This window comes from Tauraco erythrolophus, chromosome 6, assembly GCF_009769465.1.
Source record: "Tauraco erythrolophus isolate bTauEry1 chromosome 6, bTauEry1.pri, whole genome shotgun sequence".
Lineage (NCBI taxonomy): Eukaryota > Metazoa > Chordata > Aves > Musophagiformes > Musophagidae > Tauraco > Tauraco erythrolophus.
The window spans coordinates 19306888-19595245 of record NC_141470.1 but is presented as its reverse complement, the minus strand read 5'-3'; the positions used below and the strand labels follow the sequence as shown (position 1 = coordinate 19595245).

Below are 288358 nucleotides of genomic sequence, written 5' to 3'. Positions count from 1 at the left end.
TAAGAAAAACCACAAGATTTAATTTATAAGTAAGCAAAAGCTGTATGCAACACTTAAAGATTTAGAACAGTGTTCAGTCTTTTGATAAATGCTTTCGGGATACAGGCAATGAGATTCAGAGGCTTAAATAAGTAAAGCAGTGCAAGCAAATTTCCTTTGACAAAAAATGAGGGGAAGTTCAAAGGTTTTAAATTACTGTAGTCATTTTATACTTCGTTGTGATAAGGAGACTCACAAATCAGCCTTTTTCATTTTTCTTTTGTAGAAAGAGTTGTCCCTGTAAGCAGAGGTTAAAAACAGAACGGAGAGTAGCTCTTCTCAGCACCTACTAGTGATCTGAATTTACTCTCTGAAAACTTTCCGCCTCCACAAATATATTGTACCCTTCCTGCTTCCTTCTTCCTTCTCAAACAGCAGAAGACAACAACTTGTTAAAGCAATAAGGCTGACTTTAAGGGCTTGAACACCTAAATGAAAAGTGGTTTATTTTCATGTGCTCATTTAATCATCATTTCTTTGACATGTATCAAGTAATACAAAGAATACGAGGTCAAGTTTGGCCCTGATGTAACATTTATGACTTCATTGAATTTGTTCCTGAATTGAATCTAGCAGTGGGAAGGAAAAAAAAAAAAAAAAAAAAAAAAGAAAAAAGGAAAGAAAAGAAAAAAGAGAAGAGGTCATTTAAAAAAAAAAAACAAGAAAAAAGGCCCCTTTGAAGTAAAGGTTCACCTTGGCTATGAGACTGATGAAAACAAACCTGTGACAAATCAATGACAGAAAGAGGATTTAAGAAAGAGGATTACTTTGTCAGCATTCTGCAGCACGTTAGGTACCGATTTTAAATTAGGTTGGGGGGTACACTTTTTGAATTGATAATATTCTGCTCATTTTTTAATTTGGGGGGAAAAAAAAGAACTAATTTTTTGCCTAGAGATAATTACACTGATCAAAGGTTTATGCTAATGAACCTCTGCCAGACTGAGTCTTCTATTTTAATGGAAAGGGGAGGCAGTGTAACACTGGTAGCTGAGCTGCATCCTCTCAGAAAAAATTCCTAAGTGGGCACAGTTTCTTTATTACAGCAACATAATAACTTCCTAGGGTCAATTCCCAGTTCTCTCAGAAGCTACAAAGATCATCCGTCCTTCAGGAAAGTGGCACAGCATGTTTACATTCCCATTAGGAAAAAAAAAAAAACACAAAATGAAACCTATTTACAAAACATCTGATTGCTATTTCCAACAGGAATGCTTTCTTCAGTCAGGGTCTCAGCTGAACAGAACGAGATGACCTTCTGAAAAGCCCATGGTCCTGTGAAAAATGTGGAAAATAACATGACTATTTCCATTTACAGACAGTTGAGCTGAGCACCAGCGACATGCTGATCTGATAGAATTTTGAGCTCTAGATGAATGCTGTAAGAGGGAGTAACAGCAAATAGAGTCATCTTGCATCCATGCAGCTAATAATTCAACTATGAATGTCTTCCACATTCAAGTCATGCAAATAGTTCTGGTTAGAGGAATTATTTGTGCAAGCAGCTTTTCCCCAATAATAGTAAAGTGTTCATAATCTAAGTGCCAAGCAAGTGCCTTGTCAATTCTCAGAGCTCATCTACAGAAATGAGTGGACATTTGGTTTGGACCAAAACATCTCAGACACATCTAAACTTGAAATATCCGACCCCAGGAGTTGTTCAGCCTGCTGCATTACTATCATAAAAGCCCTCCTGTTAAGTGACAGAATGCTATGTGATACTACATAAGCTACTTCTCAAATACAGTTTCTGCATGAAATGGAAGAGAAAAAAACACATCTTGTTTGAGGTTTAAAAGGTTTTCAGTCCACGTACAGCTACTCCCAGTTGTGTTTTTTGGTGAAGCTTCTTCCTCTTTAAAATTTGCACTACTAGAAGAAAACTCAAGAAAAGAAATAAGACCTTTTTGTTGCTCAATGTCAATACTTAGCAGCAATATCATTGAGCTAAGCAGCTTTAAAAAAAATATGCTTCAAGTCTCCAGTCTCACTCTATGTTTGCCACTATGTTATTATGCATCCTATGAGAAGACTATGTTAGCTTTAAAGAGGAAGAACAAAGGAAAGTGCAATTAACTCATACTGCCCACTGGAACAAAACTGAATTATGTTCGCACATAATTTTGAGACACAAAAATAACCAGCATTAATACATATCTTTTTAAAAAATAAGTACTTAATTGCTTTATTTTCTTGCCTATTATAGATAAAATTATGTGGAAATTTACCTAGGCTATTGCTTTTGACTTTCCTCTGTCGCATAAGAGCCTCATTTGTTTCTATAGGTTTCTACGTTTGTCAAAAGTGCCTCTCGGGCTATTTAGCATAATGCTGGCAACATAAAGAAGTTTCAGACTTCTTATAGCCTGAGTTTAAATTCTGTATTATCTCAGAGATAGTTTAAGGAGAATCTATATAGATAAGTTGGTTGCAATAGAGGGAGGACAAAGGAAAAAAAATAAAAAGAAAACAGATCGGCATCTCCTGTTCAGAGCAGGGTGAGCTCTCTGTTGAAATATACATTCTTATGCAGAATTTTTCACAAATCTCAGGAAGAAATTCGGTGAATGGATAGCCAAAGGGAAAGGATCAGTTAGAAACACATATTTTTCATCCTTATTATCAAATATGTGAAATACGTTCATTTGATTCATGTCAATATGGGACAATGGATGTGCAAATAGGTGGGAGGAGTAGGGTGTGCTTATTCACGATAAGTGATTGTCTTAGTTTAAGATCTCTGTGAAATGCAAAAACGTAAACCTGCGAAATGCCTCATGGTGCTGCTAACCACGAGCCCCAATTGTGAAATATAACCTTCTCTGTATATATAACCTTTAACCATTCTGTTTGTTCTTATATAACCGTAGCCCTAGAGGAAGCAGAATGGTATGTATATAGTTCTCGCTTCTTGCAAAAGCCACCTAAGGTTTTTGCTTTGCTGCCAATTGCAAGGTGTTAGACAAGAGGGGCCTAGGGGCCTGTATGCGCTTAATCTCTAATCTCGCTTAACCACTTTTAAGTTAGCTCGCTCAAGCTATATATCTGCAAGTTGCATAACCCTTGTGTAAGAGAAGCAGGAGCCAAGATGGAGAACAAGGACGGTCCTGATGACTTCGCAGAGCAGAGTCATGATGACTTCACTAGTTTTCTGGGGAGGTGAAAAAGTCATCACAAGGAAGACATACAGCCTTCATCCCTGAGACCCCTACTCACGACCACCAGGAGACACTGTGCACGCGCAACTCGGGGGGGTTAGGTGTGGAGACTATGGAGATGACTTCTCTGAGCTCATTGTAATAAGACCACCTTTTTTCAGAAATAATTAAGAATATGTATGTCCTAGTTTTAGCTGGGACAGTGTTAGCTCTTCTTTTTAGCAGCTAGAAGAGCTCCGTGTTTTGGTTTTACTCAGAGGCTCGCTCTGAGAAGAATGCTGATAGCAAGTTGATGTTCGTGGTTGGACGTGAAACTCCAAGGACTTTTCAGTGTGCCGGAGTGCAGAAGCACAGCGGGATAAGGGGGGAGCATAGTTGGGACAAGGGGGACACGATTCCCCTTGTGATTTGCGATGGAACTTAAGATTGAGGGCCAAACTGGCCAATTAGTATTCCATATCATGCAACGTCATGCCCAGTATAAAAGTGAGGGGCAGCCGGACAGAAGGGCTTTTGCGCTTTGGCTCTTTCGCCGCTTTTGCTCTTTTGCGTTTCTGCACTTTTGCTCTATTGCCTTTTTTTTCCTCTCTTTCCCAGTACTCCCACTCTCAGAGTACTCTCTCTCTCTGCCCCTCTCTATTTCGGGGCCTCGCGTTCGTCCGGGATTGCAGCTTCGGGACGAGACGGGCTTCGCATACAAGGGGGTGGTGAGCATCTACACTGTGTATTAAATCATCTGTATTAAATTGTTCTTATCTCAACCCATGGGTTTCCCGTTTCTCCTTTAATTCTCTCCCTCATTCCTGGGGGTGGGGGAGGGGGAGTGACCGGCTGTGTGGGGGATTCGGCCTAACCCACAACAATGTATTAGTAAAAGGAATATAAACCAGAAATAGGAACTATACGGTGTGCATCTTGGTGGAGAGGAGACTCCTGGCACATCCAGCGCTGTTTGCTTGCTTTTATTCGCCTAATAAATTGTAAACTTTAATTGGAGTTCTGTTTGGGACTCACTCATTTATCACAAAATACATTTCTCTTTTGTAAATTTAGACATGTTATGGTAGTACATGACGAAGATAAATTCATTACTCATAGCTTAAATAAAAGCTCCTATCATCCACTGCCCCCAATAACCACCTTTTTTGGCATGAAATAATTGACAAGTCTTCCTGTAGAATCCTAGAACTGTAGATTTTTTTTTTAAATCGTTTTTCTCTGAAACTCCAATGTCAGGGTACACTGAATTAGAGATAAAACTTGTTCACCTTATTGATACAGTTTGCCCAATGATCAACCTGTCCTAGCGCCCAGATCAACGATTTATTAAGATTGGACAACTACATTAAATTAGCTTCATAAAATGGAAATGTTACATAGCACTCTGAACTTTCCTCTCAGACCTCGACACTAAAAGTCTCTCATCCACTTGAGTGAATTTACATCAGATGTCCATAGTAACAGCGTTACAGGAACAGGCTTTTGACAGAAAAGTTCATCCCACAGTCAGCCTGAGCTACAGAATGGAAATGCCTCATTCAGGAGGTTCATGCAGAACAGGTCTCCAAACGATTGTTACAAAGCTTTACTGATCCGGAGAAATAGGCAGCTGATCTCACAGGCCGACCGTTTGCAGGAAGGTTTCGCACACTCTGCAAGATTCTTTGGATCGCCCTTTATTAGGCACTGAAGCCTACCTTTGGATAATTCCCATCTGGATTCTTAGCAATTTCCTCAGCTTTAAATAGCTATAGAGCTGGTTTTAATAGTCTCTATCAGAACCTAATTTATCATCCAGAATTACAGTAACCTCTTTCAGCCCAGAAACCTCTATGTCACTTGTTGCATTTAAAAAAGTATGTGTAAATGGCCTTCTCTTGATGGCCTCTCACATTTGAAACACCAAGCTGGGCCTTGGAGCCAGGATTATTCTTTATAGCCCATTATCTGCCTGTATTAGCAGTGCTTTGTCCTGCTAATTACCTTCTTAATCATTTTGATATGCAAAATGTCTGAAATCTTGAAGCTCAGCTACTATTGTTCTTTTTTAGGTCGATAGTTCACAAGTTTCAGACAGTTTTGTTCATGAGTTACGACAAACGATCATACTTTTGTTTCTAAAGTTATACTAATTTATAAATGTATTAATTTAATTTTAAGTCTAGCACCTTGACTGGCAGTTTAAAGAAATAATGAACTACCGGCAAAATTTGCTTTAGAGAAAACACAATATTAAGTTGCTACTAAAAAAGTTCCAATATTTATTTTCTCATCTTTTCTGAAGTAACAGTGTAATGAAGCAAAAAATGAAAGGTATACAGGCGTGATATTTTGTTATCAAATTCTAATTTTTTCCATAGAGACATAAGTGGTAAAGTGTTTTCGGTAATGTTTACATTGCAAAAGGGAAATTGTTTTCTTTATTAATTTTTATTAGCTTCTTAATGTATTCTGACTTCACTTAACACTGTATCTCATTCCAGCTGGAAACACAGATTGCCTTCAAGGTGCAAATAGGATGGGTTTTTTTTAATGTTAAAAACTTCTAAGAAATAATTGATATATTTTTCTCATCTCATTGGTTGGCAAGTTATGAATTGTGGAAAAAAATGACAAGCCAAACAGTTGCAAAAGAGAGTTAGCTATATCTCATTATTTTTGAAAGGCTATATCATGGTCTTGTCTTTAGAACTCTGGAGTAATTATCACCAACAATTAAAGGTAATAAGAAATTTTAATGACATTTGAGTAACATTCTGTAAGATCAGTAGCATCAGTATTGCATCTAGTGAGATATATCAAAAAGCGAAAGCTTAAATCGCGTTTTGATAACATTTCCTAATCTATTTTAAAGCAACATAATCCTTCAGAAATTAAGGATTCAATCATTCCAGATGTGGTTGATTTTTTGGCAGTCCTACAAATGTCAAGGCTTTGGATCATACAGTGCACCTTCTCTCTTGGGGCGGTATCGCTATCAAACAGCAGTTTGGGAAAAGAGCCAAAGGAACAGAAAAATACAGATGTCTGCAATGAAGACAGATTATTCTATCTTGGTGAAAACAAACTGTTAGGTGATAAGGAAAAAAAACCCCAATAATATAAGATCAAGATGGCCCAAAGCTTACTTTACTTGAGCACCTATACAATTTAAAGCTCTCAACTATTTACCCAAAAACCGGAGTGGAACATCAGAATTTTCCTTGAGCTTGTACATGTAGATATGTTGACCCAAATAACAGCAGCAGAGTGTTAATAAACCCACCGCGGTGATAAATGGCTTCAATTAGGGTTCTGGTTAGCTTCTACCAGGATATTTCCTTAGCCATGACTAATTCATCTCATTTTGTGGCTGGCTTTTTTTTTCTCCCCTCTCTCCTCCTTCTATTTACTAAGGCTCCAGGGAGCTATTTGCTGGGCGTATGAATTCTCATGAGCTAGGGTGCATTTAGGAATGTACCTTTTTCTTTACCTTTCAGGCTTTTTTTCATCTGTTCTGTTTAAAAAGAGCTACAAGCACTGTACTACAATGAATACAGTAGAAGAAAATAATGAAATATATATTAAACGGTGACAGATTCATAGGACTGTAGGAATATACACAACTATAGCAAGAAGGTTGTGATTAATCCATCAATTTTTCTGCCTGAGTTTACCAGTTGTTGCATTCTTGCTTAAATGAGAGAGAAAAGAAATCATCTCTGACTGAGCTAAAGCTCTTCCAAAACAACCAAAAATAGGCTGGAACATGGAGATAGCAGAGTTTTAAGCTGCACAAATTCTACAACTGAGGGAAGACACATCAGCTGGTTTTACAGATTACGCAGTTAGAGCAAGGTAAGGATTTAAGGGAAACGATTTTGAGCTTGAAGAACAAAAGTTTATTATATGGTTCTGCTTTGGCTAGGTGCTGAGTTACACTCCTGACACGGCTCTCTGGATCCTGAGCTCAATGACAGGCACAGGTGGGAAGCAAAGGTGCTGGAAAACATTCATTTCCCACCACTTGGAAGTCAATTCTTGAAAAATCTTCTGGTTTTAAGAGTGGTCTGTGACCATTTCATGTCTCATTTTTAGAAGACAACTGGTAAGCCTGGTAACATTTTAAAGTGGAGGCAGAAGGGCAGCAGAATCAGGCTGGTAATATCACAGCATCACCTGCTGTCTTGCCAGGTCTAGAGCCTCATCCAGAGTAAAGTTTGGACAGATACTAGGAATATTTGACTCCAAACCTCAGGTAAAATAATTTAAATTCAAGTCCTTGCAGACATAAACTCTGCCCTGAGCAAAGTCTCAAGTCACCCACATATCACCTATCCTGCTTATGATGGGGGAGGCCAGAAGCAGCACAGACATCCTTTAATTCAGAAACTTTAATACCCATTTTCGAGGGAGCAGTAGGAAGTATGTGCCAAACTTGATCCGAAGTCCACTGGAGTAAACAGGTTTTCTTTGATTTTAAAGGGCTTTGGCACAAATCAGTTAAAGTGACAGAATGCAAGAGGATATATAGATCCTAGAAAGGATAGCTTTCTTCCACAAGATCCCTAACCTAACCAAGAAAGATAGAGGAGAGTTTCACAGTGATACCCTGAAACTCATAGAAAGCATTGGAAAGTAGAAGACAACATGAAAAAGGCAGTAGGAGGAAGGTACTAATCATGTGCGATCACCACCCGGCTTGGAACATGAAACATTTAAGATGAAAACAAACCCAATCTGTCCAACATGCTGTTAGTATGGCAGGATATCAGGTCGTCATTCTTCACCACTGAGATCACTGAATGTTTTGGTTCAGACTAAGAGGAACTAAAGGTTTGATTTTGCTGTTTCAGTGGTAAATGAGTAATGTGTAAATGAATTTATTATTTATGTTACTTAACACATGCAATAGTTCTGATGAAGCTATTAGGACTACTCCAGTGCTTAAACTTATACATATTTAGTCCTTCCCTGAATCAAGATTTCATAAATCGAGTTTTCACCAAAAGCATTAGAGAAATAAATTGATCATGTAAACAAACTTGTTACTCAGACCTCTAGAATGAAGCTGTTCTGCTTTTTTGAAAGTCAGGCAGATAAAAAAAGTCACGTTTCACTCTTAATCATAAGATCTAAGTGCTTGGAATCAACACGTGTTCTGCATTGAATATTTGGAATACCTGTACCAAGATTTATAGACTCTGTCTAGAGTTGTTTTGATGTCCAGAAGTACATTAAAATAACAAAGAGATCACTCCCAGCTCCCTCACTTGCTGATATTTCCACTTTGTTTGTAGTAAAGAACAAGTTAGCCACTTCCCGTGTCCCTAGGACAAGTTTTACCGTGATTCTTCACTTCTGTTTGTCAGTCTCCCAAACAAATTTATCCCCCAAGAGCACGTTTGTCTTCTATTTATTGTAGAAGCTGAACTCTATTAAAATGATATACAAGCTATGGAGCTGAAGAGCAAACTTTCAGGTTTGGGATAACACCTTATGAAATTAAGTTGACCTTCTACTAAATCTTTTTGCACAAACACTGCATCCAAATTAAGTGTTTGCAGGAACCCGCACTGGTTTTAACAGCCATGTTGTTGCAATCGAAGCCTTTTGCAGCTTTAACAGGTTCTAGCTGGAATTTGAGGAGTCTTATATTTGGATTAGGATCTTGCTTAAGCAGCACCAATGTTGTGGCATCATTACTTTTATAGAATTGCAAACTGAAGTGTAAAGCATTGATTAGCTAGTTAAAAATTTTACGCCCTGCAAAAGCACTGAGAGATAATATGATATAAAAGTGGTTTAATATTTTTTTCATCCAATTTATAGATATTTTAGGGCTGGATCCAGCAACATTCAGTTGGAATTGTGAACAGGGAAAGCATCACAACATTGCACATCACAACAATGTAGTAATGTCTTTGTTTCAGCATTGTTATTGCTGTTTGAGGTCCCAGTCCAAAACAGTGTACTTATTCAGGACAGAATTTGAACAAGTAGAACATGCAGATCATTGGTTTATCTTCAATTCAGTCATATGAAGAGCTTACAATAATGAAGTTATAGAAATGAGAGAGGAACCCCTATCAGCGTGTCAGTTTGAACCATAAGAAAAGCTTTAATAGGGATTTTCTGATGATGACCTGTCTCTCATGAATGTTTAATGAGAGGTACATGTGACAGGTGTTAGTAAAAGAAGAAACTGTATTTTACCTACAGCTCCACTGAATATGTGGCCTATTTACCTATAACATAACTATTTTCGGAAGATTGTTGTAATCATATCTGATCATACAGCAAATCTGAGGCATTCTCCATTTGATCTATTTGCCTCTCAGCTTGAACTATTACTTCCCTGTAGTTGTAGTTCCCCATTACTTTCCCTGTAGTTTACCAAGCAATGAACAGAATACTCTGCAAACACATACCCATAACTTAACCAGTAAACTAGGCTTTTAAATTGTGTAATAACTCATTCCTATAGCAAAGATTTGAAGAGAGTATCAGAAGGGACAATTTCATTTATTTTTCTATCAGAGGCTTAGGTGAAGAATGATTTCAAGAGGGAATAATATTTTCGGGACTCAAAGATATTCAGGTAAAAAAAAAATAAATCTATTGAACTAAATTACCCAGGGATATCCAAAGTTTACTAAATCAAAAGTTCACAAACACCTCAGTACTGCGAGATGTCTAAGTCAACTTCACGCTTCTAATTCTCATTAATCCAACTGAAATTGGATATCTAAATATCTTACAGATCGAAGCTCAGTTTTCTGACTGAATAAAGTAAAGTCTCACACTAGCACCTATTTTATGAGTAGTGCCATTGATTCTTATTGTTTTGATATTCTCATCTGTCAATATTTTAATATTTATCAATATTCTCCAGGATATGGTTTACCTGAACACTCAAAACCCAAAGCACTTGCCAGATAAAATTTTATCACAGTCGTTTTCTGTCACTCATGAAGGAATTAATCTTTGTTTGCCCATTAAAATCAGCAAATGATGCCATGGATTGATCTAAAACATAAAGCACATGTTAAAGCACACTGCAGAGCTGCTTGTTGCAACTGAGCAAAATCTAACATATGGAAATTCTGTTCATAAGGAATTGCCTGGGAGTGTTTCACTTCACTGCAACAAGTCAATCGAAAGGTTTTCCTGCAGGGCTCCATCACACTGACCATCCAGGTGCTAGTCTGCAGAAACAGGCACAAAGTTCAGCATATTTTTAGACACAAACCTGAATTGAAGTACCATGGGCTCCACAGAACTGAGCCCCCAGTAGATCCTCCTGCAGCCTGGTCACAGGAGGGGCAGGACAGAGCCCTCCGCAGGGTGGGAGCCTCCCTCTCCCCAGGACTCACCAGATTGGGTCTGGTAAGGACATGGCTACAGTTCCACAAAGATCAAGAGTTTTGACAGTGGCATGATTTGTAATTCCCACTGAGAGTGGTATAGCTTACGGTGGGCTCTGTAGATACTAGCGTTTAATTTTAACATAACTTTACTACTAACCAAAGGGAAGGATTTACACCACCAGGTAGGAGAAACCAAGCTGCAGGCAGTGCCACTCTTCTACCTCCTTTAACCCTGCTAAGTGCCTCATTCCCTTCCTACAGGAAATGTCCTTCTTCAGGTTTTTTTTGTTTGTTTGTTTTCAAAGAGGAAAAGTACCAATTACAAATAAGCTTGAATAGATTCATGATGAACCCTACTGTTCCCACTGGCACCAAAAATGAAGTCATTTCTTGTAGAAGTTGCTAGTAAGGCATTTAAGACTTTGGATTTAAGTATTCCTTTGTATGTAATGTAATTATGAGTTTTCTATGTTACTTATACCTTAGTATACAAACTATGTTTTTACATATAGTTACTTTTGAAAGCAGGACACAGTTATTTTTACTGCAGCTAATTAGCAGAGTTCTTTGTTCCAGCTCCCACAGTGTATTTTCCCATTTTATTTTAACATCCAAAGTTAGAACTCTAGAACCTGGAAATTCTCTGCAATATTTCTGTGTTTTATTTCTTTTTAATAAACACTGATTTCAGACCTTCTTTTCCCATATTTAACTCAGCCTCTCCTTATGGAAGGATAAATTCAAATGATCTCAACAACAGTACGAGTTGCCCTCACTGAAGAAGACCACAGAAACATACTTTTCGTTGTCTACCCAATGAATGCTGAACTTGATGATTTTCTTTCCTGGGAAATCTTATTCCCACGCAGTTAAGATTCGAGGACACTACAGCCTGCCTGCAAATATTCCGCAGAGTGATAAACAGCCAAATTAGTAAACTGAATTATTCATTGCAAATTGTTTGCTCATTTTTACAGAGCACATTGCACACAACGTATAATTGCCATTACACATTCTTCTCATACGTTGATTTTGTGGCTAGATTTTATTTTTCATCAAGTTTTCCATTCTCCTTCATCTCTTTCCTGTATTATGACGTTATTTCACTAAAATATCTTCTCACAATCAAATTCCAAATTGGTTCTGTGTGAAACATAATAGCCACTTTCTTCCACTGTCCAAAACAGCTCTTCAAATTAAAAAGAAGCGACAGTCACCGTGATCTAACAGAGAAAGACGTGACAGAGGTAATAATGCTGGGCAGCGTTCATTGTGAAGGCAAAGAATAACGACAAAAACTAGGCAACTAGTCCAAAAACGGAGACTGCAATGAACTGATATAACACAATAGCATCACTCTACATATTTGGAAATGCTAATGAAACTGTGAAGACAAAGCTGCACCAGGGAGAGTTTTACATTGTATAATGACAAGGCTGTAATAGCTCTATTGGAAATGGAAGAGGCAAACCTACCGACTCAGTTTTTCCTTAGGTGATCAACAACTTCTCTAAGTGCTTCTCAGCTTTCAGTCAAATTGCTGTTTAACTGTAATTGTCTCTGTATCTGCATACACAGTGGTTCATTTTAAAAGAATTAAACTGGTCAAATAACTGATTCCATCATACTTCCCATCTCCTGAAGGCTGAACCTGCCACAACCATTTGCAGGTGATGAGGCTGTCACAGCCAGCTGCTGAGAGCGGACAACAAACCATAGAGACCACCGAGGAGATGGTGTAAGCCATCTATGTATTTTAGATCCATCTCTATAGTCAGATGACATAGCACATTGGGACCAGTAGGAATTACTGGCCTGTAAATAAGAATCAGAGCATTTGAGTTAAAGCAAATGCCCCAAAATATTACATATAACTTCAGAATTAATAGCTGATATTATAGCTGCTGTGAATTCTCTATTTTTAATTTTGCTCCCAGGTTTATCTATTCACTGCCATGGAACTAAAAATTATAATTTCAGGCAAAGGATGGGGTGAGAGGGAAACAGCAGGAGAGTATGTGAAAGAAGTCCCAAATAGGAAATGCTTCTGTGAAGGAAAAGATTGTCTCAGTACTTATATTCCCTATTTTCCCCATATTTCCTCACATTTAGTTTCTTATGTGACATTTTTTTTCCCCCAAAAGACCTGCTGTTTTTTAAATAAGAGAAAATGATTCTTCAGTGACTAAAACATCATTATTCTGTGCTATTAACAGAAGTCAGGTCTATAGTGCAGAAATATATTTCTCAACATTTAGATTAATTAGAAAATCAGATTTATCACATTGCTATGTCCTTTCCCTCCCTTTGCTTTATATTAGTGCTTAGATAAATTATGTTGTTCATACGGAAGCATACAGAAAATTAAGTTTGAATTCTAATTACCTCCCTCTATTTTTTCAAGTAGTGATATTTTTTTTTTTTTCGGTAGGAAGCTCTATTCAAAAGGAGAAATAGTAACACATAGTCCCTAAACCTTGCTGTGATAAATGGATTTCACTCTCATAAGTTTTTGTTTTCCTTTCTTTGGGAGAATTGAAATTCCACTTGTTTCATACTTATCACTCTGTATTTTCTTACAGTTTTAATCATCCAAACTGGAGAAGAAAAACAATATGTCATTTAGGTGGCTAATCATAAAGAGTTAATTATGAATAATGAGCATAATACACAGCACGAAATTTGCTTCAGCAGTCACTGATATTTTTATACAGTTTTTAGCTTGTTCACAATCCAAATGGGTCAAAATGCACCAATGAGGTACAGAGATGAAGGCAAAAGTCTAATGTAAATTACTTTAAGATCTTGCATACAGTTCTCTTATATTATAAGAGCTAAGAGTCCTATCCAATTACAGTCAGAGTGAGCAATATGAAATTCCAAAAGACCATTTTGGAGATGCTGCAACTGAACTATAACAGATGCAATGCTCTGGAATGATGGACTACCCAAACCTTTTAACCTGAGATACACAGATGCAATATTAAAGCATTGCTGTAATATATAGATGCCGTGTGCTTATTTCTGGGCTTTCTTCCTATCTGCATTGCTCACTCAATGGAAGATGAAGAGCACTTAATGCAGGTACTAAAGGTATAATCTAAGGAAAAAAAAAAATCTACACAAATTCCCAATACCAGAAAGGTCTCAGTAACTCAACATTTGACATTTTATTTCTCTAGGAGAATGAAGCAGGTAACATTAAAATGGGCAGAAGAAACCGTATGAACTATTTCAAGAAGTAACATTAATATTTAACTGAAGAACGCAAAGTTGTACATTTATTGGTGGAAGCCAGTCATGAGAACATGGACTAGTGCATTGACTGAGAGTGAAGTGACCGTCAACCAGCCAGAGTCTGAAGTGGTTATGCATCTGTGAAGAGGCATTCTTTAAAACACTTCTCTGCTGGTAATGATGCTATGCCTTATAAGCACTACCACTTCCTGTGTTCTTTGTATCTCTCCTCTCAAAGCTCTATTCTTCCTCATTTTAAGTCTGAAGTGATGGAAGTGATCTAGGCAGAAGTCCCAGAGGGTTGTCTGGATTTAGTTTTCCTGGGAGTCATGCTATAGGTCTCTATACTGAGCTGGACACTGTAGTTCATCTAAATAGATTCAGTTGCTGGATGATTTTGTGCTAAGAGTACAGAGATCCAGCATAACTCAACTTTTTTATTCCCCTAAATGAAGTCACTGGATAGCCTAAGAAAACAGAAATACAGCACTTACTAATCCTCAATGGAGGAAAAAAAAAAAGCAATATTTTTTCTACTTTATGTTATAGCTCATTGTATCATTTTATCTTTTCAAAAGTAATGTTCATTTCATTGGAATACATCTAGCAGTAAACAGTTTTTCAGTTATCAGACGTCTCAGCTTTACTTCAGCATTTAACCAATATCTTATGCCTTAATTTTTTGTATATTCAGGGCCATAGACACCAGTTCCTTCCAATTCAAAGTGTGCTTATAAACACCTGTTCTTTATAACATGTTTCCAGACAATCGTTAGCATAAATTAATATTGACAGTCTTATTTTGTTATTTCTCAGTGGCTCTATCTTATCATGTACCTCACAGGAAGAGGAATAGACGTTTGTTTTCGGTTTCATATATGAGTATTTGGAAAGGCAAGGGTTATAAACATATATCCAGTGCATTAAAATGAGAATACACTAAGAAGAGGATACCAGAGATTTTAATGTCTCCAATATAAGCCTTCAGCGTTCTCAGTCAGAAATAAACTACTCTTGATGTTCCTGTTAAAAGCGATGCAAAACTGGAAAACCCTTACAATTTTCGTAGTTTAGGTACTATTTTAATGTGGTTGCTCATAAAATGCAGTGCTGCTTGATGTAAGTCGTTAACAGAACAAGGTTCGAACTGGTTCTTCTCTCACACGCCCAAGTGCACTTATCACAGTGTGTTCATTTTAGCTTTCCCTTACAAAATACAGAGTGAAAGTGAGAGCAAGACCTCACAGATTTGTGAACCCACTTTGAGATACACATGTAAAAATTATATCTGAGCTTATGGTGTCTCAGCAGCTTAGCTTTCCTAGTTCAACTACTCCTTATTAATAATACCTTCTCTAACAACCTCAATCAGCAACTGTTTTATTACTTGGCAAAACATGGCAGAATGCAGAAGCATCCTCTAATATATAATTTAAAGCCAGTTATACTTCCTTCATTAATAAGGGGAATGGTAAGCTGTTGGTAACTACACCTGAAGAACTAGTATAGCTTTCACAAGGATTATTAAAAAAAACTCCTGTGAGTTCTTTCTGGTTTTGATGATCTCTGCGCTGATTCACACAGGTCTACTTCTGCACCTCAGAATCCAATTTCCGGATCCAAAGACAGACAAATCTCAAAACCCTTTAAGTCATTTCAATTTTCATTACTTTTGCCATTTTTCATTTGTAATAAGGTAAAGTTACTGATCCTCATTACACTAGTTTCTTTCCTACCCTTTCAAGCGAATGATATGCTTTATTATCACCTCATTGTCCCCTTAGGATAGTAAATACAGTCACAGCAGTGATTGAGATGTCTTTTGGAAGTGATGAATTCAGCACATCTTCTAGCCACCCAGGAAGTTAATTTTATAGGTGTAACTGGAAGCGTTGGTGTGCTGATGAAAGAAACATCTGAGAGTAGCATCTAAGGGTCAGAGCCAGTGAGAGACTAACACTGGGCATTGTGGTGGGGTACCTTGACTGGACACCAGGTTTCCACCAAGCCACTCTATCACTCCCTCTCCTGAGCTGGACAGGGGAGAGAAAGTATAATGAAGAGCTCATGAGTTGAGATAAGGACAGGGAGATCACTCAGCAATCGCCATCACAGGCAAACCAGACTTGACTCAAGGAAATTAATTTAATTTATTGGCAATCAAATCAAAGCAGGGTAATGAGAAATAAAACTAAATCTTAACACCTTTCTCCCACCCCTGCCTTCTTCCTGGGCTCAACTTCATTCCTAATTTCCTCTGCCTCCTCCTCCAGAGTGGCACAGGGGGACAGGGAGTGGGGGTTGCAGTCAGTTCATCACAAGTCTGCTGCTCCTTCCTCCTCAGGGAGGACTCCTCACACACTCTCTCCCTGTGCTACAGCCTCAGTCCCTTCCACAGGGTGCAGTCCTTCAGGAACAGACTGCTCCAGCTTGGGTTCCCCATGAAGTCACAAGTCCCGCCAGCAAACCTGCTCCTGTGTGGGCTCCTCTCTCCACAGGTCCTGCCAGAAGCCTGCTCCAGCACAGGCTCTCCACAAGGCCACAATCTCCTTCAGGTGCACCCTTTCCAGCGTGGGGTCCTCCACAGGCTGCAGGTGGATCTCTGCTCCACCGTAGACCTCCATGGGCTGCAGGGTCACAGCCTCATCATGGTCTTCACCACGGGCTGCAGAGGAATCTCTGCTCCAGCACCTGGAGCACCTCCTCCCCCCTCCTCCTTCATTGACCTTGGTGTCTGCAGGGTTGTTTCTCTCACATATTCTCAATCCTCTCTCCACCTGCTGTCCCACTGCAGTTCCACCCCACGACCTTCTTAAATTTACTATCCCAGAAGCTCTACCACTGTCACTGATGGGCTCAGCAGTGGGTCTGTCTTGGAGCTGGCTGGCACTGGTTGTCAGACACAGGAGAAGCTTCTAGCAGCTTCTCACAGAAGCCACCCCTGTAGCCCCCCCACTACCAAAATCTTGCCATACACACATTTAGCTATCCTAAGGCAAGCTGCCCAAGTGAATGACTGCAAGCTCACTTGGTTGAAATTCAGCTCTGTGGGTGCCACATAGGTACTGCAAGCACACAAAATAGCTCTGTAGTAGTGTTAACCTTTCCAGTTCTCCTAAGCTCAGGATTAAACTGAATAGAAAAAGGGAACTCACAAAAATCCAGGATACAGGCATTCTTCCACTGTGGGAATCAGGATGTTGGGCATCTTCAGAAAACTTAACAAATGAACAAAATTGAGTTATCTAAGATTCAGTGACAATGGCCATTGTGTTTTGAAATTCAAGACTATCACCTCCAAGGTGTACTAGGCAGTGACAAACCTGCCTAATTTACCCTGACCTTATGAGACCCTGATCCGTCCTCTGCCTGACAGAAAGGGAACTGCCACCTACCTGTCAAAGTTGCTTCATGAGCAGATTTCAGGCAAATCTGAATACCAACCACACCACAGAAAGCAGCGTAAGGTGTCCTGTTAGGCTGTAGAGACCTGAGGTCGTGCAGTTAACCTCCAGGAGTGCAAAGCCCCATCTTCCACTCCAAACTCCCAGGACTAGTGTAGAAGAGGGTAGGCAGGGACGGGGTGAGAGGATGGTCATTCTGTTTTAAAACACGGCAAGAAGAACAAGAGGAAGAGTTTCCTTTGCTCAGTGCTGCAGAAGAAAACTCATGGACAACTATTCTCTTTTAAAGACTTCTGGCTGCAAATTCAACCTTGAAGAGGTAGAGATCCTACAGGTACAGATCCTAGACCCCTCAGGAAAGCACCTTGAAAACAGAGGGGTCTTAGAACACTCTTTTTTGAAGTGATCTCTAATTTCATTCCCCTTTGCTCTGTAAAGGGACTCAGGCACCTTGGTTATAAATCTGGAGTCTACTCTATAGACAAGAATCTAAAACGCAGGCATCACAGAAGACAATTCTTTCTTGTACAAGTTTTTGATTGATGATAACTTTTGATCCCTTCCCAACCAATTTGAATAATTTAAAGCCTTTTTTGTGCTTCATTTAAATATACATAAATTTTATGCATCATCTACTCTACTCTAATCACAGGTATAATAAATATAATAAAAAGCTTAAGTGTTTGCAGAGTACTCCGAGCTCCATCAGCAAATAGTTTCACATAGGAGAAAAACATTCATATCCGGAGCTTTAAATAGCTTCAGCAAAAGAAAGATTTAGTATATCTTGGATGCAAAGAGCATCATGTGGATATGGAGAGTGTTAAAGCAAAGGATAAAGCGTCTTCACTGGAACTGATATTTGTACATATATTTAGAAAGACTTCTCATGATGTAACAGAGCGGGTGAGAAGGTCTCCAGGAATCTATCCACTGACTGTGTAGAAGTGCCAGCAATCCTTTCTACTGACGTACCATTTATCCCCAGCCTATCCACACGTCACTACCAAAAACTCTATGCTGCAAGCCAGCCCCAAGGGAAACCAATGAAAGAGTAATTAATTCTCAAGAACTTCCTCAAACTCCCTCCAGTAGATCCATCAGAGCTCCCTGCTCCAGCTGTCTAAGCTTGAGGCAGACACAGCAGAAAAGGCTCCATGTGCACAACCTTTCTCTTAAAAATCTGCACTCCAAAGGTTTCCCTCTCAGCTGGCTAGCAAAGCATTTCTCTGGCTCTCCCCATCGCTGTTATTCACAACCACACACCAGATGGGAAGCTCTAAAGAGAAACAGAAAATTAATTCAGCTTTCTTGATGAAGCAACACAAAATAAATGCTCCTGAAGGACCCAGCCTTTTCTTCAGGCTCCCACTGCAAGGAAATCTACAGTTTCCACATAGACATTACAGTACAGAAAAGGATATAGCATGTCCCCCACACCATGTTTTACCCTTGGGGAGCTTGTAGCAGCTGAAATACTTTTTTAACTTACTGTTACCTGCTGAGTTCTCCTGAACCAAATGACTCTGCTCTTAAACATAAAAAGTCTTCTCTGGTGTAGAAGCCTATGTCAGATATTTCACCAAGCAGAGGAGAGAACTGAATGTCAGTCTCACATACTGGATCATTCTAGGTTGTTACAAAAAAAAAAAAAATATTGGCCTCTGGGCTAATGCACTACAGATATTTCTTTTTGTTCTCGACCATTCTGCTCCTTTTTTTTTTTTTTCTTGTTCATGATTGTCCAAGCAGGCTCAGTGCAAAAGTCTAAATAATAAAGCAAAGAAAACAAAGAATCTGTCCTCAAGACATCTAGTCTCCTCTTTTCTCACATCACAAGTCACCATAATTGTAGATCCTCCTTTGTATTACTGAATTGATGAATGAATGAATAAATAAATAAGCAGATATATATAAGTGTTGAGAGGACACAGATGTGCATAAGAGAAGCCACAAAGCAGCAACAGGGGAAGGGACGAAAGGTATAAAGACCATTAAAATAAGCAGAATTCTGATGATAAGAAATACTGTTCAACCTTGAGTTTGGATTTAAAGGCAACTGTTGTGTTTGGAGCAAAAGGAGACTTCAGAATAAGAGCATCATGTTTATCAAGGGAGGCAATGCAGTCTGGTGGATTGCATAATGAATGCGTAATTAAGTAAGATGAATTTTTAACTTACATTTGTGACTCTGGGCAAGCAATTTCAATTCTCAGTACTGTAATTTCCATATGTTGATCAGTGTCCATACACAGCGTTAGCACAGTAGGACAGATAGGGTATGTCAGGTTTTGGGGATGACACCAGAATATAAATAGCAAGTGGTAATAATATTAAATTAGAGGAGAAAGAGCATTCAAACTCCACACAGTGTTGACAGAAGGAAAAAAGTTACACCACGAGAACCTCAGCTCGGCTGGATGTTTCATTACTGTTGTGCTCCACCTTTACTAAATCAAGAAAAAGAAATTACTTAGGGAAATTAACTGTTGTAAAACAAAGGACAAGGGTAGAGCCTGAAAAGCAGAGAAAAAGGTATTTTTGCCATCATGCAAAACCTTCACTAGAAGACTAAAATTTCTCACTTACTCCAAAGCTTTACTTCATTACCCAACTCATTTTATAAATACTTCAAAAGGAAATATGTGCTACATGAAAAAGAATAAACTGATTTGGAGAAAAATCTGAAATAATTTTCTCTTTCCGACTTTACTTATCCATCCTAAATGTTTACTTTCAAGAAGACACTGAGGTAAGAATAAAGCAGAAATAAGCCTAAGGAATAAGGATGTATTCCTAATTATGAAATTGTATTTTATTCCCAAGACGGCTGACTTTTCAGTATATTTAATAAGGGGAAATCAAGCAAATGGTTTCAACCGTTAATGAGAGCTCCTGGGAAATTAAAAATCATAAAAGAAACAAATTCCCATATAGGGACAAAATAGGAAGCTTAATTATGGCTAAACAGTTGACAGATTATAAAGTAATACTTTGGCACAAAGTTGCAAAAGAATTTCTAGCATTAAGACATCCTTTGGAGCCTCACTCAGCGCTATTTATTTCTGCTCATATTCTGACTTCTACTTGAAATTGGCTGTATTGAAATATGGGATTTTTCAGTGGCAAAAAAATTATAGCCCTAGATGAAAGAAAGCATTGCAGTTTGACTTGTTGGAAGATTTCTATCTGAGGTAAAGCTTGTTTTTGAGATTCTTTCTCACACTCAACTGCTTCTTAGTCCAAAGGCATTCCCACTGAAGGTAACCAGGAGACAACATCAGCATCTGTTCTGTTGTGCCAGCTGAAGACCAGTTTCAGGGGCACTAAAGGAGTTTAAAGAGATAGAAAAGAATAATCATTTCTACTATGCCAGTCTTAACTTGAAATCATATTCTTCTGGTGATTTTTTTTTTTTTTTAAACTGAACATTCAAATGTATAATCACTTGGGGACTATAAAAGTAGACCCATTCCTTCTTCTTTTGCCTCTCCCAAGGAAAACAAACCCAGACTAACATAAAGTTATAAGTTTCTCAAGATGTGTTGCTTTACTTTCTACCAACGATTTAAGTGCATAGAATCCAGCTTCAGGTGTCCCAAGTAAGACTTGAGCACATTTAACACTTTGCAAATTAAACTCAGCATCTGATTAAAAATTTCTTGTACACTTTTGAATTTAGCAATATTTCTTTTTCCCTAGTATGAAAAGCATATTTCTTCCACTGACATTCTGCCAGTAACCCTCCTGAAAGCACTAAGAAATAAAATTAGTTTACAGTGCCAGGAAATGTTTGTCTCCATCATAACCAGATTATCCTCACTGTCTTTCAGAAACCCGGTTGCCCTTATTTATGTATGTATATATACACATATATAAACACACATACGTGCTTCAGAATGCTTTCTTAATTGCTTATACTTCTATGCAACTTCTAATTTAATTTCAATTTTGTGGCAATTTTTCCCAAATACTTTCACGTTGTAAGCTCTCTCATTCTTCCTGGAACGAATTGTTATACATTTGCTCTTAATTTTGATTGCTTCTTGCACTTCTGTTTGCAGCTTCCTTGCCCTTTCTCTGATTATGCTATTTTTTTTTTTTTTGTGCTCTATGACTCACACACAACATTTAGGTACACAACAATTTCTCCTGAACACTTTAATTTATGTCTGCACTCTTTCAGCCTATTACTGACTTGCAGAATATCTCTCCAAGTCCTAGTCTATCTTTTCCTATCTGTGTGGCCCAAAATTCAAAGTTCTGTCTTATTATTTTCTGGTATTACTCATTCAGCCTTATCCTGACTGAAGATGAAATTAGATTAGTCACTCTTGCCAACTGTTCACCTACCATCACTCTCAAATCTTGTTTATATATTGCTCAGAACCAACCATGAATCATGACTTACTTAGCTTCCTCCTTTATTTATTGTGCAATAAAAATAGCTTCTTGTAGCATGGCTAGAACAGTGAGTAGCAGTAGTAAGTATGCCTTTCACATGCCAGTTTGCTTTTGGCCTTTTAGATTGAGGCAGATATTTAATTTTCCATCACAAGTTGTCTATACTTGCTATAACTTTGTGCACAGAGTGATGAGGAAAACACAGAAGTCTCAAAGTCTGAACTTTGTTCAGATGAGCAGCAAAACTAGAGACAGACCTGCACTTCAGCCAAAAAATACACTTTTTGCACTAGAAACTGTAATAATCTCAGAAGTGAACTGAACTACTACGAATTTGATGCACTGCTTATTTCCAGTCCTAAGAAGAAATCCCATAAGGGTACTTAGAGTAATCTGTTAGAGTACAGTTAGAACTTCGTGAGAAAAAGTTTGTAAAGAGAAAGAACATACATGTTCTCCAAAAATTTACAAATTAGGACAGATCTCCTTGAGTTTGGGTCCAAGTATGAAGTTATTAAAACTTCATTTTTCTTTCAGCAAAGTTGTCAGTTAATTCATTCGTTTTGCAGGGGACAGAATGAGCATTTTTGGTTTGAGTTGCATCTCTGGTTTAAGTCCTGATTGATCCTACACTTCAACCTACCTCTGGTAAATTCAGCATTAAACCAATAGAAGGACAGACTGCAGAAAAGCAATAGAAGTAAACTTCTGGTTTTTTACTCATTACCCACCAGACAAATTAGTGTCTGGGAACATATGGAGTGGGATAAGTACTTTGCTTTCTCTGCCACTTTGCTTCCACTTGTCTCCCTTGTTCCTCAGTTCCTCTCCTCCCACAAAATGCCTGGAGCATGAAAAGCTTCATTGCCTCAGGATATAGTCTGGTTTTACTAGGAGAAGGTTAGTTCTTACCTCACTCTACTCAGTAAGTGAAACTAAACACAAAATAAAACCCTTTGGGCAGCTCTCATATTACAAAATGCCTTACCTTCCTTTTACCTTCCATTCATTAACAGTGGTAACTAATAAGAAGGAGCACTATTTTTTTTTCCCCCCAAAAGGTGGCAATGCTTTCTTGAAGTGACCACTGTTGTGTTTCTGCCATTTCTTTTTTCCTTCCTATGATCTTATGCTACTGCAGCTACACATCAGTCATCGTTATCCACTGTGACTTTTTGCAGTGCTCTTCAGCAAAGCCTTTCTTGTTCCCTTTACCATTTCATCCTGTAGTGATGATGATTGCATGGGGTCTAGCAGCGATGTCAGAGCATGACATGAAATGTTGTTTCAAATGTCCTAGAACCTGTCTTTTTCAGGCCAGGTCTTCAAACCTTTCCTTGAAGAAATGGACACATTAGTGATTATGTGATACTGGTACGTTTTTGGAAAATGGGTATTTCTCATTCTTCAGTATTATCTGTATGATACCTTAAAAATATTTAAAGGCTCCAAAAACCTACATCTTACACTCATCATAGCAATAGGCTATGGTTTCCTAGCCAAAATAATTCTCTCATGTACATTTTAAATCAAAAGACTGGTTTTCGCACCTGGGAAGCTATCATTATCCATGATTAAATATAGAAACAAGTACATACCAGCATGAATTTAATGGGAAAAGCCTGCAGATTTGCCTCCTGTTGTTCACAGATTCATTGTAAAACCCCAGAGAATTAGGAATGAGCCTACTTCTATTCAAAATAGAGCAGAGTGGAAAAGTTCCTCTTAAGTCATTTTATATGGAGCAATAGTTTATCAACCCAAAGATGTTACGATTCTGGAAGCAGCGATAACATATTGTTTATTCTTCTTACCTGTTCTGCTACCTATGCTCCTTTTCCCCAAGCTGCTTAAAATTTAGTCCTACGTCTGCTCTGTTAGATCTTTTATAAAGCAACTGTAGACCTGCCAGCAATTGAGGAATTAAACCAACAAGCATTTCTGATCAAAATGAAAAACACTGTCTGGAAAGAAAGATATAGAGAAATTTTTAAATTTAATTCTATTTTTTAAAATTGAAGTCTTTATTATTACATTGCTAGATTACACAAAGCTTTAAAATATGGTCAAATACCAAAATGGCAAAGTCAGAAATCTTTTGCATAGACCAGCTCCAGAGGAAGGAGAAGGAGGAGGGGAGAAACAGATGCAGATAGATATAAGATGCCTCTACATGCTCATGTCCAAATTTCTGTAAACACATCTAGGCTGTTCTCGCCCTGTATTGATAAATCCCTGATTGAATCAGGATCTCATATTCCACCTGTTCCTAAGCAAGTCCCCACACTGATAGCTATGGAAATATATTCAAGATTGAATCCAAATTTCCTGAATCAATGAGGCTTTAATTCTGCTGTGCAAACGATTATGTTACTGGGTAGGAGGGGAGAGAGACCCAGAACAAGAATGACAGAAAACTGGTGACTGCTGAGCTACTGTAACTAGCAAAGAAGCTACATTCTGTTTTCCACAGAACTGGAGATAATAGGTGTGTGTAGATCCTCTCAGGCAACAAAAGCACAATACTTCACGCATCATGAGATTGATTTTGCACTTCTCAAAACTGCCAAAAATCATCTAAGCAAGCTGGGAAGCTTTGGACTTCTAAAGTAGTAAAATATCCAAATGCATCTTGCTCCAGGGAAATGAAAAGGAAGGTTTATAATGGCTTTTACAGTGAATTAGGTCTTCCTAAAAATCTTTTGGAGCATCTAATTTTAAATCTGTTTCTCAAAAAAGCTTTTACCTGTTCCTAGTTGGAGGAACAACAACAACAAAATAATGGAAGGACTCTTCCTTTAAAAGAGATCAACATTACTCAGGACATCTCAAGGCAGGAGAGAGGACCAGATTTAGAACTGCTTCTAGAAATTTGTAGGAAGGTTACTAAAAGATTTCTGCAAAAGCAATATTTAGAAATAGATATGTTTACCTCAGTAAAACCTCAGAGTACATTTTTCTTCCTTTATTTTTTGCAATCTTCACTTTCAATTTCACTGCCTAATGCCTCTTCATAAACAAGTATGACTGAACACAGAACTACACAAGAAGAAAGTCTATTTCTTCCTCTCTTTCCTGCTCTTGTACTGAAGACTTGATAAAGCACTTGTGTATCAGGGTGATGAGAATGGCTGGATACAGACAGCTCAATTTTAATTGTGCCCTAGCAATTCTATTTTCATCTGAAACTTGAAATTCTAACTCATGCAAACATTGAGCAGAATGGTTAAAAAATGCACTTTCCCCAGAAACTAAATAAAAAGCCAAATTTATTTTAAAATTGAAGAATGAAAGTTGTGGTTTAAGGACGTGGCAACAGTCAGGAACACGAAGAGTTAATTTTGGAAGGATCCCTGCATTAGATTGACTGGACAGCAATGCACTAATAGAAAGCTGGACTGAAGTTAAGAACATAACAGTTAAAACACCAGTCGTCAGATTATAAACCAAGCTAAGCATATATAACGTAAAGCATCAACTGTGTACACATGATAATGGAAATAATCACAGCATTAAGTATAATTACCTCTAAATCCAACCAAAAAAACTCTAATCTGTCAATGATAGCATAATAATTTTCCATCAGAGTCCCAAATACTCATAAAAAACCCAATGTAGATGGCAAGAAATGCTCTTAAATGTCCAGAATTTATGGAAAAAGCATAACTACCTTAGTGGAAATTACTTCTGAACTTCATTCATGATAGCACCATCCCAACTGTGCTCATTAGATTCTTTTCTAATACATTCAAGCAAAAGTAACATTAAAAAGTTCTGTCTTCTTGATTTCTACTTTCTTCATCTCTTATGATTTCTATAGCTAGAGGAGCAAAGCATTTCAGTTCCTTGACCCATGTTAAAAGGACATGAGCAAGAAACACAGTACAAGGAAAAGACAAGAGTTGACATGAGCTGAACTGAATAGAGGATTCAGAGACCACAAGGTAGTGGCTCCAATTACTAGTTAATATTCATGCAATAATTGACTGAAGTTGGCAATGGAGACCCATTGTCCCAGGTGCTGTCCAAGCACTGAACAATTGGCCCAACCATAAACGAGTAAAAGATTTTGGTTTTCTGTTTTCACGGATGGAAGCGGGCATTGTCCCGGGTAAGAGGAAGAACAACTGAAACTGACCTTTTGCACTTTCTTGGAGTAAAACCATCTCTAGTCATGTATAATTATTGATGATCTTACATCATACAACTCTTTTCTCCTTCCTGATTATCCTCAATGATGACTGTTGTCAATTCCCATTTCAATTATTTTTTCAAATCTCTCTCTTGGTTTCCACCAGACTTTAATCATCTTAGAAGACACCTCTCTAATTGAGAAACCCCAAAGCATAAATAAATGTAATAAAATCATGTCTACTGTTAATCTACTGCCCTAAGACTTTTATCTATTAATTACAAATAACATAGAACATAATAGTCATTGTAAGTTAATGATGGATCATTTTTTTTTCATCTGAGTACAGGAGTTGGTTTATGGGAATTGGTCTAGGAGATCTTGGAACAAGTAACATTTATATTAATTATGAAAATATATCCCTAGTGTGGTCTGCAGAAGGCCTGTAAAAGTAGCTTCAGTGCACATACGTAACAACTATGTAAACTAATAGCAGATCAACCTTTCTTTTTCCCTTTGATAAATATAAGCAATTCAGAGAAAAAGATATCATCAAAACAAGAAAAACAAAGCTTGAGCTGGTGATAGGTTGAGTTCAGCGTTCTACTGTCCTAGGAAAACAGAATAAACCAGACAGTAACCGAACATTTTATTGCATCATCCAACATCATTCTCAGGTGATTCTGTTATGGACTAAGGAAATTTAGCTGACAGAAGGAACTAAGGACTGTACACTTATGGTACCTAAATGCAGAAAGCCCAGACACAGTCCAAATCCAAAAATTAATAATTAGAACAATATTTTCTCCGTTCAGTTCACAATAAGTGGCACCAAAGTGATAAAGGAACAGGCAAAAAGTGTATTACATGTCAAGAAAATTCGTAACTGCATGGCACCCTTCCCAGATAATTATTGTCTTCAGATAATCAGTTTAAATGGTATAACGCTATACACTAGCTTGCACATATATGCACTTGTATTTTAAAGCAAAATGAGTTACTGTAATTCAAACTATTCTGTAATGCAAAGTAACTGGCGCTCATCAACAAACAAACGTGTACAGATCAACACATGGAAAAATATCCGTGCAATTACCAGGACAGAACTTCTTTGAATCTCTTCTACTATCACTCTTGTTTGGTTTTTTTTGGTATTCTGTTGGGGAATTCTCAGTCCCTGTCCAGTATTGAATGCTCAGCAGCTGATCCCCTCAACAGACGACTCATATCCTTCTGATTATTCTCTACATCTGGTGCATTAAGTTCTTCCTTCTACAAGATACTTTTACTGTGTCTTCCACATCTTCTGCTTGGTTGTTTTAAGAAAATTTCCCTTTTTTAGGTTTGTGAGCATTCTGATATGCAAGACTTTCCTGCACAATACTGTAGTTCTGTTTACTTTAATTTTCTCTTCACTGTGTGGCTTCATTAAAAGCAAACAAAATGCAAGCCTGATTAAATCCAAAGGAAATAAGTGATTTCCATTTGCTTCTCTCTGCTTCGGACTAAGCTCTCCGAGAATAACATTAGTCTCTTAGACACTTTTTTGGGGGGCTTTCTTTGAATGGTTAGTACTGTAAAAGGGGTCTAATTCTAGACTATGTCATTTTTCACCTCACACCGATGCATATATTTTTCACAACAGTCATGTGTTTGAAAGCTCTTAAGTCAAAATTGTATATTTTCTTTTATAATGACAGGGTATGTGCGTAATATGCAAAACCTCTGACATACCAGCCACTGTTTATCTCTTTCATCTAAAAGAAATCACCTTATTAACTTCAAAAAACCCCCAGATTTCAAGCTTGGATCCCTTGAACCGAGCAGTTGATGAAATGAAAGTATTTAATACTAATGGATTTAACTAAGCAACCAGTGTGGTGTTTAGCCTTCTTAATGTGTTTCTATATCAGATGTCACTAATGGAATTTAGTGGATTTAATTCTCTCCTGCTTAAAAGCTTTTATTTATAATAGGTTTTCTGGGTATTAATGTTGTAAATTTAAATTATAGCAATTAAGGAAGTTTACTTTAATGTCCCATGAGTTCTATTACCGTTTTTAATAATGCAACTACTTTTTGAGGACTTTATTTCCACACATCCCCCCCATGCCAAGTATCATAGAATCATAGAATGGTTAGGGCTGGAAGGGACCTTCAAAGGTCATCTAGTCCAACCCCCCTGCAAGGAACAGGGGTATCTCCAACTAGATCAGGTTGCTCAGGGCCTCGTCCAACCTGGCCTTGAACGTCTCCAGGGATGGAGCATCCACCTCTCTGGGCAACCTGTTCCAGTGTTCTACAACTCTCATGGTAGAAAATTGTTTCCTAATATCCAATCTGAATCTACCTCCCTCTATTTTAAAACCATTACCCCTTGTCCTATCACAACAGGCCCTCCTGAACAGCCTCTCCCCATCTTTCTTGTAGGCCCCCTTGAGGTACTGGAAGACCGCTATAAGGTCACCCCGGAGCCTCCTCTTCTCCAGGCTGAACAGCCCCAACTCTTTCAGCCTGCCCTCATAGGAAAGGTGCTCCAGCCCTCTTATCATCTTCGTGGCCCTCCTCTGGACCCTCTCCAACTGGTCCATGTCCTTCTTATGTTGGGGGCTCCAGAACTGGACGCAATACTCCAGGTGAGGTCTCACAAGGGCAGAGTAGAGGGGGAGAATCACCTCCCTCGACCTGCTGGCCATGCTCCTCTTGATGCAGCCCAGGATGCGGTTGGCCTTCTGGGCCGCAAGAGCACATTGCCGGCTCATATTGAGCTTCTCGTCCACCAGTACTCCCAAGTCCTTCTCCTCAGGGCTGCTCTCGATCCATTCTGCGCCCTGTCTGTATTTGTGCCTGGGATTGCCACAACCCAGATGTAGGACCTTGCACTTGGCCTGGTTGAACTTCATGAGGTTGACACGGGCCCACCTCTCCAGCCTGTCGAGGTCCCTCTGGATGGCATCCCTCCCTTCCAGCATGTCGACGGCACCACACAGCTTGGTGTCATCGGCGAACTTGCTGAGGGTGCACTCCATGCCACTGTCCACGTCACCGACAAAGATGTTGAAGAGGGCCGGGCCCAACACGGACCCCTGGGGGACGCCACTCGTGACCGGTCTCCACTTGGACATCAAGCCGTTGACCACTACTCTCTGAGTGCGGCCATTGAGCCAATTCCTTATCCACCGAGTGGTCCATCCATCAAACCCATGCCTCTCTAGTTTAGAGAGAAGAATGTCGTGCGGGACAGTGTCAAAAGCTTTGCACAAGGTAGATGATATCCGTTGGTCGACCCTTGTCCACCGATGCTGTCACCCCATCATAAAAGGCCACCAAGTTGGTCAGGCATGATCTGCCTTTGGTGAAGCCATGTTGGCTGTCACCCACCACCTCCTTGCTCTCCATGTGCCTTAGCATGGTTCCCAGGAGAATCTGCTCCATGACCTTGCCAGGCACAGAGGTGAGGCTGACCGGCCTGTAGTTGCCTGGGTCCTCCTTGTTCCCCTTTTTAAGTATGGGGGTTATGTTCCCTCTCTTCCAGTCATTGGGGACCTTGCCAGACCGCCACGACTTCTCAAATACAATGGCCAGTGGTTTGGCAACTTGATCTGCCAGTTCCTTCAGGACCCGCGGATGGATCTCATCAGGTCCCATGGACTTGTGCACCTTCAAGTTCCTCAGATGTTCCCGAACCTGCTCTTCAAGTACAGTGGGCGGTGGTTCATCCTCACAGTCCCTGCTAGATCTTTCCACAGCTTGGGTGGTAAGACAAGAGGCTTTATCATTGAAGACTGAGGCAAAAAAGTTATTGAGTAACTCAGCCTTCTCTATGTCCCAAGTAACCAGAGCACCAGTATCCTTCCGGAGGGGGCCTACATTCTCCTTGGACTTCCTTTTGTCCCCTACATACCTACATACCTATAGAAGCTTTGCAAGTATAAGATCCGATCGTGCCCAATGGCAACCCAGAAACTCTTTCTTTATATTATTAAGGCATGAAATAAAATGAGAATATAAGCTATCCAAACCTATTACATATCAGTTAAATATCACAAGATGATACTCTTCTGAAATTCAAAGGCAATGAAGAACGTCTTGCCATCCTGTGTTTGGCAGGTGCAAAGAATGTGAGTGACTTATTAGAACTGAAAGAATTAAAGATTTGTGGAATTGGCCAATGGAGAATAACACTACAGTAGAGACGCTTAAGTATTAGGTGTTTAGTTGCTGGGTGGGTTAAACCACAACAGAATCCTAGGGAAATTATTTGAAAATGTTAGCCTTTGTTGAAGTTAAGCATTTATCAAAGGTAAACACATGCTCTTTAGAAACATCTGTCTGATTCACAGAAAATTTATCTGTACATTGTCCTCAGAGAGACTTACCATTTCAAAGAAGCATGTTGAGGAGTTGATAACAACAGAAAGCAGACCAAAGAAAACATCATGCCCCTCCACTCCCCTATTCCTACTGTGCTACAGAAACACCCCAGCTTTTCTTAGTTTAAACTGAAACATTCAATGTAATCTTCTGTTGAATATAGGTTTAAAAATTAAATTGAAACACATTTTCACCTTCTAATCTGTTCCAATTTCTTAACACAACACAAATCTTGGCACCTGTTCTTGTGTGCTTTTGAACATCAATTTCTTTGCAACGATACCCCTGTATGAAAGGGAATATAAACTTAATTTCTCTTACTTAGGTTTTTCTTGGAAAATAGAACATCCCTCATTAGAACCATTGCATCTAGCAAGTGTTCTAAAAAACCTGATAAACTCCATTAAAATAGAGTAGCAAAGAAACACACAGCTGAACTGCATCCTTAAATCATATTGCTACATCTAAGGGAATAGCTAGAGAACTCAGTTTAGAAATCCACAGAGGCATATGAATAATATTGTTTTTACCTGAGGAACATTGTTGTGCAGTCAATTTAACCTTCTTATGTACTAAGAAACAGCTCAACTAAGTCCTTAAGAGCTTTATACAAGAACTGTGGATGACAAACAGGGCTACCTTCATTTTGTATGACCTGTAGTGGCTCATTCCTGCTTCACAGCATCTTCCCACCATCCATTCACAGTATCACAACAAAACCAGCTTCTCAGTCACTGCTATTTATTAGCCAGGAAACTGAGGTAGCTCAGAGTCAATTAGCCAATTATCTTCACACACCAACCTATGAGCTAATTCTGCAGCAAGCGAAACGAACGCCACAGCTCTTGTTTCAACAACAGACTGCACGTTCATCCCGGCATGTACTCACAGCTCTCGCTCTCATGCTTCGTAAAATCACATAAAGAAAACACAGTTGACTTATTCTAGCGAGCATCTTATCACCAGTGGTACTGTCTCCTCTGAGTGCTGTTCGTGTGTTCATTTTGGGTGCAAAATTATCTCTTGAATTAAAGACCTAGAAACGAGGTTATTAAGTTTAATCTTTTCCCTATATTCTTACTTTAGGAGTGTTAGCAGCACAGAGATCTCCATGCAGCTTTTCCAATCTCCATAAGCTCTTGACATATTGAGTTCACCTGAGCATTAGCAGCAGTTGCTTTTGTTGGCAGCTTCCTTCACTGTCAGCTTTGAGATCTGAACTCTCTTTTCATACTAGAAAAAACAGATTTCAACAGGGTTTCCTGAACAGGTTTTGGTCCACATAATGATTATCCAGAAATTATGCAATATAATTTCCTAAGTGAGACTGGATGTGAATTTTTGTGATCAGCTTGGAGGAAGTAACAATTTTTATTCTGGTTTTATGGACATATAGATAATTCATTTCAAGTCACAAAGCAATACATATGGGCAAACCCAGGGAAAGAAGATTAGAATTTGTACTTTTGAAGGACTTTGAGTGAATCTAGATAGTCACTGGGTTAAAATGAAGTCAGTTATCTTCCACTGCTCCCAGATACAGATTTGCTCTTCTACCGAGACATCTAAATGTTTGATCGTGTGCTTTTGGCTGCAATGTGATTATTTTTTGTGCATTACCTGTAAGTGAGATGAGACAGACTCATCCTAGTTTAGGAGACCAGCTGGAGGGCCTGGTTTTCCTATAACACCAGCAGGACTCATTGCTATGTGTTGCAGAAATCAGTCAGCGATGGAGCTCAGATACATCAGTGCTTTGACCAGGAAATGTTGGAGGACGGTCCTAATTCAAGAGATACTCTTGGCTGTTGTTTAAAGGACTCAGGTACTGCTCAGTTTTGAAAGGCAGCCAAAACAGATATAATTAGATTATTAATTAATTAATATAATTAACAGATATAATTTAGTAAACGTATACATAACTATGGAAAACTCTTGTGCTAGAACTGTAAGGAATATGCCAGCACAGTACAGTGTGTAATGATGTGACACAAGATCTTGTATAGTCACACTTACACAGATGACTCAAAACCTTTTTTTTTTGTGTAGTGCTTCAAATAATTTGGCAATATCCTTGATAAGTCAGTTGTACTGGAACAAGGTGTTGGTGTTGATGATCCTTATTTTCTGTAAATTTATAGCATTTAATCAAATAAAATATAATGGTACTGTACCAATTAAACTCATGGGTTAAAATGGGGCATAAAATAAAGTTTAGGTTGGCGCAAGCTTTCTTCACAGAAACGGTTCCACTCACAGAGATGATTATAGTGTTCTTTTTCTGGAAAGAGATAAGGAATTTATAGCCTAACAAATCTGCCTTCCCATAATTCCCACTCCTTAATTCATCAGGAGCTTTATCTTCACTATTGTCACCTGCACAGCACTGCGTGTCACACACAGGTAACACCTGTTCCTCCCCCAGGAAGCTCATAACAGCACGTACCTCTAAAACACATTGTGCTGTAGCCATCCAAGGACGTGAAAAGGAGGGAGAAGCTACACTGCCAGGGAGCAGAACTATTCGGTAACTTCTAACAGGAAAGTGCAAATGCTTATTTCTGTGTTCACAAAGAGCATTGTCAAAATTGCCTTTCAGGGAACGTGCTGATGAATGTCATCGAGAGTACATCACACAGAGAAGTAAAGCCTACCATATGGCAAAAATCAGAAGACGCATGGGCTGTTCCTGCATAAGAAAACAGCCTTTAGGCACAGGTAAAAAAATTAAACATGCAGCAAAACCAGTCAGAAGCAGAAAGGAAAACAAGCTGTGAGTAAGTTAGAAGATGCTCTTCAAGCATGCATGGTAAGAAATCAAAGAGCAAAATGAGTTATCAGTCACCACAGAACGGCAGCTTTTAGCCTAGACTTAAAAAAAAACCCCACAAAGAACAATTCACTATAAAATAGAGGTTTTATTGACTTACTAAGTTAAAATCCTTTTCTATGACAGCTCAAGAGATTTAAATGAAACAAAAAGAAACAAACGAAAAACCACCTCAGGAAAAACCTCCATTTGTTTATTTAGTGTATTTGTGGTAGCTTCTAATTTAAATGAGTTTCTTTGTCAGCTCTGTGGTAGCAATCTCCTCCTGGTATTCATCAAGCTAACAGAGTGAAAATATGTGGCGAGGAAGACTTCTATTACCACAGCATTGCAATACCAACAATCATGGTAAACTACACATACTATCCAATTACAGATGTCCCTTTATGATTAGATCCCCAGCTCTCTTACATCAACATTTTCTGAAAAGCTCAACTTTACTGGATGCGTTAGTATTCAACATGTAACAGATATATTACCAAGAATGAAGAAACTGTATCCCAAACTCGATTTATCACTGATGTGTCAATTCATTTCCCAAGTGCCACTGATGTAATATATCTGAGAATATAAAGCAATGAATAGGCAAGTTACCAATCCTGTATGTATGCTTTTTTTCTGATGAACACACATATTTTGCCGTAATATAATTGTCATGGACACCTATGCAAATTACCACTACATTTAAATGATTTGGCTCAAAACTTAATATTATTGTTACAGTAAGAAAAGGGGTTTGTTTAGCTCTTTGCTCAGTAAGTTTATGTATGTCTGGAAAAAAATATCTGTTCATATGTCATGAAGTCTTAATTAAGTAAGGAGTAGCCACCTCAGCTATACAATTTATCTATGTTGCTTCTATAATGAGAGGAGGTAGACATCTCCAGAAGGTGAGCAGTCCCATCCTGTCTTTTAATACTTGAGATGGGTGATACAGATTTCCCTCTGGAACATCCTGTATCTCTAAACTGACTGTAGAGGAATCCTAGACTACTTCTGCACAACTGTTATTGCTTCTATCGTCTTTACTGACATGGGTCTGCGAGTTACACTGCTCAACACAACTGCAAAATTTTAATGACTAAGGGAAGATCTTACAACATTTTTATATTTTTAAGAGTATCATCTTTGAAAATAACATACCCTGTACTCTTATTAAATAAAATATTTCCTTCTTAAGCCTTATTATTAATATTCTGAGCAAAATTATTTGAAGATTGCAAAATCTTTCTTTTATAGAAGTAGCTGAAACAAAGGTTTTTAGAATAAAATGCATATCTAACACATATTTTAGGGCCTATATATATACTACTAGAAATGTATACTATTTAATTTCGTGTTATATAATAAGTTAAATCAGCAACTGATGATTTTTTTCACTTCATTAAAGAAAGGAGATAGATATTCTGCATGGCTGTGTTCAGATGCTGTATTCTGTAATGTCCTGGGCCCACTGGAACCAATGGCAGAGTTACAGAAGATATCTTCAAACAATAAACCTCAGGGACCAGGATCCAATTACAGTTGATGCTTTTCCTTTAATATCATAAGAATCTGTACAAAACTGCTAGAATAGCAGAAAAGGAAATAACTGGTCGCAATTCTTTAAACTATAGATTGAATAAATTTTGTCAGAATATGTATCTCTTTTTTGAACGCAAAGAGTATTAGTATGTTTTTTCTCTAGAACTCGGCATGCCTCAACCTATTAACTTGTCTGTATGATAAAGTTAGAGATTTTCAATACACACAGAAAACATTGAAAATACAGATACAATTTGGTAAATCATAAGGCGACATTCTTAAAAAAAACTTGCTGCTTCTGTTTCCCCTTTTCCCCCATCCCATGAGCGGTGACAGTCATAATTACTGTTGGAAATACCTATTTCTAGGTAGTGACACTAGTGATTGGAGGAGAAGAGAGTATAAGGAGCAGAGGACGAGTAGAGGGTGGCAGGGAAGCACGATCATGAGAGCTGAAAGGACTAGGAACGGGCAAAGGAAATGAAATAATGAGAAAAGAGACATAGAAAATGTAGCATTGGCTTGAAAAAAAAAAACTTGGTGGAAGCCATTAGTGCTTTAAAAATTACAGAAGCATCTGTCACATGAAAACCAGTCAAAGTTACAGATCTTTTTAGCCTCATGTGAAAACAGTTGCTGCAGATTCCACAGGGATGCTTTATTTGTATTATTAGGAGAGAGCTCAGATTTCATAATATTGTTTCCTCATAATTGATAGAAACCAGGAATATTTAACCTTAAATTATTGCCCCAGGTATAAAGAAAGATTAAAAGCATGCAGCTTTCTTAGGCTTTAACTTCGCCATCCTAACTTTTGGGGACAGAATATATCATGACCTCTTGAGGCCTCTTCCAAACTGGATCTATTACCTATGATTCATGATTCTTTCCTTAGCTATTTCTCCTTAATAGAGAGATATCATTAACCCACTTAAGAGTTTCTGAGTGCTATCATGACCACCCAACGCTATCTTCAACAAGAGCTAAGGGATTGTCTACTTACAGTATGCCCCAGCATGACACAGCTAGAATAGCTAATCGCTCTGAAAACTTCAGTATAAATTTTTCTGAAAATGGTTTTAGAAACCAACACTGCTATTGCACATTCAGCAGTACCTTTGTTATTGAGACCAATGCCTGAGTGTTGCTCACCAGCCTGGGCTGCAGCACCAAGGATGCTGTTGCATCTTCCACAGCCAGGAGGAAATGGCCTGCCTCTTGTAGGCAAGATAGGTACCTTGAGTTGAGTAGTTAATTAGTAGTTCATTATCTCAACTCAGTCCAGCTGGATAAGAATGATTGGTGCCATACCTGAGTCCACCTTCTCTGTCTGTGTTAATTAACAACTTGCTGTAGAAGTCAGCTGGGCTCCTTGAGCAGTGAGGAATTGTGCTGCATGAATAAATAAATCTGATAACAACTATTTTTTTAATTGCCTGTATTTCTATACTGCCCATGTCCATTTTGTTGCTATTGAAGATGTCTAAAATTGCACCGAGACCCTTTTAAAAGGGGAAAACTGTATTAGTAGTTTATGCATAAAAATAAAGCTCCTTGTTGGAAAGATTACTTTTGATGATTTTTAAATAATGTAGCTTGCAAAGTAATATGCCAGCCTCACACTCTTCTTTAGAAAAGCATTTTATTTCCAGTTTTAGTGAGGTTAGTACCATTTATCTGGAAGACTTGAAGTCTCTTTAAGACAAGTTCAGTTTTAAGAGTCTAGAGCTACAATGTTTTTGAATTAAATTTTCCCTACTACCTGTATGAAAATACTGATCTAAAAGTTTGTAACACTAGCTGATGTCTGCCCATCAATTTTTCTCTATCAGTCTTCCTGGAAAAATCAAGCTTATTTCTACTAGACCATGCATAATACCATCTTCAGAATCAAATTGGAAAGGTAATAAGAATGTGCAAATGCTAAACTTCATGTAGCGATGAGGAAAAAAAAGCTGATAAAATGGTCAGTTTGTAGCTGTCTTTTTGCTGGCACGAATAAACCATAACTTCTTTTTAATCTTGATAATTTTACTTTACTATGTTCTTAGAAAAATGGAATTTTTCTCAGTAATGTGCAATTCAGTCATAATCATGTCGTTTCAAAAGCCCAGTAAGGCAGTATTTGAAGCCTCCCAAGTAAGAAAAGGATTACGCATTCACATAGATCATACTGCTCCATTTTCTTCAGTCAAAATAATAAGGAAAAAAAATGGTTAGAGTCCTAAATATGGCTCATTGCATTTTTCTTTTCATTATGCTTTCAAGTTATCTATTACAATGCTTGCCAGCCTCCCCATGAGAAATTAAGGATATATGCATTCATCATGTTTGGAGCTAGAAATCAAAACAGAATAAATACGATGTCATGAAGAAAGCAGCAAGCTGCTAGAACATAAAATACTAATGCGGGTGTTTACGTTCTTTCATAGAAGAGTTGATGCTGTGTTACTTTGATATATTATCTTGCATAGTGTAATCAAATTCATTAGTACGGGATTATCTAGCACTGGCTACAGGAAGTGTCAATAGAAAAACAAATGAAGAGGAAAGTGATTATCAGCAGCAAATCAGGTACTTACCGGCATGGCAGTAAACTGAGAGCTCCAGAACTGACTTCTGCTTCTCCCGCGAAATCAAAACTCAAGACACTACTGTACAAAACAGCCTGTTTTGAAGTGTTTTAACCCCAGGTGTCACATCGACAGCGTGCAGTGACCATGCTGCTATTTAGCTCATTGAATTAATCTACTTTAGAAAAGGCTGCTTGCAGGGCTACTGGAGACTCAGAAACAAACCCGGATCAAGTTCAGATGCTGAAGTCTTCTTATTTCCTAGACGCCACCTGGAAGATTGTTGGAGGGAAAGGGGATTTGAACTTTGACGTTGCATGTTTTGCTGAAGGTGTTTTGCATGGGCTTGTACTAACATATAACTTCATAGAGAAAATTTTTATTATTATTACTTCAAGACTGTATCAAAGTTAGCTAGAACTTAGGCATAAATAACAGGTTTAATATCTACTGTATTACTGATTTTATACCAATGTCATTATGTTCCTCAAAGAAACACAAAATGAATAATACGGTCTGCAATTAATCTATGTGATTACACTTTCAGCAAAAAAAAAAATCAAAAAAAGTTCTTTCTTTTTGCCATTCCAGTTTAAATGCGGTTATTGTTAGCTTCTCTTTCCATCAGCTACATTCAACATTTGTGTATTGCATACACAACCAGCTAGCATTTACTGAACAGAATTTGCAGGAGACAGAGATACTAATGTATGTATCTTTATGACATTAACTACCGGTAGGAGCTCTAATAGCGTCTGTTACCAGACAATTGGAAAAGAGCTGCCGAACATTCTGCCCTGGAGCTGCTGTAGAACAGCAACCAGCAATAAACTGAGGCACCATCAAACACTGACCTCAGTGCCTTACGTTACGTATTATAGTATGAGCAATATCATAATTTTGATGCAAATTTAAGAATAATTGTGTTGAATCAACACTACATTTGACAATAGATCTAAGAAATGTCTGGAACAGAGAATGAACTAACTGTGTCTCTGTAGAGAGAAATAATGCGTGACCCAATGAACTTCTCAGTCTTTATTTTCCGCATTTTCCACTCCAAAAACTTTAAATGTTGACTTTATTCATTATTTTAGTAATTCCAGTTGTCCACTTCAGTACTCTACTAAGTAGAATTATGTAAACTACGTAAAAGTAAAACAAAAGCTTTTATTAACTGGTCCGTGCTTTTATGGACTGCTCTGGCTGAATACTGATTCATTAATTATCCACTAATTCCTCCTCACTGTTTTTTTAATGTCATTTTATATGTGTTTATTTCCCATCAGCTATTCGCAACTTTGGTAGGCAATAATTTGCGATATGATTTATAATTGTATATGTTACTCTATACTCAAATAAAGTAGTACTGTAATGCAACCACACTGAAAAATTGAAATCTCATAACTCTGCCTCTGCAACCATCTGTACCTTTTCCTTCTTAAAAATCAAAGTCATGTCTCTTTAGTAAAAGGGAGAGCAGGTACATTTAGAATTTCACTTTCTTGTTATGCTAGCATGGCACATTGCACAAACCTTACCTTCTCCTGTGGATATCGTTCAAGTTTTGGAGTTCTTTCTGGACAGAAAAATCAAACAAAAAGTAACAATGCCACAGTAAAATTGTCCTCATTCTCTTTGAGGTACAGTGAGACATCATTGTATACGTCACTTTTAGGTCACTATTGAGATCGATACGTGTTTCCTAATTTTATGCTGTTAGATTAATGATACACAACAGACAAGGTCAGATGCGGTCAATATTTGGGTTTTTTTTTTCCTCTTTATATTCAGAGATAAAGCAGACACCCTATCCTAAATAAGCTGACACTACCATAAGAAAACAAAGATGAAGTGTTTCCTTGCTAACTTCTTGCATTGTATTCTTGGCAAAATTGTCTCTTTGTGTTTAATGATGACTAATACTGTGTTTTTTTGGAAATTAGTCTAACAGAAAAATCTCACTTTTTTAATTTTAGAAAAATCCCCGAAACTGAAACTACCTATCTTTCTATAATTTGCTTCCTTTTTATTCCTGCTCTGCCTCTTTCCCTTTTTCCTTGGGAATATTAGAAAAATAGGAAAAAAGTATGTGTAGGGAGGAACATTCACACCTTGGGAACAGCTTTACATATAAGAGAGAAAAAATATATCAGGCATATTGCGGAAAAATATGAGACTACGTTTTGTATATTTTTTAAAATTAAAAATATTTGTTAAATGTATTCATTCTTTTTTTCAAATCTTACTTCTGCACAGCATCTGATAAAAAAAAAAACTCACACAAAACATTGGTTTACTTTCACCTATTTCAAGTGCTTAACTATGATGATCAAGTAATATTTTTTAACATATTTTCATCACTTTATTTCCCTTCACTATTTTTCACTTTTGTAGCTTTCCTGGCTTCTGTCATAAGGAACTAGCAACACTACAAAGGTATTAAAGACTGGTTTTGTAGCTTTTCTTTAAGTAATAAATTATAAGTTACCTCATAACCTTCCTATAATAGAGAGATTTTTTACCTTATTTCCTTGAGTTCAAACTGCAGATAATTTCCATAAGCACCTGAAGTATATTTGAGTTATCCCTTACTAAATTAAACATCAATTTATTTCTTACATTTAAACTTTATTTTTATTTATTTATTTTTTTAAATAAAAAGGAACATATTTTTTACTAAGAAGCACATGTGACATATATCACAATTTTTTAATATAATTTTCTTCCTGAAGCTTGGCACTTTTCAGGATTCATGGTTTTATTCAAGGATAGTCAATGTTTTTCAAGAACTTTCAATTTCAAGTATTTTTAAGGAATGTCACTCAATACCATTCTAACTCATTTTATTTTCTCATTAGAAGTCTAAAATGGTTCATGAACCTTTATTTTGCATTTATGTCAAAATTGTGGATTTATACCAAGCTGAAAGATCTAGTCCTCATATTTTAACAGAAAAATACCCAACGTTTTTATAGCATTTATATTATATGAATGTAGCTCCTACACACAAAATGAATATACTGCCTAGATTGACAGAATTGGGTTATTTTTAGGGAAGTCTCAAAACGAGATAACTGCACAAGGTAAAACCAGCAACAAACCAGAACAGTTGTGTCTCTCTTTCTCTCAAGTGGGACTCCCTTTACCTTTAATACCAAGGACAGATACTTCACTGTTTAGAAGAATCCTTTGTGACACGTGAATGTTACAGCCTTATCACCCAGCCCAACGCTCTCTGTTTTAAGCAAGAGAACCATGTGTGGCTCATTCATTTCCATATGCCACATAAAACCCTCTCCTACTGGGTAAATGAGGAGTTCCTAAAATTGCTGTATTATTGATGGCAGAATAATAATTTAGAGTCATTTACATAACTCATATAACACAGTTCTATCTTGTAAATTCTGTGTCACTGAAATGCCTAGCTCTGAAGCTGCAGTCAGGGAAGCCCGTGAATCTCGGCTCCCTTGGCACCAAGAATGCTGTTACTTCTCTCAAATTGCCTTTTAATCGATGGGTAATATTCGAGTATGCATAATGCTTGAATTTCAGTGCAAAAGAAATCGTAGTCTGGAAGTTTTCATTAAGGACTCCATAATATGTCTATCCATCTTTTTAAACTCATAATATATATATACCCGTGCTTAGTCTTTTCCAGGAAAGCAGGCCTTCATTTCCCATAGCGGTTACTTAGAAAGGCAAACTCCATAACTTTGAACATCCCTCTTTTCTCCTCCTTCCCCCAACATTTATTGCTGAACGTGACATCATACGGTATGGAACATCCCTTGAGTCAGTTAGGGTCAGCAGTCCCAGCTGTGTCCCCTCCCAGCTTTTTGTGCACCTCCAACCTACTCACTGGTGGAGCAGCGTGAGAAATGGAAAAGCCCTTGATGATGTGTAAGCACTGCTCAGCAATAACTAAATCAGGTTGTAGTATCAACACTGTTTTCATCACAAATCCAAAACATTGCACCATACAAAAATGGTCATTCATACTAAACTGTTATTTGACTTAATCTCTTAACAACATGTCTGTGATACAAATATTTTGCTGCTAAATGAAAATCTATGCGTTACTAGATGTTTTAATACGATCGATAAATGCTGTATTAGACAGTGCCACACAGAAGACGGTCCTGGTACACTGAATTTAATAGTTAAGCTATGGTGAAGGGAATTACACTGACAGTTCAGTTGCTCCAAGTTAATTAGTGGCAAATTTTAAATTACTTGGAAACTTTTCTCAAGTAACAGAGATGTCTCTGCCTACAGATCCATTACTTGTATTTGCAGTTCAGGTTTTGTTGGGTTTTTTGGTTGTAGTTTTGGGTTTTGGGGTTGATTTTTGTTTGTTTGTTTGGGTTTTAAATGTTAAGAAATGAAAAGAGTGAAGTACATTTAAGAAGATCAAGAAGAGCCTCAGCCACACTGATGTCATGACCTAGAGAAGCTATTCACAACCCATTGGAACACCTGAAAAGGATGGGAATTCCTGGATCAGCTCTTCTCTCATCTATGGCATATAAAAGAGGTCTAGCTGAGGGACACCAATACCACTAGGAAGGAACCTGGCTGGTGAGCCATGTTAAATAGATTTCTTAATTATATTGCCATCTCTGTCAAGTACTTGGTACAAGCAGATGACAGCAAGACCAGTGAGGTAAGGCTATAAACTCCCTGAATCAGAATAAATCAAGCCATCCATGAGGACATATGTCTCCCAGGAGCCAGGGATCTTATCTCTCCAGCACTTCTCTGGCTAAAAGACTCAGGTCAGTCTTTCACTGCACAGTAAAATGGGAGTGAAAAGGCTGCACACACCAAAGCTAAATACTCTGTGAGAAAGTCTAGGTAAACAGTGTCTCTCAGTCATTTGCAAGACTGCTCTCACTCCATGTCCCGACAGACTCAGCTTCCCACAGGAGACCCAGGAAAAATCACTTCAGCTGTTACTTGCACCTTGCTGATTGCTACAGATTATTTTCTAAACCGTTAATATACCCCATTAATACACTGTGTCTGTTCTGGTACGTGCCTTGTTTTTTCTCAAGGAGATCTGTAGCCCGTGGAACATTTACTTGTCAACGGAAGGAAGGATTCAGTGAAATAAATATCAGTTAGTTCTATTGTCTCTGTACAGCTTGTCTGCTTAACACAGCTAATACAGAACACTGGAATACATTGACTTAATTTGCACTCGACAAAATACAAATATATATGATTATGTTTGACAGTATTATGTTGCTAATCAGTGCATTCAAGATGGGTGCATGCATATTATAATAAACTTCCATTTATTATGTATGTGCATGAACTGTATTAAGTCAATACATTGCCTAATTGTGTAGGCAGGAGCTAATCTTCCCTGTTATTACACATGTTGTTACGGTTTACTAAGATAGAAAAAGCTTTTATTTCGAATCTTTCTGTAGTATGATAGATTAACAAAGCACTACGATCCCATGAAAGACATCAATGCACTGGGATTAATTTGGTAAACTAATATTTCCTCTCTTATTAGAAAAACACTATATTAACATTTAAATACCTTCTTTCATCTGAGTATCAGAATGCTGTTGTAGTCACTCATGTTTTCTGTATCTGCCAAATCTGTACTCTTAGCAAATACCAATTCATTTTTAACAAAACCCTAACTGCATCAATTAGTGTTCTAAAGATAAGAATATTATATTCCTCAGGAGAAGCTAAGGCATATTATGTTAATTTGTTTGTCTGTCTCTATATAGGAACACTTGCCTTTAATTAAGTAGATAAGTTTTAATGAACCCTTTCTAAAATATGAAAGTTGTGATTTAGTTTTAATAAGAGAAAATTTGATGCTCAGCGCATCCTCAGTAGTGTTATTTAGTTCAGACACTGCAATAACTTTTCATTTTAAGTGACAATCTTTATACAATCTGCTTTTTTACCCTGAAACATTACTCCATGAGAGGAATTTAATCCCTTTTCAGAAAATGAATGTAAGCTCCATGTGTCAGCTAAGGCTCAAGCCTGTGATCATGGATGTACATAAATTTTGAGTTGGCTTTTGGCAGCAGAGAGAACAAAACCCATATTCCATGCAGGCAAAAGAAAATAAAGTTAGGATACTGTCATTTCTGTCCTAAAAATAACAACTTGATTCTCAGCACACTTGTTAGTTTGAATGCAGCACTAAACTAATTCCAGTTCCAGAGTGATTTAATTAGTGCTACCAATAGAATCACATGGCATAATCTGTGACACGCTGCACTGTATAGTACGGACATTCCCTCTCATGCCAAACTAATACCAAAAAAACCTCCAGCCCAAATGCTGAGAGAGAAAAGAATGAAATCTGATGAAAATTGTGACAGGATATGGCTGCAGACGTAATTTTAAACGTCCATGGTATAGAGTGAGGGATGTTACTTGAAACAAAGGAACTGAAAAAGGAACAAATGCTATTACCGCAGTGTCACAGGTATGAGGTATCTGAAACCTGAGTGGAGTCCTGGAGAACTAGGGATGCTCTGAGCAGAGGAAAGGCAATCTGTAAAATCCAGGATCTCACCTTACAAGTGAAACTGCTGAGAAAGGACCTTTCATTGGCAAGAACAGAACACAGGCATGAAAACAGAAAAAAAACGGTAAGCAAGACATTGAGATATGAAACAAAAGGTAGGCACTGCGGTGCCAACGATGCAGAGAACAAAAGTAAGATGGAAGGAAAGTACAACAGACAGGATTTGAGCTGGGGACAAACCATACATCCCAATGCTGCAACTGTCCGAGGAAGAAAAAGTAGCAACATACAACATTATTTAGATGACACGGGCATCCAGTCAAGAGAAAAAAACTTATGGTATGACTCAAATAAATCTAGTGAGTCAAAGTACAGGAACTTCAGGAAAATGTCACCCCTCACAGTCATGAGGGGAATGACCAATTTCATTCCAGCAGCACAGATAAACAGGCAACAGAAGACAGGTATTTTGACAAGTCCTCATTATCTCCAGCAAAATCAGTTGGAAGATTGTCAAAAAACCACATTATTAATGCAAAAATATTCTAAAAAACACTATGAGATGTCAATGCTTGTTGTTTACTATGACACACTGGAGTGTCATCTATTGTTATGCCATTGGAAAGTACAATCTAGAAATTGTCACACACCAGCTTAGTTTTGATGTGACAAAAGAGTGAACACAGACACTATTAGCTTTTCTGAAGTTCTCATTGACTTAAAGGCAACTTTAATTCCTTAGAGATCCACATGTATAGGCCACAGAACTATTAAAATCCAGAGTTTCATGACTGCTGCTAGACTTACCAGAGGTAAAACCAGCAAACCTACAAAGCAATGAGAGCTCCATGCTACTTATTTCATTTAAAATACATAAGCAGACTCATTAAATAAAAATCTTCTATTATTACAGGGATCTATATAAATCCAGAACTACTGAGAACAAGAAGAAATCACAGCCTGCTACTGATAACTGCAGATATACTAGCAGCTTGAACCTGCCTACTGTTTCATGGTCAAGAATGAGGTTTTGCATGTTGAATGACATGTTCCTCCCAGACGTTATTAGTGGTTGCAAACGTTACAGGCAGAGCACATCATCCAGCATATATTGTAAAAGACAACAGGACAGAAAAAAACCCCAAACTGTTGTTTATTGACATGCTACCTAATTTTTGTATTTCAGATGGATCTGTCAACACTTGAATTAGCCCAACTGTCTAAGGGGCAGACCGAAATTCTGGGCACTGCCGCAGTCTCTAGACAAACCAGCAACCCAAGTAGGGAGTCACAGGAGAAGATGACTTCCTATCAAGCTAGTGATGTGGAAAAAGTCAATTTCACTGAAAGGAACTGAGGAAAATACAGCAGGTTTGTGCTATAGCATCATGAGAGAAAGAAATTTCACATTTGAAGACAGAGAAAGGCCAGAGAGAAATGAAGGTTTATGTCTTTTGGCAGGTCTGATCACTTCAGAGGTGGAAGGTGTGTAATGCCTCAGAGATGCCATTTCTTTCCCATACCTCATAAATAACCCAAGTATATCACTCTGCCTAGCCGTGGCTCACGTTTTCAGGCTGATTTTACCAACAGGATGGCTGGTAAAGGTGTCTGGCAAGGTGCTCCACATCTCATGGGGCTGCAAGGTGTCTTCTGCCTTGCTGAATTCAGTGCTTATACATAGCCCTCCTTAAAGGTTTCCATTCATGTTTATAAGCAAAAAGCCCAGCAGATACTGATCATTTTTAATATTAGATATCTAACTGGAATAGAAGAAGACAGCTAAATTTGGCTTATAGGCAGTCTATCCATTCCAGTATGCCAGAGGGGACAAACAGAGGCCACCTTCCCTGCCTCATAAGACCTTATGGAACATTCTGATCATATTCAATAAGGGCAAACTGTTTTCAGAAAAAAGAGAAACAAGAAGACAACAACTAATTATTAATTTAAATATTTCTGCCTAAATATGTTTGCTTTCATGACCAGGTTATATATTAAATTACCATATGTTTTATCTTTACAGAAAATTTAAATAATTATTTTTTTTCCCATTAAATAGGTTTATTTTACAAAAATTACTTAAAGTATATTCTTTTGCAGGTTTACTTATTTGAACAATCTTAATTTAAGATTACTCGAAAAGTTTAGAAAAATAAACCAATTTAAAAATTTATCAGAGACTTGCATGGTGTAAATTTTTGCAAAAGTGGAAATTACACATATGCTTGTTTTCTCTATTCAAAGCAATGAAGTTGCAACCTTCTTTAATGTGGAAAACAAAACGCAGATATAAGGACCTGCAAGTGCACCTTGTCCAGTGTATTAGTCAAAATAAATTATCTCTAAATAAAGAGCTAGAAATAAAGATGATTGCTGCTGTGGAATGTATTTATTTTTGTTTAACTTTTTTCCAGCAAGTTTGAATACAGCTTACTAAACAGACATTAACAATTGCATAGGAGCATTCTGATCCATGGATAACCACTTCCAGCTAGACCCAAATGAAAGGATTTTTGCTTTATAGGTAACTACAAATGCATTTTCTATTTCCTTGTAAAAAATAATCACAAAGTAATGAAGCACTCTTAGATTTCAATTAGTTAACTTACTGTGTAAAAATTATTTGGCTCCATCTATTAAACATCCCCAACCTACTCTTTGAAAAGTGTAACAGTTGGAAGACTTTCATGTTCCCTAAATTTAAGCAAAAATTGCAGTACAATAGCCTAGTGAAACCAGTATTTTTTACCTTACACCCACATGTTATAATGGTGTTCATAAGTTCCCTAGGAGAAAATGAGACAGTCATCAGAACATTTGAAGTTTATCTTCACAGACTTTCTGCATCTGCAAAAAATACAAAGGAGAGACTTTATTTTACATTCCTTTCTAATTTGTTGTTTTGAATTCAGTAGGACATTTGAGTAAGCAAAGACGACCTCTCCATTTTTTTCTGTATATTTTAACAGAGTGACAGAACTTTCACTGTATGTTACTGCAGTTACACAGTTATGAGTCAATTTAAAAAAACAATTATTCTGGTTTTTTCCCCTTTTGAAGGCTTTAAAAATACAATTAATTCATTTGTGCTTTGAAAAATCAATTACAAGTTTTAAGTAGTCTTAAATAACTGGATCTGTCAGAGGAGTTCAATGGAATCTCTGGGGTACACCCAGAAACTCCATTAGTCCAGTCAAATAACGTAACCCTTACCAGGTTCTTGTAGGGACTGCTACTTAAATGAGGATCTTTAAAGCATGTTGTCTCTCAACAGATCAACATAATGCCTCTGCCTTGTTTAAAAGAGACCTGTGAATTCATAACTCTCTTCCCTGCTTCTGCTGATGGCAAGGAAAGCTGAGTGGGAGGAGAACACCCAGGACCTGACTCCTGCAAGAACTTGTGCACACACAGTGTTGCACTCTTGAGCCACAAATGCTTCTCAGCCCCAGTAATTTCTCTGAGTAGGTGTGGAAAACCCTCTCAGACTTGCATCTCCATGTTTGGAAAACAGCATAATTTTGAGAGCACTTATATTACTCATTTACATGCTGAAACATTGGCCTTTACTTCTGAAAAAAATCAACTGCCTTGCTCCCCTTCTATCAGAAAACAATGGTGAGACGAGCAAGCCCTCGTGGAAGCACACCAGCCCAATCCAGCAGCCACCATGCCCATCTGCTGAGGAAGAAGCCACAGCTGCTGCACATGGAGTCACCTCGCCACTGCACAGCTGGTTTCATGTCCTGCCCAAAACACCAGCTCCCAGCCACTGAGAGATCACACGCACCCACCAGCGTGATGCTCAGGAGATAAGGCAGTTCACCTTGCTAACACAGCAAAGTGCTACTGATTTACTTTCTTGGCTCTCTTTTTTTGTCATTTTATTCTTGATCATCTGTGATGAACTGAACCACTTGGATAAATGTTATCAGCACTTGCAGGGAAAGTCAAGCTTCACAAACCTGACGCTTTTGTAAGGAGTCATAAGGTTTTTACATGGGCAGATCCAGTCAATGCAATCCATTTACACTTCCAAATGACTCTCGAGTCACTTACTATAAGCTCTGAAGATATAAAATATCTTTATTTATATTTATACCTCTGCATAAAAAGGAAAATAGGTAAAATAATTGGTGAACAGGTAGGAAACTGAGAGTAAGATAATTTTCTCAATGGAGGGTGATCACCACTAGCATTTCATAGTATATTGCATCAAGGTCTCTGATGTTTAACATACCTGTAATGTTATAAGTGCACTGAACAGCAAGGTGGAAAAATTTGTTGATGTAGAAAGCTATTAAGAGTAGAAAAGATAAGGGCTGGCTGCAAAGAGTTCTAGAAAGACCTTGTGACACTAAGCAGCTTTGTGTCAAAAGGCAGATAAAATTCAGTGTAGAATAATATGTGGCACATGCAGTAAAAAGCAATCCGAACTTCAGAAGGAAAATAATGGGCTTTGAGTTGACCTTTACCATGAAAGTAGTCTTGGGATTATGACAGATAACTCGAGGAAACATAAGCACAGAGAACAAGAATAGTCAAAGTGCAAATAAAGTCTTAGGAACTACAAGGAAATAAAAGAGAATAAAAGAGAGAACTTTGGACCACTGAGGAATGTGATTTGGCTCTCCCATCTCAAAAATGACTGAGCAGATCTACAAAAGGTTCAGAGAAGAGCAACAAAAATGATTGTAGATTAGGAACAACTCATGTTCAAAGAATGATTAAGGTTACCAGTTTTCAGCCTGGAAAATAGGTGAGCAAAGGGAGATAAGACAGACCTGGATGAAGACCTGAGTGTTGGAGAGAGGATGGTAGATCAACTGCTCACTGTCTCCTCCAGTAGAAGGAGGAGAGGATATTAACTGATTTCCACCAGCTGGCAGGTTGAAAGCAAACAGGAGGTGGTCTGTCACAGAATACACAGCTAAACAGTGACTTCTGTCCACAAGGTGCTGTGAGCGATAAAAATTTCTGAGCATTCAAGGAAGGACTGGATGAGTTTTCTCTGACAACCTCTCTGCTGAAAAATCCATTGAGGGTTATCGCATACCTAGACACCTCTTCTGCCTTAGAACGTCTTGGACTCACAAATTACTGGAGAGTGTTTGGGAGGCGTATAACTATCTGATTTGTCTCTCCTTCCCTGAGCATTCACTTTTGCCCATCATCAGAGGCAGAGTCCTGGGCTAGAGAGTCCAGCCCTGTGTGGCCTTTCTGCAGGTAAGAAATAAGGTTGGTCAGACAAGTGCCACAGCCACTGCAAGGTAAGTAGTAGAAACACACGCCTGGGACAGGAAGTTATAGAGAAGGGAGGAAAACAGGCTTTATCCATTCTGGTAAGCTTTTAGAAGAACTCAAACTACAACACACAACCACACTTTAGATGTTTCAGCTGGGAGACTACTAACTTCAAAACAGCTTTTTTCGTTACGGTGCTAAACTTCACACAGATGATTCAAAACCTAAACAGCATGCATAAATCTCCAGCTTTTTCAAGTTACCTCTTTATTCAGACAAAGGTAAGGTACCAGATTAAATCTCCACCACTCATTTTCTCAGGTCACAAAGCATCTTTTTCACACAGTGTAGCCCCGTTTAGAAATACCTTGGTATTGTTGTAGCAAGGGTCCCCACAGTCCTCAGGCTTCAGCTAAATTATGTTTTCATCAAAATCATGTTCACAAAGCTCTCAGGAACCTTCAGTAGAATTGTGCTTCACCTGCATGAGATACAGTGTCAATATATTTAGAAGAGTGTTGTCAAGTGGGATTAAAAAAAAAAAAAATAGATCATTTTACTAGCCTTAGCCCTATAATCTTAAATTAGCTTATACTATAAGTATGTGTAGCTGTTGTGCACACACCTGAGTAGCAAATACAATCTGCAAGCTAGATACAATGCCAGGAATACATCCACTGCTTCTATGCTTACATTTCCTAATCACTCTTCCAAAATACGGGACAATGAAGTGCACTATATGGTCTACAAGGGGCAGAGGAGAGTATCTGCTGTATTTCGACAATTCCTGTGGCATTTGAGAAGCTTTAGGAAATATTATTGCAAATTAGATACAAAATGATTGCTTCACTCGTTATTGAAATGTCCAGGAACAAGCATTTCTACCGGAGTAAAGGGCAAAAGCCTTTTAGCAATGCACAACACAACAGTTTAGTAGAAAAATGAGGAATATCTTTTCTAATAGAAACCAGTGAGGAATTTTTAAGTAGGTAGAATGTAATTATCCAATTGAAATTAAGACATGACACTGGAGCTTTCACCTCTACTCTTGAAAAAGTGGCATGGGATCTGTTAAATGACCGCAGATCGTCAGGACCTAAGTTTTATATCTCATTCAGAAGCATGGTGGGAAAGGATGTCAACCCAGCATTTAAAAATCCCATTTGTTTTACATGCAGCTTGGGAATATTTTTAAGCTTTCACTTCATATTGATTTGTTCTTAATACTCAGGCACAAAGAAAGAGAGTTTCCACAAAAAGGACTTCAGGTAAAAAATAGATAAACGGTCTCTCTGCACAAGAAAAATAACACTGGCAAGAAGAATGCAAAGATCTCAGAATTTTTGTGTGCTAAAAATATATAGAAAATACTCAGGGAATAAAAAAAACCCCTGAAATCGGAAACTTTGATGAATAGTCACTCATTAGGAGATACTTGTTTATATTTTATGTAAGTATATCCAGAATACAAAAGGAAAGGATTTTCACTGGGATAAAATGAAGCTGGAATTTCTTCAGCCAGAGTAATGAGTTGCAAACAAAACAATTTTTAACACAGCAACTCAAATATGCCAGACATGGAACACAAATACATGTGTGTATGTTTCACCAAAAAGAAAATTAAAAAGCGGTGAGTCTCTTTCCCACAGTATAAGCTCCATCACAGTGACCCTGCCAGTTATTGCCTTCAATTTCAGGTGTTATCCATACTCTATTTCAAAGAATCTCTTGTTCCTGTGATAGGAAGGATGGGAAACTGAGCACTCAGAGCCTGGAACAGCACCGAGTAAAGTTGAAATCACCACATTAACTCTACTCATTTCTGCTTGCATCTTAAAATATTATTTCCATCAGCAGCACGAATAGCCAGAAATGAATGTAACATACAGCACAACTAAACTGGAACACCTTCACAAGTTGTTTACCATACTTCATAACAAGGTACACACAGCCTTCACCTTTGCCTTGAGCTTAACAGTGAGTCTAAACATGGTGTCCTGAAGTAGCAGTTGCTTCAGAGACTTGAATCTTGATGTTTCTTTCAGCTGCCTTGACCTGTCTGTCCAGCCCCACTGGTAAGACAGGTCACTCACATCATGCTTTGATGGGAGTGTAACAAAAGGTACACTGGGCCCCGTCTCTGAGGGGATAAACTCGTCCTTGAGGGTAACCTTAAATTTAGGGAACTTCCTCAAATTCTTCCCTGCTCTTAGTTCTGCTGCCCCATGGGTTCTCCAGTAGATAACTAGTGTGCACCCACAGCGAGATTAGGCTCAGGTGAGATTCTGCACTCTATGTATGCAGTAAATGACACCCAATAGCAAAGATAAATAAAATCAATTCTACAGAGACATGAGTCCCAGTCCTTTGATAGAGTCCCAGAGGAACCAATGAATTGACTCAAGGAAGCACGGGTTCCAAACTTTACAGGAATGGGCCAAAACTGTGCCTGGCATGTTTCATAAAATTACACACATACCGACTCAGCTGGTGAGGAATTCCAGTTTTTTCTTCCCGTTTACCCAACATCTAACCCTCTCATGGAAACTCAGGCAGATGAGAGTGTCTACATACAAGAAAGCTAAAGCCAGCTGGGACTGGAAGGAACAGAGCTGAGAAGGGTTTAATCAGAAAAGCTAGTGTATTAAGCATCTGTTCAGACCCAATGCTCAACAAGGAACACAGCAGCAGCTGTGGATAAAAGGCGCTTTGTCTCAGGCTTCAGAAGGAACAAAGGTGATCTCTGTATGAATCATTAAGGTGAAAGCAGCCTTGATTATCAATATGGTTATTACCGCCTCAAAGATACCTTATCTCTGGAAATCTTCAAGGCCAAGTGGATGAGGCATTGAGCAACCTCATCTAGGGGAAGGTGTCCCTGCCTATGGGAGGGGGGTTGGAACTAGATGATCTTTAAGGTTCTTTCCAACCCAAACCATTCTATGATTCCATGCTCTTCAGGTGCTGTGCAGAACACCCCTATGCATGTGTACTGCACCTTCCCATACATGACCCGTCCCACCTGCATACACCCCACACCAGCAATGTGCAGGATCCTCACTCTAAAGGGTAAAAGCCCCTTGTTCTCACCAGATGAGTGCGAAGCTGCCAGCATATGGTGCTCAGTTAATTCTGTCCTCCCATCCTTACACAGTTTTGAAGCACATCAGAACCTGTCCCTAATCCAACGGCTGCCTGCTGCTTGCGATACACACAGTGCCAATGAGAGAGAAATTATTTGGCCGACACACTTTTCAATTAACTCTTATCTTTAAAAACATGTTATATAATACAATTTACTGCGAGTTAGAGCTGCATTTAAATTCATATTATTTGTATTCTGTAAGCGCATGAGGGGTTCCTGAAAGTATTGAAAATTTTAAAGTTTGAAGTAAATAATTAATTTCTGAGTAGAAATTAAATCTGAAAATAAAAGCTAGGAAGATGACATTTTCTCTCCCCTTGTACAATGGAAACCAAAATGTTGGAATATAGCTCTAGAAAATTCCATATATCCAACAATAATATCTAGAAACAGTCTAGGAAACATTTTCAGAGCTTCATTTTGTTGAATCCTGTTAAAAAAAAGAAAGTGTCTATCTGAGGTACATATACACATCTTACCTGTTTCAAGTATCGTATAAAAAAGTCTGTAAGGACATTCTAATTTGCAGCATCTAAGATCAGTGGCCAGAAAGCAAACAAAAGCGTTCCCCATCTCCATCATCTTAAGCCTATTGAGTATACTAAGTTTGTTAGTGAAAATATGGATTTGGATTTCCTCCTTGTTCCTAAAAGTTTGAACTGACTAGAAATGATCATAGCAGCTTTCCAAATGTGTGCTGAAGAGGCAAGATCATGAAAGTGAAACACAGCAATGGTCTCCATTAATCTTCCACGTTACTCCAGTAGCTTTATCCTTTGCTACTGCTTCACTAATCCTTCCGTTCCCAGAAGTGATGACTCAGACAGGTTTGCTTTCTTTTTGAGAAACGGTTTCCCTTCTGACTAATCAAGCATCAGACTCTTATTCCAGTCTTTACACAGTGTGCACAGGAAATTTCAACCCATTCTCAGCAGAAATAGCTACATGGACATAATAAATATGCTTACATCAGCATTACAGCTCAGATCAGAAGCTCACATGGAAGCAAGTCTCTCATTTTATTTCCTTTGCTGTGGTTTTCTCTCTCCATAGCTCAGTCTCAGATCACACAGGTTTGATTCCTTTTGGATGTAACTAAACTGGAAGGTGTGCTCTAGTGTGCACAAACAGTATTTAGCTCCTAAATACTTCAAGTCATTCTTGATACTGTAATGAAAGTCACCAGTAATTAGTTTACTCTAAGTTTTCAAAATAAATATAATTTTAGTTTCTTTTCAGCCTACACTCTCCTAAGATGAAGTGTTCACATGATCAAAAAAATACATTTGAAATAAAATCACATCTTTCCAAATAAAATCTCTCTCGAATAAGAGTGGTAAACTCATGCAGTGATTATTGCTATAAAACAACACTCTCTACAAGAAACAAAGAGTGAGAGTTTGTGTGTGTACATATGCATATATTTAAGACAGTAACTTTTTGAAGAAAGCAACAATCCTTCCAGAAAACCTTCTAGCATTGTCTTCTGAAAGCTCGCTACCTCATTACAGAAATAAAAAATATTTTTTTTTTCCCGTTGTTCTTCACCATACGCTTTTGTATTTTCTTTTCTAGCAAGTCATAGGTTGGAATTGTGAATTCAAAGATACAGTATTTGACTTCTAGTACAACTGAGGAATAAAAAAGAAAGTTTCTAAAACAAAACTCCTTGAATAAATCAAATCAACTCCTTCTACGTAAATGAAATGAAAAACCAAGTATCTGTCCTATCCTTGCCTCTTTCCAAAATGATTTTGACTGGTTTTATACTAAGGAGTAGTGCTTATCCTTCCTAAAGTACCTTTTTGTATTACAGCTGTAGCATGTCAGATCTATTCTATGTGATCTAAATAACTGTGCTCTGTGTAAATCTCTGTGTAAATCTCCTGCTCTGTGTATCCAGAGCAGGAGATCTGAAGTGAAGGCAGCGCCGACCAAGCTCTGATTTTTGTCAGTGGTAGGACAACAGGCAAATTTGTCTCTATTTTCAGTGCTCTGAACACTCAATAGTTTGCACTGGATATGAGAGCCTAAATGTAGGTACGCAGGTTTGAAAACTGGAATCAGATGGTCTGATTTGCTGTCTGAGCTGAAGGTGGCATTACACTATTTTGAAAAGACAGGGATCCTAGGGTTTAACTAACTTATTATAAGCATCTTCTACAATACTATATGAAAGGTGCTACAAGAGAGCAATGGATTTTTATTCTTTCACATTTCATCCTGGAACCAAGAAAGGCAAAGATCATAAAAACTTTCATTAATAATTTCATTTAATAATAAACATTGTTTAAAAGAAACAGATTACTATCTATAGCCACAATACAAAAAACATCCTTCCCAAAGATCAGTTCCAGGTTCTTTCTGTTCTTTCTCAGCTCAAAATTTCTAAAACAAGACAGGACAGTGTTGCAGCTTTCATGGAGTGAGGTCTTTGTGGCATGAAGCCAGGGTCACCTTTAGCAAGCTGTTGGGCATGGTGCTGAGGGCAAGGAGGTGCTCCATGACAGAAGAGCAGCAGAGGTAGTGCCTGGGAAGGGTGGGAGCCAAGCACAGCATGTGCTGATCCATCTTCCTGCAGCAGACTCTTCCTTTGTTGAATTACACTAGCTTTTTTGCAAAAACAGCTTCTCGGGTTTGGCAGAGAGGTTGCTGCTTTGGCCCACCAATTCATGAAAGAACACGGGAATGAGTAACCGTAGTGCGGACAACCAAAATGCTGCATCCAGAGAATGAACGAGGACATCAAGGGTTATTTGATAGCATCCTGTTAGCAGTTGCTGTACATGTCGACCCTCCTTCCATGGAACTCCTCCATTCCCTGATTTCGGAAGCTGCCCAGGCACTTTGGCTTTGCCTTACCAACCATGTAGGAAACTCAGAAGCCTTTTACAAAGGAAGATACTCATATCACACATCTGATGTATGTTGCATATATGTCTGTTTCAGACAGTTCTAGCTTTCGAGAGCCCAAGACTCTCTCAACAAAAGTACCTGGACAGCTTCATCCATTTAAAGATAATTATATTTCAGGGCAAAACACATTTCTTAACATTTTCCTCACAAAATGGCACTTTATGTTGTTGCTTGGTTACCCTCCACTGAATTCAGGTGCAGCACTGCTTCTACCTTTTAAATGTAGTAATTACTTATTGCTGTAATTACAACACACTAGTTTAAAGGTTTTATCATTACTTTGGACAGATTAACATGTTGTTGTAAGAGCTCTTCAGAGCCTTTTGTTTCATATTTCCATCATTAATTAGGCCAATGTTTCTATGAAAATTCAATATTTATATTCCTGATAACAATGTGTGTACTTATGGGCATCTGTGTTCATAAATGACATGTAAAATACAGGTAAACCAGTGATCACTGAGTGCATAATACATTTTTCTTATGTATTGGAAGCATTGCATACTTGATTAAACTCTTTTTTTTTTCCTGTCATGGCATAAAGGCAGAGTGGAGCAGGATTTGCAGGAGGGCCAGTCAATACACACATCCTACTCGGACATCTACCTCCACTTTAATCGAAGTAGATGGGACACTGCCCAAAACAGCTGTACATATTTGTGTGCTGTGGCCCAGCATACAGTGAGATATTTAAAGCTCTGGATGTTTGGGAAGGGGTGCAGGAAGGACACCTCTTTGGTCCTCTGCCCAGCTGAGCCAGCCACAGCAGACTTCCAGCTCTTAATCTTAAGCAGCAGCTGCACAAGCATTTTTCCATGCCAAGCATCCTTCTTATAGGCAAATCCCATCATCCAACCTTGCTATGGCCCTATTCACTATGAGTTCAGTATGCAGGTACATTATGCGTAGAAACAGGAAAGGAAATCAAGAAGATAATTACTAAAATTAAGCACTCTTCACTATTAGGCTAAATATTTTTATGTTCCACATAGCTTGTTGCATGAATATATGAGAATCTATCATGTTCGGCTTTTAGAGCAACAGCTTTCATGTCCTAGCATTTAAGCAGATGAACAGCACTGGAACACAAAGTCCTCAGTCAGGTCCCTTCTGCTTGGCTGTAAGCAGAGCAGCTGAGATAACATTTTTCCACCAGTAGAAACCTGAGCTCTAACAGAAGTTTTATTTATAATTTCCAGCAGTGTGAATTATGGGTAGACTACAGGTAATCCTTAATTAGCATTATCTAGCTAGATGTCTACGATCATCAGCTGATCAATCATAGTCAGCATTTTCGGTTAAGCACAAAACTGTACTTGGTGTGCATATGGAGGAAAAAACCTGAAATTTCTGAATCTCTGAGCTGGGCAGGAATAAGCACAATCTTTGCATTCAAGGATCTCGAAACTGATAAGCACAAGTCAACCACAACTGTAATGGCCTTTCCATCGCATATAGCAAGAAGTGGCATAATGGTCTTCTACTAACAGGCCCCCATAGTAAGGGCTAAGACTGATCTCCTGAGGCATGCATTGCAGCCTGAAGGGTGTTACAAAGAGCACATTTCATCAGGAAAAAAAAATAACCAGAGCAAAAACGGTTATTCCAGAGATTAAGTATTTGGAAATTATCTATAATTTCTACTAATATGTGCAACAGTCACTGGACATTCATTAATAGTTATGTGCTGTTAATCAAATCACATTGCCTATTTCTTCTGATTCAATAGATTATGGTTTAATAAAGCAATTGCTTTTGTGTTGATAAAGTCCAAGCTGACATAACAACTTGATTTTCTGGTAAAAATACATAATTTTGAAAGCTTTACATGAGGGTTCACCTTAGGAGCACAAATGTTGGATTGCTTTATTCATAGCTGTACAACTAGGAAACTAGTCCATTGTAGAGAATTCCATCCTTCCATCTTTTCAGAGGCCATCTATCCAATTGCAGCTTTTTTGGCCTTTCCAAAGACACCTATAACACCCATGACAGCCTCTAAATGTGTGGATTCTTCTAGGGTCTTCTGCAATTTACAAGTGTACAAATTACTTTCTTTCTGGCCACCCTACATAACTGCTGTTTCTGCTTAACAGCCAAGAGCTATCAGAAGCTGCTGAGCAGAACTACTAGGCAAAAAGGGTTCAGGGTCCACGCACCTTCTTATAGATTCTTCTTCAACACTTCAATGGCCAGAATTTCTCCACAAATCAGAGTTTTTTTGTTTCATAATAGAAATGAGTGGCTTTTTTCCACTTAGGTTAGGCACATCAATGAAATGAGTAGCTATTGACTTCCCTGAGGCAATGGCCTAAATCAGGATCACAAGACTGATAACTGGTTGATACTGCAAAGGCCAAAATTTGGAAGACTTTTCCTGCAAAAAGGATTGATTTTCTGTCTAAAGCAACAATTGACATTTCATTTACTTAATTACTTTTCTCTTGTTCCTGACATGTCATGAAGTTTTAGTCACTATAAAATGCTTCTGATGCAACAAAGATATCTAAGTCTGGGTTGCAGACACTGAAAACTCTTTAAAGACTACAGTCTAGTACAGCCTTTGGTAGTGGCAGAAAGTATTTTTGCACAGCAGGGATAATAAACTGGTTACATCAAGGTGATAAATTCTTAACATGGCCAGAACACTTGAAAAACAGAATCAACAGCTTTTACTTTTAGCTATTCAGTCCACAAGAAAAATGCAGTAAATATAGTTACAAGATACTGAAATTTAGAGTTATATATATTTTTTTATCAGGGAAAAAATGTAATAATCTAGGCACAGAAAAAAATAATGATAAGTATTTACAAATTAGCAACTAAATTCAATGCACATGGAAGTAGAGGTTTGTCTAGAAAAATATTTCAACTTTTTTTTTTGCATTTACACAGCATCTTTGTGAGGGTATTCAAGCATTCTCCAAACACCACCAGGATCCCTCTCAAGAAACACTGGTGAGGAACTGAAGTACAGTTCTATTATCCACCAGAACCATCTTCTATTAAAAATAACGACCTGATGGTGTAAAAACGTGCTCTGGGGACTTTAAATAGAACTGGCAGTCACACAAGCCAAGTATCAAGCAATGCCTGATTTTCTTCTGACCTACTCGGTTGGAATCTGGTATTAACACCAGAAAAGGACAAAAAAAAATAAAGTCAGGAAAAGTGAAAGTTAACACAAGACTTTCTCATTGTCTCATGTTACCTTTAGCTATTTCTGTTTGCAAATAGTCTAATTTAGGCAGAGGTCGTTTGCATAGAATCTCCATTTTGAAATATGTTTCATATTCAGATGAACTTGGATAGATTTGTACATTAAAACTGTAATAGCTTTAGCAACAGAAGTAATATTGTAACCTCGCAGCTTAGCCTAACAGATGCTCTATATCTCAGAGTTGCATAATAGCAATAAGTTCATCTGGGTGTTGGACCTTATGTACTTTTTGGAGTATCTCAGTGTAATTACTCTGTGAAATAATATACTCCACTCTTGCATCTTTCCGTTGAACTTGCTTTCCTCTTGCTGCCCTCTCATCCAAGAGTCCTTCCTATTTGGCTTTGGTTATGATTCATCTGGGTTTGAAGCAGTAAACGAACCTTTGGGGGATGATGAGATCTCTCAGCCACAGCAGTCAGAATAGCCATGTCCAAACAAATTTAATTCCTTCCTAAAACTGGCAAGTGCCACTTGTGTTCAGTCAGAATTCCTGGACTCAACACATAGTTTCATTAAGTGCCTTTAACATGCAAAGCTGCTTTTCTGGATGGGGAAAGGGGAAGAGGGCAGAGAACAGTTATTAGTGAGAAAGAGAGAGATACAGCTACACCAGTAGTGATCAACAAATACGAGTGACATGTATAGAGAGGCTCTTCACCTTCTTCTCTAGCAAAAATCTAGGGGCATAGAGCGAAGAAAGTAGAGTTTGGGTTCAAATCAAGCCAAAAGAACTTGTTCTTCACACATCAGGTGGGAGACCTGCAACACCTCTTCCCAATGGGGGCTATGATAGCTGTCCAACTGACTGACATGGTAATGGCTCAAACGTCCCTTCAACAATCACTAAGGACATCAAAAACAACATCTGACCCAGTAAGTTCCTAGAGATGATACTAGTTGGCTGCTAGAAGATTGCTGAAGAAGCCTCCCCCTCTGTGCTTCCTCAGGAGACCCCGAGCCCTTTGCCACAGTAGGAGCAGGCATCACTGCTCTTACAAATAGGTATCAGGTCCGACTCAGCCCTCTGTTCTCAGTCTTCCATACAAAACCATGCATAAGCTGCCTAACAACCCTACTAAAAATGCAACTACATAGTCACTCTAAAACATCAAATTATGCACATCCCACTGTTCAAAGCCACTTGTAATTATACAGCACTCCATACATTTCCAGACTGCAAGGAAATCAATAATCTTCCAATGGTTACTGCTAATGACCACTTACAAAATGAGGTGTTTAAAGCACACTCTCTTGGAAGTCGACCCCTCAGAAGAAGCCACAAGACAAGTGACCTCTAGTTTAGAAGTGGCTAATGTAAACAAGGAACTAAAATACTGCTTACTGGCAATACGAGAGACAAGTACCATGAGATTTAATGATGGTATTACTGCTTTGATCCCTGGTGCTCAAAGCAATAATCCATGAGTTTTAAAATTCAAGTGCTCGACTGAAACTCTGAAAGCTCAAGTGGAGTATAAAGCACAATTGATAAAAGTAGATCCTTAATTAGACAATCACTTTATAGGAGATTTCTTTTATGAATATTAAGGAGGTCTGAAAACTATCAGAAGTTGTTTATAAAGTGTATACAGCTCTGGGTATTTTTCCCTAGGAAATCTCATGAGTAGAATAAAAGGTTTATCTTTTTAAAAAAATAGATACGAGCTAAACAGCTGTGATACATGTACAGAGTCATCAAATTACAGACATGGGATATGTGGACATGCCCTAAAACTGATGTTGGGTGTTTAAAAATCCCTACTAACCCAGAGCATCTGTAGTATATAAAACATAAAGAACAATTTGCAATTTGAAGGTTAATGGTGCGTTTTCTTTGCCAGTTTGCGTCTCAGCCTTTTCTTCTCTGACTCAGTATTTCAGTCAAGTATACTGCTTTTAAAGTGCCAGTCAAGGCACACGGTACCTCTCACTCGCTTTGCATTGCTCAGCACTCGTCCATCTGCTTGCGATTCATTGCATGGGATAAACCTGCTGAAACAAGGAGAATTCGCAGCCAAACCCAAATTGTGGCAAACACTCCAAACAGCGTCATGTTGCATACAAAAATAACCCATTTCATACAGTATATCAGCTTTCACCCTTCCCATCCCTAATGTATTCTCAGGAGTATTTTAAATTACTCACTAGATCTTAAATTCTTGATGAACAACAATTTGTTGTTGGCTAAGAGAACAATCACCAGCTGGTTTAATTTAAAGGGATTTGCTTGTTTTCTCCCATGGCCAGGGGAAGCTGACTTATTTCCCTGAAGAGAAAAAAGATTGTTTGCTAAAATCATCTGGAGCTGTGTTGGAAGAGTTAGGAGCTACTGTGCATAAGCCTCTGTATTTTATCTAATGTACTAAATGAAACACTCAAAAAAGTTTCAGCTTTTGTTTTCTGCAGGCACTGTGCACTGCTGTTTAAGAAACAGTAATATTTGTTCTGAAGAAAAAGGATGATATTTAATTTACCCAACATCCAGATTCCCTAGTTTTAGTATACACACATCCTCGCCCCAAGTCCACTCATTAAAATCTTCCTGTTTGTGAGCATAATTTGAGCATTAACTCGAAAGTTATAACCCTGATCTCTGCCATTCCCAAGGCTAATCTGCAGTTGGGAAATATGTATATTACCTTAATTCTTCTAATGTTCCCCATTTTTTTCTCAGTACACTATGCTATCTCCTAGAAATTTCTTAAATAATAACAACAGCATTAGAAAACAAAGATAAAATCCACAAGTTTAACGTTCGATTTGCTATATGATCAGTATTATATGTCTGGCAGAGAAATGTATGCCCAAATTATTAATCACTCTTCCTTCATAAGGAAAAATAGACATGCTCCTGTTATCTGCTTCTCATTTTTATTATCCCTTTCTCTACCAGTGTATACTAACAATTTTTCCTTATCTCAGGTGACATAACTTGTAATGACTATAAGCGTTTATCACATAACAATCAAAATATCTCTTCCTTATTTCTTTGTTTACTAAGTCTCTGGTTTATACTTGGTTAATAATATATTTTCTTTGTTTTTCCCCTTTCTTGCTATGTACCCATGCAAGAGAGAGAGAGAGATTTTCTGTTGCTTTCTTTTTTTTTTTTTTCCCTCCATCAGAAATTTTGGGTAAATTAATTCCTGAGAAGTCCCTGGGGTAAACACTTGCACAAAAAGAAATCTCTTTATTGTAATTTGTTAGTAAGCTCCTATAATTTTTGCATTAGCATCTTCCAGTTTCTAAAAGGCTCTTGCCAACTGACATGATGGAGGGTGAGTTAACCAATGATATATTCAAATGTATATCATTAAAGAAATGTCCCAGAAACAAACGGCAGACCATTTATGGAAATGAACTTCTCAGACTACCTCCAGCAGCATTGTGGCATTAGGAAATACTTCCATTATTTTCACAGCAGTGCTGGCTGTAGGCCATCAAAAGCATGTATCAACTGCAACTGTGTCTACACGCTTTCTGTTTCCTACCCTGAACGAGTTCTTTTTAGCTAATCTTTATCCAGGTACTTGCCTGTTAACTAGCTGCAGCTTTAGGATTTTCTTTCAAATTGCCATTCAATCTGACAGCAAACTTTTGGGTTGTAATTACCTCTAGTACATGTTACATGACAATCATCGTGAGGATCCATTCTTTCCTAGCCACATCATTTTGGAAGATCACTTCCTTTTATTTTGATTTTACCTGAGTTACCATCTTTTGTATCTCCCCTTCTCAGAATCTATCAGCATTTCAACTTATTAGTCAAACAGCACGTTTTTTTTTTAACGCTATGTATTTATTATTACCAAATGTGTTTGTTCTGTATTAATCACCCAGTTTTATGAAATGGTTACAATCTCTCATTCTTTTCTGCACGACCCACTTTATTTCTGAGGTGTGTTACTGCATATAGCCCCGGTGGCTCCTACGTGAACTGATGGCTCTCTCTGCCCGTCTCTGTGAATGCTGTCTTGGCAAGCTCAGGAAGCTCTTCCTATTTTTTGTAGCGCAATAGTAGAGAAACATTCAAGTGATGCCCGTCATCCGCAGAAACATGGCTCTGCTCATTTTGTTTGGATCCTGTTCAGCTTAAAACTTTCTAACTGAAGGAAGTTGTAGCAAATACATTTTGACTAGCATGAGCTTATTAGCCAATAATTTCCTTTTTCTTCCTCAATAAAACCAATACCAGCTGCAGCCATTTCTTGTTACATAGTTACTTACTTTCTAGTAACAGAATAAAACTGACTGCAGCAGAAACATTTTCAAAAAGCTTTCATGTGTCTGTCCCAGCCTCAGGTCTCCCTGTCATGCACACAACTATCTGCCTCCCCTGCCTTGAGACTTTTGCTGTGTGTCATTTGCAATTGCCCCAACTCAGGGTTTGAGTATCTGGTGGGAGGCTGGCTCAGAAAAGCAGCCTGTAATCCCTAGTGAAAATTTCCAGGTACAGTTCTGGCTCTCCAGAGGGGATTTCAATCCCCAGATCTAAACTTACACATTAGGGTTTTGTGAATTCTGTATATTGTAAAAAAAAAAAAAAAACAAAAAAAAAAAAACCTCTGCAGACTTTTTTTTTAATAAAGAAAAAAGATGCATGTTTTTCTTCAAATGCTAGTAAGTTAAAAATCATGAACAAACAATAGTCTGTCTTATCTCTGTCTCTGCATTTCTGAGCACCTCTTGCACTCTTCTGCCACTTTATTTGGGAGCACTGACCCACCCCTGGGTTACAGAAAGAGACTGCTCTTTCAAAGACACTTTTTGCTCCGTTTTGCTTTCTGCAACTGGAAACAAAAGCAGTCTGCTTGTGAAAAAGAACATGTGCACTCTGTGTATGGAAGAAATAATACCTGTCTTTTAGTGTCTACTTTTAAGTGTCATTCAGGTGTAGAAAACAGTATAGAAGCTATACCTTGGGTCCAGCGCTTGCTTATTCTAATCCAGGATTTGGATAGTCAGCTTTCCAGAGTTACTCTGTTATATGATGTTTAATTCAAAGTTATATATGTTTAAATAATTCAAAAAACCCTCCAGGAAGAAAAATGGGCTTTTTTGAGTTGTTACAAGCATGGAAAATCCTGTCCTGAAACGAAGGTTTGGATTACCTGGAAATAAGTCTTGAAACAGAAATCTGTTTCTCTATCCCTAGGAAGATAAAGAATTATCTGTTCTGTCCACTGCAGAACAGACATTACCTTCAAACTGAACTAATGCAATTAAAATGGCTACACTTTTAATTGCTACTTATGTCACAATAATTATGCATAACAAGGCCACAAAAGTTAATAAATACATTTTAATAGCCCATGGCAATTTCTCATCATGCATCTGACAGCAGCTAACAGATGTGTCAAGGAATTTCCTTCTGTGTAAAGAGCTTTGCTGTGAAGAGCTGCTGAGTATGTCATTGCACTATTAATTGCTTTTCTTTCCCTCATTTTGAAAAACCCTACAGGTGTAAAAACTACTGGCTAATGAATTGCAGGGACAACAGGTTGAGCTTTCAGATGTTCAGCTGAGGAGCTAGAGAGGAAATAGCTTATATGTATTGATGTTATCTTGGGAAAAAAATTGCCAAAATTGCACATACAGTGCCTTCAGCCTCTGTCTAGTACAATAGAAAAATCGTCCTCCCCATCAGACAGCAGCAGCAGGTATAATTCACGTGTTGAGTGCAGACCCTTACCTCTACACAATGCATCGAGTTGGTCACAGAAATTACAGGGCAGTTTTACCCCTGGAAGCAAACTGAACAAATTAAGACAGATCTTTTCAGAGGACAGCTACAATTTAGCAGATAGATCTCTTCAGGAAAATGTTTACATCTAAGTGGAGGTCTGTGGAGCTCACTGGGGCTCTGAACGCCTCCAAATACTGAATTGTACCACTGGGTAAATAACTGCTCAGAGACTCGCTACAGATTATTTCAGTGCCCAGTCTGCCATGAGCTCAGAGGACATTCAACATTGTGAATTTTGTCACCCTTCATGAAGCAAAACATATAGCATGGAGCAATACTATATACTTCTAATTTCCGTAAACAACCACGGGAATGTCATGAAAGCATGGCTGGTATATTTTGCTGTGGCGTTTGAGGTAGTCCTTTAATACTCCTTATCCATGAGATTCCTTGTTGAAGTCCATTTAAAAAGTCCCAGAAACACCTTGTTTCAGTAAAGTAAAAACCCTGAATTTTAATTTCAAATTAAAATCAATGTTGTAAGGCCACAGAGTTTCTAGTGAGCGCCTAAAGAGACTAGAATCGAGTTCTCACCTGAAGTCCTTTCCCACACCAAGTGGACTCTGGGGCTACCAGCACGTTTTCCAAAATTTTTCCTTTTGATAGACTTTTATTTTCCAGAATCTGTATTTTTCTCTATATTTTACAGAAAATTTTTGGTCCCACCAGATCACAGTACTAGGGCTGCATAATTTATCTGTGTTCTACTTCTTAGGCAAAAGGAATGTTACAAACAGAAGTTACAAGCATCAAAAGGTTATTAGGTTGAAAGAAAGAGACAGTAGAAGAGTGAAAGCAAGCAACAGTCACCTTTAAAGATGCAAATGTCATAATCAATTCATAATATATATTGCAAAGAGATGAAAATACACAACATACGCAATACCTGAGTTTTGATTTGGGCTTTGTATGAAGTCAGAAGCAATCAAATTCATTAAGACATGTATAAATCTTTTGAAAAGACAAAAGATTTATTTATATATATATAAATTTATTTATTTATATATATAAAAATTTATTTTTTTTATATGTAGGCACCTAGACAGTAAGAGTACAGCTTGTTAGCATGCGGCTCCTAACCCCAGCTGCTTGTAGTTTCCCTGAGAGTATCTGAAATAAAGTCAGTGAAAGTTCTTCTCTATGTAGCATTGTGTTATTTTAAATACATGAGGGACTGGTATGAATATATCAAAAGACAACATCTTAAAGCAACATCTTACTCCCCTGCCTCATGAAATTTGGAAGTTAATAGGACTACTCAAAAAAAAAAAAAAGTAATAATTTTTACAAAAGAAAATATTTTAGTATTTGCAAAATCAGAGACTTGGTGTGGGTTTTTTTTGTTTGGGATATTTGTGGTTTGGATTCTTTTCATAGACTGCTACTCAGGACACACAAACAAGCACCAAAAAGGACCAACAGTCCAGGAGTAGGAATTAAAGGCTAAAAGTTCTGAATTCAACATAATATTTTTTTTTGGTGGGAGAGTGACATTTAGTTCAGTCTCTGCTTCCCTCTTTTTACTGTATTTTTTAATGCAAATTGGTTCTCCTGGCCATTTCAGTGGTAACTAATTTTTCATCTGTGAGTACTATCTCACTTTAGAACTGTTAACTTTAATGAAACTCTTTAGTTTTCGTGGTTGAGATCCTTGATCAATTACTCTACATCATGTCTTACCCGTAAATGAAATATAATCCATAAATATGTACTGGCTTATTTATCTTTTTTCAAAAGTTGAAGAGGTACTTTGGAAGAACTAAAGAAATACTCTGTTTAGCGACCTTCCTAATGATCTTTCATATTTTTCTGAATATTTTAAAAACACTCTGTATTGCTAAATAGCAGGTACATACAGAATGAACCTTTTTTTTCTGATGAGTGAAATATCTTTACATGTTTTCCCACTCACAGATAACTTTATGCAAATATAAAGAATATTTCCAGGATTATTTTTGTGAATGTATATTTAAAGGAAGGGAAAAGAGAGCCTTATTATGGCTGTTGTTTAAGAAAACCCTATATTCCCAATGCAAAATAAGGCTCCCGCTTTGTTTGCTCACAGTGCAAGACAACACACAACATGTCTGTGTACTGTAATGCTTTTATGGCTTTTTTTTTAAAAAACAAAACTTACTTTCACTCACTGACATACGTTGACATGGGTGGTCTCACCAGCAATATATTTCTCTCAATTTAGCGGTCTCACCTTGCAAGTTGGGGCTTGATGTCAAAGACTATTTCACCCACCAACTAATGAAGCGTTGTCTCTTGTGCAAATCACCCCAAGGTACCTATTGGTATATACAAATGGTCTTAGTCTTTGAGAATATGGTGTTCAAAGTGACGGTCCAGTAATTGGTAGCCAGCACTGTTTCACTGCAATCAAAAAATGATGTTGCAATTGTAGGACTACAATTTCAAAGTGAGAAATAGCAGATAGGAGGCCATAACTTGCTATACTCTTAGAAAAAGAGTGAAGAAAGAGAAATGCAGAAAGGAGTAGAAACCTAGTGAGAACGTAGAAAGAACTGGCTCTGAAGGCAATGCGTTTCAAAGTTATCTGGGATGCACCAGCCCAGTTTTAATGTATACCTTATCATGCCAAGGCAGGCTGTGGAAGGAATAGACCACAAAGAGCTTTAGAGGGATTATTTTCCCTTGTCTTACTGCACTTTTCTCTAGGTCTTTCTGGTTGTTTTTTTCAGCAGATACCGTGTATGAGACGAGCAGTTTTTCACACAGAAAGGTAGCATCCCACAGACTAGCAGTCTCAGAAATTTCAACCTCCCTGTGAAAATACAGCCAGGATTTAGCATGTTGGGGGGGGGGTGGGGGGGTGGGGAAGGGCTGGCAAATTCTGTGTGGAATTCCAAGCCCATCAGGGCTCTGCCAGAGCACCTCGGCGCTTCCCTGAATAAACCTTTTCAATCATGCTCTCATACAGAGCCACAGCGATGAACTGCAGCAAACTACTGGCAACACCGATACGGATGTGAGGGCTGGCACAAAAACCCCCAGGCTTATTCATCTGTGGCCTAATTAGCGTTTGCACCTGTATCACCTGCTGAAGAGACTTCTGCGGCAGATGCTTCTTTCCCTGCTGTGAACACTGGCACTTGCAGCCCTCTCAATTACAGGTGAGGGAAACAACAACAAAAAGCACACCCTCAAACTTGGCCATTTTTCAGAATTCAGCTGGTAGCAGATATAGCAGGTGCTTGTATCTCATAAATTTCAGTTAATTTGAACACACGGCTTCACTTTCAAATAGGTATTATTAGATAGAAATGGTGTGTTCCGGACATCCGCATCGCCAAGCTCTTGGTCAGGCAAAAATAATTTCAGATAAAATTAAGTCTTTTGCAGCTTCTGGGGACGCAGCACAGCACTAAAGCCTCTGCCCGCAAAAATGTATTAGTGTGCATAGCATAAAACTCAGATTCCACACATAATCTGCTTGAAAATGGAAGCAGTTTAAGAGGTGGCTTTCCAGCCGGCACTTACTGCGATACCGCTATAGTACTCGCTAATAAGCAACTGTTAATCTCTAGCATCAGCAATAGCTCATCTTGTACCCCTCACTAATGGGAGTCTGATCCCAGTGATGGATTTTGATCAAGGTTTCTAGGAGTTTAAGCTGCATTTAATTATCAACAGAACATTTTGGGGTTTTTTAATAAAACGCCTTACAAAGCTCATTGGGTAAACCACTCTTTCTGCCTGTGGGGTTATCGTTTTCCTCCATTGTCTTCTGGGAATAATTTTCATCTCAAGACCAATGAATTTTCTTTGGCTTTGAAGTATAGCTTAGCATAAAACCAAAATGAGAATCGTATTTCACTCCTATAAAAGTTACTTCATCAGAAGGCAGTGGAGAACTGAGAGAATCCACACTGTGTAAACCAATCCTTTGCTTTATGAGAGACGTGCTATTCTTCTACTGCTGAAACATCAAAAATCACAGCCACTATCTGTCAGCATCCTGAAATATGTGTGCAGTGTGAAATAACCATAAATGCTGTTAAGGTGTCTTATTTTGTATAGGTTCTCATGAAAACCAACGTGCTGACAAATTTAGAAAAAATCGTAAATAAAAATGCAAATAAATATCACATAATTCAAACCAAAACCTTATGTCCAGGTACACTGCACAATGACAGTTTGGAGCCAGCATCTGAATCCTTACTTATCAAGACTCGCAAATCCATTCTTCTCTCTTTTTATGGATCCTAAAGTGACATAAGTAGCTGCAAAGATAGTCTAGTCTCACTTCCTGCAGAATACAAATCTCTTCCCTTCCAACAGCAAACTAATGATCATTGACAAGGCATTTTGGGGGAATCTAAGTTAACAAAAGCATTTTTCTTTTCCTCAGTCCTGTCCTTCAGGCTTTTAGAATTCCAGAGATTCCTCCAACATCACAAAAATTAGGCTTTCCAGAGCTTGCAGCTGGGACTGAAGATATCCAGAGAAGTTTGTTTGCAAACCATCTAATGTCTTTACAGAAATACCAGTCTACACATGCACTTCCAAATAGGAATCATCTTCTTCTAGATCTTCTCATGGACAAAATAAAAGGCATAATCTGGTTCCTTTCAAAATAAGGTGATGAAAGTGATTCAGTTTTTGGACCCACCTAGAGAGGACAAATTCAACCATCTCCTTGGACTTCTCATTTCTGGGAGAATTCTGTACTTTGCAATCTCCAGCACATTTCCTTGGAGGTGGGGAACACCTGAGACTGCTATCTCTCTCCTTCGAGAAGAAAAATGAGGGAAAATCCTGCTCCACCCCAATCTTACAAAATGCAGAGTTACACGTCAAAGACATCACTTCCTATATTATCACTAAGACTTCTTTCTGGTGCCCAAGACATTTCTTTTTCTATCTCACATACTTTATCCTCATGTAAATGAGTTTGCAATATAGCCAATAACCATAGTGCAAAAGCATTAAGATATCTTCCAAAAATTATACTCATTGTTTAAAATAATTAAATTTTTATGTATACACACAAATAGAGGCAGAATGTTTATTTAAAAAAAAAAAATAAAATAAATTAAGGTGGATTTAATTGTCAAATTTCTATCTGGCACCAAAATGGACAGAAATGTCCTTATTATGAAAACCAAACTAGCCATGAACCTAACTTGTATTTCAGTAAGATGGGTTTCTAGCCTGACCAGAAAAGGCAGCATCAGGATCCTCATGAGGAAATGTTTTTAAATTCAGATTTTTTCAAACAAAAGAAGATTTGTGATAACATAGGTAAGAGTGAACATTTCCGAGTCCTCATTAAAACCAACAAGTTTTTTTACAAACACTATTTTTCTAAATTCATAAAGGAGAAAAAAAAATCCCAAAACCTTTACATCAAATTATTTTCAAAGCATGTACTGGCTTCCATTAGTTCCTTACTGCTCCCTTTCGAGAAACTCCTTAAATGGAGTTTGGTACTTTGGCTGCGTTAACATTTCTCTCATGATGACAGTTACCTACAATTATCCTTAATCATGCTTTTTTGCTTTGTCAAGGTACAAATAATGTTCATTACTTATGTTTTCCAAGCCCTGCAGTTTAATGCACCATCATCCTCATTTATATGGTTGTAAACATATTTGTGAACTATAGCTTTCATTCTCACAGTTAATAGGCTGTATAATGCAAAAATATAAAGGTCACAATGACCTATAAAAAATCTTCAGTTTAATTTAAAAGCTTTCTTGACAGTCAGAGGGAAAATACTGTAGCACTTTAAGATCCTAAAGTTCAAGATTCACTTAAAACACAATAAAGGAAAGACCCTTCTGGGATAAAAGCAGATGTACAAACCCAGAAAGCAGCAAGAAAGAATATGACTCTATATTTGAAATTTTCAGTTTAAAACAGGATTTTGATCCTGGGGAGAGCTGAGCTAATGTATTTTTCTTGTTTTTATTTTCTTGCAGTGCAGATTGAACAACTGGAACAAACATGTAACAGCAGAAAGCATAACAGTTTTATGTAAATGCTTTGTAGCTGAATGTCTGCGGAAATGGCAATGGCATTTTATGTCCTGCTTCTTTTAAGGAGAAAAAAAAAAAAAACATATGGTGCAATACTTTTTTTTTTTCTTCCCCTCACTGTTTAGTTTGCAAACAAAAATAATGAAGAAAATAATGAAGGTAATAAAGCACAAATTCAGACTCAGAGGGTAAACATATTTTGTTTCTGTCAGCTTTTTCAAGGACAAGATGACAATGTTTATACTTTTGCAGCAGCTGGATTTATACGGCAACTGAGTTGCCGCACCAAAATCACAACGGGGCTGGAGACTTACTTGTCGCTCACTCTGTTCTTCTGTTCCTCCTGGTACTAAGTGAAATCCTCTCCTGCCCTCCTGGTTTTGTGTTGCGGGACATAACTGACAGAGCTTTAAGGAAAAGAAAAAGCAAAAAAAGTGAAAACTGCATGTTAAGGAGTTTGCTGGAGATGTTTATTTCTATTTTACTGGCAGAGTAGGGGGAGGACATGCCTGTCTTCTGTCTGTCTGACTGTCCCTTCAGGAGGATGACCCTGATGAAATGGTAGCAGGACTCCACAGTACTGAGGGTTTCCTTTCTGCTTTTGTGTAAGCACTTCAGGATTCAAATCCTGAAAGCAAGAAGTGCAATATCAATAATCCCCTTTCCTCTCTCTTTCTTCTAAGACAGGAGCAGATCAGAGTGGCAGTACTTTCACAGCACTGATTAGCCCTCAGAAGTCTCTTAAACTGCCTCTGCAGCTCCTGAAAGATATCTGTGAACCATCTGTTATCCCCTCTTATATTTGGTTTATTTTTAGGATTCATTCCTTCATCTATTCCTGTCGACAGGACCATTTCATTAGTCTAAGTGGGAAGGGATAAGCTGTTTGGTTACTTACCTCAAAGCAGTAAAAACTTCAATGTGCTCCACATTACTGAGAGGTCATTACAAAAATAGACACAGGGTTTTGGCTGCTTTCTTCTCACTGTACACTGTTCATCAGCCCAGAAGCTGTGCCATCAAGGACCCAGAGAAATCCAGCTCCATGTTTCTCCAGAGTTGCTCCGCGTAGAGGACTTGTCTGAAACAATAAGTATAATAACGTGACAGCCTTGCGCTCTTGCTATCTCTAACCCAAAGAACAGGTTGCTGTATCCCCTTCCTTAGGGTATAGCTTGGAGGAGGTTTTAGGCTGTTCAGATATGTGCCAGCAGCTGAAAAGCTTCCAGATAGCCCAGGGAAATTAAGAACAGAAAGTTAGGTTGAATTTTCTTCCTTCTCTCAGGTCCTACACTTCATATGTCACCTACATGACTTGAAGATTGGAAGGGCTGTCAAAAAGATCATCACAAGATTGATTGCCTCTATAGAAATCTCCAATCATGTCATATAAACTCTCTCAAACAACTCTAATATTTCCTAATTGTGAATGAAGACCACTGTCAGAAAACTCTTGCTTCCTCATATTGTCAGATATGTTACTATTTCTGCTAAATATATAGAAAATACCTTAGCACCCTTGCTACATCATAATGTGGCAACTCTACAGATAAGCTGTTTTTTCCAGTGAATTCTATTCTGTGCATTTTGGTCATTGCTACGTGTCTGTCCTCTAAAAAAGACCAGTCTGTTTTGGAAGCTATTCCCTTTCACAAAGGGACATTTTTAACATATACACCAAAAATTTCACATGACCTGATGCACTATCGTATATACTGCTGTTACCTAAACGAAGAACAACTTGTTAGTTGTATCCTGCTGCTTCCAGGGTTGTTTACATCATGGCATTAACAACTGCAGAGCTTTCTCACAGAGGCAAGTGAAGCCTTGGCAAGGGCACCAGTATTCACACCAGCACACTGAGTCAGTTACCACTGAACCATCAAGCCTCACCATCTCCTTCACTCCCTGATGAGGGAAGTAGTGTTTTGTTTTTTTTTTTTTTTCCTTTTACCCTCCCAATTCACAAACAAAATTAATGAAAACAAGTTTTATGTCAATAGAAACCCACCAATCAACCCATGAGAAAAGAAACACATGTAAGACCACAAGCATTTCAACATCCTACAGAGCCCGTCTTGAAAAGATTTATATACCAGACTAGCAATGAAAAATATCAAATTTTGAAGAAAATCAGAATAAATGCATTTTGTGTTAGCGTTTATGAGCGCCAGGGTGTGACATTGTCACAATTTCACTGTGACTCTAGAACAAAAATATAGTTTCTGTTTCAAAGGGTTTAAAATGAAAAAATAAGACAAGGGACAGTATGTGAATATAAACAAACAGAGAACAAGAAGAAGAAAGTAACATATTTTAATGAGAATTGTGCACTGTTAATGCAAGAAATCTTTTCAGGGTGACAGTCTCTGTTAAATAAATGTATTGGCACGTTGAAAGTTTCAACGTAATTCTCCACCAAAGAGAAAGTTCTCTTTTTCTCCTTCCTGCTGTCTAAAAGCCAACTGCAATCAGTTACTAAGTATAACCCTAGGAAAAGCAATTAGACCCCATGTGGACTCACGTAGGTGTATAGAAAAGGTAACGCAGTTGTGAAACTGCAAGTATTTACCTCCAATCAAAACTTTCTGGCTGGATTCCAGGTGACGGATTTAGCATCACTGAAGGCTGTTAGCACGTCTTAAAAACACATTGTAATCTGTCTTTGTTCCCTTGCATAAGGATATAATTCTAGAGAAAAAGCTCTCTAAATGGGGAAATGGGCTAAGCATAATTCTAATAACGGGTGTTAAGACTTGTACAAGCCAGAGTGGCATAACATAAAAATGCAAATTGAAAAAGGGAAAAAAGCCGCAGTGTTTTCTCTAATGCAACTCACTGCTCACATTTGTAGACAGAGAAACTCCAATGAATCTACCATCTCAATTTTATAGCACCTGATGAATCAGCACCTGACTACTAATAGAACTAAAATACTCTCCATTTCAAAAAAGACTGCACGAGAGGCATATGTATTTGCCAAAATAACGATGAATTACTGATCCATTGCAATACTGTATGGATCATCCGGCTCATAGATCCAAATCACGTTTCTCGGCAATGCCCAGCACACAGGTGGCACGGGGGGGGGCTGTAGAAGCGACCCAGCTTTGTATTGCATTGAGGCAGAGACGACCCACGGGGAGCTGTGTAGATCGCTCAGCCCTGAGTTGTCTGATGAGTCCGTGCTGCATTATACAAAGAACCAAAACTTGATTTGAGCCTTGAAATTCCTCAAGAAAGAATAGGCTCTGAGTCTCAATCCAACCATTGTCCAGTTGCTTGAGATAAGGTAAAGAGAAACTGGAAGGTTTCTGCTTCAGCCGACAACTTTATGTACTCAGACAACTTTGTCTATTCAGACGATCGATAAGGGGAAACTCCCTGTCACACCCCTAAAGACGCCCTCAGGCATGGCACCTACACAGTCACGTAAATCAGGGGATAAAAGCCCTATGATTTGGGTTGGGAATCGGGAGCTGCTTCTCCAACAACACAGCTGGTCTGTGAGGAGATTCTTCCCCCCTTGATCGGGACGCCGGCCAAGGTAACTTCCCTGGGATTGAGAGCCCTTACCTGGAGGGGTAAGTGAGTATTTAGCAGCTTTAAGTCTAGTGCGCTTGAGTGTCGTCTCTTTTGCGTGCTGCAATAGTGCATTCCGTGACCCTCGTGTGCTGTGACAGTGTATTGTAATAGTGTATATCTTGCTTTTAAATTGCAATAGTGCATTCCTCCATTGCATCCATAAGAACCTGCAATAGTGGCGTATTGAATCTGCAAGTGCAGTTGGAGTAAATTGTTATCTTGGACCTTACAGTTAAACCTGTAAGTGCAGTACAAATAAACCGTTTGCTTGGACCTTGTAGCCGAGGCTCTTTTCGTCACAAATACAGCTGGCGTCTCCAGAGCCACCGAGCTCTCAAAGTACCCTTCCAAAGTACAGCATTCCAAAGACATTGTCAAGGAGCTCTATGCACATTAATGCATGTGCAATGAGGCCACAGTATTTTTGGATATTAAATAACTCTTTTTTTTTTTTTCCTGAATTGAATGGTAGTTTTTCATATATCAGTTTCAAACCTGTCAAAAACATTTTGCATGAAAAATTAAAAAGAATACATAAGTTTAAAAAGGAGACACACCGTTTATTATTGATGACATCTGTGAAGACCGAAATCTTGTACTTCTATAATTCCTCCTAGTACACTTCCAATACATTATAAAAAAAAAAAAAAAAAAAAAAAAAAAGATTGTGAAGTTACTCATTTCAGTAACTAATGCACAGATTTACACATCTAGTGCTGCATAACTTAGCTGGTAAATACTGGACTTTCTTTTATATGAAACTCCAAACATATTGCAAAGCTATTCAAAAAGTTCTCAAAATTACAGCAATCAGCTAGAAAGTGAGGTTGAAGTTCACCCAGAATAGATCTAATGCACCTAATTTTGAAAATATATTCAAAGGAGGAAAACCTGTCCTATATTCATGTCTTCTTTGTTTTCCCCCTCCTCTCTCATCAGGATTTAAATCCCATTCAGGACTTCAAACTTGGAATTTATACATAACAGTATATGATAATATCATGCACTGCTACACTTGATGAAAATGGAAGCTGATTTTTTCACTGAAGTATTCAGATTCAGGTCTGCAGCATTTTTGAATTCGTGTGGGATTTAACTCCATTGACTGAAAATGAAGGACAAACTATACTCCCTTCAAGACACAGAACTTTCAGCACTTCAGCATTTCTATGATGAAACAACAATTTTATTTGAATATCCAAATAGAATAAAAAAAAAAATTGGAGTTAAAATATTTCCTTGAACTAGTAGTATATTATTCTAAAACTGTAATGAAAAACATTTTTCAGAATGATCGTATGTGGCAAATTCGAAAATTATTTCCTCCATTCGTTTTTCTTGAAAGCAAGAACAAAATAATTCCTACACTCCTAATTGAATTCTGATTTTTTTGTAAGTCAACAATGCAATATCCATACAAGCTTTGAGATGATGATGCTCCTTTCATCTCTTTAGGAAAAAGAAAGAGAAGCGGTTGTCCACAGCTAGTCATTGAAAAAGGACTGAAAGTCCAGATCTGGTGGCAGATTCCAGCTAGCTGTAGTTACTACACAAGGATGTCTGAGCACGCTTCTAAGCAAAAATAAATAAATATATAAGATAAATCAATCTTTAGTTTCAACATCAGCAAGATCCTGTTTAAGTCCCAGCACACTTACTGCAGATGTAGGCTAAATGGCTAAGTAAGTATTCCTATCTCCCTTTAAGCCTTCAAAAATAACTAAATTAACTTCAATTTTCCCTGCTACCAACAAAATTTCTAAAGAAACATACCTTAGAATTTCCTTTACATTACCAAGTTGTTTTATCATCGAAGTTCAACTTAGAGGAATAATATTCTACATGACAGTGTAGCAGATGGGGCATCGCTTGTGTATCTGTCATGGTTTCATTCAAGTCTCTATTGCCTTCATTATGACAGAGAATTAAAATCAAATCTGAAACCTGCCATAGAAATTTTTAAAAATCTTTTCAGATGGGACTTTCTTCGAAAAGATTAAAAAGCAAGAGAAATGTCCAATGAATTCAAACCATATGTTTGTTAAAAAAAGCATTCCTGGGACAATACTCTTAAATACTTGCTTAACCCAGCAAAATGAAGAAAAGGAACAATAATCCACTTTGCAGGTGACAGACGGTGCCACGGGCTATTACATTTTGTAACTCTGCCAAACGATTTAATGCAGCTTCATTAAGCTATGGGCATGCGTAATTATAAATTTGCCAGGTAAAATCTAAATTCAGAATCTCAATTTCAAAATCAAGGTTACATATGTCAGGAAATATTTAAATTATGCACAATCAGAAGAAGTTAACTAATTCCACTCCATATTCTTTATCTGGTGAGTCCTGAGAACTAGTTAATCTTTGCACAAAATGGTATTTTTTGGAATGTTTACAACACCAATAAAAGGTCTGAACAGCACTCCTCCAAGGGACCATCGTGAAGCAAATTGGATTGGATAAAAAAATAATTATTTCATCTTGCCTTTATATCCTGGTTATTCTTTTGTATTTCCTCTCCACCTCCTATACAGACACAGATGCTGTGAACAAAAGCCAACAAGACTGGCTGGACTAAGTGGTCCCTGAGCATCTCTAACAAGGCTGGCTTCAGCTGTCACGAAATGTATCTTCCACTTCAAGCTTTACCTTTGGGTGTTCCCCTGTTGTATGGGACTGCTTGAGAAGGAAGGTTTGCCTATATGAATAGAGAGCAAAGCATCATCTCCCATGCTCTCAGCACATTATCAGAAATCATCATGTCGCTATAGCTCCTTTCCCACTGACATCAGTAGCAGTTTTCACTCAGCTTTTGGAGAAGCATGTTTTAGTAGGATCTGTAGTGATAGGACAAGGGGTAATCTTTTAAACTAAAAGAGGGTAGATTCAGACTAGATATAAGTAAGAAATTTTGTTACAATGAGAGCAGCAAAACACTGGAACAGGTTGCCCAGAGAGGCTGTAGATGCCCCGTCCCTGGAAACATTCAAGGTCACATTGGACGGGGCTCTGAGCGAGCTGATCTGGTTGAAGATATCTCTGCTTGATGCAGGGGAGTTGGACTACATAATCTTTAAAGGTGTCCTCCAACCCAAACCACTCCATAACTATGTTTAAACATTTAGCTGGGTTCAGTTAAAGATCTACTTATTTCACTTAACGTGTAAGGTTAATAAAAGTCTTCATAGTTGATTACATATCCATACAAACTTCTAACCAAGTGGCTTTTACTACCAGTGACCTGCTATCAGAGACCTCGGCTGGGAACACAGGGACCAGAGCAGGTAACTCTTGTTTTTTGCTGAAAATTGCCTGTGTCTGGAATTCCCTGAATATTTTTCAATCCTCTTTTCTTTGCTCGGGTATTGAATTGGGGGAGACCTAGATTACAACCAGTTCTTATTAGACCACTCTGCATTCACTAAGTTGTTAACCACTGACAGACTCGAGCTAGTTTTGATACTAGCAGGTAGTTATTCACACCATGCACGGACTTCACACACAGAGTCATGTAGAGGTTCAACAGGCTCCTGGTTTCTGCCTCCATCAGTTCTTGCAGAGACCACTGGTGCAGGAGATATCAGAGCTCTTTAGTCCTTGGGAAAATTCCCCACACTACATATTTTTCATTTCTTCAGCCTGCCGTTTTCAAAGGTACCATTTCTGCATCCAGACCTATAGGTACACAGAGAACCCACTCAAACACTCACATGGAACTGGCCTTTCTAATAATATTCCTTTTATAGAACTATAGGCACTAAAACGTATAGCCAAAAGTAAGATAAAAATCTTCTCATCTAATAAAAACAAGAATCTGAACAAATAAATAGATACAGTGCATGTTTCAACTTCCAAAACCAAAGTTTCCAAACTGACATACATATTGTTTCCCTATGGAAATTTTTAATCTTAAACATGCTTCATTAATTGGACCTTTTTTTCCCTTCCCCAGTCCGCTCTACCTAAACATCCTGTCATAGAACTCTGAAAATAGTAATTTTCTCTTCGCCTCAACCCCGTAACACAGTAATAGCACTTGTATCATTACTGTAAGTCTGAAGTTGATGAAGATTTCTGGAGTTTTCCCTGTCATACAGATAAACTGGATATTTAAAAATCCTTTTAAATCCCAAAATGAAACATAATGGCAAATATGGATACATTTTATATACACATCAATCAGAATACTCTATTTGCATAGGCTTTCAGCTTTATGTCTGTTTTTATTTGCATCTCTTGCATATCTTTACTCCACATGAGAAAAAACAAGCAGTTTTAAGTCTCCAAAATTTCCAGACTAAATGATAAAAGTATTGAATATGTCTTAAATTATTATTTTAAAGTTAAAAAAAAAATCATTGAAAGCAACTCTTCCCTAATTAAATTTTCCTTTTCAAGTAAGTTGCTACTTCAGAAACAAAAGTTTCAGCCAAAAGCTGCTGCCCAGTGCAGTTCAGCAGTACCGAGTCTCTATCTCCCAGGATGAAAGCAAGAGCCTAATTATCACAGCTCTCTCCACCTCAAGGCAGTTTCCAAGCACCCCAAGTTCCACGAAGCATTAAAATAGCAAGAACATGCAGGAACTGAGCACTGAAGCACAAAGTGCGTTGAAAATCCCTGTTCAAAAGCAGCCCAGAAATTAATTATGCCTCAAACCGGTGGCTTCTGTCACAGGCAAGGTCCTCTATAGTCACAGAAAAGATAGCTCTGTGTTTGATTTCCTTCTACAGAGGTCCACAGCTTTTATGATGCTTGATAGCTCATCAAAAATATATTCACCTAACACCCTTCCGAGGAGCTGCTACATGGACACTCCCTTCTTCCTGAACACTTTGTAGAATAAACGGATCCTCTGCTAATGAGTTCACACAGGCAATTTTACAAAGGTAAGGAGAAACGCATGACCTGCAAAAGTATCAACTATTTTCATCCCTGCTGATGTCTGGAAATCTGCAAAAATAACTTCATACTGTGTAGCAAGACTGCATTTCTGCTTTTATGGTTCGCATCTGCAATTGGCATTGCCGAGGTCTCATCCTGCTCCCACCACAAGTCAATTGAAGTTTTGTCATTGACGTCAGCTGGAATGGATTCGAACGTACCTTGAAAATACCTTGTGGGTGTGGGTAGGCAGGGGGGTGAGCTCTGGCATGTCTCCTCTGACAATTCCCTCTTAAAGTATTAGTATGGAAAATTCCTCACCTCTTCTGAAACGCTGTCAGGTCCTCTCTACTTTTTTAGTTCATCCGACATGAAAGCAACAAAATGAACTCTTTGGCATGTATTTATATTTTTGTAAGGGAATAGAAGTGGGTTTTATTTTTTTTCTCAAAAAATTAATGCAAAATGTCCTTAACGTGGAATTTAATTATGTCAAGTACACCATGTGAGTTTCTGATGACATATGGTCAGGCTCTAATAGTTAAAACAGAGACCTTTACAAGTAGGCACTTTTTTTTTAAAAAAAAAAAAGTATTAAGCATATGAAAATTGAAGGGCTCTTCAATACAACACTGAAGTGCTTACAAAGCACTAGATTAACACCTGAAAAGCTATAATTTCTGTTCACATATTCTTGCTGTCTTCTCTCCAGCACAATGCAGTGGCTGAAAACTTTACAAGTACATCAGAGACTTCCTCGCAGATCTTCAGCCTCAGCTTCTAAGTATCAGTAATGCCAACCTCAGGGCTCCTGACAAAACCTCTTCTACCATCTCAGTGCTTTGCACTGCATTTACTGTGGCCATAGCACCACTTCTTGCACTTCTAGGAGCGCTCCCAGATGTAATTCTTGGAGCATCATGTGGTTCATGAGAATCTTGCATCAGTGATGCTCAGACACATCATCACACACAGAGCACAAGGTAAAGAGAGAAATAGTCCCATGGTTGTCATTGTGTATAGAGAGAGGATGAACACAGTTGTGGTTTCCATAGAGTTGCCCAGCAGGCCAGCAATAAAGCCAGGAATAAAACCCTCTGCTTATACCTTAAGCTGCCTTCCTGCTTCACATATCTGGCAACGAGAGAGAAATTCAGAGACTTTGCACAACTGTGAATGTTTGCATAGAGATTGATCTCCAGCCAAGGATCAGTCAGAGGAAAGTTTCTTTGGTCCAGCTATTAGCTTCTTCTCTGGTTGACTCTCCCCAACCAGGGGAGAAAATGGTATAAATCTAGCCACAGTTGCTTCATTCCACAGGACTTTCTATTAATCTTGAAAATCCATAATGTCTCTTACTTAAGGAAACTTCCTGGCAGCTCTGTGCCACCCCACAAATAACAGCTCAAAGTACCAAAGACTCAAGCCTGCTGTATCTCAGCGAGGCACGTTAGTACCCCACTTAGTCCCTTAGAGTATCTTGTCAATTCACAGGCTTAATTTTACTAGCATGCTTACCAAAGTGCCTAGTCAATACTTGTATTAGTAAAAATTATTTGTAAAGCATTCTAGTTAATGATTTTCTTGAATTATCCCAGGTATTTTTACTGTTCCATTTCCCTGATTAAAAAGCAATGATCTTGCCATAGGAATTATCTCTGCCCGGTGGTGGCAAGAGCCAATATATATTTTTTTTTTTCTGAAGAAAAGGAAGAGTTCTGAGAGTTTTTTAATTTTTGTTTTGTTTTCCTTTGCAAATGCAAGGACTACAGAGCTTTTTGATAATTCTGGACAATCACATATTTCCTTTTTAATCTTTTCCATAGCCACATTTGCTGAAAGTTGAAAGCAAAAACTTAGTTTAAAGTAAGAAGACAAAGTGGGTTTAGATCGATTCCTGATTAGGACCTATCAGGGGCTTTAACAGCAATTTTTAACTAGAATTACTACCTTTTTTCCTTTTTTTCCCCCCCCTTAAATACAATGAAATCTGTATCAGATTACACTCAGGCTTATGCTTTGCAAGAAAAATAGACAATATTGCCAATCAAGGCTATTTGTAATGAATTCTTACTACATTGCTAGAACATTGCATTTGAAGATGACAAAAATAAAGCTCTCAAGCATTCAAATACTGAAAGCTCAGAATATAAGTCTTGATCTGACAGCATGGTCTAAGCTAACATTGACATAAGTGGAAAGACTAGAATAGTTTTCAGTGGGATTGGGATCCGGCCCCTTATCATTAAGCCTGTTCCTGCTAGAGTTGGCTTCAGCATCCGTTTTTGCTGATGGTCCTACATGTAATCCTTTGCTTACAGGATGTAGCCTTAAGCAAGCTGCCCCAACAAACCAGCGATAACTTGATTTAGACTATCTTCTTCTGACACATGACTTCTCAAGTGAAGCAGGTATTGCAGGCAGCTTCAGAAGATTAGTGTCCATGTATGGTGGAACAATAATAAATTCATCCCTAAAGATGGTTAACTCTCTATGTAATTTTATTGTCTGCACATCACAGTTCTAAGCAACCTTCCTGCTACGCAGCCCCAAACATACTTGAAATAATCAACTTCAACTGAAATGAGTGAAGTAGTAAAATGTTGGGACATTATTATTGATCCCTAGTTAAAATGAGCTACATGGAAAATGGTACTGGTGAAGGCTATGAAACTGAGAAACACAGAAATTAAAGCTCACACCTTTGACGGCATTTGGATGTTCATCTCTCAGGTGAAGCTTTCCTCTTCCCATATGGCATCTTGCAGAATTCAAAAATGTTTTAAAAAATAATACAATCTTTTGACATAGAATCATAGAATGATTTGGTTGGAAGAGACCCTCAAGATCATCGAGCCCAACCCTTCACCCTGCATTGTCAGGGTCCCTAAACCATGTTCCTCAACATAACTGAAGCATTACCCCATTATCCACCTGACCCAGAAGTTAGAAGCAAATTCCAAAGGTTCTGAACCTGTACTGGTGTGAATGCGGCACTATTTCAATCTAATTTCAGTTAACTACTCTCATTCATGAAATTATGCCCATGCTTATATCCATGTAGAATCAGACATCAATTTTCAGGAGTTTTGGTTGGTGGTTTTATTTTTGGTTGGTTGCTTTTTTAAACAACACTTTCTTCAAACAAATGAAACAGCATCTCTACTATCTGCACTCTTTTGAATAAAAGGCTTAAATTTTTCCTTCATAGTTCTCTACATTTGGTTGGAATATTACTGTTTTCTGAACAGAAGGTTTTGTGCCCGCAGATCCAAGCCCAGTCAGCAAACATAGATATTAATAACAAGCCCACTTCCCTATGATTTACCTGGACAATAAGCAGTAATTTTCTAGCTCCAGGGCTAAAAAAAAAAATAATTGCATATATGTAGGTATACATACATCCACATGTAATAGAATGAGGTAAAAAGAAAATATTGTTGGTTTGGTTTTTCTGTCACTGCATTACATGATGGAGTGTATTACATAACCTTTTAACATCTTTCAGTACACGGTATAATATTTTCTTCCTCTACGTATGTTACCAGGCACTGATTAGAGGATCATTTACCAATCAAAGCAGGTTTAAGTACTGCTCGATCTTCCAACACCTTTCAGTACTAAAAGATTACATCCTTATCTGATTTGTCCGTCATGGCTCTATCCACAGCACATCTCCTCAGCACTGGGGATGGCATTTTCAGTGCCTGATCCCTCAACAAGTGTTGAACTTGAGCTGACTTTGTTTTATTTGTCTTCCCTCCCCATTCCTCCTGTCTCTTTGTTTTCCACCTAATTCACAGCAGTCTAGAAGCACTGCCTGTGAGATACTTCAACATTATTTCTCCGCTTTTGCAAGGTTACAGAGAAGGAGAAGTGTGCCTGGGCTCATCTGCTGCGGCCAAGAGGGTACATCATACAAAAGAAATACAGGATTGTTTTCCCTAGTCTAAAGCATCATAGATGTACGAGTACAGGTTCCCGTGCTGAGGCAATAATGTCATGTCATATAGAAGACAGCTGACAATAATGTAGTTTGCATCCTTATATTGATTCAGGATATACGTGCCGTTCCCTCCAAGCAACACACAAATGAATGTTTATGCTCTTCTACTCGAGAACACCCATACCACTTATTTCAGAAGCCTGTGTACTGTGAGCACTGAGGCAGTGCCACCTTTCAAGGGAATTTGTACCACTCTGGGTGATCAAGAGGATGCAGTCCTAGGTCCTCCTAGGGCAGGGACCACTGCAGTACTCAGCCTAGACACCATTTCTACACACCGACCTTCAGTCATCACACTAGATGTAGGCACAAATTATTTCCAGGTTGCAAACCAAAAAAGAAGAACAAAACATTCCAAGACAGCCACTAATGTGTTACAAGGGAAGGGCAAGAAGAAATGCAGTGAGATAACCTCTCCCCTCCAGACAGATGCCCCAACCCCGCTGAGAGCGAACCACCAACAGACAGCCCATGGAGGAAGACAGAAGATGTTTCTGCTGGGTTCAAAGCGGCTCAGAAGACTGCTTTGGGACACTGTGTGCTTCCCACGTGGGGTGGCTACATAGCAGCCCCTCAAAGTGCTGCCCGGCCACTGAGATCACTTGCAGCTCCTCCAGAAGCATCCCTGAGGAATGGTGGGATTTTGAAAAACAATGGAACTTCAATCAACAAGTCGCAATTTCCTAAAGGGCAAAGTTGGAAGTCCTTCTGAACAGAAGTATAGTCTCCAATTTATTGTGAAAGTCCTCCACAGAGAGGTCTCGCTGTTCTCTTGATCCCTATGACATCATTAAAAATGTCTGAAATTTTTTATGCAAAGATCACTAGTTCTATGCTACACATTTAGATTCAATCCCTTTTTTAATCCCGTTTCTCTTTTGCTAAGTAATTAGTACATTTTTAATTCCTACAATTTTAAAAAGTAGTTTTACTTCATAGAGTTTTTTCCACCCCCACCATTACTACCATTTAAAAAAAAAAATAAATATTTTTAAAAGCAGAATTCCAGAGTTGGCGGCATGAAGGAAAAAGCAGCTTACGTTACTTTAGTTGGTCATGACAGCGAAAATTTTAAGACAGGCTACCCAGAACTGAGAAACATAATCCAGATTTAGTCACTTAAATAAAAAGGATATTAACTGTCAGATGCACTAAGCAGGATGGCATCATTTCTGGTCTAAATTCGCTTACAGTTTCTTGTATAAACTAAGCGGACTTTTTCCACTGCTTGAATCCCATCTGGTCACCTCCTCACAGCAAAGTCACGTTGCATCTTCTTTGAGAAGCGCTTGTACAAGGATAACAAAAGCCCTCTGCTGAGATACGGCGTGATTTCCTAAGCTGTGTATTTCCATTAGCTGCTGTACTTTAGCTCAGCCGGAGAGATCTTGTCAAACTTCTTACATTTTGTCATCTTGAACAACAAAATAAAGAGCTGGGTGACCCAAATGCCTCTTCCAAACAAGATACAGTGTGGGCTGCTGTAACAGCTTCTATAATAGTAAATCCTTCACTTTGAAAGCAATTGTTGCTTGGACACAAACCAGAGGAAGCCTGGACTCACCAGGAAAGCGTTGAGATGCAGTAGGAATCGCATACAATCTACAGCAGCAAGTTAGACCTTTATAAATAGCCTGGAAACGTGAGATCTGTAAATAAATCTGCTTGGCCAGATAAGAGGCGGCTATCAGCATCAACCCTATTCCACAACATCCTCTGCACCGCAGAGGCGAACTCCTGTTGCCCAATTCATCACTTCTGTTGCCTGAAATAGAAGAAACCAAAGTGCTCTGAGGCTGCTCGCTGCCATCTGTCAATTTTAGAAAGAAAATATTAGGATGTGGCAAGGCGGCAGTGTCAGGGTCATCTGGAAGCCCTGTGCATTGGGCAAATCTATTTCTCTTATTGCGATTAGCATATTATACAGGGTTTATTTAATTGTTTCATGGGTCATCTTTGCAAAGGTAGTAAAGCTCAGCAGTGGCTTGAACACACCCTTAACTAATAGAATAGAAGGGATGGCGACTATTATTTGGACTTAGAGAAAGCAATGAAAGGAATGCATGTCGCAGTCGTACCAAGGACGGAGAGAAGAACGACATAGAATTCAAGTACGGGAGAAAATGCCAAAATGCCAATATTTAATTAATTACAAATCCACATATATAACATGGTTTGCAAGAATGGCCAAGGCTATTGGTTGCTTGACCATCCACCTCCCAGAGTGATTGGCTGAATGCTACGACACCCATTTCAAAACAACTTTCCCAGTGTGCCATAAACAAGACTGCATAACAAGCTACAGGTGCAAGATAAAGTCTTAGTTTACAAAAACCTCAAACTGTTTCTCAGCTAGCCTGCATGGGAAAAAGAACTTTCACAGGATGCTGCAGCAGCTGGAAAATTTCTCAGCTTCTAGCTTTTTAGTATCCACAATTGCACACAGCAGTATGGTAGATACAATAAATTCCCATTTTTTATACATGACAGAGAAGTATTTGATGAAGTCATCTTGTGGAGTCCCATCAATAAGTTAATTTCTATTTTGGGGGTTTTTAGAGATGATATGAAGGAGAAAAGGGGTATATTATGATGGGTGCACTGCACTTTTATACTTTTCCCATTTCTAGACTTCATCTTGATTCTTTTTCCTTAAATGCAACATCTGCAAACACCTTTGCTTACAGGCAACCTCACTGTATTACAGCTTTGTTATTATACATTGAGATACTTAATTCTTTTTCTCAGGAGTGGACAAAGAATATCTATGTTGACGTTTATTTAAATATTTCCTGTGGATCAAAGCATCACCAAGTAGGGATTTAAAGTCTACAGTAGTTGCCTGATGATTAATTTAGACTCAGTGCATTGCTGATTAAGGACTCATTTTACTTAAGAAGGATTCTCTGAAGTTAAGTAGATGCAGACCTCCTCAGAGAAGAAGATTTTACACATCTTTAACTATCTAATTAAAATAAGCAAATGGTTTCATTTACTATTTTTAAGAATTTATCTACTCCTTATTTTTACTTAGAGCAAATAAAGCTGTCAGATCAGTCCTTTGTGGTCTCAAGAACATCAATAAATGAAGCTTCTTCTCCTACATATTAACTTTATCTTTTTGTGTGTGTGTGTGTGGTATTAAGCACATTAATCCATTTTTATCCTGCGCAATCATACAAGAAAAAAAAAAGGAAATCAAAGCTTCCATTCTGTGGTAAATTCTTACTGGTTTAGGGTTGTTTTGGTTTTGGTTGGTTGGAGTTTTTGTTTTTTTGGTGGTTTGAGGTTTTTTGTTGTTTCTATTTTTTTTTTAAATGTGCAATTTAAAATATTTTATCATCAGGAACACTAATTCCAGAAAATTTTGCTTTTAAAAAGAGTTTATTTTGCATTTCAATTGGTATAACATGTTGATGCTTCTGTTCCATTTCTTCAATCATGCAGAAACACTGTGTTTTGTTTCAGACCAGTATTTTTTCTGGATTTTAAAAGGCATACTCTACAGAAGTAACCTGGTATGGATTATTTTTTACTATGCATCATATTTCCTGGTGGGACCACATCACTCCCTTTGGCCAGTCTATGACTGCACATGAAGAGATGCATTTCTCAGCCAGCCAGGCTCATGAGAGGACTGGGCATCTGAAATGCAACCTTGGTACTGCAGGGACAGAAACAAAGTCTGCTACATCAGCAAAGGAGGTGCTGCCACCTATTTGAATCAGCTTCGAATTTCAGTGACAACCTCCAGAATAGCACCTCCTAATGCAAAGGCCGCAGGTTTAGCCATATGACCAAAACCACACTTTACATTTAGGAAGCATTATAGCTAAGAAAACTTTAAATCTGCTGTACCTGTAAGATATTATTGAGGTTATGCTTCCATCTCAGGATGCACTGGTGCAAAAATGAAACAACAACAAGACTGAGATCATCTGGTGTCATGACTAAACCTACGTGTACATTAGCAAATGGTGCACATAGCAGCTGATGCGAAGGGCCTGACATCTGCAATATCTGCATTTTAGGGAGTTATCTCAACTGAGTTCCAGCCTGGTCCCCTCGATAGACAGTCCACTTGTGGCTGAGGTGTATGATGTGTGCTCTGAGACACAGACCACAGCACAGCCACAGAGACAACTACAAGATTCACTTCAAAAGCACAAGCCTGCTCCAACCTAAACTACGCTTAGAGTTTTTCACTGAATCTGCTTAAACATCCTCCTACAGGCCAGTCACTTCCAGCAGGCTCACTGAATTATCCTAGTGTCAGCCACAGGATCATTCCAGCACAGCTATTAAACTGACACAATCTTTTATTGTAGGATAAGCTTGAGATATAGAGGATGCCAAAACATCACAGACTTTTTCTGATTAAGGGCAAAATTCTGTTAGATGCTTTTCAGAACTACTGTTACTCTGAAATATTTTCATTTACTCAATACATAAAAGAGTTAAAAGACAGATTTAGTAATTTCTTCTAGCTATCTAGACAACTAAAAAGGAATATACATTCTGGAAGCTAAGACACTTTAATTTTCTTTATCTATGTATACAACTACATCACAAAACCATAAAGAGATAATGGAAAAAATGAAAGAATAAACAAGTTGTTTTAATCTAATGTTTGATTTTTTTTTAAAGCACTCATTAAAATTTAAATCCTATTTAAAATTTCCCACAATTATATTAAAACCAAGGCATTGCCATACTGTAATTAGACGTCTACCACGGGTTACAATCACAGACTTCTTATTGACAGTGAATTGTACTTCTAGTAAAGAAAACAAAACATATTTTAGTGACAGGGAAGAAAGGTCATACAGTGCAATTCCATGTTCCCATTTATAATTTGAGTTTTCCATCAGCATGTGGTTAGAATTTGAAACTATTACAGCCAACCAGAAATTTCCCAAGGAAATTATCTTAGCTGGAAAAGACTGATTTACCAAAAATTCTTTCCAAAAGTAGTACCGATGCCGAGAGGAAATAAACCAGTGTTTTTTCCACTTGAAAATCCTCAGTCCTTTCAAAAGTTGGTGTTAGAGGCAGGCTCACCTTTCCCCAGGGCATTTGTCCATCTCTGACCAGAGTGACTGCTGCTCATGGTCATCCCCATCGCTACCTCCTCGCTGCCTGGCTGCTCTCCCTTCTGTCACGTTACTTTTGTCTCAGTATCAACCCGGCAGCTCTCTGAACTATCGTTGCAGTTTTGCTATGCAAACCAGTCCACCACCATAAGACCCTTTGATCTTCTTTTCTCTAGCATGAATTAAATGCCAAAGGAAATTTCCTTGCATAAGACTTTTTTCTCCATCTAGGAGACGGTTATTCTCAGTGGGATCTAACAGGTACCTGGGTATTGTAAAGTCAGAGTAGTTATATGACTGCACATGTAGCCACTGCATAAGGACTCCAGCTCTCTTTGTACTGAAAAATCTGGATTTTAAACTGTGTTCTGACTGGCATCCTGGGCTACAAGTTAAAAACAAAGCTGGGTTTTTTTTCCTTTTCTTTCTTTCTCAATTCTCAATAAATTGAAGTGTCATCTTTGTCAAATCAGTTTATTAGTAGTATCAAGATAAAAATGCTTAGCTAGCTGTTGCAGAAATACCTGCTACACATAAGGAGCACATTTTTGTTCTTATTACAACTGCAGACTAACTCTACGCTATGAGCAGGACATGATGAATGTGAGATTATTGCACGACTGAACGGGTAATATGATGAACTCAGAGAGAAGAAACACCACCAGAAAAACCTGCAAAGATTAAGTGCTTAGACTATAAAACAAGGTTTTATAAACAAGCATTGAATGAGAGAAAAGACGACTGAACATGGATATTTAAACTTCAAACAGCTACTAACATGCCAGTTTTTTTCCCCGTAGTGTTATGGTATTATTTCAGAAAACACAAGGCATCTGTTTTAAGAAATGAATTTTATTTATGATGTTTTGACAGCTAAGGAGAAAAAAAGTGTATTGATTTTAACTGCAGACAGAAACCCAGAAACAAATCAAGGCGAAGCGTCAAAGCTAATAAGAGGGCAAACCATCACAGCAAAGTACAACAGAGCAATTCACTCGAGTCCTTGAAGCAGCCCATTGCGATGAGGTTGCGCTGCACAGTCAGCATCATCTGAGGATTTTTCCAGTGAAACTACTTGGCTAACACAGGTGAACAAAAGCTTAACTTGTAGTCAGATACCTCAAGAGCCATGAATTGAACTGCTGTCTATGGATTTTGCTAAATCCAGTGATAAAAAAACGCTCCTAGTTCTGATATGTCTAACAGAAAAATCCTACCTACTTTCCATATGTCAGGCCCCTGGAGCATAACGTCAGAAAATCACTTCCAGTTCTCCGTACATCCATCTCTCCCTTTGCAGAACTGAGAAAAGATCATGGCTGAGTTTCCAGTGTCTGTAGATATCATATATTTTACTAGTTCCAAAATTTGGGGAAAGGTATTTTAAGGACATGCATTGTATTTGTCTCAAACTAGAAATTCTGCATAGTTTTCTAGCAGTTTTAACGTGTGAGCCTTTAAAAATCACTTTTCATCTGTAGGTGGCTAGATATTTCACAGAAGAATCTGATCCCTGTTTTCAGGAAAGAAAAAGTGAGGGAGAGTATCAGTATGAAAAGAACTCAGATCTCCTGACTCCCAGCCGTTTATTTTTAATAGTCATAAATGTTTCTTCCCTTTGATCAGTGCTTTTTAGAACAAGTTAATGCTTCAAAAAAGTAGCAAGGTGTGGTCATCTGTACAGTGAAACAACTGTAGAGTATTACTCAATACATTCAACAGCGTCGACTGGATTCCAACCTGTCTGATAACCACATATCTGTTTTCCATACAAAGTGATAACATGCCTGTGGCTGCAAACAGTATTATAAAACATTCTTACAGACATTTGCTCAACAAAATAATTCATTTCAGCTCCAAATCAAATCAATATTATGGCCACCAGCTCAGGCCCATGGTCCTTTACTTTTTTCAATCAGGATCATTTCAGTTACATTTTATATCATATAGTAATGCGCATGCTTGCAAAAAGGACATCTGAGAAGAATATTCTCCATGTAAAAACTTCATCCTAAGGTCACATCAACATAATAAGTCACAGTCTCCTATGACCAGGTACGAAGTGCTGGAACTACGGGTGCTTGCAGGGAGGCACTGAAGCTGCACCCGAACTCCTTGCCCCAGCACAGAGCAGTGGAGGTCTACTTAGAAAAGGAAAGCTCTGCACGTGTGGCAGAGAGAGTTATGCTACACACAGGGACCAAGACACGGAGAGCAACACATCCTTGCCTCACAACCCAGATGTAGCACACGACTCCTGCAGCCAGCGACTAACACAGCCCAACTAGTCATCTTTGGTCAGGGACAAAAGTGTCCAAATTAAGAGTCACACAAATTATTTTGCAAGTAATCTGGGAAAAATAAAAATAAGCAAACAACAACAACAAGCCCTCCCACCCCCCAAATATGAACTGCAAACAATTTGCAAACAGAAAGATTACATATATATACATGAATCTATTATTCACTACAAGTTATCACTCTTCTCCTGCTGCAATTGCTTTATTTATAGAAAATAGCAAATGAGTTCTTCCTGCTGCCTGCTCTGCAGAGCCAGACAGGCTGAGGAAGAGCTTACTGGCCTCCTTTCTTTCTGAGTATCAGAATTACTAATGTTTCTGCCACAGTCCTTGTCGGCATTGTTACTCCATCACACCAAAAGTCTGAGAATTGATTCCCAGGTTCAGGTGGAGCTGAATATGACGTTGTGTCATATTTTTTGTACTGTAATTCAATAGATTTTTGTCTAGGAATCAGTGAGGGAGAATAAATGCAAAACACTGAAGTGATGCTTTCCTTCAGAGACTCACTCTTCAGAAGAGCTCTACATGCAGAGGGTTTTCATTTATCATAATGAAAAACGGCAGATCATTAACATGTCTCTAAAAACTCAAGGTGCACACTCCAGTAAAGATGTGATGAATTAATGGGCCAGCTACTCACCTGACAATTGCTTCTTCACTGCTCATCCAGCAAAGTGAATGAAAAGTCCACTTAATCAGCCAGCTGTGCGTAGATCCTGCTCTGGATAGTCTGAAGGGTACTTCAGGGATCCCAAAACCTGAGCAGTTAGAAATAAAAAGATCTCAAACCAGAAACTGCTCTCATCTTCTCTACAGCAAACAGGTCAAGGACCAGCACTTATATGGAAGATGATCCGAGGGCTGGAGCACCTCTGCTATGAAGACAGGCTGAGAGAGTTGGGGCTGTTCAGCCTGGAGAAGAGAAGGCTCCGGGGTGATCTTATTGCAGCTTTCCAGTACTTAAAGGGGGCCTACAGGAAAGCTAGAGAGGGACTTTTTACAAGGGCATGTAGTGATAGGACAAGGGGCAATGGCTTTAAACTGAAAGACATGAGATTTGGATTAGATATAAGGAAGAAATTCTTCACTCAGAGGGTGGTGAGGCACTGGAACAGGTTGCCCAGAGAAGTTGTAGATGCCGCATCCCTGGAAGTGTTCAAGGCCAGGTTGGATGAGGCTTTGGGCAACCTGGTGTAGTGGAGGGTTTCCCTGCCCATGGCAGGGGTGTTGGAACTAGATGATCTTTGAGGTCCCTTCCAACCCTAACCATTCTATGATTCCCCAATTTATTTTTTTTTCCATTTCAGGCAGAGTCAAGTATTTATCCCACTCTGCCTTGATTCGCTATTTTTTTTTTGAGAGCAATATATCATGGTAGGTATTTTGCAATTCCCTCATAAAATTTAATCAAACATGCAATGTCCTTTTTCAGGAAGCACAGTCAGAAATATTGTCCATTAAATTAATACAGGAGGAAACATTTCGAAGGCTGCTCTCAATCCCCAGAACTGTTCATTCATAATAAAAATCTATGCAGCTTTCAATAGGAGTATGAAGTAGTAAATTGGAAATAGGAGACTGATTCTGGAAGCCTTTGGGAGGGTGGAGAGAGCAGGGGAATACAACAGAAAACCTTTTAAATATGTTAAATTTTAGACCCATCAGACCGACACATTACTTGAACGCTTGCCTCCAAATCAGCAGATGATTTTAACCGTCAGTCACATTAGTCTGTAGCACAACCATGTGTGCACTGATGTTCCAAACACCGCAGAGATACATGGGCGAAGACAGCTGCGTTTTATTCCTGGTTCTGCCGGACCCCTCCTATGCCACAGCACGCAGGACGCTTCACCTGCCTCTGCCTCGCTCGTCCCACTGGCTAAATACTGCTCCCTGTCATCCTCCAGCCCCCTGGGGAGCAATCCAGGGAATACGAACTGTTTGCAAAGTTGTCAGAGAAGCACAAATAAACGCACATCTCTGGTGCACAAATGGGACTTTTACATCTCAGAGCAGACATCGGAGGTGGGTGGGGAGGCTGTCTTCTCCTGATGGATGAATGTAAGAGATACAAAGAAAATTAAAGTGTATATTGAGTTCACATCTTGCGTGTCTGAGAGTGATTACATAAACATAAATGTTTTTCTGAAGCTGCCGACCCATTTAGATGCATTTTTCAGATCCTGGTTATTTATAAACAGTAGCTCTCAAGTACTTGTCAAAATACTAATGCCAAATTTGAGAATGCTGTTACAGGTATTCTGCAACATCTAGCTTGTCCCATTACCTCCAATTTATACAACACTTTCATTTCAAAACTGCATAGCTGAATTATTCTCTGTGAAGCACAGAGGATTTATTCAAGTTTGAAATGCTAGCTGTCTGGTTTGAGTAGCGTCCTATTTGCTCCAACTACAGCAGATATTTAATTTTACCAGCACACAGAGGTACAATTGTACCAAGATTGTCATGGGACTCATTGCAATCGTTGGGAAAACCTGGTCTTTGATCTCACGGACCTCGCTGTGGAACCGGCACGGTGCACATGGGTGCATCCCTGCCTTCCTCTCCATCCTCCTTCTGGACAAGGGCTACAACGAGACCCCAGCCTCCTCTGCATCTTCACTGCTGCACGTTTGGGGTTTTGTTTCCTTTCTTCTTCAGATTCTGCCCTTCATCTTGCTGTGGCAGAGGAGGCAGGGCAGCAACTCCAAATCCACCATCATCTTCTCTGCCTCTCTCACACCGGACCCCTGAAATGAATATTAGCAACTTCAAACACAGAGCACTTTGGCTGTCCTTCTGCAGAGAGGTTAACGGCAAGCAGCCGATTGCTGCTCCCAGGAGTGCTTCTCTGGGGTTTTCAGCAATGCCCCGTACAATCTTCACATTAATTTCTCAGCAGTTCTCAATGTACTGTAAATGTAGCTGCACTTCAGTTTGTATTAGGCCAACACAGCTGTTGCTTTGGTTCTTATCTGCCTGCTTGTCACAAGGGACAAAACTTTTTAAAGCCAAAGTGTTTGAAGATTTAAAAGTCTCAGAACAAGAAGAAATGGGTCACTTGCTTGTGTTTTTCCACAGTTCTCAAATTTTTTTTTTTTTCTTCTTTTTAAACCAGACACAGAAACATCTCCATTTTCTTTCATTTCCAGAGTAATAAAAAACTCTTCTTGTGGTTTAACCCCAACCAGCAACTAAGCCCCACCAGATGCTCACTCACTCCCCCCCACAGTGGGATGGGGGAGAGAGAATCAGAAGACTAAAAGTGAGAAAACTTGTGGGTTGAGTTAAGGATAGTTTAATAGGTAAAGCAAAAGCCGCACACACAAGCAAAGCAAAACAAGGAATTAATTCACCACTTCCCATCGGTGGGCAGGTGTTCAGCCATCGCCAGGAAAGCAGGGTTCCATCACATGTAATAGTGACTTGGGAAGACAAACACCATCGCTCTGAATGTTCCCCCTTCCTTCTTTCCTCAGCTTTATATGCTGAGCATGATGTCATACGGCATGGAATATCCCTTTGGTCAGCTGAGGTCAGCTGTTCCAGCTGTGTCCCCTCCCATCATCTTAGTTACTCCCAGCCTACTCAATGGTGGGGTGGGTTGAGAAGCAGAAAAGGCCTTAACCCTACGTAAGCACTGCTCAGCAACAACAAAAACATCCAACAATCCAAAACACAGCCCAATACTAGCCACTATGAAGAAAATTAACTTTTTCCCCTCTAAAACCAGCACAAGAACATAACACTAATGCCAATTTATCATAAACTTAGTTATCATAATCCAACATGTTTCACCTAAAAGTTAAGTCTGTTTACTGAAAACTAAAATGACAAACTCACCTATTTGCCATTGCAGATTTCTCCAAACATATGAAGTGTATTAATATTATTAATATTATTATGTAACTTACATTCTCAAAGTAATTTTATCAAGAGTTTTCAGCTTGAAATACGTTTACAATCACACCTGCTTTCACTTTGTCATTTTTTATTTTGTAAAATTGTACTTTGCTAGAATTCAGCGATGGCACAGATATTCTAATGCATTAAGTAGTTGAAGGGGTTTGTATTTTACTTTCTTAGCATAAGTGGCCTAGTAACCTATTTCAAATAGTTCTCATGACTATACACAAGGAGAAAATACATGTGATAAATATTTTTTTAAATTCAATAAATAATAATTTTTTTAAAAAGCTGCTAGGTAGGACAGACTGACCCATTCTATTTTCTTGAGAAAAAAGCCTTATTTTTATTTATCTTGCAAAGATCCTGTATCAAAGTGTCACGCTCTTCATGATAAACAGAAGACATTTTGAAGTCTACACAGTAAGACAGATCAATCAGCATCTTCCCTGTTTTTAAAGAAAATATGACATTTCAGTTACATCATTACTAATGTATAATGAAATTGATCACCGAATGATACCCTGAACCAACTTTTTGGGCTCCAAAGAGCACATGCAGAGTGGAGCCTAACATCTCTGCTGCCAGAGCAATCCATCCGCTCTCAACCTCCCAATCCTGTCTGCTTTTGATTTATCCAGACCCCTAGCAGCAGATTTTTTCTCAAAAAAACTCCAAACAAAAAAACACACCTGGGGGGAAAAAAAAAAGGAAAAAAAGAAGATAGAATATACTCTGCAGTGCATGCAAACTACAGAAGTGGATCTGCTTTTTGTAAGATGAATTTTCATCAGAGTTTCCCCAGGCTCTTAGCCAACTGTGTCAGAAGAAGCTTGAAAGGCACCAGATCAATTTGTCCGTATAGTATTTTTTCATTCGGCTATAATCCTCTGTCATTAAAACAGGAAAAAATATCACCTTGAGCTGAAGAAAACATCAAAAAAAGTCAAGTGGAAGGTCAGTTTTAATCAGTATTTCATCGTTTCTCTTCAATCTTATCTTTTGTTTAGTAAGATTTTAAAATGAACTAGGCATATTATCAGATTTCAAAAAATTGAGTATTTAATTATTTTGAAAATTCTCATAAATGTTTTTCTGCAACTTTATATCCTTTTTTCAGAAAAGAAAAGAAAAGAAAAGAAAAGAAAAGAAAAGAAAAGAAAAGAAAAGAAAAGAAAAGAAAAGAAAAGAAAAGAAAAGAAAAGAAAAGAAAAGAAAAGAAAAGAAAAGAAAAGAAAAGAAAAGAAAAGAAAAGGAAAAGAGACTGCTACTTTTGGCAAAAGCTTTTTCATCCCTTATAAAACAATTTCAGGAGCAGGCATAGAAAGTCTGGGCCAAAGCATGTTAATGGTTTTCAAGAATCACCAACAACAAGCATATGCAGACTAAACCAAACATTAGCATGTAAACACTGGAACAAAACTGAAGGTGTCCAAATTTAGTTTTTATTACAGATATACCATGCTCATTCTTATTTTTCTTTACTCACTGCAGAAAAGATCCTTAAAAAGAAAGCTGAAAACAAATTACCCCTATGCCTTATATCAAAAGATGTCTCCTGATAGGAATGCCGCATCCCTCCCAGCTAGACAAATGGATGGTGACACACTAGAACAAACTGGTTTTGTTAAACAAAGCTCATTCTTTCCTTCTAAAATAAGTTTGGTTGATGAAATTATTTTGCTGAGTTAGTGATCTAAATGGAAGAATATTTAGAGAAGAATATTATTTCAACTAATTAATATTAGTGTAATTAAAGCCACAAATGAAGTTTGATTCTGAGCAAAGCTAATTCGGAATAGGGCGTTCTAATTTACTTTTACCTCTAATCAGTTGAAATTTCACTGTTATTATCCTGGAAGAAATAAGCTTTGAAGAAAATCACTTAGCTTCCAAGGCTTGTTTTAATCAGTAAAGAATACTTATTCAGCCTTAATTTCAGAGCTGTTCTGATTCAGAATTAGTGTTTACTGTAGAGATAAGTGTCTTAATGTGTTCATAAATCTGATCTTGCACAACAATAATTTTTGCACTGTAATAAACGCTGACATAAATTGTTATTATTACATTCATTAATAAACAGTTAATTGATAGATTAGCAAAAAACAGAAATGGAAAATGTCCAAGTATAATTGAATCAAGGCTACTCTAAAGAAGGTTCCTTGGAAACCTATTCTTGAAATAGTACTTTCATTATCTTCATGAATACTACAGGAAAGAATAGAAATACAGCAGTTGCAAGCCTTGTAGGTGATGCAGAAGTAAGCAGACAGTTATTTTCCAGGAAATCTCATATTGCACAGTATGTTCAGCTTTGGTAAAAAATGATATGGAATACAGTTCAATTCAAATTGGTATAAGGAACCAAGAATGTATATCACAGGTAAGCTTAAGAATTCAAAAACCGTAAGACAAAGGATAGTCAAATACAAATCAGATGCTAGGACAACGCAAATGGGAGTAAATGCAATCCTTCAATGAGTTCACAGCAGAATGTCAAACAAAAAACGATTGTTGCTATGACATATCATTACTGAGACATTCCCAGAGTATTGTATCTAATAATGGTGTCCAGGTTTCTAACAATTGTTGAATAGAAATAGGGCAGTATTTTTTAGTGCTCAACAGATACGGCAAGATACGGTTTATTTTTAAAAAGCGTGTGGTAAATCAAATAAAATAATACGCCTGACAGTGCAGCAAAGTCAGGCCTCCTGTTCTCCTCTGCTCAGCCCTTCTTGGCCATTTTTCCCCACAGCCAGTGTAACACTTCGATGTCTTTAAGAATTTTATTTCACTAGGTTTATTAGGGACCATGGGTTATTAAGGGCTTGATTATGTCAAGTGAGCTTCACAGTTTATCTTTATAAATTTATTGCAGCCTTCCAGTACCTAAAGGGGGCCTACAAGAAAGCTGGAGAGCGGCTTTTCACCAGGGTGTGTAGTGATAGGACAAGGGGTAATGGCTTTAAAATGAAAGAGAGGAGATTTAGATTAGATCTAAGGAAGAAATTCTTCACTCTGGAGTGCTGAGGCACTGGAATAGGTTGCCCAGAGAAGTAGCAGATGCCACATCCCTGGAAGCATTCAAGGCCAGGTTGGATGACGCTTTAAGGAACCTGATCTAGTGGAAGGTGTCCCTGCCCATGAGACATCTAGTTGGAACAAGATGATCTTTAAGGTCCCTTTCAACACAAATCATTCTATGATTCTATGATAAGTACTGGTCCCCAGAAATTATTCTGTTGATTGATTTAAGAGAGCCAACTGCAATTTTGTCCATTAGTTGCCAAAGACCAAGTAACTACAGAGCAATGTGATGCTTTGATGCCACATAATCAAGCAAGAATTTCTTCAGGAAGAGTAGCTTTGAGACAGAAAGCAAACAGTCAAGCTGCTTGACTTACTTTCCCTCTATGTACGATGTCGCTGCTACACCTCTTGCACTTTTTAAAAAATATATATACAAATATATACACACATACAGAAAGCAGATGCAGAGACAAACACACGCTGTCTTTACATTAATCTTTTAAAGGAATGAATAATTTAAAAGAATGAATAATTATGGAAGCATCTGGTCTTTTTAAGGGTACAGATGGCAGTGGAAAAAAAAAACTCATCGAACCACACAGACTAGTTGAAGCACTGAGTAGAAGGTTGCACCCAGACAATAACCTAAGAAGATAAGGAAAATGCATTACATATGATCCAGGGGGATCATGAAGAGCTCCAGTTTAAAGGAAACCAGACTAGGAGAGTTCAAGTTATTTGGAGACAAAGGCTAGAAGATTAGCGACAGTCAGTCTGGGGCTCCAGGTGCCCTGAATGACTCAGTTTCAAAGCTGACTGGAAATAAGGGATATTTACAAATGTTTCCTCCAGGCACTTCATGTTTTTAGCTTCAGCCTGAGTTACAGCACAGCACATCTCTTCCCACCACCATTCTTTGAGGAAAAAATGAAGATCAAATGTATATGGTACATGTATACAGTATATTCATTTACCCTTGAACTACAAGCTAAGACAGCCTGTCAATTACCAAACCTTTATCTTTTCAAGAAATCACGAGCTGGTTTTATTCTCAGTACAATTTGACTGGAAGGGGTTGCCACTTCCAAACGAAAGGAGGAATGTAAAGACCAGCAGATGCCAGGAGCTAAAAAATAATAAATTTAAAAGTCATGAACACAGAGAAAGAGATAAAGGAGATGAACAGGGTAGAAAAAAAAAGTGGCCCTTATAAGATAAATTTAAGACACAAAAAAAGAAACAAAACAAAAATCATCTCTCTAGATCTTCTCTGAATTTCTCATAAGTATCCAGCAGAGTAGCTGATCAGGAGGGATTTGAATATTTACAGGATAGAGATATAAGAGATAAGATGGCATGTATGTGAGAATCCAAGCAAGCTTCAGATAAGACTCGTATCACTGAGCAGACAAAGAGAGAGTGAGAGAGAGGATAATAGAGAGAGGCATGTACAATGGTTATGAAGAGCTACAAAGGACGGAAAAGAAACATCTCTGTGACCATGACGGAAAAGGGAGCCAAGCCAGGCATTCAAAGAAAGGCAAAGCATCCTAACAGCGTCACCTTGCACCGCGACAGGTGGACAGCAGTAGGGATAGTTGGGTGCTGCAAAGGACAACGCCACAGTTAACATGTGGAAGGAGGATGAAAGTGACAGGGGTATGGCAGAGTATGAATGCTGATGGTATGTTGTAGCAAGGCTATATGAGAAAAGGGAGGGCCACAGAGAACACACATTCGGGACCAAGTGGAAGGACCAAACTTTTCTTGGCTTCCTGCAACAGGAATGATTTAGTGGTTGAAACATGTGCCTGAAAGTCTGGAGCCCTTTATTCTGCTCCCATCTCTGCTGATTATTTGCTCCATGACCCTAGGTACAGAACCCGCTCTGTGTCTTAGGATTTCTGCCTCAAAATGAGAACGATTCTGTTGCAAGTGACCCTTCAGGCTGCCCAGAGCCACCCACTCCCAGAGCACCAGCGGCTGGAGGGACTTTGAGAATGACTACAGCTGTTGACGCTGAGCCAGTTTCAAAATAAAGAAAGAAAGAAAAGAAAATTGACCTTTGTGCAACCAATGAGACAGCCTCATTGGTTTCCAATTCAAAGAGAAAACTAGTTTAAAAGCTCTGATATTGGACTCTACAGCTCTACCACCCTCCCCCCCAAGAATACTGCTCTTCTTGCTGCATTTACTTTCTATGCTAACATCTCCTCCACCAGCTCATCTAAGTCCAAGAGAGAAAACTGACAGAAAAATAATATGGAAGCTTCATGGCTGGAAAAAGATATGAATCAAAAATTGAGATACCCATTCCAAAGGGATTTATTTTCTTTTTAATGGAGAATTTTACCTTCCTTGGCAGTCCTAAAAGAGAAACCAAGATCCAGGCATTAAGGATAAATAGCCGCAGGGAAAAAAAATCCCCACAATAACCTCTAAATTACTGGAATGAGTCATGTACATTCTCTTTTAAGGAGTGCTTTGTGGAATCATACCTAATTTTGCAGTAAAGTTTCAAGATAATTAATTTGCTTATTCTTCACTTAATAATAGGAAAAAAGCACTTCATATAACAAATTAGCAGAAGCATAGGAAGCTATGGGGAATTCCATACAAAGATGCATAATCCTTCTGTTTCAATATAACATATAGAAATAAGCAGAGAGGAACACTGTGTAAGCTTTTGAAATAGTCATAATCTATAAAACAGGACATGATAGTTTCTACATCATTCTGGAAGGCAGAAAGACTATCTTTTCTTATCCTGATAAGAAATTCAATCTTCTGCCATCACAGAATCCAATTGCTTTCGCTGGTTTTGACTACATGAAAAGATTGAAAACTCAATTCTTCCCCTATATTGGGACTAGATCGATTAGGGGTTGTTTGTATTGATTAGCTGTGACAGCTAGCAGCTAGCTATAAAAAAACCACAAAAACTATTTCTTCTCCTCGTACTGGCCTTATATACAAAGCCTATGTCGTGGTTTTTGGACTGAGGGTCGAGACAAGAACCGAAAGGGAGCACCCACCAAACATGGTCCCGGGCAAAACATGACTCAGGCTTTCTTCATAAAACAAAACAATTTATTAACAGTTACTAAACAGGAGACACAAGGGAACGAAACCGGTTACTTGAGAGGAGAAAAGAGAAAACAAGGCCAGATCTTAAAACAACAACCTCCCCACCCCGTTTCCTTTCGTTCCCGGCTCAACCTCCCCCCCGGGGGCGCAGGGGGACAGGGAATGGGGGAGTACAGGTCAGTTCATCCATGTTGTTCACTGCCGCTCCTTTCTTAAAGGAGGAGGAGCCTTTACACCATTTTTCCCTTGCTTCGGTGCATCCCCTACTCATGAAGAAAAAAGTCCCCAAACTTTTCCAACGTGAGTCCTGCCCGCAGGATTGCAATCCTTCCCCATGGATTGCACCAGTTCGGGCTTTACCAGTCTCAGCCTCTTAGGGAGCTGCTGCCACTCGCGTCGGCGTGGGTCATCCCACGGATCCCAGATGCCTCCACGACCTCGTCGTGCATTCCATGCCCCATTATTAACAGTACCTGGTCGCGCATCCCCTGCTCCACGACCTCTCCTGGGCTCAGGCATCTCTTTTCCGACGTGGGTTTCTCCACGGGCCACGAGTGGGTCTCTGCTCCGCCGAGTACACCCTGGCTGCAGGGGGGCAGCCTGCCATCTTCACACCGATTGCAAGGGAAGCCTCAGCTCCAGCACACCTCCTCCTGCTCCATCTTGACTGACCCGGTCGTTGTGGTTGTTTTCTCTTAGATCTTAATCCCCTCTAGAGGAGCTCGGCCCGGCGGGCACCCCGGGAGCGAGGCGCTTCCCGAGCCCCCCATGCGGCTCCCCCGGCGCCATCTTGAGCACATGGCGCCGGCCCGGGCCCGAGCGGCCGCCCGGCCGGGAGCCGGGAGCGAGGGCTGCGCCCTCCTCTCCTCTCCTCTCCTCGCTCCTGAGCAAAAAGCTCTTTTCCGCCCCTTTGTCCCAACTTAAATAGGGCAGTTCGCAAAGGCGCCAATTTGGCTCAACCCCCCGAGGCGGATGGGACTCAGATCTGGTGGCACAGGGAGCAAATCCCCTCTCCTGCCACCAGAACACCCCCCCACACATCAAACTATCACAGCCTACCACGGAAAAAATTGTGTGGGTGCAAGGGGAGAGAGAGAAAAGGCCACCTCCTTCACTTTTCCAGATACTCTTTAAGTCAGAGGACTTAATAGAGGACTAATTTTTGTTTAGAACTACTTCATGTCTCACGCCTTTTCTTCTTGTGCCGTAAGTTATTTAAATTCTTAAAGGAAAAAGGAGGAGAAAAAAAAATTAGGGAGACAAGCCCTTTCTCACCATATACCATAGGTATTTTCACCAATACCTGCAGATCAGAAAGCAGCACAGAACTGATTAGAGACTGTTTTACTCTGTCATTTTACCCTCTTTTTGGTTGCCCTGAGCCAAAATTGAATTACAAAAGAACAGACATATTAGCTAAACTCAGGCTCTTCCCACAAGCAACATTCCACTGAGCTGAGTCACTAGAGTACAGTGGCACATGTTGTTTGTACACATCCCTCTGCATTTGTTAGACTTGGTTCATCCTCGGATGTACCTTATTCAGAGGCACTCCCACACATTTTCTCCCTTTTCTAAGAAAACTAAAATACTACCAGAACCCAGACTTCCTACTACAAGCACTATTGGCCAACAGAGACATTAGAGCACTTTATCTCAGCTATATAGTTCAGATAAATGTGTGCAAGGCATCTCAAATTAAAAGCCTTCAGGGCAAAGTCAATTTTACACCCCAGCCCCCCTAAAGTCATTATGCTATACCGGCAAAACAACAATAATGCAGAAAATCTGCCACAATATCTCTCTTGAAACTGGGATGGGCAGAGTTACTTCTCTGTTTACTTAAAGAAAGTATATAGAGTCAGTAATACACCTACACCTGTCATGTAATTCAAAGCTAGCTGTGGTATGAAACCATTAAGGTCCACTGAGATAAAACCAGTGATATCCCAGGCTCTTATGCACATATTCATCACAGTTTGCTTTTTTACAGATTATCTTAAAAATTCCAATAGACACAGAAAGTTGATTAATCAGGATGTTTTGTAGGATGAGGTAGCATATTTTGTTGTGCTGACTGATAGATGAAGAAAGAGCCTTTACTAGCTCATTTTTTTTAATTCAACCTCATACATGTAGAACTTTATTTTTTTCCAACCATATCTTATATTACTTCTCTGGCAGATCTTGTCTCATTCATACGCATCAGAGGATGACAATACTGGTATACTGCAAAACTTATGCAAAGCACAAGGAGAACTGCAGGAGCGCAAAGAAAACCAAGTCCTACCTCAGCTCTTCCAACACTGTGAAAAAGCAGAATGTTTGTCAGTCTCAGATTTCTGGCACAATTTGCAAACCTCCAAAACATGCTAATACATGCAGGGTTTTTAAACATTTATCTGAAAGACAGCTTTCTTCGCTTGGTTTCCTACAGCTCTACCAATTTTAGTAGCAAAATACATGTACCTTCATCAATGTAGACAAACGATACTGAAGTTCCCAGAGTATTCGTCACAGCAGCATCTTCAAAATCAAATATTTTCACAAATAACTGAGTTCAACATCACTACTAATGTCACTACTTCAATTCAGCCCTTTGAGAAATCTTGTGTTATTTCAGGAAAATATGAAAAAATAAAAGGTACAGGAAAAAATCATTGTGTTAGATTAAACAAGGTAGTGCTGTTTAGCATATTTAGGCAAAAATTAATGATGCAGATTTGGTGATCTACGGGAAAACACAGTGGCTGAGAATTTACTCCCCCTCTCTTTTTCAGATATAACAAGTTTTTTTTATCCCACACTGTTTAACACAATGGTGAGGTTTCCAATCCTGTCTCTGATACAGCTATACACTTTACGCATTTCTGGGGATAGCCAGGATTTGCAGAGAATTGCCTTAAAGTGTCTTAAAAATTAGAAGGGTCAAAAGTGCACAGAAGATCTATGTATGTTATACCCTCATCCACTAACACAAACATATGTCTGTACAACATCACTCTGACTTGTTCTGAGCCTTAGGTTTTCCTCTTAGAAATTATTTGTATTTCCTCCCCATTATTTGCATTTCAGGTGGTTTTATAAAACAAGATCTGAAAATGTTCATATCACATTTAGACTTTATCCTTTTAACTAGGATTTTAGGTAACAGTCATCACATTGGCTCATTACACTAATGCCCTAACCGTACACAGCAAGAACAGGAGGAAGATGCTTTCACCTAAACGTAAGAAGAGGTCTCTGAACATCATTGCAATAGCAGGATCTACTTTGCAGGGTCTGCAAAGTGGTTTACACGCCACACCCACTGCTGAGTCTCGCTTAAAAAAAAAGGGAAAAAAGTATTTGTACAACTATGTAGGATTGGTATAGCCACAGCCGCCTTGTTTCCCATTTCATTTCTTCCTTTCCCACCACACCTTGGAGAGAAGCAGCCAGATGATCAGTCAGACCTACTTCTGGTAGTGCGACAGTAGTGAAGAGGTGGCCAGTGCTCCACAATCAAAATATTTCACACCCACTTTGCCTCTGAAGGTATCTGAATGCAGTAATGGTTCGGGGCACCGGAAAGTCGCACTGCAATCGTTCTTTTCTGCTTTGAATAATGCATGTGAATAAATATTCCCTCTTCTATACTGTCCTTTGAAATACTAAAATCCTACATTACCTATCCCTCTGAAGAATAAGGTCAGAGCAGAATCCGCTAAGCTTGCTGTGACAGGTGTAGAAAGCCACTCTACACGGAATAGCCGTATCACTGCATAAATTAGCCATGAAATCCTTGTAGAGAGTGAATAATCAAAAAGAGACAAAGCACTTCACATTTTTTCCAGTTATTCATATTTATCAAAAAACAGAGTTTACACTGCAACCAAAACAAAGAATGTATGTACCATGCATGGAATAATATTTGAAAAAAAGGCAGTACCAATTCCCGCAATGCTATGCTGTTTCAAGAAGATAGGCAGGACACACAGACTCTAATATTAATCAAATTTTTTCCTATCACCTGTTCTGATAAATCCCTGGCAAGGTCATATTTAAATGAAGTTTTCTTGATAGGAAAAATTGTCTGCATATCCCGTATGTGCATAAACAGACTAGCAATTGAAAGAGCGATCAATAGCTGTGATATCAAGAAATTCCAGGATATTATTTACAAAACAGACAGCTGTGCAATTGCAACAACAGCAATTTCAGTTGCTACAGCTTTCAGGCATGCCCACACAATCATTAATTTAATATTTAGCCCACCCAAATCCAACCACATTGCTCCTCATACAGACTGGTTTCTTCCCAGAAGTAACTATTTTCTGAACGTGCCTTCACGCAGTTTTTCTTAATTTATACTTTTCAAGCATAGGCTATCTTGAAAAATAAGTGGTATTAGATATTCTGAATCCCAGCAAAACACATGAACCCTAGAACTTCACCCAATATTTTTTGCAGCCTGCCATAATTCCTGACTGAATGAAAGTGTATGATTTAAGTGCCTTAGATCTTGATTTAAAAACTAAGAGAACTGGAGAGCTCATGATTCTAGCAGTCTCCATATAAGCTATCATTTATATTAAATCCATCAGTATTTCCTTAGATGATCTTCCAAGTTGAGAATCAGTTACAGCATTAGAACAAGGATCAGTAAATTTGGGAGTCCACACACGACACAAGATCCATTTTTTAGCATGCATTTCAGCACTTTCATTTGATCAAAATTTCTGAGAAACCAAATGAGAACTTATTTAACAGATATTACATCTCTGTACAGTATATTTTCCCACCTCGTCCTGTCAGTTGTCTTTTATTCTTGTGATTTAGAAAAAGCCTGTCATTGGAATTGAACACACCAAAACTCCCAGCCAATTAGTATAAGCTAATCCAAACACAATAGGAACAATGTCACATATCCGCGGGCTAGATTTGGTCAGGCACCTGGCCTCTTTCAGACGTGATCCATATAAAAAGAAAGGAGAAGATGCTGGAAAATTGTGTGTTCTTTCTAAGCCAAGCCATAGAGATAAATGTACAGCAGTCTGTTTCGAAATCTTTTTATGACTGTGATACCTCTGGGTCAGGGTCTGTTTTTGTAGAGCAAAGCAGATTTTGACAGAATTGTATCTCTTTGTGGCTGTAATAGGGTAATGTATCAAATTGGTGAACAAGACAAAATAGGATGCCATTTTTTCCAAGTTCACGGAAAACCGTAGGGGTGAGTCATTACACAAATGAAAAACTCAGAACTAAAAAACTCAAATAGGGCGAAAACACTCTAATGTAACCTTGAAGCATCCTCCGCTGGAACATACACTGTTTTACAGCAGACAAACGCACAAAGGGAAGCTTTAAATGCCAAGCGTGACTTGACTCACTATTAGGTGTAACTGCGTTTCTCATTTGTTAGGTAATAAACAGTTCGGTGATTACCATTTCATTTACATGTAGGAGTCATTGGCAAACTTCAGGTCAGACAGACATTTCCAAAAAACACAATGGCAAAACAAGGGATTTTGTATTCTGCAAGAATAAAGCAAATAAAATATAAGGAAGACTGGGGACCTGGCTAGGATCATGAATATTTTCACAAGCCTGGAGAAAACAGAGGAGTGACTTGCTGTGATGTTTTGCCAGTGGACTCTAGCCTATGTTATTATTCACTTTCAAAATCCGTTGACTTCCAAGAAAGTGCTGTGGCATTTAATTATACATGAATTTGCATGACTAAGCAGCTCTCGGTACAATTTTTTTTTTTATAAGCCCCAAGCAATAGAACTTTGATTTTCAGGTGGGTTTCAAGAGAATATTCATCTATTTCCATTATTCAAAAGAATAATTAAAAATCCCTAATCCCCTCCAAGTAGAAAGCAAATATGTTAACAGAAATTTTACGCAGTTGATAATATACACATTTCTAATACTCTTCAAATCATATACGAAACATTTTCCAGAAATAAACCAAAGCTTGCTAGGCTTTCCTGGTTAGGTACCTGCACGCAACCTGAGAAGCAGCTTTCTCCTGTAGGAATGGACATGTGGATCATATCAATCCGACTTCACATAAATTTCTGAATATTTATGTAATACATATTTTTATACAGGCACACGTATAAGTGTTTATTATAAAAAGAACTACACCTCGGGCTTTTTAAGCTTTACTTTATATACTACCTAATGTGAGATAGCACCAGAGACAGAAAGACAACCCAGAAAGCCTAATGAGCTGGATATGAGAAGTCAGCATACAAAGTGTAAGGATATCACAAGTTTAAAAGACATTCCGGTGAGATTTTTGTTAACATCTCGCAGTTAAGCTCCAGGGCTCTGGTGTCATTTTTTTTTTTCTTGCCTTGAGTAGGGAAATTAGAGCACGGCAAACACTAGGAACAAATGTTTATCCCTGGTCTGATTCACTGCTGAATCAAAGCTCTCTGCCAACCAGCCTGAAGAAGCGTGTTTAACTGGTAACATGCGCCAGGTGATACAAGCTGCCACTTTTTATAAAACATGTAGGTGACTACATGCTGGTTATGGCAGTATTTTGGGATAAGGCTTCTACTTTTCTTTACAAAATCCAAGTTATATATTGCACTTTCTCTGCCGTCTGTATCACCCACCTGCATCGCTGACCCTGAAAAAAAACCCTTAAAACAGCTATTTAAGTGCCAGGCAAAAGAATACCAGAAAAGAGAAATGGCTAAGTGGAAAAATTTGTGTGTGATGTCTCATCTACATCACTTGAGCCAGAGACAGGGAAAGTAACATTACTCAAAAACTCCCCACTGCCCTTCTACAGTGGCTTTTAGAGGGGGGGCATGAGGTACACGTCATATTCTTTTCTGTAAGGAAGCTTGTGAACATGGACTGGTGTGGCATCAGGCAGGGAAGGATTTAGATGAGTGGCACCCTAAATTTCCAAACAGCACTTTACTATAGAGTGAGGTTATATTTCCTTTTTCTAAAGCTCATGTGTACCACATGTAACGCAGCAATTCTAATTAATTTTTCATAAGATAAAAATAACTCATCTCTCCCAGCCAGCTCAGTACTAAACCTAACTAGAAATAAAGAAGTTTCAGAGAAGGAGTTCTGCTTATTTTTTTTTAAATTTCCAAGCCTTTTCTTATATACACAAATAGCATCTGCCTGTCTGCTTCACAGCTGTTACCATATGACAGATATTCCAGCACAGAGCTCCTCTCCTAAAGAGAAATGTGTACAAGCATTTCAGGAAATCATCTCAACAGATCAATGTTTAGTATGAGAATTTTCCAATGCCTTTCCTCTATTTAATATCCCAAACAAGTACAAGTAGATGTGTTACGTCCTATAACTTTACAGCTACAAAACCAGAATCTGAATGATAGTCCTTCTGCCATTTGGGAAAACTAAACCCTGTATTACTTCTTCTCAGCTATGCCAGTGATACCGGTATAGATACAAACCAAATACTGAATACTATTCCCACTGGGTCTAATGAGTTGTGCCAGGATAACACAGATTACACAGTAACGTGAGGCACTAAGGAAGCAAACCAAAATCTAAGGAGGATTCCTGGTGAGTAAAGTCCCAATTTGTCCTTTCTGGATCTTCCTCTTTGAACCTGCACCTCAGACTCGGTGAAGGTTTTGCTCGAGTCACACAGGAGAAGCAAGAACGTTTCTTCACTGTTTGCACACACTGGACTCATCTATGTTACAATCAAACAGCCTTTCTGAAGTCCTCATTGTCCGTAGACAGCATCTGCTTTCAGTCTTCTCTCCGAAGCGACTCTAGCCGAGATGAACTTGTTAAAACCTTCCCTGATCGATTAACAGCCAAGTTGATGTTGAGAGGTTCTAGCCTGAGTCTGAGGTTTCAAAATCTCTCCTACCACAGCTAAGAGAAAGCAACGAAATTCCAAATGGCTTCAAAACACATTTATCTATAAAGTAGCAGATAGCTATTTTAGCAAACACGGCCACTCAAAACTGAAGTCCAGTTTCTCATGTGCTATAGAATCAAAGCCAGTCTTGACATTCCTGACTTATTTTCTCTTCTCTCTAGGGCAAGCAGAGATAGGTGCTCCCTTGGCAGACAAACAAGGTTCAAACACCACAAACTGAATCCACGCAGAGGTTCCTCCCCACCTTAGCTACTACTCAATTGCAAAGTCAGTTCAAAATCCACAGGACCTAAATTTTCCAAATTAAGATTCTTCATGCACCTAAAACTCTGCCTAAAGCATTTCCAAGAGCTCCACAAGTCCTGACAGTGCCCATCAGTAAGTGATCTGATCTGCAACTATATCTGGTGGACGAGGTGCCAGAGAAAGAGGCGGCAACAGTGCTGCTCTGTCTTCTCTTCTCATCCCTCTTACTGCCAGCCTTAAACCTGTGATAGAAGATACAGCAGATGAGCTCAGTTCCATCCTTTGTCTTATTTAAGCTGCCACCTGCCACAGTAAATGTTTAAACCTCCAGGTACAGGCCAGTATAAGGTAGGAAAGGCAATGGCATCGATCTTTTCTACCAAAGCTAAACTGCTTTGCGGGGATCAATTAAATATTCATTGAGCCAAGAAAAGGAGGAAAAAGGATTCATAGACCACTGGTTTGGCTATCTGATTATTCACCAGGGAAACATAGCTTTCTGTACTGCTCTGTTGAATGCTTAATGTAAAAGAAAGTGTTGAACAGCACAGATATAGCCATGGATGTCTCCTTATCTCACAGCTAACCACCAGAGCCACTGGCTTTAAAGCCATGCCAGCTCTGTTTGCTACAGCAACAAATATTTAACCCTTCTGCACAAAGGGAATCAGGTTAAGGAGATTGAAGCTTTTTCCATCTATAAGGCTTTATCAATGTTTCAGAGTATAATGTCCCTATGTCCAAGAAAACGAAAACATTTCAAAACTGAAACAAAGCGAGCAGAAACCACCCCCAGACAAACTGAATGGGCTCGTTTATGAAAAGTTGACATATTTGGTCACAGCACAAATTAGTAGAGAAGTATCTAGTGAATTTTATTATCTCAAATTCAAAACCAATGTTGTCTGCCACTTTGACAAGTGTTTACTTATTATCATAACATAATATTTATAAGCAGTGGATGACAAAGACCCTGACCTATTTTTTGCATGAAACAGCATACAGAAATAACAGTTTCCTACAAGTTCTAAAAAAAGAGTCCATATAAATCTCAAATTGGCTGCAATATGCATACATGTGATTTGTTAGAAAAACCCTCTTGAAATAATGAACCACTAGCTGTGTGGTCACAGCAGGAATAGCCACATTTAAGTTTCCTCACTAGGCTAATGAGGAGAAAAAGAGAAAGATCTTTGTTTATGCTATAACCAGAAGCTATTGTAATTATTTCACTAGGGCTAGTTGAATACAAAAAAAAAGTCTTCTATAGCGAATATACACTGGCTTTGTCAGATGGTAAAAGTTATTTCTGTTTTAGCGGTGGGATGTGGTAGGTTAGATCCTCAAGGACTTGCTCAGAAAACGGTAATTTGGGGATCATCTCTAGCAACACATACAATGAAAATTAAGTTCTGCAACACAATAATTTTTGCCACTGAGCAGATTGCTGAATAAAAAGCTTGACTTGCATTAGTTTCCATGATCTGTATTTGCAAGCTGTTCACAAATAGCTAGCCCAATGATAGGAGATCTGCCATAAATATTCGTTTCGTGTTTACCGAAAAAATCATAGTAGTTTGCTATCCAAATTTATAGTAACTATTTTCTCTAGAAATATCATTTTTGATAGAAAACACAAGCATAGGAAAAGCTTTTTTGGGTAGAAAATAGCAGAACCCTTGCCAAACTATCAGCTTTGTGCACAGACCAGAAAATGCTCCAGTGCGCTGGAATTCAAATTTTATCAAGTCAGTCAACACATTTCTAATAAATGTCATTTTTTTTGCATACTTAAGCAAACCAGGACCAAACAAGCAATATAATATCAGTGAACTAGAACTAATAAACTAGAAATTGTGTGTCTTCTTTTTCTTGTAATATATCTCCAGGGCATCAGAAATTCAGCCATGGCAACTAAGGACTCAAATCCATTACAGTTGTCTTTGTTCTACCGTTATGTGTCACAAAATGTAATACATAGCCCAGCAAGGAAAGCAATTTGGAGGGACACAGTCAAAGGACTCCTCCTGCCATATGTGTTACAGAACAACTCCGGACACTATCAATGACATCGTTGGGCCACTCACTTTAAGTATAAGGTAGTTGGTGAGTAGTTCATGGCAGCACTTCAGAAGAGCTACAGTAAGCAGGTTGATAAATTCAGTCTTTTTTTGGACTGATAAACATATAAAATTTTTCAGGCTCTGGGACTTCCAGAAAGAGGTTGGATCCTCAGCTCTTACAAAGCACCATTGTTTCATTCAGATCAATGATGCAGTAACTGTGAAAGTCATTTACACTAGCCAAGGATCTAGTCTACGATGCCTGGCTCATGGCCACCAAACAGTCCATAAAGCTTTGAGTGAACTCATAAAGCATTGCCCAGTAACAAAAAAGAAATTCACTGCTGTCCTTGAAAATTGTTGGTTTAATAGGAATTTTGCTTTGAGATTAATATATAAACTCCAAATTGGAAGGACAACAGTGACAGAGATCACTGGTGCATAAAATCAACTGAAATAGAAGAACTAAAACCATGATTTCTATTACATGCCCCACATGCCTCACTCAAAGCCGGATTTTAAAGATTAGATGGCCAATACCAGGTGTCCAGAGGAATGTAAGGCCTTCAAGAGCAGAGGACAGAACAGCAGGAATTTGGAAAATGTACTTGTTCATTGAGAGAAGTGGCACCCATAGCAATGTTTTAGATGTACAGAAAATAGTGTTAGTTAATATAACCTAGATCTCAACTTTGTATTCTAGTTAAAAATGAGGGAAGCAGTTTAATAATTGCCCTTCCCTCTATAGTCTTCCAATATTTATTTTGTTTACTTTTAAAAAAATTCTTCCTATGTTTTTACATATGTATTTTTAATATGCATACACGTGTGTGTATGTGTGTGTGCAAGCTGCGCAAAAATTCAGGCAGCATCCAGTATGTGAAGTTATTATGCATCATAGTGAGCAGGGTAGTCCCGTTTAATCATAAGAATATCTGTTGTCCAGTCAAATAAATAGGGAAATGGAAAATATATACAGTTAATTTTACCATTTCAGTCACTTACTACAAGCAAAAAAGGTAGCAAAAAAAATTTAGAGAGTTGATAGATTCCTTTAATCAGCCCATACTCTAAAAAACACCTGAACCACGAGTGGTGTGGGGCAGAGTACAAAGTTGACCTGACAGAAAAGGTCATGAAGGCTCTGAACACACAGATAAATTGAGAAGGAATATTAGTTCATTACCTGGACCTCCGGTAAGGCCAAAGGCTTTAGTCTTTCACACAGTTGCTCCTGCACTGAATCTGGTAACGAGCATTTGCTAAACCACTCCTTCCACAGATACAGTCTTGATTTAAAACAACACTGAGATCATGGAAAGGAATTACAACTTCCCTAGTAATTAACTCCAGTGGTTGATTAACACATTGCAATGGAGAGAGGAAAAAAACAAGCAAAAACAACAAAAAAAAATCTGATTCCAACACAAACTTGTCAAGCTTCAACTTCCAGCTGCTGGGAACCACCAGACTGAAGAGCTTTGGTGGTCAGCGGGTGGGTTGTGGGGTTTTAATTGTTTTTCCTCCTGTTAGTTATATATATGTTCTGTCACTTCTCACTTCCTCTTTCTTTCTTCTTTGACTTTAAAGCACTAAATAGCCTGATCCTTCTCTCATTACCATGAATTTTCACCTGCCTTCAAAAGCACGGGACCTTTTTTCCTCTTTTAAATCACCAATTACATGTCGCAACATTAAAAGGAGTTACTGAAAACTCAATGCCGTATACCAGTATCTCCATTCTCACTAGTGCAGTAAAGAGACTTATCACTTGCTCCTATTTATTATGCCCTTATTCATTCCCCCGCAGAGTATCTCACCTGGTTTGGTTATAGCATCACACGGAGCGTGTATGTTCTGTTGTTTGTACACTGTTACCCCCAGGTCCTTTTAGCTGCTGCCTTCCAGGGTAATTTCTCATTTGAAGTAAGCTCACGCTCCTTATTTCCATAGGAATCGCTTTACATTCAGTGTATTTAAAGTTTATTTCTGTTTCAATGAACCTCTATTTATCATTCTTTCAACCGTTGATTTATCTGAATGTTTTCTCCATATTGATTTTATAGTTACTGTTGCAAAAACGGTATAGCTGAGCTGCAGTAAACTTAATAGGATGATTCCATATAATCTATCCTGGAGTCCTGGGGACTGCTAACATCCATCAGACCAGGAGCTTATAGCACTTCTGGAAAAGAAAGGCCATTCTGGCATGCCCACAAATTTACTTGGGTGGAAGTTAGGAGGGGGAAAGAAAAAAAAGCAGCAATCACAAACTTTCTCAAGTAAGGAAGCACTTGATCTTGGCTATAAAATAAAGCAACGGCAAGAGAGCTCTCTATGGTAAACAAAGGCACACGAAAAAGGACGAGAGCGCGTGAAGTGTGAGGGATCAGGCTACAAAAGTGCTCTTCAACAACGGCAAAGAGCCCATTGATCCCCCGACTGCCACGCTGGTGCAAGTCTTACACAATGAATAAAGAGAGGCATTTGAATTTTCTTCAAATGATTGCAGAAGACTTCAGGCCAGATGGACTCAATTCATCATCAACAGAAACCATGATGTGGACCAAGGGGAAAGTGAGGAAGATCATTTCTATGCGAGTCCACAATCCACCTCATGGGAGAGGGACCGACATCCTAGACCCACTGGGTACCACATACAAAATACAGTAACCCAGCAGGCAAGCCGAGCACTGTGTTGGGACAGCACCCAGCATGTCACGTCCTAGAGACATTAGCAAGAAATAGCATCTTAGTAATTCTCCTAATGACGAGTAGAGAGGAGTGACTTTCTCACTGAAGAGAAATTTGTTTTCTGGCTAAGCATGAGAGAGAACCTAAGACAGTCAGGACAAGGGCTCCTGTCATACACTCATGCCACAGATGGCCGCCTTCTCCCTGTCAGTTTTTGACCGCTGTATTTGGGCCAGGAGCAGTCTAATTCTGGCAAGAACTGGTGCCAGCTCAGCACTAATTATTAAGTTTTCCACCTATCCTTTTGACCTGCTCCACACAGTCCTTGATCAAAGCAATTTATAATGACCACCGTAGCATCTTACAGATTTGTTGGCACTGCCACAGAACTGCCTACTCAAGGCTACCCTACTGTTGCGTAAACAGAAGCAAATCGAGTCTCAGAGAAAATGGTGCAGATGATAATATCTATTTTACAGTCGGGAAAACCAGAAGCTCAGCAAATGCATCTCATAGAGCAAATCCACGGGTAGAGCTGCAAACAAAAGCTCAGCTCAGCCCTTGGCTCTTACACCCTGTTCCTGCCTTTCTTCCTTTCTTGAAGTCCTTTTGAAACAAAGAAAGCAATACAGGAGTTAAGTGCTTTGAAGTGACAGGAGATAAAACTAATGCTTGTTAATCAAGTGTTTAAGGAAAGCAAATAGTGCAGGAAGTCACCTGTACAGAGTATATTTTATCTGAATTGACTTAATCTATTTTGCTTTATGAAAGAGTTGCCTATATTAGAATAAACAAAGGAATTAATGCAATGCCTTACTACACTGGTAATCTGCTCTTTACAGTGTTTTGTTTTGGTTTTGTGGGTTGTTTTTTTTGGTTTTTTTTTTTGTTGTTTTTTTTTAACTGTGGAACTCCAAAATTATTTCTAATAATTTGAAAAATGTTCCCAAGCAGAGTCAGCTTGCCTCTGCTCAGAGCTCTGCATCTCCACTTGGGACTTGCTTCCTTTCCCATGTTATTACTGCAAACAGAATGTCTCCTGAACTAAGAAATCCATCATGAAAAGATACTTCATTACTCTGTATGGTGATGAATACCAAATTTCCCTTGGGCTGTCAGGAAGTGGAAGGTTTTTTTATCTCTGTATCAAAACAGCAGTCAGATTCCATGAAATCTACTTACAGAGGATTTTTCCCCACCTCAAGGTTCTTTACAATTACTTACATTTCAGGACAGGGAGCGGAAGCAACACCATTTAAGATAGTTCCATTTTAAAGATGTCATGGCCGCTGTAAGCAATTTCTGCTGCCCAAGATGAATTATACAGGCTCTTTTCAAATACTGGTTATCTTTTTGGGACTTCAATGTGGTTTCTTACCCTACTTTAAAAAATTATTTGCCCTGAAAGTTGTTATGATTACCTTTCATCAATGAATCGGTGTATTTATTGGTATTCACCGTGCTCATTCACATGCTGGCTGACATGGGAAAACAGTTTGGTTGGAAAAACTTGATTTTACTCTTTCAAATTTTTCTACAATGGCATTTATGCCAATCAAAATAATTACACCCACAGTTTCTTTCCTTCACACTTATATCACACAATCATGAGAGGGGAAAAAAAAGTAACTTTTTAAACCTTCACATGTTTGCATTTGTCCAACTACTCCACATAGACACTATTTTCAGACAGGACTTCAAAATATTATCAGCATAATGATCACAGATTGGAGCTAGAAGCACACAAAGTATCAGATAAATATAGGATAATGATCAGCAGGAAAGTTTCCCCCAAAGCAAGTAAACAACAAGTCGGCAGATAGTTTCTATGATTTATATTTGCCATGTCACTTTGATAGAGACTGAGAGCATTGCTTCACAATAAATGTATTTCAGTTCACAATTCATAGTCACATAGACACCTTAGATTGGCATTGCGCTATACAAAATACTACATCAATACACCATCTCCTCTGCTAATCAGAGATTTTGTGCTTGAATAAGGACCTACACTGCACTTGAACATGTCTGCTGAACCGGCTTTGCTCATTTGTTCTGTGCTCTTACTGCAAAGAGCAGATTGAGGAGGATCCTTAAACACAGAGCCCTTTCATTAGAAGCCCTGAATTTCTCCCGGTCAGCTGCACACACTGCATCACTGCAATATATCATCTACCCTCACCCTAGTAGATAGCCAAGGCTTTTAACTGCACGAAGAATATATTAAAAAAACGCATGTGGAACCAGAAAATATGGAGAGTGATCATTTATAAACAGACGATGAATAAAATAACAATGACTTCCAAGGTGTGAACATTTTTCTCATTGCAAGAAGGGAAAGTGAAATGTCATTACCAATTTAGAGATTAAAAGCTTCTGCACAGTCACCAGAGAAACTGATTATCTTGACACATGTTGAAGATAAACATGACAGTTTTTATTTATACCTTACACTCAGAAGCTCAAATAAGCAAAAAGCTACAAAACTGTAGCAAAACTGCAGGTTAATGATAGTAGCAAAAAAACTTTAGATTAAGAAGTCCACTAGTTTCCTGATGCACACAGTGTGTTCTCCGTGATTTAAGGAACTTGACATGTAAATAGAATAACAAAAAAAATACTACTTCTTCAATAGCAAAGCTAACCTCCTGTATCAGTTAGAATAATGGAAGAAACAAGATACTTTCAGCACCCTTTCATCATCTGCTGAATATGAATCTATGGTGATTCTTATCTCGATGCATAAAATCCTAGCAAGCTTTCCCGTGAAGTGAAAGACGAAAGGTATAACACACGCGTATTCGCTAGTGCGGTCCAAGTATTCTGAAAATTGGATCATGAGCCACGGTGCCGAGTTTACCCTCCTTCAAAATTCATTAGAAAACCCTTTTTTATTTTTTTCCTGGCAACAGAGAAAGAAAAAACTTCTTCCCAACATATTCCATTCCCTATTAAAATGCATATCACTTAATTTTTCTCTTTAGTGAAAAACACTATTCTCTGATAATCTTTTTATACATTTCATATATAATGGAATTCCCTAAAAATCAGTTTTGACGCTTTGCAGTCACAGTGGTTAACACTGGCAAGACTTGTTCATGACATCCTTACCGTCCTTCTCTATCTTGTTTCAGGCTTACGGCATATTTACATTAGCCAGATACTTATCAGGATTCTTTAGATATATTCAAAGTTCCTTTCCTATGTTCAAAGAGCAGCAAAGAACATACAGTGATACATAGCACAGCACACACAATCAATCCACCCACAGATAGAAATGACTCATTGAATTTCTTCCCAACGTGAGCGAATTACTTCACATGGGTACCACAATAACTCAAGCTCTGTTACTTCCAGAACCCTGACTCTTTGTATCTCTTATTATCTATTTCTACATACTATATCATCATAAATGTATTTTTATTGTAAACTGCTCCCAAAGTGCTACATGTACCCTTCACAATTCAAATGGCCATGAATCCAAACACTTACAGATGGAGCTCTAAAAATCAACTTAAAAAAAACACCAAAACAACACAAAAAAACACCCACACCAAAAAGAACATGCCCTCAATTAGAGCACTTCTTATTTAAAGTAGAGCTCTGAAAATCTGTAGCATTTGGCTATCAGTCTCAAAAACAATCTGTTGAAGATTTTCCCTTCCTGCTTCCAAGCCGACCAGAAATACACACAATCTGCTTTGTGGTATTTTAGTATTTCTAGTCTCTGCCACGTGAAAGTACATTAACCTACTAAGGCATGTTACAAGTGGTTTAAAAAAGGACATAGGTTCTTCTCTTCCTCAAAAAGTACAGCTGAATAAACCTACAAGTTTGTTTACTAGAAGAAAGCACCACCAAAGGATGACTTCAAAACCAAACCACTTAGTTTGCGAAGTTGCAAGAAGTATTAAAATCCCTGAACCTTCTAAATATTAAGAAACATGCCTTAGAGCTGGGGACCATTTGCAACCTTGATTGTTATCATAAGCCCCAGGCTCTTGAATGTTTTAAAATCGTTTCCCAGTTTAATGAACTGTTCATTCCACAGCAGACTGAAAATCATTTCTGGCAGAAATCTCCCAGTTAACAGAAACACTGGAACTCGTCTTTTAAAGGTAGCAAGGACAGGGCAAGTGAACTAAGTAACACCATGTCTGAGGCAGAGAATCTCCAAAGTGATGATATCTTGTCAGCTTTGAAAAGCCAAAAGACAAGACAGGGGCTGCATGATTAAATGATGTCATGCCAGAATTCTTACTACTACATCACCAGAAATCCCTGGGTGTATGGTCTTCTAGTCAGAATTGAAAAATAACACCTGTAACTGGAAACAGTTGATTTGTTTATTGGCAAAGTACCAGCAGCTAGCCAAAGTTAAGGGTTAAAAGATTACAATTTGCAAACCTTCAAGATGCAATTGATTCGATCTCAGGACAACTCTTAAGTGTCTGGTCTGTCTAGGTCCCACGGCAAAGGCCAAGAAGCACAAGTTCAATGCTCTTTTGTGTTCTCTCCACATCACCGTATAAGCCTGGGCTGAAATCCCAAGGAACATTCTTATGTCACTCTGTTGCAGACACATGGGACTGACGGTTCACACCCGACCAATGTTATCACGGAGGAACCCGATTTAGTGCAAGATGGCCCACAACAGGGGGGTTGGAACTACATCATCTTTAAAGGTCCCTTGCAACCCAAACCATTCTATGACTGTATCAGATACAGGAGTCTATATGTGAAGTTAGGCATGTAAAGACCATGTTTCATTTCTTCCTCTCAAAAGAAAACTCCTGCCTTTTCAATCAAGTCCAAATCCTCCATCAAAACACCAACAAACTTAAATATTTAAAACTGGATGAGTCTGCTCCTCCAGAACCACGGCAAAAGCAGCTGCATCAGGGGCCTCCCCACCGCAGTTTGATGTACAATTCCAGAGCCAGTCAAACGACCACCAGCATGGGGTTTCATGGCATAAAGAAAAGACTTGTAGCCTCACAGGTCTGATACTTTTCTTCCCTTGATCTTCAACAAGTCAAAATGCAAGGTCCTTCATCCGGGTCGGGCCAATCCTAGGCACAAATACAAACTGGGCACAGAGTGGGTTGAGAGTAGCCCTGAAGAGAAGGATTTGGGGTGTTTATAGATGAGAAGCTCAACATGAGCCAGCAGTGCACTCATGTGGCCCAGAAGGCCAACCGCATCCTGGGATGTATCAAGAGAAGCGTGGTCAGCAGGTCAAGAGAGGTGATTCTCCCCCTCTGCTCTGCTCTTGTGAGACCCCACCTCGAATACTGCGTCCAGTTCTGGTGTCCCCACCATAAGAGAGACATAGATTTGTTGGAGCGTGTTCAGAGGAGGGCCACAAAGATGATCCAGGGGCTGGAGCACCTCTGCTACAAGGACAGGTTGCGAGAGCTGGGATTGTTCAGCCTTGAAAAGAGAAGACTTCGGGGGGGACCTAATAGCTGCCTTCCAATACCTGAAGGGAATTTACAGGAAGGCTGGGGAGGGACTTTTTACAAGAGTGTCCACTGACAGGACAAGGGGAAATGAATTTAAGTTGAAGGAGAACAGATTTAGATTAGATCTTAGGAAGAAATTCTTCAGTACGAGGGTGGTAAGACTTAGGAATAAATTGCCCAGAGAAGTTGTGGATGCCCCCTCCCTGGAGGTGTTCAAGGCCAGGTTGGACGGAGCCTTGAGTAGCCTGGTCTAGATGAGAGGCGTCCCTGCCCATGACAGGGAGGTTGGATTAGATGATCTCTGAGGTCCCTTCCAGCCTATGCCATTCTATGATTCCTTTTCTGGAAGCAGCAGACTATGCTTGAGGTGCAGCCTGCGCAGCCTCCAACATTAATGCATGTTCACAGGCAGCACTTTGGGAAAGGTCTCGTTGCAGCTCTTATTTCATGGAGCCAGTTTCTCTCTAGCCGGTTGCTGGCTGGTTTGAGAGAAAGCGATAGGAATACGTCTGCCCTTTGACTGACTGTTTGTCAGAGAGGCTGACACATTTAGTTTTGAAACCTGCCAATATTTCACAGCCTCTGGAACAGACAAGCTGCCAGATTTCCTTTGGGAGAAAGAAAGGAGGGGATGTACATCCGCTGAATGAAAATAACTAACACAGGGCTGGATCCAGCCTCAAATAAGCAAACCTTTTACTGCATAAGAACTACAGGTCTCGCCTCACTGATATCAGGTGGAAAACAATTCTACAATTTAGCCTTTACATTTAAGTGTAAGAGTATTTTATAGGGTTTACTACCCCAAAACCAGTAAAAGACTGACAATTTGCATGAGCACAAGATGCACAGAGAACAGCTTCAACGCCTGAAAAATAACTCTGCAAGCACGCAACTGTTACAGAGACCAGCAGCCATCGCAAGCTCACATTCTTTAATGTAACAGCAGCATCGTAAAAAAAAAAAAACAAAATACAACTTGCAATGCTGCAAAACACCTCAGAGCTTTGTGAACAGCTTGTCAAAAAGCAGACACTATGATGGCTAGCTTATTTCACTATTAATGACATATTATGCACAATAAGTCTATTTATGTGGAACCAATACAGAAAACTCTGTAGATGAAGAACTATTACTGCTTTCCAACAAATGGTTAAATGAATCCTCCTTTTTTGCTCCCCAGGTTTCTAGAGATTTCCATGCTCTGGCATGGAATTGCCCTTGACTCCACAAGGATCCCCAACCCACAGAAAGTCCTTGCAAGTCTTGGATTTGGGCAGAACAGAGTGTAAGCACGCAGCATAAAGGGCACTGATATTGTTCAAAATCTTTCCACTGAGATTTGGCAGCTTTAATCCTCATCTTTCAAGGTATAGAGGGATTCCAGAAAGAGATTCATGCCTGAAAGAGCCTTTCTTCCACAAACTGAAGCAGTTGTGAGCACAGCTTGTACTTGTCTAAACAGAAAAGCCTAAGCAGGGACCAGTTCTGCTTTGGCAGAAGGTTTTTCTCTTTGAGAGGTGGGATGGCATTCGGTTTAAATTATTTATTTTTTTTTAACCTACACAGAAACACAATTCACCTAACAGTGGATACACTTCCTCTGACTTTTGATTGCAAAACATATTTCTGTTACCTGTAACTTTGTTAATTTGAAGTTTATCAGCATGAGGCAGAAACCTGACGTAGCTGTTTCAGGTCTTTTGACAGGACCAAGTGAAATGTTACATTTCTTTCAGAAAGAAAGGTGGGAGAAGGAGCCATATATAGGTGTAGAAAAATAATTTCGGCAGGTGTTTTAGTACAATGTTTTGAAGAGTGAGTCTCTGCATTCATCACAAGGGTCACCTTTCTTGTCAAGGAATTGGCTTGTGGGGAATATTCTTGAAGTAGGAAAAAAAAAAAAAAGATAAATCTACAAAGATAACCCAGAAATGAGCTGCTGAAAGAAATAATCATGCTGAGGCTTACCGCAGACTTTTAAAATCCCTATGCTAACGCACAGCTCCTCCACTCTAATAAAACCACATCAGCATCAACCTTTTAAACCGACAAACTATGCACCAGCCCAGAAGGACAGAAGCCAAGCAGTTGTCAGACACAGGATTTCATAGGAAAGGGAGTGTTTCTGCTGGACATAGGAAGAGGAATAATTTTTTTTTTCCATCTTCACATGAAAATAAAGTTTGCAATGATGGAGGGTTGAATAGAAGCAGAGACAGCTAGAGGAGAAACTTGTCATGTGTTGGATCAGGAGACAGGTCACTGCTGGGGCTGTACATTTTAGAAAAACCGCATGGGGAAAAACCCACTAAAGTGGAATATCACTTGTGTACCTATACACCTAACTCAATTACACAGCACCACATGAGAAGAGAGGGCTAACATGCACCATCCATTGAATTCCCAAGAGAAAACAGTCTTTTTATCCTTGCCTTTTGCTGGGGAAGGATTTTGCTTGCCTTTTGTTCCTCTTTCTGAGAGGAACACAGTGGAAGGTCAAAATATTCCATCTGAAATGCTAAATGTTAGGCACCTAAACAAACATCTTGCCTCCCGTAGCCATAGTTGATTTCCTGTAAAACAAATAGGAATAATTCAACAAATAACAAACAGGAATAAAGTGTTCAAGGCTGGGTTGGATGAGGCTTTGAGCAACCTGATCTGGGGGAAGGTGTCCCTGCCCATGGCAGCGGGGTGGGAACTAGATGACTTCTAAAGTGCCTTCCAATCCAAACCATTCTATGATTCCATGTATTCTGTTATGAAGTAGAGTAGCCTTCTTGGTTGACTGCCCCCATGCAGATTCAGGTATGAAACACTAGATACTCTGAAGAGGATGAATTCTTTGCTCAAGGAATCTTGGAATATACTTGGAATTATTCAAATTACTGGCCAGATTACTTACATGTTTGTAGGCATGCTCCCCCAGTTTTACGGCTATAACCTTTATTTTACAGCTCTTAAGTCTTCTTGGCAACTTACACAAAGGACTAAGTGCTCGCTTCCTTCCTCATAGAGGTAGAATTGCCAAAAAAATTTCAGGACAAAGCAGTAAAGGGCAGTACAGAAGCAAGAAACCAGCTGGATCCTCTATACTCATGGTCTCCTGAACTTGAGCTAAAAACCACCACAAAGCCTACAAGAGTCAGTCTATCAACAAACACCAGCAACAGCTCCAGAAAGGTGCAGTAGCAGCAGGAAGCAAAGCTTGCTGCAGGCAACATTTTTTAGCAGCTAGATCAAGAACTGGAAGTTATTTTAATAACTGGTTCCAATGAACTGGGCTAAAATTTACTGCAACATAGATCTGCCCTCAAGTTGACTTACAGTAGTTTCAAGCTAATGTGTTCTTCATCATGAAGAAGAGCATTCACACCAACTCCAAAATCTACTTCTCCCGTCAGCAGCCCAGGGGTCTGAAAGGATGCAGGCAGTAAAGAGAGCACCACATAATGGAGTTAGGAAGCACTCCTGTGCTGTAGGATACAGTGCTAAGAGAGAGAAAAGAGATAAATATAATTTCATTTGTTCTAAATCAATGCATAATTTCAAGAGGATTCACATTTGTATCTGAATACAATATTTACATTGTCAGTAAGTGTATTTTCTCGACAGATGTCTTATTGTAAACCCTGATCTGATTCAATCTGCAATCACTGGGGCTATTCACATGCTAAAACGCTATGATGGGTGATGCATTTTAAAGAGTAATTGAAATGGGAAATAAAATACCTGGTTTTGAGTCAGAAAGGCTACATTGCACACTCTAGAAGTACTAGGACTGAAAAGCAAGTGCTATTACGGATGGAAAGACTCCCAGTAGCTTTCCCTGGCCTCTAACTACCACTGAGCCCCAAAGCTTTCTTGGCAAAAGATGCAACTCTCTTTTCATGATAAAAATATAACAGGATTCAGGATTTACCCCACTGCAACGAGTATGTTGATGTTGACTAGGAATCTTGTAATCACTTTTATGTTTTACAGCCTTATGAAATCTGGCTGAGACAATTGCGTATTTCAAGTACGCTTCCACCTGACATGAGGACCTTGGGCCTGGGGCACTTGTGGATCTCCTCTCCTCACTATCTCAGCTAGAAATCCACTCACTGCAAGTCCTTTGCAGTGAAAAATTAGTATAGCATCCGATCTGAAAAATACTTTCAATTGCAAACAATAAACTTCTGGGAAAGAAATCAATATTAGATTAGCTGCAAGGTTAGTGCAAGTCTGTGAAGGACATAAAACAAATACACCAAAAACAAGTCCACAGAGCAGGTTACCGAAGGCAATTGCACAAGGTCAGGATTCCATATTAAGGGCACATTGTTCAAACCAGAAAATGAAATTTTCAGTTTTATTAAAGGCGAATACACATCTGCTTTGAAAAATGAAGTCCAAAAATTCTATAGCCACGTGAGTACAGACAATATATTCTGCATTGAGAATACTCAAAATACCCAACAGAAATTAGGCTAAAAAGAAAGGTAGTAGTGAAACTAATCTGAAAGTTTCTAACTTAGATTTTTATTTTTATTTTTAAATTGCAATCTTTTGATGGGATTGCTATGTCTTTTCAATTTATCACTCAAAACTAAATAGCATACTGATCACTCCTCAGGTCCCCCAGCAAAGAATACTCCAATATTCCAGGAAAAAAAGCATGCACTTTTTTCAACCTTGATCTTCAAAACCATTTACTCAGCATTTTGTTTGTTAAGTCAGGGCAGCTCAGCTACAAAACATGCTTGCAAACAATCTAACACAGGACCAAATCCAGACAGAGAAAACCTCTCAAACTGAATGAGCTCTGTACAAGCACAAAAAGCCGAGTCCCAGAGGTTATCCATGGTGGTGACAATGTAACTAGAGGATGCTGCATTTATGAACAAAGACTACAAGTGTTTAATACGTAGAAGAATTTCCCTGGGTGCCTCCCGGTTGAAGGCACAGCGATAAAGATGGAGATGGGTAGTGACTTGGTCTATGTAGGAAGCAGTGGGGTCCTACAGTAGGACATTGACAGAGGCACACAGTTGCAGTGCCTTGCCCAGGTTGACGTGCATGAGAGCCCACAATAAAATTCAAGTCAGCCCTCTCATTCCAGCACCATACATCTCACTAGCTAAGAACAAAGCACAAGTTCATCTGTTTTTAAGTACAATATTCTATTGTCTTCCCTACTATACTAGCCACAGGTCTACTCTGTGACAAACTATTCAATAACTATTAATTGCTTGAGTGCACGGATTAAACTCTGCTAACAGACTCATAGGAGGATCCGTCTTTCAACAGAAAACCCCCCAGTAGTAAACCAATAACCCAAATTCACCCTAACACCAAGCCCTCCATTCGGCTCCCAGTCCTCTAAATTTCATTAACATGAACTTCAGCTTCTTAACACGGGCCAGGGTGCTGCTTGAGTCCTGTAGTGTTATTATGCAACGAACAAATGGGAGGGAGTAACGTTAGATATCGACCAAGTGCTATGGGTATCGATCGGTGCCTGGCACAAGTCCCAGCCCGAGCTCTGCTCTCCAAAGCGTGGGGCTGGCACGAGCCTCCTTTACAAGGCCATTTTGACCAGTGACAACCCAAACGCCATAAAACCCTCCTTCCTCATCCCCAGGCTGTTGCTTCCCAGGGCTCAAAACTTTCTTTTACCCTGAAACCTTTCCAGAGATGTTTAAGAGAGCTATTACTCAGGGACTACTCTTATCTGTTGGATCTTGGCTCTCTAACAAGGCAAGAGCAGCACGGCAGCACCCAGGGCAGCTTGGCACATCGTGCTGTTCCGACACAATTATGTTGCAGACGCTGCAATTCCCCACAAGCTGCATATTCAACCCTTACTGCTGCTGGCTTTTCAACAATAGACATGTTTCAGAAAATCATTGTTATCTCCAGTTTATCATCTCTAACTTGGCGACAAGAAAGAACTGGGAGGAAGTTGTTATGAAAAGACTCACTAGAATAAAATTATTCGATAGAGGCCCACAGCTGCAGGCTGTCATGCATGCTGAAGTCATTATCTACTCATAATGACATCTGTGAACACTGTATTAGACTGTAATCAGTCTTTATGTAGCATAAGGACTACAGCTATAAAGTGATTTTGACATCAGAAATGGCACTGCAGTACCTCACTTAAAAATACCCACCCTGAAAACAGGATGCCAAGCCTTGTGTTAAGCAGAGGGATGGTGAGTTAGGCGTCAAAGCAGACTTTGGCAGGGAGAAAGCCAGCCACACACCTGGCAAGAGACTTAGCTAACAAAATAAGGATTAAGCGTATGTTGAATTCTGCTCTCTGAAGCTTCAGCACCTCGCCCTTGGCTTTTCCTTGGACCAAAGATCTGGAAACCTTTCCCAGAAGTTTTGAATGATGTCTTTTCTCCTAAAGGGAGTAAGGGAAAAAAGGGTAAAGGCAGGATGGATTTTTAAATAGCGATCATCATGGACCCTTTCACCGAGTGTGGGCCAAGACTGAGGCATGGGTCAGGTGGTGCAGGATTGAGACATGATTCCATTTCTTCTTCCTCAGATTTAAAACAACACTTCCAACCTCCCAAGAATATTTTCTGTCACCAGATCGCTGACAGGAAAGTAAGACAGGAAGCACTGACAATCAGGATCTGCTCACAGAAGTAACCCCTCTCCTGTGACCCAGAGCCATCACAAAAAATAATTCCTTTCTGTACACAATTCCATTGAGTTACTGTCAAAGCAGAACCAAAGTTCTCCCCTTCCCTGTTACACACACCAGGCATCACGTTTGTTTTTTTTAATGCCCACAAGTGACATCCTCATGGACCCAAGCCCAGGGTGTGGGTAGCTCATATAGACACAAGGGCTCCCACTTCACCTCATGTTCTTTTCTGCCAAACAGTCCAAGTGTTTAGCTAACCCCAACCCTGTAAGTATGTAGGTACTGATCAAAAATATTCCAAGGCTGCTGTCTCAGCCAAACCAAAACCGCTGTGATACCAACAGACAAGTTTGGAAAGCTATTTTCGCAAGTTGACTGGGTGTGGTAAAGGGAATTATGGCCATGAGGAGAAAAATTAATAAAAATATTAGTTTATTTTTTATTTCAAGAGATGCATGCATCTCCTATAATGTAATAGAAATTCTAAAAGACTTTTTTGCTATGTGTTTGTATATGCTATTAGTGTGCGAGAGGGTGCCAGGCTACATTTCACTCATCTTTTACGTTTAAGTGCCTGCAGCCAGTTACTTTCTGTGGAGGAATTCCTTTCTGAGACTGGCCATAATATTCTCTCGGGTATGGACAATCCCTGTTTGGGCCCCAGAGCACAAGGTTACCAACTAGATTACTTTTGTCCTTCAAGTTATCTCAATGGCCTTAAAAGGAAATGTAGACTGATAGCCTGCCAAGATGCACGCCTCCTGGATGCCTCTCCGATGACCGCAATGAGGAGACTGAAGGGATAAGCTTATTACCTGTGTTCTGCTAGCGCTGCCCTATCACTATAGCCCACGAGAGTGTGTTTATGCTAAGCAAGCCAATTGTAGTATGTAGTCGTGTCACGCCACATTCCGCTATATAACCTGTGTGTTGTTTGTAATAAACGGAGCATGATCTTTTAACCATATTGGTGTATGTTCATGACTCTGGGCCGTCCACAGTAGGGCACTGCAACAAGTGGCGCATGAGCAGGGACCCTGAAATCGCTTAAATGCGGAAAAATTGCTTAAATGCGGATAAACTCGCTTAAATGCGGAAGTCTCCGTAGCTTCGTGAATACGGTATTGGGAGCCTGTGGACGTGCAGCAGGGAAGGGCACGGGACGAAGAGAATCGCCGGAGCCTGGAAAGTTTCGCAGCGGCCGAGCGAACCCCTGCAAGGTAAGACCGCGATGGAAACGGAGGCGGCAATCAACCTGTTAACCAGTATACTCTCTAAGAGAGGAGAAACGGTTAACTCTAAGGATATAGAAAGCCTCATTAAGTGGGCGAAAGCAAATGGACATTGTAAAACCTCTCCGCTACTCTTTAATGTTGATGAATGGCGTGAAGTGGGGGAACATCTCTGGGAGACCACCTTAGCGGGAGGAAAAGAGGAAAAAACAGCAAAAGAAGTGGGACAGACGTGGCGTGTCGTAATTAACACCTTACGGGAGATCAAAGCTGAGCGAAAAGTTGCTGCTGCGGCCATAGAAGCCCTGCAGCCGGATAACACCTCTGGCGAGCTGCACGAGCCGCCGCCACCCTCCCGTATTGCGCAGTTCTTTGGGGTCGGACATTTACACCCAACAAAAGGCATGCGAGCTCCCACCTGTTCTACTATCACTGAGGTGTGGAAACAAGCCGAGGGGCTGGGAGAAACTGTGTCAGAACAAAAAACTGAGTCTAAAGAGCCTAAGGGGCCCCCAGCCTGCTCAGGGACAGCAGAGGAAGTGCCCGCCGCCCCTCCAGCGCCAACTGGGCACAAAGCGGAAGTGCCAGCCCAAGGGAACTCGGGGGGTGGTGACTGTACGGCTTTGTCATCGCTGTCGTCGGGCCAAGGAAGAGCGTCCTGCCACCCAAAACTTAACCCTGCTTTGCCCTCCTCTGGCGTGCCAGTTCTTTTGCAGCTGATGGTCCTCGGCGGGAGGGGTCGGCAGCAGTTACGGAGCGCAAGCGGCCGGAGCCGCGACAACGACAACAACGACAACAACGACAGCAACAGCAACAACAAGCGGGGTGGCCGGCACAGGGCGGCTGGGTCGTCGTCCCCACCCCGCTCCCCCGCTCCCCCGCCCGGCTGAGGCGAGGCAGGGCTGGACCCCGCCGCCGCCGCTTCCCCCCCCTCCCCCCCCCCCCCCCCCCCCCCGCCGCAGGCCGAGCCTGGAGAGCGGCCACCTCGCCGCTGCCCGTGGCCCGAGTTTTACCACGAGACAGCACATTTTAACTTAGATCGTCTCGATCGGCATCGCGGGAAATAACTAATCCTCCTTTGTTCCAGCAATTTGAACAGTTAATATCAGTATTGCAAAACCGTAAACATGCATATTCCATGGTACATCTGCGAGCGCACACCACGCTTCCAAGGCCTATAGCAGAAGGGAACAGGCGAGCTGAGCCTCTCACGAGTGCAGCTCTGGTACCAAACTCGTTAGTGCAGGCAAAATCTTGCATGACTGCTACCATCAGAATGCTAATGCTATTAGGTGACAATTTGGTTTAACACGACAACAAGCCCGCTCAATCGTACAATTGTGTACTAGCTGTTAAAATATGATCATGCCACCAGTGAATGGTGTTAATCCTCGTGGTTTACGCTTGCAGGAACTTTGGCATACACTTCTTATCAGACGTATGTATTTTTGTCATCATGAGGTATTGAGCATGTTACTGGTATTCCGTACAATCCTACTGAGCAACCGATCATAGAACATGCACATGGTACTTTGGAGAATATGCCTTTAAAACAAAAAGGGGGAATGACAGGGAAATCTCCCAATGAAACAATAGCTAATGTGTTATAGGTGTTAAATTTCTTAAATCGAGAGCTAAACATTTTGGGATGAATGAAATGTCACACATGTCAAAATCAGGCACAGGCAGGGTTACAGCAAGTGGCTTTCCAACAACTGACTGAATTGGCTATGAGAGCATTAAGACGTGTCCCTGATTTTTTGGGACAGGGGAGGCTTCCTTTGCTTCCATTCGGCAGGGAGCACAGGAACCTTATGAACATTTCCTTGATCGGCTGCAAGCAGCAGTTCAGAGACAAACAGAAAATCCAGCTGCTGCAGATGTCTTGCTATTCCAGTTAGTAATTGAAGATATCCTCTTAAGCACGTGCCAAGCCCATGTATACAGCAGTGTTGGTGACAATATTGGGGCAGCTGTAGCTATTGGCAGTGTTATAACAGGATGTTTTAAATGGCTGAAAAATCCTGAAGCGGAAGGTGACCATCTAAAGAGTGCTTTCCAGCATCTATGCTCTCCATCCTTTTCTACCTTTTTACAATTTCGTTTTATTTCGTTTTGCATCATGATGAACTGTCACCAGAGTTCTCTGCTCTGTAGTGACAGAGCATTCTGTGTATCACTGGTGGTTCGCAGCATCATGAGGCATTTCGAAGGTTTACGTTTTTGCATTTCACAGAGATCTTAAACTAAGACAATCACTTATCTTGAATAGCACACCCTACTCCTCGCAATCTATTTGCACATCCATTGTCCCATATTGACATGAATCAAATGAATACTTTTTGCACAGGCAAGCTCCTGATCCTATCAGAAATCGGGCAAAAACAATTGCAGATTTAATAAAGGGTGTCAGAATGTGGGCTCAAAAATTAGGCGATGAACAGCTCAAATTAGGACATATAATTCCCTCCACTACCCTATGGATTACTCCAATATTTGCTAACCCAAAGAAATCAGGAAAATGGAGATTTACGTTAAAAGTTTTAAGAGTTATTAATGCAATCATTTCACCAATGGGTGCATTACAACCGGGTGTATCAAATCCTACTATGATTCCAGAATGTTAGCATTTGATGGTGATTGATTTAAAAGACTGGGTTTTTCTACCTTTTTACTCTTTTATTTATTTACACCCTAACGATTGTCCTAGATTTGCCTTTTCAGTTCCAGTACTTAACGATGAACAACCCACGCAACAATATCATTGGATTGTACTGCCTCAAGGAATGATGATTAGTCCTACAGTTTGTCAATTGCTGGTTGATGATACTTCCCATCAGGTCAGACAGTAGATCAAGCTCAGCAGATTGTGCACGCCCGCCCTGACCGTCAGCGTATTGTGCCTTCAAATAATCCAGCAGGAGTAAACCCAAAAGGTTTATGTGTCAATGAATTATGGCAAACTGATATTACTTATATTCAATCGTTTCTTCGATCTAAATATGTACATATACCTGTTGATATATTTTCTGCCTTTGTTGTTGCTACTGCTCACACTGAAGAAAACCATGGGAGTACCAAAGAAAATCGGGACAGACAGTGATCCAGTATGGTGCCTTTTTACAGGATTGGGGAGTGACTCACATTACCGGTATCCCTCATTTCACCTACGGGACAAGCTGTTATTGAATGAATTCATTTAACATAAAAAAAAAAAAAAAAAAAAGAAAAAAAAAAAAAAAGGGGCAGTCTTCCGTATATTTCCCCACAAGAGTTAAATTTATTAGGACCAAAATTTGTAGGTAGGGCCAGCAACAACCACGTTACACAAACATGTTGTTTTAATCTAAGTGACCATGGTGAGTCCATCCACGAACAATTGCAATGGCTTGGAGAGCATTCGGGGAGAATTGTGGTAGAGGATTGTATATTGATATGTAAACTGTCTTTATGTTTCTTATGATTTAGTATATTACGTGTGTGAAAGTTGCTTGTATATATGCTTTGTGTCTTTTCTCCGATCGGAAGGTGTATGGATTCCACCCATAGCTACTGGAAGGAAAAGCGTTAACTGGTACCGAATTAATGACAAAGAATTACAAACTAGACTTAGTTGTGAGCACGTAACTTTGAAAAGAGAAGCTAGGAGGATTGTTATTGAACAACATGTTGCGATTTGCAAAATCCGCTGTTGGCCAGCAGAGCACATACCTGGCGGCCTTGTCGCACGCACTGGCCACGCGTGCAGCAACGCCGTGTCAGTACCTTTGTCATAGACTCTGCTGAGGGTGTAAAAGGGATGGCTCAGAGCGGAGCGGAAAGAGGCTGCAGAGCACACTGTGTGGATAAACAGGGGACGCCCTGAAGGTGCCGTGCCTGCCTCTCTTCTCTGCGATGACCCTGCTGACTGACACCCTCCTGCTCAGTGGAATCTTGGATATAGCGGAAATAGTAAAGCCCTCAGAAAGGGAAGTAGTATGCTAGAAACTGCTTCTGCAAGGCTGTACCAAAACAAAACGCTAGTAACTGCTTCTGTAGGGCTATAGTAGAGCTTAGGGTATTCCTTCACATATAAGGGGAGATCTATGCACTATAGGAACTTTAGGAATGTATTTACCTCATACCACCATGATCCTAAGTCATAGACACACCTGGAATAGGCAAAGCACGCACGCTTATGATAGCTAGTGCAATTCCAGAGCAGAATTTGGGAAACCAGCTAAAATCATTGCAGCTTCAATATTTGCACCAGGAGTTGAAGTGGCACAGACGTTAACTACACTGAATAAGTTGGGTCACTTGGGCTAACAAAACCAACGTCTCGCAATTCTGTTTATCTATGCAAAGTGCCTCTGACCCATTTCGCACGTGCCTTATTGGTGTGCCAATACTTTGGCCAAATAATAGCACAAACATATCAGAATTCAAGGGATTCGTCAATGCCACTGCTCTTTCGTACCAGCAACCCAGTGGCGTAAGACGAGCCTGTAGTGGATGGGATTGGCCTTTCGATGTGGGATCGGAAGTCCAAGCCGCCTTGATTAGATCACTCAATGTGACCATCCCCGCAGGACTGCAAGAACTTGATCTTTTAGGTAGCTTGTTACCAGGGACATGGAAAAATGTTTCTGGTTTATGGAACCAGTCTATGAGTCACAGCGCGATATGTAAAATCATTCGCCCTCCCATGCAACTTGTAACTGGCTCTGGAGTGGTTTGGTTCCAAACGCTGAAGCAAGCCTATCAGGCAAAATTAGGACGCAGTTTTTTCTTTCAAGGTAAACCGCGTTTCAATGTGTCCGGCACATCGATGTGGGGAAATGTAAAAACTGGAGCGCTCATTGGGAAAGTATTTACACACGATACGCTCCTGCCCCCCGGAATTTTTCTGATCTGTGAAGATCGTGCCTGGCCCGGAATTCCACAAGGACCTATCGGTGGTCCTGGCTATTTGGGTTGCCTAACTCTCTTTGCCCCTAGCATTCATGATTTTCAAGCTGAACGAACAACCCGAACAAGTCGGGGTAAGAGGAGCCTAAAAGAATTTGACGGCACTTGTAATGACAACGTGCAGCTGCTGAATCCAGCTGAAATAGCAGCACTATCTGTCTTCCTTCTAGGAGCCTCTGACGGCATTGCTAATAATCAGTTAGCTAAGCTTGCTTGTTGGGCATTGAAACAATTTAATCTTACCTCTAACATTCTCGCTTCTCTATTGCTTGATGTAGATGATATCCGGCATGCTGTATTGCAAAATCGCGCTGCTATTGATTTTTTGCTGCTAGCTCAAGGCCATGGTTGTACTGACTTTGAAGGCATGTGCTGTATGGACCTATCTGACCACTCTCAAAGCATTCATAAGCAACTTGCAAACCTTCAAAGTAACATGCATCATGTCACGACACGAGATGACCGGTTCTCAAACTGGTTTGGTAGTTGGAACATACCAGGTTGGATAAAAGGATTAATCATACAAGGCATAACGATATTAGTTGCATTGCTGTTTATGATTCTCTTAGCAGGGTGTGTCCTGAAGTGCGCCTCTCGGGTCCTCCTTAAAGCAATGCCAGGACTATGGATTGTCCAAAAACAGAAAGGGGGAAGTGTGGAGGAATTCCTTTCTGAGACTGGCCATAATATTCTCTCGGGTATGGACAATCCCTGTTTGGGCCCCAGAGCACAAGGTTACCAACTAGATTACTTTTGTCCTTCAAGTTATCTCAATGGCCTTAAAAGGAAATGTAGACTGATAGCCTGCCAAGATGCACGCCTCCTGGATGCCTCTCCGATGACCGCAATGAGGAGACTGAAGGGATAAGCTTATTACCTGTGTTCTGCTAGCGCTGCCCTATCACTATAGCCCACGAGAGTGTGTTTATGCTAAGCAAGCCAATTGTAGTATGTAGTCGTGTCACGCCACATTCCGCTATATAACCTGTGTGTTGTTTGTAATAAACGGAGCATGATCTTTTAACCATATTGGTGTATGTTCATGACTCTGGGCCGTCCACAGTAGGGCACTGCAACAACTTTCCATGTAGCCCAGTGTGGTTCAAGGCAGGTCATGATCAGCAAAGATATGACTCATGTACATCTTAAACATCCAAAAAGGTAAAAGTCATTCCTTCCGTTCCCTGCTCTGCTCCGGTTCTGCTAAAATAAACCAAACATTTTCTACCTCATGTTTAAATTCAAGTCTACAGAACATCTGACTCACCTGAAAGAAAATGTCACAAATTGCATTATAGTAATTATGATGGAAACTCCTGCGGAAGGTTTTATTAAAATATCACAAAAGGAATAGTCATCCCAAAGTATCTCCTGGCATTGAGGAAAGAATTCTATCCCTGCAATACAATTCCGGAGAAGGGTTCAAAACCTCTCTTTAAAAACCAGATAATTCCTTTAAAATATGCACATTTCTAATGTAATTTATGTAGAAAACCTTATTGGTTTCATTCCTCTTAAATGCCATAGGACTCTCCATAAAGGAATTAATTTCAGAAGAAAAAATACCATTTAAATTTATTTAATCCCATGAATTAATAAAACCATTTTCTGACCTACATTAACAAGGACGGGGCTAGTCTAAAATGAAAACACAACTCCTCTGAGATTTTTTCACTCATTTGTAAATCATATAGCTAGTTTAATTAGACCTACAACATTAGACATGAAGTTCGACTCAGACCTATGTCTTTTCATTCACACAAACTCTAGAGCATCCAATATCCTGAAATTACTTTAAGTTCAATTTCTTCTTCTGAAATAGTTAGTATACAATAAAAGCATTCCATAAACTGTGCACATTTACAAATAAGTAGAAACGCAGCACTGCTTCTACTACAATTCATAGAAAGTCTCCATAATTATGGTTTCTACATTGAAGGAAATTTAAACAATGCAGTAATCCTAAAAATCACTGTTCAATCAAGTATGGGGAAAGAGGTGAAATTTAATAGCTCCCAAAACAAGCTCTGCAAATCAGTTTAACAACTCCTGTTAATCCAGAGATTAACAGATTCGATAAATGAGGTTCGCTTTGCATTTACATCTTAAGCGAGAAGAAAACTAACAGGAGCTCTAAAAAGAAAAGCCAAGCTCCAAATATCTTACGTAGATCATCACGTAAAACTGCAGCATGTATAGCCATAATAAAGCAATTATACTTCATTCTGGAAAAAATCTCAAGACAATAAATAATACTCCTGAAGAACAATATAATCCATTTCCATTCCAGTTAAAACTTCCAACCTCTTAGTTATCTTTTAAAATTATGTTAAATATATGTGCATATATATTATAAATTCCTATATACATATATGAGCCTTTTTCACACCCTCTCACTTGCAAGCCATTAATATGTATGTCATACAGAGGGGTTACATATCACCACACCTACTGAGACCTGAACAAGGCTGTGGGAGCAGCTAGTCTGTGCAGGAATTTGTAGTTGGTTTAAAGAAGTCAGTCGGAGGCGTAGGTGCTAGGCTGGAGGTCCTCAGGAACTCCGCATCCTTCTCTCTACTTCGCCAGGAACCTCCTGCTAGGTCTGGTGACACACTTTGTGCCTCGAGTTCTCCAGCCATTAAGTTGTACGTATGCTTCCTTGGACTTGTTCTCAACCTTGACAGTGTAATATTGTCTCAGTAACAACTGTACATATAATGACATTGCGCAACAGAACCTCATTTCTATTTAAGATCACTAAGAAGCAGTATTGTGTCTTCAATGTCTATATTTCTTAATGGAGAGATAAAAGGAGAGCACCAGAGCTCATGGAAACAAAGGCTTGGAGAATAAGAACACATTAGTCTCATCAAGCCACCAACTTCCCTAGATGCTAGAAACATGCACTTTTCTGCAGTACAGAAGCACAACCACTCAGACGCAGTTCTTGGGAGAAGACCTTGGTTCTACTCTGATGTAATGTTGTACCATTTCTGCAACACCTACCCTGATGGAGACCTGGAGACCTGAAGTGGTCTTACCACAATTAAGAATTTCCGTGCAACGAGTATGGATAAGTACGAACGTTTATGTCTTACTGGTTTCACCAGGAATGGATTTTATTATAATTGCTACCATGACATCAGTGGATACGAGACGTTATTCCTGTAGGAATACTAGGAATAAGGAATATAATTATAAAGATGGGGAAAGTTAATTCTTCCTTTCACCACTTCTATTTCTTCATTTAGTATAATAGCTCCTCTTATGGTCCTGATATTTTGTGCAAGATGGGAGTACTTTTACATAGCTTCTTGCCCATCATACTTCAGGAGTGAATGAAGAGTCTTAGTCATAAGTTAAATATCCCGTCATTCCAAGATGTATAAACACAAGCTACTTTACATTAAGCAGGAGTTAACTAAAGAAGATGAGATTCCGCAAATATTAAATTTCAGCGTAATTGATCAGCCATTTCCACCCTGTGACTACACATGTACATAAAGGTATAGTGAAACTTTCTGAACAGCAGAAAGCAAAGCATTGACCTTGGAAAGCTTTAACGTTGTAAAAAAATCAGTTATTATCAATCAGAATTATTCTTCAATGCTACTGAATTAATGCCTCTAAAGAGCATATATCTATATATGCCAAGATTTTAGGTGGCTGACAGAAGAAAACACAGAATTTATCAGGCAGGTATGGGCTTTTAAACCCTGCTACATGAACTAGTCAAGAGACATTTTTACTTACAGGACTTTTTAGATAAAAGATACAAAAGATCATGCTCAAGAGCATATGCTGCAGTATTTCATTAGGAGAACAGCAGTCAAAGAAAGTTTCTTTAACTTGTGACCCACTTTTCTTTCATTATAAAAGAAAACTCTAGTGAAACTAGGGAGTTTTAGGGAACTAAAACCTCCATTAAATAGAATTTCTTCACCAAAAGCAACTAAATTTAATGACATCAAGAGAGAGCAAACGGCATGACTAAATGGAAGACTGGACTGTAACTCATGGGAACAGCAACATAAACACAGAGGCTATTGCAGTGGTTTTTTGTTTCCCCCTCATGAAATACCGGATTTGACAGCCTCCAAAGTTCATGGGGCTTCATGTCAAATCATTCGGACCACATGACAAGATCTTTCCCATTAAAAGGCATCAGGCTTTTCAACCTGCTCAATTTTAAGCCAGAAAAGCACATTTTTCAGGTTCTAAACATATTTCTGGCAACTGTAGTGCATAAATAGACCACAGGAAGCTTGAGGAGGGGGAAAAAAAGCCAACAGGTAGCTATTACTAACAAACAGGAAACTACATAAATTTACCTTTCTGGCTGCTTTAATTATATGAGTATGTGGTCTGTGCTACTGTTCATACCTAATAGTAGGTTTTACATCACAAAGTCCCCAGGACGGCTTGTTCTGTAGAACAATTAAGTAGAGTTGTGGGATCTTGATGATTACAAACTCTTCTTTTGCCCAAACGGGCAGCTGCTGGCTTTTGGAATTACATGTTAAGAATAAAGACACAAGCCATTCTTCAAATATCTAGACATAATTCCTGAGACACTCAGAAACATCTGTGCTCAAATGATACACTGATTATTTGCTTGCCATTAAATTCTGTCACAGATAATCAGATATGTAATGGTACTATATTATTCCTCTTCTCTTTCTTACATACCAGTTTGTATTTTCATGGTTGAAACGCAATTTTCAGTGGTGTTTTTCCAAGTCATGTCTTGGCTTTCTGGAGTGTGCTCACCAGCATCCCTCTTGGTTTGCTTTAATTTGTGCTCTTACCAGCACCCAATAGAGAAGATGTGCTGCTATGACAGCACTTGTCATAACATCACACTTGACAATCATGTGCGTGTGGGCATGTATATATAGAGAGAGAGAAAGAGAGAGAGATGGTAGGATGCATAGATTCCCTTACAAGATTTGTGCATTTCCATTTCAAGTACCAAACATAAAAATACTCCAAACCTAATTTAGAAGACTATTTTACAAAGGCACCAGGTTGAAAATGTTGTGGAAGATCATTTTCAATTTATACAAAATATCAAAAACACTGTCTTGGAAGACACTGGGGCGTACTTCTCACTAATCTGATACACAACTACCATCTTGTATGGTATGAACCCATCAGATCATACCTGAGAGACCAATCTCTGGTTTCACAAATTCCTTAAATACAGCTGTAAGTCACATCTCTCACCCTGACAGACCAGTTGCATTTTTTCTGCTAATATATATATGTATATATATAAAATACCAGCTGAAATTAGTCATCGACAAGTTTATTACTGAAGACTGAGATAAATAGGAAGCATAACAGTATTGCAAAGGTATCTCAGTAAGCCAGAGGTACAAAAGTTTTGCAACAGTCAGTTAAAAAGGTGTATAGAATTCATCCACAATGATGTGCTTATTACTGTCCTTTCTTTTTTATTTTGCTTGTTTTCAGCAAATGACTGCAGTAACAGAAAGATCTGTAGCGTTAACAATTTCCACACTGCCATTTTAGTGCTGGATTGTTCTGGTAATGCCCATTTGTATCCAACACTGCTGCAGTTCAATGGCTCCTGTAATACGAGATGAGATTTTGATAACGCAGCCAAATATTTCAGTTGCACCTCAGATTCACGCTTCATGCAACTTCATTTCATACATGGTTTGAAAATATATTGAGATAAACTGCAAACTTGCAATCCTGCAAAATATATCTTCATGATTAATTTGCAGCCTGGATTTCACTGAGATTCCTTGAATCCTTAAGGATAAGGAGAAGCCTACTAGTTCTACAAAGCATGTTTTTCTACAGATGCTATTACCATGACTTGTAGCAGAGTACGTATAATCTGTAGCGCTTGGAGAAACTCTGCTCCTCTGATGAGATGCTCATAAAGAAAGTCTGATCAATAACTGGGCATGCTTAAAGAGAAAATTGTAATTCCCATTTATTTAATAGTCACTTATCAACTGGAAGTGACTCACCCTCAGTGTTAGTACCGATATGCCACCAAAACGTACGTATTGGTCTGCAGTAGCTGCACATAATTGTTTTAATTTAGTTTTTAAAACGATAACTTGTTACTTGCGTGGAACGCAAAGTTTGTCCGAACCCAAATTCTGCATTCAACTATATAGAATAAACATGCAAAATGTTGCCATGGAAACACAATACTAACGAGATTCAGACTTGCTCTACAGTTCACAGAAAAGACAGTGTTTCTTTTTAATTGCTGCAGCCAGTTAAAAATAGCGAGTGCTGCTTCTGAAGATACAGCCAAGAACATTTTAGTGAGAATCAGCATGAAGCAGTTACGTTTTCCCCTTACTCTTCCACCTGCACAGCTTTTTCTCCACAACCAGTCATCAAAACTGCCTCGTGTTCCCAAGGCTGACCAAGACCTAGAGCTGCCAAGGGCTGGCATCTTATCCCCACCGCAGCACAAGTCACACCCTTGGCACCGGGGCAAGACTTTTGCTAAGATCTTTGGAATGCAAGAGTTTCTCAGGGCAGTCCTTTGCATTAAGCATCTGCCTTGGTGCTTCCCAAATACTACCTGTAGTAGATAAACTTTTTGCTGAAGCTCCTCAAAGAAAGGCAGCCCGAGGCAAACACCCACGTGAAGAATTTCAGTCCAAGCAGCTCAAGTTTGGCAGCCTTAGAAAAAGCTGAAACCCAAATCTTGCCATGCTAAGTGTCAGGAAACTTTCACAGCGCAACACAAACACTTCTGTCCATAATAAGAGCGTGTAGAAATGCAGAATTGAGACACTATTGTTCTGCAGGGTCAGCATCTGGACAGACAGTTTTGCAAGATCAGCCTCGACAAAAGTAGTTGGAAAATCCTAAGAGGCAGCTGAGAGAAAAGAATGTGCAAGTTGAAACGCTGGCAAGACACGAAACGTGGGAGGATAAATGCCAAAATGTCACAGGATGGAGGAATGAGGTTATTCAACACATTGTGTTAGCTGCTTCTGACCAGGCATGTCCTCACCTCTTCTGTGGTCAGCGTTTTAAAGCAGCGAACTGCTCGTTCCGTCCACAGCTACAAGGTGACCTCTCCCAAGCAAATTAACAGTGCTCCTACCAGCCTGGTTTGAACCACCAAACTTTCTACCCAGAAAACAAAGCAAACTCTCTGATCATTTCTATAGCAATAAAAAATCCCTTCGTCACCCTCCAAGCAAACTTTCCACCTTTGTGCCCGTTAAGCATTTGTGGGTGTTTATAAATTTCTGTTATAGTTGAAAAAGCGTTTCCCTGGAAAGGCTCATGGCCCGCTTGTTTGCTTTTTTAGCTCTTAATTAATAAGAATATGCTTGATTTACCATGAATGTATATCAGAGAACAGTATAGGGCTGGGAATATGAAGTTATCTTCCCATTTCCATTCTCTTTTAGTCTGGGATTAAAACATTCACAGTAACAGAGACTGATGTGTCCTGAAAACAATGGCAATCACTTCTGGAAACACCAGGGAATAAAGACAACTTACTGCAACAAGATTTGTTGGTAATGTGATGAACAGGCAAAATTCTGAGATTTTACCGCATCTTCACTAGCTCCTGAATTTCACTACGGTTGTCAGGATGCAATCTATATGGCCTGCATGATGACTTCTGTTCAACTATCCCTAGAGCCTCCATTATGTATAGTCAGTCACACCAGACAGCAGAAGTTTATATAATTTTACGAGGTTTGCACATATTATGTCCTACAAAACACTCTCTTTCAAATGGAATAATAAAGAAATGCCACAGTTCATGTATTGTTAAGTGACGTACTAGAATTATATGCATTTATTCTAAGGGTTTGGCAAATGTTCTTGTTTTTCCACACAGCTTTGACAAGTTTAATCATTAAAGGTTCTTAGAACTCCATTATAATGTTGTATGCTTGATTTTTACCTTTAGCTTTCTGAATCCTATTTATTGGACTATGATGGTGGCATTACAATGTAAATGAAGTCCAAAAATCATTACTTATTTATCACTAGATGTAGTCCATATGTTTAGGTAAAGCTCGAGTGTGTTCTTCTCTTGTTTCAAAGAGAAAATTAAGGGAAAGAAATATTGCTACATTCATGGAATCACAGACAGGTTGCTGAATGACGGAAGAGACCGTGAAACATCAACATTGAAAATATATGCCAGAACACGCACCCGTGGGTTTTGGTGACAGAATAACGTACGTATCACTAAAAGTTTTATCGTTAAGATCTAGTCTGATATTTGGCACACAAAGGGACAAAAAAATAAATATTTCAGCCAAGTATGCTGTCAGACACTCCAGCATCTGCTGACTGCAAACATCAATTTTTGATGCTTTGTTTTGGTATAGGAAGTCTGTATTACTTTTTTCTTAAGGTAAAGGCTAAATTTTTAAGTCACATTTCCCGGATGAGAAGTATGTCAGTGTCCTTCACCTTTTTGGTTCCGCTCTCCCCCCACCATACTGATATAAAACGCATAAGTGAATCCAAGTGTTCCCCACTGAGCAGATACAAGAGGTTTTAAAAAACCAAACCAAACCACACATGCAAATAGTACAAGCGCACTTATGTATGAAACTGCCACAGCCTTGCAGAAGGCTCTGTAGGAGGTCCCTGCTCTCAAAGCCCCACTCTCTATACGCCACACTCTTTGCAAGGGCCTAAGCATTTCTCAAGTCTGAAGAGGCAACTCTACAACATGATCCCCGTTGATGAGTGGTCAACGAGCAAAAGACCCAACCAGGAAAGGGTTAGCATAGCTCTATCAAGCCAATTTTGAGCAGGACAAAATTCCAACAAGAACATCATGTTTTAACAGGGTACGTTAAAGCTGTACCAGTCTCCAGAAATACAGACACCATGCAGGGAACAGACTGTGAACCCCTCCTCAAACTGGTGAGTGTTATTAGACACGCAGAAGCCAGACAAGCAAGAGCTTAAATCCATTCTGTATCCAAGATCTAAAACTGGTGCCCCAGGCAGGGCTAGAGAGTATCAGGTGCCTACAGAAACCGAGCTGAACGTACAAAGGCCAAGAATCATCTGCTCCCATCCTTATCCAATTGTGGGAAAACGGTGTATGTTTTACTTGCTTTAGGAGTTATTTTAGGCCAAACAACTCAAAGCCTATCTCTGCTAACACACTAGAGGGAGAAAGCATACGCATTGCTGTATGTCTTGTAACGGAGCCTGTTGCACAGGGATTTTTCAAACTGTGTAGTGGCACAAAGGCAAGCAGAGTGCAAAATGACCTTAAAAAGCAGTGAAGTCTTCCTTCTCGGTTTTAATTGCCCTTGTACTCAAGCCCAAGCTATTTCGTGATGCAAATTTATCCTTAGAAGTGGTGACTGTTAACAGATGTTCTTTTGGCAGTCCCTAATTACTGTCTAACTGAGGTTCTCTGGACTGATAAATGCATCATATGAACATGCTCAGCACAGTACCTAAAAGCACTCTTTGTTTCAGCTAGAAAAAAAATGGGAAGGAGCTACATCAGGATTCAGAGTTTATGATTATATGGTGGACAGTCAGTCAAGCGGGATTTCCACGTGCTTTTACAGATTTTATTCAAGGATATGATCCTACTGAATTGTACACTGAATTTTTCCAGAAATTTCAGTGCTTCATATGTACAGTTTTTTTGCACAGAAGGAAATGTCTAGGCAGAAAGCTTGTATGCAGTATGCAAGTTTTTAGTCACCCACTAGCAACATCCTTTAACCGGAAAAGCTGTCTTGCTTCTGCGGAGCAGATTGTGACAATCCACAAGGAGACATGAAACTAATGGAAAGGGATTCATTGCTAATGAAGGAAAACCAGCAAGATTAGCTGAAAGCTTATGAAGTAAGTTAAGCCATAGCTTAAAAATGCTCAGCTTTCACGGACCTCAACAAAAGCTGTACTCTGAGATCACGCAGAGCTTGGATTGCAGTCTGACATTCACGGTAATCCCTATGCTAAAACATAAAAAGAAATTTGAGGAAACTCACGAAGTAAGGACTGAATATCTGCATCCTTAATCTATAATTAAGCACTACACCATATTCACTTATGTCTGGTTGGAATAATAAATTTTTAAAACCAGCCTTGCTACATTCTTTAAAAAAATTCTCAAACTTTCAATGATGTTGAGAACTGGAACATTTAATCTGTCATGAAAGTATTAATTGTCTCTTTTCATCTAACTGCTCCATAAAGATCCCATGTCCTTCCCTACATGTTGTGCAGAATTATATACATCTAAGTAGAGGGAAAAATGAAAGTTCCTTAGTATTTTCACTGCTAATATTCTACCATGCACATACACAAAATATCTTTTGTCTAAAGTTAGGAATTTAAGAGGCAGTTTTCTAAATCTTCCAAAACTAGACACTCTCTGGAAATTTTCTTGTCGCATGTTTCCAGACAGGTACAAATCTAAGGTTCTTATCAGATGTAACTCTTGAGATACAGTCCTATAAAAAGACACAAAACACTTAGTCACTAAATTGTACTCATCCTATGCAGCTGTCTCTCTTCTCTTGGCCCACAATCAATTATAATTATTAAGATCCTGATTTGACAACGTTAAGAAAAGATCCTTACCTTTATTCACCATGGACTCTGATGGAACTACTAAGAGGGTACTAAGGTGAGAATGAATTTATGTCTTAAGAGCTCATGATTTCTGTGGTGGGAATCAACCTCCCTAAATATAAATAAAATGTTATGAATAAAACCCATCAGAGTTGCATTGTTTGTTAATTCCTTACACCAGTACTCAGCGTCTGCATCTCCAGTAAATGTGCTTTGGGTGGAAGGCTTTACACACACGGCTGTTCTTGAACCCCCCAAGAACGAAGGAGCCAAAACAAATCAGCTGAGGATCTAAAACCAGCACTGTTGCCAACTTCAATATACTCAGCGTGCCTAAGGCATAGCAAAGTCCACCTGTTTATTGCAGCTAACCACTTATCAGCTGGATTATACATATTTTATAAAGCACTTGAATGGCCCCGAAGAGGACAGGACAGCTCGACCTGCTGGTCTGTAACCGACAGGACTCCATAAGCACATTCCCCTGTATTGCAGGTGGCATTTACACAGAGACAAGTACTCTTCTACAACCAGAAATTGATTTTTCCTCTTTAATTTACTACTCAGAGAGGATGGCAGCATGCAACAATACAGCCAGAGAATAACTTAGTAGAACTGCTGTGGAGAGCGTCAGCCCTGGAGGCTTGCTAACCAAACCTGACGGACACCCGTGGCACATCGCCGCCCGTCAGGGCTGCGCCGGCTCTCACGGAAATCAATGACAGCCTCTGTATTGATCAGCTTCAGTCCTTTCCTATTGATATTTAAACTGATGACTAATGACTATAGAGTAACATATCAGGGCCACAAAGATGTATATAAACGTCCAGAGATGCTGCAGTTACTTTTTCAGTAGGCAGCCTGGCACTAAGCTGTTCCATGCCTTTCCTGGAAAGGGCTCCATGACTTTGTCGCTTTAAAAGCTGCCTATGGCGAAAGCAAGTACTGCTGATTCTCAAATGACAGTTAGGATCCAGTCACAGCCACTCTCACAGACACTTGTCTTTTCTTGAAGAAAGATTCCTAAAGTTCAAAATTCTGATGCGTATTTTTATTAGCTGGAAGAGATGTATGATAAGTAACCAAATGTTCCCAAGTTAAATCCCAACTATCATTTAATCGCTAATGAGATTTGTTTTTCTTTTTAAATAATTAAATGAGCGTGATAACTTTCTAAGCGATCAGTCAGAAGTGGATTCTCTCTCTAGGTTTACATGCAATTGCAATAATATGAATAATTCGTTACCAGTAAGTTCCCACGTTCAAAGGTCAACACTACAATTGCTGTGCCCTTTTAGACCTCCTACTCGATAGATCCTCTTTTGCAGTGGTGTAACGACACGAAGCGTTTCAGAAGACGGAGGCATTGAAAAAGACATTTATGGGGCAGACCGAGTACCATGTAAAGACTAACTTTGACCCTGGAAGTGAAAATCGTCAGCCTGTGAGTCACTTGGCCAGGGTTCTGGAAGCAATTTCCCTTGTACCTGCATTACCCTGCACACACAGTAGTGCAGGGTAAAAACTGTTGGTCCCCCCACCCCTGCAGTCCCTGTCAGTTATTGTGAAAAGCCTCCTGACAGTTCCAGAAACATAGCAGATAGTAGCATTTTCATTCCTATTCAAAGCCACACTGCCTATAATATCAAAACAAAACAATAAATCCAAGGTGTGGTTATAGATTTGGGAAATACAGGAAATTTTTGTGTCAATAGTACCATCTGCTGGATTTCGAGAAGATAAGAGAGTTAGAGACTAATCAGCATTGACAAAAGTCAGATTAAGATGCAATTCAAAACCATTCTTGCACAAATGCCACCATTAACTAAACCATGACAAATGAACCAATGACAAATTGCCAGATCTTCTAATGAGCTGCCAAAAACCTGCGGAAAGGTCACTGGCATTTTTAATATGTAGTTCTGGTTAAATTAGATATTCAAAACTCACTAAACACAATTCATCACACGAATTAAAAAAATTCAAACTAGTCAGCCTAGCAACTCCATTTAAAAATCATGTGCTACTACAATTAATGTCAGTGTTAAGTATGGGGGTTTTTAAAGTTGAGTACATAACTAAATTGTTGTTCCACTACTGTATTATTTGGCAGGGTAGGGGATGTGGCCAAAAACGCCCCCAAAGCACTAAAAACCATAAAAGATCCCTATAATGTGTTACTATTGAGCTACCAGGCGTTAAGATTTCTGGTCTCGCAGGATCAAGAAATACTCAGCATGCAATTAATCAAAGAGCATTGCAATCCTTAACGGAGAAGAGCACACTTCCCTCTGTCAAGCGCCTGCTGCTGTGTTCATGGAAGGTGAGCTTCACCCTTTTTGCAGGCAAAGGCCAGAAGGATTTCATAGATTTCATAGATTTCTAGGTTGGAAAAGACCTTAGATCATCTGCACTGTTCACACCTAACACAGGGAGTAAGTTTCCAGGAGAAAGAAAAGCAGAAATCGAGCACTAAGGATTAAGAGGGAGGGGAGAGACTGCCACCGCGTGTTTTCAGATATGCTTCCTGAGGCAATGCAGATAAATTCAGCCAAAAACCACAGGACAGGTCTGTGTTTTACTAGTGCTATCACACAACCACCCTGGAGAATCAGCTTCCCCAGTGCTGCAGGCCAGAGTTACCTCCATCGATCCTCACCTGGCTCTTGGAATATAGCACATTTCCTCATATAGAGCCCAAATTATCCTAAAAGTGTGAATTTTTATCTAATTCTCAAGCTGTCACTGGTTATCAGTGTATCTTCAACACACAAAGATCCTGTTGATTTCATTTCAAACGACGCGTACTCAGAATTTCTTTAAGCTTATTCTGGAAAGTCTCAGGAAAAAACAGTTCTTAAAAGACCTCAATCTAAGTGACTTTACCAAAAGCTTATCCCTGAAACTTCCACAGTAAAAACCTCAGCCTTGAAAACCCTCAGTGATAACCTATAAGCCCTTTGTTGTAGAACAAAAAGTTGTTACCATATTTCCTGCTACTTCTCAATAAACAACTTTCTGACTTCTAAAGAACCGAAGTTTTGTTTGAACCACTCACCTTTTCAGTTATGTGTCTTATCTGCTTATACTACCAGAAAGCTGTGCAGAGCTTTCTTTGTCTATGCAGAGTTCTGTCGAAGTGTACTTCAGTATTCCTCTAAGCCATTCAGATGCAGCAAAGTGCCCTCAGGGATTCTCATCTGAGGGATCAACCGCAGGACTGCAAGAAGCCCTCAGTTCTAACCCGAAGCTTGACAAACACTAATCACTTAATCCACATAACCATAAACCAACAGCATCTTGGTACTTTACAAATAATACAAAAAAAAATTAAATAATGCTTTTATTACAAAGCAGAAAGTTAAATCATAACATACACCATGCTGCAGCTCTTAGGACAGCATACCCCAGCCCAGCTGCTCTGCTAGAGCTTTGGTGAACTCCTGCAGACCATCTGAACCTCGCTAGCCAGCAACGGGTGGCAGGTGAGCCTCCTTCTACTCCCCCTTCCATGAGCCTGATTAATCTCCCACCATGAGAGTGAGACTTTTGATGTCCAGCTCAGAAAGCCCAGGACCACGTTATGACTTGTGCAAAGTACTTAGTTCAGCAACATGATAACCCTCTCTTATGGCTGATTATAGCTGCAGGGAACAAACACAAAAACTTAAATTAGTCCTTTACAATAATGTATGACATCATGCGCTCATGGAATAAATCGCAGGACAAGAACATTGGTGCGAAAAGATACACTTTGTTAAAAATCACAGAGGCAGGAAAGAAGCTGGGTAGGTGTTGCATTGTTTAGGAAGAATACATATTATACTCTTCGCATAATCCCTGGGGATGGATGTATACACCAACACTCAGATTCAGGAAACGTTGTTAAATAGGGTAATGCTGGACTCTACTAAAAATAACTAGAAAAGAAGGTGGCAAAATTTTAAGAAAAAGAAAAATAGCAGGAGAGCCAGAAAAGAGGAAAAGGCTTCTGGTTTCCTCTGTTTACTGATACCGAGTTTTCCAACCAAGGCCAGCAAGGAAAGAAATTCTTGTGTGGTGGTTCCTGGCAAAAAGCCACAGCAAACTATTTCAAAGAGGACAAAAGACTCGACGTGAAATAAAGCATTAATCCATCTAAACCCAGGAGCTTTCTAAATGACATGAGCATTTACAAATGTTAAAACAGGAAGAAAAATCACATGCATCTCAGGATAAACATAGATGATTAGCAAAGAAAGGTGAATAATGTTTTCCTCGGTTACATATGCAAGTCAGAAAGGCAGAAAGCTGTTGGCCGAGACATGGGAATGGGTTGCACAGGCCTATGCCATCCCCATGGTTCTCCTAACACCTCTTCACACGTAGAAGCGCGCTGTTTTTCAGGAAAAAGCAGCGCACAGAGATGCTTTTGGCACTTACTGCTGGGAGGGCTGCGAGCTCAGACCCTCCGAGAGCACTCATGGGTTTAGCAACAGGCAAATCAGCACCAGCTTTCACAAGAACCTTTGAGACACCACCAGAACTGTTACAAAACTTTGACAAAATAATCAAGATTTAATCAAGTAGAAAAGTTAGATAGAAAACCGAAAAGTAAAATGTATAAGTTAGGATTGTTAAGTTTAATGAGTAACTATAGAGACTTCACTAGGAAATTACTGGATCTTTCTATGTATTGTTTTAAACCAAGGAACCATGGATACCTCATCACCCAGCTACTGCATTTTTCTGTGTTTTGTTTGAAGAAGTTCAGGAGACCATCATGGACACCAGTGATGCTGCTTGGAAACCTCCTTGCCCCTTCCCATCTTAATTTGAATATCAAGGATTCTAATTAGCAAAATTAAGTAGACCAACCAATGATTGTTATAGAATAAGAATATTGATAAGGTTATATAGCTAGTAAAACCAATCTCTTTAAAGGTCAAAATTAAGAGCGAGAATAATACGCAATTCTATGTAAAAGAACTTGTGTAACAATGACTCCACAAAACAAGTGTATAAAAACATATGGATTTTGATGCTAGGGTGGACACACTTGGACAGAGCTGTCCTCCAGCGCTGGAATAAAGGAGTGCCCGTTTATCTACTTTGTGTAGATGAATTTTGTGACCGGCTGCTAACAGTTTTACTGGTAACAGAACCGTGTCGGGGCTTCGAACACGGAGGGCGACACCCGGCCCGAGGGCGGCCCTCCCGGCAGGGACCGCCGGCACCAGCGCCGCTCTGCGGCCACCGGCAGCCGCACCGCCGGACCCCGCTCCGCGCCGGCGGGGCAGCACCGGACAGGGAATGGAAGCGCTCGCTGCCTCTGGAGTTCACTTTCAGCAGGCTCTGAATCCCTCTATGGGGGCTACTGGAGCGAGCTGGAAATTAGTGAAGCTATTGTCCCTTCTGCCCGAGCAGGAGGAATTTAATTTGCATTAATTCCCGGGGCGGACTAGCGCGGGCCCGCCGGAGCGCCCACCCCCGCGGGCCACCGGCCTCTCCGCCCGCCCCGACGGCCCCGCGCCGGCCATGCCCGCCCCCGGCGGCGCGTCGGGGCGCCGCTGCCGGCCCCATGGCGGGGCGGGCCCTGCCGGGGCCGCGGGCGGGGCCGCCGCCGCCACCTCCCGCCCGTCAGCCGCCTGCGCAGCGCTCGCCGGCCGCGGGCCCGGCCATGGGGCTGTGCCTGCCCTGCATGGGGGGCGCCGTCAAGGACGTGGTGGAGACGCCCGACCCGGTGAGTGCGGGGCCGCGGCGGCCCCCGCGCCGGTTTTCCCTCCCTCCTTCCTTCTCTCCCTCCTTCCGCCCGGCTGTTCGTCAGCCGGCAGTGAGGCCCGGGCTCACCGGAACGGGGGGCGAGCGCCGGCCCACCCGGCCGCGGCGGATAGCGGGGAACGCGGCGCCCTCCTCAACGCGGGGGCCGGGCCGCAGAGCCGCGGCCTCCCTGCGCCGCCGGCGGGACCCCGCGGCGAAAGGCCTCCCGGCTGCCGCAGCGCCTCGGGAGGGGCGCCCGAGGCAGCGGCCGTGCGGGAGAACCCGCGCCGGGAGAGCCCGGCATCCCGCGGCCTCCCGCTGAGCCGTCCCGCGGCTCGCTCGTGGGCGCCGGTATGGAGACCGGGATTTCGCGGGAAGGGGCTTCGTGCCGTGATCAAGGCCGACATGACCCTCCCTCATTTTAACCAGAAACGGGGAAAAAAACGGCCTTTTTCTCTGGTGCAGAGTGACGCTCGTTGTAACGAACCTTGGTAGGATGACACTTCTCCTACATGACCGTCTGTTTCTGTGCTGCTGTGCCCCTCACCTGGGCCTGTTGTTGGGCAGAAGAAAAGGAGGGCATGAAGCCTGGAAGAGCGAGCGTTCCCCTCTTCAGGCTCCAGAAGAACATGTCACACACACCGCGTGCCTCCTCATTCCAGTCTGAATTTTTCGCAGTGAAGGCGTAATGCTGAACACGGATTTCTGTTGGGGTTTGTCTGTAGGTTTGTCAGCAGCTGCTCTTCTGGCATATTAGTCACTGAAACCACTTTGTTCTTGCAGACTGACAAATGGAGGGAAAGATTATGCTAATTAACTTTAGGTTGGCATTTCGTGGCAGTTTGCGTTACAGATTTGAGTCATATTTAAAAATTAAGACTTTCAAAAGAATGTACAGACTGTGTTGGAATAGAATTTCACTGTCTTTCACTTTTTATTTAGGAAATAAAAAGAAGACAGCTAGCAGAAGCTGCTGAAAAGAGGCAGATGGAGGTAACGTCTGATAAAATGCCATTTATTCAAAATATATTTTGGTAACTGTTTTATGGGGAAAACAGCTAGGGCCTCTGTGGGAACACTCGATATCATGTCTGGATTGTGGGAATTGTCATTAAGTATTTTCATAGTATTATTCATGTTTTACCTTTATACCATTTTTTTATATATATATTTACAGTAGAGTTTCTCAGCTAGGTGGGTGCTCAAAGACTGTTGCAAGATAACTGAGCTTGTTTGGATGGGAGAAGTTTTGCAGTAGTTAAAAACAACCTAAGAACTGGAAAAGCAAGTTCAACTTCAACTTCAACCCCCCCCATTATAAGACGTGAAAATGAGATTGACAACTGTGGTTTGAAATATTTCTCAAACAATTGTTACAGTGGCAATTCGATGTGTTACTGCACTTGTACTTCTCGTACAAATGCAGCTTATGGCACTTGCAAGTTCAGTTTACCAACTTGGCAACAATTGAGCACGTTTCTCAGCTCAAATGCCAGCAAAGAAGTAGTATTAACTTATTCTTCTGTCTTTTCAAGGTTGCTAAGCTTTAACTACATCAATATGCTTAAAGTTAGAAGAGGTAAGATGCAGATGGTCTAGCAGAACGTAGAACTTGCCAGCCTCTTTCTTCCTTTCCATACTCCTCAAAAAAGGCTAATAACATAGACCATACGAAATCTTCAATGAGTAAAAAACGTGTCTTAGAGGTCACAGCTGAACTATGAAGAGAGAGGAATGTGTTGTTTGTATGAGTGTTAGTGACGTTATACATTTAATTAAAAATCGACTGTTATTGATGAGGCCTATGTTGACCTGGTTTTAAGGGAGTTTGGTGAATAACTGGAGCAACAGCTGAGTGATGCTTCAGAGTCCTTTAAAACCTCTTGTGTCAGACTACACACTAAAAGCAATCCAAGTGTAATCTTAAATCACAAAGGATTTTTTAAACATAACTGTAGAATATACGCTTTTGAGAAGCATGTGAAAGGGGAGCGTTTCCATCTAGCTCTTAAATTGCCAAAAAGCTTTCCCAGGAGGAAGGAGAAATGAAGCAACTTGGGTTACGGATGGCTTTGAAGGTCTGTGGTAGCCATTAAGCTGCTAAAGAAAATTGGAATATCACTCACTCTGTTACTTTTTGTTTTCTTAAAAGACAAAGAAATAAAACATCTACCAGGATTTTTCAGGACTGTCTTTGACAGCATTTTAGCCTCCAAATGTTGGGTAATGGAGATGTCTCCCAAGTAGCCTAATTCAGTTTCCCCCTCGAGGGGCAAGGGAGTAGATCAGAAGTCCTTCCCCACTTGGTGGTTTCTCGTATAGGCTTCTTAACTGCTCGTTATGCAGACTGAAGTTATGTGAGGTGTTTTTCCTTTTGGGGTGCTGTAGAGACAGTCCGGGTGCCTAACTCACTCGGGAGGCCAGTTGCCTACAAGCCAGAAATTATGGGGTCTGAGTAAGTTAGTATTTGTTGCCAAGATTTGCCTTAGAAGCCCATTGAGAATTGCACTTGTCATCAGGGCCTTGAATTTCAGATGAGATCATCGCTGTTTTCCCTTGGTAGATTTTAACATCTTTTCCATAGTTTATGCTATAGTATCATAACCCTAAACTTAGCTAAGAATCCATTCTAAAACATTTTCTTTCTAGGTTTACAGTGTTAACTGTTGGTCTGTAGCTCTGAGGATACTCCTGCCATCGAGTCTAGGTCCTCGTTAGACCATCAGCAGGAGGATGCGAAGCAGGCAGTTCACAACAGGTTTCTCATCCATGTAGTACTGCTATCACTGCTTCACGTTCTGTGAAGTTTGAAGGGTAGACTATCACACAGGTTATTTCTGACAGATCACAATTTAGAAGTTGGGTTTCTAGCACTTGTTAACATGGCCTTTTTTTCTCCCCTGCATGTAAAGTTCCCATCGATTTCTGTAGTTGCTATGCAGAGCTTGTGACCTTGTCTGCTTATTGAGTGTTAGAATAGAAGCTCTTATGATTGCCATCCTCTGTATCCCATCTCTAGGTAGCCTTTTGATAAAAAGAGATGGAAGAAGGGAACAGATGATGAAACAGCAAGAGTTCTTGGAAGTTCTGTATGCCTGAATCATCTCTTCCCAATTAATTCTGTTTGTGAGGGCAAGAATAGGTGCTGACAATGGAAAAAACACAGACTGAAAATTTATGGGACTTTTGGGAAGGGAGGTTCTGGTTCTGCATCTTAGGATGCAAAGCAGGTACACATAATTGCATTAAATATGTTCACTTGGATGTAATAACAATATAAAATGAGAACATCCTCACATACCTACGGGACCAAGAGCTCACAGTATGAAGCAGTATCCTGAAAGGTCTGCGTTTATTTACTGGTAGCATTACTTAACTGTTTTGGTCTTTTCACGCAAACCAGAGTTCACAAAATGGTGTTGCCAAGACTTGCAGTTTGATTTCTGTCCAGAAAAATAGCTAACTGGTCTTACCGAAATGTGTTTTCTCCCAGGCTTCCTCTCGAGGTATTAAGAACGCTTACTCTGTAGAGCAAAAGAAAAAGAAACAGGAAGAAATAGAAAAAAGAATTGCAGCTTCAGGTCCTGGAGGAGAAGGAGGACTGAGAGTAAGTTTAAAAAAGAAACAACATGATGCAACTATACTTATGTTCACTGAGAAAATCTTGTTTTGTTGACATCTACAAGACTGAATAACTTGAGGAAAAAACAAGAGGAATAGAATAGAAAGAAGGAAGAGAAGGAAACAGAATAGAAATGGAAGCATGTCTCATTATCACAGCGTGTTCTTAATGCGTTGTCATTTCTGGGACAAACGCAGCAGGGATGGCAGAGAGCTTTTTTTTTTTTTCTCCTTCTCTTCCTCAGTTTCTGCATCAACAATGCATCAGTTTTCCAGTACTCTCAGCACTGAGGACCTCCTCACTGAGTTGACCTGTATTCAGTGTCCCTTTTCAGTACCAGTTGAGATTGTCTCTCTTCCCTCAGAGTTTGTAGAAAACATTTGAACTAAGTAGGGTAATGGTCTTGAGTTTCATCTCTCTCAACAAAAGAAACATACAGCGTTGGCCTAGATACTGATGCACTTCACTGCCAGTACTTCCACTTTTCTAATGTAAGCTTTGTCTCAGAAGGCCAGGCAGACATTTAATTCAGAGTCTCTCCAAGGCAAGAGATGCATCTGGTTATTGAAATAAAGGCTTCATAAGCTTCCATCTCTTTCCCTCATTGTTGTATCTGACTCTGGGGGCAGGATTTGTATAAGCTGCCGCTCGTGGGCTGCATGTCCCTCGCTTGCTGGACATAAAAGGTATTAGAATGGGGAATTTATTGTCTTTAGACAGCCTTGTGGTGGTTGGGTGTTTGGTTTTTTTGGTTGTTTTTTTTTCCCTTTCTCCTGTCTTCCTACAAACCTGTGGTGTGTTTTGTTGTTTCTGTCTAGTGGCAGGTTGGATAAAGAAGTATGACTTCCGAAGAGAAGATCATTGATGTTTACTGCCAATAACTTACCAGTTTCTGCAGCAGAGTGGCACTTTCTCATCATGTGGCTTTTGCTGTTTGCGTATGAAGACTCAACAGTACTTTGCCATTGTGGGAGAACAGATGTGGAAACATACACTAGGAAACTTAAAAACTAACTCTGAGCACTAAGTTTTGGCCAATTTTTTTGTTTGTTTTATGCGCATGTTTTGTTGCTTCCCTGTCAAGGGAGTCATATGAGTTTTCTCACATGGAAGTGGCCTCCTTACCTGCAGTCAGCCAGTACGCGTGTGCTGTCTGGTCAGTTGATGTACGTGTGTTTACACATGACTGGCTCAGGCACAGCTCCAGTGCCCATGTATTGGTTTTGACGCTTATTTCAAGCTCTACAGTTAAAACTTTTCTCTAAGTCCTCATGTAGAAAGTTGTTCATAAATCTGTATATTTGAATATGTGGGTGACACCATTTCTCTTCAGTTTCCTAATGACTTTTGAACTGCTTAGGGATTTAGTGCCTTTTTCAGAAGAGAAAGCAGATTCATGGTGGAATGAATGGATAAAATGGAAGCATTTTGTGACAATAGTTAAAAAAAACCCACAGAAACCTTTATAAACCCTGTATACTTCTAGGAGGAAAGTGGTTTTATTATGAGTCTAATGATTGTTCTCGTTTTCTGATGTGGATTTCTTTTGAGCCTGTAAGTATTTATGATGAATACCGGAAGTTAAACGTTAAATTAAAAATAATATTATGTCTCCTTTATCACCACAAGAGGGCAATGCTGCACTTCTCAGTATTTTGAAAATCGAAAAGCAAAAGAATTAGTATGTCATCTCTTGGATGGTTCATGTCCTAAAATTTCTGTACTGTCTTGGTGGGTTTGTTACAGTGCAGTAACACCCAGAGCTCTCTCCCTTATGTATTCAACAATGTCTGTAATCCCTTTCCCCAGTGTGAAACTGCCTTAGATTATTTAGGGCTACGTAAACTCTGGCATTACAACTAGACTTCCAAACATGACGGGAGTTTGTTGCAGCATGATCAACACTAAGAACCTAGCTCTTTTTTCCCCAGAGAGCGTTATGCTTGGCCTTAGTATGTTACTGTCCCCATTTCTGACCTAGTTTAGACTATAGAGGCTTTTATTTTTATTCCCCTTCCTTCAACTAAATACTCCTTTTTTTACCTCCCCCAGTAGTGTCTCACACTGTCTTAGGAGCGCAGTCCTGACAACAGTGAGTTTCCTGGCTTAGCCTTCAGAATGGAGTTGAGGGGGGAGGCTTCAATATTCATGTAATGGTGTTTGGGCTAAAAGGCTGTGTCCTTGGCAGATGAATACCCTTCCATTTCCTTTGATTGTTGGCAATTGCTCTCTTCACTGTATTAATTTGTCATAGTGATTTTTTTTTTAAGTCTAACAAAAATGCATTGAAATAAAATATCCTGAACAAGAATTTGAAATGTGAATTTCAATCCAGCATCTGTCACAGTGGGTGTCCTACGAAGATGCTTAAGCAGCATTTAACACTTGGTTGGTCACTTGGGGTAATTCAAACTTAATATGTTCTTTTCACTCTCCATCATACTGCTCCCCCAAAACCATAAGGGGAAGAAGTCACCATCAGTCTCTCTTCATCCAAGCCCCTACTCTGTGAAAGAGCTAGCACACTGATCAAACAGAAGGAGTCTGTGCTTGAACTAACATCATGAAGACTTATTTAAAACAATTGAAATAACCTAGTGGAATAAATCCCAGTTCCTGGGTCACCCATTGGTATTCCGATGCTGTCAAGAGTTGGAGTTTCCATTGTGAAGCTGCTGTGCTGCCCATCCTTGCTAGGCAGCCCAAGGCAAGCCTGCTCTGCTCAGGGTCCTGTCACCAGTAAAGGTGCTCTGCGTTTACCCTGTCTGATCTCCCCCACCACTCGTCATCCAGCTCTTGGTCCTGCCAAGACAGCTCGCTGGTGGCTGCCTGGCTGGCAGCTTTTCTGGAAGGTGGGAGTAAAGGTCTGCACTGCCTCAGATTGAGTAGGCCTTGTATTTAAGAGGTGGTTTCTTGCGTTACAGAATTACCATAGAATAAAATACTGCTCTGCTTCCTCTCTTCCCAACCCTGCTTTAAGTGAAAACCAGGTATCTCTGTGCTTCCTAAGAGTCCTTGTTTTGAATGTCGAATTTATTCCTACAGCTAAGAAACACATCAGAGGATTTGGGGGCACATAGTTCTATATTACAAATCCCTGGTCAATAAAGCTATTTTTAAAGATGTTTCTATACCATACCCATCTAACTGTTCAGATGGCCAGCCTGAACTGAGTCTGGGAAGGGACTGGAGTAAATAAAAACACCTCTTGTTTTAAGTTTTTTGGTAACATTAATTTCAGTTGAGAGCAAAAGCAGCAATACCGCAGTTCCATAGCACACAACTCCCTGCAGTGTACCATCAAACGGCATGGCTGAAAGCTGCTCCGTCCTTGAAAGAACAGACATCTCCCCTCTCTTTCTTACTGCTTAGCGCTGCACTAACTAAATATGAAACACAACAGGAATTTTCTCCTTATTTCCCCCAATCCGAGATGTTTACTTCACCTTAGAGGCTGTTAAACTGCATCCATTCATGTAGATGACCTAGCCAGGTGACATGTTTGCTTTACAGCAGTACGACTGTACCTTTTTTCTCCACCTTCTGAAAGCGTTTTCTTGCAGATCGCTTGAAAAAACCTCCTGGCAGTCAAAGACCAGTGCTCGTAAGCTGAAATGAAGGGGCTGACTCTTGGTGATTGCAATAGCATAATCTTTGTTGCAGTTACAGAAAATGAAGCCATCTGCTACTGCGTACTGTTAAAATGCACAGATTATGCCCGAGAGAGTGTGTTTGGGGCAGAACTCCCCGAGGTTTGAGAAGACACAGAAGCTGTGTCTCCACAAGGGTAGGTAGCACCACTGCAGGCCCTTAGGAAAACAGATGACTTCAGCATGTGGATTTGGCACGGCGACAGGCTAAATCATTGGGACACAGCTCATCAGGCACAAGTGGTGCCAGACGTTAGACTGGGATGGAAAAACCTCTCCAGCCCCATAAACGTTCGCGTGATCCCGCGTGTCTGTTTCACCTTACTTCAGATTCCTAACATACCACAGGCTAAGAGAGTAGGAGAGACAGAGCAAAGAAAGAGCACTCGACCTCCTTCCCTGTCAGGTACTGCATATCAGCAGCCAACGAGGCAGTACAAAAACATAAGCCCAAAAAGTACCAAACCCTTGGAAGCATCTCTAGCAGATGCCTCTGTAACACCACAGTGTAGCAAACAGCTCATCTCCCTGATCTAAAACGAACACATATAATGAATTCAGTGCTGGGTCTTAAGTTGTAAGAAACTTGCTATACCTTCCCACACACATGGATCAACACCTCCCTATTTCACTCATCCTCACCAACAGCCCTTGAACTAGTTTCCATGGATTTTTACATATCTTCTCTAAAGTACTGTTGGAAAAGAGGTAGTAATGCAAAGGAAGAAGCAATTATCACTATAATAAAGATAAGAAAAAATCCCTATCCTTAATCAGTTATGTAAATAATCCTGCTTGGAAGAAAAACTCCAGGTAATACATGAACAGCAAAGTCACAGAAAGTACCTTCTATAACGAGCAGTAACAGATGCTACAGTTACATTTCCAAACTAATTCTGAACTGCTTCCAGCATGGCAATGCTTATTTGACATTATGCAGTAATAATAGTTTTTAAAAGCAATCTTACATAATTTAACCATCTTGAGTTTTAGCAGAGTTACTTATTTGCAGCCAGGAGGAGCTCCCATGTGGTTTGTTCCATGACCCAGTGAGGACTTCGAGAAGGTTTTTCAAACTTTTAGGACTTTCAGCCTCCTCAACGCTCACATTCAGCCGAGTTACACAGCAATAGAGTAAGCTAAAAATCACTACGTGGCACTCTTCCTTAGAATCATCTTCCACGGCTAATTCAACGTTTTAGCATCTCATCACCTGGCCTTTTAACAAGAAACTATTTCACAGCCTCAGCAGACCCTCCCTCACTCAGGGGCACAAGAGCTGCAGGTCTTCCCTGGTGTTGGTACTCTAACATTGAGTTCAGCCTTCCAGAAATCTACACTAGATACCTTAATAGCATAGATTTGGGTACAAAAACTTCAAGTATCATCCATCCACTATAGCTAGCTGGTCAAAAAATGTGGTTTTTTTCTCCCCAAATACTTTCTACATGAAATCTGTTCTGCCCTCCCCACTATAACAAAGGCCATACCTCTTTGAGCAAGATTTCACTGCCCAGTTTTAGCTCTGTAAATTGAGCCTTAGGCTCCTAACAAATTCCCCAACTCCTACACTGCTATAGGGTCTACTGCACTAAAAAAACCCATCATTTATCTAATCAGCAACACTTACCTTCTGAATAGGATTTTCCCAGCCCCTTCCTCCACAACTAACTAGCTTGCCACATTTTTTTTGTTTGCTTTATTGATACTCCTGCTTTAATTTCCTCCTCTGCTCTCCACACCCACACCAGGTGCATCAAATGCAGTAAGTCCCACCTGCAAGCTTTTTACACAGATTAGGTGGTAGTGGCAATACTTTAAAAAGTCCTTTATAGGTCTCCCATTCTGGAACTCACCAAGTTGAAGTTTTAAGTCACAAAGTGTTTTAATGTGATTTTTTTTTTTTTTTAAGATGCTTGAGTACCCTAAATCAAAAAAGACTATTTTGATAGCTACAGTCCAAGCACATAAAGTAGTTAATGTTTAATTTAAAATCTTAGTTTGGGTTTTACCAGGATTATTTATTGAAGCTTGATATTAAAATAAACCTAAGAATACTTTATTATAATTACTAGTATCTGCTCTTTATTTATTAACATGTAAACACCTTAAAATATTTTAAAGAAAAAACATAATAGTAATGCAAGCTTAATCTTGGATGATGGAAATACAACCATTCATGTTTAAAAGAGTAACCATTATTTCAAAATAAACATCTGACACTTTCACAAGTGGGTTTTTTTCCTTCTCCGTTCATTTGAAAACAGCTCAATGCATATATTAAGAACATGGATTTTTTTCAGCTGTGCTGCATTTTTTAAAATAATGTTGCTTGTGGTCTGTTCTCTGCTCCCATAAGGGCTGCATACGTTGCTTCTATGAGAACTGAGTCTTCCTATGGCTTTTCAAAGGACTGACTGCTTGAGAACATGTTTAATTTTCCTAAAAAATGTCTCAAACTAAGAATGAAAGGGTACAATTTTTCTTTCTAAATACATGTTTGGAATTACGTACTGCTGCTTAGTATGGTGCACCAAGCAACTGTGAAGTGTTTGTATTTAGCAGATATTTTTAGATGGTGAGGTAGAATGGTTCCACGGAAGTGAGATACGACGTGCTGATTTCATTAAGGCATGGAACATAAAAGAAGGTGGTCTTGATCCTGTCTAGCCAGTAGATATTTGCTGTTAATTTTACAGACCACAGGAACAGATCATAAGGATATGTTTTAAAATTAAACTTCAAAATATACAGAAAAATACCAGTTGGTCCTTAAAAAATGATTTCAAGAATGCTTTCGATTCTTTTTTCCCCTGCAAAGGAAAATTAATTTTCAATAAAATCCAGGTATTTCTGTGCTATCTGTAGTAAGTGAACGCTCATCCCGTTCACTGTGTACCTCATTATTATTTTGGCAAGCAGTATTGTATATTGCAGGCATCCAGTCACGAGCAGCCAAGTGCAGGAACACAGATTACAAATAATAAATAAGACTTCCAAAATGTATGAGTATTTTAAAAAATTTTATTTCATTTTTAAAGAAACAACTGCGTTCTGCTCAAATTTATATAGTCAGTGAAATAATCCTATAAAATGATTTTTCTAGGATGTTACAAGGCACATAAATTACCAAATATAAACATAGAAAAGTAGCCAAAATAATGAACTAAGCCCCCATATGCCTTTAGCTATTTTAGAGGTGTGTGAATGATTTACAAGAATGCAAATCACTCTACTGACAGGGTAATGAATATTTCACATTTGGCATGACCAACAAAATTAAAAATGAGGGGAAGGAAATGCTCAGATTTGAGAACAGTGTAGTGTTTTATGACTCAGGAGGGACTAGCATCTTCTGAAGCTCCTCCTCAGGTCGAAGGGCTGTGCATCTTTAACTTTTTCCCTTCACAGTACCTCACCTCGCTAGTACAAGTGGCCATCTCGATTGTCTGACAGAGGAAGGGGCAACCTCTTAACTTCTCCCTGCTTCTATATTGGGCAACTCTGTAACAAACAGGAAGGATCTATGTACAGATCTAGCACTGAGCATTGTCTTTAGCTTTAAAGAGTAGAAGGTGTGGGGTTTTTGTTCTTGGGCTTTTTTTTTTTTACAAAAAAAAAAGTAATTGCTTTGGGAAGTCATTTGGCATGCACTAAGTCTTCATATTCTACTGGTTAAGAAAATCTTGCAACCCATAAAAATAGTCAATTTTTATTTCATTCAAGAGGCATTACCAAATAATTTCCACAAATATTCACTTTCCACCTGCATATATACTTTTCAACTAGCCTAATAGTCAAGGACTCAATGTAATAAGATTTTCATACAAATATATTGTATTGCATATTTTCTTCCATTAACAGGATTCGCTCCTTTATGTAACTCTAAGTATACATTCACATATTAAAGAGTAATAATTTGGCTAAAAATATATGTCTATTTCTTATCTGATTGTAGTAATTAGCCTATCGAGGGTAATTTGCTATAAAAGATACAGTACTAGAAATAAATAGTTCTACAACTCAAAGATCTTCAAAACGGGTTGCCATTTCCAGTCTGCCTTAAATTTTCCAAAGTCCTTTTAAAGCATAAACTAAATTTACTACTCTTGAGAAAACAATTAGGACCTACGTACATAGAGTCCCAATCACACGAGAAGCTTATTTCACTTAATCTCCTTCTTGGTTTTGTAATGGGCAGAAACAACCAGATAATTGTCTGGATTCATGTCCCTGAGGGTTGGAGACTTGCTCTGGATTGGAGAAGTTTTCCCATCCACTCGGGAGATCTGCAGCATTCGGCACGGGTCATGCTTCAGTAAGTAACCTGCAAAAGTCTCCCATCCTCCTCCAACACGAACCATCACATGTTTGTTGTGCAGCATCTGAAATTACATATGTACAGGAAAAAAAAAAAAAACAACAACAAAGAACTCTTGAAGTGAAACATTCACTCGGAAATCCCATTTTTTCTACTGGAAAAAGCTGTGCTTACTTTAATTAAAAGTCATAGACATGTGTTAGTAGTCTGCTCTGTAATAAAAGGAAAGGAAAAGAAATAGTAGAATGGGTTTTATTTTAATTTAATAAGTAAATTTTAAAAACTGCAAGAAAATGAAATAGTACTTAAAACTGAAGATTTTCATGTTTTATGTTAAACAATGCTACATGTTCTTCGAGTCCTGTAGCACTGAGTGATGTTGTTCTTCATGGGTTTAGTATAAACACATCAGGGAACATGACTGGGTTTTAGATTAGTTTTTTTAAAATTTGTTAGTAAAGACACCGTTTTATATGTCTTGAAACTGGCTTGTCTCTATTGGATAGAGATCTATAGAAAAGGAGTAGAGAAGGACAACCAACCAAAACAATCACCTCTATCTCCTAAAATAATTATTTAAGAAAATGAAGTACCGTTTAGTTTAACGATGTAGTATTGCTGACATACATTCTAACTAAAATAGTCTAATATTGTAATTAATCTAATGAGGGACATGAGAAATAATGTATCTGGAACTGTTTGGAGATACCTGAATTTATGCTGAGTTGTGAAAGCAAATAAAAGTCTCGAAGCTCTTACTAGCAGGAAAACTCAGTGCTGCTTACGCTTGCTGTCTTATTCCAAGAACACTGGGGCTTGACCTACAAAGCAATTTCAGGTTGGGAGGGGTATCTAACTGCCAATTTAGGTACCTGTCTCTAATGTGTATCCTCCAGATCCACACTCATTTTCTGCCTAAACTCAAATAAAATTTTTCACCAAGTACCAACGTAACTTCTCCCCTGTCGGCACCTGTGAGTTCAGTTGGCAATTTCATTAATTTCTCTCCTCCGATTCTCCACACGGAACAGTCACATAAATACCAAGGAGGTATCATGAAGCAGCGTATTCTGTAGAAGCCACATCATAAATCACGCATTGAAAAACTGTTAGAACATCTTATGAAATGCTAAACATTATTCAGCCGTAGTGCCAGAAATTAAAAGTTGGCCCTGTAAAAGGCATGCCAGAAGGTGCTTAGCATAGTCTGGGTAATGGCATTTGGATTTACAGCCATGATGTGTATATGAGCTCTTCTACGTATCCAAAACTCCCTCCAGGGCTGATAGTATTTGCAGTTGAGGCTCATGTGGCACATAAGCCTTTTGTAACATAGCACAATTCAGATTAGTACACGTAGCGTAGACAACAAAACATGAAAAATTCCCACTCAAACAAAATCACAGATAATAAAAGGCAAAAATGTAACTCTTAAAAAAAAAACCCCAACAAAAAAACCCCACACCAACCAAAAAACACACCACCTCAGCCTAGAAATATGTTATTTGACTTCTGTTACATGAGGAGACAGATTCATCTGGAGAGAAGAAAGCATGGAAAGCTGTACAACTTTCTAAAGTTTGAAAATCATGGTAAGTTTACAAGGAATCAAACTCTTCATTTGAATAAGCAGCTGCAGATGAAATCCTGTTTGAAAGTTTTCATTTAAAACATTTCAATGCCAGGGAAATAATTATTCTTGCTTCTGCATTTTCATGTGAAACACAGACACAGTGGGAAGTCAATTCAGCTTTACAGATATGGAAAAATAGTTACTTCTGATCCATCCTAAGGAAAGCACGCTCAAGTACTTTGTTTAATTAGCATCTCCCAGCTACCAAGACTGTCTGTGCTGTTGCTCTGGGTTGTAGGAGCACTAGCCTCTGCAATAGCTATTCACAAGTGAGGTTTTCCTCTAGAGTTACACGAGATATGAAAGCAGAATCAGACTCACATCTTTGCCAATCACTCTTTTTCTCTTTGCCTCTCCAGCTTCGTATTTTAGTTTCAAGACTTCATTTTGAACTGACAATGGTATGATCAGCCTTCAGCGGGATGAGACTTGAATCAAGTCTTTAGTCTGGACAATATATCATGAACGAAGCAAATGGTTTTTCCATCAAGTTTGAAAACAGCAGTTCAAATGGTTACCCAGCTTTGAGACAAAAGAGTCTACAGAATTTTATTTAGCAACTTTCTCCTCTTTGAATATCTAAAACGCATTTGAGAAACACCCTAAAAACTTCTCACATAAAAGCCTTTTAAACCCACTACAAGAAGTGATGCTACTGTGGGAAGGCGCTAACTGTTGCTGAATTTCAGCTTCCACGTATTGTCATGGGGAGTTCACATTCCAAGAGCAGCTAGTAATATGGACTTTTGATTAAGAGTTAGGAATGGAAAGTTTGCAAAAAGTATATTTGGTTCAATTTCCCTTAGGGACTACTGTGCAGACAAATAAAACCTACTGCTGGTATGTTATTTCCTGATGCTCAGGTTAAATGTACATCTTCTGTCTTTCCCTTTTTTTTTTTTTTCCTCTTTGTATTATTATACGACTATAAAATTCATTGAATGGTTGCTTTCTATAGAGACTGGGTTTTCCTACACTCTAAATATAGTCATTGTTCATGCTGTGCTGTGCCACAAAAGCACCATTTTACTCCTACGGCCATATTTTGATTTTAGTAACACCAGCACAAATCCAGAATGATTCTGCTAGCTTCAAAATTGCTCCAGTTTCACAGAAGTATAAAGGATTTCTCACAAAAAAAAAAAAAGCACCAAAAAAACTCTTGCTCTACTTTCTAACCAAAAAAGCAGTTTCCTGCCCAACATAGTTCAGCTGAAGATGAAAAGATAAAACTTAGAGATTTTATGATTGTTCAATTCAGCTTTCCCATTGCATGAGATCGCTGAGAAAGAAAAAGTTGGATCCTACAGTAAAGTTTATTAGTTACTTATCAATGTAAATAAATTCATGACATACATGTGTTTTCACACTGCTATCCAGCCAATTGAAACTGAGAAAACCCTTTCTGTAAAATAAACATATGTTTACGATTGCTGTAAATCTTCATTATTTCTGTTGTGTCTGAAGCAAGGCTGTCACTAAAGCTGTTCCCTCCAGAATCTGTGTTTAAGTCAGAACGGTTGGATCTATGGTGAAGCAAACATATGAGAAAGCAGATGACCAGACAATAGCATCACAGAGGGAGAAATTACAGATTGTTTTGGTATGCGTTAAGGCTGTATCGAGAGATATCATGAAAAACAGTCAACAAAATTCAGGAGAACTAAGCTGTCATTGCATAGGACTTTGGCATCAAAATGAAATATAGTCTAAATGGGTCTGGTTTTCATATAAAAAAGTCGAGAGCACTTTATAACTTATCAAAGAGATAGTAGCTGTATGTAAAGGTACTTGAGCTCATGCAAATGAGCATAGTTTTACTGATTTGAAAAAAATCTAGTCTGTTTTATTGGGACTGAAAAATCTGGCCCAATATTATTATTCTTCAGGTTATATTATAACTTCAAGAATATTTCAGGGAGGGGAGGGGAAGTGAGGGGAGGAATTACTCTGGACCTGATCCAAGTCCTGCAAAAGCCAACAGAAAGAATCCTACTGACTCTAAAGGAACTGGGGCTGGGGTCTGGAAGCCAAACGCAGCAACCTAAAGCAAATCATAGCCTAGAGTTAGCTGGTGTGATTTTAGGCCAACTTCAGAAACAATTGACTACAAAATCCAAAGATGTTTGGCAAAATAACGCAGTGCATCACACCAGTGGTTGTGCAAAGAAAATTTTGCACGCCAAAAGTGAAACGTAAATGAGAAGAATCAAACACTTTTCAATTAATTTTTACTGAATATGAGTCACTTCAACTCATTGTTATCAGTAGATATAAACCTTGTTTCTCATCTTTAGCATTTAGGGGACCTTCTTTGAGAGGTGTTCAGAACTACATCATGAAATGGGCTTCTAGATCAATATATTTTCACATTGACCACAGAGACATCAAAGGCCAACACTAAGAAAAATCTCAGTGTTGTTAAGACTAATCTGCATTACTGTGTAAGATCACTACCCACACAAGCTAGAACATCTCTCCACCATCACTGCAGGGTATACACACACAGAGTACACTCAGACATGGCATCTCTACTTTATGATTTTGCTGCGATCCCAGCTGATGCTACTTAGGAATCCTTTTGCTCCAGATTGTCTGTACTGTTTACATCAATGACCTACCTTCCTGTCTATGCAACAAAAAAGGCTTTCTCAGTATTTTTCACTTAGCATTCTTAGTCAAAAGAAGGTGAAAGCAGGGTACAAAACTTGGACTAGGAATAGGACCCAGATCTAGGCTACTAGCCTTCCCCAGCGAGTCTCTGAGCCTGTATCTAGAATATGGTGTTGTCAAGTAATGACGAATTATTCCACAAGGCATAACTCATGTGGACATTTTCATGGAGTAGGACATTTCTTCCATACAAGAGACCACAGTCTCCCTCTGCATCTTCCTAGTTCTGGCCTGAACAAATGATGTTAGAAGAGAACTTGCAGACTGTGGTTGTGCGTGTGGCTAACAGAAAGTTAAGTCTTCTTCGAATTTGGTGTGCATATCTATATGGAAGAGGAAAAAGTATTATTTGAGGACTGGAGACATTATTGCTTCAGAGAAAAAGGCTCATGTCACCAAGTGTCAAAATTTTATTCCTTCTCATGGCAAAAACTTTTAATTGTAAAGCTCTAAAGCCAGCAAAATTAGTCCTCAAGTCCCCAGGAATTCCAATGCTTAGCAGTTACCTAGGTCCTCTTGAAGGCAGCCACTCAAAATTCTCACATCTATCATTTCATGTGGAGCCAGGTCTATCCTAGTGGGGCGCTGTGAAAGACTTGTAGCACACATTGGTTGTGCCACGTTGTGGCAACTTGCAGAGAAGCCTGTCTAGCTGTATGCCTTCACAGAAGCTCCGATGATATCAGTTCAATATTCCTGGCAGTCACCAAAACATAGAAAAGTTCAGATTAAGAGGTAATGCTAATACTCCCTTCAAACAGGAGATGGCTGGGGGCTGGCCAAGAAGAGGACACTGAGGAGAGCTGAATGGGCCCTGACTATTGGTCTGAAAAAGGTCTGACAATTGCTCTGAGAATGAGTTTGATAAAAAAATAAATTGAGAGGAACAATGCAAAAGTGCAGCTCATGCTGAGAGTGGCTGGCCTCTGACAGGGCAAGCCAGTAGCAGATTGGAGTTAGGAAGTTTTGAAAAGACTTGACATGAGCAAGTGAAAGGGCCTTGGACAAAACAAAAATTGCAGGAGTGCTTCCCTGTGGATCATGGATTAGCAGTACTTAATAGTAATGTTTAGCAACCTCATATTTCCATAACCATTAATGTTATCATATTGACAGCTGACTCATTTCCAGTACATGCCTGTGCGGTAAATGCAGTAGTAGGCAGTAGTAGGCATTTACACCAAGTCTTCTATATAGATTGAAATGAGGAAGTGAATTTTCAGAAATTTGGATTTAACTGTTGCTATATGGAGTTTCTCTACTTCCCGGAGAATTCAGTGACCTGAAAACACCATCAAGAATGTGTAACAGGCTCCTGATTAATTACTGCAAGCCACAACTACAGACATTAAAAATACCTTGTTAGCAGAGACTATGCAACTTCATCTCCAGAGTTCATTGTAAAATTTATAGCAAAATCCTGGAGTACCACCAGATTTGAAGACCAGTCAGGTTAGATTTAGATACATTCCTATTTTTAAAAGTTTACAGCCATTGTAGCATACATTTGTAAGAGACCTTACTACTACTACTACTACATACATAGAGTTTGCTGTTATGGACATAGGGATCATGGGAGCAATTCCCAAGAGCATATAGAAGAAAATCAGCTTCTCATTGGAAAGCTAGAAAACTTCCCTCCAACTATTCTTTTTCTTGGCTTTCATTCTCCTTTTGTCATTGAATTTGTGTGTTGTCTTGTTAGAGAAAAGTTTGAGTCTAATAAAACATAAAGCTTATTTTAGATTTTTAGGAACTCACTTATATGCCTAAACGTACATCTAAGGAATTCAAACTAAACCTCAACTCTGCAAATCTGAAAAAGTGCAAATTATGTAGCTAATTCCAGATATTATTATTCATCCACTGAAGTAATCTACTTGCAGTATATTAATGTGTATTTTGACAGGCAACAGCATATTTGTCTCTTCCAACCTGAATTATCCTATGATCTGATTGTATTAAGGAAAAAAAAAAATCTTTCCCCACCTGAAAACGGGGAAAAATGCACTCCTCATTTTCCCTTGTCATCTCTCATTAAGTCACATTTTGCCTAGCCCTGTTCTTGATATAGGATTATACAAAACTGTTTTGGATTATGTCTAAATGATGCAAGTTGTATCACTCCAGTCATTACATATGGATTTGTTTAGGGACCTCCACTGAGTTTCTATGTTGTTGTTCTAAAACCCCAAGAAAGGAGCCCGCACTTCCCCTCTCTGCAGACACCATGATAATGACATGGAAAACAGACAGCTCGCTGGATTAACATCTCCCTTTCATTTTCAGGGATTTATATGTAGTAAATCATACTAAATGAATGTCACTTAGCTGGAAAAAGCATTACAAAAAAGCTCAGCTTGAAAAAAAAGATGTCAAGAGCACACACTAATTGCTCGTCGCAATATTTCTAGCTGTGCTAGAGTTGGTTTTATAATTTAAACACTTTCTGAATCATAAAAAAAAAATATTTTAACATTCTATCTTGGGCTGTGCCAAACATTAACAGGTATCCACACCGTTTATTGAAACAATCTCTTACACTTATGTTGTACAAACAAAGAATGGATGGAATGATACTTTATAAATGATTTATAAACTTCATTGGTTCAAGTCTGTATTCCTGAAACAAATCAAATGCAAACATTCCTGATTTTATAGTAATTATTAATGGTGGAAAATAAATCAGAATGGAGGCATTCATCAGAAACCCGATTTTTGAGGGCAGAAAAACCTTTATTGCTTTGTGGCAAGTGATATTTCTCACTGAACAAGGAGCTCAGTTTTCACATAGAACCTAATAAAGGTCCCAACCACTTCATCAACACCACCACACTTATATTCTCCAAATCTCTTGACCGGCATACAGGGTGGGCAGAACTGAAAGAAGTACTGACTTAAATAGGCGATACAAAAAATTATATCAGTGTAGTTCCAGCTGAAATTATTTTCAGTGGCTGCTGATACAGTGAAGCCTGATAGGTTTTCCAGGTGAGGCAGCCATAAAGGCTCACACCCATAGAGTCTTCAAAGCATATACAGACAAGGCCTTACACGAAATATAGACCTGAGTTCTCCTATAATTCATTGAGTCATTTTTCCAAAGTTTGTTTCAGATTAAAAGAAAATGCAGACATTGTGTAAGCAAATACAAAAGGCATCTAAATAATCATTTGCACATGTAAATACCCAAAAACCAATTTGACTGTGGGAAGTATGAAACAGGAAATAGCAGGTGTAAGTATCTGCTCTTCTCCTTTTCAAAATTTGGCTATCATTTCACTCAGTGAAATAAAATTCATCAAAGTGACTATAGACTTGTCTCTCTACAGACAGGACATTCATTTATGAGGTCAGCCATGAAGACAGTGGTTTTAAGCTTATCTTTCTCTCTTTTGAAGTTAGAATTTAGTAAGTGAGCCTTTCTGAGCCAAGTACTGATTTCCATACTTTCTCCTAGGCAAGAACTGTTACTGTATTAGAGTGCCAAAGATAAAAGAAGGTATGTTAGTGGTGCAATATATTACATACAGTGACATCTTTAAGACAAACACTATTTTTCACTGTATATATGGCAGGATCCCTGATCTGTGCCTGCTGCCCAAAGACATCATCACATCACAAATAAGGATTAAGGGTACAATGACATATTTTGGTACCATTTACCAAACTCAACTCCAAACGCTTCAGATACATATATCAGACTCACATTAATAGCGAGACTTAGTTTTTTAAAAAAGTCACCTATGTTCAAATAAGTTAAGACATAATGAGAGACTCATAAGGTTTAGTTGGCAATCAACAGACACCTCTAACAGTCACTATTTATGCAAAGAAAAATGTTTGATTTTGAATTATATTATAACTGTGTTTTCATTAAATTGTCTTTCCTGCCCAGATGTTTGTCAGTTTTCTGTTACATAGTTGAGCCGCAAAAGCATTGTGGAAATTCTTCAGCATTTGTAAAGTGATAGCAGCTTATAAGTATTAATATACAATATATTATTATGTACTATAATTTTTATTATAATATATTTTTATTGTAGTATAGTATTACATTAAATAAGTATTTTTTCACACTTAAAACTATAAACAGATTTTGCAGTAAAGTAGAAATGGAAAAGTTTAAATATATAAACAAAGTGAAGATCCACTGTCCAAACTTTGGAAGCCTACTCAATAACAGATACACTTTTGTTTCCTTTTCCTTCTCCAAAATTAGTAGGACTTCGTATCTGTTTCCATTTGGGATTGAATAAAAAGCCAAAAGAAAATGAGTTCCAATAAGAAAAAAAGTTTAACATCAATGAAATTGATGTTCCTCTCTGATTAAGGGATTTTTTTTTTTTTTTAAGAAAGGATTAAACTGGGAATTAATAAATTGAAAACTTGGCAAAGAGTGTAAGTGAATTTGGGTAACAGTATATGGAGATTTTCTTACTTCTTTGCTTATTCAAATCTGACCTGAAACACATAATTCTTTGTGGGTGTACATAATAGCTGGTGGTCTCAAAGCTGAGAGCCGTTCCCCAATTGTAAATCACATCTTCTTTTTGATGATGTTAGCAAAAAGGTTAGAGGCTTGGCTAGCCTGGACACTTATTCCTCAAAATGATGCTGCCAGTTTAGGCCTTTGCCAGTTTGACTGAGAAGTTTTGGAAACCAGAGTTGTATCTGATTTTCATTCTTCAATACTGTGTGGCAAAGGTGGGCATTACAGGTACTAAATTATATGACTGCATGTCTTTCTGTGTCCTCCCTTGCTCATAGGGTTTTTATTGTGATAACAGAAGTGCACTTAAGAGTGTTCTGCATCGACATGAAAACGCCAATCTTCAAGCAGCAAAGGGAGAGGTGTTTGAAACATGATGAAGCATTATGACTCTGCCACAAAACCAGAAGGCTCACTAACAGTACTTACAGCACAATGCTTGCAAGCGTCAAAATACTCAAACATGGATATTAAAATAATCCATGTGAGCTATGTACGTTAGCGCCTGGTCTCCTACCAGATTAACTAACATGCGCACCAAGAGGTCTCAGAAGAATTATAATGAAATCTAATAAAACTGAATGAGACCAGTCACACAACATTTTCATTAAGTGACTGATCCAGATCCTACTGAAGTCAATGGGAATTTATCCAATTCTTCAAAATGTATTTTGGGACATGTTTTTCTGAAATCTGAACCTGATCCTTTTGCTAAAATAAGCTTTTTTTTTTCTTTTCTGAAAATGCCCCAAGGATAAGGGCTTTAAATCATACCCACCATGTCCTTTGTTAATTAAATCTGCTCCTTATGAAGCAGCCCTCTCATTCTCCTTTACACCTCACAGATATTTCTATCAAAAGATGCATAACATCATCAACTTTTTTACTTCACTAAATCACACTGTGGAGAGTTCTCTTCTTTTAGAATATGAAGTGAATTGCTTTCACCCAACTCATCCTTACTTAATTGATCAGTCAGTCATTTTGCTCACACATTCATTTCTCCTTTTTCTGCACTGACATTACTATCCATTAAGCAACTGCTTCCACTTGCAAAAACTCTCCTTTCCGTGAAAAACTTAAGCAAAAGGAAAGCAAGTAAAGCTGACCTGAAATGAGAACACCCTTGCCTCTTGGGACTCAGTTTCTTTTCAAACCTTCTTTATTCCATTTGCAAGTTCCTGCTAAAGGATCTTCGGACCTCATTTGAGATTTTCACCTCACAACTTTTCAATTTATTTTTCCAATACTTACCCAAGTTGTTAAACTACCTTATCAGTCGAAATTCTTTCTGTACAGTGTTTATGAAACACAGTTATAAAATGTCACATTTTCAGCACAGGGCTGATGATGTGACTGGGAACTCAAGATGTTTGTATCCTGCTGAAGACAGAGAGGCACAAAAATAAGTGTCTAGTGATTCGACTGGAATCAGACTGTTGTAGCTTAAACCCAAAGGCTTCATATATTAACATACCTTTTCAGTATGACCTATACTACCTGGTCACCTGCTGAAGAAAGTGAAAATGCTCTAACACTGCTTAAGGGACATAAAATTCACATGAGTGTAAATTTCCCCTAACAAGAAGGCAGTGGAACTTATATAACCCTTTAAAAATCTGGGGACAGTGTGAACAAGTATATCAAGTCTCTGCCTTTCACCCTTACATAGAGCTAAATCCTGCTTCTCTGTTATTGTTGATGCAGGAGGCAAATCCTTCTCACCAAGCAGTGCAGCAATATAAAACAAAAACAAAAATTCATTTAGACTTAGTCACAAGCTCATCAAACTAGCATGTAATCAGGTTAGAAACCCAATTCCAAGGGGAAAGGGTTTATAAATTGTTCCTAGAGCTCTCTCCCAGTTGAGGTACGCGTGTGGAAAGTTGAGATGGCTTCTTAGTTACATCCTGGTTTAGAACAAACAGCGGCTCAAAGTGGGTAGTTTATAAAAGTCTGAAAGAAGCCAGGAAGCAAATATTTGAGCATGAAGACACAGACTGTCTAAGAAAACAGAAAGAATAGGATGTTAAATGACTAAAGCTTCATATAATCCAAGGGAAATAACGGAGGATAACTATGACCATGACCTCCATTTAAAAGCAGTCAGAGAACAGGCAAATGGCATGTTTACACTGGTGCCAGGCATGATGAGCCAGAAGATTTTTCCATTTGATATTTCAGCAGAAGCTCATACTAGAACAGCACACAGCCTCCCTAAAGGGGCAACAGCAATTGCCAAAAAACAATGCTCCTACAAATCTAATCCAACAGCATACATGAGTAACAATAAAGATCAGCAATTGTGGATTTATTTGGAAGTACATTAACAGCAGGGTGGTGACAGAATAGGAGAGTAGAAAACAGGGTGTTCCAGGATGTGAGGATGAGTGAGATGGTAACAAATGGGTGACCCAGAAACATCCACTGAAACATTAGAGACAGCAATACTTAAGAGTCAGGGGAAAGAAGGATTCTTTTCAGCAAACATCTAACAGTAAGCAAGAATCAAGCAGCACATTGAAACCCTGAATTGATGTGAGACATGGAACACTGAAGGATGGAGAGGGAGATCTCAGGACAACTAAGACTGACAACACTGTCCCATAAATTATGGGATCTAGCATAGAGGTCATTTTTAGCTGACACCCAGTTGTCTGAAGAAATGGTAGAGACTGAAACTATGGAGCAATGATCAAGAGAATTGCACATGATACCTGACATCAGGACCTGAGATACATACAAAGATACACATGGAAGGCAGTGTCAGAGGAACTGAGAATGTTATAGGAATGAGACAGGAAAGAAGAAAGTTCCATTTGCACAGTGAAGTGAATGGAAAGATCTCATTAAGCCTGAGGCATTAAGGAACAATTAGTTGATTAGTGCAGAGGTCCCAGCTTGAGCAGCAGCATTTCCGCAGTCATTCTACCATTAAAGATACTTAGAACCTACGAAATAACATCTCTCCTTCTGCAAAAGAAATAATCAAGTGAGGAAACTGGAATTCTTCCCCTTTCATGTTGCAAAAATGCAACCTCCTCCCTCTATTTGTTCTTGGCAAGAGATGAAGTGAATATGCTTGGTATAATGGCATAAAACACTAATGCACGTGGATGGAAACTAATGAAGAAAATTGCCTGTTTACTGGTTCAGCTCTGGATTGAATACACATGCAGGAGCCAGTCTCATTTGCAAAGCTCCAGATTGTAACAGAACAGGAGTTTAGCCACTTTTCACATACCTGAAGAAGCCGGGAATTAGCTTAGAGGGTGAAACCACAGCCACGTAAATCCTGCGTGGCACAGACACCTTAAGGTCAACAGCCTATCGACTTCTGGGGGGTTTAGGAAAAGGCAAAGTTGCATAAACATTTTTACAAAGGGAAAGCACTGGGGAGATCAAATTAAAGTACTGGCTGTAGCATAAACGTTGCACTTAATGAAACAAAAGTCTTTATATCTGTTTTCAGAATACAGCAGACTCATTGAAATAATTACTCAAAGTATCCCTGCCTAAGTTACTGAAATCCAGATACATCTTTGAGTGTGTACTGATACAAATAGCATGATGGACAGTTGGGATTCTCACTCTTGATTAAACTTGCCCTCAAACCTTACTTTTAGTTTCTGTCTGACACAATTTTATAGAATTTGGGAATAGTACACGTTTGGTGTCTAATTAACACTAGACCCCGTTTGCTGTTTGCAAAAAGCATCCTGCGTAGGCGAGCACTTTGTGTGTGAGAAATGACTCAGATGCAGACAGAAGTAAACACGCTTGTTTTTCATTAAGAGACAAGCGAATTTCTGACAAGTAGAGGCTTTGTTTCTCAGACAAGGAGGAATAATGTCGAGGAAAATTAATTAGATACAGGAGTCCTGTTCAGAATGGTATTAGTAGGCAAAGGGACTGTGCGTTTCAAACCCTTTGGGTGAGACCCTGCACCTGGTTAGCTATGAGGGCAACGAGGGTGACACTTTCTTGTTGCTTCCCCCCCTAGACATTTCTGTGTGGGCCAGCCACAAAGCAGTTATTCCGTATCGACTGAAATGTGGGATATTTAACAGAAATCTAGCTGCTTCTAGCTACAGCAGTGACTTGTAAGAAATAGTTTATGCAATGCTCAGCAGAAGAGATGATATGGCAAATAGATTAAATATAGAAAAAAAAATCAGACCGTTTATGAGGTTAAGTGAAAGAGAAAGCATGAACTGGCAAATGCTGTCTCTGGATGGAGACATAGAAAACCAGATGTACTAAGATCAAATAATGGGGGAAGGGAAGATTGTCTTACAGAAAAGGCATTTCAAAAACCTAAGCATGCGGCTACCAAAATAAATCTATAAGTGATTGTTTAAAAAGAAGAAAAAGGCTTTACTCTCATCTTTGAATAATAATAAAAAAAATTCTTAATTGAATACAGTTGTTTCTATTAATGTTTTGAGCCTTGGAAAGTCTCTCTTTAAAACAAACAGCTAAGGGGACAATTCTGTCTCACTTTCTAAAGTTAAGTTAGTTTTACCCCACAAGGAATACCACTGAAATCATACATTGGAGCAGTGAGATGCTACTCAGAATGAGTTAGAGAGGCAAAACCTAATGAGAAATAAAAATAAAAGTTCCACTTATAAACAATGCACAAATTTAAATCAGAAACCTCTTTAAGCACAAAAGGAATTAATTTTACCCAGACTATCAACATTCTCCTAATTTACATTCCTTTAAGGCTATTAAGTTATTTACAGAGTGTATTCGTGCACAGAGTGATCATCCATTTAGATTTTGCCACTGAATTCTGCAAATCTAGGATTTCACCATGCAAATGTGCGTGGGTTGCATGTGAACAAGCTCGTGTTATAGCATTGCAGAAGTACATGAAAATGTTCTTTTGAACCCTAAAGTGCCATCTGTTTTCTAGCTATTTTCTCAAGACTCATTCTGTCTCTCCTAATTTCCTGAATAACAGCCTCCAAATAGTCAAATAAAAGAAAATATTTCCCACAACCAAATAAAAAACCCCTACCTTCATCTACAGAATTCTTCTCACTGCCTGCCTATGGAAGTGATTCACACGTGGTAAGTGATATGGACATAACTCTTGCACAGATCGGTATTTCTTATCACATGCATGCAACTGCAGCCACCTGTAGGTTTGCCTAACTCTGCCTGGATTTTTTCTTTTTAATATCCCAAATCACTTCAAACGCAATTTCAAGTGTATGCAAGATAAATGAAGAAGCTGAAGTTAAAATGTTGAATATGCTTCCTTCACTGTGCATCCATATCCTCAAGGATACCAGTACACCAGACCCAGCAATAACTTTCCTGCAGTTGTGATCTGTGTAACATTTGTCACAAAACTGTCTGTAGGCAATTTTCCCCAAACCACTATTTTCCTGAGTGGACAAGATAGGATTAAATGTCACAGAGCCACTCTGATCTCTATGGACAGTAAACCTAAAAGGATGCTTTCAGAAGCAGTGTTGCAGTGGGAGCTTACCCTGAGTACAGAAAAGCAACCAAGTTGAATGCAATTTCTCACAAGCATAAAGGAAAAATAAGGGAAATTTCATTATCAGGAGTCATTCATACCACTTAAAGCATACGACAATCAGTGTGGAAATCAGAAAGTCCTTGAGAAGAAAAACATTTGAGTAAAGTAGCTGAAAATATTTTTGATGAAATAAAGCTTTTGGTATCTGTAATTGTATTCTTCCTATCACACAGAGATACTGATATAAAGTGTTCATGAACACAAATTGCTCAGAGCCAGAAGGTGAAATCTCTTACCCTACCTCAAATAGTAGGAGTTTGAACTGCATTTCACATGGGCTTTGATTCACTAGAAGCTGCTTAAAACCATCAGCATCTAAAGGCAGTTCACACTGCTCCCTATAATTCTGGTCCCCTCAATCCTTTCCTGCTTGCGTGTCCGGACTTTCTGCCAGCTGAAACCATGTTGTGTTGAAAAACGACATGCCCATCTTTTGCCTCCTGTTGAAATCAAGATGCTGCCAGCTCCCTTAGTGGTAAAAAATCATAACCCATAAATTTTAAAATTATGTTTAAGCTATTTTGGTTTACCCAACATTCAAAATTAATATCAGTTGAGATAGGTAGAGCAACATCCTCAAGTTAGTTGTTAGTATTTCAGTTTAACACATGAAGTCCAAAGTCATAATACTTTTGAAGAAAAAACCCTAGCCACAAACCCCAACATTAAAGCATAACCCCAACAACTGGTGCTTCTAAACACTTTTCCTAGTGGACTTTCTGAGCTTCTACAGACGTCAGGTCCAAGCAGGTCAGTGAGACAGGATGGATCAAGAAGCGGATGCACTATTGGCCACTACTCCAGCTTGTATGAGTGACCTTCTCCATGATCTTGAGAAATTAATTCCATTCTTTTTTCTTTCACTACTCTTCCACTTTGTCTAACGTGATCATCTGAAAACCTAACAGAATCAGCTTTTAATATGAGTTTTTACAAAGTCTAACATGAGATACCTGATCTTGGTTAGGTCCTGCAGACTTCACTGCAGAATAAAACCAGAACTTACGATGTTAATCAAGTCATAAAACAGAACCACCCCACTTTCTTATACTGCAAACCAAAGATTTGCAAACACATCATCACTCTGTCCTAACCTTTAAACAGACAGACATACGACAGAATAATTTATTCAGAATTCTCAAATTGCAATATTTTTTACAGCTGGATCTGGTTCTAACCATTTTATTTTCATCCCTTCTTTAGTGAAACAGCTACTTTTCATAGTTGTGCATCCCATGCTACAAATTAACATTACTTAAAACAGAAAACCTTGTTGCCTGGAGTAGCAAAAAGCCACGCATAAAATGAAGTCACTTTTAGGATAGTGTAGTGCCTGACTGAGTCACAAGATTAAAAATGTAGTCAGCAACAGGAAGGTATGATAGCATCAGCTATCACTTACACGAAGAAGAAATGATGACAAAGTATGGGATCATGCTCATCTGTCCATTAATGAGTCTCTCAAGGGCACCACTCATGCATTTCTGAGAAATAAAAAATGGCGTGCCTAGAGCCGTCACAACACAATTCAATTGCTTTGCACAGCCTGTGCAAAAAAAACCCAAACAAAACCACCACCCACAAAAACAAATCCACCAAACACATCAGGATTGCAATTATAAAGAAAATCACAAGGAGGCAGACAAACATCACAATCAATTAAATGCATGAGAAAAAGGAACAAAAAAATATGTTCAGGACAAGTGAAGATCAAACAAAGGATAGTTACAACTTTTTCCACTTGTTTGTGTAATGAAAACTAACTGAAACTGAAAATCTCCAGACACTTTAATAGATTACAAGAAAATTAATGCCATGTATTTTATGTTTGCAGATTTATCTTTGTGAAGAACTAAAACATATTTGACACTATAGAGGTCTTCTGCACTGATCAGCGTAACCAGTACCTTGACTTTAGGTAGACTGCAGAAAACTATGAGCTCATTTGGTATTAGACCATCCTCATCTGGTTGGACACTATCAATTAAGCAAAAGGAAACGCAATAGCTTGAGGTGTTTTATAGACTGGAGAAAGGAGATCTGCCCAGTGGCAACACGCCACGTATCTTAGCTGCGAGACAGAGACCACAAAGACTGTATGTTCCCAGAACGGAAAAGCCGACATTGTTTCTGTTTGATCATTGGAAACAGAAGAAAATCTTGTCTCTGGGTTTAAGCTAGAACACAGACCCCTTGTTTCCAGCATTGGTACCCAAAAGGGAAGACATGTCCCTATTTTCAATTTCCATTCAGGCTTACCTTTAGTTTGAAGAGATTTTTGAAAAAAAATTATTTCTCTCTTCCTGTATCCATATATTTGATTCCCACAAACTGAGTTATGTGACAAGTAACAAACACCACAGAAGTACTTTTATACCATCTTGCTGTGTGTCTGGGCTTAGACATCCGCCATGAAAAGCTTGCTGCTGTACCAAGGGAAGTTCTCACAACCATAAAGTCCACTGCTGAATGTAGCAGCATCTCTGTATCGCCTTCAATCTGCGCTATAGTGAGATGACATTGCCTTTGGAATTTACACAGGAGGTTGCAACAACAACACTCAAACAAAAATCCTACAAAGCACTCTGCAGTGACGGCCCCAGCAAAAGAACGTCTGTAAGATTTGCATTTTTCTGGACATTGTCAGAATAAACTGTACACTTTCTGGTGCAGAAGCTGCCTAGAATTTTTTCAATGGAAGTTCAATAATGCCTTTATTACTCAGACCTTTTACCTCTTCATGGCATTACTTTCAGGACTGGCAGAGTTCTGGGGTGTCTGATCCAACCCATAGGAGTAAGTAATATACAACGACTATAATACCATTTCACTTCCTCAAATTTATGAGAGAGATGTAGGTTTAATTACAAGCTTTAAGACACACGTTTTGCCTGACCTTCAGCGAGTAAATATACTGTAACTCTATATCTCAAGTCTCTAGGCTAGGCATAACAAAACTTATTTTTTCCATTTCTTCTGTGTATTGGCTTGCCAGCTATTCAAAGATAGGATCTTTGAATATATGTGGATAAAACATCAACATTAGAAAGCACAGTTTCCAATAACTGATGTAAACCAGTCAGAGGGTAGCTGTGGCTGAAATTAAAAGCAGTTTTTAAGACTAATGCACGCATTATCATGACTCCTCACTGAATGCTTGCAGATGCAATTGGTCTGTGCTTACGATTATCAAGCTGCCTACATGTGCCTGAAGACGCAGCAACTATAGTGCACAATATCAATGTGCACTAGGCCCCTGTCTCACTGTGACTGTAGCTTATTAAAAATATTAATTGATACATAAATCACCAAATAAACATGAAAGAAAAACACTAACAGGATGCATTGCAATGATTATAGTTATGAAGTCTAACGAAGGTGAGATATCTAAAACCGGGGAGGCCCCAGCCATGTGACTACACTGGCCTGGGGAGATCGTGTGCCAAAACCCAGAAACGACTCAAGAGGAGCTGTAATATGCTTACAATCCATTTATTCCTGTACCAAAGAACTAATGTTCTTTAAAAAGCTTTTAAAAGCAATACAATACACCAGCCAGACATAAAGCCATTTGTCCTTGGTTGCTTAGCGATCCTAGAATAGAGATGTAAAAAAATTCATTGGACCTTTATTGTGACTAATTCAAAAGGTTACATGCTATTGTCTAGTCTTATCATTAAATATATTTAACAACATGGTCTGTTAGAAGGAAACTATTCCTTTATATTATCCTCTTTGAAAAAGACTCATTAAAACACGGCTACATTGAGGATATTGCTTACAAAATCTCTTCTAATAGCAACGGGAATTAGTAAACACCACTGAGGTACATTTATTGGGTTTAAGGATATGTTACATTTCAATAATTTAATCTATCTATTTTTTCCTCGATCTTTCCACTACAGGATGTTTTCTTCCTTCACTTTCCACAGCCCACAAGCTTCAGGGAAATCCATTCCCTGCATTATAGGTGAGAAAATTAAAATCTGTCAGAGTGGAAGTACAAAGGAACGATTACAGAAATGGAGAAGGGCACGAGCCTCTTCTTTACAAGTGATCCATGGCAATCCAGTACTCCAAAATGGCATGGAGAAGAAAACAGCGAACTGTTCTTGCCCCAGCCGCCTAGCTCTCTGCTATTCTGAGGCCAGAATATTCCTCAAACAGGTGCAATATAAGTTCAGTACCGTTCCAGGAGGGACTATTGCTTAACATTTACCTTAAGGTCAAAGACTGCATGTGAACACTTAGTTGTAGAGTAGTTGACATGCAGCTGACTCACACCCTAAAAGTAACTTGGTTAATTTGCCCAAAAATCTAAGTAGCATAATCTAGCTCTATAGCAATGTAAATTAATTCCCAATATACTGAAATAGATCTTCTGGTCTGACACTATTCCAAAAAGTTCTGGATCATGGAGTGAAGCCTTGGCCTCCAATTGCTTCACCCCATGGCGTAGTGCAGCAGGACCTGTAATCCCATCTCCTCCCACTCACGCTCTCTCTGGTACGAATGTTTCCACCACTCCAGACTCCACCTCCTTCCCTTGATGAGTTGCGGGAGAGTATCACAGTACATTAAGCACCTTACACCCTCACTACTTATCATAAGTACTAAGGAACTTTGGATGACAGACCAAGGTCAGTATTGCCTTATCTGGGGTATGTCATGCATATAAAGAAGGGTACAAGGACAAATAATGGACAAAATAGTTAAGAAGAGAAAAAGACTTTATATATATATATACACCCTTGTGCAGTTCCACCTCTACAGCTCCATTCAACCAGGTGTCCTTTTCTTCTTGAAAAATGCCCTCCTAGATTCATAAGCCCTGTAGGCAGAGCATGGTAAGGTAAAAAACATAAGCTGACCAACATTTAATATTAAAGGTCATGATATGCATATGTCTAATCTCCTCTCTTATTTGTCATGTATCATAGTAGTTAACAATTGACATTTATTAATACTTAATGATACTGATTATCAGTATATTCTACACTCATTCTAATAGCTATTTTTTATTAATTTCAGTCCAGGTTTATATGGGCTTTTTGACTTGTGCAGCTGTTGTCTTTGAAAAATGCATCATTTATATATTTTATTTCCCTCTTTTTCACACCATCTCTCCATTTTAGTCCTGAGTGCCAGCAAATCTCTGCACTGCAATTGTCCTATGGTCTCACTCTAATGTCAATTCACAAAAAAAAAAAATTGACCCTTATCTCTTTTAGCAACACAATGTTCTCACTGATGTAAAATTCCAGCTTAATTTCCTTTCAGATTACAGTATGTCTTCACTTATGTGGTACAGTCTAAATAGACAAATTTTAGTTTCATATAAATTGGAATTCAATAACACAATAAGAGAATAAACATTACCTAAGAAACCCAAGAAACCAAGCAGTAAGTGCACTGCCAACTCTATCCTGCAGCATAACTGCTTACATTGACCTAACACTGGAAGTGGCACAGATATAGTTTTTACAGGAAAATTATCTCCGAGAAGAATCTTTTGGTTACTGGCACCTATAACAGAGATAAATTAACTTACAATAAAAATATCAGTGAGCAATACTCAGATAACATTCCTGCAACCATCACTGACTGATTTTATTCACAAGAACTGTCAGGATTTGCCAAGATACTTCAGAAAACCTGTGCAAAGGTTTTCTGAAGCATAAATAGCCCAAGATACTGGTTGGCTCTCTGTGGAGTGCTTCAGATTCCTTCTGTTTTGTGATTCTTAGTGATGCTGGAAACCTTAGTCCATGTGTTTTTAGATAAGATCTACTAGACAAAGAACACAAAAGTCTCAAGATTTGTTTTCCACACTCTTATATATGAACAGTTCAGGGAAACACCAAAGTTATTAAAACAGTCACAGATGTCCAAAAGTAGGATGCAGAGATTTGGAAACTGCCTCCTACCTCCATCCCCTGTTTTTTAAATCAACAGAGCCACATGCATAACCAAGAAAATTACATTTGGAAAGTATTTAGAGACAGATTATTTTATCAGATCTTACTTGAATTAAGACTAGAGATTATTCTTTTAAATTAAAAGGTCTGAAATAAACTTATTAACTCCATAGGTTTCATTAAAATCTCTTCTAATTTACACTGGGGTAACGAAGGGAGAACGAAGGTTGCATAATTTCAATAATGTTTATACTTAGGATTAATTTCCTTTAAATAGTACAAAGCACCCTCTCAAAGTTTTCAAAATTATGTCAGTGTAAGTGTGTGGGGTATGATGTTATAATGTTGGAATGAAATTATGTCACTGCAAATCTATGAAAGCAACATTGTAAGTAATGAACCAAAGCTATACTAACGTGTTAAAAAATTGTGAAAACAATCCAAACGGAATAAACAACTTTGAATAAAATTAAGATACTACAGACAAGAAATTATTTTTCTGAGACTGCAATCATCAGCCTTGACTATAGATCCCAAAATATATACATTTGACTACAGAGCCAAATCTAGTCAAGTGCCATCTGTAGTATATTACCTAAATTTAAATTTGGTCAGAGTATAAATAATACTGGAAATTACATACTAGGTACCATAACTGGAGAAGAGTGTAAATGGTTGGAGAATTTAAACTAGCATGTTAAGTGGAAAAAATTTACTGCTGATACCATGTGAAAGCAGGAAATCCACATCTGGTCACTCTCCCAGCTTTTAAAAAGTCATCCAAATGCAAATCAGAGGTGATTTAATTGCACTGATGAGGGTGGCATAAGCACAAATTAACATATGATGATATCGTTGCATGATATTTCACTATTACCAGCTTTTCTTGCTCCACCTTTTTCCTTTCTTTCTGGGATCAGATTAGCACTCGCAGTCATCTTGAATCAAATTTCCAATGCATTTGAACCTAAAATAGGTTTATTCTGAAATTATAGTGTCATAGAGAAATGAAGTATCTGCATTTCAACTTAGAAAATGTAGGAATTTTACATGTTGAATTGGACTATTTCATTTCACATACATAACTACTTTGTCACAGTCATCACACCCATTTTTGGACCTCCTTACCAGCACCCCATATATAGTCTTACACTATTACTCCATCAATACTGAACATCACTGAACATCCAAATTACAGTGATTTCAGTCCTCAGAAACATTAACAAATCTCTCTAATGTTCTAAATCGTACACATATGAATCATCTGAGGTTTTTTTAATCAGACATTTAATTTAAAACAGTTTAGTCCAAGGTGAAATTCAGCTGAAATCACAGTCTTATCTAGTTTGACATGTAATGCTTATTTTTTTAATTGTTTTGACACAAGACAATACATTTTACATGGACATGAAGCTGCCAAGATGTACCAGTTTGGCAAATTTGGGTGATAAAAGAGAAAATACTGATGTTTTTGTTCTCCTCAACCATACTTTAACAACACATCTGATATTAACTCTGTGCATAATCCTCACTTTTCCATGGGACAGATCCAGGAAAAATCATGGTAATACTATCACTTTTGTTCTGCAGAATTCCAAGTTTATCTTTGGAATGCGTTCCAGGACAGTTTACTGTACTTTCATGACACCCGGGAGCAGCTGACCAGGTGCCAAGCCCTGAAATCCATTTAAGTGCTGAGTGCTACCAAAAGAGCCACTTCCTTGGTGTGAAAGTTTAGATAAAGAACCGGTGGGGTCAAGGGGAGAAGAAATCAGACTTAAACAGTGCACAGATTTTTCATGTAGTGCTCTTTTTCTTCAGGATATTTAGTCATTTTAGGACTCCGATAACTCTCTCGACACAGAAATGAATTATTTCAAGTTAGTACTAGCAATTTAGTTTAGTTTTGATAGCTGCCAGCTGTAACCTGACGGCACTTAGATTTAGTCACATGGAAATCCCCTGTTGTATATATTCTAGTATGCTGGATCTCTTTGCACTCATCAGTTTTATATCTTTCTGCAAATACCAGAAGAAAGATCTTTTTAGGTTCTGGCAAAGATCTTGGAATGGGAAAAAGTGCTAGTTGCCAAAAGGCACTGATTACTGTAACAGAGTAGCCTGGAGTTTCTATCCTTTTCCTTTTAATACATAAACTTGTTTCTGATTTAGAACTGACTCTCCTGGCAAAGGTGTTTTCCTCACTGCTAGCTTGTGTATAGCTCGACTATATGTGACTCTATTGTCTCAGAGCACACAAGTCAGTTTTCACCTACTCAGAAGCACAAATGAGTTTTATATCATTTAGTCCCACATTGCAGGAAATAAAGTGCATGGACAGAAACAGTACTTCTATTGCATGTATGCTTTTTAACCATTGTTTCAAAGTAGGAACTATGGAAAACTCAAAACAAAAAAAGTCTTTCTAATAAAAGGAAGACCTACCTTTAGACTAATCCAGCATGCAAGGATACTTGCATACTTCAACCTTAGATTTCCCTTCCTTCAGAGAAATGCCTTTTTACTGTCAGCATAATAGATTTTTCCTTTGATAATGCTCCAATAGAGAATTTAACGAATGTTTACAAGATGACCTTGCTCAGTGATGACATTTATTTGTACGACTGGGGGGGGGGGGGGCGGTGGCGTTGAGGTCACTTTTTGTTTTATTTTTTTCTTTTTTCCATTAAGGTGATCAGGTGATGTTCCAGCAAAGCATGCAAAAGCTATGGAAACATCCTTGGTTGAAATGCCTTCTCAAATATTCTCTCATTCATTGCTGCTACATTTGAATTGTAGAGTAGAAAGCACTTCTTATGTTCCATGTCTGTATGGTGTGCCCTGGCCACATTTTAACTCTCCTCTTACTTTCATGTTTCCACAGAAGAGAAGCCACAACAGCTCTAGCTGCATACTCAATCGGGACATGTCCAAATTTACACCTATTTCATAATCTAAACACAGTCAGAGCTGCCAAGCAGGAAATACTGTTGCAGTCCTTAAAAACCTTAGTTGAATCTACAGGTCTGTTAAATCCCTAAAGCCTTTATTATGATCCCTTACTCCATTCACAGTGAATAAATTATTATTAAAATATTTATATATAATCTAAGAACAAAGTGTGACAATCTTGACTTCTTGAAATCACATACTGAAATTCTACAAAAGTAACACATTAAACTTAAAACAGCAAAAGTGAATGAGTGAATCCTTTCAAATGAGATACTAAAGGCCAAAGTCTTCATGCCTAGAGTCCTGCAAAGAAATCCACTGCAACTGCATAGAATCACAGAATCATAGAATCGTTTAGGTTGGAAGATACCTTGAAGATCATCGAGTCCAACCGTTAACACTGCCAAGTCCACCACTACACCATGTCCCTAAGCACCATGTCTACAGGTCTTTTTAATACGTCCAGGAGCAGTGATGCAATCACTTCCCTGGGCAGTGGTTCCAACGCTCGCTTGATAACCCTTTCATCGTAAGTTAGGTATAGTTACTAAGCCGTATCTGCTTGAAAGCAGATCCTGGTGGCATGTATCCTATGAAAAAAATCAGGTCTTACTTCAAAGGTACTGTTTGTGAGAAATCACCTTCCCACTGGTACTGGGGAGATTAATTGCTACTGTTTCACAGTGTCTCTCACCATATACGTATTCTGACCTCTTTAAGGTGAGAACTTGGCAGGGTCAGATGACACCAAGAGGAGGAGACTTCACTCAGGTCAGTCAGGGCCCTTAGGTGACCAGCTTACTTGTAGAAGTAGGTTAGCTAGTCTGAACTTGTTTGAAGCCATAAAGCATTTTGTGGAGCAGTTAGAGCAGTAAGTACACCTTTAGGATAGGTCAAGAGCTATTTCTCAGAAGGAGAATATCTAAGCTTGGGAGATTGGGGAAAAATTAAAAGCAGTTATAAACATTGGAGAAGGAGAGGTGAATTTCAAGCACCAAGAAAAGGCAGGAGAGTTATTTCTAGATTTGAACTGATTAGTCTTCTCATCCTTTATCTTACAAACTTCACAACTGGCCCTACAGACTTTGCTACCACCAAAGTAGAGCACTGAATGGAAACACAGAACCAGCCGGCTGACAAAAGAACTATACCTGGGAGCACGTGTAAGTGTGCACACGGTAAGTGAAGCTGCAGTCTGACATGCAATTCCAGTTCAGGGTCTGCCTTACGCTTTGGATCTGAACTGCAGTCATTGTTCAGCAAATCAAACCACCAGCTGGATACTACCGCTCTTTGATGTATATTGAGCGACATCATATGAATTTTAGTCAGAGGACTATGCTTTCACTCATAAAACAGCGTGGCACATGTGTGTTTGTACATACCCACGTGTAGGTGTGTGCACACACGCACAGCCTCCTCCTCCTCACATAAAATATGCAAAGTACACTGTGGCCGGGTAACATGATGTATAAAGCAGATGAGAGTTCCTAAATGCAAACATACGTATTTGAGCGGTAGATCAACTGGTTCATAAAACATTTTCAAAGCTTTTTTTTCCATTTCTGTACTATGACTAAAGCCAAAGAATTGTGTGTTGTAGAACAAGGCTTTTCCAGGCTAGAGAATCTATTAAGTTAGTTTTAGGTTTTATCCTGCTGCTTTTAAAGCAGTTTTTTTTATTAGGTTAATCTTGAAAATAGAAACTAATTGTTGGGATAAGAATGTTGGTTTTAACTTCTTACATGGTCATAGATAACCTCAAGCAGTAGCCCTAGACAGAGACAAAGCTACAGAAACCTTCCCCTTAGCCCAGCATTGCTAATACTAAACACCAGCTCTGAGAAACTCTTCCCATATTATCTTCTGCTCAAAATATCTCCTAAGCAGGTACGATGAATTTTTAACAGCCAAGAAACATGAATGAATTTCTCTTGTAAAGATGACAGTGTAGAAATGCAATGTTTTCTATTTTTATGTCAACATCATCTCTCATAATCAGTGTAGTCTTGTTTTTGTACAGGATTTTTACTTCACTATTAGCAAAATGTGGATATCAAGTAACAATTCCTGAAGTATTAAATGGCAATATATTAATATTCACTAGAATCTGCAAAAAATTATTTGATGGCTCTAAGCCAAATGCAGCCAGACTCTTGGCTTTACAGAAGAATTCATTGACCAACTTTTTATACAGATATAGATACATTGCCAGACCTGGATCAAACACTCGATCTCCACATTTCCTACAGCAAAGATTTCATTCCACAGACACCATATTACACAGTATAAAGCTTTGAGCTTGAAGACATCTTGGACAAAATTGAAACCATAGTAGAGAAAAGGCAGAGGAGTTACAAAAGCAGTATCGCAAGTCTAGTCATATGTTAAGGACATTTTGCAATGCTTTTCACTTGCTGAAAAAAGGGATCTGGATGCTTAGCACATTTAACAAAAGGTTTTTCCCCTACTGCTCCACACATATTCAGGTGCTCTTAACCCACTGGCAAGCTTATTTAGCCTTACTAGCTTTTTTTGTACTGATGGGATTTGCTGTACTGAGAACCAACTTAACTCCACAAAGATTTATTTATTTATTTATTTGTTTGTCATTTATTTTTGTACTGTTTGTGAGGGAACCAGGGCTAGGTCAAGACTAAATACTTAAATTACAGTATCTGATTAAAAAAAAAAAAAAAACAAACCACAAAACAAACCAAACGAAAATCCCCTCCACTTTGCTATTACTTTTCCTTAGTTGGAAAACGTGTTCTTAAATCAGGCCAGTAAGGCAGTAATCCTAAACAAATTAGCTACATTACTCCTGAATCTGGAAGATACTGAAACACAATTACCAAGACGTGTGGACCAGACTTTCATTGACTCCTTCAAAATCAGAGCTTACGCTCACAGCTGTCTTATGTAGGACTTCCTATAGCTTCTTTTGCAAACATTATATTTAATTTAGACAAAAAGAAAAAACCCACCTCTCTACCAAAGCAGACTAGAGAGAAGGAGGGAGACTTGAGAACAATGTACACTTTCAGCACGAAAGCGCCATGATATCATTCTTTGGCTTGCTAATATATACACTTTGAGAGACTGGGGCAGGGAGGAGGGAAGGAAACTGTAGAAACAGAGTTCTTTGTACCCTTATGAAACGCCAAATGACTCCTTCTCCCTCTTGACCCTCAGTAAATCATGGGGAAGTAGTTAAGTAACATGAACCGAGAAATTAGCAAAAACAGAATAGTTATTTCTGAAAACCTGGTTTAACTAAAACGCCAGCCTGTCATTTTACCTAATTTATGTGACTCTAGTTAGAAGGTTTTACACAGAATTCTGAATACCACTGTGGTTCTACACCTTAGACACAACAGAATACTGGTATTTAAAATACATACTTTTTGAAAAGAAGGATTTTCAGGCCAGCCAGGATTATCCTTAAGTCCTTTGTAATAGACCTATGCGTTTTACATGTATACAGAGAAGAAATCATAACAGTAACTATGCCTTGACATTGGGAGCTGTGGGGGGGTGTGTGTGTTTTTTAAGCTCAAGCTGTAAACTGGCTTGGAGTTTACTTTTAGGTACTAATTTTACTTCCCATTTGCAGATCTTATTGGCCTTCATTACTTTTTTTTTTGCGTGTGTGCATTTGAACAGGGAAAAGACTAGAACTACATTTGATGGAACATAGAAAATGGACATTCCTCTAATCATGCCAAAAGAGAGAACTTGACCTTATTTACAAGTGGAAATTATAACCTGTTGGCATTTAACAGGCTGTTGTCCCAGCCAGCAACACTTAGGCAGCCCAAAGTCAACACGTTGCACTTGCAATTTTTGCTATGCTTTCCCATATACAGCATAATTAGGTTAGGCAATTAAAATGTTCTAATCAATGTTTGATTAGAAAAATCCACTAACATGAGTTTCACAAGTTAAGTGAATAGCTGTCGTGGTTCCCACATTGAAAATTTTTCCCAGAACAGAAAAATAACCATGTTAAAAAGCTAAATAAAACCGTTTGAAAATTCTATACTAACGAAAAGGGAAAATAGGAGTTGTTTTTTGTTCACTTTGTGTTTACATATGCCTAACTAAAACATTCCGGTTGTATATCACCTTCTCTATTTCCTTGACAAATCTCAGCTAGCTAGCTAGCAGAGCATCAGATCAGGAAAACTGATAATCCTGATGAATTTATGCTGGATTCTACTTTTTCCCCCATGTAAGAATCTTTTATAGACTTCCCTTTTTCCATGTTTTCGATATTGAATTTTACTGATCTATGTTGAAGTTGCAAAACTTTTAAATGTGTTATTCCCTTCTCCTAATTTCAGTTTACCTGTCTGCTGGTCCTTACATCATAACACTCAATATGTTGGAAAGTACTTACTAACCTAGAATGATAACAAGGAAATAGCAATAAAAGTAATTGTGAAAGACTTTGTTGTGGATTCTGGCCAACTTATTTATTCTCCACCTGACTTTTGAGCATCAAGGGAACCTTACAAAGGGTCAGCTTCATCCAAGCACTCCTCTCCATGACTGTTTCAGTAAGATTACACTTCCTAGGTTTTAAAACAAGATTTAAATACATGGAGGATGAGACCCAAACCAAAATCAGGAAACAGAACACGAAAACGTCAGTATTTTTTAAGACTGCCTAAAAGGGCAATACAGTTGGAAGCATTATGCATCAGCATAGTAAGTCAGTCAGGTTCCACAGAAATATTGGCTGCTTTTGCTTGGTGTTTAAAAAATAATAATCTTGTCCAATATAGTGAAGACAGATGAAGAAACGAAACAATACAGATCATTGTCCTGATGATCAGATAATAAAATAAAAAGAAGTGGCAGTAAGATAAACTTAGGAAATTTTTGGCTAGGAAACTTTTCAGTTTAGAAATTTTAAAACCCTATCATACAGTTAAAATAATTCAATTTACTTTTCAAAACAATATTCATACATTATGATCAATTACAATGTTTAAAACTAAGTGATCTATGCTAGTTTAGCTGGTTGGGTAACAGGCTAGCTAGTGGCAAAATATTTCCTAGGTCCAATATTGGAAGAGAAACTTGAGCTGTCAAAAGATTAACTACTACAATTTAAACTTTTTTGAAGGTGTTGCCTTGAAGACAAGTTGAGAAATTTCAGAATCTGAAGCAACACCATAGACTGCATTGGTTAAGTTGACCTCAAACGTCTTGCATAGAAAGCAGTGTATTAGAGCAAAATGGTATCAAAGAGTTAAATGTATCTGTGTCAGTTAAAAAAAAATACAATAGAAACTTTCATTTTGTGACTTAGCTAGGTCATCTTTAAGTGATCTATCAATATACTCTATGTAAAATAATACCAGTAGAAGGGGACTAGAAAGCTGTCAGGCCGAAAGGTCCTGGCCACATGTCATGCCTTTGGGCCTCCCTGCCACACCAGAACTATTTGCATCAAGCACACCTACATTAGAGCATCATTGCTCTAATGGTGAGATTCCAAACTGTGCTTGGGATCAAGGCTGAGATTCAGATGTGTAGAGATCAAGGACTATGCCTTTATCTCATTCAAAAGAAAAAAGTAAAATTAAAAATCCAGAGGAACGAAAGTCTTCAGATTGGGGGGCTGCTGGGGCAGAACATAGTTGAGGTAGAAACCAGTTCCATTACACGAAGCACAGGTAGTCCAACATGTAACTTTGACACTGACGTACAAAACCACTTCCTTTATATTCAGAAAGTCTTCAAGATTGTTAACTCATCCTTCAAATGGGATAGGAATTTATATGGCTATGCATTTGACAAACAGGAACTTTTGTTTGTCAAACTTCACAGGAACATTATTGTATTTAAGACGGTCACATGTTTAAGATGATATGAGAAAAGTCAAGACTGTCAAAGGCTTTAGGTAGTAAATACAGCAGAGGAAGTGGTTCCTTTTCCCCATGCTGTATTGTGGAAGAGTTTAAAAGATCTTAATGTAAATTAAAAATTACTTAATGTTATTTCAGCATTGTTTACAAAAGCAATCACGACCTAATAATTAACAGTAAATGGCATGTTTAGGAGAATTGGTTCTGGCTCTCTTTTGACTTTTAAAAGGTGCAAATAGGGTTGCATCTAGTTGGGTAGACAAAAAGAGTATTTTTCACTGCGAAATCTAAAATGATCTAATCAGTTGATCATGCTGATTTCAGCACTTATTTATCTAAACAGAGTGTTTATAACAACTGAAGCGTTTTGGCATCTAATACTAACTTGATAAAATAGTACAGTTTTAATGATCTGGTATAGTGGATTTTGAGGGGTTTGGGTTGGTTTTTAAACTTTAAGGTAAATCCACTTCTGGCAAATTGAAAACAAGGCATGACAGCACACCACAAAGCAGTCTGAATCAACTGATGCTGATATATAACTTGAGGAACAACCTATATCTGGTTTTCAATTGAATAGTTGCTGTTTTTTGGAAAATACTCTCAGAAAATAGTTGTCTGGGATCTCCAGAATTTACTAATCTTTGCTAAAGAAATGTTTGCTGTATTTAATATTTCCTTACAGCAACAAATTCTTCTTGTTTTGTTCTGAGTTTCAAAAATCAATGACAAAAAAAGAGCAGGAGAGATGCTCCTAATCTTCCACTAAAACATGTGCAATATTTTTTCAAAAGTTTTAGATCAGTTTTACACAGATTAGGTCTCAATGAGATTTGCAAAACAAGCTGATTTTTAAAAAATGGTTTAAAAAAGTTTTAGAAATTTGCTTATTTACCATTTTTTAGATCAAAATATATGGGAAAATTTATTTTTATATACAGATATCCCTCAAAGAAATAACTCATTACTACAAAAGAATCACAAGAAATCACTTCTGGATTTATGCAAAGAAACAATGTTGTTTCAGAAAAAGTTACATACTGGCACTGGATATATGTTTTAATAGAACTTCATATCCAGTTTTAACTCCAAATTCCACATTTGGAGAAGCTAGAAATTTTATCTCTGTGCTTTTAAGGGCTACCACTGACTTCAATGTTTGTCTACCAACTTACATCTGTCTGTAAGTTGGCACTTATTCTGTAGCATTCGTGTGATAATTAATAAACTTTTCATCAAGGTAAAGAGTCAGCAATTATAGTCTTTTTAATGTGCCATTGCTAAAGGAGTAAAGCTACATAGAAAGTAACCTTTGTGAAAATTCATTATTTGAGACACAAAGCATATAAATGGACTTCGACTCAAAAAATGCTACTTGTAATGCCAAGAAGAAATTAAACAAAACCACAAAAAATAGTCAGGCTCAAGTGTTGCCTTTGGTTGAGTATTTGCAATTTTTGTTGATGGAGGAGCCACAGAAGTGTAATTTGGTCCCATATGAACTGGGGTACTTGTTTGCTGCAACTATTTCCATTTGTGACATATAAAGATGTCACACGTTCAAGAAACAGAAGCACTAACTGATACAGTCTAAGTCCAGGGTCTGACAGCTACCTGTGGACAACTAGTAAAACTTATATTTTATTCTGTCCATGTATTTTGATCATAAACTAAATTTTATGTATGTTCAGCACAAACAGCTTGAACAGGCAAGTTGTTATTATAGGACAGCAAACTATGCAATCAAATTTGAGTGCTCATAACCTCAAAACCTCTTTCCTTAATTTTCTTTTACTGTAAGAATGAACATTTAGCAACCAGGTTTTTTTTAATGATTAAATTAGCAAGTGAATTTTGAAACATGAAGTATAATTAACTATTAATACTGTGCTAAATTATTAACGGCAAATTACATTTCGCAGGAAAAATTTATTACATTTTAGTTACATAAAATCTAAAAATCTGCACTAGTTCAATATATCCTAAAAGTATTAATTCTATGCTATTGCATATATAAGACAGACACACTAAATTATCATAGCTATTTCATAGTCTTTTGTTCCTAGACAGGTTAATAAATAATTCAAGGACAGAACTGTTACAGATAAAGGTCTCATTGTTTTATCCATTCTCCACCAGACAAAAATTATTCTTGATAAATATTTGTTTTTGGTTTTGAAAGAGAAATCAATTCCTATTGACTCACACAGATGCAGCTCAAGTTTTGTTTTCTTTTCAAGTTGGAGCATAACATTTCAAGATAGAATCTTGAAAAATCAATGTAAAAAAATTTCCCTACGATTTAATTTAGAGGAAAGAAAATCTCAAATGGAGAGTCTACTTTTTTAATCTAAAAGATAAACAATATAATATGCCATGTATTTCTCTAAGTTGATTAACAATCCCATTAATCAACTTAATAGAAATACAGAGCAATTATGTGTTTCTCCCCACTGAAAACAACCCTGTAGGCATCAAACCTGCACAAGATGAATCCAGACTGCAGATTCTAAACCAAATATTTTTTAAGAGAACAAAAAAAGAACAAAATAAAACTTCAACTTCCCCCTAGTTGCTTTAGGAAGAGTGGGCATCTCACAACTTCTGCTAGGAAAAAGCCACCCTAGTGGAACAGACTGGCTGATAAATTCATTGATATGCAACTCACGAATACGCTCATTAAAATACTATGTTCTATATTTCAACATGATAAAGGGGATTTGGAAATTGAGCATTTACTGCTTTTGAACTGGTTGGAAGGCAACACAGGAAAAACTCATCAATAAACACATGGGATAAAATCCTGCTGCCTTTATTTATGGTAAAAAGAACTTTATACGCACCTTGCATGTTGCCGCAGAGGTGCAATGGAGCTCAATTTCGATATAAAATACAGTAGATACGAATAGCTTTAAGTGAACAACATGAATGCATACAAAGCGTAACTGAATGCAACAGGAGGAAAACCCATTGCTTTCACACTGATAGGAAAATGACAAAAAAATAAAATGCTTTTTAAAATGCACTTTAACTTTTTCCTGTTATTTCAGCAATGGAAAGGCCAAACCACATTGTATTAAATATTTAAAAAGCCTACATACCATTTTGGTTAAATCATCACCAATTCAGTTCCATGTAGAACCATCATTCCTGAGTCAAAATATAAAGCCCAGTTGGAAATTCCCACGTAAGCTATGAGTTCTTTAAGAATATTGCCCTAAAGCTAAAGAATACTGCAAGAGGTAATCAATATACTTTTATGCCTGAATTCTAAATGTTTAATGAAAATCTCTGACGAACAGTGAAGAAACTTCAGTTTACTGATGCAACCACATAAGCCTCTTATTTTCATTTCTCTAGATGGTAGTACGAGTTATGTTTATAGTGTAAAAGTATACTGGACACTAAGTACATCGCAACAAAGAATCATTTTTTTTTTTTCTTTCTGATTAGCACTGTATATTAATTAACTAATGCTGCAGTGAAGAACATCAACTGGAATTTACCCCATAAAATATTGCAGCATCCTCCTTTAGAAGATAGATGTGCTCACCTTGACAGCATTAAATATTATTTATATTACTGTCATACAAGACCTTTTCATCTTATCAAGAGGTTTAAATAAGAAAATGCAAAGCTTGTTGTTATCCTCCTTAAAAAGAAACACCACAAATAGCTGCATTCCCAGTTCTAATGCATCAGGCTTACTGGTTCCAAACTGCGAGCATTAACTGCTGTTTCCTCTTTAATATCAAATGTATTTATGTCTAGGAAGTGTAAAATGGATTCCTAGAAAATGATTAATCTATAAAACAGAACCACAGCAAGAAAATAACTAAACAAAAAGGAAATACTTTACCCTATTAATGCTTTCAGTATAATCTTATGGGACCTGATCTGTAGTTCTCGATAATAAACTATAAAGAATTTTCTATAAAGACTTTTTAATTTTGCAAAGTAATTTTTGTCTGTAGACTAATGGTCTCATTCTAGGGAACAAAAAAAAAAAGCCTGAAAAAATGAGATCTATAATACATAACATATTTATCTAGCTTTGTTACTCATGTATATTTACCTTTAGGGCATTGAGAAATTTTTTGTATAATTAGTTACCACAGAGAAAACACTGCTGATACTGGTGTGCAGGGCTATTTTAACTCGGCACATCCCAGCCAGAGAGCAAACTGTTATCCGGGGAGGTCTCGCTTTGCCATCTTCAGCTTTTGCAGTCAGTGGCTGCACTATGTGCACACCAAAGGATTCCTATGCCTGAATCACATCCCTAAGGAAGTCATCTGAATATTTGGATGGTGCTTCCAGAGATATTATACATGCAGCTTCAGAATACCCTACCCTGGCCTCCTCTTCTGAGCCACCTCCCAAGGGAGAGTTCTCTTTCCGCTGAACACAGGGAATCTTATACTGTTATAACTTTGACTCTAGGAGCCTAAATTATACATACTTTGGCAGGAAATTACTGCAGGTGTATTAGTCATTTCAAGAACTAGAATGTGACATTTCTTGAAGATACATTACATCCTACAAAAGCACAATATAATTTGCTTCTTCAAATGCCCAAGTGGAGTTCTCACTGAACAGTATGGCATAGAGGGAGACACTGGGAATTAAAGATGACACAATATCTAATCGTCCACAGAAGGAGGTCACTAAGGCAAACAGGTCTAAGCTAGTGAGAAAAACTGCTAAGCTATCATAGAGCTTGTCAGTTCCACTGAATCAAAATATTGCATCAGAGATACATTCTGTCAAAACATTTTCAGCCAAGACTAACAAGAATACCATTTGAGTGAAAGTAAAAAGGAGTAACCCCATCACTTTTCCTTTAAATCAGCAGCTAAGAATTTGACTTACAAAGCTTTTTGTAAAGTTTACAATGAATCCTTTAAAAGCGTTTTTGCTCACAATATGCATCCCAAACCATCCTCAACAGACACAAGTTCTAGACACTAAATTAACATCAATGGCCACCCAAAAGCAGCATGTTGAGGAAAAAAATATAGGAAATTAAATCAAGAGGGGAAAAAAAAATCTACTTAACTTCTAGTACTTTATGGGTTAGCCAAACAATGAAAGTCTGTCAACTGCTTAACTAGAAATGTCAAGTCTTCACAGAACCAGATAGTGGAACTGTAGTGGCTCGAGTTCAGCATGAACAAAGCATCATGAAGTACAGTGTCAACAGGGAGATGTCCATGGGCTTCTGCTCCATGGAGGTTGCTAGGCCTGAACAAGAAAGATTCAAGACAGGAAGGAAAAAAAGAAAACAAAAAGCAGGGCGAAGTAGGAGAGAAAGTGTAACTATGAGAACAAGCAAGCTGTAACTTAAGTGGGGGCAGGCAGGGGTCTGCCTCATGTCACTCAACACACTAATGGGAGAGTAAAGAAGAAAACAGATTTCCTGACTGCCTGTCTTGCACTGGACTGCAGTCACTCCACCAACACATGTTCAGTATCACTGTTTCTCTAAGAGTTTTTGAGTTTTGTCGACTGAATTTTACCAGCTCTTTAAGGATTTTTAAAACAAAACCCAAAAGCAAAACCTGAGAAGGTTGAGAAGAATTACACCTTAACTAGCACAAGTAAGACTGAAACATGCCCGCTACTCTGTGAGCGTAAAGCAGTTGGAGAGGAATCAGCACATAATAAAAAACTGTCCAGCCACCCACTACTGGAAGGTCTTCAAAAAAACTTATATCTGGGACATAAATCAGGGCTGGACTTTAGACATGTCTTTCTCTGGGTCTTTTGCAGTTTAGAGTTGATAATTAGTATGTCTATAGCATGAGGACACTGAGATTAGAAGCCCAGATATGATCCAATGACTGTCACTGTCCTGAGGCCCAAGCTGTGTTTTCAGAATTCACTTGCAAGATGACTCCAAGCATCTCACTACATCTCCTTTGGAGTTAATTCAGTTAAAACTCCTGATCTGCCTATGTTTTTGACATTTTAAACATCCCTGAAATGTATTTGACATGGATAAAGCTCTAGGAAAGGAATTTCAGTGCTAAAAAAGTAAACTGTTCTGTAGATTAGAAGTGAACAGGCCAGGAAAAGCAGAAAAACTGTTAATATCCTTGGAATAAGGAAGACAATAAAACCCAGGTAAATAATGCTAAAGAAAAACCAAAGCACAGAAACACACCAAGCAAGAGCTGTATGACTTATGTATTTGGATTGGAAAAGCAGAACAAGACATTCGAGTCTTGAGAACTGTATAATCGATCTGCTTTCCATTTTTCCTTATTTCCAGTTCTTAGATGATACATCATCCCTACTTGGATAGACTGGAGTAAAGCATGCTTCCGTATTTATACATGAGTACATTTTTCCCACCAGGAAAAGGTAATAGCGTACGTCAGACTGTCTGCAGAGTGATTCTATACATACTATACACACATTCACATATACACGCACATTTTGACAGTGAATCCCAAAACAAGGTTTCTACACAAGTGCTGTAGCAGGTAAATAATGTCTTTCACTTCCTGGGACTTAGAGGAAGCTAGTAATAAACAAATATTTTATTATTACTGCGGTAAAATAATGCTAAGTGATATTAATGATTAAAAGTACAAGGTCAAAAAGTAGAAGAGCAATCACATGCTTATCACCTGGTCTGCAAGGCAGAGATCATCTATAAGGTATAGGAAAAATGACAGGCTTTAAAGCCAGGACCCATTATATCATCTAATCTGGCTCCAGTTGCACAAAGAAATAATTTTTCCATCATGCAGAACCCAACGATTTGAAAGTTATGGCTACAGCCTAGCAGGGCAGATCTTTGAGAGAAGCTTGCTAGTTTGTAGAAAGTGTACATCCTTATGCATATACGATGTGATAAACACAAGAGAGCTTGAAATAAGAATATTTGCCACTGAAATTAATTGTTTAAAAGCCTACCGTTTTTTACAGCCTGACTGATCTGTCTCACCATTACTTAATTACTTTAACTCCTTTACTGCCTTCTGCAAGAAATAAGCACTTCAAACTCTGTGACTCCTTTTTCCAGCTTATAAAACATGTTTGTGCGAAGTAAGTTTTTATATCTTGTTTTTCTTTATTTTTAAAACCAACCTTATTAATTCAATTCTACTTTAAAAGATTAAAGTTTATTCCCTAAAGCACTCCATGGCATAACGGTAGGATCTAAGAGTGAATAGGCAAATGATTGATTGTATATGGCACACGTATAGAGATCACGCTAATTCTAAACCAATGTTTATGTTTTAAATAAGGTAGTAATTTCATTTACTTCAAGTCATTAACACAATTCATTATTGTAAAACATGCCTTCCACCATTTTTGCGCAAGTGGAATTTAGACTTTTTCATTCCTCTTAGCTAGGAAGGAAACAGAATTCATGAGCAGCTGAATTTTTATTGAAAATAAGTTTTTAACATCTATACCACCACAGCCTTATGGTAATCATGTTTAGTTTATGCATTATGGAACTACTTCATGCGTAAAGAATTACTTCTGACATGCATTTTTATCAGCAAACTTAAGAAGTGTCTTAATGGATTTTCAGCATTTCCATGGTTTATTTTCATCTGAGCTTTAAACATTTTCCCATGTTAAAAAAAAAAAAATAAACAAATCTTTATTCACATAATTTTAAGGGACTATTACCTTAAGAAGTTGCTACTATACGAGAGAAATTTTGAAGGACTTTCTCCCTTGTGTTTTGCTAAATATTCCAAAGTTTTTGTTCCTTAAAATTACTTTAGATTGACAAGTGTAGATTTCTGTGTTATTTTTTTTTTGCATGAATTATATCTTCTGCCAGGTTTTATTTTTCTTTGCTGTTACTTTTTCCACTTGTTTCATATACAGATATAAATTAACAAAAAGATGGACTTCAACACTTCTTAATTTTTTTTAAGAGAACTAGAATAAAATAAATTTGTTACAGATATAATACGATTAAATATTTTCTGGGGAAAAAAAAAATCTTAACCATGGATTAATAGGTGTTAACTCCATTGAAACTTGGCTCTGGTAAAGTTTTATCACATGGCATACTTGTAGTATCATTGAAATTATATAGGTTTTAAGTCATATATAGGTTACTGGAGAAAACTAACAGAGACAGTAACGCGTATACTAAGCCAACTTAAAGCAAGAAACTCTCAGTTCAAGTGGAACATGTTGGGTTATAAATAAATGGCATAAATGTGGCTGTGTCATACTGTATAAAGAACATACAACATAGCAGGAACTACCTCAGTGGCATCAAATAGGGTGCCAAATATCAACAAAACTAAAGTCAGCTATGCATCTCAAATGTGTTTTCTCACAAGTGTCCAAAGGATTCCAAAGAAAGGCTAATAAACCTATTTATGTACACAATAAGAACACATAGCATAAAGACTAAAAACTTACTGTGATCCAGTGAAGTGTTCCAAAATGAGGTTCAAACTAACAAAAACCAAAAGACAACTGACTTTCAAAACCTAGGAATATGGGCTTGCTCCCACCAAAGTTCGTGGCAAGTTTCCATTGATATCAGTGTTGTAGGAATGATCTCTAATACTGCATTTTAATGTCCAATCTATATTACTGTTATTTTTTGGCATGATTTAACTTGGAATGCGGTAGCGTGATATGAAAAGCGTGTTTTGTTTGCAAACTTGGAATGAAATCTGACTTGGACTAGATTGCACAATAAAGAAGCCAGCAAAAGGGAATTTGACACTCACCATTCTGGCACTAAAACTTAAGTTTCTCAAAACTAGAAGATTAAAATTACTTTGATATTGTTATTTGAAATTAAAATCAAAAAGAAGAAAACATCACTGTTGAACTGTGCCAGATTACTGGGATCTTTGGTCAATGATCGTTACCTTCTTCTTAGTCTGAAGCTAATGATAAAGCTAATACCTAAAAACACTGCAGAATTCAAAAAAGTCTCACTGGCTACAAAACAGAAAAGCTATTCATCCTTTACGCTAACATGTTAAATCTCAAACTATCTGTGACAAATCCTGTATTATTTCTTCTTTCTGAGTTATTACGGCATTAATTGGGAGTTCTCAATCCCTATTCAGCACAGTACTTTAAGTTCTCAGCTTCATACACATGAGAAAAACGTAAATCCTTATCTAAATTTTACTTCATGGTAAGTTAGGCATAAGTCTATGACAGAGCAAGCACTCTGGTGTTTTGTTGAACTGTGAACTTGACTTCTACAGATGGGAAGGAGTCCCTCTGACTTCTTTTGTTCTCGTAAATGCTAAATCCTCAGTTTTATCGGGTCACAGTTGTGTGCCTTTAGCAAAATAGGGATAACAGTTATTTGAGAGCAAGAACTATCATTTTGTCAAGTCATTATTCGCACATGTGGAGAGGAAAATAGAAAATGGAAAGAAGCTTAGCATGAATCAGATTTTTAACCTAATACTACAGAATAATATGATTAGCATATTTTCATTATTGTTACCATAAGCATATATAGAGAAGATTAAGAGGATCAAATTTAAATTTGGATAGTATAATTGTGTTAAATTCAGCCAGATACTAATGCTAGCAAATATTTATATTAACTATTAACTTTGTGCTATGGGAGTTAATATACTACATACGAAGTCTGAAATTCAACACTGAGTTTGGAAATATCTGTTAATCACATGAAGTACTATGGATATTACTGGTTTGCTCACCATACTTTAGCAATATGTCTTAGTCATGACTTGGCAATTCAATGATCATGAAGTCTTTGATCTGTTCCCTAACCTATCAAATAATATTAGTCCAAACAAAGTGAGATAAAGGCTGTTTTAAAGCAGTGGATGTTCTTTCAAACCAAACCCAAGAGGAAGTCATCATCTCCATTTGTGAAGACTTTTGGTTGCCATTGATCAAAGACAGAGCAAATTCAATGACCTAAAGTCAGAAGGATCTACCACATGCTAATAACTCCTTGGGTCAGTTAACCCACTGTAGTTTATTTAATCCCCAACAGCATTATAAAAATGAATCAGTGCTGGTTAATAAGAAAATATTTTCTCCTGTTAATCAGTGATACCATTCGCAAAGTGGAAGGTAGCGGATTCAAGAAATTCACTATAAAATAAAAAATAAAACCTTTACCCTAATAAAGAGGATCTTCTCTCCAACTCTGTATCTTCCTTGAGAAAGACGCTCCACACAGAACTTATTAGGGCATTTACAAGGTGGATCTTCAGAAATGTGTTTAACCTGAAAAACACCGAAGTTACTAATAGAAACTGTTTAAAATAGCATGGGTAGCCAAACACTCAAGACGACATTTGCCATAACATGCTATCACTAATCTAAGTCTTCATGTATGATATTTTCTTATTTTTTCTTAATTTTCTTAATATTTCTGTAAACCCAGGTAAAAATAGAGAGAAGTGTCACACAGTTCAACACAAAATTTTTACTGTTTAACTGAAGTCAAACAGCTTGTTAATTTGAGTTCAGCGTCAAACTTTTGTAGATGTCTTTTCAGTATCGTACAGTGAAGCAGCTCAACTGTCAAAGTGCTAACATTGCTGACAGGCAAAATGAAGATGTCATAACGATGTATTTTCCCTTCTAAATAAACATAATAAGTACAGAAGCATCTTGCTTTTCAACAAAAGGCCCTGCCCAATACCTTCACTTGGCACTTTCAAACAGTGCACTAACAACTTTTTAAAAATATACAGATTGTACTGTGACATAATCATAAATCCATGCCAAGATGGTCCCCAGTATTGCTAACCACCCTTTGACCATCTCCACCTGTGGGCATTAATGCACTCAAGGGCAACTTAAAGGAGCCTCAAGAGCACTCTATCATTTCTAACAACAAAAGCTCAGAAAATAAAGATGAAAGCTACTTTCCTGCTTTTTATCAGCTGCATCAGCTTGACTTCAGCCTCTTGTGAAAACTCAGCCATACATGTGCTACCAAAGGCATTAATGCTTAGTAAAAGTATATCTTGTACTCTTCAGTGATCTGAAAGTAGCACAGCCATCAATGCCAAAAGAGCAGATCCGGTTGAGAAACTCTTATTCAACATTCAAATCACACTACTGCATAGGAACAGCAATAACAAGTGTGGCATTTTGATACACTGCAGTTCTCTTTGATGAAAGCTGACCTAGTATGTCAGTGTCAAACAACGCAAAATGCCAGAGGAACTTACTACAGGTTTTGTACAATTCAAATAATACTCCAAAGACCTTTTCAAATCCAGTTTGTAAACCAAGGCCTGTAAAAATGGTCTGAGTTCTGGAAAAGAATATTTTCAGAAGAGCTAAAAAATTAAAGTCTTAAAATGTTTCAGAAAAAAAAAATATCAGGGCAAAGCAATGGCACTCTGATTGATAAGTGTTCTGGTTATCTTGAGTAAATGAACAAGAAAGGCTTCTGAAGTACAACAAACGTTTTTCAGATCTTTTCTAATCTTTAGAATAAAGTTATAGCATATTAAATAAACTAGAAAGATTAGAAGTTAACCAATTATTGTTTCTATACTAGAATAGAGAGGAAAAATGCTTTTGAAACTAGCACTGTTGACTGATTTAAAGGCTTTCCAATTATTTCTGAAATTCTTCAATGTTGTTATCTGAATAACTTTATTATTTTGTGTTTTTTTAAATAATTCTTAGCTTTTTTAAAAAAATCAGGGCATGATATTTTTGTAAAAATTTTCATTTTAAAATAACACTTTGCAGAGGAACTCCACATGTATTTTACACACAAAAAGTGTTTCTCAAGTATTAGATGAGTTGTCCTCACTTTGAATGAATAATCACTGAATTATTTTAAGATAAATTATTCCAGTGATTTTTATCAACATGAGCGTTAGCCTCCATTTCTGGGGAATCAAACTATTTAGATAGTCAGAGTACAAGAGGAATAATTTATATGAAGTTAGTGGTTAACTTAATCCAAGCGAGGGTTGCTGAGGATGCAAAAGGTGCATTCCTGCATCTGTTGCAATGTGGTACCAAGACTGGGAATGTTCTTAGATGACTATTTGGCAATGGCTGTCTGAACTCTGATTGATACTCAGCAGCCTCTGACATAATATCCTATGGCATTTATCACCCCTGGAGACTCTCTTGAAATTTGAAGCTGAAAATCGATAGTGAGAACTATGTCTTAATAGCTGTGTCTACCAGGGTTCATCCAAGGAAGCAAAAACCCAGAGTAGCTGGACCTAACAGGTTCAAGGTTGTTTTGAACTCTGTAAGCAAAATAGAGTCATCTTCGGCCTGTGGAGAACGAAAGCCAACAGCTTTATACTGGTGTAAAACAGAGGATAATGAGACCTTCTCTGCTGATCCAGCTATTAAGGCTTCCATTACCTTACTATCCCAAAGGACACACAAGTATTATTGAGTGGAATTTGGAAATCAAATAAGGAAGCAGAGGGAAGAAATATCCTATTTTATTTTGTGTCTGGACTATACGAGCACTGCTGCTATTTTATGGTGTGAGTGTCTGGGGCAGTGCGGGTCACGAATCTAGCTGGATTAATTCCATTCTTCTTCTATCTCTACTGCTTTCTAAATTAAAGGAGGTGGTTGGAGACAACCTTCATACTCTCTGTTCTGTTCCTACAAGACATGCAGGCACGACCCTCCTTCTGTACATAGCCATTCTTTCTCAATTCTGTTGAAACATAAATGAGTGCTTCTGCAAAGTTAACGAAGAAATGCAACCCAAAAAATGTTAAATCTAATTATTTGCATCAAATAGTACAAAGTATTTCAATAAAATGAACGAACATTATATTCCATCTGCTCTTTGTAACAAAAAAGTGGCACATGGATTTTTCAAGAAGTGCTTTGTAACTCCCAGGTGGCACATCTACCTTGCAATATAGCAGTTACTATAGTAACTGCTTCTTTTTATAGAATATATTTGTACTTTTCAAGTTTAACCTCTTCATGGTCTCAAAATGTGTCCTTTTCATCTGATTCCAGCTGTTTCAAATGAACCCCGTTAGGGTTTGCAACAGAGAAATGAACACTATGGTATCATGCAAAGACTTTAATGAAATTCAAAACAAGATATCTTCTTTCTAACAATGAGGAAAAAATGGTTGGTTTTTTACCCCATGAGAAGCATGCAGAACAGCAGCATAAAATTAGTAGGCTGAGATAACTTAGAAGTGTTTGTTAACATTCTATACAAGTCAGTATGGGCCAAATCTCGTAGTCCTGACTCAGTCCTTTCTCAGACAAAACACCAAGTGGGAGTTGATGAATAAAAAGTGAACAGAAAAAGAAAACAGTGTAAGAAGAGAACTTGGCCTTCAGCACAAAACTAGGCTAAACTGCACATCTCCTACACAGTCCAACATTTTTTTCCAAACTTCAGGCATAAATAATTGTGGTCAAAAATAAATTAACTCTATCAGTCTGCAAATTTCTAAAATACAGTGAGATGTTACACTCAGGCTTCTGTGTCCTTTGCAAATAAGTGCATACCAGAATGAGTCAGATAAGTCAGATAACTTACAGCATCATCCAACAGTTTCCCTGTGCTCTTTTTCCCAGGAGACTTGGTTGGTGACGGTGAAGGAGATGGAAGGGGGGCTGAAAGTGTTTCCTCTTGTTCAATCTCCTTTTCCAACTTTATTAATCCAGGAGGCTCCACCCCAAACCTTTTGGAAACATGCAAACAAATTACTAGCCCTTATAAAGTATTCCATATTTTAAAGTAAAACTGTGGAAAAAAATTATACTTTCTGTATTGCACTGTTGTGGAATATATTGCAACCCACACTAATAAACAAGTATAAAATATATCAATCATTAATGCAATCATTCCAAATTAATACAAAGAATGAATGTAAATGGCATCTCTCAGTTGATCAAATTTACAGGAAATAGAGTTTTTCTTCAGCTTCTCTGTCTGATAACATATATGTTGGTGCATGACTAATATATGAACAGCACTAGGCCTCAAAAATTGCTATACCATGTAGGACAGATTCAAGCTCAGTACATTGTCTTTTTTCTTTTATTTTCTTCCCTCCTCCCCACCACCAATATCCTTTCAAATTACTTGACCATTTGTTTTTTCTGATAACATTTTTCGAAGAAATCCAGATGAAAAGGAATGAAAGACTTATCCTGGTCTCAACTATTGCACTGAATTTATAGATAAATAAATTGAGACATGGGTAATATTTTTGAGAAGTGGCTAATGCTTTTTCTAACTGATTTTTGACAGCCAATCGTCAGATCTCTGTTTACAGTGGCAAGACACTTGTAGCTCCAACTAAAACAAAACACACGCAACTTTGGCATGGAGCATTTCAAACATAGCACTTGGAGAACAAGGCTCTTTAAAACAATGCCTGCTTTTGAAAGCTTTATGGACACCGATTAAGTCAGTATCTCACTGCAAGCAGCACAGCTTGGATTGATGTCACAAGTCTAAAAGTTCATCCCATTTTCCTAATCACTTCTAATTACTCTGTTTTTTCATTTTGCCAACCCTGAACAAACCCCAGAAAAATAGGAAGATTTCCTTTTGCAGGACTTCAGCTTGAAAAAGTTATCATGCCAGGTAGGCTTCTCATAGCAAACCACTTGCATAAATGAAATTTTCTCCTGTAGCAGAAAAGTCCATAGCCCAGATGCAGAACTATGCTGACTTATCTAGGTAAAGATCTGGACACTAAAATATTGAGCGGTAACAAACAATATTACGCAAATCTAAGCTAAATGCCATAATGATGTTAAAAGCGTACTGAGAAAGGGCATAAGAGCATATACTGTCTTTTGTATTCTTGGGATAACTTTTAATTTAGTCACACTACTGCCGAGTAAATTAATATAGAGAAAACTAAGAACCAAACCTGTGCTTGTATTGGCTTCTAACTGGTGCAATCCGCCTAATGAAAAGTCAGCCAACATTGAAGCAAGCACTTATATACAAACCATTTACTTCCTGTCTGTCTGCAGATGCTGACAGGCTGTAAATCATTAAATTCCCACCGGGCTCTAAGCCTACACCTGCATGCAGCCTTACTCATCAAATACAACTCTTCCACTCTAAGCAATGCTGCTGCTTTGCTTCTACTGCTTTGCTTCTACTGCTTTTCATAATCTCCAATTTTTGTCATTTTTAAAGTGACAGACTTTAAAAGTCCCCTGTATTTCCAGTATTCTGAATTCCTCTGGTGACGAGTTGAAAAATAATACAAAATAACAAACACACACATGCACATTTTTTACCCACATATTGTATTAACCTGAAGCAAAGCTGCTGGAAAACTGAAATGGTAAAAGCCACATTTTTTCTAGGAGGGGTAGAGGTGCAAATTCTGGTCTGGAAGGTATGCTGAGAATTTCCTTTTCCGTTCTTTTGTAGCCTGCCTTCTCATAACTACAAATGAAGCAGCATTGGACTGCAACATGATCTCCAATAGACTTCTTAGAGCACCACTTCCCATTTTTACCAAGGAAAAACTGAATACAATAGCAGAAAGATCTTGAAATTGCTCAACAATAACTTCAAAGGACCTGTGGGGTTTGTTTAAGCCCCCAGAGTTTAAACGTTACCCAAAAACTTCATTCTTTCTGCAGAAATGATAGTTTAGCTGTTTTCCATTGTATAATCTCTCTTTAAAAACACGCACAGACAGCACATATACATCTATTTGCAAATAATTACATTTTCCATGAAGTCTAGATTATGAAGATTACACAGATTATGCAGCGGTCATTTCTGTTCTCACATCAATTTAGTTTAAATGATTCACTCCGACTTTAAAATACTTGGAAGAATGTTGGACCTGTGCAACCCACTGCAATAGCCCTGTGTATTGTCAATGCTTAATTTCATCCCATAGGACACTTCCCTCTCTCTACCCACATTATGTCTGCTGGTGCACACAATGGCCCATTTTAGCTACTAGAATTTCACAGATGACCTCGGAATTTTGATTTCATAAACAACTGAAATCCAGGAGAGTTTATCAGGCTATTCTATTATTATTAGGACCTGGGCTTTGAACTGCCACTCCTTGAGCCAAGTGGTCGCATCAGTTTTCCATTCACTCTGTAGTCCATCCATCCCATTCATCTCTCTCTAATTTGGCTAAAAGGACATTATGAGAGAATAAACTAAAAGCACTGCTGAAGCACAGCCAAATTATCAACTGTCTCCCCCCATCCATAGAGTATCTGTTGAATGGGTTCAAGTTTAGCAGAACAGAGCTCAATTCTATCTCTATCTCAAACAATCCCTATTCCTTCTCCCTCGTGCCTCAATCCCAAGCCTATTTTCATTAAGACACACCAGGCTGACTTAAAGGAGTTATAGACCCTGAAGACTAACAGTAAATCTAGCTGGGCAAAGTAGGCCAGGACCTGGCTCCTTGTGATGAATAAGCCACTTTCAACATATCTTTCTGCTTTTAAAACAGAAAAGGAAGAGAAAAGTAAGTAATAAGTAGTTATTCAGTGTCTCTTACTCTTTTCATTCTTCGAAAACATAGGGAGGCACCTTTTCAAAGATCTTTGTGGCTCCTGTTTAGGAAAGGAGACCTCTAAGACTGTCAACAGACCCAGTTTGCTTTATAAAGCATGAACACATCTGACACCTCTCCTGTTTAAAGTAGCACGACAACAACATCAGTTCAATGTGCTCTTTCCTACGCTTAGCAGAAGCAAGCACCTAGTCTCCTTTTCCATATAGTTCTTATTTACCACACCTCTGGCAAAACCAACATCACATATTTGCTTTTCAATTATATTAACCTGATGTTCCCCTTCAACAGTTTTTTGTGCACTGTGGAAACTGACAAGATTGTAAATGAGTTTTTGTTTGTTTTCGAGGAGATATTAGAGCAGGAACAAGTAGACACAAGTATGTTATTTGACCCCTAAGCTATAAACAAAAATAAAATTCAGTAACATAAATATAACATAGAAATTATGTTAATGATATATGGCAATAAACATGTATTATAAATAAAAATAAACCAAAAATATTTTAAAGGCAAAGGGATAGCTATGCATAATAAACAAAAACATGGTTCATTTATTGGTTCAGTATTTGTTTCCATGCATGGAACACAGAATATCTGAGAGATGGAAGCTTACGACAAATATGAAGGGTAAGATGCTATCTTAATTCCCTTGTAGATCTGCTGAAAAATCCAATCTCATTGCAAAATGAGATTTATCTAACTCGACTAACTTTAGCAGAATCCAACACTGCCTAACCACTGAGCTGTGTTCCCTGAGGAAGCTGAATACTACGAAGTAATCAATCTGGGGCAGACATTCCTGGTTATAGGGTCTTTGGATGCTCGAAGATCCATCTCCATGCTGGGGATCTTGAAAGCACAGTTTGTTTTTTCAGGTAAATTAAAATTCGTGAAAATCAATTTCATTGAGCACCTACAGATCAGAAGACCTTCTTATTCATGGAAAGTTAAATTAAATCTTTTTTTTTTTGGCCACGTTGGACTGAATCCAAGTTTTAGAGATAAGAAAATTCCTGCAAATTGGAAATCTTTTTCTGGCCAACACTATTCCTACGCAAACTTCCACTGTTGACATGGGCTTTTCTGAAACTTGACCAAGAGACAAATTTAGTTAAGCAGCTTCCCAAGTGAGTTGCTTTCACAAAATACAAATATCCATAATGTAATTTTAACATGAAAATATTAGTAGTTCTTAAACTAGCAGTAAACAGCGGTCTCCTTCGCATTGATTGTAACCACAAGGAATTCTTCTGAAATTAATGAAACTATTTGAATAGTAAGGCTCTCCAGTTCGATACATGTGTGAACGCAACTGCAATCTACATGCAAGACTGAGCAGCAGCACTGCTGCATATATATTTTGTAGCAAATCTTATGCCCTACACTGGTTAAATCTGCATCTGCAAAGGGGCAAACAAAAATTACATTCTAATTACCATCATTTTGATTGTCTAGCAAAAGTCACCGTTGTCTTGTTAGCAAAGATAACACTACAGTGTATTGAGGGTCCAGCCTGGCTAGAAACATCTGACAGAGATGGAACACAGACTGTTAATTCAATTCTTGTCTTGTTTATCTTGGTGAAAATCAGAGCTAAGTTTATTTAAATAAACAAGAGTCACTGTTGCTTAGACCATGTCATTTGAAGATCAATTTATTATCACTGAAGTCAATGAAATCTCAGTTGTTTATAGAGAGATCTGGCTGTTAGCAGGTGAAACAGCTCAAAGCTTTATTTAGAAAAAAATTCTCAACTCTTCCCCCTCCTGATATGAGGATAAGTCAACAAATACCCTCATTGAGGTGATGGTACAGAGTTTTTACTATATTTGTTAACAACTGCCCACAAGATATTCTTGAGTGACATCAAGAGAAGCATTCTCCTTGAACCTAATGAGCATAGAAGTCAGCTTGAGATGTGCTGATTTATTAAGTCTCTTAACAGCCACTGCTGTCAAGGATGTAAATATTTCTTCATTCTTTAAATATTTTCACCTACCTTGCTGCAATCCTTCCAAGTTCCAGCAAACAAAGGCACACTTCTCTTGGCTGCTTGTGGAGAACTGGAAAAGCAAAATGAAGATGGAAAATATTTATAAATAAAAGCTATTTTAAAGATTTTAGTGATGAATGGAACCTAATCATCAACATCTGTTGACTCAGATAAAACTTGGCTTTCTTTGGCTTGCAATCGAGTTTTACTGGAACAAAAAGGATGGGATCGAGGAGTGGTTCTCAGAGTGCAGATGATTTAGGAAGTTCTCATTTAGTTATCCTTTCATTCCTTTGAAAATACCATTCTAAGTCTAAATCATTGAGTAATTATTTGGGCTATTTGGTAACCTGCAAGCAGTTCATAACTATTTAAAAATAATCAAGACCTCTGGCAGAACACTAAAATTAGCAGAATGTCAAAAATAAATTAACAACATTAAAGTGATACTTTTTCTTCATACAAACTGGAGAATTCCTGTCCTCTAGGTCACTATTTTCCTTAGCCTATGTAGATCACAAAAATAACAAAATTGCACTAGCAAAGATATATCTCATTATAAATTTGGTCCTGAATTTGTTACAGGTTTACTCTTAAATAAAATATGAAACCAGAATACTTTAGGAATTCAGCTCATCATAGACAAAAAAAACCAAGCAAACAAAAAACTTTTCTTCTGTACATATGCACACATACATGTTTGGATTCCACACAAGACTTGTAGTTTTTAAGCTTCAGAAGCAGCTGTAACACAGCATGAACTTCTCATTAAGAAATATCACCAGAATCCAGATAGTTCTTTTTTTTTTTTTTTCTCTCTTTTTCCACAATTCAGATAGGTAATGTTCTGTAGAGAAGTCCAGCAAAATATATAAGCAAAATCCAAAATTAATAGATGAGGAAAGACTTGTGGCTTTTTGCATAATCAACTCCCCAAAAGTCCAAGAAGAAGACAGGAAAAAAGAAGAAAAAGAAAAAGAAGAAAAGTCATCTTCTCTGAAGAAATATCTATTGCAGTAAAATCCTCATGTTGTGTATAAAATCCAGGTTTTAGTAATTTCCACAATAATCAAAAGATTTGTACCTTATACTTCAGATTGAATTGACATCAAAAAAATAATTGTATGAATATCTGTATAAATCAGAAAAAGACAAACAGCAACAAAATTTATTTGTTTTTTAACGAGTTAAGGTCAAGACATCTGCTGTATAAACACTTTGGTTATCTAAAAACTCACCTAACTCAAATGCATGAAGAAAAAAAAAAATACCATACCTGAAAAAGATATTTCAATCTCCAGTTAAAGCTCTGAAAGTCACTACTTTCTCCTATACTGTACATATGAGACTCAGAATGGGAAAAACACCTCTAAATAACTAACACCTTCAGGGACAGATCTTCAGCTTCTGCAACTTCTACTTTCAGCTCCACTGACTTGAATAAATGTATGGTAAGTTGCGTGACTTGAATGCTCATCCCAATATCTTTTACTAGCATACATGTAGCACTTTGAGATGTATGCATTCTTCCCCTCTCATCTCATCCAAATATATTTCCAGAAGTGAAACTGCAGAGCATGAAACTAAAATGGCACTGCACTAGGAAAATTATTTTATATTCTTAGTAACAGATGGCTGAAAGATAAAAAGATGAAAACTTGGACATTCAGCTAACTTCAATATTCTTGCTTGTCACAACACAGTAATTTTATGAAACACCTAACCTTCGCTAGTAACCAGTATTTTCAAAGCGTTACATTCATGACTCTAGAAACAGATATTGTTGCTTTGGTTCTAAAGCTGTTGGGACTGCCCCAAAATAAAACCTGATTTTAAGAAATAGGGCATGCCCCAAAACACAAACGGAATAAATTGGTTCTGGAACAAAGGGAGTCCAATATTTCTTGACTGCAATTCACACATAAAAAAACCAGAGGCTCAAGTAATATTATGTGCAAAAAGATCCATAAATCAACTAGGAGAAGATTTGATTAAGAAAGGTAAAATGTTTTTCTGTCAATGCTTAAAGCTCTTCTAGTCAAACATAATTCAGGGTCCTTTAGCAAATGACTCAGCATAATCTAGATACATTTCATGCATTTCACATCGAACAATGTGACACAGTGAAATCATTGTTAGAGGATGAAGAGCTGTGCAGGCAATAACCAACCACAGAAACAAACATCTGGTCATCTGATAAGAAGATGGTGACACAGTGCTTCTAACAAGAAAATGTTTGCATTCCTGAGGACTATACCAGCATATGTATTTGGGAACTTCAGAGACAAACAAATGTTATTTTGTATACTGCGAGACTGGAAATAATTTAGATTCTCAAAGCAAAATTTTCATTTTCCTGCTTACAGGCTACCATCTCACAAGAGAACATTCAGGAGTTACAGCAAAAGCCACAGAGACACAAGATTGCATTTCCACACCTCTCTTGGTCCCAAACATTCAGTATAACCTTGAGCAAGCAAGACAGACCATTGTCTTTTGGGGACAAACAGCACTTTCAAGTGTCTTGATTTCTGAACACTTATTTTGAGATACTTTTTGTCTGGTGCTATTGCAAAATAACTGAAAGAACTTGATACTCATAGTCACTTTCAAAAGGCTGTCTCCTAAGCTTTTTTGGGGAAAAAAGCTACTTTAATGCTTTTTCCATCTAGAGAACAGAACGACAAACAGTTCTTACAAGTCCTTTCTTAGTTTGACTTATAGAAGTTGAGTTAGTTAACATTTTTGAAGCACTTCAAGACATCTGATGGAAGAGATGGCAAAAACTATTTCAGAGGCACTACACAGCACAAAAATCACTTATTTCATAATTTAAAAGAAACGTGTCACTAAAAAAGAAAATCTGTAAAAGTCCTTCTAATTCACACTTAAATTCTCACTGTATGGTAATTTAAATTCACATTTAAATTCTGACTGTCCTGCAGTTCCTGGCTAACTACACTTATATACACACAGTTTTATAAACATGTAATTGTCACATATATATGGTAATAACTAATATCATTCAAGCACTACAGGCAATTCATTCTGAAGTGATTGGTAATACGCTCAGGTTGAAATGTAACACCTGTACCCATGGTATTCTGTTGTATACTGTGGGAACTACATCTATCACTTTCTGAATTAATGACTATATCTATATTAACAGTTGCATTTCTGTAACAGGCACCACTTGAACTTTTTGACCTGACCAGTTACTTAATTCCAGCTATGCTACATGGCAAACAGACATTTGCTAAGCAACACATTTTCTGTAATTGTAACAATTTCTATGCAATTAGACACGGTAGGCACTGGAAGCTGAAAAATTGTTCTTAGAAGCCGTCTTCATTCTATCTATGGCCACATACACAATTCACTGCATTTAAAGTCTACACTCAACATAGTGCAATTCCTTCCCACAACAGTGCTACTGTACACTGTGAAGAATTCAAACAAAAAGCAAAAAAATGAAAATTTCTCTAACACTTCTATGAGGTAAGCAGTATTATTATCCCCATCTTATATATGGAATTAGGTATAGGTATTAGATACAAAAAAAAGTACACTTATCTATGTGCTATTGTAAAATAGTGCCCAATGTCCAGGGTACTATTGGATTTCCCAATCCTACATTTTGTACAAAAACAAAGCTAACACAACTAGTGATCCCATTACAAGGTTGGATACAGATCTTTCTGCTGCTTGTGGGAACTATGTGATAGAGCCATAGGCACTTCTACCAGCACTATTCAGTAGCAACATCAAAATACTACCCTTCAGCATCTTGCATTATTCTCCAAACATCTTCAGATTTTTGCAATAAATGAGGCATGCGAGGAGAAAACAACATACCAATAAGAGCTTCCTTCACTTCAGGGACTGCGCCATACCATGATGTTGGCAGAGCAAGGTTCATCCTAAAGAGAACACAGCTCTTCCAGGGAAGAAATAGCTCATGACCACATGAAAAGTTGATACGTGTACCGTAACAGCTGAATAGGTACACTGATGTAGTACAGCCAGCCTTAATTATAGTCCAAGTACTTCACTCTGCATCATTAATACAATTTTTGTATGGAAATTCCTGTAATTTTTCACACTTCCACATATGGAAGAAAACAATATTCCTGGAGAACTATTGGCCAGTTCTCCCCTATCAAACTTTAGCAAGATGAATCATCTGATTAGGTGACTATAAGCAAGTAGCAATTTGTAAATGTAGAAGACACATGCACTACACAGATCTACTGTATAAGATGAATGCAATATCCATCTTGCCAGAGAATCTCACTGATTGTATTTGCTTGACAAGAAAGCAATGTGAAGATTTAGAAACAGCACATACAAGTCCAGCTTATTTGAGGTGTCTTGACAGTTACAGATCCTTTTGCTTTCCATGTCATTCATTTCAAATCCTTCTTATCTGCTGTCTTCATTGCCTGCATCTTCTCAAGTTCCTTTCAGCCACTCTTTTTTAACACTACTTCCTTTTCAGCTCCCAGCAAGCTTTTATCCCTGCTCCTCTCTGGCTAAGACTTCTTTCTCCACACTGCTTCCACCTGTTCATGCCCCTTTCTCCTTTTATAGGTTCTCCTCTCCTGATCACTCGTTCCTTGTTCTCCTTCCTTGTGCTTCATTTCTTTTCTACAACTACTGTTCACCACATTTCTGCATCCTTCACTGCTCCCTTCCCCAGAGCCTGGATCCTACCAGGAGAAGCAGAGGAGAAACAGCCTCTGCTTGCAGTGCTGATCAGCCCCTGGGGCTGTAAGAAGACAGAAGACACACTGCACATGAAAAGCATGTGTTTGTTTAGCATCTTTAAACCCAGAGTGTTCACAATAAGAAATGTGAGGGATTTTTGGTTTGTTTGCCATTTATTTTTTAAATTATCAGAATGCCAAACCACCATACAGGAACAAACTTCTTACACCTGCCTGCCAAGTTTCAAGCCTTGGCTCCTAACATGTCTATAAATCATTATTAGTGGAGTCAGTTTTTCTCCTAAACTTATTTCTTTTAAAAAAAAGATCTTAGGCATAGCTGAATTAAAAAAAGTGAGTTTGATTTCTGTTTCTAAAGTATTTTTTTAGCTCACTAGAAGCAAAAAGATTTTCCTAAGGGGTTTAGTACTTATTGTCATAGGCTTCCAACTGCCATCAGAATTCAAACATGTTTAGAGAAAGTTTTTCAAAAGGTTGATCCTTTGATCCTTCCTCCTATTGTCTTTTCACTTTCTCCTTTAATGCTTTTTCTTCTGATCTGACTTTTTTTTTTTTTTTTAACATTGCTTTGACAACACTTACTCTGTTCAACTCACCCCAAACATATCCTTGCTTCTGTGTTAAAGAGTTATACTACGACATACTTAAATGAAGATGTGTTCCCCTGGCCCCATTTCAGCACTATCACTTATGGAAATCTCAAACCAATTAAGGTTTCAAACACAGCAGATCTATAGGTAGTAAAGAATTAATCTAGAATTATAGAGATCACCTAAACTAATAATTTACTGGAATTCGTTAATTTAAGATGCTAATCCAGTGGTAATAACACAGCGTCCAGGATGCTTCTATAGTCCTCAAAACAAGACATATTCAATGATAGTATAAGTTGTTTAGTGAAATGTTGTGAAAGACAGGACAAAGCCTTATTCTGATGCAATTATATGCAAAATTTAACATGCTATTACAAGCTGTAAATGTGACACTGAAAGAATGGTCAAAATACTTCTTGTAATATAAAATTAAATCAACTCAAGTATTTATTGAAAAAAAATCATTTGCCTATACGCATTAAATAATTTTAATCAATTGACATTTGAGTGGGTTTTTTTTTTAAGAAAAAAACTTTAAAAAGCAACACTAGAATAGAGATTAGAGGTTTGTGTTTAAGACTATTTTTTCCACTAAAACACTGCATGCCTTTGTTTAGGGAACCTCTCCATTAAACCCTAACCATTAAGTTGCATCAAAAGAAGTCCATGTCACATGTTGTGTGTACACACGCACAGTTACAGAACACACAAGCACAAAACATTAATATAACAATATCATCCAGAAACTCCCAACACAAACAACACACATTAGCATGCTGGCACACTCGGTGGCAAACCCTTTTCTTGCTGGGTAGACTCTATCACAGAAGAGATGCAGGATATTCATTGGTTCCAAATCCTATAATCATCCAACAAGACTCTGTTACAAATGAAGAGTTCATAACTTAAGCTTTAAGTTCACTTAACTAAAGCCATCACAGAAAATCATACCATTCTTACTATCTGGCCAAGAAGAGTTTTCTTCAAGTATTACACTCTTCAGGCTTGAGCACCATAATTACAAATAACTCCATCAAGAATGCATCCATAAATTGAACTACCATAGCTGTGTGGATCTGCTGCCCTAAAACCTACAGAGGGGTGCTTACAAAACCTACATATCATGGGAACAGAGGGTTACAGGCAGTATTTTCTTAAACTACAAATAATTAGTGCATCATGTTCCGAGTCCTAAATACGGAACAAATACTGACCTCTGATACATCTAAGAACCCTATTCAAAGACAGTCTATCTCAAGATTTTCCCAGATGATAAAATTTTGGACTTTGGATCACAGTTTTTGGTATTGACAAAGCTAATTCCTTCTTCTTTAAATACACTAACTATAAAAATAATGATTATGAAAAGCAAGCTAAATTGGTCCATGAGTGCAGGGAGCATGCAGAATCTCCCTCTATTTTGCAGCATTCTAGATTATTCCTACCTACTGTGTTATATTTGTTGCAGAGCACAGAATACCAGGTTGGAAGGGATCTCAAGAATCATGTGGTCCAACCTTTCTTGGTAAAAACATGGTCTAGACAAGATGGCTCAGCACTCCATTCATCTGAATCTTAAAAGTGTCCAATGTTGGGGAATCCACCACTTCCTGGGGAGGAATATTTCAAAGGCTGATTGCTATCATTGTGAAAAGTTTTTCCTGTTTCCAATCTCTCCAGGAATAACTTGTACCCATTACTCCCCGTCTTTTCTATGTGACTTCTTGTAAAAAGGGAGCCTCCATCTTCTTTGTAGTCACCCTTTAAATACTGGAACAAGGTGATAAGGTCTCTCCTAAGCCTTCTTTTCTCAAGGCTGAACAAATCCAGTTTGCTCAGCCTTTCCTCATATTGCAGGCTTCCCAGTCCTTTGATCATCTTTGTGGCCCTTCTCTGGTCCCTTGTACAGCAGGGACCAAAACCTAACACAGAATTCCGGGTGTGGCCTGACAAGCACTGAGTGAGATAATGACTTCTTTATCTCTACTGGCGGTGCCTTGTTGATGCAACTCAGCATCCTATAGGCCTTCTTTACTGTTCACTCATATTGAGCTGCTTGTACACCAGGACCCCCCGGTCCCTTACCACAGAGCTGCATCCTAGCTAGGCAGATCCCAGCGTCTGCTGCACTCCTGGGTTATGTTTTTCCAGGTGCAAGACCTTACACTTGTGCGTGTTGAACTTCATGAAGTTCTTGTTAGTCCACTCTTCCAGTCTATCTAAATCTTCCTGCAGGGTAGCTCTCCCTTCCAGTGCCCACTTCCCCACTCAGTTTGGTACCATTGGCAGACTTCATCAGGGTACACTTAAGCCCATCATCCAGATCACTTGCAAACACATTAAACAGCATTGGGCTCAATATCGATCCCTGGGGGACCTCACTTGTGACAGGCTGCCAGTTTCAAAAGGAACTATTTCCCACGTCCCTCTGGGTGCAGCCTGTCAGCAGTTTCTCATCCACCACAAAGACCAGGTAGACAACATCCACAGCTTGCTCCACATCAACCGAGCAGGTTACTTTGACATAGAAGGCAATCAGGTTTGTCAAGTATGATTTGCCCTTGATGAATCTGTGCTGGCTTTTCCCAATCACGTGCTTCATTTGACTTGTGATAGGCCTGAGGAGGATTCATTCCATCACTTTCCCAGCGAGTGAAGTAAGACTGATAGGCCTATAATTTCATGGATCCTCCTTTAAGCCCTTCTTGGAGATGGGGGCAACATTAGCATTCTTCCAAGTCTTCAGGAACATCCCTCATCTCCATGACTTCTCAAAGATTATGGAAAGCAGCCTCGCAATGACATCAGGCAGCTCTCTTAACAACTTGTGAGAAAAAGGCCTCAGGAATGTTTTAAATGATACAATGGCATGAAGAAAATATCACTACGTGCATGTAATTAAATAATATAGTATTTACATATAATAAGGCAGGCAGCATACAGAAAAAAAGGATAAAAAGAAAATCAATTAAGAACATTAAAATAAGTACAGAGAGAAAATAGTTGCTAGCAATTTATACATCAATACAGTTTATTAGCCATAGGAAAAAAAAACACACAAGAAAACACAAAACCCAGTTACCTCTGTAACCATTATTTCACCACAATAATTTATTACCAAAAATATAGCAGATTTCCATGTGGCAGTGTAAACACTTTGTCTCTCACTACTTGGAATAGAACCTTTGACATTACTTACCTTTGCTGAATTTTTATTTCCTATGCAGTGGAGAATTGACTTGTCAGAGAGAGAGGAACATAAAAGCTTTAGATTGGCAACTGTTATGATTCATCATTACTTCTAGTGCATTAGAAAAACCTCAAATGAAATCAAAACTTTTAAGAGTTCTAGCTCAAACCAAGGGAGAAGAGTAGCTTCTATTTTTATTGTTTTTAGAAATGGCATGGTCAGTATCCCACACTGAAGTTCAGAAAAATAGGTCAAAATATTATCAAGTCCTAATTCTATTTCCAGAACCACAAGTCTTTTCAAAATGTGCATTCTATAAACAGTAACACTCAGAGAAGGAAAACAACAGAACCTGCGTAAAAATTAATTTATCCAGGGAATGTTTGTATTTCAGCTAACCCAATTCCATCTCTAAACAAGATCTGTTTTTTTTTAGCAATGCACGAGAAAATTCCTTATAAACATGCTCTCAATTACACAGTTAACCTATTACTGGAACAATGGTAAACTGCTGAGTTAACAACAGCAGTACAAAGTCTAAATTTGTTTAAGTGTTGCATTAACCATGTTGTCCTAGGCAATGTCCAACTTCCCCATCATTTCAAATCTTTGGAAATACAATTATTGTCATCTTCCACATGATCTACGACGTCCAATAAAAATTTCATGTTGAGGATTTAATAAACAAAGCAGAGACAACACATATATTTATTCCTTAATATTTGTCATCTTTGTGATACTAATTTCCTCTCTGTCAAACATTTTCTCCTGGAAATATAAAATAATTTAATTTAATTTAAAAGCCTCACAGGATAAAAGAACAGAAAAATGAACAAAAAAATGCTTCAGAAACAGTTGTGCTAGAAGAGCAAAACTGTAAAAGAAGGTGAATAGACCAGTTGCAACACAGATAAGAACTTCAACTAGGCAGTCAAAGACCTTTTGAGCAACAGAATAAAGAAGCCTCTCGATTCAGTACAGTGCGTTCATTTGTCTTCCATAGAAACTGAGCTGTCTGTCATCACAACTGCTTTACACTTTTATCTGTGCTCACATAACAAACATTTGATTCTCTTCATTTCCTGATATTTGGCTGAAACAAACTCTTGAGATAAGTCCTAAGTTCTCCTTTGAAGAGAGAACGAAAATACTGAAGAATATGTACTATTAGAACAGCAATCTCCTAAGCAGTTCAATTCTTTTGATGGAAGACCCTGAAGCACTAGTAAATCAACTGTGAAAAAGGTCGTATAGAATGCAGAGAAAACTTTCCTATTTTATTTCTTCCTGAGAAACCCATTGAACCTGCATGAATAGGTAAATGTCTGCAGCCAAAACCGAGCACGCACTTGTATCCTATTCCCCTGAAACAGAAAAGCACCATCTTACACATCGAACTAAGCAAAAGCATTCCATGATCAAAAAAGTGTGTGTGGTGTGAAAAAAAATCATCTGTGTGCAAGAAATCACATTAAGATTTCTGTCTCATTTAAGCTCCTCTTAAAATTGACTTAAATTAATTTTAAATGATCTGTACTTTGTTTGTTTGTGTTTCAGATAAGGGGTAGAATTAACACAGACAGAGATCAGATTTGGAGTCAGGATCTATTGAGAGAGCCATTCTGTCTTTCAAGGCAAAACACAAAAGTTAAGTACATTAAAATTACCAATCACTAAACAAACAAGTACATACCCAAACCTTCTGACTCAAACAGGCAGGTATCATCAACCCCTACATCTCTGCACCAGGCTAAGAAATTTGCAGTGTTGTCCCGTGCAAAAAAAGACCCTGAAGGAGCATTGGCTTTGCATGGAATCTTCCGTACTGGTAAGATCTGAAAAACAGAAATTCTTTATTGAGATAAATGATACAAGCTAGCATAATACTTCGGTATTATGAAATCAAAATACAGGTTTTGCATAGATGGGTGACTACCACCAATGTACTTCCTTGTCCATTAAAGAATTCCAAGCAAAGAAGAATGAGAAGTGAGTTTAACAGCATGAAGTTGTCAACCATAAAGGCTTTACAAAAGCATCGTGATAGACTATGCGATGTGAAGTTCAGTGCTGAATCAGTATTAGCAACTTCTTAGGAATATCAGCAACTAAAATTTTGGGATTTAGTGTTTGGTCCAGTTCACTGAATTTGGCAGGGGATGGGGGTGGTGGTGTCAGAAAAATTTTACAAGGACAGACTTTAAACTAGGAACTGAACTTTCCCCAAATTAAGGGAGAATTAGTTTCAGAACTACATTAGGAGAGAATCATAGCGTAAAACAATAGGTCTTGAGGTCTAAAGATCATAAACACTTCAGAGAGGCCATTGTCTCTCTGACAACACATGGAAGCCTCGTATCCACAACCCAGAAATGTGATCTAGTAGCTACAAGATCAAGGTCCAACACAGAGCTGGGCTCTCACTGTACCAGAGTAGTTCCATTTACAGAATTTTGATATCAGAGGAGATGCTACTGATTTAACATATCAATATCTGAATCAACCAGAGTAATTACCACAGTGAGCTTTTTGCCTGTATCAGTACATTTACTGAGACACATACAAAGAATACTTTAGCATTTAGTTCTCATTTAAGGTTTCTTTTCCTCAAATGAAAAATAGCCACCATCCACAGCAAAATTAAGAAAGAATAAAAAACCCTGTTATTATGTAACTTCAGAAATCTCTAAATCATGGAGGAATTCACACCCCATGTCAATTTGAATTGCTTTAGAAATATACACCTGCCTTATTAATGTTTAGACCTATTCCTCAGATCACCATCTAGCTCTCATTCCTCTATATTTCTTATTTCAATTGCACTTTTTTACAGTTATTTCCTTGTTTTGCAAAAATGATGCTTATGTTTCAAAATACTTAAAAGGAGATAATAATACTTTTCTATATTGTAGTCTCAAACACTGAACAGTTTTACATGGTATTTTAAAGAAAAACCCAAGTAAATTTTGTGTTGTAGACATCATATGACCTCCTAGACCATCCTGGAATTAGAGATGGGAAGAAGGAAGAAAGGAGGGAAGGATACATGAGTATTCAATAAATCCAGTACAAGTAAAAACCAGTGAAACTTGAATTCTTCCAAGGGGCTCTAGATACAGGACAACTTTACAGAGATCAGAGCACAATGAAGTTGTTAACCATTATTTTAATCCATTCTTCTGGAAGAAAAAAAATAAAATTAAATTTAAAAATGCTCTGCTCCTCACAGACCAGGGTTGTTTGTCTTTTTTTTAAACAAACAAAAACCCCCACATATCTCCAGACCAGCACTCTTCTCACGTCACATTAACTTCTTCAAAGAAACAATGAGCATCTGTAACCTGAGGCACATTCTCATTATACTCTACAGACTGCTTCACACGTAGAATTCCCCCTTGTGACTTACAGCCTTTAGGAAGAAGTAATGAATTTGTCCATTTCTGCCCCCCTCTACATCCTTTCTCAGGAGATTTTAATTGGACAAGTCTAATAGTCTTAAAAGAGCACTCACTTCTGTTAAAAGGAGTTACACAAAATTCTCTAGCAGTCTGCTGCAGGAAGGTCATCCAGTTCAGTCTGCATTCAGAGAAAAGCTGTCAAAACAAGTCTTTTGTTTCATGATCATCTACTAAAATCTTACACAAAACATTGCAAAAAGCTTCAAGAAGTTCTTTCTTCAAAATAATTTCCACAGCGAAGATCTAACCTGACCTTATTTCCTCCAGGGCAGAACAGGAACAAGCAGTGTGGGCAGGGATGTTCAGCTGCTAACAACAGTATGGAACAAGATGGGAAACTAGCAGAGAGCAGCAAGAGTCGAGCTGCTTCATGAGGGAAGATAAGCCAGGAGCCAAGGGTGACCCCAGCACAGGCAGTGGCAGCCTTCACTGGCAGTGGTGCAAGTCCCACAGCACCCGAGTAAGGTAGTGCTGGTGATGTAACAGCTTTAGCCAACTGACTTGTGATAAGATGAGGTGACAAGTCAGATCTAGCTCTATCTGGGAAGACAAATCAGAAATAGCAGAAGACAAGGTTGGATGCAAGGCTACAGCAGAGGCTGAGGCTCCAGCCATGAAGCCCAGTCAGCAGCAAGCAAGGCCGGAGATGGTCTGTCCACAATGTGGCTCGGGCAAGAAGCAGGGCTGAGGTCAAAGGGAGCTCCTGAGCCATGAGAAGAGAGTGCAAGTTTGGGTCCTAGATGAGACTGGTCACAACTATTAAGATATTTTGGTCCCCTCAGGTCCTGATAGCAACTATTCTGTGTTTTTTAGTGCTTCAGAAATACATAGCTAGGATTCAGGAGTGTTGGTTGATGGGAAGGTCAACAGGAGTCAGCTTTGTGCGCTTGCAGCCCAGAAAGTCAACCGTATCCTGGGCTGCATCCAAAGAAGTGCAGTCAGCAGATCAAGGGAGGTGATTCTCCCTCTCTGTTCTGCTCTTGTGAGAACCTACTGGCAGTACTGCTTCAGCTCTGGGGACCCCAATAGAAGGAGAACATGGACCTGTTGGAGCCAGTCCAAAGGAGGGCCACAAAGATGATCCGAGGGCTGAAGCATCTGTTGTATGAAGGCAGGCTGAGAGACTTGGGGTTGTTCAGCCTGGAGAAGAGAATGCTCCGGTCAGACCTTCTAGCAGCCTGCCAGCCCCTAAAGGGGGCCTACAAGAAAGCTGGAGAGGGGCTTTTTACAAGGGCATGTAGTGATAGGACAAGGGGCAATGGCTTTAAACTGAAAGACGATAGGTTTCTATTAGCTCTAAGGAAAAAATTCTTCACTCTGAGGGTGGTGAGGCACTGGAACAGGTTGCCAAGGTAAGTTGTGGATGACATCCCTGGAAGCACTCAAGGCCAGGTTGGATGGGGCTTTGAGCAATATGATCTAGTGGAACGTGTCTCTGCCCATGACAGGGGGGTTGGAACTAGATCATCTTTAAGGTCTCTTCCAATCCAAACAACTCTATGATTCTATGATAATCAACTCTATCTTGTCAGTAGATTTCAAAGAGGTGCCATTTCATAGCACTGTATCTTAATCTAACTACATAAAACATCCAACGTACATACAACATACTTCATCATATTCTCACAGAACCAAATTACCAGCAGATATAAATTGGTTTAACACCATTAATATCAAATAGAATGAAATTCTTTTCCCTTAATACCTCTGCTTGGACTAGAGTATCTGAGGTGATACCTGGATGTTGAACCAACTGAGTTAACAGGTCAAAGTAAGGAGATCAAACAAATTATATCTGACCAAACTATACTCTTTGGAATTTTTGGATGATTACATCCAATTTAGGGCACAAATCCTGGATGACCTTATAATGGATTAGCAGCACTGTCACAGGAACAAGATGACAAGAAGCCAGCTCCAGTATTCCTGGCACTTGCAGGCTTGCGCGTTAAGCTACTTCTCATAGAAAGGAGATAACACTAGAGTTATTTTCTTTGGAAAGTAGGCCTGCAGTGTCAAATCATGTGACCTCCCAGTTCACTCTTCAGTTCTCATCTCTGAATTTTCCACAGCACCCGTATATTACTTTGCTCTCGGACTCTCCTTTGCAGAAAACTAGCAAGTCTTCTCCAAGACAAAAACTCTTTACAACCCCAGGAACAGCTTGGAAGGGCATTATGGGTGAAATCACACCAGGTATGTTTCCTTCCACTCGTTTCTCCAACTCCAGCCCTGATGATTCCATGTCTTTAAACTACTCTGTCTTGTCACATCCCCTGATATCCAGCCTATATTCATTCATGTCGTGCTAAGAGTACTAAACACTGTTTTGGAATTCGTGATAAAATACTCATATTATTTGAGGAAATTTGAACTAGGGGAAAAAAAAAACATAAAGAGAGAAATATTGTGCTATAAGGCTGGTGGATACCATCTGGCAATCAGAGGAGACCTGGGTCCAGCATGGGCACAACCAATCTGCTCTAGTCAGCCCCGAGCCCACAGGGCAATAGCAAGTCTGCGGCACTGGTCCTGGAAAGCAGAAGCTGCTCCTTGGCACAGATGCCCTCAGCAGTACAAAAGCAGCTAGAAGCAAGGAGACAGCCAGGAGAACCTGCCCAGCCTTTCTTTTATGGGCTACTGGGAAGGCATTGAAATGCCTGGCAGCAATGCAGAGAACGAGTTTTCCCCAGGGTCACTGCTGCTCCCAGTACTAAAAATACATGAATAAATCTGGTTCTGAATATTTCATGTCTTCTGATTTAGGTAGATCACAATGACTGAATATAGAAATGCTTTCAAGAAAAGCAATTCAGAACAGATGGTTTATGTGTCAGAAATCTATGGAGTTAGAGTCAGCAAATAAACCATTTAAAACTTCACGTACGTAATAGACTATCCATAAATTACACTTCTATACCTCAACAACTAAGACAGACCTTTAAACACATCAGTCAACCTAGCTGCACTGTGAAACTTAGACACTCATGGAGCTTGCAACATTTCTTTTACAATTATGAAGATTACAGTGTCTTTTAGAAGCACGTTTTTGTAGTAACAGCTACTGACAGCAAATTGTAAGTCTAGGTACAGAACTACCACACTTAACTAATCAAACTTCTGATGTTCTCTAGTTTCATAGTGAAAGAAAAATCATCTGATTAATGGATGCCCCAAACAACTCAGAAGTGAGAAAGACCCAAATGTAAAAACAAGGCATGTCCTGGACTACAAAAGGGGAAAAAACAACATTATTGAAGGGGCAGGTGGAAGAGGGGGAAGCTTTAAGTCATTTTACAGAACAAATACTACACAGATAAATACCCCTAGCATCACATGATGTCGTCAAAATGTAGCATTCTATATTTCATCTCATTTCCCACAACATTAGGCTCTTGCTGAAGAGAAGCACAAAAAACCTCCTCTCCATTGAGCAACACACAATCAGGGTTATCACAGAAACCATAGGGAAATACTCCTATTTTCTTATCACGTAATAAATTTCCCTACCACCTTTTCAATAGAAGTCTACTTTTTTAATATTTCCAAAATGATCACTGTAACACTCAACCTATAACACATGAAAGCTCTTTTTTAAGAAAGGTTTCACTCACAAATATTTTTTACTGATTTGTATAAATGGCCTGACTATCTCAAAAGTGCTTTCTAACAGATCATTCTGAAGTAATTAGGTTTCCATATGGCAAAAGTGACTTTTGTTGACATAGTATAGTATAACCGCAGTTGCTTTGAAACAGCAGTGGCCGCAATTACTCCTATCAAATATCATGAAAACAGTTCCCCAGTTACACTCCTTTTACAATCTTGTCTTGTTGATGTGCATGCATGTGGTTTAATGCAGGATGTGAAAGTGTGAGTGAAACATATGACGCAACCCTGGAAAAATGCTGTCAAGTTCATTTCTAAACCCAAAAGGGACTCTCTTACATCGATGCTCTGAAATCACATGGAAAAATGTATTTTTTGTACTCTTTTTCCAAAATGAGGGTCCACCAGTATATGTCAAAAACCTCTTTTTTTTTTTTATGGCAGACTTGAGCCACATTTGAAGATTCCTAATCATACCTCCCTCTTTGAATAGATGATTTCACAACTTTTTGAACTGTCACTCATACTTGAATAAAAGGAACAAGATTAGCAATTTTGTTTGTTATGGAAGAGGGTTACAGCTAGCGAGGCACTCATAGGAAAAATTGGCTTTTATCGCCTGATGACCTACATTGACCACAACGGGGGGAAAAATTACACTATGGAGACTGCAGTATCTGACTGCAGTGGTGTTTCTCATGTGGCTATTTAGTGTTGCGTAAGCATAAACTCATATTGAAATTTGAGTATATCACCTAGACCAAAGCTGTATCTATTTCAGCATTTTTTACAATTTTGCCTTTAACTTTGCTGCTGACCACAGATATATTCTTTTCCTTCTTAAATTCTTCTCTCATTTTGCTCAGGTATTCTTAGAAAAGCCCTCCTCCCCTTGTAAAATCTGAATTAGTTCATTAGGATAGGGAATAAAAAAAGAGAAGTTCTGCTATAATCTTCTTTGTAAATATGATTTTGCTTCTTGACTTTAATTAATTTGTTAAGCATAAGTGAACTGAAGCTCATTGCTACAATAACATTCTCTTATTGAGCTGTTACAATTCACATCACCTCAGAGTGACAAGACACCTGGCCAACCATCATTTATTCAGCTGCTATTCTTAATTCTTCAGGAACTCTAATCTAAAATATTCCAGATCTCATTTATAAATCACAGAAGTGGTGTCCCATACACTCACTTCAGCAAAGGAAAATTAGTTTTTCCTCAGGCTGCTTTGCAGTGCCAAAATTCAGGTTTAGTGAGTAGCCGTGAAGCACAGACAAGTATGAAATAGATATTAAATAAATGAAACTGTAATACCTACAAGGTAAAATAACTACTCCTTGGCAAGGTGGGGCAGTTTTGTTTTCTCCCCTACGCCATTTACTATAGGAGAGAACGCTTTCCAAATATAACAACTGGACCAACAATCAAAACAATGTGCTAAATGAATATGCAAAATGGATAGAAGGAACTCTGAATACAAAAATACAGATATAGAATTTAAAATAAAGCATTTCCACGGCAATAAATAAAACTGAAGAAAAAAAAATATAATCTCAGCCCTCCCAAAGCTGCAATAAAAGTTGAAATCCAGGAAAAAATAAAAACCAAAAACTCGACATGGAAATTTTGAAGGCTTAGGAGACATCAGTAAAAATTGCTGAAGATTTTTCAATAGATGCAGAACAAGGAACAGCTTCCAGATTAATGAAAAAATGGCATTGCACTTACAACAAAGAAAGCATCCCTAAGCAATTCACTTAACAATTGGTGAAACACTGCCTTTTGGTGAAATAGAGTCTTTGCACTGTCATATTAAGTACTGTAGAGAGATGTCATTTTAATGGAAAAGCAGGTTGGATTTCAAGTTTAAAGATCATGTGTTGACCAGATTTTTACCCTATTTAATCACTGCAGAGATCATCAAAAGCCAAAAATCACTCATTATCAGTTTCTTACATTCTAAGAAAGCATTTGTGATCACCTTGGAATACCTAACAGATTTATAACATGCCAATAAAAATATTTAACATCTCAAGGCTTTATATCAACATACAGACTACAATGTTAAAATAAATATAGAACTAAATGAATGGTTTAGTCATGCTATTAATGTCAAAGTACAATATATTCTCCCATTTCTTCCACACAGCATTAGTTTTAACTTCTCAACAGCAAGCACAGATGAAAGAATAAGCTTAATTTAACAACAATATAGTTTTAAAAGTCAAGATTTTGTTCACGGCTTTGTTCTTTTAAGAGCTCTGTCCAAGACACAGCTTACTGGTCACACAGCAAAAGATGAAAGTGTTGGTCAGCATTCCAAAAAAGATGGAGTTCATAAATAATTACGAAAAACTAATTAACAGAAACACCGCAACTTCTACTTCTAGCAGTGTGTTAGAAAGCCAAGGAATACAAGAGATGATTCACATACAATGCACCAGACAACTGGGAGACCCAGAAGTAATTAATGTCAAAAATTGGCAAGGCAGAAGCTTCATTCACCAGCTTAAGCACATTTTGATTATTTGACTAATAACTAATTTAAATGTAGTCAAGGACATGTCCATTTCAAGGTATGGAGGTAAAATCACAACGTCTGCCAGTATCAGAAGGCCACTTACAAGAGGCTCGCTATTGGGCAGCTGGGTAGCAGAGACCAACAACCAGGAACCTTCCGCTGAAGAGCAAGTGAGGCACAACTAATAGAAGCTGACAACAAAAAGCCCATTGAGACAGATGCCAGACCCTGTTCCTGCACACTCAATTTGTGTAATTGAGGATGAGATTAAGTCGCTATAGTCCAAAGTCTTGGGGAGGTCTGTAAATTGACTTTCAAAACTTCCAGACATCTAACTGTATAACATATCTACGCCTACTGACAAGTTCACTTTTATTAATAGTCTTTCAAAGATCTTGTAGAAGTAATTTACAAACTCCAGGCATATATGCACCACAAATCAAAAGCCATTACTTCTACTTATCTACAAGCTGAAAATGCTAGCAGGCCAAACACAAATATCAAAGACGGTTAGTTGTTTTTTTTTTTTCTAATGCTGTAATAGCATTAGAGAGAGACTACCATTAAATAGTATTAAAGAAAGAGACTGCAATCAAAACACAAAAAATGAAAGAACCTTATTAAAATTTTATAAACAGAGAAACTAAGACAGAGATGCTGAGGTAAGTCATGGCAAAGACCTCCTTGCAGAGCTCCTGAGCACAAATGCAAGAGGCAAAGCCTGGGATTCGGTAGTCCCTTCCCATCCAATAAATGCTCTGTACTTTGTCCTTAGACCTCTGGTTTTCAGAATTTACATTTAGATGGGGATTTTTAAAATTGGCATTTCATAATAGGTTTCTTTAATAATATCTGATTAGAGCAGAATAGGGCAATTCTCACAGTTGCTCTTTCAGAGGACCATTACACCTTATCTTTGATATGTGATTGTGAGCTTTTCTCAATCACAACCAGAGAAGCCAGAGCTGAATTAACACAGAGTTAGTTGAAGAAGTTACTGAATTTCCCTCACTTATATTGGAATTTAATAAGAAAAAAAGAGAGGACTGCATTTGAGTAAGTTTGTGGCTACTTCACTGTCACACAGTAGGACCTGTGAATGAACATGGCAGTTACATGCGTTAAGTAGCCATTTTTCTATGAAATGTAAACTGGTCAAATCTGAGTGGATTTTCATAAGACACATTTCAAAAAGCCTATTATTAACCCACAATCATGTCTCATCAACATCACATTCTTGAAGGGGGTATGATTCTCTCAAAATAAAGTTAAATATGAAAAATATTAAATTTTGGCAAAACCAACTCATTGTAGTCTCAGAAATTTCAAAATCACTTTTCCCCCTTAATCATTCCAGAAGAACCCAAGCTAAAGATAATGCTTAGGAAATTTCAGTCTGAATAGCTGAAGTCCATCAAAACACATTACAGGTTCTAAAATTTCATATCGAAAGATGTTTCCATACTTTCACTTACAATATGGTGTAATATAGTTCAAATAACCAACATATTTCTTTGATAGAATTATAGTGGATAACCTTTCACTGGCATTCTGAATAACAAATGTTAAGAAGCCATTCAAATTCCTTGATGTAATTATAACGCTGGGTATGCTGCTGTATTACAGTCGTGCCTCCTCTTCCTTTTCCTCCTGGTTTTCTCTCGATGATCAGTCTCACACTTTGTGACCTTTAGAAGTGCGAGGCAGGGTAGTGGGTTCCCAGCTCTTTCTGTAAGATTAGTTCCAAATGGTGCTTTACCTAACATGAGCCAAGCGTCAACGAAGACCGTGATAAAGACCTACACAGTCTAAGGGAAGACAGAATTTTTTCAGATGCTTTATCTATTCACTTTTTCTACTTCCAGATGTTTAACAAAGATACAATTTTTATGCAGATGCTGAAAACATTCAGAAAGAATTTTACATGTAGCTCACTGCAGGTAAGTCTGATTCTCCAAAGCCCTGTACGTTCATTTTTAAGAAAAACTGCATCTTTGCCTTTACGATAAAGAATCTGATCTTCTGTGAATTTTCCAATTAGAAACCGCAAGGAAACTGCTAGAGCCCTGGGAATTCTAAGCTGGCGCAGAGTTTAAAAATGTCCATGATTTGAAAAACATGTTGGAATGTTAATCTATACAGCCAAATTTCCAAACCAGCCTTAAATCAGCCTCTAAAGTCGTGAACAAAGCTCTACCATATACTTGAAGCATTTGGGGCTAATTTACATATATGAGCCCAAATGGGAATATATGTTTATTTAAATAAACAAATTAGACATAATTATGATATCTATAAATTGTTGTCTGTGCCTGAAAGTGACTTCTGTTTTCTCCTTCTGCATTGCAGTCATCACTTACGGCTGTATATTCACTGTTCCCATTGTTTCAGAAATTTTGGCTTACGATTGTTAAGTTCAAGACTCACTATTGGTAAAGGGACCAAATTCTGTAGTTCCTGCTTATTTGTTATTCCCTAAAAACTTGTAACACTAAGCTTGACCTAAGAATTACACAAGCTGAAGACAGTTGGTGTAAATTATATTTTCTCAAACTGTTAAAAATATATATGCTAATTTCCATTCAAGTCCCTAATCTTACATTTCTGTTCCAGACTCTTCCTCTTAGTCTAAATAAAAAGTCCCATAGAAAGATTTGTTACAAACATTTTTACAGTTTGCTTTAAAGACTTAACAAAATAAATAACAGGAATGTTACATTTCATTTCACATAAAAGGCAAAATCCAGCAAATCTGAAAATGGATGTTTATGTATTTCTCTCAGAAAATATGCTAACCCTATTTGCAATACCTGGACTGAAGTAACGGTAAAAACGTTATGAAAACTTCCAGTTTCAATACAAATTTTATGAAGTGTCTAAGTATTAGTATTCCATACAAAACCAATGTTAATTAAAAAGCTTGAAATATCTTCTAGTTAAATTATATTATTAGAAACCAAAGTTTGGTTCTTCTCTTGACCGGCTTTGCGGTCTGAATCATCAGGATATTTTCCAAAGCAGGATCTAACAGGCAGTTAACTGCTTAAATCTGCACTGTTTTTTCTATGACAACTAACTTGAGATGCAAATTCTGATTATTTCTGCAATGGCAAATAGCAACGGAGGGAGGGGTATGCAGGTGAATCCCTACCTCAGGTTCACTGACAGGAGCAAGACCAGTTCACACAGAGATTAGATGTGCTTCAGCCAAACCGGGGAACAAACTCTGCTTTCCTAGGGACAGGAACTATCAGCAGGAAGAATGATCTGGAGAGAGATGTTGTCTCAGTGCTCCTTTCCAGGACTGTGTAGCTCTTCCCCCAACACAGTGCATGGCTTAGAGTGCACCTAAAAGCCTATAAAAAGTTCTTCAATGTATTCACCTGGAAGGTGCCAAGCAGACAACCACAGAATATCCTAAATTAGTTCAGAAATCTCTTTTTATGGTCTGGTGAGAAACAGAACTCTATCCTACCATTCAATCCTCCTGCAAGCAGAAAAGCCTCAGATGTAAGAATTATTTGCTGAGGCATATAGGGTTTGTCCACATGACCTGTTGCAGGCAAGTCTTACAGCATCTGCAAGAAACCTGGTAGCAATCCAGTTGAACATGAGCTCAGCAAGCTATTGACATGTCTGAGAAAGGTACAAGGAATTCTCTAACAAACAGCTTTACAGTCTTGTGGAAATGATTCCTTCCAGATGGATTAGCACTTGTGAGTCATTTCACAAGATTATTCTTTTCCTCTCATATCCACATCAGTCTGTCACTATAAAGATTAATATACAAAAAGACAATGCTCCACTTTTTTTTTTCCTCTCTCAAGTAACTGAGGGCCATATCTATACTGTATATGATTAGAAATTGGCTCCACAAGCTTTTTCTGCAAAACAAAAGTCTCCAGAAAGCACAAGTGTGCAGACAAGCAAATTGCTACCCAGACCACAAAGAATCTGTTCATAGCCCAACCACATTCATGCAATTTTCGACAAGAGTCAGATTTATAACTTACAGACAGCACCTGAACACGGCTCTGCTATAGCTGAGCACTCTCTACACTGGGCAGACAGGCTCAAGGCACCAAGCTTACCATATTTGCTGGGAATCCATCCCATCTACAGGGCACAGATAACCTTGAGAAACTGAAGCCTACAGTAAAAATAAAATCACTACATTGATTAGACCAGACTTTCAGCTTGGCCATCCAGGGTCTACAAAGAGCAAGATCCACACGCTTCAAAGGAAGATACTTCAAAGCAGACAAAATATAGAAGAGACTGTCCAGAGAGAAAATGTATTCTTAGCCCTTTCCATTTGAACTTGAATTACATCTTCAGGCATAAAAATTTATACCTGTCCCAAATTTTTAAAACTCTGAAGCAATTCTCTCTATTCTATCTTTGGATGTTCTCATAGAAATCATACATATTTGATTCTGTTTAGGAATCTGTTAATCTTATTCTTAATTAAGAACATTTTGATGCAGTAAGTTCAAAAGTATTATTATATTTCAGAAAGACCAAACAAAAGGAAATTATAAATTTACTGATTTGCATTGCACAGCATCTCAATCATTTGTTGAGAGGAAGATTTCCTTAGGGTAGGAACTTTTCTACTTGAAGAAAAAAAATAAAGTTACCTGGTTCGGCATATTTTTCGAATTTTAATATCTTGAATAATTTTAATGCACACCCACTTTTTGACAACTCCAGTAAGGGAAACGCAAAGAGCTTCGGTGTTGATTTTATGAACTATAATATCTAGCGCAAAGAACTTTTTATTAGCCTCCTCATTCTTAAGAGCTCTTCAGAAATACTGTGGTCTTTAATACTTTATTCAGGTTTAGTCCTGAATAAACCAACTACTGAGTCTTCAAATTATGCCAAGCACAGCCTGCCTCCTGTCCACCAGCCAAGCTAGCTGCCTTGGGAATTATTAAATGTTTTCCTAGTTCGCTTTCTAGTTTGATATTTCATTAGTTTAGGTGAAAATATACTAACATGATCTATTATACCTGCTATAATTTGTCAGATTTGTGTATGGTCTTCTGTAAACAAAACCAACGATTTAATCTTACAGTTATCTGTACAAGTGTCTCGCCTTGTCCAAGACTTGAACGGATCTTCCAGGATTACTTACAAATGAGGGTTACAGAAGCATATTCATTTTTCATTTAACCTATGTGATATTATACTCATATGAAGATATGAAAGATTTTCTAAAAACAAATTTCTTGATTTCTAAACTACTGCCAGACACTTTGTTTTCTTTGATGATACAGGCCTTGGAGACTTAGAGGCATTCATTACTCCTCATGAACCTCCAAGATTCTGATAATTTCTTCATCCACATAATTCCCTTTATGCAAAGTAATGACTGAAAAGATAAAATAAGCATAAACATATTTTCTGCTCTAACAATTAGTTAGAGCAATCCTAGAGCTGTTACACAATCCCAACTCACTGGTTCAGGAGATAAGTCAAATCCTAAACCACTGGCCCATATTCTCTACTTTAGGTGTTTCCTACATTTGCATGTGGCCCTGTTGTGGAGCAGACACAAAGCTCTTTGAAGCAGTAGATTCACAAGCAAAGGTCTGTCTCCTATCTCGGTTTAGAGAATCATTAAGTTTACATGTTTTTGTAAATGAGCAGAGTCAAATATCAATTTGTTTTCATAATGGGAACTACCTAATACTAATCACAGCTCGCCAAATGAAGTAGCAATACTGTTTGGCACACGAAGAGCTCAAAGCTCTTTATAATGTTCACAAATCAAGGCACTATTGTACAGTGAACAGTATTCCCAAGGTACAGATTTGGAAACTGAAAGCAGAGACATGTATTCTCCCAAAAGCAAACAATAAGCTTACAGCTGAGATGGAAAATTAACTTGCCTCCAGTTTATAATCTTGTTCTTTTGCCACTAGCTCCTTCTTTCAATATTGACAGAATTGAAGTCAGTTCCCTGGCTTTTCAAGTCCTTAGTTGATAGGATTCTGTCTTTACTTCCACAGATAAGTAATTCTCTTTAGAAACACAAACATCTTGAAATTTAAAACAAACTGAGTTTTCACTTGTGAAACTGCTGAAACGTTTTGCCTCTGAAATCTAACTTTGATATTAGAACTTAATTAAGGGCAAAAAAAACCACCTTCCATCCCAAATCTCAGTTTAGATCTCTTAATTGTAACTCTCCAAATGCATAATGTGACTCTCCAAGTGCTCTCACTAGGCTAAAATCTCACCTTATGCAAACCTGCATGACTATGAGAAGCCAATGTTGTCACAGTGACCCATCAAGTGTCAGATTCAGGAGGTACATTTCCCAGGAGCAAATGAAAGCTTGGGATATGGAACAACTGCAAAATACACTTCAGATACTAGGACTACAGATAAGACATGGACAGAATCTCTTTTATGTTATGAAATACATTAACGTGTGTGTAAATTACTGTTTTCATAGAGAATTTCAATGGAAGTGCACATGCACATCCTAGGGCAAAATTTACTCTATTTTCTATACAAGAGCTTTATTTCAGTGCACATTCAGTTTAATCTTATTAAATCAGTTCCCATTGGAAGAATACAATTAAATGCATATTTGAATTAAACAGTCTAGGACTTAAATATTTGCATCTGGATTTATTTTGTACTTACTTCTATTTCTTTCTATTTATAGGCCAAATCAAATCTAGATCATGGCTTCCTGAAAATGAATTTGAATTTTAGATTTCAATTAGTTATTCGAAACTATTTCTAAGAGAGATTTGAGTTGAGATTCACCTGATTAACCTCAGAGAATTCAGAGAAAAAGGATGATTCAGCTTCAACCTTTCATTTGCCATGAAAACATAGTTTTCAGTGGAGTGTTAATAAATGTATAGGCAGCTTCAAGGATGGTGGGCAGACTCTTATGTCCTGCCTATTAAAATGGTGATAACTATTAACACAATTTATTTATGTTTATTTTAGAATCCTAATTAATGAGCTTACTAAACTAAGTCCAAGCAAACGTGAGCTCTGTGCATGCTGCACATGCCTTGATGCTTTGAGTTTTTTTGTACAGCTGTGAAATTCTCAAATTAACTATCTGTCAGGAAAAGTAAAATACTGCCAGGAGAGCATGGAGATGAAATCCAAGCCAATGGGAGAAAATTACAAAATGGCATCCTGTGACATGAATCACTTTTACGGAATAAGTCCTGCTATAATAATAAGTCTGTAGTTTCTAGACCGTAGATCATTAGCAGCAGCAGCGCAGGTAGTTCCAACAACTTATTACCATACAAATCTTGTGCATTTAAGATTGATATCAGTCATCTCCTTGTCATTTTATAAATGTACATGATTAGCCTTATTTATGACTGTAAAATCTCCAAAAAGGGGAAAAAATGACTTCTTTGAAAATATATCATACATCACACCAGTCTAATACTGACCTCCCAGTTTAAAATTTCCATTTTCATTTAAAACTTGAAGTTTTGTCTGTCTGAAGAAAAGGATCAGATACAACATCACTGTTTTCAGAATCATTAGGTTTTGAAGCATGGTTTAGCTGCTTAACAATGAAGAACATTGTCTTCTACGATTTGCAAAAAAGCCTAGCACCTAACATCCTTTGAAATGAACAACTATTAAATGCTTTATCTTTAGAAACTGAAATGCTTTTAACAACCTATTACTAAATTATTAACAAATCAAACACCACAAGGTTAGGGAGCTAGACTCATGGAGGACACATTCAGAGTATCTATCATGATATCCAAAAGTGCCTATTATGGCAGAAGGCTCAGAAGGGCAATGAACAGAGGCTGGGTAAACGGCACCAGAGGCTGCTAACCCAGTGCCCTCAATGACACACTACTCCTCTGGATAACAGACACCAGAGTGTGAGTGGGGTGCTATTCTTAGCTGTAGGGATTCAGTCCTAAAGAGGAATCTTTATATAGAACAAAAAGTACAAATTTAATTTAAAATAATTTCTTTGAAGTTTGACCCTTGTGAAAGGATAGATTTGTCCATGTCCACCTGCAAAACCAGCAAGGTATTGAGTCCCAAGAACCAATAACACACAGAATTTAAGAGAGTGACCCTACTGGGTCAGCCAAAAGTTAATCCATGGCAGATTGGCTGTAAGTAAGTATCTGAGGAAGACAGACTGCAGCAAACGTCACACCTCTCAACGCTTTCACAATCTCCAACCATTTTCAGCTATGGTAACTTCCTTATCTAGCTACTGTTTTCTGTGTATTCTCTTCTATTGCTTTACTCAGTGTTTTCTTGAACCCAGTTACGCTTTAACATTCATTAATAAGAAATTTCCAACCATTTTGTAATAAACAAGGACTCCCTTTTGTTTGTTTGGCTCCTACTCACTTCATTTGATGTCTCATAGTTTTTGTATAGAAATGACTGAACATCTACCACACCATTCCTGATTTCGCAGATTCCATTATATAGAATCATAGAATGGTTAGGGCTGGAAGAGACCTTCAAGGGCCATCTAGTCCAACCCCCCTGCAAGGAACAGGGATATGCCCCCATGCTGCGCCTCTCTCTCCACTGAAGAATCCTAACCTACTTAGTTACTCATAAAAAGCTACTCCATCAATCTTCTTCACTTATAAAAAGTTACTCCTTCATTGATGTCGTGGTTTAACCCCAGCCAGCAACGGAGCCACACAGTCACTCACTCGGTCCCTTCCCCTCGCTCAGTGGGAGAGAGGACAGAATCACAAGGGTAAAAGTGAGAAAACTCACAGGTTGAGATAAAGACAGTTTAACCAGTAAAGCAAAACCAGGAATTCCTTTACTCCTTCCCATCAGCAGGCAGATGTTCAGTCATCTCCAGGAAAGAAGGGCTCCATCACACATATCAGTGACTTGGTAAGACAAACGCCATCACTCTGAACATCCCTCCTTCCTTCTTCTTTCCTCAGCTTTATATACTGAGCATGAGCATTCCATATGGTATGGAATATCCCTTTGGTCAGTTGGGGTCAGCTGTCCCAGCTGTGTCCCCTCCCAGCTTCTAGTGCACCCCCAGCCTACTCGCTGGTGGGGTGGGGTGAGACACAAAAAAGGCCTCAACCCTGTGTAAGTACAGACAGCAATAATGAAAAAATCTCTGCGTTATTAGCACTGTTTTCAGCACAAATCCAAAGCACAGCCCCATACGAGCTGCAATGAACAAAATTAACTCTATCTCAGCCAAAACCAGCACAATTGCCTTCCTCTGACTCTTAAGGAAAGACGACTTTTGCATCGCACATTTTTTAATCTCCTTTCCAGTTTCTTAAAGCTATATTCCCAAGTCATATTACCAGTAGTTTCCTAACTCTTTTGAAAACACCCCCAGTATCCACAAGTTTCTCCACATGACACGAAAAGGAAAGGTTTATATCAATACCACTATTTTTGTTCCAGATTTGGAAAATCTGATATTGTGGGAGGCACACATTTTTTTCATTTATGCATTCCTGATTTATTCGACACTCAAAAAGGCTGATGCTGACTTAGGAGGGGGTCCTTGAAAGCTGAAGAAAGTTCAGTCCTCCCTTATAAGAAAGGGAATGATGCAGTTCTGTTAAGAAACAAACTGCAAAACTAACAGTGGCTAGAAACACATTGCACAAGCAGTTAACCCAGAAGCAATAGGATTTAACCTCTGCCATTCTGTACAGTATTACAATATGAACTTCAGGAATTATGGCAAACAACTGATGAGTCAATATATGCAATATTAGTTTTTCATGTCTTCTTACATGCATTGCTATAGCTGCTAAACTGGCCAGACAGCTCCAAAGAGCTGCACAAGTGAATTCATGACCAGTCATACATATCAAGCAGAATAGGATATATCATTTTCCTTTAAGACAAAACTAAACCCAAAATATTTTATGGAGGTTTGCCACCTAGGAAGTAGCTCCCATACAAGGAAAAACTTCTACTTATGAAAACAAACTAAATCTTCAAGCTTGCATAAGGACTTAGTAAGACTTTTTCCCACCATTATCTATATCCTTATCCTGTCTCCCTCACTCAGCTGCAACCTGGTGCTGCCTGCAAGCTGATCCTTCTGGCAGCCACTCATTTTATATCAGTCTACTTCTATCTAAAAATATTAAAAGTTATATATATGGATAGAAAAATCAGGTTATCTATTGTGATAGAGGCTGGACTCTATAGAACTTCCAGCTGCTAGTGAAGTCACCAGGGCACCTCGGTGAAAGACCATAGTGTTTCCATTTTCCTGTGCACCAAGAAGTGGTCAAATGTCTTCAAAATTCCACATGTATTGCTAAATGAATACATAATAACGATTCAGGAGAGGACTGTGGAATTCTTACTATGCTAAATTTCATACGGTATAGTCTCCTTATAAATTTCCTTGGCACCACAAGTCAGATTTTCCAGCGTGTAGACTAGTCCTAATGCCTAGGATAGCTACACAGGGAATTGCAATCTGAAAGGATAAATAGCTCCCTAATAGCCTAAAATGACACAAACCTATTACTCTGCCATTTCTTTGAATTCTTACTATACTAAGTATGAAATAACATACATTGAGAAAATAGTGGAATAGAATTTTTTCCCTTTAATTGCATTGCCTGTTATATCAGTTTGACAAATTAAAGACCAACAAATCTAGGTAATTACAACATATGGGATCACAAATGCCTAACTGGCTTCTAATGTAACATAGGTTCAAAAAAAGGGGGATCAGCTAACTGAAGTAATGAAGGCCATATTCTCAGCTGAAGAAATTAATACAAGAAATGAGGTCTACATCTTTTCAGTGGCAAAAACAGAAGTACCAAACATTAGTACATTCCTGAGTAACCTTTCCAAATGGTAGCTCTCTCCAAATGAGTCACCATCAGACAAAAGTCTCATGATACAAAAAATTTAAAAAAAAAAAAACACAACAAAGCAACCTAAACCCTAAAAAGCAGTAGTTAGAATAATCAGTAGAACTTTGTAGTAGAATTTATGAATATTTTTTTCCTAAGAATTTTATATTAAATAGACATGGTTTCCTGAGATGCCATTTTTTTAAAAAAATGCCTACACTTTGTGATTTAATTGATTTTCTTGTACACCAGCTGGGCAAGATAATAAAAAGGAATGTTTTAGAACCGTGCAGGCAAGTTCATCTTTCGGGTATTCACAGAAGCTTTTAGTAGCTTTTGTCAATAATGGTACCTTTTGTTTATTTGTTTAAGGGAAAAAAACCACAAACAACGAAACACCAAGTAACCTTTCTTTCTGCCTAGCTAGTTCCTAGGCTCAACTGAAAAAACTGCCCTAAGTGTTTTTGCCACTTGGGAACTACTGTAACACTAACAGGCCATCACTTAGACGAAGACAAGCTGGACCATATTATAAAGAGGAACTTAGAAGTCATTCAGTTACTTCTACTAACCAAACCCTGATTATAATTTGAAATATGAAACATGAGTTCCAGCTGTCTTTTCCTCCTTTGTGGAGGAAGGCTTCCTTCCTTCTCTACTTGACTTATTATCTTTCTTCCCAGCTATCTTTTCTTTTTTTTCTATAGAAAAAAAAAAACAAAAGCACAAAGCAAGCAAACAACACCTCCCTGCACCCACCCCAATCCACAGAAGGTTAAAAAGAACCAAACAGATGAAGCCTGCCTTGGTCCAGAAAATTTATTCTGCAACAACAATTATGAGCTCGGAACCAAGAAAAACAACTTATGCAGCTGTGGCTGACACAAGGCTGTCAGTTCTCAGAACTGCTGATAAAATTTATGCTTTGCCCTAATTTCTGCTACAGACTAGTTATGAAAACAAAGAATAGAGGATGCATTATGTGATTTCCACTCTTGGGCTCTTTTTCACCTGATGTGTATTTGCCTGTTTTAGCTTTCAAGAAAGATGTATCTGAATTCAACAAGAAATATAAAAACAGTTTCAGAATAAATGCATTAATGTAAATGTCAGCCATTTAATTTAACTTCTCCTAGAAAGAAACTTGCTGCACTTTTTAATTTCTCCCAATAAGACTGTCCTATGAAAATCATTTAAATTAAATACAGGTTGTGGTCAAGGAAGATCTTAACTGATCTCTGCAAAACTCTTCAGTATCTTCTGAAGGTTTACATTTTCCACATCATCCCTGCAACTCTTTACTGAAGCTCTTTCAGTACACCAATAGGACCTTTAAACTCAAGGTACCAAAACTAACTATAGAATTTTATTACTGGCCTCCCTAGAACTGTTTATGGAGGAAAAGGCACCTTCCACAGCTACTTCATATTCTCCTTGCAAATAAACACAAGGATCATGTTTTCTCTATTAAGCTACCACATCACACTGCTAGATCTTGTTCTGTGTCTTATTCTCCACGTTACAAGTCATTTTTTGAGTAACTTCCTCTCACAGTTACCTTAATGATTACTCAAGAATTACTAATTTCCCCAACTTCATATTGAAATTTTTCTATGCAAAGCAATTACCTCCCTGCCCATTCGCAGAATCTTCAAAAATGAAGTCTCTTAACTGCCCAAAAAAGTTCAGCAGCAAAACAGTCAGATACTTCAGATATTGATAACACATGCTACAACATTTACTGACACTTACTTTGCCAGGCTTGTTTGCATCAAAGCTGTTTTCTTTAAATTTCTCCTGCAGGGTCTCAGCTAACCGACAAAGCAAGGCACCATTATCCAATTTCTCCATAAAGGTTTCTGCTGTTATTTCTCTACCTGAACAGCAAACAGAAAGTTAACATGGCAGAAAGCGTGCAATAGTATAGACTGCATTTGTGTAAAAAGAGAAATCAACAGAAATCTTTGCGACAATTGAAAACATGCTTTAATTGAAAAACTTGCATTACTTTGAAAGTTCAGTGAATAACCTCACTACTACTTTACTGGTACACATACAGCAGATTATTCAAAACCAACATACTTTCTTTGGGATAGGCATGTGGTATTTGAAAAATAATTCTAGTGTATCAGACTCCACGTATCTCGTTTACGAATTTCCAGTGCTTTTAACCTAGAGTTTTAAAAGAAAGTACAGCAGGCAAATGGTTTACGTCAGTGTGCAAGGGTAGCTATAGCATAAGAGTTGCTAACACTAGTGTAGCTCATTTTGTAACAGAAGTAGAAAACCATGTCAGGAAGGAAAGAACTGTATTTTTAGAGAAAAGACTTTAAGACTTGATCTTTCAAGTAGCTGACAAGATACTACAGTGACTGTAATGCTCCTTTGAAAGAGGTAAAGTTAAGTACGTTAAAAAAAAGGGGGGGGGGGGGAAGAGAATGAAACTTCATGTTATGTATCTACTTGCCACATAGATCAAAATTTTCACCCAAAGAACAAAGTCAAAATACTCTGATCTCGAAATACATCTATTTTTATCATGTTAGATGATGCTGTACTTCAGCTGCCACAGATCGTCCTCCCTAGCTACAGTAGATCAGACCACCTTCCATTACACCGTAATTGCATCCTCCTGGCAGAGGAGATCGCAGGAGTCCCAAGATGAGATGTGCACTCTGACCAGGCTGGGCAGGCCAGATGAGAACACAACAATTTACCACCCTAGACTAAACTTCCAGGATCTTGGCATCATTTCCAGGTAAAAACATTCCTATTTCTTATTGAAGGTCTTTCATTTTCACATTTCTACTGGAAAATTTGCCTTCTCTTTGCACACTTTTTTGACTAGTAGCTGTATTTTTCAGCCCTCTTCTACTAATATCAAGAGATCATCAAGGACTAATTCTCACTCTTCCTGTTAAGACAGGATTTATTTATTTTTGGTGATATTTACATGTGTCTTCTGGGAACAGGAATAACACTATCAACTCATTTTTCATAGGCTGTTACACAGCAAAAATCAGTAACAATAGCCTACCCTGCCAAAACAATTGAATACTAAAAAAGTGAAGTAAGAGTCGTTCCTCATCCCATCCAGATCTACTCCTGCTACTCAAAACTTCCTTGTTTGCAAGCAGGACAACAGGTAGAAGTCTGCCTGCTGCTGGTTAGGTTTTTTTTGCCACAGATTTTTGACCAACAAGTAGCTGCCTGACTAAATCAGGATTTTTTTGTTTTCTAGTTAGTTTTGGAAAAGCTGTTTTCCATGAGATGTCTGAAAACATTAATCCATTTAGAACACACTTTTTTTGTCAAAAAAAAAAAACCTAGGAAAAGTGCATTTCTAAAAAAAAAAAAAAAGAAGTAAAGCTTTTCTATACCTTTTCACTCAGAACAAGAGCATTCATTCATTCTTTCTTTCTTAAGTTAGAAAACTAATACTCAAAAGAAACAAAAATGAAGTAGATAATAACAAAAATGAATATTGTACTTATGCAATACCTTGCTGGTACATTGTAGGCCCTTGCCTGAAAACTGTTAGATACTTCAGCATCCTCTGGGCAAAAAATTGTGAGGCTTTTCAGTTTCGTAAGTTATATTCAAAGACTAAGATAAAGATCTTAGCAGCAAATCATCTTCTGGTACAAGAGTAGACTTATATTTTTTGTTGAAGTTAAACTTGCTTTTTCTACCACACTTCTACTTCAGAAGTACCTGTTTAATTTGAAGGTTTTTTTTCCCCTTTTTATTCCCCCTGCCATATAGCCCACTTTATAGCTCCTGTATACCTAAATGACTTCTCCAGGCAAAAGAGCAGTAGCAGCACTGCAGACATTCAGTCGTAGCTTGTGCATAACTGACAATATTTTAGTAGTGCCTCCAGCTTAGTTGAAGCCAGGACTGAAACTATAATAGCCTATAGATACAAAAATCAAACATATCAGCACCTCAAAAGCCTTCAGCACCATTCTAGCCCACATATTTTCCCATTTGCCCCATCAGCATTTTTGGCAAGAGGTATAAAGCCATTAGAAAGCTAAATTTGAAAAATGACTATGTTATAGGAACTGCATTATTTTTAATAGAGTATTGCATTTTATAATGGATTAATTTTCTTCTAAAAAAAATTATTTAAAATCTTTTTAACCTACTCAAGATTTTTATTTTATTTTGGAAAGTATAATTTTTCACACAGGTAAAAGAAAAATCACATTCTGTCCTATGACTTATAGATTTATTATTTCACTAGCCAACCTTTAAAAAACCTAAAACCTATTTAGAGGTATTTTCTCTTTACACAGACATGGAAAAATTCTTCTATCTTCTCCTATCTAACAATACATTTATATTATTTTAAATGCTGAATTACATTAGCAGTTTGGTCACTGCTGGAGTATTTTAGTTCTGTTCCCTTTTATGAAAGCTGAAAGAATGAGTTTTGCATTGAACATCTGTATCCAATGAAAAATATATTAGGTGTCAGCTTTCAATTCACTGTATTTTATGGCTCCAAAAGGTGGTATTTCTTTGCTAAAACAGACACTCTGACATATTTAACAGTTGAAATGTATTGATTCAAATGAGAGTAATGTTCATAGCCTGAGGAAAAAAATGGCTCTGTACATTTGTATGGAAAAAACATTAAACTCCATTAAAAATGTATAACTCCCCCTATAATTACAAGAAAGCAGTTGCAATGTTTTTATAGAATGGTAATAACATTAGGTATAATAAAAAAAAAAACAACACCAGAAGTATGGAAAAAAAACAGGAATATGAAGGCTTTCCTCAAACCTCGCAAGCATTGTTTACCCTCTCTTTACCACAATCACCAGATGCCCCTTAAAAAGACCAACTGTTACACCTGAACACCTACCACTTGGAAACTGTGGGCAGCTATCTGTAAGGCCACCCAGTCCTGGGGGTCCTAACACAACCACACTGGGAGGTCTATGAAAGAACCACCTGCCCAGGGTGTGTGCCAAAGCGACCAAAGATAAAGCATTACCTAGGGGCTGTCTCAGACAACCAGAGCCTTCACAAGAAGGCAGAGGGGTTGGAAGGCTAAAACAAAGTAACAAAGTCTAGTTGGTTCCCCCATTATTGCACTGGGTTCTTCCACGCTTAGTTTAATAACTGCAATGCAAGACATGGACTCCAGTTTCCCTACTAGCCAATTGACTATTTTAATTGTACGCTTCCACAAAAATACTAGTTTAGAAATAGAAACATTTCACTTGGGTCTATCTCTGAAACACATTGGGAGAAGGATGAGCTTCGACAATACTGAGGTATCAGTGGAACAACTTCTGACCTTCTAAAATCGTGTGGCATTTAAACCCAAGATAAAAAAACACAATAAAAATAAAGAAAACAAAGGCCAATGACTTCGCACACATGCAAAACTGGTTCTTTTCTGACAAGGCTACTCTGTTTCCTACAATAGCTGACAGCAAGAGAAATAGTTTTGATAGCATTGAAACATTATCACTTACTTGAAATGAGACATATAAAAAAACCTCAAAGGCATGTTGATCCTAAAGAAAATTATAAAGCCTTTCAACCAAACAATAAACTGCATCAGTGTCAGCAGAATCACTAGAAGTATCAGTATCATGAATGTCTAAATATTCAGATATTTAAAAGCTGTATTTCCTACTGGCTTGAGCTGAACCTATTGATGTTGAAAATGAAGGTACTGCTACAGAATCCTCTTAGACAATAAGATAAGCAAGAACTTTTCTTGTAGAAGACTTCCCACGATTCATCCCCAAACTTTACAGCTCCTTCAACACACCTTTAAATTCCACGACTGGTCTTCAACTCAATGCCTCTCCTGACATCCGTACCTCTCTATTCCTTTTCTCCACGCCCACTTCACTTTTGCACACAAGCAACTTTTACATGCCTCATGCGACATTCAACGTTTACATGTCCAATTCCTCAGCATCTTGCATCCTCCAGCTCCTTACCCATAAGCTTCCGAAGGCCAGAAAGCTGTGTTAGGAACAGGCCTCATCACTGAGACCTTGAAGCCCAGATATGTGTCCAAGGCACAACTTACAGGTCTATTCCATGGTCTCATGTGCTATATGAAGCTATATGGATTAAGCAACAATATCATAACACTCTGCAGCTGGAAAATGGGCTCTAGGAACAGGATAAAAAATAGCAGAGCTCTACACAATAACCAAAGGGAAAAGAGAGAAACCATGCCTCTGTACGTGCCCCAGACTACAGACTGGTGATGAGGCCCACTCCTGGTGTCAGCTCTTTTGCCTCTACAGACACACAAGAGGAAAGCCTACTGGAGAGTATAGCAGACAAGAAAATCCTATTTGCTTTCAGATTGTCACTTTGCCTCTGCTAGAAGATAACTATGGCCCAATTGTGCTAATTCCCATGTGAAGCTTTCTCATGGTGGAACAGAAGTTTTCGGTATCCACAAGGGCATTCTACTAAAATCAGTATATACACAATCTATCAAATTTGGAGTGTGTCAGCAGCAAAAACAGTGTTTCATGGGCTCTATACATAATAAAAACTAGGCTGAGAGATGATCATGATTTGCCAGACAGTTGGGTCAACCCATTTCCTTAACTTTTCCACTGCAAGGATCTCTACTGATCCACTAGAACTCAGCAAATGGAAGTTAGGGTAAGAGATACCATATCCATAGCCACAATCTTCCTCTCCAGCATGCAAATCCCAACCCCCACAATGCTGACATGTCTACTTTGAGAATGTTATAATGCACAATATTGTACCAGTCAATGCCATTTGACACATCGATTTCATCTGCCATGTCCTTTTTCCAGCCCCTAGAACACAGGCAACTAAAATCTATTCAGCAATGGAGCTGTAACGACAAACAGTCCTCTCGGAAACTCTGAGTTTCTCTGACATGGTTCTGAAAATAATTAGCAAAATGCGTACAAAAGTACTAGTGATTGCTAAAAAAAATCCGCAACAACGTCCACGCTAAATCAGAATAAAATGTCCAAAGTCTCAGGGTTAAAAATTTTTACAGGGTTATTTTCCATCTGCACCATGTATCTCAGTCTTGCAATTTGTCGCTCGGGTAAGGTCAAATGCTGGTTATGCCTAACTTCCATCTAATATCCAAACTCTTCATTCATATTGTAAAGTTCAATATCCTTCTGATGTTTTCCACTTTGGAAGTTTGCACCCACATCAGGCTTTGCTGCTGCAAAACTGTCACCATTTTAACTTCCAGTAACATAGTGTAGGATATATTTGCCTCTCCACAAAAATATCCAACATCATTAGCTAATCAAACTACCTCAAAGAGTTTCAACCCTATTCTTGTCTAAAATATTATTTTTTTAAATCTACATTTATTCGAAATGAGTATGTGTCCTTGTCAAGTCATAGTATAGATGAACCAACAAAATTAAACAAAACGTGAACAAACACGGCAAAAATTAATTGAAATGCACATTAATTTTCTTTATAAATTGAGAATTCCTATTGCATTAAAACTGGCGTAAAGACACTTATAATGAGGCTGAACAAGTTATAGCACAGAGCAAACTAGGGAGTGTATACACAGAACATTATCTCCTTTGTCTTATCTGCACATCCATGCATGTCAAAGTCTACTGACCATTAATGCAAAGTACATTATTTCTCCTATGGAGAAAAAAACCACAACAAAACAAACAAAACCAGTCTTACATAACCTTTCATCCTTTTGCATGCTGAAGAGAGAGTGCAAACAGGTTTTTACAACAAGGTAACAGCATGCTATAAATTTATACTGATTTTATCTTACAGTAACATGCTCACGTGTATGTGTCCCTCCTCTCACTAAAGTTCACCTAAATTATACAGTAATTAAACAAAATTTGAATTCTGAGTTAATATATTTATATGAATATTAATTACTTTAATTCAGTTACACTCAATTTATTTTGACTGTGAATTTTAACTTAATTGAATTATTAATTTGAATAACAATGTCTGCACAGGAATTCAACACAGTTTAACAAATCACTATAATTTCAGTTCTTTAGGACAAACTCTGAGAAAAGAAGAGCTTGGTGTGAGGTGTGGGGGAATGCATTAAGCAGATGAACTGTGTATGCTGCTTAATTAACAGAAGGTTGTGGCCATTTAGTTCTGCAGTGCAGAATTTGGTGTCTATATGAAAAAAATCAGATTTTTAATTATAGTTGGCATTTCAGAACCTCCTGCTGGTTGCTACTTCTTGCTAAAAAAGTGACCTCATTCCTCAACTTGTCACTGTCACTCTGTTATGAACTGCAAACAAGCTTCTATTTGTTTTAGAGTGGCTCACTGAAACTTCATTGTTTAAAACATTTAAGCAATATATTAAATCGTTAATGGAATGTGCTGCTTCTGATTCAAAAAACAGTCTTTTGGATTGTTGTCTTGTGGTAATTGGAATGAAAAGTCAGAATTTCTGGACTTTGTTCTGGCATCGTCTAGACAATTTTATATTCAAACTAATTAATTTAAATGGCAGTACCACACAGAGATGTAATTTAAAACAAGTGCCACCTTTGCAGTTGTGGATTCATAACTACTCCAACTCTAAAATGGGTATCGCCTACCTGCAAAACACTGTGTTCTTGCACTGTACTTATTGACTACACCTCTCATAACATAGTGATACTCCTTTCCTCTTAAAAAAGAGGAAATACAGCAATGTAGAATGTGCAGATGAAAGGCACTAGATATACTCTATGATCGTATGATACCACCGAGACAGTTCAGCTACAGCATTTGCCAAGACAAGACACCGCCTATGTCTCACCAGAACACACTTCCAGAAAAAAAAAAACCACCAACCCAAACCACACACACCATATTTAAAAACGCTCATTCAAATTTTACTTCAAAATAACATCAATGGAAGTTTCATGTAAACATCACCTCCTCTGAAATACTTCCTCCTCTTTGTTTAATGAGAGGAACTGCTGGTATATTTCCCTTAGGAAGAGATATCATATAAATCATGTATTTCTTTGGTAGAATCCTTTGGACTTACAGAGATCACACAAAAGCCATTTTCTCCTGAACATCCTCAACAAGCAACATACTATTTCCTGGCTCATAGTTTCTAAATTCCATCTTCTTGAATGAGTTGTATATCCCAAAGAACTGACTGCCTCCTTCCTGCCAGGGACATACTCTCATTCACTCCTCTTCATGTGTACCTGACCTTTTTCTTGGCTTTTGGTTCGCATCCTCTTTCATCAACATCATGTTTTGCCTTCACACACCAAGACGTACAGCTGCAACCAGTAAATCCCCAGGTCCCAGCTGCAGTCACTAGGTCAGACCCCACTACGCACAAGCTTCCACAAGCCTTAGCATGCATTGCCTTAGGCAGCAATTATCAATCACTAGACTGCTTGGTCAGCAAAGCACTATTTAATGGCTTCTTCCGTTCAAGACAGTCAGTACACCCATACTCTTTAGGAGGCCTACCAATAAAAACGGAAGAGGTACTTAACGGCAATAATTAGCACCATTCAGCTTAACGGTATTAATACAGACAACACATGGAAAAGAACGTTTAAAAGGAAATTACAGGAAAAATAAACATGAAATGAATAACGAAGTTCAATTATACCACTCACAGAAACACTGTAGAGGCAAACTATTTATTAGCTTTTCTGGCCTCGCTAACAGTTGCACTATGTGGAGGTAGCTACCTAATCATAACTACCTTTATTTTTGAAACACAAAGAAGCGTGGATGACTGAATTCCCAGCTAACAGTGTACAGAATTCTCCTACCACCCAGTATTGTCTTCTATCTTACTGTATCTTACCCAGTAGGTTTGTGAGCCACAGGGCCAAATCCTCTTTCATCGGCAACAAGTTGGCCTCATGTCTACTTGCAAGCCACTGACTGTATTGATGCATATCAGAGAGGCCAGGCCCACGTGCCTTGGGGCTCAGAGCAGTGCACATCGCTTATCCGCTTGTTGTACCTGTGTTATCATATAGTAAAAGAAAAAAAGAAAAAAAAGTACTTCATTATACCAAATCAAGTTTTGCAGATTCTCTTTTTAGAATTGTAGAAGATGACAACAGGAACTGATTCTACGAGATCAGATGTCAGACAAACAGATGTAGATCTAACACATGAATACAACATCGATAATCAAAGTTTCATTTTGTTAACGGATCACATTGCAAGTGATTAAATCATACAGATAAACGTCAATTTCATTTGTACTCACCAAGCTACACATTGCCAACACATAACCAAATATTCTGCAAGGAATGATTAAAATCAAATCAAAATAAACATTTTACACAAAGCTAACAACTCATTATGGTGCCTGATCCAACATCCATTCAAAATAAATGGAAAGCTTCAGAGATTTTTGGATCAGGCTCAAGAAAAACACAGGAACAACTGAGTTACACTACTACAGCAAACTTACTAACAATTATCAAATGCTGTTACCAAATGGAATCAGTCTATTCTACGGCTTCAAAATAATTAGAGAAAATAAAACACCACCAAATATATTTACCGAATAGCATTGTATCTTCATAAAGCAGCACAACAGCTAGTGCTGGCCACTGACACTTCCCACCTCTACCTTTTATACAAATACTAGTCTGCTTCAGTGACAACTTACTGAACCTTTAGTTTCAGGTAAGACAATAATACATCATTGTTGCAGCAGCTAGCCAGGTTGGACCCACTGGACCTGTATCTCTGCTCCTGAAGGACTAATTCCCCTATTTGTGGCAGAAGTGTACTAAGGAAAGGTGGTTATTTTTCTCTTTCTTTTCAGAAAGTCAGCCCTAGACCCTAATGCTTGTAGCAACAAGCTGAGATTCTTTCTTGCCTGGCAGGCTGTAGCCTGCTGGAAGCCCAGTCACACCAACTAGCAGTCACAAGGCCTTATATAGGTGGCACTAGAAAGACATTAAGTGGGGGTGGGAGGTCCGTAAGGTATAGTTCTTTGCCTATTGTCAACCAGCTGATCCACACCAATTGTAGTTACAGGAGTCAGCTGGCTTCAGCCTATGCTACATTGCCAACACTGTCTCTTTCTGTCCTTTGCATACCTTTCAAGTCAGGTAAGAGGAAATTGCGACTTCAAAAAAAACCTAAAAAACCCCAAATCATTATACTATTCCATTGTGCCCTGGAATAACAAGGATATTAAATACAATTTCTTTGCCGAAAAAAATTTACTGAATGTAAAAAGCAATTGCTTTTCAATAAAATCATGCTGTAAGTGACAGTTCTAAATATATGAAACGCTATTTGGGATATTTTAACGCTTACATTAAAATACTCTAGCATTTTTTAACCATACGCCGGGTAACTAAAAATCTTTGTTCGCAAAAACATGTGCTTAAGCTCTTGTTGAGAATACCTCATCCCAAATCCTGAAGTTTGACTTGCCCTTGAGATAGGCTCAGCTTTCACTACAAATATACTTCTCACTGAAATTAGACATTTTTTGCAGTTAAGGGAAACAGACATAAAAAAAGACTTTATTCCTTTGCATAAATACACATCTCTGAATTATCAGTAGATTTTATATTTTTCTAACAAAAAAAAACAACTTATGTATCAAAATTCCTTTGGAAGAAGAAGAGTTTAAGACAGACTAAAGTATGTCGTTTAAGCACAGTTCTGAAAACTGACTTGGTAAAAATAGCAGCTTGGATTTTTGGTTTTCTGGCTGATCAAATTCAAATCATACCTGTTTATGTGGGGCGGGGTGTGAGGGGGTGGAGACAGAAGAATTAGACTGTTAGCTCTGCAAAAATCAATCTGGAATGTCACTCTCAAAATAGATTCCTTCAGATTAGATGATACTAACAGGTAAGGAGTTACAATGACAGTATATTTAAAGTTGCTCTAAGTCACTCGGAACCACGCACTTTGGTGCTTCAAATCACTGCTTCATTTCGGACAGATGGAAACAGAGGCAAGATGGACAACTGACACCACCTTGTCATCAAAGATTATACAGGAAAAAAATCAAGTCTAAATACCTCTGTCATATACCCTCTTTCCATAAAAAAGGTCTTAAAATCATTTTTTGACTGATTTCTGGAGTCTACAAACTTCATCGATACGGTAGGAACCAGAACTGAAACTAGTTCATTCTCTTGAATCACCTCTGAAATGATATCGGTAAAAAGTAATGAAAAAAAATTCTCATTCCTGAATCATAGAATGGTTAGGGTTGGAAAGGACCTTAAAGATCATCTAGTTCCAACCCCCCTGCCATGGGCAAAGAAATCCAGAGAAATGAATGTTCACTTCATATACAATATGCGAATACAGCAAAGTAGAAATACATCATATTTTTGCATAATTTTTCAGTTTATTAACACCTATGTATCTAAATACTTAGGAAACAAAATCCTGCAATTTGTTTCTTTTGACATACAGATTGGAAACATATACCTGGAAAAAGAAGCACCATTGTACTAAAGGAACCAGCTAGACAGCGCACAGCTACACTGGAAATAATTTCACAGTTCATATATGCTTTGAGGAAGAAGTTAGACAAGATGACCTCTGAAGGTCTCTTCCAACCTAAAATATTCTGTAATTTTATATTTCAAGGATGCACACGGCAATATTTATTCCGGGACCCTAAGCAAGGTCTGACCTGCTAGGTATATAAAACTGAACTTCTAAGCTTAAGTCAAACCTCAGTGCTGAAGTACCTAAGCTTCATTAAAATGTTTACTTCAATTGTAACAGCCCCTTCATAACATACTAGCTGTGATCTGTGAACAAGCTGAACTAAGCTAGTTAGGTGAAGGTGACAGCAGTTGGGTTCTGAGCTCCTTCAAGACTCCTTTGAAGATTCTACCTGTAGTCAAGGCCAGATTCTTGATTCTTCCCTTACATACCATCATCTCACCTCTTTAAAACATCTTAATGTATTTATTTTCTGGTAAGCTGGAGAAAAGTTTATTGACAATTTAGCAGTGAGGAATTTGGTCAGAGAAACGAACTGACTTGCCACAGAAGCAGACAGTAGCACTGAAGGGCACATCACTATAGCTGAGTCAAGCCTCTTTGGCTCCAACAACTATTTCATCCTTTCCTTTTGGCAGGCATAAGGTAGGAACAAAGTAGCCAAAAAATATTGGTTTCCTAATCTCGCTACTTTCTAACAGCAACATCAAATCATCATATATACAGCTCTTTAAAACTAGCCAACACAAACATGTCAAACATTTTACAGAATGTTACACTTCTCTATAAACTGTTGAGGCTGAGTGAGATAAGCACAAGCATTTTCAAATCTTACCTCCAAATGCTTTCTTCCTCAAAAAACAACTTCTTCCCTCTACTATTCTGAATGCAGACAAGGAAAGGTCTTCAACTGCTTTTCATTCTGTTTTGTTACAGTTCACACGTATGCAGCACAGTATTTTTCCCCACCTCTCGCAATAGGAGGACGACATCTCAAATTCTTAAGACTTACTGTCTAGCTGAAGAATTCAATGTGGGATAGTTTACAGTACACCCAGTGACATGTAACAGATTCAACACACTGAAAGGTTATATTTCTCTCCTTGATTCTACCAAACAGTGGAGTTTTTATTTTGCTTTACAGTAGCACATTTAGTTTTCTGTGTATTGTAAATACAAGCTCACTGCTTGTATTTTGCCAGCAGTGTTAACTTACACTATCTGCTGATTGATTGTTCAGTGATCATCAAGTGAAAGCAATGAGAATCAAACAAGTAATCTTCTGTAATTCCATTAGCTTTTGTTGGGGTTAACTGGTAGAACAAAAGGATTCAAGAACAATATGCTTTGTACTCGAAACACACAGGAGGGAAAAACTGTTTAATCCAGAAAATAAAACTGGCTGCACAATTAGACACTCACAGTTGCAGATCCCTGGATTCAATTCCATTTCCTATTCCAACCACCTTCCTCACCTGTAAAATTGTGGTAATAGTACTCTTCATCCAAAATCGAGTATAATCAAGAAGAAAAAAAAATATCCTATATAGTAAAAACGTTTATGTAAAAGTGTGCGTGTATGTATAGATATACATACACAGGAAATATACATTCTCCACCCTGTGAATTAATCATACAAACCAGTAAGTTTTTACTCCAAATTACCCATCCAGTTCCAGCATATATACATAATGGCTTATTCTGAGTAGCTGCTGGCTGTGCAGTGCTCTTCGTATTACACGAGTGTCATTGTCGCTTCAAGCTTATTCCTAATTATAATATGTGCATTAGTTCTCAATAAAAGGAGGCTTGAACCACTCCTTTTAACTTGCTCCTAGATGCAATCCTTCCAGGTCAGGGATGAAGAAGTCTTGCCGAGTCACTGGTTCTTTATGACTTAGTTTAAGAATTAGCATAGAAAATAAGTATCCAGCAAACCGAGCATTTTTATTTGTACTTGTATTCAGTTGGAAAAGAATAAAAAGCTGTTAGAAGTGTCTATGGAGGTAGGAAAAAAAATCATAATGCAAATATGGAACTGTGTTTAGAAATCAATCAAATCATCTCCAACGCAAAGGTCCTACACAACGTCCCCTGTGCACCATACCAATTTGGCTGTGACACCAGGCAACAGACATCTGCTCTGGCCCACCCAGGTACTACTGCATAGCAGGCCAGCTAATTGACTGGCTCTGTTCAGTTAGCAGCCAAAGCAGAGTCGTCCAGGACTGAAGATTTGCACGTATGCCAATTCAGTGGCCTAGTTAGTCTACAAAGCTGGAACAACTGGAACAGAAGATGGCATAACTCTGCCTTCAACACTGGGTTCGAAGTCTCTATTTCAGAAAATCTTCAACAAATTAAATATGCAGGCTTTAAGCTTGTGAAATGAGCTCTCTTGTAACATGACTGAGGAAGCACATTAGCTATCAGTCATAGAAGAAACAAAGCATCATGCACACAACCGTGCAATAGCTTTACTGTCAGTGGTAGAGAGAGCAGAAAGCACTTTAAACAAGAGCAGCAACAGTTTTCTCTGAAGGAACTGGAACTTGAGCACTAGACTGCACATTGGCTTTGTCAGAGGGGTATCGGCTATAACTGCAGACAATCTCCTGCTGTCTTAGAGAGAAGGTAATGTTGTTGGAAAGCAGCCATTCTGGAAAGAGAGGAGACAGAGGATCAAAAGCCAGAACAGAGCTCATGAGTATCTGGCAAGGGTCTCTGCTGGATCTCCCTGCTAGTTCTAATCACCTCGAGCAGATGGAAAAGAACAGAACTTTCGAAACTTTACTGGAGTTTATGTGGACTGTGTGAAGCGTTCACTTACTGTAACTGCAAGTCGGGTGCAAAGGAGGTTTAAAAAAAGGTTCTATGTTCATAAACAGATTAAGTTGCATCAACAAAATACACATCTGTGCAAGCAGAACCGAGGCTGCCCACAATTTGGGACCCATACCTACAATCGCCACTTTCACATAAATAAGTGCCAGTTTTACACACATAACATGTCCAAGCATAAAGACATTCACATTTGAAAACTGATTTCAGTTTTCCTGCCTTGGTGTTGGCATATTTCTCAGATTTGGAGAGTATATGATCAGTCCACAGACTAAAGGCTGCTCTTGCTTTTCCACTCCCTTGCTCATATACATATGTGTGTGCATACACACACATATATGCAGAAAGGGAGGGAGGGAATAATGAATGTCTTCCTTTGAGAGTCACAGAGGTAACTAACAACTTCTGTAACTGATATTCTCACTGTCAGGAAACTGTTCCCTACGGCGAGATCTGCTAGACAGTGGAGTAATTTCCCCGAGTGAAATTGTGAAAGCTCCTCTACTTGAAATCCTTAAAATGAACTAAAAGAAGCAGTAGGAAAAAACACAGAGACCACTGTGTCACTCGCCAATAGATGTTACTCAGTGAACCTTTAGCACCTGCAATTTCCAGTAAAGAATAGTAATCACACTCATTTTGGCCTTTATGTATGTAAAAACAAACACAATCATTTCTAAAGTGATTCTGCTACTATATCACACAGCTCCTCTTCAAGACCTATTGCAGAGCTTTCCCTTCTGTAAGGAACAACAGGTCATTCTTGTCTGAATTATCCTAAATATATATATCTAATCTTAGTTTTCTCACTAGCATAAACAAGCAGATAACGTACAAGCTCCCAAATGCAGCAAGCATGTTTTTGTAAGGAAACTCATTTTTTTCTAGTTACTTTATTATCCTTATAAACTATACCACAACCAATTTAGCCCAAGGTTTCTGGAGCTTTCCCAGATTAACTTGGAGCATACTGCACATGTTAGGAGCAGGGGGAGGGGCACTGGAGGGGAACCACCATCTGAAACTCATTAATCAATTAGAATTTTTAAGGGCTTACATCAAAACGTGATCTACACTGATAAAGTAAACTTTAATCACAATAAGCTTTTGTCCTTCACGTCTTCACGTTATGAATATACTTGTTACAAATGTGCGCAGTACTTTGAGTGGAGGGTAGAGAACCTGGCACAACAGCTTACCGATACTTCAGACCCGTAAGGCCCTTGGTCAGAGGCCAGACCAAAACGAAGTCAACCGCACTTAAAAATCTGAGCTAACCATTGAAAGCCTAGATGTTTTCAGGACTATGCCTAGTAGAAACAACTTTGTTGCCTTGATAGTGTCTCCTCTACCAAAAGGAAAGCAAAAAGTCCTTCTCACATAGACCAAAACAAAACTTTAGGAATGTTCAACATCTACTTGCTCACAAAATTGTAACTTCTGGAAACTAAGCCCAATTCTTAACACGGTTGAAAAACTTTCAAGTTGACTTGTCTTTGCCTGGCTCTTACTGTACATTTTTCTGCTTGTCTAAGCAAAATAGCCATTAAAAATTAGTATGAAAGAAGCTTCAACTTCCACCAACCAGAAAAGGAAATACATATTTAAACTGACACATGACATCTTACGAGGAGTAGAAGCGTGTCTCTTGCTGCAAGCACACTATGCAGACAGTATTACAAGCTGACTCCTAATCATCAGCTTTGCTTTTAATTATGAAGTTCCATTTCCAAATCCTGGCCTGAAAATAGCATGAAAGTTAACTTGAGAGGTGTAAAGTGGAGTTGAAGAGGTACTTTGGATAGGAAGCATGCCAACTTAAATAAGACTGTGGGTAAAATAAATAAAGTGACCAAATGAGTTAGTAGGCTGAAGTCAGTAAGAGCTAGAAACTTGAAGGTAGAACTGACTCTTCCTCATGTCACCACCTCCATCTAGGTTTGGTTGTGGCTCCAACTAGGGTACCACAGTATAATGCTGATCAGATGGCCTATGGTACCATACGATATGAATTTAGGAATGTCAGCTAATTTCCTATTAGCTCACAATCCACATCACAAAACCATCATAAAACCATTACACTTGGCACAACATCTACTCCACAGCGAAGAAACCATTCATAATTTAATGTAAATGGAAACTAAAGAATACTGGTTTTGTTCATTTTTAAGTAATGCCAAAAGTGTGCTGGAACCGCACTGGGGAGCCTGCAACACATCCATCCCTTTGCCCCAAGAGCCCTTCTCCCCCGGGAGCATGCAACGCCAGTAGAGCCAGTGGGCTCGGCTGACACACACCACTGCAGCAGGATGCTGACAGCAACCCTAGATAAGGAAGACAGCAAACTTCACTTCTCACAAGTAAAGCACTAGTGAAGAAACAGAGCCCTCTCCAAGTCATACTCCGCCCTCCAGAGAGCTGAGTCCAGACTAGAGCCTCAAGAGGAAAGCAGGAACCTGGAAGGCCGGCTTTTGGCATGAGAGGGGTCTCATCCCGCCCGCCCTGTGTGGCGGCGGCGGGCGGGAGCGCCCCGGCGCAGCCACCCGCACCGCAGCGGGGCTCGGCCGCCTCCCACCCGACACTTGCCGCAGCCTCCGATCCAGGCGCTCGCGTTTCCCACGAGCAGCCTCAAACGCCCAAACACCGTCCGCCTCCCCCGCTCCTTGCACCACCAGCAACCCAGGGCCACGCGGACCGGCCCGAAAAATAAGCCAGCGGTTGGGGCGGGGAGAGGGGACAGCGAGAGGGAACAGCGAGTAGGAGCTACCCGAAAGACGGGCTGGAAAAGCGCACGGCACCTCGCAAGGGGAATCGCCCCCCCCGCACCCCCCCCCCCGGCCCCGCCTCGCGTTTTGCCCGCACCCCTCCGAGCGCCCGGCAGCCGCCCCCCTCCTCCCCGCTCTCACCCGCCGCAGAGCCCGGCTCTGCGCCGCGCCAGGATGCGTTCGTCTTCCTCGGGGCCCCTCCACAGTGAGGCTGAGCTAATGGCTTTGCCATGAGTGCTGGAAGCGCTGCTCCCAGGTCTGCCCCTCGGGGGCAGGACCAAGTAAACCCGCCGCGGCCCCCGGCCCTCCGCGGGATGCCAGGGGCGGCCGCCAACAACCCCCGGGCTGGCCGCGGCGAGCTGCGGGCGAACCACTCGTGGATTTCCACCATACACCCACGCACACTCTCATCCCGCCTCGGCGATACTTTCAAACTCCAAACATACGGAAAGCGGGAGGAAAAAAATAACAAACACAAAAAAAAGCGAACGAAAACCCCAAACACAAACCCCCACAACCAGAAAGAAGCCCCCCGCTGCCCAGCGCGCAGGCAGCCGCAGCCACCCCCGCTCCGCAGCCCGGTGCCCGCCGCTTCCCCGGCGGACCCCCCACGGCCGCCCCGGGACACGGGAGGAAGGAAACAAAAGCACCGACAAGCCGCCGGGCAAAGCTCACCTTCCCGCTCCGCTCCCCGGCCCCTTTCTCTTTAAACTCGAAACGCCCTCAATTTAAAGGAGCCCGAGCTGCGAGCTCCGCCGTGGGGCCGGCAGCGAGCCCCGCTGGGGCAGGTAGGGCTCCCCCCTGCCGCCGGGGCGGGCGGGCTCGGCTGGGCTCGGCTCGGCTCGGCTCCCGGGGCCGCGCTCCCGGCCGCCCCCCGGCTCCGGCCGCCGCCGCCGTCCCCCCAAGCTGAGCGGAGCAGACCGGCAGTAGCCGCGCTGCCGCTCTTCATACTTCTGTCCGCTCCGCTCGGTGCTCTCTTTGGGAAACCCTTTTTTTTTTTTCCTCCCCCCCACCCCCTCTTTTTTTTTTTTTTTTTTTCTCTCTGAAACCGATTTCCTATATTTCAGCGGTCCACACAGACTGAACGGAAGTTAAATACTTTTTTTCAGAGGGACGGCAAACGCGGTTCACACTGATTTACCCTTGAAATGCTGAGACTTTGTGTTACAGCCCTTGGCAGCAAGTTGGTGCTTGGGTCCATTTGTCTTTCATTATTATCACTGTCTTTCCAAGACTCTTGCTTGTGGAAAAAGAAAAAAAAAAAAAAGGGAGAAAGGTAGATTTCACATCCAGGATAAAACTCTCTTTAACTAGTTGTCTCTGGGACTTTTTAACACTTAATAACACTTCTTTTAACGGTCACATTTTTTTAATTTTTATTTTTTCTTCTGGCTAAAGGAACATAATTTCAGGTTTATATCTTGGGGAACTCTGCTTTATCACATATTTCTCAAAAATTATTTCATGCCACCTTGCAGTCTATTTTGAACAAAAAAAAAGAATGTTGCTCATAAATTAATCATTCTTATATTACACTTCTAGAAGAGTGGTGGGTAGAGGTTTTGCTTGTTCTTATATGTCTGAGCTTCGTTTGCCAAGCTAACTCTCAGCACACGTTCGCTTCGGTCATTTCCTTCTCACCTTATTTCATTTTCGTGACATTTCGACATTTTGTTAAACGTCAGAGCAAACCTTCTCCAACTGTTGTTTATTCACTTATTCCCGGCGCAGAGAAGCCCCTTTTGTGAATTCAATAGCGGGAAACAGATGTTCAGACTTTTGCTTCTCTTAATGCATGGATGTAGATTGTCTTGTTGAGTTTCCTAATGGTATCATGTTATCACTTTCCATAAGACTGCTCCAGTCAAACAGCACACTTATTTTTTTCTTTCACAGTGTATATCCACTTAATCGAATATTTCTAGCCAAAGCACATTATCTATAATTATACTGAAAGAATTGTTTTAACCTGATTGCTGAAAAACGCATCAAGCTGACCCTTATTTTTTATTTACATTCATTTCTTTGTACGCTGATCTGCTGGGAAAACTTGATTTGCACAATTAATGCCGGGCTATTTCTCAATAGTTGCACTGTAAGCAAATTCCTGTCCTCTGAGTAGCAGATGTTCATCTCTAGCCAATCAGAATAAGCACATATTTCGTTATTTATTGTATTCTTATACTCATATTACGCTCTTCTGATGGACTATTAACTGCTGTGATGAGTGCTACTTAAATGAGAGCGTTTCATCAGCATGCTGATGTATTTAAGTATGATGAGCTCTAGCCATGTACTATGTGAGTAACGGTACAGATTTAAATGAACTCCTAGTTTTGTTCTGGTTAGCAAAATTTGGATGCCCCTGGGCATAACGGTTTTCTTTGGCTCATTGTATTTCTTGGTCAGAATAAAAAAAAATGAAGAAAAAAAGCCCTCAAATTTCCTAAAAATACACTAGGGTGGAGTGGATGGTGAGCTGATGAGCGGATTCCTGTATGCACTTAATTATCTCACAGAGGTTTTATCCGACCTTGAGAAACATTTTTTCTTTTTTTAATAATGAGCAGCAATTTAAATCAAATTTATGTGTCACCCCAATATAAAAACCAGCTTGAGATGAGAAGACCAACTGTGTTAAGGTGTCTTCTATACTTAAAAGTCCTGCCGCTTTATAGAGAAGTTGGAAAACATTCCCCTAGGCAGCAGTTATCTCTCCAGTAAAAGCTTCTCAAGGTTCACATGTACTCTTGAAGTTACAAGATTCCTACTAGGTTTAGGAACGATTCTACACAGGGAGGTAAGCTGAGGCTTTTCCAGACCTCATGCAATAAATGTTGTATGTGCATTTGCGTATGTACCAGTGGGAAGGGCTGAAAAAGCAGTTGTAAGATTTTTGAAGCCAAAGTTGGTCGTGCATTCCTTCAAATGGTCAGTTTGTACCAAAGAAAAACCTAACATCAGCTGATAGCAGAAGAGCATGCATTCATAGATACATTATCTATATGAAACATGTCCTACCTTTTATCATTTCAGTCATTGGTTTCTTACCGTTCCTTCATAAAGAACTGAGAGTAAACCAGCAACACTCAACACCCAGTACAACAGTTAAGAAAAACAAAAACTGAAGGTTAGATCAAGCCTTATACAAGCAAGACTGAGTGGGACACAGGGCCAAGTATACATCTGACATGTGCGTTATACAAACACTATGGAAGTTTCAGTAATGACACCACAGTCATGAATGCACTGAAATTCACACTTCAAGCAAGACTACAACTTTTCTGTTTCGTACTTAAACATTAGAATTTGACTTTCAAATTTGACACAGTGACTTTGGAGCCACAATACAAACAAGTTTTCTGTACAAGGTTATTTCAATAACATCCTGCTAACCTTTGCAGAGGAAATACACAAAAGTTTCCTTGTGAAATGCTATAATTTTCTTCACTATTCCTCCACATAAACAACCTTAGCTCCCCACACTTTCAACTTCCAGTGTCCACATGTTCTGATAACATTTTTGACACAGTCTACTTCCAAACAGATAAGAGATGAGTGAACATATGAATAAATGGTGATTTGAAGACAGCCATAGGAAGGAGAAGAGAGAAAGCAAGGGAGGACTTAGAGTGACTGAGAAAGGTAAAGCTTGTTTGGAAGTCATGCGCGCATGCAGGAAGCCTGCTGTATCCTTCTGTGGCATTATCAAGATTCTCTTAAGAAGGTGGTACCTTGCAGGGCACTTACAAATGGGAAAAAAAAATTACCTAGATAAAATTATTATCAATGTCCAGGGAGCTGAAGCAGCAGTCACTAAAGGGGAGGAAGAAAAGGAATAAGGAAAGGCAGAAGGTAGAGAGGAAGTTCTCAGTGGGCAGACACACAGCATCTAGTTTGGCATATCTCTAGATCACACTTTCCTGGTGATTTTCCAAATTTCTCAAATACTCCTCTTTATTATGTAATTAGTGTCATAACTGATTGGTATAATAGGAATTAAATATAATGGATACAACGTAATTTATGGCTGGCATCCCAATTCTGTATCAACTCTTAAAGCACAAACAGCCATTAAACAGGACGTACTGTGATCAGCTAAGAGAACAGAGATGGGCAACAGCAACTCAAGTGAGTAGCAGAAATTATGAATAAAGTATGTATTGAGTAGAAAATGTCATACCTGTTGATTTTCTTGTTTTTTTTCTACTTAAGGAACTATACCATTAAACTATTTAACCGAAAATTAAGCAAGTTCGAAGTGCAGAAATACATTTACTCTGTTCTCTTCTTTCTTTCAGTATGCCACAGAAGATAAAATTCAAAATATGTGGTCAGATGTCAATAAAACTGCTGATACTTGACTCGAGTCATCTTGCTAGAATACGAGAACTCTATGAAGTAGCCAGAAAAAGTGCAGAATATGTTTCATAAATGACTTAGCATTGTCCCCATATTCTAGAACTCACTTTGCAAAAAAAATTTCTATTTCTTCCTTGACTTTTAAAAAAGGCAGAGTAGTCAGTAGCCCTGCAGGCCCATGAGCAATAAACATATCATTGTGGAACTTACTGAAATATATTGCACTGACCGGTGGCAGATATCTCCTAATTTTACATTTTTGCTGAAATAGTTGGAATATAATAGATAAATCCTAGTTAAAATGTGTCCTGTGTTCAGTAATTTGAAGAATGTGGAAAAAACACTTAAAAAAAAAAAAAAACTTAAAATTAATTCAGTCATGCATTCTTTTCCGTTTTAATTACCATGAAAATGAGGCACACTGTAAGTTTATTCTATCTTGGGATAATTCAGTTCAACGCACACAATGATTTTGCAATTGACTGAACTTTTATTGAATCTGCAGTGGAATATCCATTTTAAAGCTCTACTAATAAACTGCAAACAATTTTTTCACCAGAAAAGTAGCATGTTTTTTTCCTTTCATCTTATGAACTTATTATGCAAGAAATTTACTTTCTATGGATATAATTATATGTGACTTAAAATAATTACAATTTTCCTTAAACCTTTTTGATTTTAATCTTAAATGTGAAACTGACTGCTGTTATCTGAGAAAAGTAAGTTTTCATCATTGTAAGCCTAAACAGAAGTTAACTGTTTCCTCTGCATCATATTTACTAAAACATACCTACTTCTAATCTTTTGGAGCATTTTTCATCAGTATCAGGGAAAACACCTGGATGGAATTTGACCCAATAACAAACAGTTTTCTATCATCATGGAGTACACATACTTGAATTGACATTCTGTGCACCAGCATATATAGACTGCTCAGAAGCTGCAGGTGTATAGCATGTGCATCACTGGGACATACATTACGGAATAGGCACCACTGGCATGCAGTGAGCACAATTCCGATTTATACAGAAAGCTATATTTCAGCTGAGTGTCATAATAGGTCATTCACGGATACAGAGCATCCACTTGTCATGCCAAGAAAAATACTGGGGTTGACACAATGATTAGAAGGTCAAAGCCCATGTTCTGTTTGACAATCAAAGTGTAATGATCTGTCTCTAAACAAACTAGTATCTTAAACATTAACGAGGCGGATTGTTATTATTTTTTAAAATATGAGGGACCTCAGATACTACATTGATAAAGCTCATTTAAATGCCTAGGTAGATTACATAGGCCTCATAACTCCTTCCTTCTTGAAGTGAAATCAATGATACTCACTTACGGAACTCAAAGTTGTCTAACTATACCTCATGCTGCACTGCCTTCACCACCAGACAATGTAGCAATTGAAAGTGACTCAGGAGACAATACAGAAACTGAAAGTAACTCAAACACCTGTCAGAACTAGCGCAAATGTAAATGAAGTGATGGGAAAATGTATATTTGATCTCTGTTCCTGTTCCTTGCATTTTACAAAAAGAGCTCCAGATTTTGTGGTTGGTTTCTGCTTGGGATGGACAAGCCTTTAAAATAAGGTTCTATCTAAGGTCACATAGAAGCGTCAGAATTTAACTACCATCAGCACAAGAGAAGCAATGAGAAAAAAGAGGCTTTAAGAATGCCAAAAGCTACCACAGCAAGATTGTCTTCTTATATCAGAAGTGTTCTAGAATAATTTTATTGGTTTCTTCTTGTATAGTAGCTGACTGAAAATACATGAACTAATTGTCATAGGTATTAGCAGATAAACACTGTGCGTTGGGAGGCAATTTACAAACAGTTCAGATGCACATGTCATAGTTTCTCGAAAGTAACAAATTTTCCAGACCAATTCATGATTCAAGAACTTAAAAATTAAACAGGAAATGCGCTAACAGAGTAGTAACGTGACCACCTGCTTCCCACGTAGCTAGTCAGACTCCTGCCTTCCCTCTCTTTCTTTTTGCCTTTCAATGTTTTCCTTCTCCTGACACATATCTAGGTTTCTATAAGAATAATTAATATTCTTTGCTTCAATTTCCTTTCCCATTAACTTATTCCCTTTGTTACTGGACTTTGTATGAAAATATTTTGTTGAGTTTCTATTTGTAGTAAACCAGGGCCCAATCTGTCCTGAATGTCACCCACAGTGAAATTCCCTTTAGCATTAATGAAATCAGATGAGGCTTTTTTTTAATCAAGTTTACAAGAATTAAATTGTCAGCAGTTATTCTAAATCTGAGAGAATTGTAGGTAAATACAGATAGAGCTTTAAATCTCTTTTTGCAGTCCTACGGACTCCTTTCAAATTCTTCATAACTTCATCGCATCCACGTTAATACTTTCCCACACCACTCCAGCCCATACTTCTCAGAGACATTACCATAATATGTTAATGAATGGCCAAAAACTTATTTCAATAGGCTAGTTAGCGATCTGATACCTCTGAATGAAAATGCTCAGCTCAGCCCAGAAGCAAATATGTTGCGTAGAGAGGTATCTCTGTACAGGCCTAAGTGAGACAGATACGTCTTCCTTCCATACCAACCACCTAGTGAAAATTTAGCAATTTCATAGAGCTACTCTAGCCTAGGCATTGCAACAACTTCTGCAACCCAATTTAGAACCCTGTTTCTATATGAAACCCCCATAAAGCAGCAGACTCTTTGGCTATCTCACAGGTTCATTTCTACTTTCCCCACATTGCTCTGTCTATGAAGTAAAAAATGGCAGGTAATTAGTTCTACCCCATTTGAAGTGATGCACTCTCACAAAATGTGTAATTTGCAATAAACCCATCTTTGTAACAACAAAATTCAAGAGCTTCATTGCCTGACCAGTAATGTAAAGGAAGAGAGGCTGATCCTTATAGGCAAAAATTAGGTGCTCACTTACGTTTCTCTGAGTTTCATTTTCTTCCTACACCACCTTCCTAGTTCCCCTAGCCTTTGTCCTGGTGTTCCTGACATCACTTCTCAGCATTTATTCCTCAACACTAAGCTTTCTCCATCAGAATTTCAAATTAATTTTCCTCAGAAGCTATTGTTGAGATACTACTTCTATTGCTATTCTTTTCCAGTTTTTTTTCTCCAACTGCTCAGTTCAAACAGTCAATCTTATACCATAGGGAATGCTTTGAGTCCAGCAATCTTTTTCATTCTTCTATTAAAGTGGCATCATTGAAGCATTCCTGGTGGAAAGAACGCCATTCCCTCTGCACGGTATTACATTGCCAACTGAAACAGGGTGAATGCCAGCTCATTTAATGAGTATAAGTTATTCCTGTCTCGTGAGGGTTGGCAAACTCGGTTCCTTTTCCCAACCCCACAAGTGTATCTGTTCTATGAGCTTTGTCAAATCACTTTTTATTTCATTTTTAACTGTAAAATAGGCATATTCATAAAAACTTTCTCTTGTAAAGTAGTCTGACATTAGTGGACAGCAAGATATAAAGACAGGCTTGATTTATTAATTCAATTTATAGAAGAGTCCTGCACATATTTCCCTTCTCTGTCTTTCCTTCTTCCTTATCCTGCAAACCAAGTATCTGGTAATATGCTATTAGAGAAGGTAAGTAAGGTGGTTTGGGAATAATCTTGGCTGTGGTAATCACCTGCTGTCATAACAAAACAAGAAATCTGTGTGTCATCTTGGAAAAGTTACTTAATCTTCCAGATGCTTCAGACTTCCAATCTATAAGATTATTATTAAGTATATCTCATAAGGGTTGTGAGGCAAGAGATGCGTATTAAACATTTTGATGTCACAGACTGAGGATTCAACAAAAATTATAAATATTATTTTTTTAATGTATTACCTCTTTTGCAAGCATTCTTCTTGCTGTGAAGAAGTTGCTCAATTCCAGAATCATCTCTGTGACATTATTCTTCATGTAAGGGCATGTTGTGGAATGGCAGTTTCCTTTAGAAGAATCTTCCCAGTTCACAGCATTACCATCTGAAACGTAATAAGAGAATATCTAATTGCTGACCAAATACTAGTGGTTATATTTTTATTATGTTTCTTTCAGGAAAACATATACCTTTGTAATTCAGTACATTTTTAATTTAGAAGGTTATCATTTTGCATAAATATTACTTCAGCACCTGCAACCCACAGATCATCCTTTTCTAGTTGATTTTTCTCTTCATTGGGAATGACTCTTTATCCCTACCGTTAACCATACCAATGTCAAAATAAGGAGTTGGTTTTGTTCAACAGGTTTCTTCTTCTGAATAAAAGCAAACCATCATTGCCAAGTGTACACTTTCGGTTTTCTTCGAGGGAGGAGCCTGACATATATCTCTGTTTATGCTATAGCCTATGCCTTGGGCATGTTTTCCTAATTGGGGCTGGCTGAAACTGTTCTGCTTTTCTGCTGCCTGTCATAGGCTGATTTACAAACAATGGTGAGACTGGTTACCCAGCTCCCTTCATTAATGACATATGTTGCTGAAACACATTGGGAGAATTTGAGTAAGATCAAATTTCAGACCAACCTTGAAACCATATGCCCAAAACCAATAATGAGGAGAGAAAGCTGTAGATAGAAAGCTAGATTTTTTAGCTTGTGAACATTGTAGTTTGTGAACATTCTGACCAGGGCCAGAATTCTAGTATTAAAAATCATCCTGTGTGATCTTTAGATGTAGTATGTTGCTTTTTCCTCATCCATCATGAGTCCAAGCAAAGAGGTCACAAAATCTTTAAATCAAGAAATAATTCAACAAATGTGAAAAAAAACATGTGCAAAATATTGTAGGCCTGGTAGGTGAGAAGAGTTAGGAACAAAGTAGACCAACCAGCTAAGACCGAATAGTCATATCAGTTCTCTGAATGGCATGACAGCGTGAGGTACTTGGATGCTAGTAATTCCATATGGAATTCACTACCAAACACTGTACTGCCTATCTGTGGCCCTCAGGCTTCTTCAACAAAAAACAAGATGGGAAAGACAGTAATTTGACATACCTCAGTCTTAGTATATGCAAGTGCCAGAGTCTAAATCCATCATAAGGACCTCTTTATTTCCATCCCAGTGGTTACTCATGTGAAATTTTGATCTGTAGAAAAAAAAAAGTACTATAATCAAAAATATGCAGTGATCTACCAAGGCATAACTGGTGATCCACAGCTTCTGCTGTAACATGCACTATGTCTTACTGGACATAGATAAAAACCATAACTTTCTTCAGGTAACTTTAGTTTTTATTATTCTAATAATAAAAACTAGATTATGAACCCAATAATAAATTTAGTAGCTTAAGTAAAACATAATCATATTTTATATCCTATGATTAAACTTAGTTCACCAGCTGCTGCTTCATTAAATGCTATAAAAGACAAAAATTAAGAGAAATGTTAATGAAGCCAAGAGATTTACACTACTGTGAAAGCAGAGTAAGTACAAAGAATGCCGGGCCCACAATGTGTACATTTTAGAAAAAAGAATCTGGAGTATCTCTCCTTGAAAAGACACTGAAAAATAAAATAAAATCTAACAAAGACTCTCAGTTTTGCAAAGTTTAACAAAGCTATCCCCAGAGACTTGGAAAAATTCCATGGATTTTGCTGAACATGGCAGTAATTTGTATACAGACCAGTTAAAACTGACTGGGTATGTTCAGTGAGCTGTTAAGAACTGGGATGCTGAATCACTTTTGGGACAAATTTAATGGGAAATCCCTGACCACATCTGAAGGAATAAACTTCTGTTTGTGTCCATTAATATTATAACTGGAGGAATACTTGGAACAGGACTAAAGTCACTATCTGCAATTTACTAATTAAAACAATCTGTAAAAATAAAAAATTGAAATACCATCCATATTGTTAGTTTTGACCAATATCTTTGTCAGGACTTCCCATCAAACTAATTAATTCAAATTACCTGAGATAGTGATGCATTAGCCATAGTATCAAGTTAGGCAGAAGGCATCCATTTGCAGGACAAGTTACCCAACCCAAATGTGTATAACTTGAGCCTTACATGTTTTGTATGAAGCCTAAATACATGAGTTGAAACCATTCCCATGTGAAAACTTTGGAAATGTAAAAGAAAAGGACTTGGAAATCAGGAAGAATACTATCAGGAACAATTATGTATTCAATTAGAGGAACAAACAACAAAACATTATAATGTAAGCAAAAGGACAAACAAATATTTTCCATTTGGATATCGACCCATGCTAAGACTACTGTCTGAGGAGCTACTGCATCCTGCCAGACAGTTTCTACGTTTCCAATCCTTCCTCTTCTGCAGTTCTTCCCCCACCAGTAAGAGAAAGGGCAATTTTGAACCAGATCTTAGAGTAAAAATTTGCTGAAGTAAAAGTAACCCTCCTTCCTCAACATTACTACAGAATTAGAAAGCTTTTCAAAAAAAATTTTGAACATATGTTTCATTTTTTTAAATCATTAAAAAAAATTCATTTTAAAATGTTCATTTAAAAGTGAAGTTGAAGTTAAGTAAGTTGAAGAATCACCCACTGTAGGAGAAGATCAGGTTCAAGACCATCTAAAGAACCTGAAGGTGGACAAGTCCACGGGACCTGATGAGGTGCATCTGTGGGTCCTGAGGGAACTGGCAGATGAAGTTGCTAAGCCATTATCCATCATATTTGAGAAGTCATGGCAGTCTGGTGAAGTTCCCACCAACTGGAAAAGGGGAAACATAGCCCCCATTTTTAAAAGGGGGAAAAAAGAAGACTCAGGGAACTACAGGCCATTTTTAAAAGGGGGAAAAAAGAAGACTCAGGGAACTACAGGCCAGTCAGTCTCACCTCTGTGCCCAGCAAGATCATGGAGCAGATCCTCCTGGCGACTATGCTAAGGCACATAGAAAATAAGGAGGTGATTGGTGACAGCCAACATGGCTTCACTAAGAGCAAATCCTGCCTGACTAATTTGGTGGCCTTCTATAATGGGGTTACAGCATTGGTGGATAAGGGAAGAGCAACTGACATCATCTACCTGGACTTGTCCAAAGCATTTGATACTGCCCCACACAACATCCTTGTCTCTAAACTGGAAAGACATGGATTTGACAGATGGACCACTTGGTGGATAAGGAATTGGCTGGATGGTTGCACTCAAAGAGTTGTGATCAACAGCTCAATGTCCAAGTGGAGGCCACAGACGAGTGGCGTTCCTCAGGGGTCAGTACTGGGGCCAGTGCTATTTAACATCTTTGTTGGTGATCTGGACAGTGGGATCAAGTGCGCCCTCGGCAAGTTTGCAGATGACACCGAGTTGTGTGGTGTTGTGGACACACTGAAGGGAAGGGATGCCATCCAGAGTGACCTTGACAGGCTGGAGAGGGGGGCTCGTGAGAACCTCATGAAGTTCAACAAGGCCAAGTGCAAGGTCCTGCATGTGGGTCGGGGCAATCCCAAGCACAAGTGCAGGCTGGGCAGAGAATGGATTGAGAGCAGCCCTGAGGAAAAGGACTTGGAAGTGCCGGTGGATGAGAAGCTCAACATGAGCCGGCAATGTGTGCTGGCAGCCCAGGAAGCCAACTGTATCCTGGGCTGCATCCAAAGAAGCGTGGCCAGCAGGTCGAAGGAGGTGGTTCTGCCCCTCTACTCAGCTCTCGTGAGACCCCACCTGGAATACTGCGTTCAGCTCTGGAGTGCCCAGCACAAGAAGGACATGGAGCTGCTGGAGCGGGTCCAGAGGAGGGCCACAGAGATGATCCAAGGGCTGGAACACCTCTTCTATGAAGACAGGCTGAAAGAGTTGGGATTGTTCAGCCTGGAGAGGAGAAGGATCCAGGGTGATCTTATTGCAGCCTTCCAGTACTTAAAGGGGGCCTGCAGGAAACCTGGAGAGAGACTTTTTACAAGGGCATGTAGTGACAGGACAAGGGGCGATGGATTTAAACTGAAAGAGGGCAGATTTAGATTAGCTTTAAGGAAGAAATTCTTCACTCTGAGGGTGGTGAGGCACGGGAACAGGTTGCCCAGAGAAGCTGTGGCTGCGCCATCCTTGGAAGTGTTCAAGGCCAGGTTGGATGAGGCTTTGAGCAACCTGGTATAGTGGAGGGTTTCCCTGTCCATGGCAGGAGGGTTGGAACTAGATGATCTTTGAGATGCCTTCCAACTCTAACCATTCTACGATTCTAAGTCAAAAATATTAAACAAAATACACTGATTTTATCTAAACTAACATTTTGGTCTATCTCAAGTAATTTTATTCGATAACTTAATTCAGTAGAAAATTCTAACCCCTTATTCACAGTGAAATCACTGTTTGATAGAAAAGACTACCCAAGAAAACAGAAGGAAGTTTAATACTGAGATTAAGAAGCTACTCAGATTACTTCCATGGAAATGCTCTGGACTATTCCCTTGGATAAATCATGTCTATACTACAGTTTGTAGCATCTATCTACTAGGACTGCAGTATTTAGGCAAGTTCCACCACGATTATACACTGTTCAAATTTCCCGTGTAAAGCTTCGACTATGACTAGCGCCACATGCACAGGATGCTTTCACTAGATGAACAAAGATCCCTAACTGGGACACAAGCATCTCCGTTAATACACAAATTTTCAAGAGCTCTTAAGACCCTCAGGCATCTGGTTCCCATGGACTTGCTATCGTGGCAAGGTGCCTAACTCCCTTAGGTGTTTTTGAACAGTCAGTCATAGCCAAGCTTTGTCTGGAAGACTTGATCCATATTGTCCCTTTTCTAGGAACTATTAGATCCAGCTCTTCCTACAGAAAACAATGGAACCAATTCCAGCCCTCAAGGGTCATAAATTATCAGTTAACAGAACTTCACACTATTTCTAAACAATTGATGAGCACCAGCGTTTCACAGAAAGAAAAACAGACACAAACAATAATTTTTCATTGTTTCATGAGTGTTATTTTCTCCCCACAGAGTAAAAATCTCCAATATATTAATTAGAGAGTAATTATTTCTTGATGCAGTTATAAATGTATTTCTCTCAAAATAAGGGAAGCTATTGTAATATCAAGAAATATGAGGATGCTTGCAGTAGTGGTTTCAACTAAGAACAGTGTTTTCGCTCTTTTCATAGAACAAATTGAATTAATATGAATTTTATTATTGCCAGGTTTAATACTGGATGATTGTTACCTTTTTCTTACGAAAACAATGGCACCTTTAATAAAGCTTCTCTTTTAGTCTTTTTGCTTAATTTTAGGAATTAATCTTTACCCATCACCTTCATTCCATCACAGGTATGAACTACACAGCAATTTTTTTTTCTCCTGGCTTCTAGGTTTATGCAAATATCCTACAAGCTAGAATCAGATCTCTGCTGCTTTTTTAAAAAACAAAACAAAACAAAACAAAACAAAACTCTCATTGTTATTCTTTTCTGCAAGTGTAATTCACTGTTTTAGCACTGCTAATTTCCTGTTTTATCGAGAAAGCTAACGGCAATGTTTCAGGTTCAGCTATGAACTAGCATATTCTAATGCATATTTTATATTGTGATGCTTTTTGGATGTACACAAAGGCTCCAACCTTTGCCACTATACAAATCCTTAAGTGTGGTTCAGCATTGGACCAGAAACCAAGTCGGACAACCAAAATAATACAACAATAATATGAAATACACAAATCCTAACTGCTGTGAAAAACTGTAACACTAGATGAAAGTATTTTGGGTTTTAGGCCTTTTTACTAATTAAATACCTGTATTTTCTGTAAAATGTGGGAAAAACTTCTTAAAGAACACCATTAAGTCAAAAACACTGGAGCTAGGAAAAAAGTTTAAGTCTAGGTTTATTTGGCCTGCCCTTTCTGCAGAAAATATCAATATCAGGACAATATGATAGTTTTGGTAGTGGTTTCTGTGATACAAGAAACTTAACATCAGGAAGGTCCTGACAAAACCTGTCAGAGGCATTTCCCAGAGACAGGTACACGACTCATCATTAACAAGTGGTGCTCAATAGAAACCGAATTTTTTTACTGTACTGTTGATCCTATAAGCAGCTGTATCAATTTTAATCATTTTCTTTCAGAGGACCCTTTTCAGAGGATTGTAGATAACAGAAAACAGTATTCCTTTATATGTGTTTAGATAAATAAAGAAATGAAAAGACCCTTAAACTCTTAAATAGGAAGAAAAATCCCTTCAAAGTTATGCATTAACATTTGCTTGATTCAGTCATTTATATTATTTTTTTCATGGGATATTCTTCTTGATATACTAGTATGCAGGAACGTAAAACCTTTTAATCATTAATGAGATTAACATATAACCCCCCATTCACTTAAGTAATGATTCTTACCATCCCACTCTCGCACATTCGCTTCACAATGAAAAGGACGTTAATATGGAAAATTGAATTCTTTTTGTAACTATTAACCAATGAGCTTCTTAGCAAAGACTGAAAAAAATTTATGTATATATTCTGTGGTTTCCATTTCCTTGGCTTTATTGTTTTTATGTAAATTCTCCCAGGACATTTCAGGTTATATGTCTGGAAATCCCAGCCATCCAGCAGAGGAAAGGTTGAGAGAATAATGAGAAATGTGCTGGAAGAATTCACATAAAAGCTTTCGAGACATGAAAATGGAAACAACAGACACTTAAAAGCCTTATTGCTCAAAAAAATAAATGTCTATCCAGCACGTGCATGTGTGTGTTTTAATGTAGCTGCCTCTGTGTACACAGACATGTATTATTCATGGAGACACTGTACAGATCTATGAAGCAGCGATATTAATGTAGCTGATAATTTAAGATGTTCTCAGGATATTAGGGCAATGAAAGTGAAAAATCCAAGTGACTTATGCTATTAGAACCCAGACATACGTAAAAATAGCTCTATACATAGTTGTCTTGCATTGACTTTTATATGTCTTTTTATGCAAGTGAAAAATATAACCAATTCCGACATGAAAGTGTGTTCATAAGATCTCCCTGTACTCTTGTGAATGACAGCAATTTAACTGTCATGGAAACACACAAAATCTGCAAGTAGGAAAGAATTTTTAGAAGCTATTCTTAAATGTACAGATTTCCCCCTGCCCTCAATACCCTTAAAGACCCTTCATTGTTAAGTACTAAACCTGTGATGCTAGACTAAGCTTAGTCCTAGTATGCTTGACTTCATATAAGTAACACAGCATTATATATCAAAAATTACAAACCTTTAGCCATAGACGGTGTCTTAAGACTCAAGCTTTATGGAACATTATTTTCAGAGGATTCGGGTAAGATGGTCTCTGAAACTGTTAGCTCTTTAAGATATCTCTCAATGGGTACCCTAAAAAGGGGGAGGTGAGTTCAAACTGCCTCAGAAGGTTCAATTTGTGCACCTGATTCTATAATAAAAGTACTTAAAATAAGTAACTAAGATTTTTCCTGTCTTAAAGAAAAAGAAGCCTGGAAAAAAGCATGTAGAAAAATATTCTATTCAGCACATGCTGTGAACTACCAAACCCACCACCACAACAGACAGCAAATGAAACCTCTCTAAAAGATGTCACAAACAATGGCAAGTGATCAAAGCACACAGCTTAATAGCTTACCATTCATCAGCTGAGCAACATTAACTGATTGCATGCACGCTCTTATCCCACAGGAAATGTAACCTAAAATGCATTAATTAGCTCAAACAACCTGAAGGCAAAACTAGTTGTAGGTAATACACACTTAACAACTGCAACTGCTTTTAGAGTGCACACATGATCATCTAATGTGACTCATCTGGTGAGAGGGACCTTCGTAAGAGTGTAGTAACTTCACCACTTTAATCACCTATTCACAGTCAGGAAAGGTGGCACAATTCGCCACTTGATTTTACTTTTTTTAATGTCTATAATACTGAAGAGCTATACCCTGGCTAAGTAGCTTTGCTAGTACAGTCCTGACTCATCGTATCAAAATTAGCAATGGGGCTGGGCAGCAAAGTCTGCCTGTTTATATGTTTAGTTTCCTAAACATTCAGTTTAGGTATAGCCAGACATAAGCAAAATTCCTAATTAGAGCGGGTTTTAGGTTATCTAAGTAATGACATATGTTACATAGAGCACTCTTCCAACGCATGGATTTTCCATCAGCTTTTACTCTAGTGCATTACACAACTGCTGCTTGGTCACTGACATCAATTACCCAATTCATAGGTCTAACTCGTGACAAATGGGCCTTGCTATTAATACATGGATACAATACAAGCGGCGTACACAGGATTTACCACGCCATCTTAACTGGAGCATCGCACAAAGAGGTTTCAGGGGAAAACTATGCTAACAGACATGTCTTCCGTACAGTCTGAGGCTCACGCTGATGTACAAATTAGTAGGTTGTATCTCTTTACTATGCAATTTGATCATACACTTGTTCTGTCCTCATTCCAAAAGCCCACTGCAGCCTCGCTAGTTTTTGAGATGTAAGAGATTACATTGACAAAAAAAAAATTGTAAGGACTTCACCAGAAGTTATGGAACGGGTGACGTAGTCTGCCAGGTACTGGCTTGACTAATAACCCAAGCTTTCCACAAAGTTTGTTGCAGAAATAGGAAGAAATTCTACAAGAATGGTCCACAAGTTCAGAATCATCAATATACATAAATTATCATGTAACGAGTGTGGCAACTTTATGCCTAGCACAGAATTTGAGGTAGTTAAATAAGCCTCCTTATAATTAAAAAGTGAACACTACTGCTAGAAATACGGAAGTTGATCATACATCTCTCTTAATGTATTAATTTTGGTAATTTTAAATAACACCTCCCACCTAAGGAAAGGCCATTTTGGAGTTTTATAATGATAAGTATACTGAGTAAACAGAGTACTAAATTTCAGAAGAAATAGTATAACTGCGTTACAGCCAGTATGACTTCTGAGAGGAAGGAAAATACAACAATGGAATCCAGACTTCTGGCTAGTTTGACCAATTTTGCTTCAAAACCGATATTCCCTGCCAGGGTGAATTTTACTGGCTCCATAACCAGCATGAAGAAACTCACTAGTTCTATAAAACTTCGTATGAATCTTTTACTTGACTTCTCAGCTTAGATAAAACAGTACTGTAATTCATACAAAATGCAAGGTTCGTGAAACCGTTTTGCAGTGCTTCACTGAAAAGTGGGCTTGTTTTCAGGGAGCTGTGGAAATGACTTCCCAGATTCTGTATCTAACAGACACTTTTCTTACTTGCTTAACAACTTTCTCTGCCATGTATCTTAACAATCAAAAGCTGTAACGGAGAAACATTTACTACAGCTTAACACAACAGTAGATGATCTCAAGTCCTTTTCTTATTTTAAGGCTCATTTTAGAAATTAAAATAAAAGATAGGCTTTATTAAAAAAAAACAACAACAAAACAACAAACAACAAACTACAACCAAAACCCACAAGAGAAGAAACACTAGCTACCCCAGTTCACACTACCATTGGCACTTGCAAGAAGCATCTAGCAGAGAGCTGAGACAACTCAATGTGTTGCAATTGTTAAGCCTGTACTCTAGCCTATCATACAAAACACTCCCTGTTCTCTCTTCTGTCTCCTTTGCTTTTAAACCATACAAAACAGAAAAGTTATTTTTCAGACTGTGTGATGAAGTGATAATTCTTCAAAACAGTTGAAAAATGCTATGTTAACTTATTTTCCCAGCCTCCATAGAAGGAAGCCTCATGCACTCCGATGCATAGTCTGTATAACTTATTTTTTTTTAAGATACTTTTGTGGCTTCCATTTCTGGTTTAAAAAAAAAAAAAAAAGAAGATATTGTATAGTTTATATAACATGAAATCCACAGCCAAACACGAGCTAAAACAATATGAGAGACTACTACAAGAGTCATAAATGGGGGAAGCCGACTGATCTTAAACAACCAAAAACCTATGTGAGGCCCAGAAATGAACCTTTAATTATTTTTTTTTTAAAGTAATCAAGCTGAGAAGAAAAGTACACCCTCCCCCTCAAGCTATCTGAAAAATCCATTCACCCTTCTATCTCTCTCATTTCTATGCTCTTACCATATCTTCTGACATTCTGACTCAACCTTTCCCATTTCATTCTCCAATGGCACTCGCTTCTCTACTTTAGCTCCTCGATCTTGCAGTGCTTACCTCTTAAGTGTCTCTCCACCATCCCCTAGATATTCCTCAGGTGGAAAACCAACACAGCACTATACAGACATTTCGAGACAGTGCCTACACAGCTCAGCAATGCTATCAGGTAGCAACAAACTTAGCATAAGTTGATAGACAGTAACTGAAAAATGCAAACTCTTGATGCTTAGCAATTTTGCTGTGGGTGGGGAAAAGCCTAGGGCTACTCAAACTATTACTCAGCTAAAACTAAGACTAGTCACAGAAAAGAGAATATTAGCACTAAAAAGTTATGGGAAAACAATTTGTCTGTGAGAAAGAAACCACATTTGTTCAATTTAATTTGATTACTTCATGGCACCAGAATCAGCAAATCAGTCAACAGATAAATAGGTTCCAGTTTTATAGTGGAAGATCTCAAAACATGTTCTGAGAGTGACCAGCTCTCAAATAATAACATAAAACTTATAGCAGAAAGGGAGTTCCTTTGAGAGTGAGTGTGGAAAAAGAATTACTACTTTTAAGGGCTATTGCAGTGTAACAATTTATTACATGAATCATGACTGTCTCAGTGTTACCTTGTTTCTTTTGTTTGTTTCTTGAATTCATCTTCTAATGCATTCTTATGCAGAATTCTCCTATTTCTTCAGATCAGAATCTATTTTTCCTTATACACATCAATTGTGCCCCGTTATGACTATAGACTCCAAAAATAGCTGCAATACCTAAAAATACGTAAATGTCTTTTTGTGTGAACCATTTTATTATAGAAATGTCAAACTGTATCCACTTGATGAAAAATGCTGATTTAGACTTTTCATTCTAATTTGAGACAAAATCAAGTGCTGAAATATTCAGAGTTTTTTGTAAAACAGAAATTCCATTTTTCAGTCAGCTCTACAGAGACTCATTAGAGCATGCAGGCCATCTCCCTTCACATTCAAGAGTATTCCAGATACCATATTACTCAGTTTTTTTTCCAGTCTGGTTAGATTTTTCACAACCTGTTTTTGTTAGTTTCCTGGTGCTGCAAATGTGATTATTTGATTTCTTTCAACTGGAACATACAGAGATAGTTAGAGGATAGAAACCCATATACTTTATCCAATAAAGAAAAAGAACAATAACGTGAGAGATTTCTTGTGAAAAGGTTTTTGATGTAAAGGGAAATATCTCTTCTCTTCTTCATGATATAGAGCATATGCACCTCCAAAAATATCCATCACTAAAATAGAACTTGGATCTGAAATTCACTGAAACTCTTTTCTTCCTATATGCCATAGCAGTTAATTTAAGAGATGCTGTATTAAACCTAACGAAGAGGCCAAAGTACACAATATGTAATCATGTTCCAATCACTTCAGGTTTCTATCACTTTTCCATTTCAGTAAAGCATTAAGTAAAATGTCCCAAGGTGTTGCAGTCAAGTGTATATAACAGAAAAGTTTGCATGTTCTTCTCTTTAATGTGTATTAGTTTATACTACGCTTTGGAGTATATGGGCATGGAAGATGATAGGTAAGTATGAATTGATTTATAACAAAAGTGATTCCATTGTTAACAATGCAACAAATCTCTAGTCACCTGTATCCAATTTTATGCTTATTACTCCAGAAATATTTAACAGAAAGCGTAAAAGATATTTTTCAGGACAAAAACATTTATTTTAGAACGATACCTTAAAATACATTATGTTCACAGATATTGAGGGATTGTTATGAGCTCCGTCAACCAGAAGAGCCACAGAATTTTGCTCTAATTTCTGGATTAGGCCCTTAACCTACAGGTGATCTAGACCATCAAGGCTATAACCCCATTTTTTTTTAAAATAGATAACTGAAACATGAAAATAGGATAAGAGCTCAGATGAGAGCTCTGTTTTCTTGAGAGTATTCGAGAAAGATCTTTCCTAAACAATCATTCAGGGCAACCCAGGAGTGGGTTTGAAGAGGGGAGACTAGTATCTAAACCCATACTTACTATTTCCTTACTCTTTCTTTTGCTTTGTTTTGGAAGTATGATGTGAATTAGAGAAGCCGGTCACCAACAGCTAGCACTTACCTTTAGGGCAGGGGTCTATGGCCAGGGGACAAGGTCTGAGCACGTTCCTAGCGAGCCATGAGACTCTAGTGGGTTCAGTGGCTCTGTTCGCCTGCTTCAGTTTTCCTTAGTGGAAAAGAAATCAGTAGAAGCAAGATGTGGGCCTCTTTCTTGTCTTTCGTCAATGTTAGTTTGAAGTCTGGTGTAACTCAGAGGCTACAAGAGTTGTGTCCCTTACTATCTGAGCTAAAGAATATTTGCTACTGAGAGTCTCTTGCACACTCACTCCGTCACCCAAAACCGCAGTTCATTTAGATAACAAACTCGGCAGAAACTGTTTCCAGCGCTAAGATGTATTCAAGAAAACACTTGTTCTGCGTAAGAGGAAGAGTATTACGGTTTGCCCTACGGCATTGTAGCTCACGGCATTATAGTTTGGTTTCTGCTGCTGGTTCCTGTGATAAATTCCAGCCAAACCTGGATTACACTGCCAAGTGTTGCTCTTACCCCAGCAGCTGCTCCGGCAGGCTGGCGGCGGGAATCGCGTTGTCCCTCACCACCACCGCCCCAGGGGTGTGCCGTGGGGCCGTGTCCCATCGGGCGTGGGTGAGGAGGGAAAGCCACCCAGCTCAGCCCTGGAGACTGCCCTCCTCCCGCCCCGGACGGCCGATGGCCCTGGGGGCTCACCGAGCCTCTCCGCTGCTTCCGTAGCCGCTCAGGGGCCGGCATTATGCCACGGGGCTCACGAGCTCCCTGAGGAGCACTCAGCCACTCCCAAACCAACAGCTCCAGTGCCCGGCCATCTTCCTGCCACTTCCTCACCCCCTCAGGAGCCGGGGAGCAGGGGGCACCTGTGGGAGCTGCTGGAAGCAGGGCCAGCCGGCTCCCTTCCACACCGTGAGGTAACGCTGAGCGTGGCAGGTCTGTCGTGGGGATGAGGATGGCGGGAAAGGACCCATCTCCCAGTTTAGCAGAAGCCCTCCAGCCGGCGGACATGAGGAAAGCACCTGGGAATGGTAGGCTGCATCCTGCAAACTACGCTTAATATTTCCAGCCTGCTGTGTAAAATTGACCTTTGGCTGGCGGGGGCGGGAAAGGGAGAAGAGGTCACCTCTCCTCACTACAGAGGCACAGTTACAGCACATTTCCACCATGCTGTCTGGGGGGCATCCATGAGGGAAACCCTGGCTGCATTGGCGCCCAGAATCCCAGAGGAGGCGTTAGCCATTACCTCTGCAGGTGACATGGGTGCCCGGGGAAGGCTGGTGCCCCGGCGAACCGCTAATGAGCTACAAAGCCATTAGCTGGGAAGTCACTGGGGCGAGACCAGCCGTGTGGGCTGAGCAGGGTTCAGCCTGGCAGGGAGCCGAGCTGCGGAGAGCACTGGGGAGCCAGCCCGGCTCCACACTGGAGCTTGGCCATGGCCACCCTCCAGGAACAGGCGAACCACAGAAATTGGGAAATACCCCCAAATGTGGGGCAGGGGATGCTTGCTCTTGAAGTGTTTTAGTTTTTGAAAGGATATTTAAGGAATATTATTCTAAGGCTTATTCTAAGCCTCTTAGCTCTTTATTTTACGTTTTTTCCCACTTAATCCTGCTCGGTTTTCAACGCTTTAATTCAGCGCAACTTCGCCCACCCGCCCTTGGCAGAGCGATTAGACACAAGTAACTGACGCAGGAGTCGGTTAAAGTCTCCTTTAAGGAAAAACCAATCCTCATCGGATTGACGTCAGATTCAGCCAATAGCCTTACAAAAGTCCTCCCTCTCCGGTTCGGATTGGCTGCGATTCCCGGAGGGAGGCGGGACTCCTGCTCAAACCGGTGGCGCCAAGGCTGGGGCCGGCCGCCATGGAGGCCGTGCTGCAGCAGGTGGAGCAGCTGCCCGCCCTCCTGGCCGTCTCCCGCTCCTCGCTGGTGCGGGACTGGGACTCTCTGACCCTGGACAGGGCTCTGGAGTGGGCTCGGTATTTCCAGCACCTCCACGATCGCTTCCGCACACGGCCTCGGCTCCGGGAGGCCCTGGGACGGCGGCTGCGGCGGGGACAGCCGAGCCCTCTGCTCGGCTTCCCCCACCTGGGACGCTGCCCGCAGCTGCTGGGCCTGGCGCTGCTGGAGAACCGCGCTCTGCCGCCCGCCGCCTGCCGCCGCCTGATCCGCAGCCTGCTGCAGCCTCCCGGCGCGGAGGCCGGCTCTGAGCCCCGCAGCCTGGCGCTGCTCGCCCGCCGGAAGGCCGCCTCCCGCCTGCTGGCGTTGCCCGGCGGCCTGCCGCGGCCTCCGGAGGGGCTGGAGCCGCAGGTGCAAGCGGAGGCGCAGCTGCTGCTGAGCCGGCTGCGGGAGGAGGGGCAGGAGGCCGGGGAGGACGCGGGCCGGCTGCGCTGGCTGAGCGGCGTCCTGGAGCAGCTCCCCCAGCCGCGGGCCTTCGAGGTGGTGGCGGCGGCGCTGCTGCTGCTGAGGCAGGGGAGTGGTGCTGAGGAGGCCGGAGGCAGGGGTCGCGATGGGAGCAGCCCAGACGGAAACCAGATCGACAGAAACCAGATCGACGGAACGGCAGACGAATACGTTGCCGGGCCCCTGATTTCCTGGCTGCTGGAGAACACGGAGAGATTTTCTGCCTTCTTCCTTCACCTCCCAGGCTCCCTCCTTGCCTCTCTAGCTGGTCATTATTCCCAGTTAAGCAGACCTTATTTGGAGCTGTTAACCGACTGGGGAAGCCGCTTGGTCTATGACCCCTTGCAGGGACTGTGGGTTAAAAGTTGTCTTGACAAAGCTGAATTGTCCTGGGAAGAGCTGAGGGAGCGCTTCAGCTGCCTCTGTCAGGGATCTTCACTACTCAGGGGACAGACTCAAACTGCTCTCAAACTCCTGAAGGCACGAGATGGAGACTTTAAAGTCTGTGGCCTAAGTGTGTGGACTGACTTACTGATGGAAGTAGAGGAATATCTGAGGAAAGAAGCAGAGCGCTAACTCGTGAATGCAAAAGCAACATGAAAACTCGTGAATTCCAGCAAATCTGCTAAATTTGGTTTGATATGAAAGGCAAGGAAACCATACCTCACTTTGGGTTGCAAACCAAGCATTGATGAGACTGCTGCTCATGCTGTTTCTGACTGCATGTGAAGTCCATCAGGGAGGCCTGGTGCTTTCTTGTAATTACACTGTTAAATCTGGCCACCACAAGAAATGTCTTCCTTTTCAGTGCTTGTTGTTCACCTAATAAAATTAAGAAAATACTTTCTGCTTCAGATGTCGAATAAATAGCTTTCTGTTTAGAAAATATTGCAGTTCATATATGGTCATGGTAGTTGTGTCTCTAACTGTTGAAGGCTGGCCGAAAGCTCAAAGGGAAGGTGGAGTTTCAAATGTGAAAACCCCAAATTCAGAGTTGATTTAGCAGTGGTTGTCTTCATTGGGCTGTCTGCTCTGGTGGCTGCGTTCATGCTTGTATAGCTTTTGCACATGACTTAGCCCCTGGGTCTAAGTGAAGATGAGAGAAAGCCAACTGGAAAGCTTATTGAAAAGTTCTAAAATTAGAAGGCTTTATTAGTTGCTATATCATATGATAATATGCAAGTATTTCCTAAGAAAACTGCAGTAAATTGTAGGGTGTTCTGTGTGGGTTTTTTTTTTTCCCTCTTCCATAGTCTGTTACATTATTTTTATTTTTGTTTTGTGGAACAGAAGAGTGAGTGGACAACAAATTTTTTTATTAGATCACAGTGTTTTTCTTCTTTTTATTTATATTTAATCAGTTTCCATGAACAAAACTTCATCAGGATAGTTTCTATCTTACCTCATCTGTCATTTAAAATAAGTATTGTAATACAGAGGTAATGTCTTCATGTATACTTAGCTCTGTAAGCTGGTGTTACCAGAGAGAGCAGCGTGATAAGAGACAGAATAGTCAAGGAAGATGGGGGAATGTATGTTATTACTGCAAAAAGAGGTCTTCATTAATCATGTGTGTGGGGTACCTGTCAAAGAGTTCCTGTAACCTGCATTCTTACAGTTTCAAGATTAGTTGAGACATGTTTGTCTCTTCTGTTGCTGAAGTCCCTTTAGGAAGGGTTAGGAGGTGCTTTCCTTCTGCTTAGAAGCTTGAAAAAGCAAACAAGATGTTAAAAAGTATAAACTGGATTGAAGCTAATTAGGTAGTAGTCTGTATTACAACATATAATAGTACATAAAACTGTGGCAGATATTTCCATACCACACAACTAAAGTGGGAGGGATCTTGTGATTTTGAAATGGGAACAATTAGTACAAGAAGATGAATATTATTTATCTGAGAAGAGAAATAACGCCTGTTCTAACTTGTATGGAAATAATTGAAGACGTACGTAAGTTCTTATTCTTCTCCCTCTTCTAAAACAAACTAGATACCTAAGGGTAGCACGCTTTAAATAGTTAGAAGGATATGCTGCTAAAAAATATGACTATTTTCTTTGTATTCCTTGCTTCATCATGTCAGTGAGGCAATGCAGTTATGGAGATCTGCAGATTAGCGTATTCTAAAAAGCAGTCTTCTTCCTCTTTCTTAAATGGGGTTGTCCCACCTTCTGGAACTTGCGGTGGTCAGTCTTAAAAGAGCACTGTGTCAGTGGACCCCGGGACTAAGTCAGTATTTCTGTGGTATGGAAAGGAATATGAACACTGTCTAAGTGTTTAAAACTGCTTAGAAGCAGAAAGCATTAAGTTTGAACTTCTGTTGTCTAGCCACAGTTCCCTGCGTTATGTAGTTTTGGCATTTGGTGTGGAAACTCTGCACTTGAGCTTGCTCTTAACGCTTTTAACAGACATAAGGTTTTTTGTCTGTTAGAATACTTTTTGCTCTCAGAGGTTCCTGATGAATGATATACCCAAAGATACTAGTCAAAGTCATTCCCTTCTCCCTGGCTGTATGTTACGGGTGAATATCAAATGTTGCAGTAGTGCTACAAATGTTATCGTAACAAAACAAACCTTATCAGTGCTCCTTCTTCTGCGTGGAGATCTAATGGGAAAAGTTGAGTAAAAGGTGCTGGCATTCTCTGTCCAAGAGAGGGACAATTGAACTCAACTATTTAAAAACTTGCTGTTCCCACCTACCTGAGTCTCTATGACAAATTTCAATGAGAGTTAAGTTTTGGTTTTGCTTGTCAGGGTAGATATGTTTCCTAATGTACACAGCATGTTGGCCATGAGTGAAGACTCTTAGCAGCTTTTAACCATTTCTAGGGTAAATCTGATGCTTGTAGGGAATTTGTACTTTCTCTACTTCAAGTCTTGCTTTTTGATAAACTTAAGCTTTCTATTATAAAATTTGGTTCATGAAGACAGATGTCTTCTTTCCAAGTAATTTAGCATCGCATCTTTTTAATAGCTAAGTGCAGCTGCAGAATATTCTGCTGCAGGAGCTAGGAGGTAATAGGCCCTTCAGTGTGACATTACTGAGAAAGTAAAGAAATAATTGAAGAAGGGAAGTCAAGAGATGGACCAATGTAGACCATATATACTTGATTTCCAATTCTGTCCTCCTTATAGGAAACCTGAATAATAAAAGGTAGCGTAGCCTCAGTGAGGCAGAAGCACCTGGTTGTAGCGATTTCACAAAAATGTTCCAATCTTTCCCAAATATGTTATAAAGAGGTGCCAGATCCACGATTACCACATTCCAAAATCCATATGGCATTTATTGAAATAAATGCACTAGTCCGCCTCCCCTATTATTTCAGTGTGCTCATCGAGTTTGCCAGGTAGCTGTGCAAATGACACTTAATTAAAAATTTTTGGAACTCTGTTTTTAATAAAAGTGTAAACACGAAAGGAAAAAGTGTGATGTCTGTAACCTCCTCCCCCTATGTATTTGCAGCTTGTACATGCTTACTGAGGTTTGCAGCCCAAATATGAAACTCTTGACCTTGACAGTCTCAGCTGTCATGGGAAGGAGGATATTAGAAATGACAGACTACAGCCTCTTCCCCCATCACCTTCTTCCCCTTTTTACTAATAAAGAGAAACAGATCTCTGCTCTTTTCTGTATTGAAATGATGATGGAAGAAACTTATATTCCTGTTTCAGCAGATTGGTAAGGATTGAGGTGTCCTATTTTACACGGTGAATCAGGAGGATTTTACTTCCCCAATAAACAGCTAGGACGGATACGTTTTGCTACCACTGATTTTATAAAAAGTAGTAAAGGGAAATCATGTTAGCTTTTGTCAAACGGTACTGTAACTCTCCGCAAGTGACGTATGAGGAGATGTCTGGATACTAAGTCACTTTTTTTTCTGATTTTTCTTGTGAAGGGTCTGTTACCTTTTAATAACTCTACTAAGCAAAATCTAGAAGAAAAGAAATTGTATGTTTTAGTAATTTGTAGTACGTATCTAGATACTAGAATAAGGATAAAGGGTGTAGAATAAATTGTTTGTTTAGGAAAAAACATAAGCAAATTGGTACCATTCAGACAAATATATGCGCCTGACTGTGCCTGAAAAAACGCATGTTAAATTCAGAATGTCCAATTGAAATACCAAGTCCAGCAATGCATTAAAATGAGTTGTTGTTTTACACACAAAGTTTCTTTCCCCCACCCTCCAACTAGGTGAGTAAAGATCTAATGTGCTTGTTCTTCAGTGGCAATGATGAGTAATTTTTTTTTTCCCCTTTCTTGTGCATAAGAGAATATTTTTTAGGTCATGGAGACAGACTAGTATTTTAACCATATGGCAGTAGTATTTTCGTTCACTGTTTATCTAGAAAGCTAAGTTAAAGTTGTATGGCTAACTTTAGTTCTGTTTCTGAAAAATGGAAGATTTAAAGCTAAATTCTATTGCTCATCAAGAGTTTGGATGAACGACCCATTGCAGAGTGCAAGTGAAGGCCCCACACCATTGCCATGCAGAATACAGCAGAGAGGCACCACTAACATGAGAACCATCTGATGGGCAGAGTTACAGAAAACTAAGTAAATAAAATGCAAGTGGAGATGATGAGCAGAAAAGGCAGACAACTGCTCCCTTCTGAAGACTGGAGAAAGGGTAGATTTCCCCTTCACCAGAACTGAGTGGTTTTGCCACCACTGGGGACAGCATTGGGTCTGTGAATGTCGTGATTAAAAAAACCACAAAAGACTCTTGATTTCGTGTTGGCTGCTCTGCTAAATCACTCAGCTTCTGCATTCCCTAATGACCACTTGGATCAATGGTTTAACAGGCAGGAATATTAAGGTAGTGAATGAGAAATGTGGCTCTGCGTGCAGGGTAGGAAACTGTGCTTATTTAAATAGAGATTGCTCTCGTGGAGGTGAGAGAGCAAAAGAACAATATCCAATCTGCCCTGGTATAAAATAGACTCGAATAATTACAAGTATGGTGAGGAAAAATAGCTCTTTATCAGTTAATAATTAATATAAATCATTCTCACAAGCTATTTTCTGTCATTATTGTACATAGTAATGAAGGCGTAAATGTTATTTTGACAAAACACATCATTCTCTATTAATCAGTTATGTACCTGTACTGAATTTCAGATTAGGAGATGATAGACAACCTGGAAACAATTACATGTTTGGTTTTGCTTGCCTATATACTTTTTTAAGCATCTCAGAAAGAAAAGATGTCCATACCAATGAGCTAGACCAGACATAAACACATAGTTAAGATGCATTCTCTTTTAACATTTTTCACATGTAGCCTCAAAAGATGTTAAGCTGGTTCATGTAGCTACTACTTCAATATTGAAGTCATTCATGTACCAACACCACTTTAATTCCTTGTGTGCCAATACCTTAGAGTTACTGATACTACTTTCCATATTTAGTTATATTCTAATAGTTTTCCATTGTGCCAGTTCTTTCGCAACTAGAGATCTTTGTCCTCATATCTTTAATTAGAGTGGTTGGCGTTTAGTTAGTGTTTTGAATCATCTCAGATACCACAGAGGGTGGCAGCAGAGTCTCTTCACAGATGGGCTTGGACTTCTGATCCAAGGGGAGAATCCAAGCTTGTGGACCACTTCTAGGGGCAGAAGAGATGCAGGGAGTAAATACCCGCTGTTGTGCTACCCTCTCAGAAGTTTCCAATTGAAAAATCCCATTGAGAGTCTATTTTGTCCTTGCAGTTCTGATTTTACCAGCTCTTTAATTTAATGTAGGATCAGGTAATAATATAAACTGTATCCCCTAACTGTCTCTATCCACAGACCTGTTTTATTAATAATATTAGGTATTCAGCTCTTAAATTCCTTTTCTATTACATGATAAATTCCTGTAGTATTATGTGATCAATTTACTGTAACCCTTGACGGGGACATTTTACCAGAAATGATAGCAGTATGTACTGAACAGAGAATATAGCAATCAAATTCCGAATTTCATCTTGAAACACACCTTCCTATTATATTTCTCCCTCTGGGATGAGAGTCTAGGACGAATGCTCAGACGTGGGCTGTTCATAGTGTGTAGCTCACAAAGAGGCTAATCCCAGCATCTGATAAAGTGTTATTTAAGTTTTTGGCAGTCGTCATGAGTTTTAAATCCCACCACAAAGATTCAGTTTGAATGTTTTCCTAAGGATCGTTTCCAGGAATGAAACGATATGAACTGCTTTTACCTGCATGTTTGTGTCCCTGTTCCTCTTACGGTGTGTTAGACTTTATGACTATCTGAACAGGAAATCGTAATTGTGGTCTTGAGTTTCCGTACGTAGTGCTTCTCTCAACGTAAAATTAGCAGTGGAAGAAAATGATTACGTGCTTTCTATTGTGTGTGATAAAAGTTACACTCATAAAAACAAGCCAGCAATACAAGACTAACTGTTATATGATCCACTTGTCTGTTAAATGCATGGAGAAATACTTGATTTTAATGCTGACTAACTGGGAAAAATTGGGTGGGTTTATTTGTTTATTTTGAGAGGATAATGTATCCTCTTGAAATACCAGCAGGCTGAAATGTAAATGCAACCTCTATTTCCGATACTTGTAGGCAGTGAGGTCATTAATATTTTCTTATTAATGTAAATGAGCTAGGTAAGGACAATTGATTTCTTCTAGGAATTAATTGGACATGATCAATCCCTAAAACAAGTGTGACAACAAGGTCATTCATCAGCTGCTTAATGTTGCGATAGCCTAAGCTTGCCCTTTCAGCTAGGAAAAGATGCCATGCCCTGGGGAAAAGGCTTTTAAATCATTCTGCTATTGACAAAAAATTGTGTACTGTTGTCTCTCACAGCCTCATCCTTCTTAATGGTGAGGTGAAAGTTGCTGAGTTCAGGTGTTTTAAACTTTGCCTTGTAAATGGTATCTCTTTCAAGCTTAAATTTCTTTCATGTATTAAAAATATACGGTGTAAGGAAAGCTAAATTTAACAGTGACAGTCAGCTGCTTGGTCTGGCTCAAACCTTTGAGAAAACACATGGAGTTCTCTTCCTACCTAGAGAAACGCCGCCTTGGTCTATGTCCTACTAAAGCCGTTGTGTTTGTATCTTAGAAGGGTTGATGGTGCTCATGAGGATGTGCATAGCATTCTACTGAGTTGGAAATCTTTTTCTTGGGTTGGAGGAGCACTTTCTACCTGAAACTAAGGGTCTTGACAGCTATGCAGGGATCTTTAGGCATTGGAAGTGATAAGCAAGAAAATGTCATCATTTAATTTATGTCTAGATCTTTTTTTGACTCACTCTTGAGTAGGACAATGGTTTTTGCTGGATTCTACCAATGAAACAATCTGACCCATCATTTGTTTATTTGCTTCAAGTTAGTTTGAGCACTGAATTAACTTCCAATTTGCCTACATCTTTTGCTTTTTTGTTTACAGGTTTGCTTTCCCCCAAATGCAACAAGCACCTTCCCTTTTATTCCTTGTAAGTGTGCACAAAAACCTGTTCAGGTGGAAAGATAATATATGTTAAGGGAACACCAGGATGACTGTAGTGCAGAAAATAATTTCTACAGTGTGAAACTAGAATTTCTTACTACTGCTGGTGTAGTCAAGTAAAGTCTTTCCCCTATTTTTAAATGAATTTCATAGCAAGTTACTGCATAAGCCAAAATTCAACAAGGTGACAAAAAAATCCAACACCTTCAAATGGTATGCCAAACGGTTGTTTAACCTAAAAAGCACAGATAATATCCAGCAGCAGGAAGTGAAAGCTTGAAACAGTTAAAAGAAAGATTCACTTTTCTGTAATGGCAAGATTGTCAACTTAACGGAATAATTTATCAACACTTTTTGTGATTTTTCATCGCTTGCTTGCAATCTTTGCAGAGCCTTGGTGTCTTTCTAAAATACGCTTTTTTATTTCAAGCAAAAGTTTCTTGGCTAAAAGTTAGGACCAAGCGAGTGGAATCCTATGGCCTGTTAGTAGAAAAAGTGAGGATTAAAAAAAATAGATGAAAAATAAGTGAAGAAGTAATAATTTATTACATTGGTTATTGGTATGAATCTGGATACTCCGGATCTTCCTAATGTAAGGTTGGCAAAGATGTGTGACTGTTTTCAAGGCAACGTGTTCCTGGGTGATGCATTTAGCACCCTGGCTGCAGCGTGAGACCATGATGCAGCACAGGCCTGCAAGATGAGCAGGAGTATGATCCTGCTGTTAGTACCATAGGTGTTGTGGTGGTTTTTGGTTGTTTGGTTTTGTTTTTTTTTTTTTAAGTACAAGTTTTTGCTGTGTGAAACAAAGAGCCAGGTTCTGTTACTGGTAGCAGGCCTCTGAGACACTGTTACCTCCAGAGGTGGCACAGTGGGCAGATTTAAACTGGGCACGGGTCATCTATCATGTTTCAAATCATATTTACCGTATATGCATGGATATCATTCAAGGCCCAAGAAGACAGATACAGCTAGAGAAATGGTTTATATTGTCAGAAGACTTTTGCCACTGTTACTAAAACCAATATATTGTTCATTTCAGAATCAACTGAAATTTCGAAGTGGGTGGGCACAGAGCACGGGTCGGGAGGGAATACCTGCCTGTGAAGCATGAAGTCACTGTGTGAGTTTAGCATTGGGTTCATGGTGCTGTGACAGTACCATTGAGTGTGAGCTGCTGCCGTCTTGCCTCCTCCTACTGTTGTGCATCTTTTGCTCCTTCTGATTTGACGAGAACCTGGTTTATCTGCACAGCAGAACGTCTCACCCAAGGAGCGGTCGGGCGCTGTGCCGGTGCGTGCCCTTTCCCACTGTGAAATTCTGCATCTTGCTGTTTGTCACACCTTCTAGCCTGCTCCTCTGCACGTGGTGAACGTCGTGTAAAGCACGTGGCTCGTGACAAAAGCTGCAGTTGTAAGGTTTTTGAAGTGATCGTTTTTTAAGACTATTGGAGTCCATCCAGTAAAAGTGAGAAAAAAAGTTGTATCTGGATCAGGCTTAATACTGCTTCCCTTTTAATGTAATTGGATTTTTGTCAGTGCCTATAATTGAGCAAGATAGAGCACGGATTTTGGTGTGAAATGTAACAGGCTATATTGCTACCAAAGCAGGACAAAATGCTGCGCTTATTTTTGCAAGACTGTACGAAAGTGTAGGGCAGGAGTTCCTATGTAAGGAATTTATAATGTGAAAAAATAATTGTTTCTTTTAAGTAGCTGAGGAATGATTCTTAAGGTGTTAACTCTGGTAACATAAAACTCTCATCTTCACACCTTCCGTACAAGTCAAGTTTTCTAAAACTTTCCCTTTGTCCTGTGACTTTCTGCATATGACAATTTTAAACCTGTTCAATCCGAGAAGGGGAAAAATGGCATAAATCATTCCTGTCTATGTTCTCAGTAATGTCAAAAACACGTGTCGCTGACACTGCCAGTTCAAGACTGTTGTTGGAAACGTGAAATAAATTGCAAAGGACTAACAGGAACCATTCACAGAAGGTCCATTATCCATAGACACAGGCACACTCCACTAGTCAGTGGACATATGGTTGAATCTGGAATTACTACAGTAACTTCAGATAATAGTGAACATGCACCAGCCACTAATTACAACAGGAAAACACTGGATCCTGTGCACTGCACTGACAAATTGCTCCCAGTGGTATCTAAGCTATTCCGCTGTTGTCATTATAGCCGCTAGCAAAGTCAGGATATTTGAAAAGAGCATGGTGTCTGCAACCTATTAAAGATATTATATCCCTATTTATAGTCCAGTTCCATGAATAGAAAGTTCCAACAGAAGAACCTTTACTATAGAATTTTGTAATACGGAGCTTTTAAAGGCAGTTGTGTTTGGTTTATGGGCCAGGTATTTAGAAAAAAAGGCAATTAAAGCTGCCTTGCTCATTAACCTTTCAGTTCCTCATAGAGCACTTTAAGCACAAGACAGTGATTGCATTTGGATTTGGAATGCTTCGGTGAACTGGGCCTCTTCTCTCTCTACGTGTGTGTTGTATTAGAGCGCAGCCTCTGAACGCTTGCACGTGACTTTGTTTCACCACGATTTGACTGATATGATGATCTTCTAAACTCTTGGAGCTCATGAAATCCCACCGCCTTTTGCCATATGCTTTGTTCAGTCCTTTTTATGTTTACTTTGCAAAGGTTTAATATCAGAAATACGTGGCATAACTGCATTACCATGGTTATTGCTAGTTTACAGTGATTGAGAAGACTCAACAAATTATAAGCAATAGCAAATCAAGACAATGATTTATAGAATGCATGTTTTGACTTTTGCATTATAAATTGGAAGAAATGACAGCATGAGTATTATCTCTCTGTCACTGTTTGAGTATGATAAGCACAAGTCAACAAATCTTTATTCCCTTTAGAAAATATCTGAAGTGGGGCAAAATGTATCCCATGCAGTCGGCTCAAGAAATAGGTTAGCTGAAACCATAATCACTCTTTTAAAACAATGCACAGGTTAGCAAAAGAGGCAGCTTTAAAAGCATTCTGATTCTCAGAAGCTAATTAGAATTAGTGTCTGTGGGTGGGGATGATGTCCTTTTCATTTTCTTCCAACAGCAATTAAAAATAATAGATAAAAAATATGAAAGGTAAAAGAAAGATTTTTTTGCTGCCTTCTAGTTACAGAAAAATAACTCAGATATCGGATTAAGTTTTTCCTCCTTCAGTCTTTGTGAAGACTTACCCAAATAAAGCTGAAATATAGAGCTGCTTAAAATGCCAGAGTTTTTCATCATCTTGGCAGCTGTGGCACACAGTCGTGGCACACCTGATGAATCTTTGCCACTACAAAAGCTTCAGGCGCAGTGACATTTTGCTCTTTATGCTGAAGATCATGACTTCAGTGTTTGGTGAGCACTGCGCATGTACTCAACATAAAAAGTTCAGCTACTGATTAAGGTCTGAAGGGAACTTTTTTCTGACAAGATTAGAAGACCTTTGCTTCTAATTTCTCCGTGTATTTTGCTTCATATTTTGTACTGTGAGTTGTCACTGCAAAGGTTGGAAATGTTGGTTCTTTTAGTCTCCCCTTTTGAGCCTGTCATATGCAGTAGTACAGCGTAACTAAAACAGTTTGGTCCAACAACAGCAACTGATTTCCAGAAGAGAGTTCTTGAAATGTAATGGTAAAAATAAGATTTTCATATTCTTATATGAATTGCGATGCTGTTTGAGATGTTTATTTTAAATACATTTTTACAAAATCCAAATCTATATGTCTGCCTGTGTTTCTGAACACAGAGATTTATTTGATTTTTTTAAGGAGAAGTAACAATGTAATAGTATTTTCACTGCTGAATCATATTTCTGGATTATGAAACTCATGGTTTAAATTTAAAATACACTTATTTTAAGGTTATCAGACAAAAGTTGTATCTTTTAATCAAATTAAGTTCTAAAAAAGTAAATATCAGCTTTGTCTGTCAAGTGAAATGGAAACTGGAAGAACAGAGAAATCAAATGACTAGTGCAGAGTGATAGGGGGAGTTTGTGGCAGCTGACCAGATCACTTCATGCAGCTGTTTATATTCTTGGGTGTCCTCACAGATCCGTCCATGTTTAATTATGAGACTGAGACATTTTGAATGTTTCACCGCAAGTTTATGGCAACTTTTAAGAAAAAGCAAACAGTCGTTTGATGTTACCAACAAAATTGTCCATCACATGCACTGTTCCTCTAGGTGACTTTCCTATTCCTTTGGCACTCCTATGGTAAAAAGTAATTAAGTTCATATGAAGCAAATGGAGAATGGTAGGTAGCTTTTCCACCACAACAAAATGCTGTAATCTGAATGAATGATGAAGCCTTTAGAATTAGTGGCACATTACTGAAGTGAACTGAGAGAGTGACCTGCCCTGAAGGAACAGGGAAAAGCAATAACATTGGTGTCCCATCTGTCAGAAAGGTGTAGGAGACATTTCTTCTTACATAATGGCTGTCTCATTCCTTGAAATATTGCGGGGATTAGAAAATACCTTGCATAATTTATGTACGCCATCTCTATTCCAGAACCATACATTACCGTTCCCACAG

The 288358-nt window shown here is 38.8% G+C and overlaps 4 protein-coding genes across 4 annotated transcripts; 3 read left to right on the top strand and 1 right to left on the bottom strand.

Moving 5' to 3' along the window:
- Nucleotides 1-130764: 130764 nt before the first annotated feature.
- On the top strand, nt 130765-143761 carry LOC147528541 (endogenous retrovirus group PABLB member 1 Env polyprotein-like). Its single transcript, XM_086612898.1, has 2 exons — nt 130765-131477; nt 143605-143761. The coding sequence occupies exons 1-2, from the start codon at nt 130765-130767 to the stop codon at nt 143759-143761; spliced, it is 870 nt and encodes a 289-aa protein (XP_086469024.1).
- A 3377-nt stretch (nt 143762-147138) lies between these two features.
- SVIP (small VCP interacting protein) lies at nt 147139-152427 on the top strand. The gene is made up of 4 exons (XM_086613755.1): nt 147139-147213; nt 148173-148223; nt 150724-150837; nt 151671-152427. Exons 1-4 carry the CDS (start codon nt 147151-147153, stop codon nt 151683-151685), a joined length of 243 nt encoding a protein of 80 aa, XP_086469881.1. The 5' UTR covers nt 147139-147150; the 3' UTR covers nt 151686-152427.
- Nucleotides 152428-158668: 6241 nt separating this feature from the next.
- GAS2 (growth arrest specific 2) lies at nt 158669-245333 on the bottom strand. Its single transcript, XM_086613853.1, has 7 exons — nt 245192-245333; nt 237121-237245; nt 216614-216755; nt 206417-206480; nt 201432-201576; nt 198041-198148; nt 158669-158887 (listed from the first exon to the last, which is right to left on the bottom strand). The coding sequence occupies exons 1-7, from the start codon at nt 245331-245333 to the stop codon at nt 158669-158671; spliced, it is 945 nt and encodes a 314-aa protein (XP_086469979.1).
- Nucleotides 245334-275781: 30448 nt separating this feature from the next.
- On the top strand, nt 275782-276897 carry FANCF (FA complementation group F). The gene has a single exon (XM_086614121.1). The coding sequence runs from the start codon at nt 275782-275784 to the stop codon at nt 276895-276897; it is 1116 nt and encodes a 371-aa protein (XP_086470247.1).
- The last annotated feature ends 11461 nt before the right edge of the window (nt 276898-288358 follow it).

Coding starts and splice junctions, on each gene's coding strand:
- LOC147528541 (XM_086612898.1), top strand. CDS start 130,765: ATGTGGGGAAATGTAAAAACTGGAGCGCTCATTGGGAAAGTATTTACA. Junction 131,478..143,604: donor TTTATGATTCTCTTAGCAGG/GTGTGTCCTGAA, acceptor ATTATTTGGCAG/GGTAGGGGATGTGGCCAAAA.
- SVIP (XM_086613755.1), top strand. CDS start 147,151: ATGGGGCTGTGCCTGCCCTGCATGGGGGGCGCCGTCAAGGACGTGGTG. Junction 147,214..148,172: donor TGGTGGAGACGCCCGACCCG/GTGAGTGCGGGG, acceptor CTTTTTATTTAG/GAAATAAAAAGAAGACAGCT. Junction 148,224..150,723: donor CTGAAAAGAGGCAGATGGAG/GTAACGTCTGAT, acceptor GTTTTCTCCCAG/GCTTCCTCTCGAGGTATTAA.
- GAS2 (XM_086613853.1), bottom strand. CDS start 245,333: ATGTGCACTGCTCTGAGCCCCAAGGCACGTGGGCCTGGCCTCTCTGAT. Junction 201,577..206,416: donor CTTGGAAGGATTGCAGCAAG/GTAGGTGAAAAT, acceptor TGTTTCCAAAAG/GTTTGGGGTGGAGCCTCCTG. Junction 158,888..198,040: donor AGAAGATCCTCTTTATTAGG/GTAAAGGTTTTA, acceptor ATGTAATTTCAG/ATGCTGCACAACAAACATGT.
- FANCF (XM_086614121.1), top strand. CDS start 275,782: ATGGAGGCCGTGCTGCAGCAGGTGGAGCAGCTGCCCGCCCTCCTGGCC.